Raw genomic sequence first — 266,480 nt, forward strand, 5'->3', positions numbered from 1 at the left:
GATATCCTCCAGGATGGACAGCCTGTGTGGGCAACGTGGGAGGCTTTCCTCGATTCTCAGGTGGATGAAATGGGCGTGCGAGTTGCAGCAAGGGATCCACGACGATCATCACAGTCTGGCGGCGATGAGACGCCAACCGCAAGCACAATGCCTCTCCCCGAGAGGGCACCAAGCCCACCCGCGCGTAAAACGCAAGACTCCATCGTGGAAGTTGTTATCACCCGCAAAAATGGCAACAAGACAGCGTTTGATGGCCGCTATAACCCTAAAGAATCGGATTGTCAGGTATATGCTAAGATGATTATTACAATATGGGAACTCGAAGATCATCAGACGTTCTTCACACTCACCTTTACCAGCACGGAGTCCCCGTCATCCACTCTTCATAGCACGAAACGACCCATTGCGAGACCGAGTATCCTCGAAGCCGCCGAGCGCAAATCCATTGCTCATTCAAACCCGTCATCGGTTGCGTCAAGTCGAGATTCGAATTCACCATCATTTCATAGCCCAGGAATTGTCACTATGTCATCTAGCCCTTTCCCACCAATGGGCCCCCCTTCTGTCGCAACCCATTCAAGTACGCCTTCTCTTCTGCAAAAAATGCTGTTGATGAAAGACGCACTGCTCAACAATACCCAAATGCCCATTTTAGCAATGTGGAAAGATGGTAGTGTCACCTTTCCCAACACGGCTGCTCGGAAACTCTTTGAGAAAGAAGCCCCGCTCGATACATCTCTTAATGGCTTTGATCTCATGCGGTATTGGCACATTTACACTGAGGACTTCTCGGAGCGCTTTGCGGTTGAAGACATGCCTATTTGCAAGCTGCTCAAGACGGAGAAGCCCTTCAGCGGATTCCGTGTTGGCATGTATGACGAAAACAGAAATAAGCGGATTTACGATGTCCTTGGTGAGGCTATTCGGGACGATTCCACTGGCGAGTTTCTCGCTGGTGTAGTTACTGGACGTGACGTTACTGTCATGACAGAAGAGATCACACAAATAAAAGAGCGGGATGAAGAGCGTTTCAAGCTCATTTGCGACACAATGCCTCAACTGGTATGGACAGCAACGCCCGATGGCATGGTCGACTTCTGGAATACTCGCTTTTACACCTACACAGGGCTTACTCCAGAGAATAGTCTTGGCAAGTCATGGGTGAACGCTTTTCACCCCGATGATCTTCCTGAAGCACACCGGAGATGGCAACACTCATTGAATACGGGCGATAGTTACGTGACGGAATACCGGTGCCAGAGTAAAGATGGCAACTGGCGTTGGTATCTCGGCCGGGCACTGCCTCAGCGTAACAAAGAAACCGGGGAAGTCGAGAAGTGGTTTGGTAAGTTTTGATCGATTAAGTTGAAATCTCGGGACTGACCATCCGTTTCATAGGAACCTGTACCGATGTCCACGAAAGTATCCAAACCAAGATGAGCGCGAAACGCACACGACAACAACTTCTTAGCGTCATTGCCCACTCTCATGTCACCATTTTTACGGTTGATCCCAAACGAAGGGTTACAATGCTCGAAGGCGCATTGATCTGGAACAACACTCACGAGGAGAACCATGATGGAACGAGGTGGTTCATTGGAGAGAATATGTATACTGTCTTCAATCGCTTGACAGCGCAACTGGCAGATGGAGAACGTCCTGAATTCCTTGAACCCATAGAGTCACTGCTTGACGGAAAAGCTACCGAAGACCTCAAGGAACACGGCATTGGTAAGGATAGGCACCAAACTTGATCTCGACAAGCATTGCTAACCTAAAGTAGACGATCGTTGGTACCGAACTCGTTTCCTTCCCATGTTTGGCAAAAGGCCACAAGAAGGAGATACGAAGAACGATACGTATATCGAAGGAGTCATTGGTGTAATCATGGACGTTACCGAACTGAAAGTCCGCGAGGAAGCGCTGGAGAAGCAGTCCAAAGAAAAGCGAAGGGCGATGGCGAACGAAGCAGCTGCCAAGGAGGCCAATAGACTCAAGAGTCAGTTTCTCGCCAATATGTCTCACGAAATCCGAACACCCATCACTGGTGTGTTAGGGATGGCCGAATTACTTAGCGGGATGCAATTGGACGCAGAGCAACAAGAATATGTCGAAAACATTCAGAGCTCGGCAACATCTCTGTTGACCGTTATCAATGACATTCTAGACTTCTCGAAGGTGGAGTCTGGGCGGTTGGATATCGAAGAGGTGCAATTCTCCTTATCTCATATAGTTAAGGAAGTGGGGAGAATGCTTCAGTTTGCTGTTGAACGAAAGAACCTCGATTTTCAGTCAGATATCGGAGATGGCATCGAAAACGATTTGGTGGTCATTGGTGACCCTGGACGTGTGCGGCAGATCCTGACCAATCTTCTTACCAACAGCATTAAATTCACCAATCAAGGATACGTCAGATTTTCAGTTACGGCAGAGAAAGAGACCTCAGAGTCTATCGAGGTTCGATTTTCGGTTGAAGATTCGGGAATTGGTATTCAGGACGATGTTCGCAAGAAGCTTTTCCAGCCTTTTAGCCAAGGTGATGCTTCAACCGCCCGACGGTTTGGTGGTACTGGGCTAGGTTTGACCATCTGCAAGAACTTACTCGACCTCATGCATGGCCGTATCTCGCTCGAATCGAATGTTGGCGTTGGAACTCGAGCAACCTTCTGGATCCCTTTCAATAAACCAAGCGGCCCGGCTGAGGCTGGCCTCGCTAATGCTGGTGCCATCCCTGACCGGCTTCAGTCTGAACTTAGCCTGTCTTGCAACAGTTCAGAATACGACCAGATTGTTGGCACCCCTCCGCCCTTCGACGGAATACAGGCCAACAATGCGGGATCACGTCGGACTCGCTTCGGCATATCATCAACGTCAAGCCCAGACCAAGAACTTCCCGCATCAGAAAGAGCTAAGATCCACGTTTTGGTGGTGGAAGATAAGTAAGTATCAAGATGACTCTGGAAGACACTATCAAGCTAACCAGCCCAAGTCCTATCAACCAGAAGATTGCTACGAAAACCATTGGCAAACTCGGTTTCCAAGTGACGGCTGCTTGGAACGGCAAGGAAGCCCTGGAGTACCTTGCCGGTGTTCAAAAAGGCATCAAACAGAAGCCAGATATCATCCTCATGGATGTACAGATGCCCATCATCGATGGCTATAAGTGCACTCATCTTCTAAGACACCACATGCCTTACAAGCCTTTGGTTCAAGATGTGCCGATTGTGGCCATGACGGCATCGGCTATCCAGGGTGACCGTGAAAAATGCACCAAAGCTGGGATGGATGATTATCTCGCCAAGCCAGTTCGGGGTGTTATCTTGGAGAAGATGCTTTTACGATGGTGCCACTCTCGACGTCGGACATCGGCGACACCAGACCCTACTGCCTCAGACTGTTCAGAGATGAGCGAGCACTGCGATAATGCTGATATTCCGAACATTGGCATCGATGACAATGACATGCCGCAAACATCTGAGGAGATCAATGGCAGCCCCATCACACCTCGGCCGTTGACCACCAACGGATACCAGAACGAGCCGTCACCCTTTGATTCTACCGGGTTGGCAGTGCAGGTCCGACGACCAGAAGGAGAGACTGAATGGTCTAACAGGCTACAAGAGACAAAACTCATCGACGCTGCAGGGGGGTCGTCAAGCTATCGGAGAAACTCATACCACGAACTACAGACCGGAGATTCGTTGACCGAAGAGAACGTCAACAAGTTGAAAAGCGAAAATCAGTCGACGACACGTCGATAAACTAATGAAACTATCGGCCGGGCTCCGGAACCAACAACCGATCGGTTCATCGCGACCGAAACTATTGAAACATGTTATTGCTGGATCGCCGATCTAACCTCGCCCACAGCGGGAAACAATACCCACAATCACACACAGAACCACCTCTCCGATAAGCGCGGATTCATTTTTAAACTCTTCTTTCGGCTACAGCATTGGCAACAAAAGCATGCAGGCATTGGTTGCATTACACACGGTGGAAATGGCGTTGAAACGGGATACCGCTCACATCTAGCGAGCAGAAGAATCAGTGGAGAACACACTCAGGCCACGATGTTCTGAATTTATGTGCTCCTATTGTTGCGTGTTTTGTCTTTTATCATCTATAGACGGACGGGTTCCAGCATTCTGGCAAAAAGAAAAACGGGAGGACCTTTCTGATTGCCTGTACATGCTTTGGCAAAAATACGCATTTATGGATTATGGACTGGGAAGATGAGTAGTTGAAAGGATTAAGTTTTTTGTTATGTACGAAACAGCAGGAACATGGATGAATGATGGGATGGATTGATGATACCTTTTTTGACTCTTTAATATTTACTATTTCAATTATTTGAAGCTGGGCCAAGATACATATTCAGTCCAAGAGGCCCATACAATTACTCCTCGCTTGCTATGTTCAAACTTTTAATAATGCCAAAGAGATTACTGTTCATAACTATCGTCAAAGCCGTAAGATTCATGCACGAAATTGACAGTGCATACGATCGATTGATGCCTGATACGTGATACGATCTTCGGGCATCTCGACATGTCACGCTCTAAGATCGTGGCTTGATCTAGACCTCGGTCTCGATTCCCGGCTGCTTAGACGAGTGGTCAAAGACACCGGAGGCTTTGTCCCCAACTCGATACATCTTATTCTTGATCCACTTGGCCGTTCGCGGGATCTAGGCCCATCTGTTAGTTCCAGTCTTACTTATGGCACGCCCCCTCTAAAAGCGGGAGGGCAGAAATAGAAAACAAATTTGAAAGCCACGTGCGACTCATACAAGGGTATCAGGAGCTTACCTTCCATTGCATTAGACCCCGATGTTGGCGATGCAGGCGTTTGTCTCGACGGCGGTAGTCCCTGAGCTGGTCTATAGGACCCTGTTTATGATCTGCGCTCCCATCTGGGACACTGGAAACCTGGCCGTCTTCGTCTTCTGTATCTGAGGAACTGGAACTGGAGTCCGAGTTGCTGCCTATAGAGCCTGCACGGCGGACACGCTGGCTGCAGCCCTCGTCATCAGAATCATCAGACTCAACAATACCGGCTTCTCTTTCTTGGTGGCCGACTTCAAGATTGTCGCGAGCAGTTTCGATCACCTCCACAACATTTTGAAGATGTTCGTCGCGGCTCGCCCAGCGAGAATGGGCACTTCCCTGGAAGGACGTTAGCAACTGATAAAGCCTGCCATGAATTATTATGGGTGCTAGTAGAATGCTTACCAAACCGGACCAGAATGTGAGCTTGAGTTTGATCGTGCCCAGACGTTCACCACACTCCTCTAAACAGCAAGCTGTAGCACGCTGGAAATCGCCTTTCCAAATGGGTAGTTCCAACTCTGTTTCTTCTTCGTCGGCAATGTCTTTAAGCCAAAGGACAGCAAATGCAGTCGTACCGTCTCCAAAGAATCCCTTCTCCCGGAAAGCGATTGACATGCAACTACTGTATCTCTTAGCAACCGCCAGAGCAAGTGATCTACCTCGTTTCGATTTCCAAGTCACTGTTCCTTGATCGGCATCATCCTCAGTATACATCTTTGCACTACTGATACTGGTCCGGAACTTGAGCTTCGATGAACGAAGTTCCTTGGGACAGTCTACCACGGTGACAGCGGGCTGGACCTCGATTGTGCCATACTGCCATCCTAGGAGATTTCGTGGTGCTTGGAGTTGCACACTTCGGAAGACCATCGAGATACGGACTCGTCCATAGCCAATGCCTCCTGACAGGGGCCAAAACCCCATGACTTGCGAACGTTCACGGAATATTTCTCCGAGAGGCAGGTGGATGATGCCTAGCAATGGGTCATCCTCCTTCAGTCGAGCATCCCGGACCGTGACAAAAACTTCTGCTTCACGCCAGTCGCGGATGAATCTCTCGCAGCCAGCATTATAGAACGGTTTCGAGTTTTGAGGCTTTGTTCTCGTCTTAAATACCTTTCGGTGATTAAGGATGATAGTACAATATGCACTTGGGAGACCATCACCCGAGTCCTCTTCGTCGGTCGCCTCAGCGTCGTTTTCGGCCTTGCGCTTATTGAGTCGCTCCAGCTCAAGACCAGTGATGTTATGCACTTGGATGCTGAATAGACCACTAGGGTAGCCGTCGGGCGGGGGTGCAGAAATGATCATGGCATCCTGCTCAGCCTTGAGCTCCTGAGCTGTCTGTTGCTCAAGCTCGCTGGCGTCTCGCTCCTTCTTGCCTTCCTTGAACATAGTCTCACGAAGCTTACGTTCACTTGACTCTCTGACCTTCTCCTTAAGCTGATCCATAGTACGGATTTCAGGGTCATGAGTCTGCTTCTCAAACTGACACTGTTGGATTCTGGTCTTGGAGAAGTATCCAACGCTCCACTCCAGCTTTCCGGGCATACCATCACCCGATTTCAGGGCTCTGAAGCCATCTTTCCGATGTGACATTTTCCCATTAGACTTATCGTCCCTCATCAGTTCCTTGATGGGAATTTCGATACGTCCGAGGTCGTCGTCCGCCGTCAACCTGTCGGAGTCCCACAGCTGAACGCGAAGTCGCTCGTCGATATTAAGCTCCTGTGGTGTCACGAGAACAAAACAAGTTTCATCCCAAATAGGCTCCATCTCATTCTCCAGTACTCGTGTCGTCCACATCACTTTACCAAATTTGGCCCAGCCGACCGAGACGTACCCGTCTGAGCTTCCTTCTTTGATAAGTGGAATGCCGGAATCACCCATCTTGAAGTCGTAGCCGCGCTTGATGTTGACAACCAGAACACCAACAGCGTTGGTATCCTTCTTGAAATCATCACCGGCAAGCATGTCCTTCAAGTCCAGGGTAAGGCTTTTGGGGGCAACGTATTCAGCCATGGCGGCATCAACGGCGGACTGAACGAAGTTGCTGATGAATGGCACGTCCATGATGTTGATAGCATGTTTACTCAGAGGTACGCAGCTCAGGTTAACCCTTGGCTGTCCAAGGAAGGTGAGCGTGCAAAGAGAGAAGAAAGGAGGATCAGGGGTAAGCTGAAGGCGCATGCGCATGGTACCAATCATACCTTGGAGATCGACCCATACAGGTATCTTGAGGTTTCCAGGTAGGTAAAATGCAAGGTACAGATGCATATCTTTGGTTCTCTCCTTGAGAGACTTGGATGAAGACCGAGTGCGGTAGGCAAATGCAACCTCGAGGTTAATAAAGTCTCCTTCCTCAGCCTCCATTCCGTCCTGGATCGTGGCACTGCTATCACTATTCTCGCCATCCTTCTCCTCAGTGTCATTCTCGCTTTGTTTCTTGGTCATGAGCTGTCCTTCTTCATCGACTGCCCGAGCTGCGGCTCCAGTAGGCAGCCATCTTATCCCAAGAATCCGCAGAGATTCACTTCCCTGGCCGATATCCTCCACACTGACCATTCGAATTAACCTGGGAAGCGAAGCTTGCATGACATCCTCCAGGGTGTCTGCAAGACTGGCAAATAGATCGGGGTTGATGAGAGGCCAAACAGAACCGATCAGAGAGTTGAGCCAGACCGTAGTCTCAGTGTCGTTCTTCTTGGATGCTTTTACCACACCTCGTCGATGAGCATCCCAGACCTCATCTTCAAAGATATTGTTGACTTTTTTGGACATCCATTCTCGAACTGATACCACGAGAAACCATACAGCTCCCATAGTGGCTGCGGTCAAGATCAACCAGAGCGAAGCGCCAACTAATAATGAGGATTTAGTTTTGCCTCCCTGGAGAACAAGCTCTCGGAAGAGCCTTTCGACAGCAAATGCGCCGGCCACGATAGTAGCCACGCCGGCAAGCCCGAATGTGACACCACGTTTGCTGATGGATGACAGCTCAAGGCGCAGAGCATCGAAATCGGGTGGTGGAAACAAATCACCCATAGCATCATGACTTTGTTGAATATCTCGATGCTCATCGCGAAGCTGCTCGTCTGTCTTGTTCTTGTTTTCCGACCCTGTCGCTGTGCGTTGTGTTGTGCCAAAGGGGGGCTCATTAGTGTCTATCTCTTTAAGAGCTTCGTCTGTGAAATCGTGTATAGTGACAGGAAGATGAGTAACGGGGTCCGTAACTTCTCGCTCGGCTCTTTCTCTCTTGCTCTTCTTGATTTCTTTCCTCCGTTGTTTTGGATCTGATGATTGGGGACCAACTTGTGAAGTGTCTGTCATTTGTTCCCCATTGCCTGTCTCTTCATTCCCGTCCTTTTCACTATCATCATTCTTTTCATCCTCGACTGATTCTAGGTGGGGCCCATCATCCTCTCTAGACTTTTGCTGAAACTGATAATCATTTGAGCCCGCAGCCTCTGACGGCTCAGGTTTTCCAACTGCGGCATCTTGACGCGCAGCTCTCTCTTCTCGATATTTGGAGATGGTTGGAATAGGATGCCTGGCGCTATATGGAGCTGTATAGCGACGGTGCTCCTCCGCGTCGTCTCTTCCAGACATGGCGAGTCGCGGGTAAGCTTGGAGCAGTCTTTTTAAGGTAGTGACAGATCGGTGATATACAATTGGCAAGGAACAAGGGATTGTTCAGAGTCTTGGAGATGCGGGAGAAAAAGCTTAGTTGATAAGTTTCACGGAGAAGATGAAAAGACCAAGAGAATTATGGAACAAGGAGAAGAATGACAAGAATTAAGGCAGGCAGGCAAGGTAGTTCGAAGGTTGCTGTCAAGTTGAAGGAAGGTGCGATGGAAGGTGGTAAGTTACTACGTCATAAGCTAGCAGGCATGGATGATATGCCGAGCTTTCCTTCTTGGCGGAACCATTTGTACGTACTAATATACACAAGAATGAAAATAAATAGATCCACGATCGCTCGCTCACTCGCTCAAGCAAGTATTTGTGGTTACTTTGAAGCTTGGCGAGTCAATGCTTGGTAGTGAAAATCTTAGCTTGGCCTTAACTTGGGCTTGACGATGTTGACGCTTAGTTAGAGAGAACCTGTGCCACAGCCTAAGAGGCGTTAGCTGAAGTTAGTGCATTTGCTGTCGATTCCATGTATGTCGTGTGCTTGTGTCCAGTTTATGCCCGAATGCATTCACCGGCCGGTAATTCTGCCTCGATTAGTCTGTGTCTCTAATCAATCTGTCCTCCTTTATTTGGCTTGCTCTCCTTCACATTCGCAAAGAAACAGGACTCGTACGTACTGTTGGGCTCTTGGCATTACACCAACACGTCAGCTTGCGGGGAGCTTGAACCAAGCGTGCCCTGGTAATTGGTGGGGTATCGAGATCGCCAGAGGCCAGAACCTTGTCATTGAAAGGAAATAGGGCTACCGATATAGCACTCGATGTTTATCTTGAGCCGTCTTGGTCAATTCTATCAGTTTCACCATGCCTTAAAAGCAGGTTTTGGTGTGCGGCTGCACCACACAAGACATGAAAAGGACATGATGCTCCGTCCGTTGCAGTGATGAATTCATACTGACGATACAGCTCTATGGCCACTAGACATGTGCCTGTGGCTGTCATTCGGGCATTAGTTTGGCCTTATTACCGGATTATACCTAGAAGGTTGGTGGTTGGTTGCTGGCGGCAGGTATTTATTCTCGGTTCTCTCGTGGTATCGGCCCCACTTCTCCGGCACGGAGACGCCGGCGTCGACCTGAGTGCTCCGGGACAGAGGATGACAAAGACAGTTATGTCGCACTATATCGGAGTGTGGTGTTTTGGAAGTAGACAAATCGGGCATTTGTGATTATTAACCCCCCTATGCATTAGAGATGTTTGAAGATGACAGTAGTCTAAATCGTGAGTGTTTCTGCTTCGATACACCTAATCGGCGCTACTAACACCAACAAGGCAATTGCTCAACAAGACTGTCGCACGATGCAAAGATCTCTCGTTCTCCAAGAGGTTATAGCAAATGATTTTTGTGATGGCGGTTGGAGTGACAACCAGGTCTTTGTGCGATGTGAAAGTGATGAGCGGTCTGCTTGGGTGCTGCACTACACCCGCCAAGCAATCTGCGACAATAGCAGAAATCTTGGCTTTTTATTTCGAAACTCATCCGATGAACCTGAGGAGATGCGCATTGTGGACGAGTAGAGGACATCAGATGACAGTCGTTCGATTTCTTGGGATTTGGTACAGCTGAGAACCGTGACGAGATCTAGCCGTGCATTCGTTAATCGAATGTTGGTTGGTTAGAAACTCTGTTGGTTGGTAGTTACATAGCGTCCCCTTGTGAGCCGCGATCACTAGCTAACTAACCTGCTGATTCCCGAAAACTCGGTCGTCATAGTGAGTAGAGGATCAGAAACAATCGTGCGAGACAAGGGCCAAGAATTAAGAATGTGCACTTGGATCGATTAGTCCCAGACTAGCGCCGTCACAGTGCATTACAAGTGGTTGGCACAAGCCTGTCGTTGGCTGCATCTCGAGATTTTAAGCGCCCAGAGACTCCAACCCCAGGCGCCTCTTCAAAGGTCCCCGTGTCGGTGACTGGTTCCGGGGGCCGTCGGTGGCATTAGGTGCAGTGTTCCTAATTTAATCGGCCAGTCAGACGCTATAGAACAGAATGCCCAGGCCTCTAATAGGCGCCCGGGGGATCAATATTGTCCCCATGATGATGATGGTAGCAGTGAGTTGTTTAACTACTACCTAAGTTAGTTACCTACCTTAGACTAGCAATCTGTGGTGGAGGTACCAGATCTAGAGTAAAAGCATTCAAAGTCCCCTGTTGTCCTGCATTCGTTGATGAATCTTGAATACTCTGAATTTGAACCTCTTCTGCGACGTTTAACCTCCTTATTCAGACGCTATATCGACCGTCGCAGTAACAATAAGAAACAGCCCCGGTCTCAGCCTTGGCGCCCCCCGCGAAACACTCCCATCTCCAACCAAAAGAGCCTAGAGAGTCCCCCCCGACGCCAATTGTCTCATCCCAACCACGAAACCCGCTGCGATTCTCCTCTGTAACGTTTCAACTTCCGCTGGTGAATTCGTAGCATCTCGGCATCCACATCTTCCGTACCCGATCTGGCAACTCGATACCTCCTTGTACCCGTTTAAACAGATCCCCAGCGCATCAGATTTCGGATCACGGTTCCTACTATAGCCTTGATATTCTTGGCCAAACCTGTCGACTCTCGATTTTTTTCTCACTTTATGAACCTGACTCTTCCTTCGATCTCATCCGAACCTTCTTCATCTTTCTTTTCTCGGGTCGCTATTGTTACTCAGCGTCCTCGCCAACATTCTCTCAACCCCCCCGGGCTTCTCAGCCACGACTTTCGCTTCCTCTCGCTGCTGGATCAGTCTCTTGTTCTGTTTTACTATTTTAAGGGTTTTTGGATAGTTAACTCGATATCACTCTCTCTTTATCGAGCGTAGTTCCTCTCCAGTCCTGTCGCCGGCCGACCTTGACTCTTCTTTCTTAATCAACACACTCAACACACACCGCAACGATGGGTTCACATATCGGATTCCTCGAATTAATAAAGAAGCAGTTTACTGCTAGTAAACTCTTCTTCCACTTTCTTTTCTGGACCTTTCACTGGGGTATTTTTGCCTATGGTTGGTAAGTTGAGAGAATAATCATGCGCAAACAAACTCATGGATGGTTCATAACTGACTGATATCCATGATATAGGTGGAAGCAAGCCGCAGATGCCAGACTGGCAGGTCTCAACACCCTCAAATTCTCAGTATGGATCTCACGAGGTGCTGGTCTAGTTCTCAGCGTCGACTGCATGCTTATCCTGCTCCCCGTATGCCGAACCATCATGCGCTGGGTTCGACCTAAGATTCGATTCATTCCACTCGACGAGAATCTCTGGATGCATCGCCAACTCGCCTACTCCATCCTCCTCTTCACCTGCCTTCACACAGGCGCTCACTATGTCAACTTCTATAACGTCGAGTTGACTCAGATCCGACCTGTCCTGGCTCTTCAGATTCATTATGCTCAGCCTGGTGGAATCACTGGTCATGTCATGCTTCTCTGCATGTTGCTGATGTATACAACTGCTCACGCTCGCATCCGCCAGCAGTCATTCGAGACGTTTTGGTACACCCACCACCTCTTTATCCCGTTCTTCCTCGGTCTTTACACCCACACCGTTGGATGTTTCGTGCGTGACACACCTGAGGCTATCTCACCATTTGCGGGTGACGAGTTCTGGGAGCATTGTATTGGTTATCTTGGATGGCGATGGGAGCTCTGGACCGGTGGTTTCTACCTTCTCGAGCGTCTGTGGCGTGAGGTTCGTGCTCGACGTGAGACCAAGATCACCCGAGTTGTCCGCCATCCCTACGACGTGGTTGAGATCCAGTTCAACAAGCCTTCTTTCAAGTACAAGGCTGGTCAGTGGCTGTTCCTCCAGGTCCCTGGGCTCTCCAAGTACCAGTGGCACCCTTTTACCATCACTTCGTGCCCCTTTGACCCTTACGTGTCTGTCCACGTTCGCCAGGTTGGTGACTTCACCCGAGAGTTGGGTGATGCTCTCGGTGCTGGTGCTGCTCAGGCCAAGCTCTACGACGATGTTGACCCCATGGGCATGTACGAAGTTGCCCTTCAGAACGGTGATCAGATGCCTGCCCTCCGAATCGACGGCCCTTACGGTGCCCCTGCCGAAGATGTATTCGAGAACGAAATCGCTGTGCTTATCGGTACCGGTATTGGTGTGACTCCTTGGGCTTCTATCCTCAAGAACATCTGGCATCTCCGCAACTCACCCAACCCTCCCCGCCGACTTCGCCGTGTCGAGTTTATCTGGGTGTGCAAGGATACTGGTTCATTTGAGTGGTTCCAGACTCTCCTGTCCTCTCTAGAAGAGCAATCTAACGAAGCGGCACGCATGCCTGGAAGCTCGGGCGTCGAGTTCCTCAAGATTCACACCTATCTCACACAGAAGCTGGATATCGACACTGCTCAAAACATCGTACTCAACAGTGTCGGTGCTCAGATGGATCCTCTCACAGAACTACAATCACGAACAAACTTTGGTCGCCCTGATTTCCCTCGTCTGTTTACTACCATGCGAAACGGTATCTTGGACCGAACATACCTGAATGGCCTAGAGTCCCATATCAGGACGACAGTTGGTGTTTACTTCTGTGGTCCTTCATCAGCCGGTATGTTATGACCCTCAACATCCACCTTGGGACATTGCTAACTCTATCTTTAGCTCGTGATATCAAGACGGCTTGTAAAGCAGCCACAGTTCCTGATGTGGAGTTCCGATTCTGGAAGGAACACTTCTAAGCTCGCGATCGTTTTGAATAACTTCTTCTTAATTTCAGGATACCATCAAATACAATTTATTTGCATACATCAAAAAAATAGCCTGAAGCCTTAGTCATCTAGCGGTTTTGAAACTTCTAAAATCCAAGAAACTTTACCCCTTGTAAAAATCCTGCTTACTCAGAAAGGGGCCTCAAGTGCTCTCCTGTGTGATCTTCGTCTCTGGTGTATGAGGGTGAATGACCAATGTATCATCAATCAAAAGTGTCACACGGATCAGTTTGTGCCGTGAAGGGTGGCGATAATAGCACCTATATGAACATATATGACAGGGCTATGTTTCATAGTATCATCCTTGGGCATAATGTGTTATGGTATATATAGCTGGCCAGTATCCTAATTCAGCCTATGATATGCAATCTTATAGCTTATCAACTAGCCAATAGCTACGAGGTGCTACTTTAATACACGTAGAATTGTTGTGTAAGTGGTAGAGTTTCTGCAGGCGCCGCCACACAAACCTCACCATCAGCCTCAACTGTATAACTCTCTGGATCAACACGCATCTTGGGCTTCAGATCGTTGTGGCGCATATCACTCTTGCCTATATTCCTGCAATCCTTGACAGCCTCAATGCGGCTGCGTAGACCATATGAAGCGATGGCTCCTGTCTCGATGGATGCTGAGGAGACGAAGAGAATACTCGTAGAGGCACAGTGCGGCGAGAACATCGGACGAGCAATGATGGGCTGAACGGTTGGTATGGAAGCGTTGGGATCACCCTGATGCATAGTTAGTAACTCATAAAGTTGCAAAGTTCAAAGTTGGAGAGAGTAGCATACCATCTGAGCATATGCGATATGCCCACCCTTGAGGACATGGCTAGGTTTAGTGCCAAACCATGCAGGATCCCAAAGAACAAGATCAGCAAACTTTCCAACCTCGATGCTTCCAATGACATGTCCAAAGCCCTGAGCAATTGCCGGGTTGATCGTATACTTGCTGACATAGCGTTTTACACGCGCATTATCAGCCCCTGTGCCCTCATCCTCCGGTAACCAACCCCTCTGCACCTTGTTCTTATGCGCAGTATTCCATGTCCTTAAAACGACCTCTCCGCAACGGCCCATAGCCTGCGAGTCAGAGCTCATCATGCTGATAGCGCCTTTGTCATGTAATACATCCTCAGCAGCAATGGTTTCAGCACGGATACGGCTCTCCGCGAATGCTACATCCTCTGGGATGTTCTTTGACAAGTGATGACAGACCATAAGCATATCGAGATGCTCATCGAGGGTGTTGCGTGTGAATGGTCTCGTAGGGTTGGTCGATGATGGCAGAACATTTTGATGCTCTACCACGGAGATGATATCGGGAGCATGGCCACCTCCTGCGCCCTCTGTGTGATAAGTATGAATTGTGCGGTTCTTGAAAGCAGCGATCGTAGACTCGACAAAGCCAGACTCATTAAGTGTGTCGGTGTGAATAAGACATTGGATATCGAATTCATCACAAACACTGAGACAAGCGTCGATAGCAGCAGGAGTACAGCCCCAGTCCTCATGAAGCTTGAGACCACAAGCACCAGCATTAACCTGATCGCGCAGACCCTCAGGAGAACTATCGTTACCTTTACCAGTAATGCCAATATTAATAGGAAGCTGGTCACACGCCTGCAACATCTGACGCATATAATGAGCACCAGGCGTACAGGTAGTTGCGTTCGTTCCAGCACTGTAACTACTGTCAGCCTGAAAGATAACACGATGATTGCACATTGGACAAACCTTGGACCTGTACCACCACCAAGCATAGTGGTTACACCAGATGCAAGAGCTTCGGGTACTTGCTGGGGACAGATAAAGTGAATATGCGTGTCGATAGCGCCGGCGGTCACAATCTTCCCTTCACCTGCCACGACATCTGTGCAGCTTCCGACGACCATGCCCTCTGTTACGCCATCCATAACGTCTGGGTTGCCTGCTTTGCCGATACCAACGATCATGCCCTCTTTGACTCCGATATCTGCCTTATAGATACCCGTCCAGTCCACGATGAGAGCATTAGTCACCACGAGATCGAGGGTTTCAGCATCGTGTCGTCCAGTTGCTTGGCCCATTCCCTCACGCAGTGTTTTACCACCACCGAATTTACATTCATCGCCGTAGACAGTTTCGTCGCGCTCGACCTTGATCCAGAGATCTGTGCTGCCGAGTCGAACGAGGTCTCCAGTTGTAGGGCCAAACATAGTCGCGTAAGACGCATGGTCCATCTGAAAAACATCGATATGAGCCATGTCGCCAGCAGGGTCTGGCTTGTGAGCGTATCCGGCCTCTTGCAGTCGAGCGAGGATTTCGTCGGCGCGTGAGAGGTCAACGACTCCTGATGCAAGGTTGTTACCACCGCGGATAACACGGTTGCCTCCAATCTCAACGAGAGTAACAGTCTTGGTATCTCCGGGCTCGAATCGTACTGATGTTCCAGCGGGAATATCGAGTCGATAGCCATAAGCACGAATACGGTCGAACTCGAGCTGTGGGTTGGTCTCAATGAAATGATAATGAGATCCAACTTGAATAGGCCTATCACCTGTACTCGTTACCTGAAGACGAATTCTCTTTCTTCCTTCATTGAGGGTAATCTTCTTGGTCTTGACAGGAACAACAGCACCAGGCTGCTTATCAAGTTGATACTCTTCAGTAGCTGCCATAGGAAAGACACTGTTGTCTGGCACAGGTAGGAAACTTCCATATAGAGCTCTCCTCAAATCTCCATCATCCGAGCTGATGGGATTATGGACTGTGACGAGGTATGTTCCTGATGGAAAGGTACCTTCGACTTGAATCTCGTGAAGAGTCGTGCAGACTGAGGGCAAGACGTGACGACGACCTAGCATCGTGGCGCCCAGGGCCATCAGGTCAGAGACGGTATGATTTCCATCTCTGATGAGCTCATGAAGGTTGTTGGCGATGAGAGCCTGAATTCATAGTATTAGTTAAAAGAGAGGCTAGTTCCTGATTGACTCATATTTCTCATATTGAGCGGATATCATACTCACCACAGCTTCAGAATGGTTCAGCTTGACTCCTCTGGCCAGCCGTCTCTGAGCAAGCAATCCCAGCTGCGAGATGACTAGCTTGTCGATCTACAAAGTATGTTAGAGCTCTTTCATGTGCTATTCTCATACTGCCTGCAACAACCCTGCAAAAGCAATGTCTCCAACCAACGGCATGACTCCGCAGACTGGGTCTCTTAGCCTTGGCGGATAAAGACGAACCTCTTTAGGTACCAGATGCATGTTTGCGATAATAGACTCTTTTTCTGGTTACTTATCAAGAGACTCAAGAATCTAAAGAGTGAGAGTGTGAAGAGGGGCCAAAGGTGTATGGTTAGTTACAGCCAGGCAAGGTAAGGTAGCTATCTCGGCACGGAATAGCCGCATCAAGAGTAGCCTGACATTTTTACCTACAACGGGCGGGCTGGACTCTCTAGCTACAGTTACGGTGCCTCCCCCACTGTAACTTGAGATAACGGGCTGCTTGGGGTTGGCTTTATTGATAAGTCGAGGCCGATCGATTGGTCACTTACTTGCGCCCGTTGTTGATATGGCTTTTACATCATTCAATTCAACCCTTCTCAGTCGATCATTGGCTCTCGAGTTGTTGATTGTGTAAATATTTATACATAGTCGATAACACTTCAACAGAAGAGTATAATTGGCTTGTACTCCGTAGTTTCGGGGACAATTGACTTGAAGGCCAATTGGGCCCTCAATGTGAATGTAGTCTCTTCATCATCGTATTCAGAGAGTAAACAACGACTAGTGGTATCCCGATTCTAGGTAACATTGACTCATCGCCTGAACTCCATCAAGTAGATACCATCCAACGCCTTTGCAATATCAAGTCTACCATAACAGTAGAAGAATCATACCTAGGGACCAGACCTAGGGGGACTCGGCCAAATAGGATTTCTAATCCTCCTCCACTTCCTCATCCCATTGCTCCTTTTCTTTATTCATCAGTTCGCCCATGTCTGCTGGCTTGAAAATCGAACTCTCCGGATCTGTAATTCTCGGAACCTTCCGTAGACTTTCATCATCAAACACTGATCCTATTGTATCGATCCATCGCTTTCGTCGCTCCATGAGCGTCTTCGTAAGATCGCCAATGCCCGGACGCGCGGTACCCGCAGCGCCGCCCACAAAGTGACTGCCACCACCGGCACCTCCAGGACGCTTTGTCTTCTTGCTCTTGCCCATTGTGCGTGTGCGCTTCAGGTATGCAGCTTGCACTTGGCCGTCAAGATCCTCGAGGATGGTCTGATATTCCTGGTACGCCATACGTTCTCGTACAAGGTCCGTGAGACGAGCCTTGCGCGCACCGTTGATCAGCATCTGCTCCTTGAGGCGGTTTTGCAAAAGTCTCAGTCTTGCTGCGACCTCGTCATCAAAATGGCCATCGTACTCTGCTTCGAATCCATCAAGAGGAAGGAATCCAATGTGTCGGAGTTCCTGCTTAATGCGTTCATCAACCTGCGAATATTCCAGTTTTGGATGAGAAGCTTTCTTCCAGGCCTCCGTTGACGATTCGGGCATAAAAGCTGCCGGCTGCTGGTTCGGTTTGTCATCTGAGGATGCAGGTTTGTCTTCGACGTCTGCGTCACCGTTCATGCTAATATCTCCATTGGTGGTTCCGTTTGTCGTCGGCTTGTCGTCTGCGGATTGCGCGCGGGCCTCAGGCCGAAGAGTTTGCATTAAACGGGTCAACCAAGGGCCTACTGAAAGTTTGTCTGTCTCTCCGACATCGTCGTCCATATTGTCTATGCTTCCTCGTGGCTGGTTCGGAGGGAGTTTGTCTCGCCCTTGTTGTGGTGTATCGATCGACATTGCGCCGTCCTCCTCAGCCCATATTTCGGTATAATGTCTCTTGCCACGCTTCGGCATAACAAATGGTGTCACACGGTCCCCTCGTTCTCGTAGAAAGGCTAGGTCCTCTTCGGAAAATGGTCTGAAGAACGGCTCCACGTACGTCGAAAACGTAGAGAAGTTGATCTGACTGTTGGGCTTTGCATTGCTAAAATCCTTGTCGGGAGGATCGCCAGCAATAAGGTCGGCGAGATCTGATGGCGGATATGTCGCAACTGAGTAGATCTCTTTGCGTTCTTCATCGGGCATTCCAGGATAGGTCGCTCGGATTTCGTAGATGGTGGGGTCGGGGAAGGTGGACGGATCTTCGCCGAATGTCATAGCTTGGGGTTGTTCGCGACGAGGAGGCGCACCCTCGTCTTCAGAGCTTGATTCGTCTTCCTCTCCTTCTTTCTCTTCGGTCTTGGCCTTCTTGTCAACATCCATGGCCGATGGTGAGCCAGCATGTGTAGGTGACAAGGGCGAACTTGGATCGCGGTCGTGTTTACGGTTTTTCGAGTCTCGCATTGGTGACGAACGTTCTATAGGAAGTCAGTTCGGAACCCCATGTTTAGGTAATTAATTGCCAGTGCCAGCAACTGACAAACTCTGTGGCTAGACGGCTGCCTCAGGCTAAACACATATATCATGAAAATACATACCGACATTGCCTTCCTGCGGCGCAAGTGAATCGGGCTTCTTTCTTTTATGTTTGGGCCGTTTTCCTTCTTGTTCATTGTCGCGATTGCTATAATCTTCGGATGGCCGCTTCTTACGCTCATCTGCCAAGTGCCTCATCCCACGATCGTAAAATGTCGAGCGTTTTTCCATAATATTGGATAAGCTTTTAAGTCGTTCAATCATGCCATCAAGGCTCTTTGAATCTGGAATGGTCGCATTTGAGGCGGATTGATCGACGATATCATCGTAGGTAAGATTGCGAAAAAGAATGACTCTCGTGTTAAGATAGTCTGGATCGTAGAACTCCTGTGGTGGTAGACTGGCTGTCGCGACTGGAGCAGGCGTGGTGTTGCGGCTCTGCTTTGGTATGACCGAGTTCTTCTTGCCCGTTCCCTTCTGACTCGCCCCTGGAGGCATGACCGCGGGTGTTTGAGAGTATAAATGAGCGTGGTTAGTATGCGCTTGATTGGAGGTTTAGTTGCGCGTGGTCTATCAGATAAGATCGAAGGTTGAGTGGAGGATTTTGATGATTATTGCGACAAGGGAACAATAACAGACTGTAACGACACGGCTCTAAAGCACGCGATCCTATTAAAGTGCGTCACGGTACAGGTTGGGCGTCGGTACGTACCTACCCCTTGATGTTCTCAGCTGAGGGGAAACAGATGCCCCGGATGAGACCCTTGCACTTGAAGAGCAGGCACGGAATATGTTTAATTCCGTTCCTTTCAAGAGCAATCAGAAGCGAACAATTGAATGCCATCATCTTCAATCGTGAGTCTCTGGTATCAGCACAAGTCACTGTCGCTAGTGACTTTTCTCCGGATCCTTAGATTTCAATTCTGGATGCAAAGCCCTATTCATCGACGCTACAACTCATTGACACTTACATGGATAGCGAGTCTCTTTGTAGTCAAACAGTTATGAAAAACCATAATTGATACGAGAGCCGAGCCACGGCAATCCGACTTCATATACATACCAGTAATCTTCAAGGAAGCCCGTTGATTTGGCTTATCCAAAGTCAGCAGCGAAAGGCAGTATCACTAATTTCAAATCAAGGTGTCAAAATCAACTTATCTATAGGCATAAAGTTATACTGACTTTACCCAAGTCTTTTTGTCATCCATAGGATAAAAGTCCTACACATACAAATACTCCCTACCTAGACTCAGGCCTCAAAGCCACCAAGTGTTTCGGGGGGTTGATAAACCAAGTCAACTGCATTTTTGCCAGCAATTTACTTTGACGACCAAGATCGCGTTATTTGTCCTGGACTAGATCAATCATGCACAAAACATGTAATGACTCGCAGTGCAACCTTTCTATAGGTGCAATGGAGTTGCACGTTCTTCGATAGTTCTTCTTACTCGCGACAGACCAGAAGAAAGCCCTCAACTTCACTCAAAACTTGGTCTTTGGAAAACAAATTAACAGTGCTTTTGTCACTGTCGATAAACACCAACACTGGAAGCATCAGCATCATCTGTTAACAAATCATTCATGTTCAATGAACAAATGGAAATGAGTTCGAACGAGAGCATCATAATTCGGAATTATTGTCATTAATTACTCCCCAGAACCATGGATTCTTGTTCTTACTCAGATCCAGCGACGTGGCCATTACCAGCCGATAACTCCCGCACAGTTCAATCAGATTTTCTTCATTGCAACACAAAAGCTCTTGAATCTCATTCCAATTGCCTGCGTTCTCTCATTTATCCGTACGTCAGTGTTGACGGCCACATGTGGTTGGCTACCATCGTCTGATTGGTCGTTGCGATTCCCTTTTGGAACGACCCGACTAATACGAAAACACCAGGCACGTCTAATCATTGCAAGCAAAAGTTCACGTCACTTCTGCTTCTCTGTTCATATTCGCCTATGATTTGAAGATATTTGCTCTTCGAGTGAAGAGTCAATACAGCAATGTCCTGTTCATTGTGAGACTCAACCTCTGTCATCACTACAGCCCATCCTCGAGAAGCCTCGTTACCCTCGGCTCTTCAAGCCCATGATCGTCAACTATACTCAGTTGAAACCGCTTGCTAACTATAAACCCCACTCACACGCCACGACCAAGAGTAACTACTCATAGCGAACGAAGGATGGCACATGTTTGCCGCCGCCGCAGCCTTGCAAGACCCTGGAAACTCGATCAACTCTGAACATGTGCTTCAGCTATTGGCTCCCACCTCCATCATCCATCTTATAGCTCATGCCTAGAGTGAGCCCTGGCGGCGGGGTTATCATGGCTATCTGGTGGGGTTGAGCAGATCAACAGGGACCTCCATACACATGAGCAAGTAGATTCGCGTTGAGCACATCGTGTGCGAGGCGTCAGAGCTGCCGACTACGTACAATGGCCGCTGTACCGAGACATTGTACCCGAATTGGTTTCGAGCCAGGTCTCCTTGGTTGTCAACTCGCGTGCCTCGACCTATATATCCCTGGCTCGCCGTGTTCTTGTTGCTCGGTTTTTCATCTGTCTTCAACTTGATCGTGTGAACAGCTTTCAACACTGCTTCAATAGCTCCCTTTTTTCAACACTCGTTCTCTCACCATACAATGAGAGAGTATCATGGCTTCTCATGTAAGCCTGTATCATGTCCCCAACCCCAATGCCTACTAATCAACATGCTAGGGTGGTAACATGTTGTCCTTGGCTAACGCTCAATCTCTTCTGGCCGGCATCGTTGCTACTGCTCTTAGCACGCTCTGCCTCACCTCAATCTTTTCCATTAAGAGTCAGGACGAAAGCCCAGGCCTGATCAAATCCTTTTTCCTTTTCTTCTACTCTTCCTTCATCAAACCCCACCAGGGCGGCAAAAAGGGCAATCAACAAGATGCCCTTGAAAGCTTCTACAAGAAGCAAGCCGGGGCTTATGATGCTACCCGAAAAGTCCTCCTTCGTGGACGTGAGGACATGCTGGCCCTTGTTGCCGCGCAGATCCAGGCAAAACTGACGGCCGATGCGCCCAAGAATGGCAACAAGAACAAGCGAATCTGGGTTGATGTGAGCTGCTGTGACAACCATGTTGTTGCAACAAATGACTGATGTGTTATACAGATTGGCGGCGGCACTGGATTCAACATTGAAGCCATGGGCGCATTCGTCGATGTCCCTACCTTCTTCTCGAGCGTATATCTCGTCGACTTCTCCCCTTCTCTCTGTGAAGTGGCACGAAAGCGATTTGAACGCCTTGGCTGGAAGAATGTCAAGGTTGTCTGTGAGGACGCTCGCAAGTTCCGTCTTGAGGACTACGAATCCGGAATGCCTTCAAAGTCCATTCCTCCTCGTTCCCCTGCTCTGAGCTATTTTGACAAGCCTCGCCCCGACTTTGGTGGAGCGGATTTGATCACCATGTCTTACAGCTTGTCCATGATTGTAAGTTACAGTGTTTGATACCGGGGTCCCACGCTGACATCCGGCAATAGCCCGACTACTATTCAGTCATTGACTCTGTGATTTCTCTTCTCTCACCCCAAGGCATCTTGGGAGTAGTTGACTTCTATGTCCAGAACCAGGTTGACTTTGCCTTCCGAAACTACACTGGTGGTCTTGTCGACCGTCACGTCAACTTCTTGTCCCGAAGCTTTTGGCGCTCTTGGTTCGATCTTGACCGGGTTGGTCTTGAGCCCAGTCGCCGAGATTACCTCGAGTACAAGTTTGGTACTGTTCTCAACGTGAACACTCGCAACAAGGGCCTCGGAGCTATCCCCTACTACATCTGGCTCGGATGCCACAAGAAGCCTTTCTCATCGTCCAGTCTTCCCCATGAGATTGTTGAACGTATTGACGCCCTGGTTACAGAGTCTCCTTACCTATACCCCGCCAACCACGGAGATGCCCTGACTCGAGCCATTGAAAGGTCTGCTCCTGAGATTCGATCTAAGGCGTTCCTCACTGCGGTTCAGAATCTGTCTTCCAACCTTCCTCTCCCCTCGTTCTTCTACCAGAACCACCATTGGCGCATCTATTACGACGAGCAGCTCCCCAAGCATACTCAGTTCAAGGACGAGTACATCTACGCTTTCACTTGGGAGGACACTCGTGTGGATGAGCGACTCTTGAAGCTCGGTGCTGACGACAAGGTCCTGGCCATTACTTCTGCTGGTGACAACATTCTATCGTATCTCCTTCAGAGCCCTGCCCGTGTTCATGCTGTCGACTTGAACCCCACCCAGAACCACCTGCTCGAACTCAAGGCTGCTTCTTACACTGCCCTACCATATGAGGATTTCTGGAAGATCTTTGGAGATGGAAAGCATCCTCACTTCCGTGAGTTGCTCATCACCAAACTCTCTCCTCATCTTTCTGGCCGCGCATTCCAGTATTGGCTCAAAAACGTCCACGTGTTCCAGAACAGCAGTGGTTACGGTCTTTACGATACCGGAGGTTCTCGCCACGCTATCCGTGTCTTCCGTTGGATTGCCCGGATCTTTGGTCTGCAGAAGGCTGTGAAGCAGCTCCTTGAGGCCAAGACTCTGAATGAGCAGCGAGAAATCTGGCGACGAAAGATCCGCCCTGCTCTTCTTTCCAAGCTTGTCTGTAACTTGGTTGTCTCTCAGGAGAGCTTCCTCTGGGCTGCTCTTGGTGTTCCTAAGAACCAGCTGGCCATGATCGAGGCTGATCACGCCGAGTCCGACCTCGTGAAGGGCCCTAAGCCTGCCGCAAAGAACACTCGCTCTCATGCTATTTGGCACTACATGGTCAACACTCTTGACCCTGTCGCTGAGGAGACTCACATAGCCGCTGATAACCCTTACTACTATGTTTGCATGGATGGCAAGTTCTCTCCCAAGTGTCACCCCGATTATCTCAGCCCTAGGGCCCACGCCAAACTCTCTCGTCCCAATGCTCTTGATGGTCTCCGTATTCACACTGATGAGCTTGAGGAGGTTATTGCACGCATCACCCCCGGTACTCTGACTGTTGCCGTCGTCATGGACAGCATGGACTGGTTCGACACTGGATCTCGAGCCGCTGCCGCCCAGATCACTAAGCTTAACCGAGCTTTGGCTATGGGTGGTCGTGTGCTGCTCCGTTCTTCGGCCTTGACCCCATGGTACATCAAAGAGTTTGAGGCTCATGGTTTCTCACCTAAGAGACATGGTGCTCGCCTCGATGGAGCCTGCATTGACCGTGTCAACATGTATGCTAGCTGCTGGATTTGCACCAAGTCTGAGAACTTGCCTCCTCCCACCCCCGAGATGGATCGTGCTGGAGGTTCTGAGATTACTTCTTTGACTATCTAACTCGGACAGCTGGATTGGACTGAGGCAAGGATTTGACATTGCGGAAATTAGTACAAAACAGAATAGCGAACTTGAACAATAAAGATTGATATTGCGCAGGTGCTTCTTAGCCTTCACCCTGCTAGGCTCCGAAAGTGTTGACAAAGCCTATGAATTTCACAAGCCAAAACGCGTTGGAGACCAGAAATCTGAACCTTACATTCAGAAGAAAAGTAAACGAGCCGTCTTATGTGAAATTGACGCAATCTTTGTTAACTCAAAGGAAATTTTTCTATACAGGTGTCTGCAGTCACAAATCTGCGCGACAAGTAGTACTATCAACATCATCCTTCATACCTTACACACGCCAATCAACGCTCAAACGCTTTATGCCTTCCACACTCGTCGGACAGCCTCGGTGATACCAACGTCGTTGGTCTCGAACTCGTACAGTCCAACACCAACGAGGACAGTCGCAATGTTGAGGAGCCAGTTGAAGATCTTTCGGAGGCCGGGGTAGGTCCTTGAGGGAATATAGTCGATGACAACCTGCTGGAAGCCCATGTGGGAGTGGAGGAGGAGAACGCTGCAGAGGATGGCGTCGAGAGTAGGGTTGAGAGATCCAGCGGCGAAGGGAGCGACGGTCAAGGGGACGAGGCCGGCGGCGAGGAGACGCTCGAAGGTCCAGTGGTAAGAGCCGTGGGCAGCGTTGGGTTCGGGGATGGGAGCAGGGTCGTTGACTAGAGTATGTGTTAGTTATTGATATCCATATCATGTGAAGCCGGTCAAGTTGCGATTCGGCTTTTGGATGTATTCGTACCACCACCCTGGATGCGCTCTGTTAATACGTTAGCATATGGCCCTTATAACAGAGATACTGGTACGCACGAGGTCCTGGAGGGAGAATAGCAGATCGTCGAGCAGTGTTGTGGAAAGCAGCGACACCCTTAAGCTGAGATCGGATGCTAGGCATAGGCATGAAAGTGCTTCGGGTCGCGGGGACAGCGGCCAATCGAGAAGCCATAGCGGTCTGCCTAAGCAGAGAGGAACGCGCAATTGAGGCCATTTTGAAGCGTTGAGTGATCTATTCTTGCTGGTGTTGTCGCGGCGCTCAATTGGTGGCTGCTTCGAAGGGCGTTAGTGGTTCAGAGGAAGAATTGGATTGATGATGTCGACTGGACCTCAATCAATTCGAACTGGCCCGGAACTGGATGTCCTACCATTGCCGAGGATCTCGAATTACCTCTTTCGTGATTGGTTCAAGGCGTCCCGAAGGTTTCCCTGTGGTGTGGATCCCTCTGCCCGTCACGGAGCCAATAGCGCTGTCTCGTCAATGCCACCTGTGATTGGTCAGTATTTGGAGATTCTATCCGACGTCGCTTGGATTTTTTTGGGCTAACAGCTTCGAACCATGATGCCCAGATTTGTTTGAGTTGGAGAAAAGTTTAGATCCTAGAGACGTTCTTTTTGTTTGTCGTCCCAACTATTTCAGCTGAGAAATTGCTCAATCCGTCCACAATGGCGACTCATGCCATCATCTCGAAACTTACGCCCCCACGAACAACCATATATTCGAGATGCCTTAATGCACAACGCTCCCTCCAAGTTCGAAACGTCGCGACGACGTACCTCAACAAAGTTGCAGAAGGCGAGAAGAGATGGAAAGAGAGGGCAGAAAGGATTCAGAATGGCGAGATTCCGCACACAATGGATGTCCTTCAAGAAAGAGGATATATCAAGGATATAGCAGGGTACACGGCACTATCCACGATCCTCAACTCGAATCTAACTTATACAATAGATCCCCTGAAAAGATCAAAGAAATCATGCGAGTCAGGAGGATAGGCTCCTACGTCGGTATCGATCCCACCGCCGACTCGATGCACGTCGGTCACTTGCTACCGCTGATGCCCATGTTCTGGATGTGGTTCCACGGTTATCCTGCTGTCACCTTGATCGGCGGCTCGACTGCCCGTATCGGTGATCCTACCGACCGACTCGAGAGCCGAACGATTCTTTCCAATTCAGATATTTCCAAGAACATCACAAAGATCCATGTCCAATTGACGAAGTTATGGAAAAATGTCCACCTATTAAAACAGAAGTACGGATATGAGGAGGACTGGGCTGCCACACATCGTCTGTTGAACAACAACATGTGGCTAGGGAACCTTACTCTTTACGATTTTGCCAAAAGGATAGCCAGGCACACGAGAATCGGACCTATGCTGGCTAGGGATACGTGAGTTGCCCTCAAACCCAGAAACTGCCATTCAGAGTGCTAACAAAGACTTGTAGTGTTAAGCGAAAGATGACTGAAGGAGACGGCATGTCTCTCGGCGAATTTATGTATCCTCTTCTTCAAGGATGGGATTTCTGGCACATGTACAACAAACTTGGCATTCAGATGCAGATTGGAGGCTCAGATCAGTATGGCAACATCACTGCGGGAATCGATGCCCTCAAAACCATTCGCGAGACCGAAGAGGCGCCTCACTTGAAGAAACCTTCAACCTGGGATCATGAACCATTTGGTTTCACCGTTCCGTTATTAACAGATTCTGCCGGCAACAAGTTTGGTAAAAGTGCCGGCAATGCTATATGGCTGGATGAGTTCAAAACATCAGCATTCGACTTGTACGGCTACTTTGTGAGAAGGTCTGACGAGGAGGTTGAGAATTTGCTCAAGATGTTCACATTTATACCTCTGGAGCAGATCTCCAAGCTAATGGAGGAGCACCGAGCGGCACCCCAGGAGCGAAAAGCCCAGCACACCCTGGCTTTCGAGGTTCTTTCACTTATTCACGGAGCACAGAGGGCTGTTCAGGAGGCCAAGCAACACGAGTTTCGATTCGGCACCAAGCTACCCAAGGGTATTGTCAGCGAGCCCACTCCAGACACTGGTATCGTCACTGTCAACAATGCCCCAAGAAGCGATATTCAACTCCCTCGCTCCATCATGAAATCCTCACCGGCAAAGATTCTCCACGCTGTCGGTCTCGCATCCAGCAGCAGTGAAGGTCAACGTCTGCTTTCAGCACAAGGCGCCTATATCGCTGCTCAGCCTGGCCAGAAGAGGGGCCTCGTCCCTGGCAATCTGTCCTGGACTCCCATGAAGGCTTGGTTCCCCGAGGAGACTTCCAAGTTCCTCATCGACGACCGCATGCTCATCATGCGCAAGGGCAAGCACAACGTCCGAATCGTCGAGCTCATCAGCGATGAAGAGTGGAAGAAGAGCGGCCAGATCTACCCTGGCCAGCCAGGTACTGGTCTCTTGCGCAGAATGAAGGACGAGCTGAAGAAAGAGGTAGAGGCGAAGGGTAGCTCATTATCAGACAGGGAGCTTACTCAAATTGCCTCGAGGAAGAAAAACCAATTGAGCGTTGCCAATAACTCGAATATTGAGCTGCCCAATAAGCACGATGTGCGTGAGAGGCGAGCTCAACTAACATGGGACAGGAGAGGCAAATGAGGGGCTGCCTGTGCAGAATCGGCTTGTGTTTGCCGTGTAACATAGCACTGTAGTATATTGTAATCTGGATGATACCATAGATATGATGTAAAATGTTAAAAATGATGGGTATAGAGGTTTGAAACTGGATCTATCTATAAAAGACTGCCAAGTCCCCCTTTGGAACTGGCAACTTCTTGAGTTTCTCCATAATTTCACTATCCGTCATGTTCTGCTCTGTGATGATTTGGTCAAAGTGATGACAGCCATCTGTGTACTTCTGCAGTGGATCTCCTCCTGGGACAGGGCGGCTTTGGCCAGAGGCTAAGGCGGCAAGATATTGCTTAGAGACGACGAATTTGTGAACGCGGTATATGCAACCCTTTATGACGCCAAACTGAACGAATCTGCGAACGTCAACAAAACGAAGGACTTCGAAACCTGTGTCTTGATGCCCCTTGAGCCATTCCATGACGGATTTTCCAGGAGCAAAGGTGGACATGAGTTTGATAAGATGATAGTTGCTCACAAGGCCGCGTCCGTGAGATACATATGCAGCACACTCATCAACCATCCCATCAACATTTCGGATAAAGTCATGGATCCCAGGGCGTGGAGCGTAGCATGCAGTGAAAAAGAACATGTCAAGAAGTAGAATGGTGTCGTAGTAGAGGAGATGGCGGAGCGCGGTCTTTGCTAGCTCAAGAGAGACCGAAGCCGCGTGGGCGATACGTCGAATATCAGAGACACCGTCGATGTGAGAGATGACTTTCTGGAGGGTGAGATCCCAGGTCGGATCCATAATGTCAGAGAATTTGGCCTTTGGAACAGGGACATGCCAGCCTCGAACCCTAGGAGGATCCATGTGATGAGGGAAGAGCTTCATGTTGATAGTATTGGCTTCGTCTGTATATTCATTAGTATCAAGTCCGATCCAGCGACAAAGTTAGCTTACCAACGGGAATCATGCACTCTCCATAATTGTCCAAATCCTCTTTGACAATTTCGAGCAAACTATCAATCGGTCTCCTCCCGGATCCTTTAGTCTCTGCATTTTGGCTCAGATACTCGTTCTGTTTCTCCATCTCAGAAAAGGTAGAGGCTAGACCACGAACGACGCGTTCATAAGGAACATGATCAACATCAGCGTCGAGCACGAGGCCGAAGTTGAAGATGAACTCATTTCGAAGATACTTGGTGTGTGGAATAACAACTGGGTATCCTAGGACAGTGTACTTCCCATCTGGCGTGTTGATGGTGAGATAGCGATTGCAGAAGGCTTGTCTAGGGATGATGTATTCATGGAGTACGTCGAAGTCGATGAGAGGGGATTTGGTTGAGCCTTCGACGGGGGTTATGCAGCCTGCGGGAGACTGTGCGACGATCTTGGGACCTAAATAGTATTAGGAGAGATATATGAGCTCATTGGTCTGTGACTATTTACCCTCTTGGGGGAAGAATCTGGCGTAAAAGATGCCTTGAATCATGATGGACTTGGGGTCATTATCTGGTATTGATCAGAGGTGTTGATATTGACTCTGACCATTCGCCGGTGTATATATATATGAAAGAGATGGTATTTCTTCCTTGAGGCGATGCAGCTTATTCCATCTTGTCAATAGTTTGAACGCATCTTATTGAAACCTCCAGATGAGAGTTGAAGATGGTAAGTAAAGCTAGGTATGTTCGCAGTTCAACTCAATTGGAATCGAGACCAACGCCCCACGCTGATTGGTTACCCTGTATCAACCCAGGACCCTCATAAAAATGTAGAGTGAGTGAGTGGTGTGTTCAGTAATGAACGTCAAGATGAGTATAATAAAATGAGATCTCCTGCCAAAGTCTTCTTCTCATCATCTAACTGATCTCGTTGTTTCGGAACTTTGCGCTGTTTAAGCCCTTTTGAACAAACAGAAGCGAAAAGTTGCGAGAGTGAGATGGGTGCTTGAATCATGAGTTTATATGCAGCCTAAAGCCACAAGTGTCCCGTATAAGGCACAAAGGAGGTATGAAAAGGGGAATAATTTCAATACATGACGTCCACCTTTTCGGATAAAGAGGTTGAGATGAGGTCTTGTCCGCAGCTCCCGGAAATGATGTTGACTTGGCTGTGATTACTGGAATCTGGCTACAGAAGATGATGGATGGCGGTGGAATAAGATGATAAGTGTTCATATGCTGAGAGAGAACCGAACCCTTCAAGAGAAACGATCCTGTCTCATAAAAAGGTTTTGATACAACATTTAACTCGCATGCAAACAAAGTCTCTATTTACAGAACATTTCTTTTTATAACTTCTCCAAACCCTGCCCTGCTTAATCGACTCTGCATACTCCGTACCCTTCATTCTATTTGATAATTATCCACAGCGCGTCATTGGCAGTAAAAGTTGCCCCACGTCACTACCGACTGATAATACCACCTGGGCCTAGGCTGCCTGCGCCTACGCCTTCGCCTACCTACGCCTGCATCTGCAGTTGATCCAATTGAGCAACTCAGCACTTACCGTATGGGACTGGGCCTTGACGTCTAGTCTACCCTCCACTTCTTCTCAAGGCTTCGCTCAATTTACCTGCTTCCAACTTCGCCTTCAACATCGTCTTGGCTTCAAGACTACACCTTTCCTCCCAACATCCCCAGGCAATAGACTATACCTATTTAGCAGTAACAGCATATCTGGGAACAGCTCTCAAGATCGCTCATAACCTACTTCTGCACTCAAGAGCTCCCTCCCCGCTCTTTTCCATCCTCAACCCCCGCCGCTATCGCTATTCGACCCCCTCGTTGCGCCGCGCCACGCCATATCGCCAGTCTACACAATGGCTGACAACCCCGAGCCGAGCGCTGACTCTCAGATCACCTTCAAGGTGAAGACTTCCTCAGACAGCACGCATAGCATCACCATCAACGATACAGCAACTGTCCTCGACCTCAAGACTAAGCTCGCGGGAGAGGACTTTGAGAACATTCCCGTTGAACGACAGCGTCTCATCTACTCTGGCAGAGTCATGAAGAACGATGATGCTCTGAGCACTTACAAGATTAAGCACAACAACACAATCCACATGGTCAAGAGCGCTGCCAGCAATCAGCAGCCCAATCAAACTCCCACCGCCAACACCTCAACATCGACTCCCGCCCCCACCAACATGGCTTCGGGCACAGCAAACCAACCTTTTGCCAACTTGACTGGTGCTCGGTATGCTGGATTTGGGAATGGCCTCCCCGGGCTCGATATGTTTGGGCCCGATGGTGGTGTACGTATGATGCACTGTAGATGTCGACTGTTGCTGACACATACTTCTAGATGGGCGCTCCAATGGACGAGGCACGAATTCAACGACTCATGTCCGATCCCAACGTTCAACAATCTATGAACGAGGCTCTTAACAATCCCGATTTTATCAACATGCTGATCGATTCGAACCCTATGCTTCGAAACCTTCCCAACGCCCGAGAAATCATCACATCACCATTTATGCGACAGATGATGAGCAGCCCCGAGATGATGAGCCAGGCTATGCGTATGCAGCGAAGCATGCAAGGAGGAGAGGCTGGAGCTTTCCCAGCTCCGGGTGCTACCGATACCACACCCCAGGCTGCAGCCAGCGGAGGAAATACGCAGGGTCAACAAGGCCAGGCAAACCCTCTCGCCAACCCATTTCTCTCAGGCATGTTGGGAGGCCAACAGGGAGGCACCGCCCCTGACATGGCTCAGCTGATGCAGCAGCTCCAGGGACTTCGCTCACTGTACGGAGACGTCGGCCAGGGACAGACAGCGACGGGACAGACTGGCACAGGTAACACACCTAGCCAAGGAGCGACGGACAGTTCGGCGGATGCGCAAAACTCTGGAACAACGCCCAGCCAAGGTGGCACGCAGCAGGGCTCAACCACTAGCCCACCTCCCGCGAACCCATTCGCTGCGCTCTTCCCTCCTCCTGGAGCTGGCGCACAGCCTAACAACCCCTTTGGTATGAACCCCGAGATGATGCAGCAGATGATGCAAATGCTTGGTGGTGGATTGAACTCGGCCCCTGCGGCCCCTGCTGATAACCGACCTCCGGAAGAGCGCTACGCTGAGCAATTGCGCCAGCTTAACGATATGGGCTTCTTTGACTTTGATCGCAATGTTGCGGCCCTGCGTCGAAGTGGCGGGAGTGTCCAGGGCGCCATTGAGCATTTGCTTAGCGGACCTTGAACGAGAGGCCCAGTGCGGAAATTTGGGGATTAGAATCCAGGGTTTGCTCACTTCAGTTGGGAGGGGTATTCGAGTCAAGACTGGCGAGACAAGCTGAGAAATACAGGCTGATTGGGGAGATATCCTCTAGGTGAAGCATGATGTGGTCATAAATATCAGGTATGGAACAGAGAGTATTTCGAACTTCACAACTTGTTTTAATGTGATTTGTAATTAGTCATGACTCTGATTATAGCTGAACTCATGAAGCTAGCTTGCTAATAAGGTTATCATGGAAGTTGATGTAGTCATATTGGTATTGGTGTACGGAGTAGTACACTATCAATTAACTAAAAGTAGGGGCCGATCGCCGGGGGAAGATGCCTCGGCTCATGGATCTCTTCCCCGCGTAACCCCAGACTCTGGCCGCGACAAGGTAACCGACGTCAGCTATTAAATCTGTTCTTTTTCTTTTTGGTTTTCTTTTGCGACATCTCTAGTCTCTCATCCACTTGTTGTTCGTAAACCATATATCGTGATTTCTTAGTCAACTCTCGATAACCTCCAATTGTTTACCGACGGAACAACACTCATAATACCCAGCCAGCACATAACCACAACCATATCCATCATGCGCGGCATCCAAATTACCGAGTACCTCAAGGTGAGCTTCCAATGTCACCAATCGCTTCCATCAAATCCACTAACAAAATCAAAAGGGCCCTGACCAGCTCACGGTCTCAGATCTTCCCGATCCTAAGCCTACGGACAATGAGTATCTCATCCGAGTTCACGCCGCCGCCGCCAACTTCTTCGATATCTTACAAATCCAAGGAAAATATCAAAACCAACCCCGTAAGCTCATCAACTCAAGCCATCACTCACAGAATACTAACACCATGAAGCCTTTCCCTGGATCGCCGGCGCCGAATTCGCAGGTACCGTCGTTGCCACACCCAAGGGTGCCCCCAACCCCAAGTTTCCTGTTGGATCGCGAGTCTTTGGCGCATCGCAAGGCGCCTTTGCAACAAAGATCAAGGCGAAAGAAGAGACACTTCTGCCTGTTCCCGACGGCTGGTCGTTCAAGGAGGCGGCTGGTCTGTTTGTTACTGCGCCTACAAGTTATGGGGCTTTGGTTGTGAGAGCTGGTGTCAAGAAGGGCGATTACGTACTTGTCCATGCTGCAGCTGGCGGTGTTGGCCTTGCAGCCGTTCAAGGTATGAGATTCTCAGAAGTGGTGATGAGATTGTGAACTGACATGAAATAGTGGCCAAGGCTTTTGGCGCGACTGTTATTGCGACAGCTTCCACACAGCACAAGCTCGACATTGCAAAGTCTTATGGCGCCGACCATGTTATCTCTTACAACGACGCTACATGGCCCGCTAAGGTCAAGGCTTTGACTCCTAAGTCTCGTGGTGTCGACATCGTCTACGACCCCGTCGGTCTGATCGACCTTTCTACAAAGTGCACAGCCTGGAACGGCCGAATTCTCGTTATCGGTTTCGCAGCTGGCAAGATCGAAAAGGTCGCCATGAACAAGGTTCTTCTTAAGAACATTTCTATTGTCGGACTTCACTGGGGCGCATACTCTATCCATGAGAGGGAGACGATACCCAAGGTGTGGAATGGCATCATGGATCTTGTCAAGCAGGGCAAGCTCAGGGGTACTGAGTATACTGATGAGGAGTTTGTTGGTCTTGAGAGAACTGGGGCTGCGCTGAAGGCTCTTGGTGGCCGGGGGACTTGGGGCAAGGTTGTTATTAAGATACCTGAGGAGGGACAGAGCAAGCTATAGATGGCGGCTGTAGGCGATATTTGGGCCCAAGTGACAGATTCATGTTGCTGATAATTCAATTCACCGAGTTAACAGCTATTGAGAGAAGCCTTCATAGCAATCTTTAACCATCTGTATGAAACCGTTAACAATGGTCTAGTCTTAATGCAAACCAATCCCTGGTGTATCATTTCCCAATTCATCATCGTAATCTTCTGCTACTCTAGTCCCATGTCCAATGATATTATCTTACTGCTGCTGTTGCTGTTGCTGAACACCAGAAGCCATTTGCTGAAACTTGTCCAGCACCTCTTTATCTACATTGACAGCCCACTGCTCCTGGAAGGCCTGCTCACCTCCGACCCTGTTCACCAAATCCTGCAGGCGCATCTTGACAAAATCGAACGCGTGAACGGTATGAATGGGATCTTTGGCTTCCATGTTGCGGTCCGCAATGATCTTGGGGGTATCGTATTCGGTGGTCTCCAAAGGACCCCATATCAGGGTATCGGTTCCGTTGGCAACACCATCTTGGAGATCGGAAATCACATTGATCCACATGTCGAAGTAGTCTTGGAGTTTGCTCAACACGAGTTCTTGAACAGGTGATGGCAATTCCAGCAATCTTGTCAAGCCAAGTAGGTAGAGTTTCTGCCGCTCAATGTGGTCCATACTTGACATATGTGAGAACCACTCAGATGAGAGCCAGGCCCAGACTTGATCAAGCGAACCCATATTGGTCAGCATCTGACTGAAGAGTGTGGGTTCAGCGAGAGCCAATCGTCCTAGAATGGCAAAGTAATCTGTCTCAGTGATAGTACTGAGTTTGCTGACCTTTCGGTTGGGACCTGTGGTCTGATGTGATTCCCAAGCGTCATGTAGGTTTCCGAGGATTTTGTTCATAAAGCCGATTTCAACCATATCCTGTAAGATAACTGAAACTCCTGTCGAGCCGCCAAGCTCGACAGCGGCCCTGATAAAATTCTCAATGCAACTAGTACCCATACGAACTTGTTCTCGGCTCTTTGAATCTAAGATGTTAGACAAGGCGCTCAATGTCGGGCGACGCAGGCGATCTTCTAGCATAGAAGCAGGAGCAAGAAGGATATAAGACTCAACAGCTGTTAGAGCCAGTGAGGCAGTCTCACTATCATACTCGAGTAGTGGCAGAACAAGCTCTGCAATGTTTACCAACTCAGGAGCCAAGGGAGCATAGCTCTGCATGAGAATATTATTCCACAATTCCAAAGACTCATCAATTAAGTGGAGGTGTAGGTCTGATCCTCGGCGGGCTGCTTCAGAGAGTAGTGGCAGCATGAAGTGCTGATATCGTTGTGAATCCGGACCCATGCTCATAACCAGGGCTGCGAAAATCGATGTTACCGCTTGCTTGATCATGTACTCTTCAGCCCCAGAGTTCTCCCAAACCGTAGGAAGAGCCGACATGAGCTGGTCTCCAAACTGGGATACTTGCTCTTCCATTCGTGTAACCAGGATTCTAATGGACTCAAGGATAGCCAACTTGGTTTCATCGACATCAACACTTTGAACAAGGTTGATGAGCTGTGATAAAACATCAGAAGTGTATGGCAGGAAAGCTTCCACATTGAAGTCAAGCTCATCGGCAATCCATCGTAGTTGTCGGGCAGCTGTAATTCTGACAACCACATCGTTGGTATCATCCTCAGGGTTGAGGAAATGGCGGTAGATTTGGTAGACGATCGGCCTACTTGAGTCATCGAGCTTGATAGGAGCCCACTGACTCACAAGGATGGCGATTCGTCGTCGCAGTACTTTGCAAAGGCCGCCTTGAAGACGTGCATCATTGACAATCGTTGAAGCCAGAACGGCATCAAAGTCGAACACGTGATGAACATGAGCAGCGGCGAGGCCCATTGCAGTATACACTGCCTCTTTGGTAGCAATATCGGCCTGGGGATCTTGTGCTGTCTGGAAATAAGACAACAGGGGAGGAACTAGCAAGTCCTTATAGTTTGTGAGAAGATCGAGGAACAGCTTTTCAGCACACGGCCTTACTTCCCACTCATAAGCATTTCCTTCACTCTGTTCCTGCTGCTCCCACTCCTCTGGATCTTCCTCCCAACCCTCAAGATCCGACTTACGGAAGACAAAGAGATGGGTGATGATGGAGTTAACAATTTGAATGACGAGATCAGGTTTCAAAAGTTCGGATTTGATCAGGTTCTTAGCCTTTTCTTGCTCGGCTTTTACTTCCGGGCTTCGCCATCTAAAAGTCTGGACATGCTGGAACCCTATCCGGACGCATGACCTGAGCAGGAGAAGCCCCTTGAGGGCCAGTCTTTCTAGTACGGGTCCTTCGACCTTGGATTTTGCAGATCCGGTCTCTGATGGGCCTTGTCTGATACCGCCAGACTTGTCAAATACCTCTGCAAATTTCGCAACCAGCTCCCAATATGATTGTACCAATGGGATGGAGTTGGGAAGAAACACAAAGCTGGCGGCATGCTGCTCCGCCATGTCAATGTGCAGCTTGGTAAACTGGAGCAAGTGTTTGCCAACGACTTCTTGATAGTTTGGTGGGACTGCCGAGTCATGACTAACAAGGTTGAGGAGCTGCCCGAACTGGTTCTGTGACAAAGTCCAAAATTGCTCAACGGTGTTGTCACTATGGGGGCGCTCGTAGCCCATTATAACGAGCCGACGAAGGACTCGGAGAGCAAGTAAGCTGTTGAGCATAGCCAGGTTGACTTCCTCCTGACCTCCAGGCCCACCAGTAAGGAAGCCCATCCATGCCTGTGACTTTTCTGAGTAGACTTCGCTTAGAACGTGAACAATCTCAGGGGTGACTGATTGTAGAGCGGTCTGATTCTTCCGCATTCGTGCGGTTCCCAGTTCCTTCACCACTCGCAGTAGAATCTCGAGGATGCCATGAAGATGTCTCTGGTTACCATTTCGCGATGACCGGAGGAGTTCGATAATATTGCCCATAGCATCTGGCCATTCGCCAGGATAATCGATTCTAACGATCTTCGCGACCACCAGAGCATTGTGTAGAGCAAGGTTGGTGTGCTCTTCCTCGATGGAGCCTTGGAATAGTCGCGAGCGTATTAGGCTCTTCTCCTCTGGTTTTATACTGTTCTTGACTTGGTTGAATAACCGCCAATAGCGGTCAATACCATTCTTGAGCTGAATTATGGCGAGAAATCGAACTTCGTAGGCGAGGGACTTGTCGAGGTAGACAGCCTGCGAGATTGTTAGTACGTTGAAAAGAGTCCCCATCTCGGCCATAAGGCTCACCTGCAACGAAGAATAGTAGCCTGGTTGGAGCTCCCATGATGTTAGCTGTTGCCCTGCCGTCTGACGCTGCGCATAATCGGTTGAAGTGGCTGACTGCAGTGTCTGGTACAGCGACTGCAAAGACAGCGGATTCGCATCGCCTGGGACTTCGATAGCGAAGCTCATGGTGAGAGCCAGCAGCGGCTTATGTCCGCAGGAGCCGCAGGATTAGTGAGGACTTTGGGAGCTCAAGTATGGCAACGGATTATTGAGAGAGCGAGGGCCTCGTTGTGTGAGGGCGAAGAGAAATTACGGTATGAAGATGAGTCGTGAATTTTGGCTAGTTGAGATCCAATGCTCACGCAGTTGCTCTGTTTGTATGGATGGCGGGGTTCCATTAGGATATTAGCGTTGGGGAGGGGTCACACAAAGACCCAGAGACCCATGCCACAATGTCCATAACCACTATAGAACAAAGGGACTGTACATTCAACCTATGATATCACCTCTCATATATGGAATTACATATTATCTGACCTACCAAACTGTCAGCATGGTTGTGTTATTCATGAGGTTTAATAGGTATGCAGAGACATCGCCCTGTATGTATTACCTTATATTGTTAACCGCTACACGAACTGGACATGTCAACGGACTGCCGATAGGCGACAGCTGACCGCTAAGAATAGCGGCCCGTGGGTGTCCGCTAGGCTTTAAACAGCAACGAGCTGGCAGGCGTCCATGGAACGTTTTCAGGTGGGTTTGTGAATTTTGGATCGTCATATTTCCGCAAAAGCATCCATTGAACATCGATCTATCACGCGCCATTGCCTGCTGGAGTGGCCATGATCCGCTCGAGGACCGCCCGAGCGGCCTTCAATACGTCTCTCAGAAGACCTTGGACGTGCCCGCAGTGCATCTCCCGCAGCCGGTTCTATTCTGGAAAGTCCGAAAAGCGAGAACCTCCCGACCATCGTAAACTCGGTACCAAGCAAGAACTCTTTATTAGCTCGATCTACAGCCCTGGCTCCCCCATATTCCTACCGAATGGCTCGCGAATCTTCAACCGGCTTGTTGACTTTCTCCGAAAACAATACGTACGATATGGCTTCGAGGAGGTTATTACGCCAACCATCTACAAAAAGTCACTATGGGCCAAGTCAGGTCATTTGGAAAACTACGCCGACGACATGTATGCTGTGAGAGGGAATACAGAGCCACCGCCTGCGCAACATGACGGATGCTGTGGGAGTGACCAGAAGGACCTGAAGCCTGACGAGGAGGAAGAGGGTGATTATGGTCTTAAGCCCATGAATTGCCCCGGCCACTGCCTCATTTTCGCTTCCAAAAACCGTAGTTACCGAGATCTTCCAATTCGATACGCCGACTTTAGTCCTCTGCATCGAAACGAGATCTCCGGCGCATTGAGTGGACTCACTCGTGTTCGACGTTTTCATCAGGATGACGGACACATTTTTTGCCGACCAATTCAAGTTGAGAAGGAGATCAAGAAGACTCTAGACTTTGTCAAGGTGGTGTACACTGTTCTGCGATTTGGCTCAAATTACCGACTTGCACTCTCCACACGGCCAAAAGATCACTACATTGGTACCCAAGAGGAGTGGGATCAGGCTGAGAACGCTCTGAAGCGAGCTCTGGGTGCATCAGGCATGGAATGGGGTGTCAATGAAGGAGATGGTGCTTTCTATGGACCCAAGATCGATATCGTCCTCACAGACTCGGATGGAAAGGAGCATCAGACAGCGACCATCCAACTTGACTTTCAACTACCCAAGCGGTTTGAACTTGAGTATCAGGCCCCTGCGCCAGAATATGAAGCTAGAGGCGAGACGACCACAGATGCTTCTCTGCTCGACGAGTATGGCCCCGTGCGCCCTGTCATGATTCACCGCGCTGTCCTGGGCTCGGTTGAGCGTCTCATGGCTCTCCTGATTGAGAAGTACAATGGCAAATGGCCTTTCTGGTTGAACCCTCGCCAAGTCATCATTCTCACCATCAACACTGCCGAACCTGTTGTCGAATGGGCGGGGCAAGTGCGCAGTGTGCTGGTTGGTAACAACGACCAGCTTTACGAGCAGCTTGAGAACGGCACACTCCCTACTCAGGATAACGCATTTCGACCGACTGGGCTGTCGGTTGACATAGATGATAGTGCACGGCCTCTGGGTGCGAAAATCAAGGAGGCAAGAGAGAAGAACTATGGCGAGATCCTCGTGATCGGACAGAAAGATGTTGAGAACAAGCGAGTTTCACTGGGTAAGGAGATGCTATCACCAGAGGAGGTACGTGAGCGGTTCAAGACCATGGTAGACACATTTGCCTAGACTTAGAGATGCGATGTCGTGTAATAATAACTGTAAAACCACATTTGTATGATGCAATAGTCTCTATATCAGTCTTTCTTCCCTAATCATGCTGATAGCGCGGCGCTGCCATCGTGGCGCGGCTCGTTGCTATCACATTTAGGATGGTCAGGCTGATATGCGACAGTCAATCAGTTCCATCGGTTCAATGCCCAACGTCGTTGAGTCTGTTCGAACTCTTGACGTGCGGTAGCTATGAAGACCATCCAAGTGCGAAATCATCCCCTAGTGCGACCTGGGTTCGCCGCCTGTTGATATAGCGCCCTTGAAAGACAGTTAGTACCTGGTTTGTTCATCGCAAAGTGGTCACCCGACTCACTTCTTGTGTTTCTCATCGACATCACCGCCAGCCTGTTCAATACGATCAACCATGGCCTGCCTCTCTGAGAGCTGCTCACGCATATAGTCAACTGTCCGCTTCAGCACCAGGCCTTCGGATCTCCCCTGGCCTTCTAAGCCAGGGACCAGTTCAGTTAAGCGGTCGAAGCCTTCACGAATCGCTTGGCGTCGCTTCTGCTCTGATTGAGGCGCATTAGCAAATATCATCTCAAAGAATACTCAAGAGCATCTCAGATATCATGCGACAGCAAATATCACGTGTAAACAGTGAACATACCAGATGCGATATGGTTCTGCTTCTTTTCCTCCTCGGTGAGTCGTGGTTTCTCATCGGCGGCCCCGGCATCGCCATTGGCTGGAGACTTGTTATTTGGAGACGACATCTTTTGGCTGAGTAGTGATAGTGAGGAGAATGGTAGTGAGACGTAAACAAACAAACAAACAAACAAACAAACGTGCAAAATTTGTCAAGATGCGCATAGAACTTTCATGTGAGAGAGGATATGTAGGTCGCAAATGACGTGCAAGGGTGCTGCCCCGGATTTTCCATGTGAAAACCACACTACAGGACCCTTAGTCTGCCTGGTCCTTGCATATTGACATCCAATATGGAAGGCGGCGTTCTCCTGGTTTGGCGATTGAATCATGTCTTGGGTTGGTTTGTTCCTGATCTGCAACACCAATATTCTAAATTTAGTCATGATAATTATGTAATTATGTAACTTCACTCTACCGTTCTCAGTACATCCATGAGGCTCAAACTGGGTTGCTCGACACTACAAAGGCAGCTTGTCCTTGTTAATGCAATCTGTCTGTTAGCTCAGCTCAGGAGTCATGAGGACCGGGTATCATATGTCCTCTGGTGCTGAGACCTTGGGTCCACGATGACGGGACAGAACCATTTTGCACCTATCAGCTTCAAAGAACACTTCTGGAAACCCGTATAACTTAGAAGAAGCCAGGGAGAAATAAAGGACTGACAAAATGGGGAATGCTCAAGCCACATTGTGTAGCTCGTTAAATTGCATGAGTATCCATTCTATTTCCCTGGTATCCTCTATTCTTACTCAACACCTAGTCCTCCTCCTCCCCTTCACCTTCAAAGTCCTCCTCTTCCTGCCTGAATATAACTTTCTCCGCCATAGCCATGCATTTTCTCACTGGAAGTCCAACGACGTTGTCGACGCTTCCGTCAAGCTTCTCGACAAGCAACATGCCGCCCACGCCTTGCACAGCGTAGCCACCGGCCTTATCCGCACCCTCACGAGTCTTGACATACGCTTCAATCACATCATCAGGGAGACCTTCAGATTCACTCAAGAAGTACACCTTGGTCTCTTCTGTGTAGGTATCGATGACATAGCCCGGATGTCTCGCGTCTTCTCTTGGCGCGATTACTACAATCGACGTCAAGACCTTGTGCATTCTCTGGTCTCGCAGATGCTTGAGCATGCGAAGGTGATCAGCTTCACTTCGAGGCTTCTCCAGAATTCGACCATCCTTGGTAACGATAACAGTGTCCGCAGCAATGACCAGATCAGGATCCGGTATAGATTTCAGATGAACTTCAAGTGCGGTAGTATAAACGTCCATGCACTTTTGGTGAGCAGTTGCAGCTACATACTCGTAAGGACCTAATGCAGCCTTGTCGAGATTCTCGGGTTTCGTGGATGGGAGAATCTCAAGGTTTGTAAGGCCAAACTATGTATTGTGAGAAAAAGGCCATTGGCGTTAACTCGGATGTCTTTGGCTCACCTGTTGGAGCAATGCCTTTCTTCGCGGTGAGGCAGATGCAAGAATCACTCTCTTGCCGTTGAGATGCTTAAGAATTGGGAGTTCTAGCGGTATAGGACCTTTCCGTAAAGGCCGCTGGGGGGTGCCCTGAGTGGCGGTGGACTTTTCATAGTCAGGAGGTGGTTCGCTTGGTGTGTCAGCCATCTTGTCTGGCTACTTTAATTCCTTGTGCTGGTGAAGCGAAGTTGTAAAGGTTACAGTCCCTGAGATGAGATCTGAATCTTGATAATGAGGTCAATGTGGGGTTGAATAATGGGAGCTTTGAGCTTAGCAGTCTAGGTAGGCAGTGCCCCGTTTGACTGGGCTCCCAGCCTCTAAAACGGCCCCTCATAACGACTTTGTGCTCATCATGGCAATTCTTATTTACTTTTCTTTGGTTATGAGTTGAGTGTTTAAAAGCTTGGAATTGAAATACCTATAGTCTCTTCGAAGACAAGTGCATTCCCCTATTCGCTCACTATCTACTTCTGAAAATCATTAGATTGATTTGGATTTAATTGTGCATATTCTTCAAAGTATAGTTTTCATGATACATCTGAAGCGATCATAGCGTAGGCGATCTCCTTTCATTCGTATCATGGGTGCCTTTCAAGTTCGATGCATGAGGCCTGAAGCGTGTGAGAACAATAGCACCACAGAGGCGTCACTATCAATGCAACATGTATGAATTGTGCCGAGTAATAGTCCTTATTGTCTGTTGACATTCAATATTGTTGAATTCCATTATCAATGTCTGCCTTGTTGCCTTAACCCGTTTTCAGGCACACATAATAACTTCTCGGCAGGTCCAAGTGGATACCGTACCTCCACGGGCCACCACTAGCATTGGATCCATTGAATGTGCCTCCAAACCTCGCCCTCAGCTCCAAAGAAGCCAGCCCCATTTACCACCACATCAAAATCGCCAGCACCGGAGCATTTGTAGGGCCTGCATAGACCCGCGATAGCCTAAAGCAAAACGGGAGCCTGCAAAACATTCGAACGGTGCATTTTATACGGTGCATCCTCTAATTTCTGCCCTGATTTTTTGAGCTCCGACCCTGGACTTGGTATCTTGCTTGACGCGACCATTGGATCGCACGCGTCAAAATCCACACAAGCGCCGTCGCAAACGACCTCGATCTCCAGGTTTGCGATCCTCAATTGCGTCCCAACGAAATCCTCAAGGGAAACATACCGTAATCATCTTTGATGCGCTCGATTAGGCGACCCTATCGATTATAATCACAATGGACAGCAAACGCAAGGCCAATGGTACTGCAGCAGTCGACAACGACGACAGAGGCTCTAAGCGTCGCAGACTTACTGTAAGTCCGACCTGTCGCTTCTCGCGAATCTGAATATTTCCAGTTCACGCAGATCCCCCCATAGCACGACTTGACAACCTCTGTCAATCAGCCATCACTCCATCGATTTATTGACTGACCTTGGGTTCCAGGGCGATTTCGATCTTTCCAAAGGCGAATCTCGAGAATCGACAACTACATATGGTCTGTCTTTCCTAGAGCATATTCGAAAAACTGCCGACAAAGCGTAATTCCAACCAGATTTCCAATTACCGTTACCGTACTGACTCATCCTATAGTGGGCGTCTTGTCGCAACCAATTTCGAAGAACTTCCATCCCGCGAGGAAAATGCAGACTATTACGAACAAACACGCATGCCCATCTCATTATCCATGATCGAGCAGAAACTGAACGATGGCGAATTCGAGAACTTGTCCGAGCTTGAGGGCTACTTCAAGCGTATGATCAGCAACGCGAAGGAGTTCTACCCTCGGGGAACCGAGATATATGAAGATGCGGAACGATTGAGAAAGGCTGTCAGCAACTACATGACCAAGAAAAATCCGGCATATCATGTCAGAGGTTATCAGGCTGTGCCGACCCCGTTCCCGGACGATGATGACGAGGAGGCCAATGAAGACAACGAGGACGAAGAAATGAATGACAACGAGAACGACGATGAAGATGAGCCCGAGGAAGAAAAAGACGACGAGGATGAAGAGGACGAGGAAGAGGAAGAGGCGCCAAGCTCTCGTAGACGAACCATTACACTCAAGCGGAGAACACCTGGTCGTACACCTGGTCGAAGGGCGTCCACTCGAGGCAAAGAGACCCCGAAGCCAGCAGCGCCAGCCGCAAAGCCAGACCACGTCTATGAAGATGTACCCTATAAGGGATTATCATTTCAGCAAGCCCAGGAAAAGCTCATCGAGGAGCTTATCCGACGCGAAGACCCTGGATATGATGGCCCTTACTTCGAAGCTTTCATCAACCTACCGCCTCGGTCTCTCAAAGAGTATTTCAAGGTTATCAGTGACCCCATGTCGATCCGAAAACTGCAGAAGGCGGTCAAGGGTTTCCACGGTCGTGGTGGCTCAACTGGAGTTAGCGATTTCAAGTCATGGGCCGCTTTTGAGGAGAAGGCCAAGCTATTGTGGACCAACGCGTACTTTTACAATGAAGAAGGTAGTGAAATCTACTTGGTTGCGCAGGATCTCGAGGTCAGTATCATTTCGCCTGTGTTTATCAACATCTCTAACCGCGTTGCAGAAATTCTTTTATGATCAGTTAAAACAAGCACAAGCTGTTGTAACTGAACCTTCTCAACCGAAGATTAAACTAAAGGTTGGCGGATCCAGTGAGACGCCTACACCTGGGCCCAAAAAGATCACCATCCATGTTGGAGGCCAGCGAGATTCTGCGGATTCACCAGCGCCAGCTCAATCGAAGGGGGCGTTGACAAATGGTCAGACTGTGAACGGCACGGCACGCACTTCAACGCCTGCTCAAGCTGTCAACCCTCAATTGGAAAAGGCTAGGAGTACATCGTTATCTGCCGTGCCATCTCCTAGTCCTTCTGTACAGAGTGCTCTCAGGCCAGAGGAGGCCTCAAGGGCATCGCCAGCAGTTCCGTCACAACCGCCTAGCGCTGCACCTAGCCAAGCGACTCCTTCGGTTCCTGCGGCTGCTCCCGTTGCTGTCCCTGCTCCTGCACCCGTGCCGCCGCCCCAACCAATCACCAATCCGCTTGTTAACGGGTATATGGACCAGAAGCATCCTCGTCGTCCTGGTAAAGGTATTCTACCCAAACACATTTCCAAGCCGCAAACACTAACAAATCTAGGTATCGACGATGCTCTCATTGAGAGTATGAAGATTCAGGTTCATCCCACTCTCCAATCACACAGCCCTGTACTGGCAACCATCAGACCCAACCCCAAGGAGATGGAGCAGTCTGCCACTCTTAACCTACCTCCCCATCTCACCCGGATTCTTGCCGTCACCGCAATACCCAGCCATTTACAGACTAGACAATACAGCCTCTGGACACTGGTTAACAAGCAGCCACTCAAGCCCATTCATCACCAAGCTCCTGGCCAGCAACCTCACGAGCGCGCTTTTGAGGCAATGTTACATCCAGGGCTCAACGTACTCGAGTCACATCTCATCGCTGCCATTCCACGAGATGAGCGTGTTCCAGGCGGTCCGGAGGTTGAATTAGAAGTTTTCACCATCTCGATCAACGTCCTCAGGAATTAACACTACCAACGTCATCAGTCAGCGCATGGGAGAAATCAGGCTTCTGCATGGGAAATTTCAAGACCGCTTACTAAATCTAGTCATGGTAACTAGTTCTCTGAATTGGATGAGGGAAGTGTTTGCGAGTACGAACAATATCCAACGATGCCTTTTATGAGCAGGATATGGGAAGGCATAGGGTGGTACTGGTGTTGGGCGGGTATACGGATGCTTTTTTCTTTCTTTTCTTTGTGAATTTGCCTAAAGAATAGGCTTATAGGGAGCATTTGCACGTTGATGCTGCATCATTTCACAGCACAAGTTAACTGGGTAGGGTAGAACAAGGCAATATCAAACGCTGATATTCTAAATCTCCTATGGTATCTCAAGCCAAACCTGTTCCATGCGCCACGCCATGCCAAGCCAAGCCCTGCATAATTTCCGAAATTTATTTTGTTTTGTGATACAAGTCTAGCCAGGCGCAGGCCGTTGTTTCAGCTGCATCAAGTGCTTGAGCATGGTCTGGACAGCCACGTACTGACGAGTCTTGGGATCGTAGTAACCCGCAACGAGAACTGCCATGACCGCAGTCTTTCCCTTGAGTTCAACGATACCGTCAACTCTGATGCATCCCCTGCCGGGCAGGCTCTTGGTAGGCTTCCAATGGCGCAGAAAGGCGAGAGCGCCAGCCATGCTAGCAGCTTGAAGACGGGGATCGAGTTTTGCGTCTGGACCAAATGCAGCGCTAATGATCTCATTGAAGACTGGGGGGAGATGTGCAGTATGTGCCTTGGGATCGTGCTGGACTGCTGTTCTGGTGGCAGCCGGAGGTGGAATTATGCCAGGGAGGTTGCCCACTGGCAATTGGTGCCAGCCAGATGCTGGGGGATCAGGTTCACTTAAGCCGATCGCTTTTGAGATATCTAGCACTACCTGCTTCGTCAAGAAGCTGACAAAGGTCCAGCAACCCATAGCAAGAGCTTTGGGGTAAAGTGCTTTAGCAAGAAAGCTAGCAGCAATCGAGTCGATGGGTCGATCACCCCAGAAAATGCCCTCTTCGTCAATCATAATTCTTTATTGGATGAGCCAACGTATATCATGTGTAGGTTGAAGACTCACCCAGAGACATAGTGTATCGGTGGAGGAGCAGGCGGGAAGATGATGTCGAGCCAGTACTTCCTCACGGTTATTTCTCCACCAAGAAGCTTATTGAAGGCAGGGTTTCGCTCAACGCCACGCTTGATCTCGTTTGCCAGACCACCTATGCAAGCGTCAGAACGTGAAACCCCCTCGAACTGGCTTCACTTACTCTTGATCTCCTGAAGAAGCTTTTTATCCTGACTAACTTTGACGAATGTTTGCCACTCTGGGTCCGAACCTCGATATGGTGGTTGCTTGACTTCTGTGGTTGTGAAGGGGAACGGGAGAAATACCAACGGCTCGTCAGGGTCGTGGAGGGCCTCGGCTTCCTCTTTCTCCTTTTCAGAAAGTGCCTCCCATTCTGCGTCAGCCCAGTCGAATATGGGATCGAATACGACGGCAATGAAGATTTGCCAACAAGCATAGAGTACAATAGTCGTGAAGATCGCTCGGCTTCGCGGAGGGTTAGCATCACGGTTCGCTCAACCATGACAGCTTCGAAGCTGCCAGACATACCGGATTCGATATCGGAAGACAGCCCATTTCGCCTTTCTCAGTGTTCTCTTGACTTCCTCGGACCCCGCCTGGTTTGCGCTTCCGTGGTAGACTGGGTTCACCTTGTTGGCGCTTGTCGAAGGATTGGGCTTAGAGAAGTAGACCGGTATAGGATTCGATTGCCTTTGACGCCATGGCAAGAACGATATTCGCCTGTTAAGAGGTCGGATCTGGCTGGCGACTATTCGTTGGGTTTGGAATCTCGACGTGGGGAGAGCTGCTTGTCGCAGAACAGTTTGCCGAGCTAACATATCGCCTCCTCTGCCGCTGCCGCGGACGAGGATACCGAATAAGAAGTGCTCAAGTTGTAAGAAGAGAAGATGCGATTAGTCTCGCTACTGGATTATTAATTCAAGGAATGACATGCATCGTGAGATTGTCGACAACAAGAATTGCAATGCTAAACTGCTGTCCCACGGTTACGATTAGCTTGATACCTAGGTAGGTAGTGTAATCGGCGAGACTGTGCCAAATACGCTAAACACTGTTTCAGTCGCCACTGTAACGCTCTAATTGGGGGCCTGACGCACTGTATGACGGAACAACTCGAGACCCGGCCGCAACCCAACACGTGCATCATCCCGGATTCGCGTTGCCTGTATCAAGCTTGCGACGTAAAGCTATCTCAGCCTGGCTTCAGCCTCAAGACAACCAAGCTTCATCAATCCGCATCAAAAATGAAGCTCAACATTGGACTCAGTGCAGCCTTTGCAGGCATTGCTGCTGCATCTCAACAACCCGCCGCTGACGGTACCAAAGTTTACATCCTCCGAGGATCCCATCACATCGAGCCTACGACGAGTATCACCCCCAGCGAAGCCCGTCTCATCCTCTACCAGCGCCTCGCCCCCGAGGGACAGGACTTTTCATTTCGCGATCTCACAGCCTCTGACGATGAAGAGCATGTCGTTTCTTTAATGAACAAGTTTGGAAAGGCCCCTGCGCCATTGCTTTCTGATGAGAAGATCGCGACGCCGCGCCAGCTCGCTATTACCATTGAGGGAATGCCCTCCTTCGAATACGAATCATTCTTTGGCTGGCTATTTAACACACAGCCCGACTTCACCACGGATATTAGCAAGGAGAATGGCGAGCATCCTGAGGTCTTCGCAAATGTCCTTGCCAAGATGCCCGAGTGTCCCCTGAGCCAGATAGTTGCCTTAGACGGGAAGTGTTTCAACGGTCAATCGGCTTATGCGTCATACAGCAGGTCACAGGTAAGTAAATCCTATCATTTATATTACACCAAGTTATTTTCTAACAGCGCGATAAGGATGGCGACCACCCCACTACCCTACTAAACGAGCTTCCCAAGCTTCAGAAGCTCGCCGAGTCAGGCGAACTGCAGACCATCCTGGTTTTCCTCCCCGTCAACGTCGACTCTGAGGACAAGTCCGACAAGGATCAAGAGCTTCGACGTCGACAGGCTGAGACCGTTATCTCGTCTATTGAAGAGACAGCCGAGTCACCGGCCGAAACCTCTACCACCCCGGCGAAGCCTTCGAACCCCATTAAAGCTGTATGCTTCACCTCAGAGGACAGCTGTATGGAAGCTACCGGCAACTGCACAGGCCATGGAAAGTGCCTGAACAAATATGGTCAAAGCAAGGACTCTTGCTTCGTCTGCCACTGCCAAGTTACCAAGTCCGAGAGTGGCAGTGTCACTCACTGGGGTGGTAGCATGTGCCAGAAGCAGGACATCAGTGTCCAGTTCTGGCTCTTTGCTGGCTTCACCATTGCTCTCCTTACCATTCTGTACATGGCTATTGGCATGCTCTTCAGTGTCGGTGAGGAGAAGCTTCCTGGAGTGATTGGCGCTGGTGTGTCGCGGTCCAAGTAAAGATAGAGTGGAGGAGATGGGGAGAATTATGGGAACTGTCGGGCTGCTGGAGTTGTGTAAGCCGACTCGGGGAGTTTTCACAACATAATGACTCCAGGGCGGCATGTATCATCATATGGTGTATTTGACATACGGGCGTACAAAGGCTAGGAGCTTGTATCAGGTGCCTCGATAAGGGGCTTCTTTTGTTAGAATGCGTTTCGATTTTTGCGACCAGTTCATTGAGTACAAGAGCATGCAACTATTCGACTTATGAGAGTGCCTTTTCACATGTCGTGATGAGTTAACGAATGCTGATCCTCTTTCACATGATGGTTTTCTGAGCTTGGACATGCCATGACGTGTGTTGAGCAGGGCTCCTGGTCTTCTAATATTGTTCCTTATCGGTCCATATGATGTGATGCTGTTATGTTTAAGTGCTTGCTCCGCCTCGTGTGAATTGGATATTTGCGTCTTGATGAACGATCGTTGCTCTTGGTGATGGGTGTTTCCTGTTGAGATGAGTTATTTCATAGGAACCCGCCAATAGAGCTTGTATATATATCTTGGCAGTCCCATGGTCTTTCATCAAGCACCCGCTGATATGAGCAGCTCAGGCAAGCTCATCAAAATTATACTCCAGCACATGCTTCTGTTAGTGGAGCTGATAAGTATGAATAGCGGATTTCGAATCGAGCTTTGATGATATCATGCAACATCACCAGCTTGATGATTGATACTTGATAAGAAGAACACGTTGATATAACACCGCTACTGATCCAGCGACTCAATCAAGTCCGTTTTCGATTCTTATCAATGTATTTCTAAGCTTGAACCGGCATTCACTCTCCAATTCCGACCCGACATGGCGTTATGAGGCTCTTGCAGCTGAAACCCCTGGACCCACCCTACACCAACCGATTCCAAGCCGCCCCATCCCGGTTTCGACGTCTTCCCTTATTAACCTACTGATAAATACTAGCTAATACTACACGACTTAAAGAACCGGGTTTTTCTGCTTTTCGTCAAAAGTCCGCCGGACTTGTCAGTGTACACCGCCTTCCATTCCTCTCCTGCAAGCTCTTTATGCACGGCAGATCCCAGTTATGATATCCTCCAACACAGACAGACCCAAGCCCGCAACGGCTAAATGGGGCGCTGCTTGTGCACAGTGTTCTACAGCGAAAGCCAAGTGTATACGGTCAAATAACACTCCTGGATCAAAGTGCGATAGGTAAGCATATTTTTAACCCCCTTTCTACGTTTCAATTACTTCTCGGACAGTTTGAGCCACGTGGGATGCGGCTCCGAAGGGCCCGAGATTTCCGGAGGCCTATGACCGGATCTTCGGCGGCCATTACGGAGCCTCTCCATAATTAATCCCGGGACCGCGGTTGAAAAGGGAAAATGGGACTGACACATGCTTTGCAGATGTGAACGACTAGTCAAGAATTGTACAGAGCAGGTTCATCGACCCCGGAAAAAGAGAACTGTCAAACCATCGTAAGTTAACCCTCATAACACACCGCGTCCACATATCGTCAGCCACTGACATGATTTAGACGAACTGCTCAAATAGAAGAGAGACTAAACGGACTAGTCAATCTTCTCAAAGCAGGTGGCCTCACCAATGCCGATCTTGCAACAGACACTACTTGCATCCCAACTGAAGTTGACCCTACCACTGCTGATCAAAGGAAGCCTTCAACGAAAGAGAGGGATTCTTCGCTCTTTCCTGAGACAGCAGAATGGTCAATACCTGATACTTACAACTCATATGCTCCTCCACAATGTATCTGCAGACAGACCAGTGGGGTGGCTCCCCCTCCTCCGGCCTCAGACGAGGAGCTCTTGAAGCTCTATCGAAAAGAGTTGCAGGCTCTTCACCCGTTCGTCGTCATCCCTGATGGAGTCACAGCAGCGAAACTCAAGACGACGCGGCCTTTTCTCATGTCAGCCATCCGTATGGTTACATCTTATCGCAGTCTAAGGTCGATGCGGGCTCAGATGTATCATCTGATGAAGTACATAGGAGACCACATGCTCATCCGCTCCGAGCGATCCTTGGACTTATTACTTGGAATCGTTGTCATAATTGCGTGGTATAAGTATCACTGCTTCATGCACGCACAGCTAAACAACTTGATTGCCTTGGCCTCTACCCTCGTGGGCGAGTTGGGCTTGCACCGCAGTCCGAGTGTTCTTGAGCGGACCAGCTTGATGGTTGTGACACCATTCCAACCGGCAGCAAGGACTAACGAGGAGAGGAGAGCCTTGTTAGGGGTGTGGTATCTATCTTCATCGTGAGTTTCACCACTATCACTCACTGATCGGTTCTTTTGGGACTAACTGTTGTTAGAATGTCTCTTGGTTTCCTACGGATAGAACCCATGCGGTACACCAAATACATCCAGCAATGCCTGGCTGTTCTTGAGCAGGAAAGGGAGTATGACACAGACATGCGCCTCGTGACGCTGGTTCGTGTTCAGCATTTGACGGAGAGGATCGCACAACTTAACGCTCCAGATGACCCAGCTGAAGAAGTTGTTGGTCTACCAGCAGCACCATTATCAGCCTACGTTTCTGCGTTCCATGGTGAGCTCGACAGAATCAGAAGTGGGCTATCTCCTGAGCTTCAAAACGACAGTGAGTTCTAGGATTGAGAAATTGTACTACCAATCCACTGATATCGACTTTTGCAGGAGTGATAAATATGTTTCTAAATACGGCCATGCTCCGGTTATATGAACCTCCTATACTTGATGCCCCTCGAATTATCTCAATGTCAGAATCACTGACGTCTCCAACACTAGGGGCTGCTTCAGCTCTTGACATCTTTTACCAGTCAAGGAACGCCTTAAAGAAGTTCTTCGATGATTGGCTTACAGTCCCAATTCCAGAGTTTTACAATCAGACAACACCAGTTGTTGCACAACTGGTTTACGGGATGACAATGCTCGGTCGCTGGGCCAAATACACGGCCCCGATCCCTTTGACAAAGGCTACTACACCGATGCCGCAAGACACAAGCGCACGAGACCCTCATGATGACATTTACAAGGCCGACTCTGCATACTCGGCGAGTGTCAGCCCGTCAGTGGCAACGCCCTCAGTAACGACGGGAAGAGATTCTCATGAAACCAGTCCGATTTCGCTGCGGGAGGGTACAGATCCGAGACTGCCAGCTGCTGTGGCCGCTCTTCGGTCACAGATCCAGACCCAACCAGGACTCTCCCTTGATGTCACAGGGATACTATCCGCTATCTGCGCACGATTTGAAGAGGCCAACGCATCATTCCAGATGGCGTCGACGGAGCCTGGTTCATCGGACCACAACCTCTGGAGCATGAGCGCCATCAAAGTCAAGATCACAAGGGCAAAGCTGGAAAGATGGGCCGAGATTGTCGCCGCTGGGACAGAAGCGCTCAAGATCCACGATGACGTCCAAGACACAGATATGGCCGAGAGTAGTTCGTGCGACATTGGACGAACTGCTGGCACTAGCGCAATGCCACCATTGGGTGACGACTCGAACACAGGTGTTGGTATGCCTGACTGGCATCCCGAAATGCCGTGGTCATCGGAAATGCTGCAAGGTGTGGACCCGTCAATATGGTTTGACGGCTATCTAGACTGGGGAGCCGTCGTCATGAGTTCAATGGGCAATTTCGAGCAGCAGATGTAAACACCTAGTTAATTATTGTTGCACAAAAAGCAATATATCTTGCCGCGGTGCATGCTGCCAGGTACCTATTAACATACCCCTGAATACATATTCCCGATACGGTCTAACTGCATAAGCCACAGAACCTGAAGTTTTGTCTCAAAGCGTGGAGAAAAAATAGGGCTCGTAAATTCCCCCGTGGTTAATAAGGTTGAAAGAGTTGCATTGGGCTTCGAAGCTACCTGACCGCTTTTGTGACACTCGTGCATCATGTGATAATCGTACATTGATAAACGCAACACGTCGTCTGTAGTGTTGGGCAGCAGCGCGTAGTTGATGGTGTCTACTATCTTTCGGGGTCCGAGTACACTTCTCGGTGAATGCTGTGCAATGATGCACAATTCGGACGGAAACATGGCTGATCCCTACCTGTCACTTATACGAATTCGCTGGCCGTGAGACAATAAATGTGAGACAACAAATGTGAGGCAACAAATTTTATCAAATTGCAAGCTTGAGACCATCTCTATAAATATGTCTCTGTCGTACCAAGCTCTCAAGACAATTTTAGGGTTTGTTTCCACCTTGTACTCATCTCATTTCTTAATATTAACATCTTGTGCCGACAGTTCACTGACGCCACCCATGCGAATACGACTGGATAAAATTGAATTCCGACTGACCGGTGTAGTAAGACCCTGCGGAATGGAGAAGAGATTGTACAACACATAAGGCAATAGTTCAACACTTGCTGCTTCACCGTATGTAGCCCGCCATCGACCAAGTGCCAGTCAATAGCACACAAAACAAGCCAACAGATGCGATGACCATGACTCGGAGATGATGGACCCCGATAGTCGAGATGCATGTACATACAGGGGTGAGCCTTATATAGCTTTAATAACCCCCGAACCCACCCCCTGGGCTCTATGTTTGTTTGCCTTATTGGAAGTATCCTTCTTTTTTAGGTTTCTTTAGACGACTCCAACGAATCTCATCAAGGGTGTAAATGTCAGGAAAAAACAAAAACAAAAGGAAAAGGAAAAAAAGTCCAATGGCATCACCATCACCTCCAACGTCAACTTTTCGAAATATCCAAGAAAAGGTGCGGGCTTTGGTCATCAGACCACTCACTACAGAGGGCTGACTAGACTAAAACTCAAGGCGACAGCATATATTCATGAAGCTGACTTCTGGCTCAATGAGGCAGAGAATCGCAATTCAACCCTCGCTGTCACCGATTGGCGTAATCTTTGTTTGAGGCCCCCTATATTTTTTCTCAACTGTACGCCCCATCTCCTCTCATTATACACGCCACTATGGCTGGGGATTCCATAGGTTGACATTGGTGGCCTTAAAGCTGCGCCTCCTACCCTCTACTTCCAGACTCCCTTCAACGAGCTCGCTCCTCGTAAGAAGGTTGTATACGTATGGATTTGTGTGAGTAAATTCGATCAGAAGTGCAATTCATGAGACTCAGGCAACTATTGCTAGTTTCCTCAACACCCGCGCTCTTACTAGTCTTGGAAATGTATATATATCTTCTAACACTCCCTCAGTGTCAGTGCGGCCACGGCGGAATGAAGATAACAGTCGATCCTTGTCCATACTGTGGAGTTCCAAGGTGTGCCAACTGTGATACAAGACGCTTCAATAGCAGATTAAACACATCTAATCCTTATCCCGAATCTGAGGACCTGTCTTGCCGACTTCCCTTATCTACATTAACATATTTATCTCGCCAACCGAACTATACGCCCCCTGAGATCATCCTTCAAGGAGCTGATACAAAACTGAACCTCGGGTTATTTCTGCCAGTACGTACGATTTTGGTTGGAGATCTGGCCAGAGAAGGAGAGGAAGGAGAGGAAGAGAAGACATGACAGTTTCTTTACTATATCACACTTGTTCGTTGGGAGAGTTGGAAGATTCAAAACTCCCACGTTTAGTTTGTTTTTTGTACAGGAGTGATGATTTACACATAAGCTTTTGTCCAATACGAAAAGAATCTTTGACTCACCGACTAACAATAATTGATGTGACAGAGATATCTGCTGCCAAAGCTGAGATATGCAGCTGCTTAGACGGAACACAACTCTCCCAATAGCCTCTCCAGCTCATAGTAAATTCTCACGCGCTGCAAGTTACTATGCCTGGGTTAAGGGTGCCATATGGGATGGACCAGATGAATGGAGAGACCAGTCTAAGATCGACAGATACAAGATCTCAGCCGTGGAACACAATAAGCCCTTTGTCGAGGTTATCAAAGAAAGGTCCGGCTATGATTTCTCAGAGATCTCGGCATTCATGGACCGCAATCCAGGCCTACTCCACTGGGAACATGATACACTCTGTGTTGAAGCCTTTTGTCAGGGCGCCGATGAGATTCTTGACAATCCTGTTCAAGACAGAGCTCAGGACAACCAGTTGCCGAAAGAGAACGGACCAGAAGCATGGGTCTCGGATCGAAACTACTGGCTTTCTCAGGACGGGATAGCACAGGAGCATTGGTATGGCCAAGTGTTGGACCGTCTTGGGTTCTACCAGGTCTTGAAGAACGAGGTGCGTGGTTGCGAGCGCTTTATTTACTTCCTGTCTTTCAAGAGCTGCATACTTACTGGTAAATCTAGCGTTTCCGACTCAACTCGACAGGGGAGATGATTGGGCCAGCTCGACAGGTGTAAGTCCCAACCTGGCCAGCTACTGTGCTGTTGACCTTTTCTGACTTGGATAGGTATATCAATAATCCAGATGGTGCGAGTGTGTTAGCAATCCTGCGAACAGCGCCACATCCCCATGCTGATGGTCTTCGAGACCTTCTCTCAAACTACATCTCGTCAAGCCCAACTCCGAATCTGTCACTGAGAGTTTCGGTAAGTGGATGCAAAGGCGAATTTAGATCCCAGGCACTAACCATGCTCTTCCTATAGGACTTTTGGAATGCGAGTTTCGTTCTCAATTTCAATCTTCCCTTTTTCGCTATTGGACCTTCGGAAAAACAGGATAAGCGAGTCTTCCATACCAGCAAGCACAAGTTTCGTGCCAGATACCCCCTTGATTCCCTGAACCTACAGGATCCGCGATCGCGTCTAGGATGTGGCGAAAACTTCTCGTTTCAAAAGAAGCTCGTCTTACATGAAGCGGTGTACGCACTGATCACGACGGGCCCAAGTGAGCCGCACTGGACTACATATTGCTTCGACGAGAACTTTTTTGAAGAGGACGAGGATGAAAGCAGCGATGAAGATGAAGAAAGTGAGGATGAAGATGAAGGTGAGAGCCTAGACGTGAGCGTCGACCCCATCATAGATGAAGCGGAGCTCAAGGGGCTCATGAACATGTGGCTCCCCCGGCAATACTCTCTTGCAGCATTGGCAAAACAGCTTGACAAGATATTGGGATACCATGCCCATGTCCACGAAGTTTTCAAGCATAATTTGGATATTTATGTGAGCCATAACTCCCTGCCTGATCTCTTTGGAGTGGGCTTTCTTCGAGAAAGCAAAAGTATCTCGTCACGTTTGCACCGCTAACCCCCTGGCAGATGTCTAGTGCAAGAGATGGATCTGTGGAAAACATATACCCTTCAGTCAAACCAGCCTGGAAGGGATTTTCTGAACTGCTGGGTAAGGTGATTTTCTGCAACTCGAAGCTAATCGAGGCCGTGGATGATTTCCTGGCGAAAGAAGTGCAGGTTAACCCGGATGGAGCGCCCCAAGGAGTGTTATGGCAAAGCCTACGTAATAACGCAAAGGCCATGAAGTCTCTTCGCTCTATCAAAGACTCACTCTACAGGTTGCGAGCTACCGGGGGCAAACTTGAGCAAATAAAAGAAACCTTTGAAGAGCTAAGACGAGAGGTAGGCCACCCGGCTTCACGCACTAGTCGAGTGTATTAACGATAGGTTTCAGAAAAAGTTTGACCATGCAGACGAGCAAAAGGATAGGGAGAAAAGGAACCAGGAGTTTACCATTGCAGCATTTGTGAGCCTCGCCTTCAAAACAATCGGATGACGAAGCTAATCTGCTAGGTTTTTGGCATATTGACCCTGATTGCTCAAGTGTACAGCGGAAAACCACAGAAGGACGACCCGGAATCCTGGCCACTGTACATTGCCATGGTAGTTCTGTTTGTGGTCATCTGCACAGCTGGTATACTGTACATTATTCGGAGACGAGTCATTCGACTTGGCAATGCACTTATGACATACTTCAAAGAAAGGCTCGGGACGATAAAAGAGAAATCCAAGAACAGCTCAAAGACTGAAACTATGCAGAGGTGCATCTGCTGGCTTTGGGCCAAATCAGGAGGTGCAGATTTGCTCCGGTATCTATTGAAGATCTTGGGAAGAAAGCAACACTTACTTCCCAAGTGATGTATATGAGGAGTTTATTTTCGGGCAATAAATATACACACTAACTGCTCATGAAAATACTTTCAAACAAAGAGCTAGTCTCCATGTGAGAGATTGGTAACCTTTCACCGACTATTGTAGCGTCTTGTATCGCAATTCGGACATCGTTGAATTGCACAATAAGGACAAGGATCCACGCTTACCTTCATTCCCCCTTGACCGCATTGGCACTGAAGGAGTGTTAGATAGTGTCAAATTGCCAAGGGCTGACCGTGGACGAGTGAAAACTTACGCAGAACCACACGTACACAACTTTCCTACGTGGTGGTATTTCTCTCAGAGGAACTGGGGGAAACAGCGATTGGTTGACTTGAGAAGATGCTATGTTAGCTGCTAGAAAGTTCATGGAGAGATATTGGAAAGGAAGGGTGCATTCAACTCACCCTTGAGGCCACCAAGCTCTTCTGTATCGATTACGGGCAGTTTTGATCCCATTACCACTCCCCGCTGCTAAATAAAACAAGAATCAAAGGAACTGAAGGCTAAGCTCACTTTAGTTTGGTGTCTATTGGGTTTCTCCCATAACTCACTGCAGGTTTGATTCAACAACTAGCACGTATTGGATGGTAATCGTATCTACTTTCGTAACAGATTTCTGACTTGAGAGGCCACTTTATCGAAGGAAGAGGCGAAGAAGTTTCAGCAATGTTAAAAAATAGATGGAGAGGAAAGATGTGGTTTTCGGTGCATTAATGCATCGATATTTGACTGTTGGGGTGGAGCGGAACTAAGCCCCCTTACTTGGAACTGTTCTTGCATAATGCAAGGTTTCTTCTGCTGTGTATCATTTGTCAAATAAAAGTAGAGCGCAAGCCGGCTAGATATCAGAATATTCTAATAAGCACACCCTGTATCAATATTGAGGAATGAACCCGACGGGCCGGCCCGTCATTGCAAATCGATGTACAGTCACCCGTTGTGGGATCGACTTCGGGTCCAGGGTGTCCGTCTCAGCGAACTCTTCACAGACTGGTGTTACTCAATAAAAGAGAGCTTTAGAAGAGTGTAGGACACCCTGCTCGCCAATTCCGCTCTCTCTTTCTCTTGCTGTTATCCCAAGTGTGGAATCCTAGTATAAGGCGCAGAATGATTCTTTGCTTGAAGTTCTATACTCAAATTTAGAGTCGTATCAGCTTCACAATAATAAACGACACCAAGGCTAGTGGTCTGGAACTTTGTGTTCTTTGTATGGTGCGCACACGTTTGTGTGCAACCCGTTCGGGACCAGACTGATCAGAGAGATTGGTTCAACATGCTACCACATGTTGTGACATGTTGTATATAGCTCTCGGGATAAGCCAGTTGAATCATTTAATAACCTTGCAAGCTAATATTATGTTTTACGTTAGAAATTTGGATCTCGTAGCCGATCTTGTGGTTTGTGTTCCTGGAATGTGTTCCCTGATCCTTGGTCGTTGAAACTCCCACAAAGATTATCGTGTATCGGAACGCAACAGGGACAACATTCATAGTGTACCTATCGTAAAGATTAAATAAAATCCAGAGTTGAAAGGGCTGACATGAAAAGAAAAAAGTTTGCTCCCTTTTTGCTAGTGAAGCAAACGTGCTTCTGAACATACTGCTACCAGACTATGCTCACTTTGGAGTGTCTGGTGCCCGAAAGGATATTTGAAGTTGAATTATAGATATATACGAGATATGGATAATCATGATTGGGTAATGAACCTCTAGCCTAAATGGTTGCTGTATAGATTGGTTGGCGATAGCCGATTCAAAATCGGAGTTCCTACTATATCGGCTTATGCTCTGGTGCCTTATTCAACAAAGCCGCGATAGAAGAGTGACTTGAGAACTCAGTCTCGAGGGTCAATTTGGCCTTGCGTTATTAAAACTAAGACAACAGAGTTTAGTAAGAACCCAAACATTTGGTTATTACAATGGATGCGAGATCCTTCCATGAAAGTGAAGCTATTGAGAGATCAGGGTAAGATGCAACGTCTTTTTAGAGTCCTCCGTCAGGGATTAAGTTTCCCTCCGCTTTACAAGGCACCGGCATGGCCCTGGAGTGGCTAATGAAAATAAGGCCGTTAGATTTGCACGGTCTAGGAGATTGTAGCTTATCAACACCTGGGTCTTGTGTTGGAGGAAAGCAGTCGATATACTCGAATCGTTATTTAAAGCCATCGTTTAGAAGTTGAACACTGGCACATGATCAGACGGAATTTACGGCATAGAAACGCACCAAGGTTCGTATCTCAAGAAATGGCTGTTTATCTCATGCCATCCAGTACATCTTACCAATGGAGATGGATTGAGTTCCTTCACAATGCTCAAACTTTGCCGGCCCAGTTGCATGAGTTCTCTTTTATCTGATGAACAAGCCTTACATGGTCAGATTTTATTTCTTGGAAATCCTTCTTTGCAGTTCAAATAAAGTCTCGGTATGAGGAATTCCCTGTTCACTCAGCCCACTCGTAAGCTAAGTAAAAATGTCCAAGACTGCTGCTTGCTGTAGTACTTCTGCCACGTCTACACAAGCTCAGAGTTCTTCCAACTCCGAGTTGTCCCTAGAGATGCGTCACACAGCTGAGGTTTGAAAGGAAGGGAATATTCCGCTATAGGCTATTGAATACAGTCCGGAATTAGGTCTCTGATACTAGCTGTATGTATATCATGATTGGTGTGCTGGTTGGGCTGAATTGTGTCCCAACCTCGGGGAACTCCGACCAACGCCCAAGAACAGGCAGCTTCAGGCTGCGTAGCTCTTGACGTAGCCAGAGTTTGGCAATGCCAGACTGATCGGTCTAAAAAAGCCACGGCGAATGCATTATAAGATATTCACATGCCTGCAGCTTACTGATCGATTGAGATAGTCCATGGCTTCATTATAGGTTTGGTATTTATCGAGGATAGGAGCTTATCAATCTGCGAAAGGAGATGACTTTTAAACCTTTTATGTAAGACGCTTGTTTCCGAGATACTGGACCTTTCAGAGACACGGCGGACGATAGAGTTGGCGTCCACGTTTTAGATCCACACCATCATCACCTGACCTCTCAATATCGGTCTCACAGGAAAGACACTCGGAGGTCAACTCTTGCACAACAAATTCCAGTATTGCCCGAAGTTGCACTGGATTAATACACGCGAACTGGGGTGGTATGTGAGACAGCTTCTTACGTGTCACTGACTTCAAGACTCGAGTCTTAGTTGCAAGGCACAGGAGCAAAGACAAATGAGGTTGTAGCATCTTTGTCCTATTTAGGTATTCTTAGGTGCACCAAGGAGATCTTATTGGATCAGAAATACCCTGTGAGCTTTCAAGTCGGTGTGCATGTGTCCGGGCCGGGATCGGACAGAATAGCCAGTGTGACGTGAAAAGCCAAAGCCTGAATGGCCCTGATATTAGTGCTACCGTTGATTTGATGACGGACTGTCAGACAGACGCCAGAGGATGCGTCTTGCTATATATCTTTCGGTATATGTACCGATTCCTTTCTTCCGCAACTGCGCCCTGCTTCACCCGAGTTCCAACCTGGGTTTATAAGAGCTCGAGACCCCCAATTCACGTTTCATCTGCTTCCAAGCAAACCATATGTACATATGTATCAAATCGGCCTCACCTACATGATGCAGGCAGGTCACCACGAACTTCCAGTTGCAGCCAGTAACCGGACCGCATCAGGCCCCAAGACCAGTCTGAGACCTGACGCCGACCTTGACTCGGAGACTGACTTAGACATGTATTATGACTTATCTTTAACTCAAGGAGATGATTCACGACCACTTAGAACCGACCATCTTCTGCGAACTTGGACACCTTTCAGGGAGGTACCTCCTCGAAGAAAGGTAGTCTGGATATGGACATGTGTAGGTGAAAGAAGCGGGCTGACACATAGCCCGTCATATGAGACCCATACATTTGTACCTATCGAGCTAACTTCAACTTGTCAGTGCATTTGTGGGCAGGGGGGCATGAAGATTAACGTTGATCCGTGCTTTCGCTGCGGGTTTGATAGATGTCCAAACTGCGAGACTCGTTGTGTCAACAGTCGCCCATGTTAAAGTGTACAGTCTCGCCTACCATCCGACTCAGGGAATTGGGGCGCGGCCAAACGTGGGTGTGGCTCCCAAGCAACATGGTTTTAGTCTGAGAATAATCGGATTTGGGTCCGACTATAAGGCCTTGCAAATATGCAGATGTGAGTGCCTTGATGCTCCATATTTGGGGAAGGGATGGGCTTTGTTGGAAATTATTGGTTGTAATTAGGCTGGTGTGGAGGGAGGAAAGCCCTCGGTGCTTCTCCGATGATAGAATGTACATAAAGTCCCTTCTCGATTTTCCTATTTCTACCTACAACTATCTCGAGAACTGTAGAGCTTTGCTGAAGAACATTTCTTAACTGATTCGCGACTCATGCATGGGCCTATGAATCTGACCACACATGTCAGGACTCCTCCACAGATAGAAACCTCAACAACACAACGAGCTCAACTCTCGATAATAAGACTACCCCACCCGGGAATTGAGAACTCACTCATGTAAAAAGCATAAATTGCAGGCTATAGTCATTTGGCTTTATGAAAGACCTGCAGCCTTGATTTCTTGTTCCTACATGGAGGCAGAGTTTGGCATATTCAGTGGATCGCCTTGACGTGATATCCGATTTGTACGGTTTAAAGAGATTATGAGGATGCGAGTTTAATCATTTGGAACCCTTTGTCAGCTTATGACGGCGAGAATATGTGAATGAATGGCATTAGGTCGAAGAATCTAGGTTTCTGGCAGTGTTGACCTCAAGGGCCACCATCTACCTACCTACCAGGTACTAATGTTAGACACCCCGTTCCTGTATGTACATGACAGTTAACTAACGAAACAGCAGTTGTATACCAAGGCTGACAGCTAGACTCTTATCACAAAATTTGACTTCTAGTCCTAATTAGAGTGCAGCATGATCACTAGGCGTCGTCTTGTCCAGGCAAGTTGAGGGGCATTCTGTGAGGCAGTACAGGCCGTGGGATTCGCAACCGACATGTAAGGCTGAATAGATGGCTGACTTGCACAATATCTGCGCCTCCCATGTGGTGTTTTCGAATTCTTCATTCTGATTCATCGATCTACATGCATCCTAGTAGGTCCAGATTGCAGTCAAAGGTATGACATATTCCGATAAAGTCATGTGTCCGTGTAATGGTAGAGATGGGTGCGTGTAAGTTAACAACTGGCATTGGCCCATGACATGAGGTGGCGATTTCCAAATTAAGGAACCGATCCACCATCCTCCACGAATCACTCAACTACCTTATACGTACAATCCCAGACAGAACATAGCAATCTTAGTAACTAGGTAGCACAGCAGAGTTACCAACCAGTATGGGCTCATGGCTTCCACGTCACCCAGCGGTAAGTAACACAAGAGACTAAATAGGTAGTTTGCATCGCATTCTCGATCTAAAATACACCCGCTTTATACAATTCAAGTCTAAGAATACAACGGCCGTTGCAACCGTGTGTCTTAAATCTTGAAGACAGACGCCACTGCATCATCGTGCATCACGCTTCGTGATCGGTGTGTTGACAAACAACTTGCCCAGGGGTCACATATAAAGGCTAAATATGAGCAATTTGCTTCTTCTATAGAAATAGAAGTTTTGGAGGATGTCTTTGTCTGTTTATTATTGATTTACTTTAACCGAGGGCTCTGACGCCAACTGGTGGCATCGCAGCATCCACGACTGCGTGTGCACCGGTTATTGCGAGACCCCAGCAATGACACAGAGGCCGCCAAGCTGAGCATTCCACATCTGCGTGAACATATCTTTGCGAGAAAAGAGTAGGCTACAATCACAGTTCAATGCCCCTAGGCTCTCCGAACTCGGCGTTCCTAGGGCTTTGTCTTCGACATTTGTGTTTGGCGGACCAGCCTCATTGGGCTTTCTCTTGAAGTCACGGTCTCTGAGACACCCTCTTCCACGCCAGGATGTACCTCCAAACTATTGAGGCCATTGGCCCTCTCTCAAGCGAACTAGAGAAGCATAGGTCACCAATCTGCGGCAAAAGCACAGTTGATGAGGGTTGAGCCGGCAGAAGGCAGCCTAAGCCTGTGAGACACTCTGCGTTGAACTCTCCCTGATTCCCGTCAGTCGGTGTCAAAGGATATTTTGACAATCCCGCCACCGCTCAAGCGCCGTCTGGTTAGTCCCACGCCGCAGCTATCCCTGTGCAAGAAGCATCACAAGACATCGGCGCATTGAGGTTCAACCGGCGGCAGACCGATGTAACACGGGAAGGAAGTAGATTGAGGTGTACTCACGTTAAGTACAATATTGAGGGTCTTCGTATTATAAATAGAGGTTATCTGGCTTAGGAATAAAGCTTTAAAGCCGCTGCCCGCCGTTCTTCTGCTTTAATCAGAGGATACATAACAAGCCATTTCGAAGACTTCTCCCACCACTTTGACTTTCACGCACTTACGCACTTTCAGTTTATATATACACTCAACCATGTAAGTGATCAGAGCTATGAGCTGGGTTCGATTTCGTGACGTGCCACACTGGAGATGGTATTGACTTTGCTTGTCATAGTCACCCTACGACGTTTCGCTGCAGTCACCTTGAGAATGGTCAGAAATGATGGCCCCAACACCCTGCAGCTGCCTCGTGCCTGTTCTGGCTTGTTGGAGTTGAGCCTCACAAGCCATCGAGCACCTGTTGGTCAGTGTCCATGCTCCGCAACCCCCCTTATGCACAGGGCTGACGAGTTATTTGTTCTAGCTGCCCTTCCACTGTTGCCTGCGGTACCCATCCACGAATTGCCGCCAAGAAAAAAGGCTGTATGGGTCTGGACTTGTGTAAGTGCCCTGATAATATACCGCATCTTACATCCCATACTGGGTTTCCCTTTTGACGCATATGGCTAACAATCGCCGAGTGCTATTGCGGTCATGGTGGAATGAAAGTTAGCGTCGATCCTTGTCCTTTTTGCAATATGCCTCGCTGCCCAAACTGCATCACGCACAGGTTTAGATAGTGCATATAGCTGGTCCACATGATAATGGAAACCCTTCGGGAGGTGCGTTCTTACTTGAATTGTATACAGATACTTCTTGTTATGTGCCGGGTACATATCCAAGATTCAACATTGAAATATGATATCCTATAACTTCGAATTGTTTTTCAGGCTGTGTTGTGATTGCTGGTGGTGGCTGCAGCTCAGCTGGGAGGATGTGTGTGTGGGTGGGAGGGGACCAGCACCTGGCATAAAACTACATGCTCCCGCCATCACTGAACAATTCTTATTTTCTATTCAAATTTCCAGTCGATTTCTACTAAGCCGGCCTCTTCGCTGCCAGGAATAGCAGAGTTCAGCCACGCCATGGAGGCAAGTATTGACTACCTCCCAACGAATTCCTCCCCGAAACCCAACTACAAACCAAGTTTCTACAGTTCCCTCGACCAGATCAAAGGCAGTTCTGCAGTTTATTCAACTAGAACGACTGGATTCAAGTTGAGAGACCGCTGTCGTTCGGACGAGGAGACGACGGCCTGCCCAGATGCGGCTCCCACAAAGCCTTACGACAACTCGTCCCGATGGAATAGAATACCAAGTAGAGTCGAAGGGGCAGACTCCATCCTTGATAACTTCATTCCCGATGTCCCAGATAACCCTCGACTGAAGCATACCCAAGAACCAAGAGCATGGGTATCCGAACGCCACTCAACTTCCCATGATGATGCACCATATCAGCCCCTCGGCGATCGAGGGTTGAATAATTATGAGCTCTATGAGGCGCTCAAAAGCCATGTCAGTCCACCGCGCGGTAAGCTCGCTCGACACAGCTGACTTAGGCATAACGTCTAGCGTATGAAAGAAGTGGACAGTCCTCCTTGGAAGATGTACGATATCCAGAGATTCGTCACGTTTATTGTTATACTGAGTCTTCTCAGATATATCAGCAATCCCAACGGTGCTAGTATTCTCGCACTATTAAGAGCATTCTCGCCATCACAAGCTGATGACTTGCGTAACCTTCTGGCAAACTACCTCGAAATTAGTCCAACTCCGATATTATCTCTTCAGTTCTCTGTATGTGACAATATATGGCTTGGATTGTTTCTATCCGCTAACACTGGAATCTTCTAGCAGACTACAAGGTTCTCTATTTGCTTTAATCTTCCATTCCTTGTTGTGACAAGTCGCGAGTACGAAGACAGCCGCATCCTTACGGGTAACCACTACCTTCGAGCACGCTACGACTTTTCTCTGTTATTTCTAGAGACTCCCAACCCGCCTGTAAACCAGAAAGGGAATGCAGTATTCAGCAGTGGTGCTATTCTTCATCAAGTTGTCTACTCACTCCTGGTTACCGGTCACAACAGCAACTATTGGGTCGCTGTCTGCCTGGATGAAGACTTCTCCGGCAAAGAGTTGAGGTTACCCCACGGGAACGAGGGCGAAAATAACCATGCAGGTGATGATCCCATCACATCAGAGCCATGCCTTGAAGTTACTACATCTCCGCAAGCGTATTCACTCACGGCTTTGACAAGACAGCTTCAGAGAATTGTTTAGCATCATGGGCAGGTCTTAGAATGCCTCAGAAGTAGTCTGACCCTATACGTATGCTATCCCCTCCCATCATATCGCACAGAAGTTCATCCGGATTCTGTGTACCTGGTATCCTGGATTAATCATTCATAAGCATCGGTGGGGAGTGATGGCTTTGCTGAAGCACTTCCACCTCAGAGAATGCGAGACTGGCGGAAACGCTTCCCGAAAATACTTCAAGGCTGATCGACAGGTTGAAAGATTTCTGGCAGACCCCATCATTGACCCGGAGACAACTCTTTACGGAGAATTGCAACAAGGTCTACGGGGCGATATAAGTACTTTGAGGTCCCTGCGCGCGATAGAGGCCCTCTGCACCCAGATGATGGATATCAGTGTTCATCTTGAGCAGCTCAGTGAGTCCTACAATAAAGTAGACGGGGGGGTAAGTAGTCCTATTACTTTTCCTTTTCTTTTTCTTTTTGCTTCTCATCGTCGCAGTTCGTAATAGGGGCTTCTTAACACAGAGGATATGTACTGACAAGGGTAGAGCGATGACGATTCTGGAGACAACCGGCGTAATAATGACAACGCCGGTCGAGATGAGGGAACGAGTGGAAATAGTAAGATTCAACGAATTACTGCAGCATCATTTGTATGTTTCCCGCATTTTACTTGGAAACACACAAACTGACAGATCTAGGCTTTGAGCATCCTGAATCTGGTTGCACAGATATATGCTGGTAAACCCGAGAAGGACGGTGATTCTTCAGCATCGGGATACATCGCTCTGGTGGTCATTCTGAACGTCTTGTTCTTTCTGGGAATTCTGTGGTATCTAAGATCGTATGTGACCAGGTACGTCCGATTGATGTGGCATTTTCTTTCATTGACGAGACAACGTATTTGGCAATGGTTTGTAATAATGGTTGGATTCGTCAAGATGATTAGAAGAATGGCATATGGATTGGTTGTCGCTTCAGCTATCTAGCTAAGTATCCATGATTTCATCCATCAAAATCACGAGGTGAATGTTCACAAAACACTATCAAGAAAACAGTGAAACGCCATGTGGTAAAAGCGATACACATTTGGCAAGACAGGAGAAGTACAGATTCCATGCCTGGTGCCTATGCCGCACTGCCTCATAGGGCACTACATGAAATAAGGCGCCTGCAATTACGATTCTGCTGAAGTTTAATGACGCTCGTGAGGTTGCATTCGGGCCTCAAAACTCTGCATACTCAGCTTCGATTGTTGTTCTCTGTATGTCACATGGCCCGGATACCACTTTCACCAGTAACCTGGGCCTCGAGCAACAAGATCGCCATCTGTCGATATGTGACACGTCTCCTTCGGTCAACCAAAAGATGCCTTATCACAAGCATGAAGATTTGATGTAACACCTGATGATATTTGAGGGCATGGTGCAGCGATACCCTTTCAACCGGGGAGGTTGTTGGCCAATGCTATCTGACAGCCTTATTTGCGACGAATCGCGAGAGTCATGTGTGGCTGCCAACGCATCACGCATCTTGGAGGTTGGGCAACACCAAAGCGGCGTGGGAGCATCCGTAGCAAATCAAATCGCCAGTTACAGAAAATGAGGCTCTGAGGATAGCAAGTTGCTTGGTACCCAACTACCCACTCTCACAGTTCAAATGGCCTTGGGTGCGCTTCCTTTTCAACTCAAATAGTTACTGACATGAGGCAACCGAAGCTCTAACCTCTGATTCATCTCTTACGCTTCAACACTATCATCATCATCATCATCATCGTGGCTATGGCGGCGACAACTTGCTCAGTTAGTGGCATCGAAAGTCTGCTCGGCAAGGCAGGACTGGACACACCAATTCCCGAATACCCCGGTGCAGATGTAGTGCACAACCCACAAGACATCTTCCGAGCTTACCTCGCCGATATCATCCAGAAGCTTCTCGGATGCGATAAACAAATTGCCTACGATGCCATACAGACCTCCAACATCACGGGCATGGGTGATCTTATCGTTGTGGCCCCAAAGCTTAGACTGAGGGACACCAGGCCCGAAGATTTGGTCATAGATCTCGCCGGAAGAGTACGACCTTTGTATATCCGTTCTCCGGATTGATTAAAGACTAACGTGGATTCAAACAGCTCCCGGTATCGCCGCCCTTTGGATGCCCTGTAAAAGACGGCATTCGTCTGCAGATTTTCTCCTCTCCAAACACACTCTCCCGACTCTTACTGCCGTATATAAATGACAGAGCTGCCTCATATGGCTACGATAAATCAATTGGGCTCACTGACTCTACAGTGCCGGATAGTCCCAAAAAGAAGCTTGTCGTGGAGTTCTCGTCCCCTAATATGGCGAGTGAGTTTCAGGTTTCTCACTTGCGTAGTACTTTGATTGGTGCTTACATCGCGAATATCCACGCCAGTATGGGTTGGGACGTTGTCAAGATGAACTATCTAGGAGACTGGGGGAAGCAGATTGGACTCCTTGCTGCTGGTTGGCAGAGGTTTGGCTCGGAAGAAGAGTTCGAGAAACAGCCACTCCGTCACCTTCTCGAAGTCAATCACAAGATTCAGGATCTATTCAAGCCAGAGCTGGAAGAATGCAAGGCCGCCAAAGCGAATAAACAAGACGTGACCGAGATTGAATCACGGGGCTTGTATGCCGAACGAGACATCTTCTTCAAGAAGATGGAGGACAGGGAGCCAGAAGCCATCGCAGTATGGCAACGATTCCGCGATGCAACTGTCAAGGACTATACCGACTCATACGCACAGCTCGGAGTGGCATTCGATGAGTATTCTGGAGAATCGCAGGTAACTGCTGAGTCTATCAATGAAGTCGAGCAGATCTTGAAGGACAAGGACATATACGAAGAGCACGAAGACTCGTGGAAGATCGACTTTTCTAAGCACGACGCAAAAGGGCTCTCACTCGCTGTATTACGATACCGAAACGGGACGACTTCTTATCTGTTACGCGACCTTGCTGCAGTGTTTGATCGATACAAGAAACACCAGTTTGACAAGATGATCTATGTCGTTGCGATGGAGCAAGAAATGCACTTCCACCGAGTTACCAAGACTCTTGAGCTCATGGGAAAACAAGATCTTGCTGAGCGCATTCAACATGTTTCTTTCGCCAAAATCAATGGACTTCCAGAGAGACTGAAGGACTCAAAGCTTTTGAGCGACTACATCGAGGGATGCCACTCGATGGCACAAGCTGCTCTCGACGAAGAGGAGGAGGGATCATATCATGTGGACAAGTCCGAGAGATCGCTGGAAAAACTCGGTCTTGCTGGCCTATTCTTACAAGATCACTACCACAAACGAAACACGTCTTATATGAGTGAACCTAAGAAAATGGTACAGCTCCAGGGGGACACGGGTGCAGCTATCCAAGACTGCTATGCCAGATTATCCAAGAAATTGGAGTCAGGTCCAACGACCTTCGACTATACGAAGCTCGATTACGCCTCGTTAGAAGAGGAGGACTATGCTGAGCTTCTGCGTATCCTGCTACAGTATCCAGATGCAGCACATGGCTCTTTCAGAACTCTTGAGCCATCTTTTATCGTGGTGTACTTGTCACGACTTATCGATCAACTCATATGTACGCTTGACGACGATGATGAGAAAGATTGGACCGGTCTTGATACCGCTAGCGAGGCGCGATATGCTCTCTATGATAACGCAAGACAGGTGTTTGAGAATGCGCTGAGACTTCTTGGTGTATCACCATAGAGTTCGTGAAGACTCCAAGACAGTCGAGGTTGTTGTTGCCAGTTGTGATCTGCATGTTTTTAATCTTTTGCCTATTCTTTTCTCTTAGGTCCTGCAAGTTTGGCGTTCATCTTGGGGTTTTCCTCCAGATTGAATCTGTCTGGTTTAGATATTGTTCTTAGTTCAGTGAAATCTATGATGTCAAGAAAGGCCATCTGAGTTAACAGATGGACAAAGTCATTAAGCTAGAATCACAGGTCCTCAAATAATGAAGAGCGTCTAACAACTTGCCCTATTACTCTGTACTGAAGCTCCATATAATATAGCTTTGTAAAGTCGATTCTTTGTGTCAAACTAAATTTACTTACTATGCAAGTATCTCATATGAGAGGAATCTTCTAGACATCACGTTCCTTGTTTGCTTGATTAATTGCCTACCCTGGAACTTGGAGGTCATCATAAGGGTCCTCGTAGGTGCGGGGCGGGGCAGTTGGAGCTCCACCCAATGGGAAGCTCCCTTCATAGACTTGCATCGAATGAGCTAGAAGGCATCCATGGCCCTCTTCTTCCCCACCAAAGATCGCCTGGGGCGACTCTCTCATATTTCATCGTCTAGTAACTTTGATTCTTTGATACCACAGACTCGATACTCCGATCAGAACTGCTGTTTAATAGCTATAACCCTCAGATTCTGCTAATTCACACACGAAATGGCTTCCGCGGACGAGCTCAAGGCTCTAGGTAACAAGGCCATTGCCGAGAAGAACTTCGACGAGGCAGTGTAGGTTACCACCAGTAACAATAACACAACGGAATATCGGGGTTGCTAACTACGACACAGCGAAAAGTTCACCGAGGCTATTGCCATTCAGCCCGATAACCACATTCTATACAGCAACCGATCTGCTGCTTATGCTTCAAAGAAGGACTGGGAAAATGCTCTGAAGGATGCTGAGAAGACCACCGAGATCAAGCCTGACTGGGCCAAGGGCTGGGGACGTAAGGGTGCTGCTTTGCACGGACAGGGCGACCTTCTGGGTGCCAATGATGCGTACGAAGAGGGATTGAAACTCGATGCCAACAACGCCCAGCTCAAGAGTGGGCTGTCTTCAGTCAAGAAGGCTATGGAGGCCGAAGTTGGTAAGCAATATATCTACAAACCACACTTATGGCGACTGACACTTCCACAGGAGGACCTCAAGACCCCAGCGGTGGCCTCGGCCAAATGTTCAACGACCCCCAGTTGATTCAGAAGCTCGCCTCAAACCCCAAGACCAGCGGTTTCCTTGCCGACCCCTCATTCATGGCCAAGCTCCAATCGATCAAGAGCAATCCTTCAAATGCTTCCGAGATCTTCAGCGACCCCCGTCTGTTGACAGTCATGGGTGTGTTGATGGGTGTTGATCTGGAGATGCGCGAGCGCGAAGTCGACCCCAACGCCGAATCTCAGGACTCTCCCATGCCCGATGCCCCACCAGCTCCCAAGCAGCCCGAGCCCAAGAAGGCCCCTGAGCCTGAGCCCGAGCCTGAGCTGGACGAGGAGGCTGTCGAGAAGAAGAAAAAGAAGGAAGAGGCCGACAAGGAGAAGGCCCTCGGCACCGAGAACTACAAGAAGCGCAACTTTGACGAGGCTATTGCACACTACACTAAGGCCTGGGAGACCTTCAAGGATATTACCTACCTAAACAACTTGGGAGCTGCTTATTTCGAGAAGGGTGACTACGACAAGGCCATCGAGGCCTGCACCAAGGCCGTCGAGGAGGGACGTGAGATCTACGCTGACTTCAAGCTCATTGCCAAGAGTTACGCTCGTATCGGTACATCTTATGAGCGCAAGGGAGACTTGGACAAGGCTGTTGAGAACTACAACAGGTCTCTCACCGAGCACCGAACTCCCGATGTCCTGAACAAGCTGCGCTCTGCTGAGCGTGCCAAGACTGAGGCTGGCAAGAAGGCCTACATCGACCCTGCCAAGGCTGAGGAGGCTCGTGAGGAGGGCAACAAGAGGTTCAAGGAAATGGACTTCCCTGGTGCCGTTGCCGCCTACACAGAGATGACCAAGCGAGCTCCCGATGACCCTCGTGGTTACAGCAACCGGGCGGCTGCCTTTGTCAAGCTCTTCGAGTTCCCCAGTGCTCTCGAGGACTGCGACACGGCTATCAAGAAGGACCCTACCTTCATCCGAGCTTACATCCGCAAGGCTCAAGCCTACTTCGGCATGCGCAAGTACTCAGAATGTGTGGATGCCTGCACTGAGGCCCAGCGCGTTGACCAGGAGCACCACAACGGTGCTAACGCCCGTGAGATCGAGCAACAGCAGCAGAAGGCTCTCTCGGCCATGTACTCTGCCCGTGATAACGAGACGGAAGAGCAGACCCGAGAGCGTCTGATGAAGGACCCCGAGGTAGGATTACCCACCGTTACTCAATGGCTGAAACGTTTACTGACATGTTTAGATCATGGGACTCATGCAAGACCCCGTGATGCAATCGATCCTCCAGCAGGCACAGTCGGATCCCGCTGCTCTTCAGGAGCATATGAGAAACCCTGGTGTGCGGTCCAAGATCCAGAAGCTGATCGCTGCTGGCGTTATCCGGGTGGGTAGGTAAGCGAAACGAAGCGAAGGAGATGATGGCGACGGTGATGGGTTACAATAGGGAAAATTTGCTTTTTCAGACATGGAATCCCCTATCCAGAATCTCATGGGACGGGGAAGGGATCTGGAGCGTGTGTGATTTTGAGTTGGCAGATTACTTGACGTGTACGAATTAATACGGAGTACCAGGGTCATTTGCTGGTTGCTAATGAGAAATGAAACCTTTGAAGCAAACTGACACATCTTTTTTGGGATATCATATGCGATGTGAGATGGTGTATCACGAGTGGTCAAATGAGATAGGACATCTCGTTGCTGGCCTCGCTGTTTCAACTAACGACACATGGCTGGGAGTGAATACCGTTATTGGACAACTGAAAGGAACTTGGTGTAGTATTGCATGAGTATACTGCGATTATCCGTGTTCAACTCCCGATTCCTTGTTATCTCACGACAGAGGACAATGCGAAGCCTCTCAGTGTCCAACGCCAACGCCACACTGGTTCGAATATAGTAACGAATCCCACCAACAACCTCTGCCCAAGGGGACCGAGCAAAGCTGAAGAGAAGAGGGTGTACAGCAACTGAACAAACAGCTGAGAAGCGTGGAGACACTACACGTGGAGGGCACGAGGTAATGCAGGAACACGGCGAGAAGTGAACGGAACGGGAAGAGAAAGAAACGCGTCTACCACGTTTGACGGTTACAAAGAAAGGAGGTTGAGTTTTCACAATAAGAAAAGTGAGGGCTAAATTTGGCGGAGAAAAAGGTCAGAACGGGAAGTGTTGGAACCGAGTGTGGAAAAAGCAAGTTGACTCTCAAGCTAACGAATGTCAAGGAGAGAGGAGGGTGTGTGAGACATGGTGAAGAAAGCTAACGGCTCGGCTTGAGGACAAAGGAGACGGGTCGGGTCCGAGACATTGAGAAAAAGAAACAAATATTCATGTCCACGGACCGGGATATGAAGAGGCAGAGAGAAACGTGACAAGGTGAACCTGGGATGGAATCGGGTTTGAGTTTCTATGATCTGCGATGCTAAGACATTTTCCGGAGGTTTTTAGCTTCATAATAACGCTCAAGACTGGCCTTGAACTTTGATATATTGAAACAATAAAACACCTTATCAAGCTGTCGAGCTCCGCTGCTGGCAGTACATGAAGCTCAAGAGAACAGTGAGGATGCACTAGTGAGCGGTTCAAGCTAGAGTCATTACAAAGCTCCCAACGCCAAGAGCTTATTTCTACTACACTACCAATTACTTTACGAGCATTGACGAAAATATTTTATCTCATGCGTGGCGCCTGTATAATGACGATATTTCCTTTTCCCAGCCGTTTCCGTTATCGTACATCAATGGCTTTTTAATAGTGGGATGCTCATCTTGTTTGTGTGTGCGACACTAATGACTCGAACTGCAAACTGATTATGAGAACTGACGAACCGAACACGGCGGCCCGCGCTTAGCTTTGGTGTCTCTTCTTCTTGTCTCGTTGTGTTGGTGTTCTTCCTTTGGTGCGGCTATGAACTGATGTGGCTGCATAGTTCGCTTGGATATAACAAATAAGAAAAGAAAGAGGCTGAGGGGATATGATGTTGGTAGCCTTCTATTCGATGATGGAGAAGCTGCAGAATATGAACAGACGAGGCTTGTGGGGAAGAGTCTCTTTCGCGCATATTGTATTCGGCCGACGGCGAGATCCATATCTGTCTGATGCATGTCTGGGCCTATGTGTTCATATGTATGCGAGTATCTATGCGAGTATCTCAGAGGGGCTATGACGAGAGTCGTCCCTCTCCAGTTTTTGCAGGATCGTCGATTCACAGATGCCCTGTTCATCTACTGGATCTAAGGTTGGAGGATGTCAGAGGTCCGAGAGCAAAGACCAGGGCCATCTCGGAGGAATGTGAGAGTTTGACTGCGTGAGATGCTGAATCACTAGGATGTTTGGGAGAGAATACGCGAGTGCAACTGTGCAAGCGTGCGAGCAACGATCATCTTTGGAGAAGCGAGAGAGAGTTTTTTAGTCTTTGTGATATATCGTAAAAACGATGTCGAGATGGCTGGTTTCAACTGTCTCGGTGCTACGGTAAGAAAAAGAAAGGAAAAAGGTGCTGCCACTAGAAATGACGAAATTGCTATGATATGATATGATCAGAGGACTCAATTCAACGTTGAAATTATTTATTCTATTCCGGTTTGAGCAGTCTCTAGCTGAAGGACTGACGTTCGTCTTTCACACGAAGAGGCTCTCGTGCCCATTGGAAAAAGTTTGTGGCAGCAGGGGTTTGTCACTTACAAGGGTATGATAGCCTCCCAGCTAGACCCCGGGCGGTGCCGTCGTACGGTATATATCCCATACCTGGGCAATAACTGAGCTAGAGCCTAGAGACGCAGACACAGACGCAGGTGTTGATCTATCCAAGGCTGAGAGAGAGGATCCGCCGTGTGCCGAGCGAGTTTCAGCGAGTGCCCTTGGACGTTGGGGATCGTCTCTCATCTTTTCCACATTCATTGATATCAACATGAACATGGACACGGGGTAGGTTACATGGTAGATCTACTGCCTCTAACATATTTATAATGTATGAGTCTTAGTGGATGAGCAGCCACCGTTCATTATGAAATGGACCAAGCGCACCGCTCGCCAAGCATAGACTAGAGACTGACAAGAAGAGAGATTCGACCGTTGAAAGATTTTTCATCTCCTTTTCTATTAGCAGATCTGGCCGGTGTTGCCGAGTTTTTAAGAATACGATAGTGTCTTTTGGCGAGTGAGGCCTCATGAATCTTTATCATGTTCCGTCAAAGCGGAAGAGTATCCGTCATTTTGTTCTCATCTCGTTAGCTAATATTAGCGAGCTCGAGATGTAATGGTTCATCCTTTATCCAGTTGGACCTAATACTAATCTAGATCCTCGAGGAACGGTTCTTGGCTATGGATATCGGGAATCTTGGGTGCTCTCGTGATGCAGGTACACGTAGCATATCAGATTTGTGTGGTTGGTCGAGATGCTGTGCAGTTGGTTATGGATAGGGATATGCAGATGCTCTGTGTGATTGTGATGGATGGTAAGAAATTGGGAGATATTTATTCTATAATTTGTGATATGTCATTGTGATTCCTACACTTGGAATAAAACAAATTGAATTGCTTCTTTCATTATCATTCTGCTCGAGTGACCGTGAATGCATTGGATGCGTCACTGTATCCGTAATTCAGTACTGTTAGCCCGGGCAGGGCTGCTGCTGTAAAAGACCCAATTACATCGACCGTTGACTGTAACTGGGGGCCGCTAGTTTAGACTTTCTCAAAATCACCTTTTTTCTCTGGACCCTGAGCCGACTAAAAAGCAAAAGCAGCCGGAGAAAGGACAAGCTTCCCCTCAGAAAGAACGAGAATAAGGGAAATAACGGCCGTTGAGAAAAGAAGAGACCAAAAGAATGCGGGTGGAAGACAGCCCGACGTTCCGTCCGTCTCCGGCTTTGGCCGACATCTACGGAGGAGCTGTCAAACAGATGAGACTCAGGTCCCAGTGTGGACGGACCATTGTATGGGGTTGGAAAAGCACAGAGCATCTAATTTGAGCCCGGACACAAGAACAAGTTACGGAGAGAATCGACAACGTTTGAAAGGCGGCGGGAGCTAGGAGTGGTCGGTGCGGATCTTTATGAGGAGCCAAAGCTTACGGGCTGAAGATGTTTTATGTTACTTACGAAGCTCTGATTCTGCATTGATGGGATCAGAACCACAGACCATTCGGAATACTCGGGGCCTCTTTTGCTCTGTCTCCCTCTGACGTCTTCGGAAGTGAATATGGAGAAGTAGACGGACGGCATTGACCGGACTGTTTATTAAGTTAGGCTGTTGAGCAGTACCTACAGGCCACAGCTACGCATGCCTAACTATGCCCTTATTCGCATGGTTCCGGGTTCTTCTAATGTCAGGCACAGGCACAGCACACGAGATTGGTCCCGTAATCGAACAATTCCGAATGTCTTCTGGAAGCATTCACTGACCAGTTCTCTAGCTCTGTACCTCGGTCGAACGAACCAACACACATTCTCAACTCCGAATTCCATTGCCCTATCATTGTGGCACAATTGACACGCCGCTTCTGGTCAAAACGCTGACGATCCCTCTACTCACAAGCTTTACTACGTACACTCGGCCTTCAGATGCAATACAACCTCGGTCTGCAGTCACAGTAGCTATGGCAATCTGAAGGTTTGGAAAGGATTCCCATGACGCAGACCTCAACGGTCGCGTGAGAAGTGGACTCTTGTCAATGGGAGATATCTGACCTAGACCTAGCATTTTCGCGTGGGGGAGAATTGAGATTACACAACCTGTGAACAAGACACCCTTGATTCGTTAAACTGAAGCCGTCTTAATCAGCCAACTGTCAGCTTTCTTAGTGTTGCTGTCGGGGCTCAGCTCAATCCTCTGCCGGCCGGTGATGATACAATCAAACCACCTGCCACACACAATGGCTCTCTATTGTCGCGCCACGGCCAGACACAGAGTTTACGGTGGCTGTCAAGACCCGAGCCCAGGTACCGAACCCGAACTTGGGGTGAGGTAACCTCGAAACTACGTAGTGCCGACAGGACGCTACGGGGGAATGTGGTAGACAGGGAGTTTGGGGGTGCAAGGATCCTTTTGGTGTTGAGGTGAGGCCATGCTATTCCCGAGAGCAACAGCTTGGATGAAGTTTATTGCTCTTACTCCGTAGGCTGGCTAGTTATGCAGTACGTGTAAACACTCGTTCTATGTCGGAACTTCTCGTCCTTGGAGTTCAATACTCGCGGTATATTTCGCTTTTCGTACATGACCTGTCGTTTTTGAGCGTCACTCACAAAGCTGCAACGCCTTGAGAGTCTAAGACGGGCTGTGAAAGCCAATAAGTTACATGTCGTTTGTTTGCCTGGACAATGTTTGCTTTTCGTCTCTTGTGATTTGCCGTGTTACAAAGCAGTTGTCTAGAATAGCGCCTCCAAGTTCTGGACCCTCGCTTCCGGTTGGCCACATCTGACGTTCCATTCCTCAAACATGTGGTTGCCATGCGTTGAGTTGCATTCATGTTGTTGTCTCGCGTGGCTACCGCATGGCTTGAGACTTCTAGGGGTGAGGGATTGTATGGACGGCAGATATCCCCGTCGATGATATACTTGCCTAGCTACTGTAACTCAGCTGTAGATCTCCACAGAGTTTTGAGATCAAGAGCTACTGGAAGGGAACTAAGTTAGTTAGTGATGGACATTCTTTATGTCGTTTTAGAGGTGAAACTTGAGTCAAGCTGGGCTTGTATGGCTTGTGCTCTGACTTGAGTACCTTACATTGGAAATAACTGATAATTAATTGCCTTTGCCACACGCCATATCCGTCAAGCCTTAATTCAAGCTGTCAAGTCAAGCCAAAGTGGACTAAAAAGAGAGTTTTCTTGTGATTTGGTTACCGAATCTAGAATCTAGATCAGCCTCGTTTCTCACCTGTTTCTATCCTCGGACCATATTCATAGCCAAGACTTCCCTAAAAGATTCATCCTCACTGTACCCTTCAGTGGAAGCCGCCGGGCCACCCCAAAAAGCAAAGAGAGCCTGGAGCTTACAGGGCCTGACCCCACTAACAGAAAACCTCCACCCTCCTAGAGGGAACTAACAATGGATCCCAGCTGTTCTATCGTACGACTTCCTGAGCTTGGATTTCCCAACATCCATCCACTTCGCTTTTACTTTTCGCCCTCACTTAGATACACCCTCTATTGCCTGGGGGTACTGCTAGGCCTACCACGAGGAATAGACGGCTTGTGGAGAAGCTCGAATTTTCTTTCTTTTCTTTTTCCCCTATGGCCATGGCTATGATCTCTGTTTGTGGGTGTATCACCCCGTCCACTCTAAGTCAACTGGGGGCGTGTGATATCTCAATATCCATGCCATACCATGCCATGCCCTTGCTGTGTCATGGCCATCAGCCATGAGTAGAAGGAGGAGGAGGAGGATATAATATCTGGGGACGACTCCCCTTTCAGATTCATCTCTCGACTGACGAACTCTGCTTCATTACAACATCCATCTCATTCCTTTACTCATCTGCTACTCTACCAACCTCGACATATACAGCAGTTACACGAAGCGTTGTCGACATTTCTCAAGACTCTGTCTATTCCATACTCACCCTAAGCCTTCTAAGAGGTGCCTCTCTTACTACTCCTTCAGCTGTAATACCTCACACTCTTCACAATGGCTCTGTCATATCAACAAACCAGGCTCATCCGGGGCACCATCCCCGCCCTCACCGACCACGGAGAGCGCATCACCACCATCTTCTACCGCAACATGCTCCGTGATCACCCCGAGCTCAACGACTACTTCAACACCGTCAACCAGGCCAACGGTCGCCAGCCTCGTGCCCTCACCGCCGTCATCCTCAGCTACGCCAACAACATCAACCACATCACAGAGCTCATCCCCAAGATGGAACGCATGTGCCACAAGCACTGCTCCCTGGGCATCAAGCCAGAGCATTATGGTATCGTCGAGAAGTATCTCATCGCTGCCTTCGCTGAAGTCCTCGGTCCTGCCATGACACCGCAGGTCAGAGAGGCCTGGCAGAAGGCCTACTGGATGCTTGCCAAGATGCTCATCGGTCGTGAGGCTCAGCTCTACCGTGACTTTGGCAAGTGGCAGGGCTACCGCAAGTTCCGCATCGAGAAGAAGGTTGAGGAGTCTGATGACATCTACTCCTTCTACCTCGTTCCTGTCGACGGCAAGCGTCTTCCTCCCTTCCAGCCTGGACAGTATGTCTCTGTTCAGGTGCCCATTGCCGACAAGGGCTATGTCCAGTCTCGTCAGTACTCCCTGAGCGAGGCTCCTCGACCCGACTACTACCGCGTCACCGTCAAGCGAGACGAAGGACTTCACATGACCCGCAGCGGTCGATATCTCGGAGGCGATGCCCTCAACCCCGGTGTTGTCTCTAACCTCCTTATCGACATGAAGGACGAGGGCGATATTGTTGAGTTAACTCATCCCGCTGGCGAGTTCTACCTTGACATGTCCAACACTTCCAACGTTCCCATCGTTCTCATCTCTGCCGGTGTTGGTGTCACTCCTATGATGTCCATCCTGAACACCGTCTCCGAGCGCCAGCCTCACCGTCCTGTCTCCTGGATCCACGGCTCTCGCCGCTCCGTTCCCTTCTACGACCAAGTCCGACGCATTGCCCGCAATCGCCCCAGCTTCCGCACCAACATCTTCAAGACCCATCTCGCCGAGTCTGACGTCTACGGTATCACCTACGATCACGACTTCCGCATGGATCTTGCCAAGGTCGACAAGGAAGACCTCTACCTCTGCAACAGCTCTACCGAGTACTACATCTGTGGACCTGAGCAGTTCATGCTCGAGATGGCCGAGTACCTCAAGGCTCAAAAGGTCGATGCCCCTCGTATGCATTTTGAGCTCTTCAGCACTGGTGACATGGAGTTCAAGGTCGATAACCTGAGCATTGGCTCTGCGTCAAAGGCAAATTCCATCAACAGTAACGAGGCCAGATGCCCCAGTTCCGGAGCCATCTCTACAAATGGTGCTACCTGCCCCTTCTCATGACTTTGGACCATATCTGAACAGAACGAACAAAAAATAAAAATATCTACGGGGCTCTCGGTCATGGGCTAGATTACGGGAAGTGATGAGGCGTTACGGGTTAGGCGCATATCTTATTCTTTATCGATGTATCTCTTGTTATAAGATTCCCTTTGACAAATATTCTCTTGTCAAACCATAATACATGTTCATGTTCTACTTCTACGCTACACGATCAAGGGGTTTCGACGACACATTGGGATTATCTGAATGAAAGGGCGGGAAGGAAAAGTGCGAGATTTAGGATGGGATTGGGAGGTATCTAGAAAGCGAAAAGAGAATCAACTTAATTTTCATTGTTCTACCTGAATCAACAAACATGCTAAGACATGATACTCCATCTATATAACTACAACTATTCCAAATAATGAGCGAATAAATTGGTGTATACGTGGTCCCGTACTCGCTTCTCAAGCGATCCCCCGTCTTTGCCCGCTCCGGTAGCATGGCAGGGTAGGCTGCTAAAAACATCTGGAATCAGGAGACAGATGACGAACAAAGGAAAAAACCGCGTATGCAAGTGAAAGATAGGAGAAACGAAAGAAGAATACCGGATGTTCCGTTACTGTTCGTAGTTATGAAACTTCTTCCAATGCTTGAGCAGATTGTCCTGCCTCGTAAACTTTGAAGTACACCCCTCAAGACCACAGATCCTCTCCTCGGTGAGGATACCCTTGCTCGCTGCGTAGGTTCTGTGAGAGGTTCGGTAGTGGCGATCCATGTCCCGCTGCTCTGCCTTGGTGACGTTGCAGTTGGGATCGGCTTTGCATTTGACAGGCTTGTTGTGGGTTTTCATGTGTTTGCTGCGTCGTATTAGTCAAAACATTCTTTGTTTCATGTTTGCAAACTTTACTTCAAGTCTCTGTTGCCGCCGAAGAAGCGGTCACATTCTGAACAGTAGTGTGGAGTGGTGCCCTGGACTGTAGACGATGAAGCCTCCGGTAGAGCTGAGATGTCGTTAGCTTGTTTCTGTTTCAACTAGAGATGGATGTAACATACTAGGCTCGGCAGTTGGATAGGAGCTGGGGTAATTCTGGGTTGCATAACCGGACCCTGAACTCAGTAAGACCTCATTGGGGTTGACAGTTGCAGGTTGCTGCGTCATGTAATACAACATGCTTGGATCCTGAGTCTCTGGGGCACTCGTGTCTGTTGCGTATACACCTGAGTTGAAGTCAGAGACTTGTGAGTCAGCGCTCTACTGGCTCTGACTTGGACCAGCCTGACTGTATGAGGCAAAGCCCTGGGTATCAGTATATCCAGGGTATGAGGCTTCAGAAATCAGATTGGGATCAATGGGGATGTCGTCCTGTTGAGATTGGTGGGATCTGCTGGAACGACTGTGTCTGTGAGAACGGTCGCTTCGTCGTGACATGTCTAGAATATGGTAACTCTTAGAGTATGACTTGAAGAAGAGCTGAAAAGATGGCTGGTCTCGCTGAAGGGATCTGAAAGCCTTGGTATTAGCTCTTGGGAGGTTATTGAAGGTAAATTTATACTCACTGAAAGAGCCTCTTTGGAGGCCGGCCGGGGGCCGACAGCACATTCTCATCTCTGTGATGTTTGATAGTGCTGTCTGGATCAATACTTGAACAAGGGAAGGGTTGAGAACAAGATAGAAAACCTCAGATTCTAAAAGGCGGAATACTCAATGGCGTAGTCAGGATATGAGACAACTCGCGATATCACGAGTCTGCCTCGTCCGACATTTGCGACCCAAATACAGGCCAATTTCGGTGGGATTCGTCATTTTGGTTGGAAGATTCAATGAAGATAAATGTCAGATTAGGCGATCGAGAATGTTGGAGGCCGGCTTGGGAGATGCAGATGTTGGTCACCCCGCATGATGCGATGTGATTGACTGATGGGCCTCCCAAACTGGCCGGCCTCCGACATGAGGCTTGGACGAGGCAGATCTTGGGGCTTGAAAGAGTGTAAAAAGTCAGAGAAGCTGAAAAGCTCAAGGCCTCTTGGGCGATAAAAAGCCATATAAGAATAAGACTCTCTTTGAATGGCTGACTTTGTAACTGCAAACTGCTCTTGTCGAGCATACACTCCAGCCTATTGCACAAACAAGGCCCTTGATAGCAAAACCAATCATGACTACTGGTAAGCTGGCCCTTCATCAATGAAATATACAATAACTAAAGGTCAACAGACGACATAATCTCGCTCAAGTCCAGGCAGAAACGCCGTCTCTATGAGCCCATCGTCCTGTACAAGGCTCTTACTGAGATCACCCACGAACAAGGCGCTCTTCGTCCCGCTGAAGCCCCAGAACGGCCGAGAACCGAAGAAGAGCGATGCCATCACTTTCTCCATAAGCTCGCAAGTATCTGTGATAGCACAAAGGGCGGTAGGACCGTCACTTCAATCGCCATACTCGATGAGGAAGAAAAGTACAAATACGTCTTTGCTTGCAACCAGATATCCGATGGAGACCTCGGCGATACGCAAGATCTCCTGACAACAGTCATAGAAAGTCTGTGTGGCTTTCATTTATTTCCGTTGGATAAGAAGAAGGCTGTCGAGAGTGAACTTCTGAAGAAGATTGTCTCATTCAACTCGCCAAGGATCAACTGCTATCTCAATGCACTGAAGGCGAAGAACATTGTGGATTGCCTTGAGTACTGCCAGCAGCAGACAGACACAGCCAGTAAGTTAGACTACCGGTATCCCAAGATACAAATTAAGGCTAACAAGAGATATAGACGCCTCTGTTGAGGAGGGTTTGAGGAGTCTTGAAAGAGCTATTGAGGATACAACAGTCAAGAACATGCGTGATAAAGAGTGTAAGACCCATGGGTCTCATGTATTGCCACAGGAACTAATCAGAAACCAGACTTTGAAACTTACAACACGATTCAACAAGCGCTCGAGACGTTTCTTACCCGTGAAGTCAAAAGCTACATCGACAAACGTGCCACCAATGGTCGCTTCAGCGAAGGCCGTAGCTTTGTATGCTGGTCAGAGTTACGACACAGCCTATCGCGTCTTCAGAGCTACAAGAAAACGATCCAAGATCTCATCGCAGCAGAGAGAGAATGGCCAGATATTTTCCAGGAATTCGAAGTTGTTTCAGTAGAGTCCAGTCAGTCAGAGCCCAACCCCCTCGGTAAGAAGAGCGAGAAAGCTTCCAACATCATCGGGCGTATGTGCAGCAATGAAGCTTCACGACAGCGATATTGTGATCTTGCGCAGAACCTGCAGAGGATGTTTGACTTGGATGATCGTATACAAACGCAGTGCACCAAACCTACTTTCAAGCCAGTTGTACACTGCGAAATACTGGTCCTCGAGTGGATAATGGCCCTCAACCGAGAACTGGCTCAGAAACATCACCCAGGGGTCACGTTCTTCAATGGCTGGAGCTACATTGGGAGCAGTAAACCGGCATGCCAGCTTTGCCGCTACTACTTCGACACTGCAGGTCAACACAACGGTATCCGCACTCGAGCAGGCCATGGTAATCTTTACGTCAACTGGCGGTTTCCAGATCTTCACGAATCCGACGGCGCTTTCGGTCAAACACGACGACAGAGCATCTTCAACTCGATGATAGAGAAGATTCGGCAGGATGCTTTTGGGATCTTGGTGATGAGGAACTCGGAGGGTAAAAGGCATGACTCGAGCACCCATCCTCTCATGTCGGTGCGGTATACGGATGTTCAGACGGAGTTGAGTGTTGGTGATCTGCCCGATGTCGATGAACTGGGCGAGGGTTTTGCTACGGGGCTCAGTCTGGACTCGCCGAGTAACAGTTTGGAGGAGTCGGACTTTGATGATGAGGATGGTGGAACCACTCTTTAATTATTTCGGGATGTCTATTTTGTATCTTTTCTTCCTCTGAGCTGTATCTCGTTTATATTGCCAACACGTGTTCCTATAACTTCGATAATGTATGTCTTAGTGGTCATTTCGCTTGTGCCAGGGAGCGGTAGCCTCAAGGAGGTCCTTGTGAAGCTGGCTATCGCCACTAGTCTTGTACACTTCTTCAATGACGTTGTTGCGCTGCATGAAGATCAAGAAGCCACCCCAGACGAAGTCAGCATAGCTGGGGGTCTTTCCCATGAAGAAAGGTCCCTCTGAGTTCTCCTTCAACAGAGCCTCAACCTCTTGAATATGTGGCTTCGAGTTATCCCAAGCCTGCTGGCCGCCATTCTCCTTATGAAGCTCATCAAGAGGCTTGCCGGCCACCTTGGATCGTGTCTCGTGCCAATAAGGGATGCTCTTGTCGCTGAGGATGTTGTTGGGAACGGTGTAGAAGTATACGGGCCGAAGGGCGCTCATGATGTTTGGCATGATGGAGAAGAGTTTGGCGAGGACGGGTGAGTCCTTGTGGACCGGGGGCTCAGGGTGGTCCTTCTCGACGCGCTCCAGGATCTTGTTGGAGTCCATGATGTATTCTCCATCGGGGAATTTGACAGTTGGGATGGTCCATGTTCCAGTGGATGGGTTGGCAGGGACACTGAAGAGTGTTAGTTGAGTTGTTGTGAGTGACATTGAAGACTTACTGAGGCTCAAGAGTGGGCTTGATGTCGGGGTACTCGAGCTGGTCATTGATCAATAAAAGAAGCGGTGACTATGGGTTTCCTGACGTACCCATTCGGTCTTGTAGTCAATTCCCTTGAAGTTCAAGAGGAATCGAGCTATTGTACAGTTAGTGATATGTCATGAGGGGTAGCAGTAGCTTGACTGACTCTTCCATGGGTTGAGAGACCAAGCACCGACAGGATCTCGGCTCGGGAGATCAAAGAGGACGTATTGCTCAGATGACATTGTGAGTTATTGGTGATGGTGAATGAATTGTCTGGCGTTATGACTGAGTTGAAAGTTGTAAGGATGAAAGAGGATCCTTACGAATATGTCATTATCGGTTGATCTATACGAGCTCCAAGCTCATGAGGGGGAGGAAGGAGGGGCAATAGTGGGGAGCTGAGCTGTCATGGATGGAGATCTTCGGGTCTGGGCCGAGGAATCTGGTCAACGAACCAGAGTTGATCTTTGGAACATGCAACTCGAGACTATCTTGAAAGAAACCAACGGAGTTTATGCTCTATCAGGTACAGCCGCTGTAACTAAGGTATGTGGACATTGTGTTGTTAGTCATGCGTCATGTCGATAATGGATGGACCCCTGTTTCTGACTCAGGAACGTAAGCTCAAGCCATAGAATACAGTTTCAGACATCAAACTGCATCATCCAAAATCCTTTGTTGGCAGAATATTCATTGACCAACAGCTTATATAGATATTATTATTTTATTGGATGTCCAATCTTGAGTGATTGGAGGGAGAGTCCAGATTAGGCATCCAAGTTTGGGGGCCGGGAAAATCAAGTGAAGTAGCAATAGTGGCGAGTTTTGAGCTGTCATCATGAGTACACCACTCTTCTCAAGGCAAGACAAACACTGCATCAACTAACAATGAGAAATATCCCTTACAAGATTCGATGCAGGGGGCAATTTTGTGGTGCGCCTGGCAGCCCTTTGATGATGACAAGGGATAAACGATAGTGTCGGCTTTTTCAAACGAGACAGCCCAGCCATGAAGCACATTCTGTAAACACAAAGCCATGTCAAGTTAGCAAGGCTCCGACCTGAAGAATCTCAGGGAGGTTCTCTTCATTAGACAGGTGCTGCATGTCATCATGCAAAGCTTGATGCTCACGTATCGTTATCGCCACCAGCACAACATGAAACCGCCATCTTGGTCGGCTAACTACACTATCAACTTGGGTTTATGAATCTCCCTCAGCCTTATAGGGATAGAAGCGACACACAAGATGGACCTTTCAACACGGAATTCCGTGTCACCACTAACAAAAAAAGCCAAGACAGTGGGGAACGAGTGCGAGAGCGACAGGATCTAGCTAAGCATTTTACCCCTGTCGCTATGCAAGCACCACTCAGCCCCCAAAAAGAGGATCGGCGGACCAATTCAACATGGTCCAAATCCTTCGACGTCACAGATAGCAATACTGTTGGCTGAACCTTGGGCTGAGACACAGCCACTGAGCCTTGCAAGATGTAGTAGTTAAGCGTTGAATCCTTCTCCATGTGCCTAGAATTAGCTCCTTGCATTGCATACAAGAGACCCTTAGGTCCCCACCTCAGTTCTTCAATTTCTTGCAGCTCTTGTCTCGCCATACAGCACAGCGATAAGCACAGCAACACACAAAACAATGGCCACGATACAGAACACTGCACAGCCCAACACGCTAGAAACGCCAGACTTACCACACCGTCCTACGACTCCAAGGCCAGTAAACTACAGCTCTATCTCTCTTCCATCAGCTAACTCGACATAGAGTAATTCGCACCGTTGTCCACGATGAAGGTCTCCCGGAAGTTGTTCACTCAAATCAACCCACAAATCCCACAGAATACTACGATGCTCCGATACCAGTAGACTCGGAAACAGACAAACGATACAACGAAGCTCCCATTCCAGTCACAACACTCGACAAAGATGAAACTGCACCTCCGCTGCCAGTTCGTCCATCTTCTATTACACCGCAGCCTCAGCAACCCTACCCCTACGGCCCAGACGGTTATGCTCAGCCACAACATCCCGGCTTCGTCGCTCAGTCACCGCAACTACTGCCTTACAACAGCAATGAGGTCGTAACGTATGTGACACCGCTCGACCAGCTTGGGGACCACCCAAAGTTTGTGGATTGTCCGTTCTGCAGACATCGTGCAGAGACACGAGTGAAGAAGGTATCTTCGAAAATGACACAGTGAGATCCCCAAAGCAGGTCCTAAACACCTTCCATGCTAACAGTCTCTAGTGTCTCTGCAACGGTCCTCGGATTCACAACGATAGCTGGCGCTGTTGTTCCTTACGCTGGGAAGTGGCACTCTCACACAGCTCACTACTGCAGCAACTGTGATCACAAAGTGGCAATTCGAAAATGGGGATCCAGTCAGATGAAACCTCAAGGGACACCAGATTATCTAAGGGAGGCATCGAGATATGGCCCTGCTCACTCACCGAGCATGTCCAGTAGCTCGACGAGAGGGTAAAGATGATCTATATGAATGATCGTAAGGGATTGATACCAGGACGAGAAACGGGTTTCAAAGAGATAGGAGCTGTTGATGGAATTCGATATCTAAACGACAGGGGCTCATGTCTTAGCATTTAATTTGATTTTCAAGACGTGAATATCCAGTTCATGAATTGTGACTGTGTAGTTACAGTTGCTCCCTGCAGTCAGACTATTGGCGGAGAAATATACAAATCTCGATGATTGCTTCGTTGGCAAGTCTCACTGGACAGACTCTCATGGGTAATATGTGCTTGTCAATGAGCATTAGTCGACCGCTGAAGATGGCTTTGTCTGGCCAATCATGCATTGTGGTAATGTCGATCAGGGTGTTCCACTGGGCCTGTCAGATGCTTATTTTCTGCCCTGCCCTGTCAGATATCAATTGAAGCTCATATGAATTACATGAATGCTTTGTCAGTCTGTAGAGAACAATCGTTATATTGTATACTGTTAAAATCTAGTTTTATCGACATGTTTCCGGCCCCTGTAAGTTGTCTTCACAAGCACCTCGTTAGAACCAGAATCAGTGCTGTATTACTCTAGATCAGTGGTATCCCAGTACCGGGAACTTGGACAAAAATAGACTCAATTGAGAAAAGATACGCCTAAAACTCCTCGTACGATGCCGATTCTGGCTGTAAGATGCTTATGTTTACTGCAATTGGCTCGAACGCAGTAAAATGGCTTTGTGGCGTCAATTAACTGCGGGACTACCTAACACCTTGGAGCAAGTACATGCATGTACTTAGGGGTTCAGAGCGCAATTTCTCAACACCAGTTTCACTCCTCAACACCTCCAATCTCTCGCACGTCACCTCCAACCTCGTCGTCGCACAGCCTCTCAGCAATGGAAGAATCAACAGAACACCACGACATTCTCGTTATAGGAGCTGGTCTCTCCGGTATCAACACCGCCCATGTTCTCAACCAGAGACTCCCCCACCGCTCGTACACGATCCTCGAGGCGCAATCGGCCATTGGCGGAACATGGCGCTTCTTTCGATACCCAGGCTTTCGATCCGACTCTTTCATGACAGCTTTCGGCCTGCCATGGTATCCTTGGAAACATAAACATAAGATGGCGCAGGCGGGCGAGATTGTGGACTATCTGGAAGAGGCTGTTGATGCAGCAGGCTTGAGGGACAAGATTCGGTTCCGACATAAGATGCTGGCGTGCGAATGGCGGACAGACGAGCAGAATTGGAAGATAGAAGTTGACGCAGACGGTCAGCGAAAGACGTTTATCGCCAACTTCGTCATCAGCTGCGTGGGATATTATGCGTACGACAAGGCTTTTCCGACGACGATTCCAGGTCTCAAGGGCTTTGGAGGGCAAGTCGTTCACCCTCAATGGTGGCCTGAAGACCTCGACTACTCTGGCAAACGCGTCGTTGTCATCGGTTCAGGAGCCACCGCGATCACAATTGTCCCATCACTTGCTGAGAAGGCAGGGATGGTGACTATGCTCCAGCGCAGTCCGTCCTTCGTCATCTCCCGGCCCACGACTTCCAGTATCGACTCTTGCTTGAAGTACCTGCTCCCCTTCTCATTAGCACACTGGCTGTTGTATTGGAAAGACGTGTTGCTTGAGGTCTTTTCCACACAGTTCCTCCTCAACTTCCCTGGCTTGGGCCGCAAGGCCTTGATGGGGGAGATGCAAAAGGCACTGCCCAAGGACATTGATGTCAATGTTCACTTTAACCCCAGGTACAATCCCTTCCAACAACGACTCTGCATGTGTCCAGATGAGGACTTCTTCAAGGCTCTGCATCAGGACAACTGCGAGATTGTGACAGACACAATCGAGACTGTCACAAAGGACGGTATTTTGCTCAAATCTGGTCGCAAGCTCGAAGCCGATATAATCGTTACCGCGACGGGGTTGTACTTCCAACTCTTCGGCGGCATAGCCCCGTTAGTAGACGGGCAGCCCATCGATGTTGGCTCACACTACGCCTGGCGTGGCTGCATGGTCGACTCTGTTCCTAACATGGGGTTCGTGATGGGCTACGTGACAACATCATGGACGCCCGGCGCCGACATCATGGCCAAGACATTGATAAGTGTTATAAAGGAAATGGAGAAGACGGGTTCAACGAGTGTTATGCCCGTGCTCGACGAAAAGGACAGGAGCAAGCCGCAGAAGCTACCCGTCAGTGCTACCAGCAGCTATTTTGTCAAGGCTGCGGACCGTATGCCAAAGGTGACTGATGAAGGTCCGTGGTATGGACGGGTGAACTTGGCCAAGGATTGGTGGGCGTGGTTAATGGGTGATATGTCGAGTGGGCTTCTTTACAGCGGAGGACAAACAAAGAAGGATATCTGAGACGTAGATATTTGAGCGGAAGAATAACGCCACGAGTTTGCTTTTCGGGATTTGTTGGATCTTTATGGCGTTTGCCTGGATCCGACACTCCCGGAGGATCGCTTGCTGACACGATTTATGAATGATGAGAATTGGCATTACCTTATAAGCTTATCAGGATCCTTGCAATGTCGTATCTTACATGTAACTCACGCTGACCAATTCTGAGCATCTGAATTGAGACTTGTTGGTCTTCCTTTCTGCCAAGGCTATTGGCTGCTGAAGATGCCTCCATTGTCAAAGTCGGGCTTGGGCCTAGAGCTAGCACAATCGAAGCAAAACGCCTCAAGTTCGTCCCCGCGATTGGATCTTTTACTAATTACCTAGTAGTTATTCTCCGATCCGTTTACTTTCACGATCAAACAGTCTCAATCACGATCAAGATTCATTTGTATTTACTCATTTGCGCAGCCCAGAACTGTTACTCTCGGTTATATACCTCGCCTGAACAACCCTGCCATATCCACGCCAACTTTCTATCAACGTCTTCGGTCTGGCGAATCTCAGGATCTGAAATAATGGGACACCTGAGCCTACGCCGCTCCATGGCATCCACGCGGGCCGGAGTTAGACTAATCTAGTCTAAAGTCAATTCCCTTGCTCTTGGTCGATCCAGGCAGATCGAGACTGGTAAGTCACAGGTCACATATCATCTGCTTGACTTGCTCGCACTCGTCATTATCCAGATTCTACAACACACCTTATCACGGTCAATTGATCTGTAACCATGGGGTTTCTGACAGACCAATCGCTAACCAATATCTGTCTGCAGGTTACCCTTGTGTTACTTATCGCTCAGCTATTTCGTCTTGTTCGTCGATGGTCTCGTCTCCGCCATATTCCTGGCCCAGCCAGCGCAGGATGGACTTCATGGTGGCAGTGCCGAAGTGCTCTTAGCGGTCGCTATCATGAGCATTTAAAGAACGCAGCCGATCAATTCGGTACGACATACTCATCCAAAATCACTACCCAAAATCACTGACAGTCAATAGGCCCTCTTGTTCGTATTGGTCCCAATGAGGTGCTCTCAACAGACCCAGTTGTGCTGCGCAACATGTCCACTGTGCGAAGCACTTATACGAAGGGCGACTTTTATAGCAGCGGCAGGATAGTTCCTGGTGTTGAAAATGTCGTCTCTGAGAGAGATGAAGCCAAGCACAAATTCATGAGAGCGAAAATGGCTCCCGGTGTAAGTCATTTCAATCATCGCACTGCTCTTGAGATACTGATAGCTTCTTCAGTATTCTTACAAGGAGAACGAAGGCTTCGGCTTCGAGGCAGGCATAGATCGTCAACTCCTCAACTTCATCTCGCTCATCGACCGAAAGTATCTGTCAACTACAAGCCAATCACGGCCTCTTGACCTTGCCGAAAAGACACAGTTCTTTGCCCTAGATGTGATTGGCGATGTATCTTTTGGTGAACCATTCGGCTACTTGACCAAAGACAAAGATCTGTACCAATACAATCAGATAAATGCCAGTTCCCTGCCGGTCATGAACGTGGTATCCGTCTACCCCTGGCTAGGAAGGATTGTTCATCGGTGGCCGCTAAGTCTGTTGCTACCGCGGGAAGAGGACCAAGTTGGCTTCGGGCGACTCATGGGGTGAGTTACATATCGGTCAATGGTAACCCAAGCTTACTTTTGTAGCTTTGCGAGGCACTTTGTTCGCAAAAGACTGGCCGAGGGGGTCACGAGGAGGAAAGATATGATGCAGATGCATATCAGTAACGGAATGAATGAGGAAGAACTTATCCAACAAGCCTTCATCTCAATGTAAGTTCTCAAACCACTCCAAAGACCTCCAACTGACCAACCTCAGCATCGCTGGTTCTAACACAACAGCACATGCTCTTCGAATGATCATACTCTCCTTAATCACAAACCCAAGCGCATACCGTTCCCTCATCGCCGAGATTCGAAGGGTCACTTCTTCAGTCAGCAGTCCCATCTCCTGGGCCCAGACACAAACACTACCATATCTTCAGGCTGTCATTCGCGAAGGTCTGCGCATGTGGCCGCCAGTAGCTGGTCTTGGTTTCAAGCAAGTCCCTCCAGAAGGCGATACCATCAACGGCTTCTTCGTCCCCGGCGGAACGCAAGTCGGTCAGGGGTTCTACGCTGTTGGTCGGTCACGGCTTGTCTGGGGCGATGATGCTGATGTTTTTCGGCCTGAGCGATGGCTACTCGTTGACGAAGACAGGCTCAGGGACATGACAGCGGCGTTGGACACACATTTCGGACATGGGAAATATTCGTGCTTAGGAAAGCCGATTGCTCTCATGGAGATTCACAAGGCTGTTTTCGAGGTATGTACGCCTATACAAGTCACCTCGCATAGTTATGCTAACAGATGCTAGTTGTTTAAACGCTACGATTTTGCTATACTGAACGCTGAGAGACCTATCAAGACACAAACGTCGGTCTTTCTCTTTGCTTCAGACTTTTGGGTCACGATCACCCAACATAATGACGAGAATTGACTTCGATTGTGCAATTGATTGGACGCGAAGCTTTAACATGTATATGTCTCACATCCTAGACGTACCATATAAGTCACATGAATTCAACATATTTAGATCTAAAGCCGGTATCGAATAACATACTGCGTCACACAAGAGATCAGATTTGCAACGACTCTCATGAAGCTTGCTGTGTATTCATTTATTCAACACATACAACAAGTAACTCCGCTTGTCCGTATCGAACGAGTAGAGTTAAAAAGGCCACTGCTCCTCTGTGCTCAAATCTCCTCTTCCTCGGGTTTCCTCGATGGCGTACCAAGTGTCTCGAGCCCTCTGGCTCCCACCATTTCCACGGGCGCATTTGCTGGAATTTCTACGCCCTTCCCTTCAACGACCTTTCCTTGTCCCATAGCTTCTTGATATTTCTTACCCGTCTCATCTAGCAGAGCTTGTACCTCCCCCTCTCTATTCACAATATCCTCACGTTCCTTCTTCAGTTTCTCAACACGGTTTCGCTCCCCCTTCATCTCCTCTTCCATACCCTTCAACGTAGTCTGCAGACGAGCTAGACATTCCGTCAAGCTTGGTAGAGGTGATATCTTGGGTGGCGCCTGTAACAAGTCCTGGCTAGGATCTTTTCGAGGCTTCTTCAGACCGTCCATACCTGCGCGTGTCTGTGCAGCCTCGTATGCGATTCGTCTCTCAGCATCGCTATCGGAGGAGGAATCTGATGTGTGCCCTTCGGCAGCTGTGATGAGCTCTTCCATCATCTTGCGATCTTGTTTCCGCCTCTCCTTTTCGGCACGTCTCCCCAAGGAAAGCCCACCGTCTTCAACGTAATTATCGAACCCTTCACCGAGATCCTCGTCCTCGGCTATTAACCGTGTATCCTCCTTCTTTTTGCGACCAAAGGGATCTTCATCATCTTCAACCGATAGAAAGTCCTTCTCCAAAGCTAATCGTTTACGCCGTTCCTTCTTTTCCAGAATCTCGGCTTCTGTTAGAATAGCCGTTGGTTGTGGTTGGTTGAACTCTGACGAGTCAACGACAACCGCGCCTTCAAGTTCAGAAGCATCCAGGTCCATGAGATCGGCGTCATCGGGCGGCAGTGTTGACGGCCTTTGTGGAGTATTTGGTGTTGATGATTGTAGCTCTTCAAGGTACTCTCTACTGTATTTGGGTCGGTCGTCATCATCCCCAACAGTCCTCATGGGCAGGCCTTTTGTGCCCAGTCCTCTTTTGATAGCGCTGTTTTCCAAAGCTCGTCCCAATGGCAGTTTCTTGGGGGTGAATACCTCGGTGGTCTCGTCGTCTCCTGCAGCGCTGTCGTCTCCACCAAAGGACAGCCGTGAAGATTTATTGGATTTTTTCTTTCCTTTCAGAGATCCCGATCGACTAATCGCTGGTCGAACCACCACTGGTCCATCATCCTCGTCGTCGTTCGCGGCTGGTGCATCTCCCAGGCCCTCGCTATCAGCAGGATTGAAGCTTTTCCTTAGCCCCGACTGTCGAAATGGTTTACGACCAGCTTTTGCGCCAAATAGTGGTTTAACGGGCTGTGGTTCTGTAATCGCAAGGGTCAGCCTTGATCTCATCAGCAAGAGTCGCATTTTCAAGTTCTGGGAATACTCACCATCGCTACCAGCACTGTCGCCACCTGCTACTGAAGGGACATTTTCGCTGGAGTCCTCATCGGCGATCTTGATGACCTTGGCCTTTCGTTTCGCAGAAAAACTCATGATGCGATTATTTTTAATATCGGCGCATTAACTGAGAGGCAGAAAGTTCGCGACGCGGAATGACAGTGACGTGCATTTTGGCTCGATATCTTATCAGCACGTGATGTTGAATTTCCGCCCAGAGAAATGGAGATAGCTCTAGGCCGCGATCGCGTCGCATGAAACAGCATCCAACTATTCAACCATTTATTGCTCAAGATGGCGCCCGCACAACCTGAGCTGAAGAAGGCAAGTCTTGGTCTTTTCCGTATCGCATGCTCCCCAACGTCGTCTTTAGCACTTCTCCGGGGCTAAAGCATTGCGATCTGTGGCTGCTGATCCATAGCTAACTTCCTGAACAGTACCTCGACAAGAGACTGTTCGTCCAGTTGAACGGTAGCCGAAAGGTCATCGGTATCCTCCGAGGTTACGATGTGAGCAATATTCGTGCGATTAAATAGACAAAGCTAACAGAGACAGGTCTTCCTGAACATTGTCCTCGACGAAGCGGTGGAGGAAAAGGATGGAGGAGAGAAGGAGAGAATTGGCATGGTTGTACGTTTTCCTGACGCACTCTTGGACCACAGAAGACAAGATACTAACATTTGGACAGGTCATCCGTGGTAACTCGGTGGTAATGCTCGAGGCTCTCGAAAGAATTGGCGGCGATGACCGACGTGGAGACCGATAATCCTGAAGAATGGCGGAAACAGTAGAAGAGACGACGGAAATTATGTGATCTTTATTGGCGTTAAGGTCGAAAATGAGACAAGTCCTTGAGGGCAGTTTGTTTGGGTCACATCTTACTAGATATCAAGAGAGGAAGGACATCCTGGAATTGTTATGTTACACCATGTCCAGGCAAACACTACACTACCTTACTCCTTCTTCTCCCAGGCCTTATCGTCATAGGAGTCCATCAACTGGCCAGCATACGCCTTCTGCCAACCCTTGATACCTCCAATCAGTATTTCAGCCTTGATCTCTGTCTCTTCAACTTCGTCGAGGTAGTCCTGCATCCACCCAGCACATCGTGGGCCTCGACTACCGCAGCTTCCTGGGTGATAATGAGCACTAGACCGGTTCAGCTACCTAGGCGATTACTTACCGCAATAAAAGATGATTCTCTTGATACCCGCCTGTTTGGCAAGCTGATAGATCTGAGGACGGGTCTGATACAAAGTATGAGCGGGGAGATTGATAGATGTGGCGATAGTGCCGCCCTCCCAGTCCGTCCTTCGCACATCGACTAGCAAAAAGTCCCTGTGGGCATTCTTTCCAGAAGCTGCATTCACTTCAATAAGCTTTGCGACGATTGAAGGGTCCGTTCGAGGGCACTCGGCCTTTGGCTCGGGGAATTCCTCCCACCATTGCTTCTGCGGGGTGTCCTGCGGGGCGTCTTCTCCCATGATGCGACTTATTAAGGGAAGAGAGCAAAGTTTCGTAAACAAGCTATAAGATTTCTATAGCAACGATATTAAATCAGGACTTGGAAATGGTTATTGTGTAGTGCAGATTGGAGGTGAGAAGACTTGCACTTCATATCATAGCTTAGTACCTTGGGTAATGATGACGGGATGCAGCGCCGACCCGGAACTTTTACCCCGGATTAAGGTTGTACACCAGCATCACGGGTCAGATTACAAATGCTTTCCAACCTCAATGTAATTCTCAAGACAGGACAGTGGTGTCCATAAGGGAATAGAAAACTATAGACTTGTTATTGTGGTATGCTTGTGAAAAGGGCAATTCTGCCGTGTAGGACTTTGTAGAAGCACTGTCTGTGACGCAGTGGATAACTATTAGCTACGTATCCATGACATTATCCACAAGTCTTAGCACATGAGAGGATGATAGATGACAGAGGTTTACAGAGGAAGGCATGTACATATAAAGAAATGGAATTTTGACCTTCGAAATATTAGTATCCAGTTGTGTAAATTTGTTATTTAGGGTAGCTCACATACAGCAAACTTCACACCGATGCTACTTTTGTGGTGAATAGCCTAGCCAGGCAGCATTCATTGATTGATTTATAATTAAATGAATCCAATTTATTAACGCTATACATGCTTTTAAATATCTGTGATCATGGGTCGAATGACTTCTCCTCGACAGCAATCTTTGACTCCAGAGCAATATCACCAGCAGATCTTCCAATCATAAACTTGTAATCACCACCCTTAACCACCCACTTCTTTGCCGACTCATCAAAGAAAGCAAAGTCACGAGTACGAACAGGTATCTCGACCTTTGTGCTCTCACCAGGTTTCAGCGTAACCTTCTCGAAGGCAGCCAATTGCTTTAGAGGATCACCCTTAGCAGTCTCAGCGGCTCCCACATAGACTTGCACAGCGATGGCGCCGACGACCTTGCCCGTGTTGGAAACCTTCACACTGACAGTGAAGTCACCGCTAGACTCCTTGACCTCCAGGTCGGAGTAGTCGAATGTGGTGTACGAGAGACCGAAACCGAAGGGGAAGTTGACCTTGTCGGCAGAAAGGCAATCGAAGTAGCGGTAGCCGATGAAGACACCTTCGCCGTATGTCACCCTCAGCCTGCCGTCAACGTGCTTTCCGGGAAAGTTGCCATATGCAGGGCAGTCCTCGAGCTTCTTGGGGAATGTGCAGGTAAGGTGGCCTTCAGGGGTTTGGGCACCTGTCAGCACATCTGCTATGGAGTTGCCAGCCTCCTGACCGGGAAACCACGTCTGGACAAGACCCTGGATCTCTTCCAGCCAGGGCATAGCAATGGCGACACCAGTCGAGTTGACAACAATGGTGTTGGGATTGGCCTCAGCAACCTTGGCGATCAGGCGGTCCTGGCTACCATCCTTGGGCAGGTTAAAGCTGACTTGGTCTTGGCCCTCAGTCTCCCAGAATGGCTCGTGGCCAGTGAAGATAATGGCATAGTCGGCATCCTTGGCAACGTCGACAGCTTCCGAGAGGAGGTCACGGTCATGCTCCACCTCGGACATGTATCCTACTCGCAGACCACACCGTCCCTCCAAGATACCAAGGTCAAGATCCTCTCCGTCCTTAGCAGCAGGGGGTGAAGTGTGCATGGCGAGCTTGTATTTGCGTCCCGCCTCCAAGGAGACCTTGAACTCGGGAGGGTTATCACCGCCGAACAGGAAACCCATCGCATCCTTGGAGTTCTCCTTCTGCTCGAAGACGACCTTACCGTCGATGATAAGCTTGCTGGGTCCTAGACCAGAGGCGGTAAAGTAGTACTTGGCGGTCTCCTGGGCTGTGAAGGTACCCTCGAGGGTGACATCCTTGTTGCTGAAACCAAAGCCGCTCAGAACGGACACTTCGGAGTCGGGATGAGCAGGTCGGACTTCAATAGGCTCCGGGTTGCCAGGCTCGAAGATCTTGAAAGTGAAACCGGGGTTGCCGTCCAGGTCAACAACGTTCTCGGCGATAGGGGGAAGCATGCGGAATGTGTGAGCTCCTGTTGCACTGTTAGTCATCGTTCCCTAAAACAATGCTTCTGGATATGCTTACCCTTAGCATAAGAAAACTCTGCACTGTCACCGAGAGCTTCGTGAAGAGCATCCCAGGGGGTGACCTTGTAGTGGGCGTTGACAGACGCACTGCCGCCACCATGGGCGAGACCAATCTTGGCATGGCCTAGCAGGGCAATCTTCTTGCCCTTGACCTTGTCCTTCGACAAGGGAAGGACATTGTCTTGGTTCTTCAGCAGCACGATACCCTTGGAACCAGCTTCTCGGATAAGAGCTTGGTGCTTGGGGTTGTTGATAGCCCTTTCGTCAGGGATGCTGGGGTCCTTGAAGCAGTTGAGACGCTCGAGGAACTTGAGCACACGCTTTGCACGCTCGTTGATGGTCTCCTCGGAAGTCTTGCCAGCCTTGATAGCCGCGATGACATCCTCGGTCTTCCTCCAACGGGTAGGACCAGGCATTTCGAGATCCAGACCAGCTTCGAGAGACTCAGCGGTAGAGTTGACACCACCCCAGTCGCTCATAACGAGACCATCCCATCCCCAGTCGCCTCGGAGGACTTTCTTGAGCAGGAACTCGTTGGAGTCAGCATGGTGCCCGTTGACCTGGTTGTAAGAAGTCATCACAGCCCAGGGGTTGGCCTCCTTAATTGTGATCTCAAATGGTCGGAGGTAAAGTTCTCGCAAGGTCCTCTCGCTAATGGTTTCATCGACAGTCAAGCGCTCAGTCTCCTGCTCGTTAGCAGCAAAGTGCTTGATGGTAGCTGAAACACCCTTGTCTTGAAGACCCTCCACAACTCTGGCGGCCATCTTGCCGGTCAGAAAGGGATCCTCTGAGAACGACTCAAAGTTGCGGCCGCCCAGGGGATGACGATGAAGGCACATGGTAGGCGCAAGAAGACACCGGGCACCCTTTGAGTGAGTTTCCTCGGCGAGGGCGGTACCGGTCCTCTTGGCAAGGTTGACATCAAAGGTTGATGCCATCAAACAAGCGGCAGGGAAGCAAGCAGCTGATGTGCCACCAGCAAAGGCAGCTCCTCGAGCGCCATTGGGACCGTCTGATACCTTGACATGAGGAACGCCCTTGGAGGAAATGGGGACTGTCTCCCAGAGGTCCTTTCCAGCGAGGAGTGAGATCTGCGAGTGAAGTGATCAGTTAGTTGAATGAGGACATGGATGATAGGACATATGTAAGTGAAACGTACCTTCTCCTCAAGGGTGAGGGAAGAGAGGATGGACTGGATATCAACAGAGGCCATGTTGATAGGAAGAAGTCAATTGACTGAAGAGGAGTGAAGGAGAGTCACATCTTGTGAAACGAGGAGAAGGCAGCTCTTTAATAGCACAACAGCCAACCCCTCAAAGCCATGACGACTTCCCCAGGATAGTGAACTCGCATGTACTTGACCCGAGCGATCCGTTATTCAACCGAAGAATGACACTCATGTGGCCATTGAGTACCCGCTTTACGTGCATCTGTGTAGGATGCGGTGTTGTGCCATTGGATCGCGGACAAGGTGGTTCCTTGGTTTAGTGGTGAGTCTATCGATGCTAGTGGTAGCGATCCGAGGCTATTCCGATGTTCAGACGGACCTTTCCCAGTGAATAGCCTTGAAAGTCTCGTGATGGTCTAGTTAAGCATGCCTTTTTCTCGTAAATAGAGTTCCAGAGCCCTTTGATTAGCCGTTGCCTACTGTCTAAGCTTGAAGTGACTTCGGGTTGCAATCTAAAGTTGTGTCTTGTGCACAGAAGTACGATACAAGGTGAGGCCAGTGAGTCTCACCCATCGGCTAAATAGAAGTGTCCCGTCCTTCCAGAGCTTCAGTGGAGAACGTCGGCTCCTCGCTCCTAAGTTCCGGGAGGGTCACTTGTAATTGATAAGAATAGAAGTACACTTGCATGTCATGTTTTAATATATTGAAACAAAGATTTTAGAATCTATTAGAATTTCGTATAAACGTCGGAAAATTACCGTAATGACGTTTGGTCAAGTATTTCAATCTCTGGCCGGGTTGCGAGGCCTCAGTCTGCCCTGTGTCTTGTTGGACCCCCCAACTGGAGCATCACCTGGGGCCCCTGAACGATCGCCATTGACAGCTGCAGAGTTGGAGCACTAAAGGAATAGCGCCATTAGATGTACCTGTACATCGCATCACCATGGAGCAACAAGAGACTCAAATTGTCCGGTGTATAAAGATACCAACAAGTCCCTTTTCATACCTGAAGAAGAAACAAAGGAGGCTATTGACGTTTCTTATTCACAACCCTTGCTTCATCCCTTGGTAAAACAAACAAATATGCCCCCTGAAACCTTCAGCCGAGGATTATGCGCCTCCAAGAAAAGAACAGGTCAAACAAACTCAAAACATGTGAGTCTGCGTCTACTCCAACTCAACTTACCTAACTAGAACAGTGACGCAAGCAAAAATAGCACACGCCAAAGACACAACACACATTGACATCCATGTAATCGTGTCCTCTCCCGCGATGCCATTGTCGACAAAGCAGCAATTATAGGGAAATCAGGTAGTCAGGTCAAAAGATGAGCGCCCATTTAGAGGCGCCACGAGGTATTACACATCATGATTTTTAGTTGAGCCCCCTTACTGACAATTTTTAGGGGAGTCGTGGGCTTCAATTCCAACAGACTTGATTCTCGCCGAGTTGAAGCGTCGCAAAGATGATGGTGAGAAACCAGAATGCGGTTCGAGAACAAAAGGCTCTTATGATACTTCGGCGCATGTATTTGCATTGATACTGATCTTGACCCTCAGCACGTTAGGTAGGTTTGGTCAATTGGGAGCTTTGACACGGTACTGATATCTTTCCAGCATGCGCATTCCCTCTTTTCTCGCGACGAACGATGCGCGGCCGAGGCCAAAAAACCGTGATCTTCTACTGCCAGCACATTGGAACCGGTGTCCTTCTGGCTACGGCCTTTGTCCACCTCCTCCCGACCGCTTTCGAGTCCATGACCGACCCCTGCCTCCCCGATTTCTTTAGCAAAGGATATACGCCGTTTCCAGGTTTTGTGGCTATGGTTTCTGCTATCATTGTCGTCGGCATCGAATCGTACCTTACGGCCCGAGGAGCTGGTCACTCGCACTCCCACAATCATGGATATTTTGACTCGGACGATGAACACGAGAGTGAGCTGCCCATGATGGACGCAGCTGGACTGTCTGAAAGGAGGCACGGGCCGCGACCGCCGGATATCCATCTTGAGAACATGGAGAGTCAGGGGCTAGTTGCTGGCGTGTCACCACTCCCAGGATCTTCACCTCTGGTGGGACAGGAGGGCAAGAAGCTAAATGGTGATTTCAACGATGACGACTCGGATCTTGACTTGGATATGGAAGAGCTTGAACCGGCTGGGTCAAGCAGCACGAGACATCGACATGGGCCTTATGCGTCGCTCAAGCCTGAGGGACCTGGGGCTGAGGAGGAGCCTATGACACCTATGACGCCAATGTCTCCTGGACCACAGAACCCCGAAGAGCAACAAAGAAAGCTGCTACAGTGTCTTTTGCTCGAGGCCGGAATTCTCTTTCACAGCGTCTTCATCGGTATGGCCATCTCCGTCGCGACCGGCCCCGCCTTTGTAGTCTTCCTTGTCGCTATCAGCTTCCACCAAACCTTCGAAGGCCTCGCCCTTGGCAGCCGCATCGCCGCAATCCAGTTCCCCCGCAAATCTCTCCGTCCATGGCTCATGGTTCTCGCCTATGGTACCACAACACCAATCGGCCAAGCAATTGGTCTTATCGTGCATCGTATGTACGACCCCAAGAGCGCAGGAGGTCTGCTCGTGGTTGGCTTCATGAACGCCGTGTCATCGGGACTGCTCCTGTATGCTGGCCTTGTGCAACTGTTGGCGGAAGACTTTTTGACAGAGAAGAGTTACAAAATTTTGAAGGGCAAGAGGAGGTTACAGGCCTATATGGCTGTTTGTGCCGGTGCACTCTTGATGGCTGCCGTTGGAGCATTTGCCTAGGGGGGGTTACGGGACCATTTAAAAGAACTGGTGTACATAGAATGTAAAATTGGTGGCATCTTGTCCATGGCGTCTTTCAAGGTGGGCAATGGAGTTTTGAATGTAACGCGAAGCGATACAGTTATTGATAATGTTAGTCGTATTTCGTTTGTCTACTCTTGAACTCTTCTGAGTGATACTACACGGCATGTGTAGGTACTATGTAGACACTCACAATCCACTGAGACGCCATGATATCTTCTTTCCGAAGACTTGCATCATGAAAAACCCCGGCCGGCCCCACATCAAAAGTCCGAACTTCCGGGGTCCGGCCTTCGAAATGGTCCGTCTGCTACCCCCTTGGGCCCCCTTTGCTCCAGGGTCTTTCGTGTTTCACCCAATTATAAATCTCCTTTTAATCAGCTCCCACCCACACCCGCATGAGCTCCCATGACATGACGAGCTATCGAACCATCAAGAAGTGAGCCCAGAAGCTGAATCTTGAGTGGCTGTCTCACTCTCAAGTCGGACAAACGTGTCCCTCGTTGTACCTCTTCTGTCGCATTTATCTCCCCTCCCCCTCCTCTCTTCTTGTGTCCTTCATCATGCCTGGCCAACGTATCCTCCTCTTTGTTGTAGCTCAGGCTTTTTTTGCTGGACTTGCTGTGTTTCTCGCTCATTCGCCGTATCTTAATATGTCCGCCTCACCGACTGGTAGCCAGCCATGGGCTGATGGACCTATGAAGCTGGTGACAACACCACAATATGAGACTAAGAAGGTTAGTAAATTGAACTCGGGTGCTCTGAGGTGCAATTGGCAATACTGACTTATTCAATCTGGTAGACCGACCTCTTCACCACAGGCGCAACTCATATGGCACTTTTGCACAATGCCATTATTCGTGGCTTCAATTCCATCTACCTCCAAGCTCCTCATGTGAAGGACGCCGACAAGGCCGATTTCATTGGATATTCTCAGACTTGGTTCAAGTTCGTCAAATCGCACCACGACGACGAAGAGGACAACCTCTTCCCCAAGGTTCAAGAGCTTCTCGGTGACGAGCCAGTATGGGACGAGACCCATCATGAGCATGGTAAGAAACCTAATCTTCAATTAGTACTTTGTCACTAAGACCGGGACCACAGAGTCATTCCTTGCGCCTCTCGCTGAGTTCAACACATACCTCTCTAACCTCGCCTCGCCCAGTGACCTCGATGGCACTCAAGTCATCAAGCTCCTGGATGCCTTCAAGGAGCCCTTCGAGCATCACTTTCACAGCGAAATCTCCACCATCGCAGCTCTTTCGAATCACCCCAAGGCTCCCAAGGAAGACACCCCTGAAGGAGCCGCCGCCGGCCTGACCTTCAAGACATGGGGCAAGAAGACAGTCACAAAGGCCGGCGTGCTCGATGTTGTGCCTTTCTTCCTACTGAACTTGGATCGAACCGCCGAGGAGGGTATGTGGGCTAACTGGCCCCCAATGCCTGCGCCTATCTCTTGGGGCCTGACAAATATCGCGGGTTCTTGGTACGGAAAGTGGTGGAAGTTTTCGAGCTGTGATTCGCAGGGCAAGCCTCAGGAGCTCTATGCTCTTCGGGGTCTGAAGCAGTGATCGGGAAGTTGGGTTCTTTCAGTCGGGCTTGGATGAAAGGTGCGTGTGTTATTCTTTGGCGTTGTTTGGTAAGTGAAAGGATGAAAACTGTAGCTTTGTTAGTCGAAGAAATTCAATGGATCGGTGTGCCAACCATCTTCACTTTTCCCCTTGCCCTAGCAGTGAATTTCTCCAGCATTGCAGATTCTCTTTTGATATAGGTTCGTGGAAAGGAGCAAACGGCGTTTTCTTTGAAGTTGTAGATTCTTATGGCAACGTCGTGGTCACACCGCGTCGGGTAGCGGAAGGTCAAGGGATAAAGACCTGACTTGCAAACATGTCAGTGCCTCATAAGTCATATTGCAGAAATGATTTTTGAAAGAACCCATGAACGACCCCAAGCCTTCTTATGAGTCGCAGAATGGATATGAAACCTCGGTTCCAGCACAGTGACAACTCTTCTTCCCCATCTCATCACTCTTGTGGACATCTACTAGAATCCTGAAGACGATATTAGTGAAGAATCAGAATCATAGACTACCATCAGATTCACGAACCTCGTCACCACCATCACATTACCAACATGGCTCGTTCCATTTCTTTGCTTGGAAGCCAGAAGGACGGCGGAAGTAGAAGTTCAAGTACGAGCTCGGTTTCGGAAGTCTCTTCAACCGGTGACAGGGGCTCAGACACGAGCTCCGTGAACTCTGATTCCAGCGAGCTTCAAGACAACAGTTCGACGTATTCTGGCAATAGCACCGATAGTACCACGGTCCAAGTCGACTCTGACCATGAGGGCGAGACCTCACCGACTCAACCACCTTTTTCTCCACGAATGGTCGAAGAGGATCAACGCCGACCCGAGGATGATGGATTGCCGAACTACGCCCGTGATCTTCTTGATCTCCATGCTCTCTACATAGAGGAAGTCGTGGAGACTGGCCCTAGTTGATTCTTGCTGCTGACTCCTTAAGCTCACTCGGTAGATCGCCTCCGATGGATGTGAAACAGAGAAGCGTAAGTTGAACTAGTCAGCGGTTAAAACTCTACCAATGCCAGAGCGTATTTGACTTACACGAAATACTGACAATCTCAAGTCCAGTGTAGACTCCATCCGTGCTGTCTGGGGTAGTCCGAAACCCCATTCCGAGCGTTTCTTAGAATTTCAGTCCAGCCGCGAAAGTGAGGAAGACGCCGAGACTCGTTCTTCCACTTGTTCTAACGCCTCTGAGCGATACATAGCCCAGAGTAGCACCCGTTATCTGGACTCGGGTCGTGACTGAAGCTCGCCGTGGCGCCACTTCGAGTCCTCGACCACCGGTACCAGACCTACTACGGCATAGTTTTAATTCAGATGTGCTGATCCGAGAGACGAGAGCAGCCTCAGCGATTAGCCCCTTGTAGGGCAACACTTGACATGGGATCGGCGTTCTGTATGGGAGGAGTTTTGATTTCTTTGGACGATGATTCGACGCATACGGTTCGGGGGAAGGGCTTTGGGGTTTATTTGGGCTCAGGGATGGATCTTGGGTATCGTATCGACGAGTGTTTGCTTGCTTGGGTAGGAGTTTTTGATTTCTGGGATGGATGCGGTTAGCAAGATTTTCAATGTCAGTATCGTGGGAGTCAACACAAGGTTCAAGATCAAGGCCATGTCTTCATACATAGCTCTTCGGTCATAGATAGATCGTGTGAATATATTTGAATCCGCGAGGACCAATGTCGTCCTGCTAATGAAGACTTTAGCCTCAGTTGTCCTGCTTAAACCTGTGGGTGGTAGCGTTCAAAATCCAAAATCCTTGAAGGCCCACTATACACGGTGAGAGGTCTGGGTCTTCAGTGCGTTCATGTTTCGAAGCCCCTGAGGGGAATTACAACCTAGGATGGACGCCAGGCGATGGTGGATCAAAATTTTGGTCTAATATTACCGCTTCTCATGACAGTGTAGGTACTGGATATTCGATCGCTAACATTCAATCTTGGCGTTTACGCAACACTGAGCCAAAGAATATGCTTCATTGAAGAGGATAGTGATCCGGTGATTGTATTCGAACAGCTGCTGGCTGTGTATGTGTACTACCGTAGAAAAGAGTATAAAGTCCTTGGCCAAGGGGCTCAAAACTTGATTCTTTCCAAGCCCATTTTCCTTATCGACACTACACTTGCTTTCCAACTGACGAAACAGATACCAACGTCTCTCTCAATCAGAGTCTCCATCAATCGTCATGGGGTGTTGCTTTAGCCACCCGGAACCGCCAACGCGAAGGCGGTCGAAATCGAAACCAGAGGGATATGTCGTGCTTCCTAATGGGGCTCGTGCAAAATCCTGTCCTGAGGGCTACGAACATAGTCATCAACATCGACATCGACTTAGGCATAGGCATAGGCATAGGCATAGGCATTGCCATGGACATAGTCATAGGCATGGCCACCACCATGGCCATAAATATAGTCATCACCGCCATCATCATAGGGAGTCAAGTCCGTCTGGGATAGCTCTTGTGCCTGACCAAGGAGAGCCAGAAGCTGGCAATGAGCAATGATCGACGAAAACGGTGTTTGTTATAGTTCTCAGCTGCTAGTTGAAACCATTGGCTCTTCCATGCTCATATCTCGTGATGTAGTATTTTCTCGTGTGTAGTTCGACGGTTGTACCTTCCTTGTAAGTGATGTCCCGTTAAGACAAATAGTGGAGCTGCTCGCGTCATGGACAAGTCCGAAGTCCGTAGTCTGTGTCGTGGTTGGTCAGTAAAGGGGGAGAAGAGCCAGGGTCCTGAACTTAGCTGATAGATACATGCATGTCGTGTTGTCCCTTGCGTGTTTTACACAAACTTCCAACTTCCAAACCCAATCGTGATACTCGCAACAAACGCAATGGCTTCCAACCGTCACGTTCTTGTGCTCGGAGGCAATGGAAAGATTAGCAGGCTTCTCACAGTCATCCTGCTGAAGAAGTCCTGGACTGTGACGAGTCTGATTCGCAACCCTGACCAGATCGATGACCTGAAGAAGATCTCGGAGGGCTTACCAGGAGACCACAAGATCCTGGTCCATGATCTCATCAAAGTTGATAGTCAGGAGAAGGCCGCGGCTATTCTTGACGAAGTGAAGCCGGACTCTGTCGTATTCAGCGCTGGTGGGTTGGATCTCCGCCCGGTAGCTGCGAGAAGCGTACGCTGATCAGTGAACAGGCCCTGGAAGGGGAACTGATCAAGACACGGTAGAAGCTCTCTTATGGATTGTGAGTTGCTGTGTGTAACTGATGTGTTTATAGATCATCCGCATCGATCGTGATGCTGCAATCTTCTTCATCAAGGCCTCGGTCGCCAACAAGTCCGTCAGTCATCATGTCCAGGTCTCCTACTTGGGCGCTCGACGCGAGCAAGCTCCCTGGTGGACTGCTGAAGACTGGGAAGGCTGGAAGAAGGTCAACTCAACCTTCCTGGGTCCTTACTATGAGCCCAAGACTGCCGCTGATGAAGCTCTCGTTGCTGAGGCTAGGAAGAGAGACGGCTTGACCGCTGTATCGGTCCGCCCTGGCGGTCTCACCGACAAAGACGAAGGGGGAGTGCTCTTGGGACAGACGAAGCAGGCCAGAGGCATGACCACTCGAGCATCAACAGCGAGAGTCATGGCCTTGGTGTTGGAGAAGGAGGGTGTGAAGGGACATTGGTTGGATGTTCTCGACGGCGAGGAAGATGCAGCGGCTGCAGTCGATCGTTACGTTCGTGATGAGACGGAGTGTGCTGAAGGAGAGCCAGTCCTGAAGAACTAATCCCGTAAACGAGGATCATCGGGCATCACGACCTCCCAAGGCCAAGACGGCACTTGGTGGCATTCCTGTGCCCACCCCTACCCACCATGGCACGCGAGTCTCCCGTCCCTAAGGGGCCTAGTCAGGTACCCGGCCTCGCACCCTCGTGAGTCCCACTGTTTGTGCGGGCCGGTAGGGAACCACCTAGCAGGACGTGCGCTAGAGTACCCAAAAAGGGGAGAATAGCTTCATGGAACTGCAACATGGTTTTTTGATATTCACAACTTTGATATAAAAGATATAGCCATGAAACTCGATGCGAAGTTTGGCATCATAGTGATGCAACTTGTCCAATTTTTTCGAAACGTGCATCGCAAAGTTGGGCCCAGGATCAGTGAGTGCGTAGTTGAGCTTCCCATACTCTCCCCTTTGATATCAGAAATAGAACCGCGAAACTGCTGCACCAGAAACTGATGGCCCTAAAGCTCGAAAGAGCCCGCTGAACTTGCAATCACTCGCTGGATCTTTTGGCTATAAAAACCCAACCTTTCTCCCCCGCAGACTTCTTTTCTCTTCTTCAGGTCAACATCGCTCGCTCATTCACGACCGTCGCAACGCAAACACAAATCAGTCAAACACACCTCCTACTCGCTTTCATACTCAAGTCTGCTTCCTGTTACATCTATACTTGCTCTTTCCTAAGGTATGTCGCCCTTCTCTTTGTGTTGTTTCCCTCCGGGTCACTTCACTTCACGTTCCTTTGTCTCCCCTTCCAGCATCTCACATTTGCCCTTAGCATACCTTCCATCTCCAACTTTCACTACATCATGGGTACTATGGCGAAGATCAAATTCAAAGTTCGCAAGTTCTTGGCAAAGATGAAGCTCCGCCGACGATTCGCGAAAGACGCGAAAGCCACTGCCAAACATGAGGAGCGTCTGGCTAAAGTCCAGCGGGTGTAAGTTTATCTCCAATTCTCTCGTCATACATTCACGACATAACTAACCTATGTTTGAGCAGCGAGGGGACAGAGCACCGCATTGAACGCTCGATGGATGTTATGGTTGCTGCTCGTCGCAGTGTGTACGGAGCTCACATGCTCCCTCGCACAACCAACTTCGGGGTCACCCCTGAGGAGGCCCGTGAACTCCATCAGAGTCAGCAGGCTTACAACGCTGCTCACGCCACTGTTGGTAAGGACGTCGCCACCCCGGATGGGGGTGGTATCTGGGATGGCGGTGCTGCTAAGGACGACGACGCGACTGGCAACCCCAACCCCAACCTTATCTAAATCCATCAATCCCAGATGACCAACGAATTCATGAGCTTTACGAAAGTCACGACGAGGAAGGGTCTTTGAGGATTTTGAGCGATGCCTATGGTTTTGAACGGGTGCCAGTACTACAGCAGATGAAGTGGTTTTAACATGGCTGTCTCTTCGAGACTCGCACAATACATCAACTATACCCAAACTTGACCATCTCTAACGTGAATGACTTCATTTCTATATTTCTACATTCCCTAGAATCTGTTTGACCTTATTGATACTCCTGAGTCACAGCTTAGTGCGCTCGAAGTCTAAAATTGAGCAGTGTTGTATATCCTTCTCCCGTGGACACCCCAGTGTAGCAAGCCCAAAATAGGCGTGTTCTACTAGGTAAATCCATTCCTGTACACTCTCCCTCCCATACTCTTGCCAACCTCACTCCCAGACACCCAAGACCAAATACATCGAGCCAGCAGCCACTGTTTATTTCACTGGTGGGCTCGTTTGCTGGGAAGCCTAGGGCAGGGCAAACACTGGAGCATTGTGCAACCACAAATCGATAATTCACAAAACCGCCATGCACAGGAGGCAGATAGTCTTCTATTGTTTACTGTCAGTCCGTCTCCCGGGGTTACGAGCATTATGTAGAATCTGGTGGAAGAGTGCCCATGCCTCAGGGGCGGGGCGATGGGAGCTGAATCGGCCGGCGCTGGAGTGTCAGGCCGCACTGTCAAATGACGCAATCCTTTACCACATGGCATACCTACCTTACCTTAGCCACTGGTGGTTAGGTAGGCATCGGTTGATGTTATCACACGAAGTTCCAAGATGATCTTGTGAGCCGGTAGATAGGTAATCATTTGGTGTTGAGGACGTATGATATTTATCCCTGCCCACCCTTCACAAGAGGAGCATAGACAATCATTACTGCATATACCTCACATCATCTCGATAATTATTTGTGTCTCTTCTTGCAGATGTCAAGTTAACCGTGTAAATATCCAATCGTGCAACGAAGACTGCCAGGCATTCACTTGTCTCTCCTGATCCACCAAAAATGGCTAACACCAACTTCAGTAAAGTTGTACCTACCTGCCACTCAGACTCGGGTTCTCACCCACTGTACCGCTTTCCAAGTCTGCGCTCACGCCCTTTTCGTCCGTTGTACTCAACACTTAAAGACCTTGATCCTGAACAATAAAAAAGACTTGAGTAACTTAGCATAAGTTTAGGATACCTTTTACTGAGTTTGTTTATTTTAATAGCCTGTATCAAGGTCCGATATTTTCTTGGTCCCCGAGCACATCCTTGTCCCTGCCATTAGGTAGTTCTAGCAACGTAGGTGCCTTGCGTAATCTCGTCGCCCGTGGCATATAGGTGGAAGGTGGTGGTTGAGGGAAGGTCGATACTGCTGCAGCTACCTTCCTTGTTTTTGCTCCTTCGCTAACGAATTCATTTGGACTTTCCACGTTCGTCGCAGGATCTATATCTTCTCTTCTTGCATCCTTGCTTTTCTTCTCCATCATCATCATCATCTCCATCATCATCCACTTGCTTCAACAATCAAATTCCATCAAACGATCAACAAAGACATCACTTTGCTATAGCTTTGCAACATGCATACAATCACAAGTCACAATCTACCCACCGCTACAATGCCTCCGACTTCTGAAGCTGCCCCCGCCAACTTCAGCTCTGGGGAGTCTGGATCTTGCCTTACAAACCCTGTAAGTTCTTTCATCCCTTTCTCATCATCTCGAGCATCGCAGCTGACAACACCTCTTCCAGATGCTTTGGAACTGGAACACTATTGGTGTCTGCTTTATTTCCGAGGGGTGGTATATGGATTCCGGGGCCTTGTTTGCCACCACCTGCCTCGCCGCCTTTGGTTTGGCCGTATTTCTTCAATTCGCACGTCGTGCCTCTAGAGAATGGGAGCGTCACCTATTCGCCAGAAACATCGGCAATCCTCAAGCATTCTTTGATCCCATTAATGGAATTGAACTTGCCCCCCTTCAACCCGCTGCTGCTCAACCCGCTGCCGCTCAACCTGCTGCCGCTCAACCTGCTGATGCTCAATCTGCTGGTGGTCAATCTGCTGGTGGTCAATCTGCTGGTGGTCAACCTGTTGATGCTGCTCAGCCTGCTCAGCCTGGTGGTGGTCAATCTGCCGATGGTCAACCTGCTGCCGCTCAACCTGCTCAGCCTGCTCAACCTGCTCAACCTGCTCAGCCTGCTCAGCCTGCTCAGCCTGCTCAGCCTGCTCCCGCTAATGCCCCCGGCAATGGTCAAGATGCCGCCAACCGCCTTCCCCCTTTTTGTCCCAGCTACGTGGAACATATTATCGAGGCTTCACTGTGCACGCTTCGGCTTGTCATGACCTATGTCCTCATACTAATGGCTGTTTCCTTCAATGGTTACATCATCATCTGTATCTTCAGCGGTCATTTCTTTGGTAATGTAATGTTCTGGCGAGATCCGGTGGCCAAAGCCAACAAACCAAATGTTTACCAGCGTGTTTTCCAGCGGCCTATCGTTTTTGGTAATGTTTAGGAAGCGTGGGAAGGGATCGAAGTATGGGCAACAATATGCTGGAGGAGGTTTACGAATTGCTTAGTTGCAAGTTGGTAGAGAGGATCCATTCTTTACACTTTATTTTACATTGCTTCTTAGTACATAATAAGAGGTTCTTGTTGATTCTTTTATGACAGCAATGCATGTTGTGTGTAAGCCAGCAGCCTTGTTGGGACCTTGATCCTAAATGAATTACAAAAAGACTTGGGTAAACTACTAGGTAGGTAGCATGAGTTTAGGATACATTTGCATGAGTTTAGGATACGTTTGCTGAGTTTGGGATACGTTTGCTGAGTTTATTTTGACACCCTGTATCAAAGTCTGATATTTTCTTGCTCCCCGAGGCCTTTACAAGAGGCTTGCTTGACTTGATCTGGGAAGCAGGTGTCATTTTGACGACATCATCCCAGTCTAAGACTAAACGGGACATTTACATACGTCTCCTGTTTCTTGTCTGTCAGTTGGTAGGTACCTAAGTTAGTTATCAATCAAAGATGAATTGGCTGACAAATTATCTTGGCGAGGAAGTGGATGTCCCCCCAATTTCGATTGGCGTTAACCTGTCGATCCTCAACATGGGGTTGTCCTACTAACCCAATGGAGCAGCCCCCCGTTCGAGTCTCGACCAAACTCGCAACTTTGATCAAATGCAACAGCTTTATTAATCACACTCCCATCTCCATCTCCATTTCCATCTCCATCTTCATCTCTAGCACCACCACGACTCACTTGTACTGATACTGGACTGATTGCTCTTCCATCAAGTCTTTACTACAGAGGCTCACTAGGTAGCCATCATGTTTCGCCATCTCATGTCGTCAAAGGTGCGCTCCAACGCTGGCTGCTGGACCTGTCGTCTCCGCCGCAAGAAATGTGATGAGAAGCGTCCTGTCTGTGATTCGTGTGGCGCTCTCGAGATCAGTTGTTTCTTCGATGAAGAAAAGCCAGAATGGATGGATGGTGGACCAAAGCAGAAGGCCATGGCTGAGAAGATCAAGGCTCAGGTCAAGAAGCAGGCCAGCCAGCGTCGCGATCGCAAGTATATGGAGATGCTTGAAGCCGGCACTCGCAACGTCACACTACAGAATGAGGGCCAAAACCAACAGCAGCCTCATGACGCTGCCATGTCCGCTGCATCAGACACGGATCCTGCTTCGGGCCACGAGTTTGGGTCGACACCTGCTTCTAGCAACACCAGCGGCGCCTCCCCCCCGGATATGCCATGGCACAGTCACTTCGTTGTCCCGGCTGAAGATTCCAGTAGCTCAACTGGCGCCAGTACCGAGATTCATTTCATCATGATTTACCTCGACTACGTCTTCCCTTATCTCTTCCCCTTCTACCGCCCTCCCATCTTGGCAGGCGGTCGTGGCTGGGTACTCGACGTGCTCCAAAGCAACAAGTCCGTCTGGCATACAGCTGTGTCCCTTACTTCGTACTTCTTCAGCATCGTCATGGCCAATGGCGCAGTCGAGCATCAGGAGTGCACAAACCGAATGGTTCATCAATTACAGTCTCAACTTGAGATGGGTTTGAGGGAACTACAGCGCGAGATGACCGCTGTCAACCATAAGGTATCCTGCGCCGGCGTCCGAGATCGCCTCCTTGTTCTACAAGCTATCCTACAAATGCTCATCTTTGAGGTTTCAACGAGTAACAAGGACCACTGGAAGATGCACCTCGATGCCGCTATTACCATGTTTCAACAGATCCTTCCGCAGTCGGAGAAATGGGGCGAGACATTGGAGGCTCTCTACAGCTACCGTTGGCCACCGCCAGAGATGGGTATCCGAAGACCCTTTAGCACTAATCAAGCTGCCCTTCGCTTCTTTACAGCTAATGTCCTCTACATCGATGTCATATCCAGCATTACACTCGAGCAGGCACCACGCCTTCAGAAGTACCAAGATAACATTATGCCCAGCTGCAAAACTTACACTAACCCACAAGAAGTTCGGATCTCGGGCTCACTCTTCATGGAAGATTATGTTGGTCTCAACAACTGGGTCGTGCAGATCATTGGTGACATTGCGGCGCTGGATGCTTGGAAGAAGGAGCAGAAGAAGAAAAACTCGTTATCAATAAACGAATTGGTTCAGCGAGGCAAAATCATGGAAGACGCCCTCAAGGGGGGGCTCAGTGTCATTGAAGCGCAGATCCAAGCATCCGGCCCCTTCTTCGATCCCGTAATAAGCGTTGTGGCAAACCCTACTCAAAATTACGGCTACGGTGTTGATACTAAACAAGCCCCTGGCCTTGCGGTCAATAACATGATCTGGCTCCAAGCAGCTCTTACATACCTCCACGTCGTTATATCCGGCTGGCAACCGTCTTGCCCAGAGATACAAGCCTCCGTTTCCCGCATGACAGAACTCCTGACGACCCTTCCACCCAATGTCTGCCTCCGAACTCTGGTGTGGCCCTTTTGTATTGCAGGCTGCCTTTCGCCCCCTGAAGACGAGGATAGATACCGCGCAATGGTGGAGCGGTTGGGCCCGGTCAGTGTATTCGGCACAATCAGAGAGGCGCTTGAAGTTATGGAGAAGGTGTGGTCAAGACGAGATCAGATTGATGAGAGTTGGGATGTGGCCAAGTGCCTTCAGATTCTGGGACACGGAGTTTTGCTGATTTGATACCCTGGGGAGTGAGTTCGTTGATTGGCTCAGGATATGAATATTGCTTTACCTCACCTTCTACTGTGAAAGGGACTTGCTAAGTTTCCGTCATTTCAGGAAGAACATATGAATTGGCATTTCGTGTCTTGTTCTCAAGTGCCATCCCTTTTTACTGCAATTCAAGATAACTCCATTTGAAGCGGCACCTTGCTTTTATACTCTGTCTTATCTTCACACATTTTTTTGTTTATCTGTTTCGTGTTCTCTCAGCAACAGTTATTCTGGCCAGGGGCCATGGATCATAAGGTACGTTGGTACAGCGGTTTGTGGTTAAACAATCCATGTCAACCCAAATCCCATTTTTATTCATTTTCTGATGATGAAGCCGATCTAGCCAGTAGACATTACCCAGGTGTTCCCAAACATTCATTTCCGTAAACCGACAAGCAAAGTAAAGCGTCCAATCTATTATATTCTAAAAGCACGATTACCCCTGAACTCTTTTACCGCCGAAGAGTGTTTGTCTCTTCTCGAGCAGATCAAGATCCCACCAACCCTCTACTCGCTCTAGCAGAGTCTTGCGCTTCGACCAGACCCTCTCAAGAGGACTCTTTGGTCCATTATCGTTCATACGTCCCGGTGATACCGGTACTGGAGGCAAAGGAGGAAGATGTTGCAGAGGCTGTGGTACTTCCTTTCTCTTTACTCGGACAGGCGCCGTGGGGGGCGGGGCACACCACGGCTGGCGTGCGCTCTCAGCATCAGAAGAGTCGCTGTCGAACCGCTTCGCCATGGCCATGGTCCCCAGACTTCGCTCCTGGGCCATCACATGCGGTCCTAGGCTGATGCCCAGGGCGTTGACCTGCCCCTCACGGCCGCACCCTCAACCCTCGATATCCTTGGGAGCAGGGCGAGAGGCACCCTTTGTTCGCTTCCAGAGGCATCCGGAGGTGATGGCGGAGAAGGCGAACAGCACGCAGAGGGCAATGCTGAGGCCCCAGATGGACTTGATCTGGTAGCACGAAGCCTTGTCAGGGTCGACCCAGGCGAAAGTGTTGCCACGGGAGTGGTATACGTTGTGGAAGAGGGAGTTGACAAAGTTGGCCGTGTTGCCGTCCGAGGGAAACTTGGGGCATGAGAGATAGCTGACGGGCTTGCCGACAGTGCATGCGACCACGATGCATGCAACGAGAAGCATGATATCGGCACCAGTCGAGAGGAGGAGAGGAAGCATGCCATCCCAGTAGAGGATGTAAGAGATAGCGATGTAAAGGGTCGAGATGCAGGCCTGTATCATGTTAGTCCGTCGCCCTTCGCTCACAGCACATATACCAGTCAACTTACAACAACCAGTGTTCCAATCAAGGCAGAAGGCGCGGCATAATCAGCGTTGACCATCTCACCAATGAAGTTGGCAGTCAGTCCAATGATCGTGATCAGAGAGATGAACTCCATGGCTCGCATGGCAGTCCAGGTGTGCCCGAGGGCTCCGAGAGCAGGCTGCATCTTGGGCATGAGGTTTCCAGCTGATTCTGTGTTTAGAGAGAGACGAGGGCGCGACGAGCCAGCTGTGCGCAAAGGAAAGTTTTTGGCGTAGAAAGGGATGGAGGGGGGTGAGGAAGTTATTTTGTCTAAGTGAACGGCCCGCCCAAAGAAGAGGCGAGAGATGGACTTGTAAAAGAAAGGGAATTCGTTATGAGATTCGTCTGGTCGTGAGTAAGAAGGAAAACCCAAGAGAGGACAAAGGAAACTAAGGAAAAGAGACAAAAGGAAAAGAGAGAGATTGGAGTGTTTGCTGTCTAAGTTGTTTGATGGAGAGAAAAGGATATCTCAACCAGCCCGATACTCCGTGTCTTTATACACAAATCCAAAGTCAACAAACCTCTCCGAGATACAAGAATAACACACTCAGTTCATGGGTAGGACCTTGTCTAGCCTCGTTTCCAATTACAGCAACCGCCTACTACCAGCCGCCATCGCGCTTCACGCTCTCCCACAGACGACCATCTCAACCCTGCCAGTTCAACAACATGATACAGCAATATTCTTGCTGTTCCTGGGCGTTAGGTTTTGTCGGCCAATGAGGCTCCAGAGGCTTAACGTTGTGGCGGCGCTTAGACGAGCAGGGATGTTGGATGAATAGCAATAGCCGCGCAGGGAAGAGAGCGGCTGGTGTTTCAGAAAACATCGACATGGCCATGATTGGGTGAGAGTCGTTCTTGGGGAAATACGGTTCGTTGGCCCGGATGAGGCTCCTTTGTTTAGAATGAGGTCGCGTACACGGCGAGATTGCGTGGGTGAAGATTATGAGTCCACTGTAGCAAGTTATTCCGGGATAGTCGTCCTACTGCAACGGCGACTGATCCGGTCCAGGATCGATCTCGGCTGTTGATCTCATCTTGTGTGGCTCATAATGATCGTCGTGAATCCGTTGTTGGTTGTGTTTCACCTGATACAGCATAATCGATCGAATGCTGGTGGCCTACCATAGGGGCCACGCCAAATTGGCTGAAAATAGAGCGACATGACATGTCAGTTCATTTTGTTGCGCCAGACGCCTATCTAGGATCCTATCATGAATACAAACATGCTGTCCCACTGCTTATTATTCTGTACATTCTCAAGCCCACACAACCAACAGAGGCATTAGTGCCCCAGCCGTCGTTTCAGTTCCAGGTTATGATCCACCATTCTCAAGATAGATTTAGCACATAAGCTTAACCAAGGAGATCGTCCATGGCAGACCCGCCGGTCTTGGGAGGAGCACTGCCGCTGGAAGATGGAGCTGCTGGGGCTCCCCAGATTCCAGCACTGCTCTTCTCCTTGGCAAGTTGGCCCATTGCGGGTCCAGTCTTGGGTGTCTCTGGCTTCTTGACACCTCCACTGGCCTTGCCCCAGAGAGCTCCAAAGGCATCTCCACCGGCAGCGGGTGCTGGCTTGGCTGATGAGCTAGTGACGGGCTTCATGTTAGCCATAGTGGTAGGGCCGCTGGGCGCAACGTTGGAGGCGCTTCCCATGCCTGAGAAGGCAGATGTTGTTGGTGTCTTTGCTGTCTGTGCTTGGACAGAGCTGAAGTAGTTAGGTCCAGTCTGCTGGAAGGCAGCAGGCTTGGGAGCCTGTGCCGCAGGGGCAGCAGGGATGCTGAAGGCAGAATAGTTGGGCCCGGGAGTTCCTGAGGCACTTGGTGCAGGCGAGATGGACGCCATACTAACCATGTGGCTAATGTCAGCTTGCTGAGGAGCCGATTGAGGTTGGGGAGCAACAAACTGGGCGGTTGAGGAGGCCGTCGATGTCACAGCAGGGCTTTGCATAAAGTTGTTGGATGGTGCTGCTTGAGCTGGGGTAGCTGACTGGAAGTCGTCGAACTCGTCGTCGTCGTCTTGCGCAGGAGCGGCGGCAGTGTTGCTTGGGGCCAACGCTGGTGCTGCAGAAGACGCTGGCGCAGGGTCATCGAAGGAGAAAAGATCAACCTCGGGTTCCTTCTTCTTGGGAGGCTCAGCGGCTTTCTTAACAGGAGTGCGCTCGGGTCGCTTGGCGGCAGCTCTTGATGAGCTGGCGGCTGGTCTCTCACCCTCGTCGAACTCGTCGTATTCCTCAAATCGCTCGGATCGGCTGGCAGCGCCATCGCCTCGCCAGTCATCAGACTGACCTCCAAAGCCACCGCCATCGCCATAAACACCACCAGAGTATCCGCCATAGTTGCCAGGGCCACCGCTGCTACCACCACCACCGTAGCCAGCGCTCTCACTGCCAAAACCACCGTAACGGCCAGAGCTACCGCTTGAGAAACCACCTCCAAAGGTCGCACCACCCTCAACTCCAGTGTACTTGTTCTTGGTCGCACGTGCCTTCTTGCGCTCGGTCCGGATACGATCCACGTCACTAAGAAGATCGGCCAACTCCTTGGCTCGGTTGCGCACGTTGATGCCCTGGTCCTTTCCGTTCTGATCAATAAAGTGAAATTGGCGCAGCATCTTGAGGAGCGAGATGTGGCCTCTAGCATCGTCGATAACGCGCTCGGAACCGTGCTTGATAAGAAACTCGAGTAATTGGAGGGCCTTGTAGATCTGACGCCACTCCTCGGCAGCCTTCTCGGTGAAGCGACGGTAGATCATAGGCATAATCTCGTTAAGGGTTTGGCTGGCTCATGGTCAGCAAAGTTGGTCTTGGATACGGTTCGAAATGGCGAGCGTACTAGTTGAATGTTCCATTGGCAATCTCTTGCATAAGGGTCGATGAAGCACCCCATGGCTCGTTATTCGTTGCTTCTCGCACCTGAAGATGGGTAAGTCGACAATGTCCCGGTCTGTTGTCGCGCATAGCTCAACCAACCTTGGCCTCCATCTCGGTAAAGTTCATAACAGCTGGACATCGTCAGCGACTTATGACGCGCATTAGGTGGTCGCTAAAAGGGGGTACCATTCTGTGCCTTCCGAAAGCCTGCCTTGAGGTCATACAAGGTCAGGTTGGAGACCGTGTTCTTCAAATCGTTAATATCCATGGTGAATTGGTCCAAGAAGACGAAAGCCAGCAGAAAAGTCGAAAGATCGGCGCAAAAGACGCGGAGCCGTTGATGATGCTCCTGAGGGGATTCGTAATGGAATTGAATGGAGTATTATCTGGAGTTCAAGATGCCCCTTGCTACGCTATTGCCATGGTGGACACTTGGACATTTCCCAGAGCCCAACGTCAGCATGGATCATGTCTGATCACGTGATACTGTCAACATTCCTGTATGATGATATAGAGATTATGAAGTTGAGCATTCATTCGGGGCTTATGTGACTGGCCTGAGGTACAATTGAATTTCCAGCATCTCCTGTCCTCTAGTTGTCATATGGATGTTACAGTTGTAGAACCAGAAACCGAGCTTCTAGCAGGTTTAACTCATCTGGAGACTTCCATGGATGGGAACCTTTTAAGTCCCCGCCATACAACCTTAGACTTCAGGCCTGAACAGGGCCCGAGAGGGCCAGTCACGGCGCTAGAATTGGATACCAGACGTCAAGCTGGTCCAAACTTTTATCTTCCCTTTCTCGAGATCAGTCCAAAAGACCAACCTCAGCACGTACATCACCAGTTTTCTGTAATTCTATCGATCTAAATCTGCATCTTCTGTACTGTCAAGCCAATTCCCCAAGTGTTTTAGTCTTCAAGGTACGTGCAAGTTCAGTTGTTTCCCCTGCCGCGTTTGCCTTTGTTCTACCACAGAGAGGTCTGGGGAAGCTCAAGCTGTAGTGCACGCTACAAAGAGGGGAGAAGCAAGACGCCCTTGAGGCAAACATTGGCCATCTGAGCACCTTTCTTGGGTCAATGGTATTATTCTGACCCGGATTGGGATCTTGGGTAAGCCAGCTGATCGGCCCAATACCGGTATTGTCGGCTTCTTCTCGCCTTTGTTCCTCACTGCCAGCTTGAGCTTGCCTGGTGCTGGTCTGGTTGCCCCTGTCCTACCCGGTCCTGCGGAGGGAGGGGAGCTTCTTTTCCCGGCGTCTGACGGTTCAAAATGCATCGGAATGGTCACTTCTGCCCACGGGTTGATTAATGGACTGGATACTGGTACATTACATGAGACTCGAGGTGGAGGGCCCATGCAATCCACCGGGGTGGCCGTATCCCACGTCCCCTCCAATGGGGGTGGTGCTTTGGCAAAAGTCTGCTGCACTTCGGGCATGTCGGGCCACTGACTCGACGCGTCTCTCTGGACTGGTGGTTTGAGGGGCCATGTATGTACGTACTACAGTACAGTACAAGACTTGCTGCAGCCAGACAGACCAGAGAGGAGTGTGTGAGTCCAGCACGATACGATACGTTGCTTGCTTGACGTGGCCCGGGCAACCTCCATCAGCTCCAAGGATAGCCCCGTTGAAGCTTTGACGGGAGAGCGAGCAAGCCAGAGCCAGCCATTGAGTCCACAGCACAGTCCAATGTGGTCTTGTTGTTTCTCGATGCGTGTGCTTGCGCTATTTGCAATGTCTGGCATGGCATGGCAGCAGGTAATGGCGGTCAGAGCCATGCCATTGAGAACCAGGGGCAATGCAAAATGCTCGTCAGCTCTCGCTTGCTTGCAATAACAAGCAGGTATTGATGGATTCATCATTGATCAACAGAGCCAGAACCTTAGCTGTTGCAAAGCTCCCCCTCCCCCGCCCCACTGTGGCCATAGCCACCACGGTGACCTCATGGTCTAGCGGGCAGCAAAACAACGAGAGAGAGCTCTCAGGATCACTTCACGTGATCTACTCCTGGCCAACTGTCCCACTCTTTCACACTTTCTACACGCTTCGATTGGCTTCAACGGCCCACGCTAACACTTTGCCCCTCCAGCTTCCTCAAAATGAGACCCTCCCTCTTCAAGCCCCTCCTACCCCGCCATAACTGCTTCTCTGCAGCGAGAACTTCTTCCTCTCTTCCTCAACTCTCCAACACAATCAGATCCGTTAGATTCTTCTCAGCTTCATCCGCAGTCATGGGTAACAAGGTGTAAGTCATCCCTTTCTTCACCAATCATCGCATTGATGTAGGCATCAGCTAACTCTGATCAGTTTCTTCGATATTGAGTGGGAGGGCCCCATCCTCCATAACGGCAATGCTACCCGTGACATTCAGAGTAAGTATTGATTCCTCTCCGATGCCATCGTCCCAGCGATCCGAGACGGCAAGCTGCATCTTCAGCTATCCTACCCTCCGGCTCGATACCTCGAGAGATGCACGATCGTCTGATGTTTGCGGCATTTGGATCTGCATGCACAGTATTCGTCATCATCTCGCATCATCAGTTCACAGCTTGAGCTCCGCGTGTTGTTGCATCAATACTAACATTCCTTCTCTCCAGACCAGCGTGGTCGCATCAACTTCAACCTCTACGACAAGGAGGTCCCCAAGACCGCTGAGAACTTCCGTGCTCTCTGCACTGGCGAGAAGGGCTTCGGCTACAAGGGCTCTTCTTTCCACCGAATCATCCCCGACTTCATGCTCCAGGGTGGTGACTTCACCCGTGGCAATGTACGTTTTTGTCAACCCAAACCTCCCAGGTGCATACTAACACGATCAAGGGCACTGGTGGAAAATCCATCTATGGTGAGAAGTTCGCCGACGAGAACTTCAAGCTCACCCACGACCGCCCCGGTCTGCTGTCCATGGCCAACGCCGGCCCCAACACGTAAGCACTTCCACTCGGCTACAAATTCAATTAGACTAACAGTGTTTCCAGCAACGGCTCTCAGTTCTTCATCACCACTGTTGTCACCTCTTGGCTCAACGGCCGCCACGTCGTTTTCGGCGAGGTCGCTGACGAGGAGTCCATGAACGTTGTCAAGGCTCTTGAGGCTACCGGCTCCGGCAGTGGTGCTGTCAAGTACCAGAAGCGTGCCACCATTGTCGACTGTGGTGAGCTGTAGAAAGCTATCACTAAGGACAAGGCAAAGGGATGGGATTTGGGAGCACATTACAAAACTGACCGAATGAGGACTAGCACTAAATAGCTGGATTTTCGCAAGCTGGCATAAAAGACTAGCTTAGCTGATGAGAAATGTCAACCATTAACCCCATACGCATTGTCACTTGATTCTATCATGCTGTGAATGATGGATTCTTGAAATACCGCTCGACAGCTTATTCCTCTACTTGGTAAAATTGATTGATCATCGCTGCGATCGTTTACGCTTGGCTGCATTCTAAATAGCCATCGCTTGTCCTTCTACGCCTTTGCTGTTATCCCTAGAAACAAAAAGCCTTCTTCCAGACCATAACTCCGTTCTCCATCAGAAAAAGCAGGTATCAATAATCCATACTTATCGTATCGACATGCAAAATCTGCACTCGTGCTCTATTCAACGCCCAGCCACCTTTTGAAATATTCACAGTTATTGGGACCTACAGGGCCACCCTCTTCGCAGATCTCGAACACGGGACAACGGCCGCAGGGAGCTTCGGTGAAGGCACTGATAATAGGCTCGGGGCCGCCTTCACGGCCTGTAGGATCATCTCGACCAGCCCAGCTCTCTAGAGACTGCTTGGCAATGCGAGATACGCGGTAGCCAACCTTCCCAGCAACTTTGACCGACTCGACGAGGTTGTCCCAGACAAGTACGTCGACAAGCTTCTGTACGTCGTGCTCGGAAAGGATGGTGTTATGAGTGATGCCGCTTGAGGAGAGGAGACGAGCGATGTCGCGTACGGTCGGATAGCCTGTGTATCCAGCAGGAAGAGGAAGTAGGGCGTCCTTTTTCACGGCCGCCGTGGGAGAAATCTTGGTGGCTTTCGCTGGGGGCTCATCTATGTGACTAGCATCTCGCTTCTTGCCCCTTTCCACGCCACCTTTCACGACACCTTTCTTGGGAACTTGCGTCCGCGCAGCACCTCCCCCGTGTGTGCTGTGATAGCTGCTCTGACGCTTGATAAAATCATATACAACTCGCTGTAGGTCTTCAATAAAGGCCTCATCAAAGTTCTGATCGGTGTACCACGGGCCGCCGGTAGCTCTATCGCTGGGCCGTATAGAAGCCTTGATGAACATTTTTTTGTTCGGGTGCTCGACATTCTTGAAGGGCGCAATTAGACCCTTTGTCTGGAGTTGCTTGAGTGCGTTCTTGAGGACCGAGTCGTGCATGTTCAGTCGCTTCTGTAGCGTCTGCGACCAGATACCGTCGCCGCCCGAGTCGTCGATGAGAGAGTAAACCATGACCTGTTCGTCGGTCGAGCACTGCTTATACCTAGCCAATTGTCAGCCGAGAGCTTGATGTAGTGTTCCAGAGGTGGTTCTTCGCACTTGTGGGCTTCTTCAGAGTCGCGCCATTTCCATAGCACTTGGCCCGAGGCCTCGCGCATGGTGATGAAAAGCTTGTCATCTGTGAGGGATTGAACGACACGGGCGAGCAGCATGAGGTCTCGGTTTGGAATGACATCGAGGCGCAACAGATCATCCTGGGAGAACATGTCCGTTCCAGACTCGCGACATCGATCGTAGAGGGCCTGCTTCCAGACGCCGAGCTTGGCCGTCGCGGCGTCGCCCTCGGCGGGCGCGGGGGTGGGCATTGTGAGTCAAGCGAGGATGCGACAAGAGGGATGGAATTGTCGTAGGAGGGAGGATTTGGTAACAAGAGTCAAAGATCTGATTATATTTGATGCTACATTGACATAAGATAGCGAGTGGCGAGTAAGAGAATGTGAGAGAGAAGACGGATGACGATGGGCTTCTCTTGGAGTAGAAGCGGCTGGGTTAGGTTGGAAATAATTATTTTTCGAGGTCCCCCGCAGTCGACGCTAAAGTGTAGCTCGTCCCCTACCCTGCTACTTTATTACTGAACAATAGGTTAGGCACCTTCCCGGCCTGTGAGTCGACCCGGCGGAATGTCGGCAGTGCCCGCGGAATGTGGGGTATCTTATCATTGTCTCGGTCCCCCACCATTCATGAATACCTTCAGCCACCCTAGACCCTTATTGTCATGAGAGTTTGAATATCTTTAGAGTTGTGAGCTGACATGTGTGCGATAGTAACATTGTTTTGTGCTCTGATCAAGGGTCTCTCGCTTGAGCTTATATGAATCATGTGGAATTCTATCTAAAGCCATGTAATGTCGTCTGAAGTCCTGAAACTATAAAGGATAATTCAAGTCAGAAACCAGTTGTATACGTGACAGCCATTGACTGCCGGTTCTCCCCAGATGAGACCTGACACAGACAAATATTGAGATCGTTATAAAATAGCTTCATGATCGCATATACCTTTACACATCTATTCCACTTATACATTCTGCTCGGGTCTGCCAAGTGCGCATTCTCCTGTGCTCAAATAATGACACCAACATCACAAATACCTGACAGTCTAGCAATCCGACACAACACCAAAGGATAAATAATGTACCATGAAGTCTGACATTGAATATGTTTTAACTCTTCAAAAAAACTCGCCACGGCCGCGAAAATGCCACTGAATGCGAAGGTTTAGGCTTCCATGATCTCATAAATAAACTCTAGGATCGTGAAAGGCCGTATCAACTCATCGAATGAGCATCCATATAAAGAGTTCACCAATCTAACTATATACCAAGAGCAATACTCCTTTCTATTTCGCCATTGCTATATCCCATCCCTTTCCTCGAAAACATTACGTCTTTGACACTTTCCAACTGTAGTATCACTGCCGAACCTCACGAAACGCAACATCAAGCCAACCCGACTTTAGTATCACATGAACCAATTCCTTGAAAATAATATACAAGCTATCCTCAAAATGCTTTCAGCCGCCGAAAGAGAAGAAATCGATCAAGAGGTCACGGCCTTCATGGCCGAGTTTGGCCACATGTTTGGGAGCCACCTCAACGAAGCTATCTCGAATGATGACGCTTCAAAGAGTGGTACTCCAAGCGCCGACCCCTCAGCAAATGAAACAAACACACAAGGCACAAGAAAAGACACACAAGAGGACACTCCTTCCGCAATGTCACCAGCCATGTGCGACAGATTCGCGCACTTGAGCCCGGAGCTCGCCTCACACGCCAGAGCAATCGAACGCTACAACTTTCTCAAGCGCCACTGTCCCTGGAGTCAGGATGAAGCATTTTTGAATATGATGTGTTCGCTACAGAATCACCCACAAACTATGGGTCTTCCACCGAGCTCAACTGAGCCTTTGGCCGATGAGTCACCCGAGAAAGGTGAAGGGGGAAGCCCGCCTGAGAGTCAGACCGATGTCCATGCTGAGACCAAGTAGACTTTAGGACATATCCGTGGAGAGACGCTTTACAATAGGAGAGAAACGAGGAGGAATAATGAGAGCAGTAGTCGAGTTACGTGAGGAACTGAATTGTGTGCTCAGTCCAAAGTTACTTGGTTTGTCACTCCGCACCAAACACACCTTATCATCACCACTAAGAATCATGCTTCAATAAGATTGAGATTCACCCATGTCACTCATGCTCAAGCTCAAGATATCGTGACTTGTAGTGTTTAAAGAAATTCTTTCGCTTTAGTGACAAACTACTCAGTACAACCATCAAACATCATAATAAAGAAAGCATCACAATTATGTGTGACCGAACCTTGAAATTCCTCCTTCTTGTACAATTCGATGCTTGGCCCTTCGTATCGTCTTTACCCCTGCGCCTGGAACGCCTGACTGCAGGCCACATGTTTCCTTCACATGCAAGGCTTTCGTCTCCTCACTTGTTGAGTGTCGTAGGCCGGTTGCTTCCATGCAAAGGTGCACGTGGCATGAGCTTGTTCTTGTAACGTGAAATTATCTCCTAAGAAATCAAGAGGGCTTTGCCCAGAAGCCCCTAGTTTACAGGGCTCTTGCTCTTCTCGACAGCTGGCTCTGGCTTATCCTTCTCCGTATCGACGTCCATAGCATCGTCGGGTTGTTCGCTCCGAGCCTTCTCAGTTGCTACTGCAGGCTTATCTGAGGTCTCTTCAGTGCTTTTAGGTTCTGTGGTGGGCTCCTTCGTAGCGGTATCGGCGGCCTCTTGGGCAACAGGCTCGTCCTTTGAAGCCTTTTCAGTAGGCGCTGAAGGCTCCGCAGGTGCCTCAGGCTCGACCTCTTCCTTCTTGATTGTTGTCTCCTCTGGAGCCGCTGAGTCCTCCATGCCAACATCACCGTCTCCGTCCACTTTACTAGCTTCAGGTTCCTTGGCGGTCTCGTCAGGCTTCTCGCTCTCCTTGGGTGGAGCTTCCTTCTCGGCTGGGGCCGAAGCTGAGATGTCGTCGATAGTATCGTCATTCACATCGTGAGCATCCTCGCCAGCTTGCTCCTCAGCAGGTTCGTCAGCGGACGCACCGTTGGTTACCTTGGCTGGAGGAGCATCGGCATTATCGATTTCCATTTCCCCCTTGCGATAGTCGGTAAAGGTGCGCTTGTTGCCATTCTGGCGCGTGGCACCATGCGCCTGAGCCAACTCATCGTCGTCACTGGCTTCGAACTCGTTGTCGTGTTCAACATGCTTGTCCCAACGATGTTCGGTCATGCGAACATCCTTGTTCTCATCCTCATCTAGGTCGTCCAACTCGGCCTCCTCCTCATCAGTCATGCCGCCAAAGGGCTTTCGGGGGACGTCTTGCAACTGTACTGAAGGAGCAGGTCCTGTTTGTCGAAGGTTGTCGATGACTGAAGAAGTAATCTTCTCAAGGTACTCTCGACTGTTGGAGTTCTCCATGTTAGAGGATCGCACATTCAGCTCAAAATCGGGAGCATAGTACTGTACCACGTTAGTGGGGGCTTGTCAACACAGGATCAGATAACTTACTTCGTAGTATTCATTGTAGGGCAGGGTTCGGTCCATCTCCTTGCCCACAAGAACACCGGTCTCAAAGGCCCAAGTTCGAGCGACGTTGCGCATTGTGTAGCCACCTCCACCGAGAACAAGAGTAGGGAGATTAAAGCTCTTGACATAGTTGACACAGTTGGCGTGGCCGTCCATGCTCAGATTGAAGCAACCAAGTCGATCGCCAGACAGACTGTCACCACCGCATTGAAGAACAACAGCCTCGGGCTGGTAGTACTTCATGACATTCTCAATGACAGGCTGGAAGATTGACCTGTAGGACACATCGGTGATACCATCTCGGAGAGGAAAGTTGACAGCATAGTTTTTTCCTTGTCCAATACCGGTGTCCCGAAGTTCACCAGTGCCGGGGAAGTACTCTCCGTACTTGTGGAAAGAAACGGTCATGACACGGTCGGTGGTGTAGAAAGCCTCCTCAACACCATCGCCATGATGCACATCAATATCGATGTAGAGGACCCGCTTTTTGAATCGGAGGAGTTCGAGAATACCGAGGACAATGTCTAGATACTGGGTTAGATCGTGATACCTGAGATATCTGGGAGAGACATACCGTTGACGTAGCAGAAACCACTGGCCTCGCACTTCTTGGCGTGGTGAAGACCACCAGCCCAGTTGATGGCGATGTCGCACTTTTGGCGATTCAGTCGCGCGGCACCCTCCATGCTACCACCTGCACTGATACCACAGAACTCAAATAGACCATCGAACACGGGGCAATCATCACCGACGTTGTATTTTCCTTGCTCTCTCATAAAGCTGTCCATGTTGTCTGGTGTGACCTTTTGTAGGAAATCGATGTAGTCGTCGGTATGGAATTGGGTCATCTCGCCTCGGGTCGCAGGTTTTGCGCGCTGGGATTTGTCAGTATGATATCCCAAACTCAGTGACTCCAAAAGTTGGTTGGGGGATCAAGAATGGACTCACGTATATCTCCATCTTCTGGTAGAGGTTGTACTGCATAATCAAGCTATGCGCCAGCCGAATGCGATGAGGCTTCATAGGATGACCAGTAACATAGGCATAGTTACCAATGTCGGAATCGTAAAAGTAAGCGACCTTCTTGGGGGATGAGCCATTGAGCGCAACCGAGCCGAGCTCGACACGTATATCGTCGCCCATGACTGCGGCTACTCGTGGAGTCGCGAATCTCGGAAAGCGGGTGTAAAAGAAAGGGTTAGATCAAATTTGCGCTCGAAATAAAAGGATCTGGGATGGGTATTTCGATAGGAAATTGCTCAGGGAGAGCTCAGCATGATCGAGGGATAAGTTTAGGCAAGAGTTTGGTAGGATGTGACAAGCTTTCGAGAAGAATCTTTGGGTGTAAGTATGTAAAGTTACATGGGCAGAACCACTTACCACTGGCTGATGCGAAGCATATCCCCGGAGCTTGAAAGTCTCCCGTTTACACCGGAATAAATATTGAAGCGCTCCGTTTTAATTGATGCAAGCCACAATTTGAGTCCCTCGCATAAGATACGCCACAGAGAGCCACTAAGCTCGTGCACGTGACTTGACTAAGCTTCTCAGCTGTGGCTCCCAGGCTGCCGGGCTGGCGTCAACGTCAATTACCTTACCAAGCTCCGATCATAGCAACGCCAACCCTCCATCACCGCCCACCATCAAACATCAACACCCGCACGCTATTTTTGTCGACGAATTACTCTACCCGCAGTTTATCCTTAAACCTTTCAACACACCGTCGACATCATGGAGCGCTTCAGGAGTTTACTTGGTGGCGGTGGAATGGGCCTTGGAGGAGCTGCACATGGCACTGTAAGCTATCATCTCCTTCATATGAGCTCCCTAATGGGGTGTGCTTTGCAGTTCTGAGCTTTGCTGACCTTGACGACTGTAGGACAACACAAATCTGATTGATAACTCCGAAACAGTCTATATCTCCTCCCTTGCCCTACTTAAAATGCTTCGACACGGTCGCGCAGGTGTGCCCATGGAAGTCATGGGTCTGATGCTTGGCGAGTTTGTGGATGACTTCACCGTCAAGGTTATGGATGTGTTTGCCATGCCTCAGAGCGGTACCGGTGTTAGTGTCGAGGCTGTCGACCCCGTTTTCCAGACCAAGATGATGGACATGCTTAGGCAAACAGGAAGGTTAGTTGATTACAGTCCCTCATTTGTTATCACTACCTAACGGACTGAACAGACCCGAGTCGGTTGTCGGATGGTACCACTCGCATCCTGGATTCGGCTGCTGGCTTTCTTCTGTTGATATCAACACACAGCAGTCGTTCGAGCAGCTGAACCCCCGCGCCGTTGCCGTCGTCATTGATCCTATCCAGTCCGTGAAGGGCAAAGTCGTCATTGACGCTTTCCGACTCATCAACCCCCAGCTCTTGATGCTCGGACAAGAACCTCGACAGAGCACTAGCAACTTGGGCCACCTCAACAAGCCTTCAATCCAGGCTCTCATCCACGGCTTGAACCGACACTACTACTCGATTGGAATCAACTACCGCAAGACCGCGCTCGAAGAGAACATGCTCATGAACCTGCACAAGCACGTTTGGACCGAAGCTCTGGAGATGGACGACTTCCGACACGAGGGTTGCAAGAACAAGGACAGACTGCAACAGCTGGTCTCATTGGCGGATGGTTATGAGAAGCGCGTAAAGGAGGAGACTGAGCTGACTAAGGATCAGCTCAAGACTCGCTACGTTGGCAAGTTGGATCCCAAGAAGCATCTCGAGGATGTTGGCCAGGAGCTCATTGAGGACAACATTGTATCTGTGTCGAGACAAATGATCGACAAGGAGGCCACCATGCCCAGGAAGGAGGGCCAAGCAGGGTCCAAGGGGCAAGTGAATGGTGAACAAATGGACGTGGAAGAGGAGTTATAAGCGCGAGGAAATGAATACCTTTAACAAGAAATAACGAGGCCACGGGATGGACTTGTAAGATTAATGGGCGTTGGCGGTCGGGACGGAAGATTTAGAGACCTAGCCATGTCACGAATTATTGCACAAGGTTAGCATGATAGCATGCATGAATTAATTCCGCGTGTACCTTTTTGTTCCGTGAGTTGATGTGCGGAATGATCGCCGTTGGTGTTCATACGCTGTGAGCGCCGTGAGTTCTGGGTATTATGTTTTGAACACAGTTACTCGTGCGTAGAACAAGGGTGTTGACGTTTCTATAAAGGCGAAAGATGCGCAAATTCTCTTCCGCTTTTTAATTCACTTTTTGAAAACTGCGCTCATATTGACAAACTGCATATTTCGGCTTTCAGCTATTGCTTGTCTAATCTAGAGTCACACTTGGAACAAAGACAACAACAGACACCAGAAGCAGCTCGCCATCGCCGAATATCTTTAAAGCAGTTCAGTAACTTCTCTTATAAGAGCGCATACTCAGATTTGATATCTATAAAAGCAGGTGAGTTTTTACTCTTCTCCTGCTCTTGAGAGAGCTGTAGACTTGTTCAGGCTACCATGAGCTCTCGAACAAGTCTACGTTCAATCCTGCGCGGCTGGTTTGCGTCGGATAGGTATTCTGACTCTGAATCAGATCCTGATGTCCGTAGAGAATCAGTTAGAGGAGAGTGTCCCCTACCAGACCGAAATCGAGGGCGACACAAAAGGGAAAGGAGGAATCCATTTGGGCTACCCAAGAAGCGAACTTATTGCAGCCATTGCCACGGCACTAATGGTTACGGAGACAATGATTTTTCTAGGGGTGAACGTGAGGCAAAAAGGAAAAAGAGTCACAAGGATCAACACGCGTCAGGCGGGCAGCAGTATCGTCTTAGTGAGCAACTGAAGCCTCTGCCTGTGGCTCCACGTCAACGTCCCCCACAAGCAAGAGGCCAACGGCGGACTCCATCAGAGGATACATCCCTGCAAAGGGAGGGCCACAATCAGAAACATAAACGCAGCAATGCTGTTGATACCCGACTGAACGCGTCAAAGCAGCTGAACCAGAAGAAGCATGGTAGACATACTCTCTACCAACAGGATCAGGATCAGGATCAGGATCAGGATCAGGATCAGGATCAGGACCAGGGGAGCAACGAAGCCATCTTCCTCTCCGACGACCGCTCAATGAACCGCGAGGCCGTGTCAGAGGTAGTCGACATGATAGCACAGCGCTTCAGCCACATCCCCTACGCCGTTAGCGGTCTCGCGGCCATGGTCTACTACGGCTACGAGGCGAGGCCGTACAGAGTGAGCATCGTGTGTCCCGAGCACACGCGCGAGAACCAAAAGTGCTGGGCCAAGGCGCAGGGCATGATCCCCATCCCGCGGCAGCGACACGTCTGGGGCGTCGCGACCTCGGACGGCATCGTCCAGCAGATCCGCGTGAGGTTTCCCTACGATTTCAACGAGATGCATGCCCTAAAAATAGGCACCGCCGGCAGCAACCCCGTCTCCATGTTGTCGCTAGCGGGGCTGGCTGATGAGCTTGCGAGGACCTATGTTAATGAGCTCAAGCACTCGGACCGCGACAGGCAGGAGAATCTGGCCCACGAGATGATCTGGATCCTCAAGAGAATCATCCAGTGCAGATTGCCTGAGCATGCGCTGCGCCCTGAGAGGATACCTCACCTGACCAGGGAGACCTTCTGGCTGCCCTTCACACTATCTTATCCAGAATCGGTGCCTCTATTTGCAAAGGCGGGATGGAGCATTCCCAACGAGGGATGGTATTAAGACGAGATGCGATGAATGAGACTGCGTGACATGGGAATGATTTGGAGTTTGGGGAATTACGGCGGCACAGTACGACACGGCACGACACGACACAGCACAGCATGGATATGGATATGGATTATGGTTACGCTTACGGGGTTAAAGTTTGGTTACAGCTACGCATCGCATGATACCCTAGATGGATGTTTTTTTTTTAATTTCCTTCGTTTCTAATGATAAGACGACAAAGACTGTAGACTGAGAGATTTTCGATTTTTTATCGCAAGTTTAGAGATTAGGCAATTTATTCACACCACACAAGATAGCAGTAATGCCGCAAAAGTGTCTTTATTCGTGAGAGCAATCCAGTATCTCTCAGTAGTCAAACTCAGCATCTTTGGCTGGTGGTGTTTCCAAAGCACTCTTTGCGCATCAATCCGAAAACGATCTGGCCTACTCCCAAACTCCAATCTCAAAACTGTATCCAAGTGATCTTAGTTACGAGACTTCCACGCCTTGACGACGTGGCCGACAGTGAACTCTCCGTAGTTCTTGATGTAGCTCAAGTGAACGGAGAGATCCTTGCCGCCGGCCTCGCAGTATGGATCGCCTTTGTCGCAGATGGAAACGGTCTTGCTAGCGATACTATCGCAGCCGATGGGAAGGTTGCGTGGAAAGATCTGGGATATGTCAGCTGTGCTCATGATATGCTTATCAGTCAAGACTTACACCACTGCCCTCACTGGTTCCGACAAGGAAGGGCTGGCCCTCGGTGAGACTCGGATCGCCCATGGCAATGATGGCCACCACTGTCAAATGTTAGCAACCTTTCAAGTATGTCCTGAGTGAGAGTATCTTACCATTGTCGGTGATGTACCCAGGCTGGGAGAGAGTACCAGGGAAGCCGTCCGAGCTGGCGCCGCACATGGTGTCCATAGTGACATGGGCTCCCTGAAAATCATTAGCATGGTACTTTACTAAGGTGAGGGTGAGTACTTGCCTGCGAGTAACCCATGAGGATCAAGTCTGTGTCGGGACAGTTCTTCACGTAGTTGTTGATCACGGAGTTCATAGTGCGGACGCCCTTGGTTTGAGACTCGACGTACTCATTGTAGAGGGCGGGATACACGAGAGCCTCCATGTCCGAGCCGGGGATCAACTTGATGATCTCCTCCGCGAGGACACCCATCGCACCGGGTCCCTCTGGCTCAAGGCTACCACGAGCAACGATGAGGTGTGCGCCCTTGGCGCAAGTGATGGCGTCAGTGGTCGAGTTGGCTGAGACCAGAGCCATTGAGAAGCTTAGAACGAGCATGAAAGAAATCATGGTTGAGGTGTTGTCTGTTGAGTAGATCTTTTTGGAGAAGTCAGATAGGTTCTTTTGAGAAGATAGTAAGTATAATCTCTTACTCTGATGTGTTGATGTGATGATGTATGGTTGAAGGTGAAGAGTTGAGATGATTGGAAGTCGGGATGAAAGTAAAGAGAGGAGGAAAAGAAGAAGAGCGGATGAAAGGGTACAAGAGAATATATAGCCTCACCTTGGCGACTGCCAGTGCCAACTCGCAGTGGCAGCTGCAGAATCAGAACGCGATCACTGACAGTGGCAGACATTGATAGTAACCTCAACCTCACTCACGATCTAATATCCATCTTCAAGATAGTAGAGCAGCGGCGTAGCAGCGGAAGGCCCACAACAGCACTCTAGAAGCTCTAGTGAAGGTTGGAAAAAGAAAAACCGTGGACCTCGACTGTCAAATCGCATCTTTGCAACTTTTGCGGTTCGGCTGCAGGGACTGGGGTAGATCGATGGTATCGGACTTGTTTCTTGATTCGGTCACTATAGTCTGCGTAACTCGACAACAGACGGGTTAATATATGGAAGATAGTAGTTTATCGAGCATGGATGAACAGTGTGATGAAAAGAAATTATATATGACATGTCCAAAGACCGTATTAAACAGCTACCTCTCTCTGCCTTTATACTAGTATTGTCTGTTTGTGTAAGTGGAGAGAATCAACACTAGTTCCTTGGAGTGTGCTGGGATTAGAACTGGATCTCCATGTTTGCTAGAATTACAGCATGATTAAACCAGATGCTTCGAAAACTGTGTTAGTTGCGGCCAAGATTGTCCTTGACGGAGTGGGCTTGATTCGTTTGTCATGGCTGTTAACAATCAATATGAGCTTACCCCTATTCCGAGAAAACGTTTGTGCAGTAAGTATTACAGACCACTCACACCACAAATTCTACTTCAACTGTATCCGAGCAATCCAAAATACGTTGCTGGCTCGATGATGATTTATTCTTAGATATTCTTCCCAGTGATGATAGATCAATTACAGTCCTATTCGTTTCTGTACATACTCCAAAGACGAAAACACAGTCAAATAAGCATGCTAGGCTCTATGGAACATGCTAACAGCATAATCCGCGGCAGCATGTCCATATGTAGTCACGTAGTTCATATGAGTTCTCAAATCATGGCCTCCAGCTTCACAGAAAGGATCGCCGGCGTCACAGAAAGAGACTGTTTTGTCCGAAACACATTTGCATCCTTCGGGTTTCTGACGGGGGAATATCTAATAATTATAGTCAGCTGTCGATCATGCTTAGCAGGCTTCCCAGGACTTACACCGTTGCCAACACTACTTCCAACATGGAAGGGTTGGCCTTTGGTAGTACTCGGATCCCCCATGAGAACAACAGCTGAAACTTCAAGAGGATTAGAATGTATGGGTGATGGGGATTTGTGGCTCTTTTGACTGACTGTTGTTTGTAATGGCGGAAGGCGAAGGCTTGGTAGGGAGGAATCCGATGGAACTCGCACCACACATGGCATCGGCAATGACATGGGCGCCCTGCATAACGGAGTCAGTAAAGGACCATGAGGCTCTTCTTAATGGGCTTAAATCTGATGTCTAGATGGACTGACCTGCGAGAAACCAAGTAGAATAATCTTCGTCTTGGGACAGATCGTGACATACTGCGCCAGCACAACAGACAGAGCTGCCACACCCTCCATCTGTGAAGGCTGGTAGGGATTATAGATGGCAGGATATTCCAGAGATACGACATCGGAGTGGGAGATTCTTTGCTGGACTTGCTGAGCAACTGCTCCGATGATGCCTGGTCCCCGAGGTTCCAAACTGCCTCTGGCCACAATGATGTGAGCTCCGGAGACACAGCTGGAGTTTCCAGGCTGGCCATATTCTTGACAAGTAACAAAGCTTGCAAACAGAATGAGGTATCTGAGTATGAAGAGCATCGTGAAGGACTTCCGGAGACTAACAAGGTTAGCGACGAGTTCAGTGGTCTGTAGGCAAACTTGAGATAGGGAAACTTACAACAATCTCAATCACAGTAAAATAGACAAATGAAGCTTGATATTATTGGAAGGATTGTGATTGATGAAAACATATAAGCTGAAGTCTAGTCGTAGCCCAATTTGCCAACTGACTATGGGCGGCAGCACGGGAGGAAACAGGAAAGGAGGAAAAGGATGATAAGAAACAAGATAAAGGCAAAGAAAGACGCAAAGACAAATGAACGGGTAGACTCACAGTATGAGCTGAGCCTACGTCCCGTTTGATTGTGCATTGCAAACAGATACATATATATCAATGTTTGACTGCCAGTGAGTTACCTCATCAAGCCTGTCTCACAGCCAAGCGATGTAAGTCAAGAATAGCGTCAATATCAAACGCCATCCGATCAGCCTTGACGGGTATAAACCTTGGCTTTGGCTTGATCTACCGTAGAACCTTCTAGTCATTGGGCATGTATGTAAGTGCCCGAGCAGGCATGTCTCAATATTTGGCGTTTCAACCCGGGGGGAACGGCAACCATGTCAATCCGTGGCACTAAAAGGACAAGGACACGGAAGAGCAAACTCAGCTCCTTACTCCCACAAACCAAACAATCAAACGCCATTTCTGCATTCAATTGGTCGGTCCATCATGTATTCGTCTGATCTGGAAGACATGTTACAAGCGCCAGACGCTACAGTCCGTGCCATTCTCCGAGCTCTCTGCCAAGATAGTGGCACCCAATCCCGTGCCCTCAGCTACTTTGAGAGCCTGGAAGCTGTCAATGATGCTTCCGATACACGCAAACGCAAGGCGGAAGATGAGCTTAGTATCTGTGTCCAATGCGACGAGGCCTTTTACACAAACGACAACAATGATAAAGATGCTTGCTGCTACCATTGGGGTAAGAAATCAACGCCTTTAGTGCAGAAACACGAGAGCTGACATGCGAGTTTCAGGAGAGCTAGAGGTTGACTATGATGCCGATGTCTGGGCAGACCATGACGAGAACTGTCACGGGACCATAGACACAGATTCCATGCGTGCAGAATTCCCCGAAGGATTTGTTTGGACTTGCTGTGATAAACCTGGCGACGAGGCCGGCTGTACCTTTGGGCGGCATGAAGCTGATCCAACCAAATCAAGGAGAGAATGTGGCGAAGAGCCAATTGATAGTGACGATTATGAGGATGGGGATGAGATTTAGGCAGAATATACCACAATAACTCCCAAATTCCAATTCATCAAAAGACTTTTAAGTTCACCCTTTATTGTGATTGTCGACTTGGAAGAATCTGGAAAGTTAGGATGGTATCTCTACCCCTGCATATCATCACACTGACACTAATAAAACAAGCTCCCAACTTGCCCCAATTCAAGACGTCACTTCACTTACACTCACTCACGCACTTACTCATTCAACTCATCTCACTTCAATCTCATACTAAAAGCATCTCAATCACCAAAATGTCACTCACGCTAGAACAAGAAATGGTCCATCTCGCACCAGAGCAACACGTCCGCGCAATCCTCCTCGCCCTCCTTGACGACCGCTCCGTCAAAGCCCGCGCCCTAAACCACTACCGCGCCCTCAAAGCCGCCGACAACCCCGTGACCGGCCTCAAGCGCAAAGCCATGAACGACCTGTTTGTCTGTGTTCAGTGCGACCAGGCGTTCACACACCAAGATAACACTGAGACGTCGTGTCGTTACCATCCAGGTACGTTAACCAGCCCCTACTTTTCCGTGTGCATGTTTGTCGCGATGAGGCTGATGACGTTAGGGGAACTTATCGTTGATGACACAGAGGATTTCTGGGCGGATCATGACGAGGATTGCCATGGGGAGATTGATACGCCTGAGATGAGAGAGGAGATGCCTGATGGGTTCCGCTGGACGTGCTGCGACAAATTAGGTGGACGAAAAGGCTGTACCAAGGGAAAACATCAAGCTGATCCGGCAAAGTCACGGAGAGGTGGAAATGTGCCATCTGGTGGTGACCTAAGGAAGAACAATGGTTCACATTTCCCAGTTTCAGACGAGGACAGTGAAGAGGAGGAAGATGGCGACGAGGAATATTGATTCAACTCAATTGTATAATTCGACGATAAACATACATTTCTAACATCCTAGCAAGCATATCTTCAGTCTTGAAACCGTGTCATTCAATACGTAAATGAGAACCCCAAACTCCCAACCTATGGATGACTGATATTGCACAACGCTATGTTGCCACAACCTCTCCTCACGACATCAACAAAGATACACACAGAGAGAGATTATAAATACCAAGAGACAAGAGCCCTGCTGAATCATACATAGCCCCTGGCCTTTGACAAATATTACATGACATAAAACGTTGCAAATAGTCTTGAGTCCTAAAATGACCCGGGCTGTATCTTTAGCCGTGCCAATCACCCGGTACTCCTTGCGCCTGAATGCACTTCAAATAATTCTGTTTCCTCCTCTGCCATGCCGAATAAATGTACCCCCCGTGACAATATCTGGTGTCACTATCATCCTCCGTCTTTCCAAAAACAAAAGTCAATGTGACACAGTCACACCCCAGGCCCATGGTCTTTCAAGTCATCTATGTTGTTCAAACATAAAAGGAAGCTCTGAAGAGTGCCGCCGCAGAGGTGTTGGTCTTGGCGACACTGTGCCATCTAGGCTAAAACGCTTGGGTGTTGTTGTTCCTGGACCATCGGCTGAGCCTACATCATTGGGCTCCTATACCCCCATGACAGGAACCTTCTTGTTTCGCTTGCCCAGAAGGGTAGCGTTGTCCAGGTTGAGCTCAAATGCTCCTCGCTGGCGGTTGCGCTCACGGACCTGCTGTCGAGCAGCCGCGGCGACTGTTGCCGAATGTTGGCCGTAACCTCTCTCAGCACGCTCCCGCTCACGGCCCCGAGATTGTTGCTGTTGCTCTTGATCTCGGATGTTAGCCTTTCGCATACTTTGCTCAAGGGCCTGAGTCGCTGCGTTGGGCTTGGCAGCGGTGTTATCTTGACCATCGATCTGCATGACATCATCGTCTTCATCTTCCTCATTGAGGCCGCCGAGGAAGCGCGCTGGTGTGCCCTTGGGGCCGATCTGCGCTCTTCGCTTGCCCTCTTCCTCCTGACGATGAACAGCATAACCGACATCGAAGACCTCACGCAGGTTAACAGCGCCAGGAGATCGGAAGTCGTATCGCTTGCCAGACTCTTCAAATTTAGTAGCATCAAAGGCCTTGAGCATGCCGTCGGATTTCTTCATCTCATCTCGGGGAGTAGGTCCGTTTCCGGCGATCCATGGGTGAGCAAGGAACTCGGTAATCGTAAATCGCTTCTCAGGATCTACAGTCAGGAGATGGCTAATAAGATCCTGGGCGGACTTTGAGATCTCGTCCCACCATGGAGACAAGAAAGTGTACTGGCCCTTGGCAACTTTCTCAGTGAGCACCTCGATACTCTCATCATAGAATGGTGGGAAACCGCAAAGCAGAGTGTATAGCACACATCCTAGCGCCCACATATCAACCGACTTGGAGTATCGCTCGTCCTTTACGATTTCAGGTGCTGTGTAGCCGACAGTTCCACAAGGAGTCATAGTCTGGTTATCCCAAACAATCTTGGAGAGACCAAAATCGGCGATCTTGATGCGACCAATACCACCGGCACCCTGGCCGGGAATGAACTCGCCCTCATCAACCTTGTCCTCATCGCCAGGCTGCTTGGGTTTCGGGTGCTTAGAAGGCACCATAGGAATGGGCTCAAACAGAATGTTCTCGGGCTTGATGTCACTGGTAGGGATGTTAGTGATGATTCCAAGGCCGTGCAGAGGCGAATGACGTCAGGAGGGGCATCACCACTTCTGACATCAAGCGGGCCGCAAAGAGTCATGACATACCGATGAACAACACCCTTCTCCTCGTGGAGATATTCAAGAGCCTTGGCCACCTGAACAATGACGTGTCGGGAAAGCTCCTCGCTGAAATATGTCAAGCGGACAATCTGGTGGAAAAGTTCACCACCAGGGGCAAGCTCCAGAATGATGTAATAATATTGCCTCGATTCGGCGAATTCGACGAGCTTGATAATATTGGGGTGGTCCAGTTGGCGCATAATCTGGACCTCCTTCAAGATATTTGATCGCTGCAGGAGTGTCAGTATTCTGCCTCGCATGTCCTCGAGTCTAAAGGCTGGCCACCCCCGCCATCAAAGACAGCAGGAACTGACTTCAGACGGGGACAGCGTCGGCCTGGACATAGGAAAGAAATAGCGACGTAAGGAGAATCTTCTCGCACCTCTGCTGCCTTCGGGACTTTCTTGAAGTCTGGATGTAAATGCTTATTGCCCTATGAGAGGGGACAACCCCGTGTTGGTAAATGGGGACCCAAAGAAAGAGAAAGCAGACGACTAAAAAGCACAAGAAACATCAAAACAAAAGGAGATAGGGTGACAGATACAGGCAACCCCAATGTTTGCTTACCTGCATACTGTTCATCTCGTACTTGCGTACTACTTTGATGGCGACCTCGCCTTGCTGACCTGTCGTGTCGCGGGCGCGGTAAACATTGCTGAAGGCACCATCACCCATCTTGTCGACGAGCTCCCAACGCTCAAGGCCGGGGTAACGAGGGAATTTGCTCTTGCTGGCATTCTCCTCAGCAATAAGCTTGGCGAGCTTCTCATCGTCGACGCGCTTCTTGCTCTTGCTGCGTGCGTAATCGTCATCGCCATATTCGTTTCCGGGCTCTTGTGCCCTTGCGTAGTGGGTGTTACTGGGATCTGATGCTGTCTTATGCTGGACTGTGGGCGCCTGTTGCTGTTCTGTCTTGCGTGGAGCCTCTTCAGGAGCAGCGGCACGAGCTTGCTTGCCTAAGCAACCATTGTCAGCGACTGATAAAAACGGGCCAAACTTGGCAGAATAGTGGGTTAGGACATACCGTGCCGGATAAAGTTCTTGAGTTGCTGAATGGTGGACATGGCTCGGAAATTTGTCGCTTAGGCGCGACAGTCGCCTGTGAGAGAAAAGGTCGTGAGGCTTTGGGCGATTTTGGTAGCAAGTAATGGGCGATTGGAAGTCTTTGAGAGCAGTAGTTGCTTCTAATGTGCGGTGCAACTAAAAAACGGATTCGCCGGTCTAGCCTAGAGCTATTCAGTCTTGGAGTCGTAGCGAGTCGTGATCGTAAACGTGAGCTTTGTTTGGTGTGTCGCAAAGCGCGGGCAATATTATTACAAAAGACGAAGTGGGATAGATTTCTTGACGGAAGCAGGGAAACAGGGTTGGACTGCTCTGTGGACGATGCGGGGTTTAGCAGGTCTACTCTAGCGGACGGGAGCGTTTCTTGTTTGACGTTTGATGTGAGGGTGTCGTAGCAAGTCGAGTAGGTAAGGTAGTTAGTGAAGAGATGATGAGTAATGGTTAACGTTGTGTGTGAGTCGAAAAGTGACACATATGTTGGAGGATGGAGAAGAAAGAGAAAAGAAAAGTCGTCCCAAGGGAAGAATCCAGGAAAAGGAAATCGATTGGGATAAAAGTGCCTTGCGCTGGTTGCTTGTTTTTGTTCGAGGCAATGCAAGGTAAGGCAAGGTTAGGTAGAGCCTGGTTTCTTTTTGACGGGGGGAGGACCGAGATTTGAGAGGTGACGAAAGGGAAAGGGTGGGCAGCCCACTTGGAGTGGCAGCCCAGCTTTTAGCAGGATTCTAGGCCAACGCCAGGCGGATCGAGTGGGGATGGGGGGCGTTTCCCAGCGGGAAACCTTGGAAAACACAGGGGTTTGTAGTCGAATTCAGTGTCCTAGGAAATTGCTAGGAGGCCCAGTCGAGTGAGTACCTTAGCTGTGGTCTGGGGAGTGAGGTCACTGAGTGAACAAGAGAGGTCAACCTCGGAGACTATTGTCCTGAATGTGCTGAATATGCGATTGCAGCTGAAACAGAGGATTTGTAAGACTCTGCTGGTCAGTGAAGGTGAATGACGATGGCTGTCAAAGCTAAATGGACGACGAGGTAAATGCAGTCCAGCCCAGTCCAGTCAGTAGTGGTGATAGCGGGGTATCCAATGAAGAGACTCGCTGTGACGTTGGCAAAGTTCAGCTGGTAAACAGAAATCTCAAGGGGAGTAAGGGCAAAAGAAAATAAACAGTCAATGTGTTGAGTTAAGGATAGAGCCTCATGTTGACATAAAACGTGTCGACTAGACTCTATTCGAAGTCGTGGGAGTGCAATTGTAGATGATAGACACACGATGAAGTCACCCAAAGCGTCAATCAGTACCAAAGTCCCCACGACATCGTCACAGCCGCCGGAGTACTAATGCATCCCGCCCGTCACTGACTACCTGCTAGGTACGATGCAATACAATACAATACAAAGATACAAAGCCGCCAGTGTCCTCTCCCCCTAACGGAATGACACAAATCACCGCAGGCAGAGAAATGAAAGGTGAGAGAGAAGGGGACCAGGTGCACACCCACGCAGCGATGATGATGGTGATGATGGCATCACCTCTCTCACCCATGCTCCGCGCTAGGGTGCCATGCCATGCCATGCCATGCATGTGCTTCGTCGCTTGTTAGTGGCATCATCGGTTTACCTTATCATTTGCGCATATCTCGAGGCTAATACCTCATACCTACATCCGTCGTTTCTTTTTTGGAAGAATCCCATCATGACTGCCAGCAACGATTCGATAAACAATGGAATCCATGCATGCACTGGAGATAATTTATTGCTCGTACGTAAATGGTGCTCCTGGCGAGATCTCCGCCCTATGACGCTGGTGACGACATCACGCTCTCTGAGAGTGGATATCTGAAGATGCCAGTGCCCAATTAGAGGGTCTATAGCCCTGCGATGTCTTGGCTTGGTGGCGGCTGTTCCAGTGGGTTGGCTGCTGAGAATGAAATCACAGCAGCAAACTTGGAGCTTCACTCATTGCAAGGTTCCCCAGGCCGGAACCATCCATCAATGGACTTTAAAATCTCTTGCAAGAGATGAGCTTCTCGTGATGGTCTATCTATCTATCTGGCTGAATTCAATATTAACTAACTATTCATGGAGTTTGATTGATAACTCGAGCCCCCATCTCTAGAGTCACCCGCTCCACAAACTGATATTCGTGTCTATCGTACTGTAACACTATTTCACATCATTGCTTTTCCCTTTTCATATCCGTCGTATCACCCCAAGGCAGATCCGTTCCTCAACGAGTCAGGGAAAGCCACCTGTATCACAGCACTTATTCTCCTTCAGCTGGATTGCTTCACTTTTGACAAGAATGGAAAATGTTGACCTGAGATGCTGATCATGACGATACTGCACCTGATACTGTGCAACCACTCAACTTCACCCACCGTCTGTCTTCCTATCTATTATTATCTCTTGTCTTCCATCTACCTAGACAAATGCAGCCAGTCCCAAAACAGGCTTTTGAATTCGACCTGGGTTGGGCTGGCTGCTGACAGTATAACACCACTCGGACGTTACTTGGCTTCATGCCATGTTACCTGCTGGCCCGGTCTGGATCTCTATTTCAGACCCTGGCTGCATATTACCAACATGCCAAGATTGCTCATATTCCCTCTTGATTGGATTTCCTCGGAACCCAACGTCTTGCCAGGGCTTATAGCTCACCTGTTAATGGGAACATATGCTCCGTATTGAAAAGCAAAAAAAACTCATCGCAAAATTGGATGAAACAGCATGGACAATGCTCGTTATCCCCCATCCGTCCCGGGTTTGTACTGTATGTCTTAGCTTATCTGGGCTGTGAGAAGCTCTGTGCGAGGGTCTAGACCACCATAGCCAGGGTTCATGGTGTTGTCAGTAGGCACACCGATGGGACGCCCGAAACGTCTCTTGGGCCATGTGCTCTAGCCTTTCTCATAAGCGCCGTGACGCGGCAGTGAGTTCTGATATTTCCGCTGCCTAAATGAAGCTCGTGAGGTCATTACGCGGCTAGCAGCCTTGCTGATATCATCCAGCTTAAACTCTCATGATGGTGGTGTCTCAGATATAATGACCAGGGGTTTCGAGACTGCTGCAGAAACCCTGATTTGATGCTTGTTGGTTGGATGCCGTTCCTGGAACTTTGTCTCCATCAGGATCTCGGCACTTGGAGACAAGCAATTTTGACTTCAGATCCTTGGTAGTTACTAATGAACGGGTCACTGGTTCCTGAATCTTCTTTCTTCAACAGATTGACTCATTGAGATATGATTCAGCTGGGTAGCATTGGACTTCATCGTATGAGAACCACTCATCATTCTGCAGTGCCAGAACCAAAATATCATCATCACGCAATATGAACAGACTCGGCTTTCGAACTCATTGAATAATTCATAATAACGTATCATGAAGAGCATGTCTTCCTACAACTTATAGCATCGATAAGGCACTGCGCGACTTTCGGCATATTCTCTCAACTTCCGATTCTTCCAACCATAGAACATCCTCAAGCCCAGGGCCACAACTGACACAAATAGCAGAAGAGCCGCATTGACCCAGTGCCCCGTCGTGAATCCACCTTCTCGCTGTGAGGTCTGGTAGATCCAAACGCCAGGGATCTGTCCAATTCCCCCGCCGAGACTAACATTGAGGGCAATGGCGAGACCGGTAGAGGCCGTCGTGAACACATTGGAGCTGAGCCATCCCAGCATGGGTGGCATGCATGCAAAAGAGCCAGCCGTTGCCATTATTAAACCTCCGTAGCGGGCTGCATAGGCGTCGGCCGGGAGCGCAGCCGATATAATGAAGCCAACAGCACCCACGGCTGCAGCCATGGCTGTGTGAACGCCTCGGGCGTTGAAGTGGTCCGCCGACCAAGCCACCAAAACCTGGCAGGCTGTTGTGCACGGTCAGTCTTGGTCACTTCTTAAAGCCAAGAAAGCAGGTTAGACTTACCATAAGCAATGGCCCACGGAGGCACCGTCATCAACTGTGCTTTCAAGTCGTAATACCCCAACCCAACAGTGATTGACGGTGCAAACAAACTCAAACTCGCAAACGCCGGCCCAGACGCAAAGTAGATTGCATAATGCGCATACAGTCGCCAGTCCATCAAGGTTTCCTTGGCCTCTGCCCAGGTCATAGTCGGATGCGATTCCTTAGAACCCTCATGGTACATCCGGTGAATAGCCATATCCTTCTCTGCTTCGGATAACCATTTTGCTCGCTCCGGCCAGTCGGGTAGGAAAAAGAGAACGAGGAAGGCGGCCAGGCAAGACGGGATGCCCTCGAGGATGAAGAGCCAACGCCAGCCAGAGAGACCAGCTGTGCCGTTCATGTGGCCAATGCCATAGGCGATTGCGCCGCCAAATGCGCCGGCGAGAGTGGCAGATGCGAGTATGAATGCAACGCTGAAGGTTCGAAGTTAGCAGCTCGACCGTTGCGACACGACAGCTGGTAAAGCTTGACACGGAGAAACTTACCGAACACTGCGCTCATCGTGCTTGTACCAAAACGTCAAGTAGTATACCAACCCAGGAAACAACCCAGCCTCGAAGACACCCAGTAGGAATCGCACAGCTGTAACACTGCCGAAGCTGTTGGTGGCAGCCGTCAATATCGTCATTGCACCCCAGCAAAACATGAGAAAAGCGAGCCAACGGCTGGGTCGCAATTTCTTGAGAAGTATGTTACTTGGAACTTCGAACACCGCATATGAGACGAGGAAGAGCATGAGGGAGATGACGAATTGATGGTCCGTCATCTTGGTCTCACGCTGCATATCGTTGTCGGTCGACGAATTGAGGATCATGGCGTTTCCGATATTCGTTCGATCGAGGAAGGACAAGAAGTAGATGGCGCTTGATAGTGGAATGATGCGTAGGTCTTGTTTCCGGAGAAGCTGCTTCTCGAGGTCGCTTATAGCTTCGACATAGTGAATGTGGGCGTTCTGGAAGACGTGATATTAGTATTTGCGGCGTTGGTGGCATGCGCACGGGTTGCGCAGAGGGTGAGGGGGGTATTTACAACGTCTTTTCCGAGAGTCGAATCGACATCGTCAACGGCGGCCGGAGGAGGGAACGGCACAGGAATGGGCACCTTTTCCATTTCCACGTCGCTCGACATCCGGCCTGTGGCTACTCAGTGGCCGTGATGCGACGAGATGGAAGAAGATGGTGTTTTTTTTATTTCTTTCGATATTGTCGTCGATGGATCGGGTCGAGAAGAGTTGGGATCGGCAGGAGGGGGCGAATATATGATCGGTTCGTCTTCCGTCTTGTGACACCGTCAAGAGCCGAGGGTGGCTTGTTTGTGGTTGTTGCTATTGCGATAAGATATGGACTGGACAAGAGAAAAGAGATGAAAGATGAGAGATGAATGCCAAGAATGATCAAGACCGGGTTACGGACGGATATATATGGATGAATGTATATATCTCAGACCCAGACCCAGAACCAGACCCTGGAACCTCCAAGGGAAGGAGGAGATGAGCTGGATGTAGGTAGGTAATAAAGGGAATTGAAGCGGAGCGATGCGCCTTCCCAGAGAGTGATTGGAGTCAATCGGATCGGAAGTAACGAAGAAGTGGGTGGGTAAGTTGGTTTAAGGTAGAGGAAGTGTACCAATGGCTTGAGTTTAATTTTTCTGGGCGTTTTGCACTCTTGACTCTTTTCGGGTTGGCAATTGTACACGACCTGGAAATAAGAGACGAGGAGGGAGTACAAGTACAAACACAAGCACAAGCAATGAGCACGAGACACTCTTGGTCTTGGTATCGGTCTTGGGAGACAAGCAACGAAATGCGGGGGGAGACTTTGACTTTTAACAAGCTTCGCTGCAGATGCAGATGCAGCTGCAGCTATTACGGGCTTCTCTCACATTCTGACACTCACTCACTGACTGAGTCTATGTACAGTACCCTCCTACTCGATGCATCCATCCGCTAACTCACCCTCGCTCGCTCGCTCGGCAAAACGAGAGAGGATCCACTGCCCGTCGATCAGATCACCACTCGGATTGCTCCAATGACTCGCAGTGGCGCCATGAATGGGGTACTCTTTGACTCTTGTTTGAAGATGTTATCTCAAGCAGCGAATGCACCTTTCCTTCACTAGCTAACCTCGTACGCATCCCGTATTAATGCGCTGTCTTGTCCTGTAAGCTCACCTTTTCCGGCCTGAACAACTCATCACTCTCACTAAGCAGCACAGCACAGCACGACACTCTCTCATCTTCAAACGGTTACACCCGCAACTGTAACTGTAACAGTGAATTCAATGCAAAAGCCCAAAGGTAACTCTACCCGCGCTCATCGCGGGAATACAAACGATCTTCTGTCTCTTTTTCGCTTTTGTCTCCCCACTCTTTGTGATCTTCACTCGTATATCCGAGCTGGTGGCCCAGTCCAACAAGGTAAAATTCTGACTTCAAGGCAAACAAAAAAACTTGAAGCATATGAAAGAAAAGCCTTATCAATACAAGCGGAGGCTCCGCTTCGGCAATCCTACTCTAACTAGCCCTTCAATACGTAAACTGTGACTGTGACACAAAAGACCACCCCAAACCAAGCGGGGGCATAAGACAGGGAATAATTGAACAAGAGGTGCCCAATGCGTGATGAATTTCTCAATTTTCAGCAGTAGCCGCCGTAATGGCCCGATTATACAAAACTTTTCTTTCATAATCTGCGTCTCTATCCTCACCAATCATTTAGGTTCTGTTTCACAGTCTCAAATTTTCGCTTGACGGCCCTTTTCTCTATGTTCCACAGCTCCCGAGTTGCTCTCCCAAAGAGGCAGATTCTTCGGCTCCGGGCCGGCCGGTGGGGAACCGATCTTCGGAGGGCCTCTGTCTTCTGTCTTTGGGGGGACAGCTTAGACGTGAAGATCATTTGCTTGTTCGCAAATCACAGTAAGCCGTGTTGTCCTATTAGAGCCTGTAATTCCTAGATAGGTATCCCGAAGGAGAAACAGGTCACGAATTGAGTCTGCGCCATGCAACCCAACGCACGGCACATCCTCTCCAACATCGCGAAACTTGGTAGAGGGTGTCCGACGTCGGGTCTGTGTTGTATCCAGCTGATCAACTGATATTGAGTGTATCTTCCAGTCTGACTAAACCGTCGGCAAGATGTTTACAAAGCCCGAGGTCCCTGTCCATGATCAACCAGTCTGTCACCAATGTTGCATCAGCCAATTCGACTTGAGGTCACTTGACTGTTGAAGCTGTATGATGACGTTAACTCGAAGTAACTGATAAAAACTATGCCTCTAATTCCGTACAAGCGGAACTAATTCTCCTCCGTTTCTCCCTCTGAGCGCCACAGGAACCATGCGATAACCATGCACAGCTTTAACCCTGCGGCGATCCATAAGGCACCCGCAATGCCGACAGAGCTTTGCGCAAACAACCCGCCGGCTATCACACCGACAAGTAGTAGCGTCGGCGCAGCTGCTCGTTGATTCCTCGACACGTTGTCCAATGCGAACAGCTCTCTGTCGGAGAACAAGTCACAGTACACGCTTGTCAGGACCAGGCTGATGAGAGCGTTCTGCTTCAGAGCTCGACTGGCTACAGCTTGCCCACAGCTCTGGAAGGCCATGAGAGCGATCGGCACCAATACGTTCCATGCCAGGCTATCCGTGTTCGGGCCTGGCGGTCGCAAGGTGACGATCAACGCAGCTGCGCTTGTCAGAAGGACCTGGATTGTGAAAGATGCACAAAGAACCCAGCGACGTCTGGGGGAGACAAGCCGATGGAAGCGGGCAAACAGGAACGAGCCGAGACAGAAAGATGCGATAGACAGAGCGGATTTGTATAGACGAGGGCCAGGAGTGGATGTCGCGAAGCTTGCCAGCCCGAGACCGACATATACAGTGTTTCCTGATTCTTATTAGCCATCGATCATCTTGGTCGTTAGTATAAGTCACTGACCTGTCTGCATAGACACGAATGTTCCCCAGACCTGGATAGAGGAGCTGTCGAGAAGTCCAGTCACGACGTAACAGGCCAGTAACACGGCATCGGCCCACGAACAAGAGACATCATGTTGTAGACGCTCCTTCCAAAACTTCTTCTGGGGTCTAGAGAGTGATGATCCCAATAGTGGTGTTTCCTCGTCTCTCACAGCGGTGTTGCGAACACCGCCATCTACCACCCTTACCATGACACTACCGATGGCGTACTTGTCCCCTGTCTCTTGAATTAAGAAAACGTCTGGAAGCGCCAATTAGAGTCAAGTTATCAAATTTATAGGCTTGATTGAGTGAAATAGCTATAGTTGAGGAAGAAGTTTGAGAGGAAGCGAAGTTGAAAGAAAGATTTGGTGCTAAAGACCCCTATGACGCCAGCCGCGCCAAACGATATCCACTTACGGTTCCAAGAAAACCGCCGAGATAATCCCAATTGATGGTTACAAACAGTGGATTTAACGGCAGATGGGACGTGAAAAGTTCATATCAGTCAATTACCGATATTGTTCACGCGAGATGTGAGTTTTAGCCCGCTGTTGTAAGTCAAATTTGCAGCGTCGTTTTTCACGAAATACCGCCCAAGACAATGACGGCATCACCGAGAGTAGTTGATTAGACCAAAGTCAAACCATTTCCTTAAATTTCTGAGCATAACATGGAAGATTCCGAGAGTAGAGAGCAATTCCATCCAATCGTATATTCGCAAATTCTTAAGCTTCAAGCTGGGGAGAGATAGTCATTCACATCCGTAGTTAGTTAATGAGTAGCTTTTTAGTCAACTCTTTCACTCATGATTTCGAGTATCATTTCTTGCGATTCCAAGTATTCATGTCAAGTATAAACAAAGCCTCCATGGCGTATCTTGTATATGAAACGCGGGCTGTTAAAGGTAAAGTGCTATATACAAGAACGAATAATTGCCAGGCACGCAGGCGATTTTATGTCCTGCCAATGATAATTGATCCAGCCACTAGTACCCAGGGGTAGCAGTAGCAGTGACATAGACAGTCTGAGTAAAAGTCTTAGCCACACACTCCTTCTTGGAAAAAGGGGAGCTGGGACGACGGGTATGAGTGCGGGTTCGAGTGCGGGTGCGGCGGCCAGAAGGCTTGTTAACCTTGGTAGGTGCCTGAGTGGTAACAGGAGAGTTACCTGAGGCTTCCTCGTTGCAGTCATCTTCACCGTCAGCGGAGTTGGGAATAGTCTCAACAGGGGCAGCGCTCTCGGTAGGGGCCTGGGTTGCAACAGGGGCGTTGCCGGATTCCTGCTCATCACAGTCATCCTCACTATTGGTGGGCTTCGAAGCAGTAGGGGCGGCCTTTGTAGGAGCCTCAGTGGTAGCAGGTGCGTCATCACCATCCGTGGGGGTATCGGTCTCTCCAGTCTCGGGGACAGTGGGAGCAGAGGGCTTGATCACAACTGAGGAAGGCTTCTCAGCGGCAGCAGACGAACTGACCTCAGTCGGTGCGGAGAGAACATCAGTCACAGAGCCAGGGACTGTAGCAAAAGAGGGACGGGGCGCACCCTCAGGGACGGTAGATTCTCCAGAGGAACCCTCAGCAGCGGCAGCAGACTCAACAGTCGAAGGCTTGGCAGCACCAGTATTGGGGGTCTTGGTAGCAGAAGCCTGAGAAATAGCAGTAGAAGCCTTAGTGGTAGATCCAGACCCGGATCCAGAGCCGCTGCCGTTGGAGATACAAGCGAAGGAGATCTTCTTGACATCAGCAGCCTGAGTAGGGCCACTGAGAGACCAAGCCATGTTGACATAGGGCCAGCAGATACGGCCATCAGACATAGTGACCATGTCACCAGCAACGTAGGTATCATCAGAAGTAATGGCAGAGCCAAGCTTCTTGCCCTTGCTGTCGACAGCCTGGAACTTGGTACCAGCAAACTTACCCTTGCATCCCATGGCCTCGAACTCGCAGACGGGGTTAGAGATCTCCTCCCAGGTGACAAGAGCAGTGGAAGCATCGAAGGTAGCAACGTGAGCGTTGGAGCAGTCATTGGCACCATCAGTCACCCAGTTGACTTGGCTATCACCATCCTGGGCACCGACCTTTGAGGAAGCCTGCTCGCCAATGAGGGTCTTCTTGTCAGAGAAAAGAGCAATGGCAACGTTGCGGTTGTTGGTACGGTTCTCAGCGTGAGTGTAACCCTCACCCATCCAGTCGTTGAGAGTAAGATCGATAGCGCCACGAGAAACCCAGGAGAAGATGTAAGAGTCAGCACCAATGAAACGAGCAAGAGAGCTGTAAGAGCCACTCATTCCACCCATGGGCTCGTTACTCGCACCGTTGATGACGTGCTCGTTGGAGACCTTGACACCGTTGTTGCTCATGCCCTGAGTCTCGGTGTTCAACCAGATAGCACCCTGATCTTCAGAGCAGAGGGAAGCGAAAGGAGGCTCATCGGCGGCTTCGAAGGCGATACCGGTGTTGTGGGAGCAGCCCCAAGACGAAGAGGCGCCCTGGATCTCCTCGACCTTACCCTCAGGGGTGATGTAGCGAATGGCATCACCAAAGTGACCGGAAGCATCGCCACTGTAAGAGGTGACAACGATATAGGCGGCATAGTAGCCAGCCTTCTCAGAGAAGACAAGATCACCGTTGATATCAGGAGAAGCAAGCGCATTTCCTGAGAAGCCAGAGCCACCAAGGAGGGTTCGGAAAGCCTGCTTGCCATTGGTGTACTTGTAGATCACAGGGAGAGGATCCTTAGACTCCCCAGAGACAACCTCGTTGGTCAGAAGAGCAAAACCATCGTTGTGGGCAACGAGACCACCAGCCTCCTTACCGTCCTTAACAGTAACGGGAGTTCCAACGGCAGCAAAAGTCTTGGGGTCAACACCCTGGATGTGGACACCGGTGCCGCTAGCATCGAGGTAAGCCAAGAAAGCAGTCTTTCCATCAGGAGATACGGCAAAGGGAGTTCGGCGATGGTGAGGGAGACCAGTCCAGTAAGCTTCCTTGACGGGGTTGAAAGAGGCACCCAAAGTGAGGGTATCGACGTGGTTCTCGAGCGAGGAGGAGGTGAGTTGGGCAGCAGCCAGCGCCAGGCCGGCAGCGAGAGTAAGAAGACGAGACATTGCGATGTTGGCTCAGATGTCAAGGAACGAATGTATTCGGTTGGAATAGTGTACGAAAAAGAACGTATGTAGTCAGAATGGTAATGAATGAATAGAGTAAAAGAACGGAAAGAGGACTAGACCCCAGGTCAGTTATCCAAGCCAGCAGTGAATGAAGCTATCGTTTCTCTGTGTTCTATCCAAAATCGAGAGCAGCATCTCTTATAAGTGTATAAGACAGACCCATGCATTCTACCCCAGCACAATAAACCAAGCTAAACATGTTTAAAGACGAGCTGAGAGCGGTGGAAAAACTCCAGAACCATCAGTCCGTATGATGGCCACTCATAGATGGTGAACGGATGATGGAACATCAAACAGGCACTGATTGAGGGGTGACCAAGCAAGCACAGCACAGGCTTTGTGTTTCAAACCCCTGGTGAAGAAACTAGTGTCGAGGGAAAGTTACCTAAAGTTGCTGAGTTGGGGAATAAAGCTCCTAATGAATCCTTGTCAGGTCTCGTGTCTCAGTGGGTTGGTGAAACTTAGGGTATAAAGTGAAGGGGCTGTGGCCCTTTGTCTTATGTGATGGTCAAGATGATCTTCGGCAGTTGTCAGCCCTGTGAGAGACTCAATCGACACTGACTACACGTGGGATGAGAACATGACTATGGCCAAGTCGAATCAATATTCATTGAACATTGTAATAAATTGAAGAACCAGGAGAGTTGTATTGCAGGAGACAATGCCCGTTGTCAAGAGCTGACATGCTGGGAGACAGTGTTTGAAGACCCGAGGAAAGTAGAAGCTATACGCGGATTTGAGTGTCACCCTTGCTCCTTGGTCCGTTTCTCGGAATTTGCCATGGACGTTGTATCCTTTCCTCGCCTAGCCTTATTTAACAAGCGGCCCAGCTCCAGTATTTCCCATCGCCATGGTTTCAGAATCCAAGAACTGTGAGAGCAGCCAATAGTGGGCAGATCTGACAAAAACTCCCCGAGAGAGAAGCAAAAGGATCGTCGCGAATGAACAGCAAAACAGATGAAAGGCACGATACAGGGGTAATTGACTAGCGATCTATTCCCGGGCGCCTATCACTGACTTGCATTGCATTACATTGCATTCTGTAAGGTAAGACAAGACAAGACAAGACAAGACAGTTGTCAGAACTACCTTAGCGCCCGATGTGACATTTTGTTAGTTCAACCAACTCAAAGAGTGTGCAACGGATGCTTCGGCCTCGGAGCGTTACGCAGGGGGTTAAACGGGCAATATTAAACATCCGATGCGAGATGGTCTATGAAGGAATGGAAATTGGCAGATGGATCCATCTGATATTTATCATGGGTCGAGAACTGAGGCCGCCAAATATTAATACCCGCCGATAGAACTACAGTATGTATTTTACTACTAGCGAGGGATCTATTTTAGGACTGCCGAGGTTGAGGATTTCATTCTAGAACATCATCATCAATCTCTAATGATAGCCCCATACCTCACAAGCCTCTGCTCTCTGGCATCAGTGAATCAGTGGGTTGATTGTAGGAATATTCCCATTAAATAAAATGTCTAGGCCTCACGTGCTGTAGTCTCCCCTAAAACACCCCTGAATATCGACCGTCTGCGCAGAAAAGACTAGGCCTAGTTCGGCGACTCGCCTCAAGCCCCCCCGCGTTGTTATTGATTCTCTTCTCGTATCGTGCGTGATGAGAAAACGAGGCTGAGCCCATCCATTCCAATCCCATCATTCAATAGGGGCACTTTCACTACCTATAGAGGCATCAACTAAGTTACCTTTACTTGCACATTCTCATTCTCGCACTCATTTATTTCCCTCATTTATATCTAACAGTCTAACCACGGTATCTCCTTATCTCTTCCATAACGTCATCGTCAGCATCAGTATCAGTTTCTGCCTTGAGCTGGGCATCGGCTCACTTGCATCATCAACATGATGCTCAAATATCTCACCAAGCCTACGAGGAAGAATATTTCCGACGCTCTTCTCATCTTGGGTGTAATTGGCAGTGTTATTTCAGTCATTTTGGCGTCTATTGTGTTTATTGCCGGCACCACCATTATTCGTGGTGATCCTGATCATCTTCTATGGAAGCCATTAGCCTTGGTCTCGGTATGTTCACCCATAACCACCCACTTCTCATATTCTTGATATTTCAGGAAATTTTGATATCAATATATTTTTCCGGCTCTTCCGACTAACAAATTACCAGTTTGAAGGCATTATTCCCAACAATGATACCTCTCATTTCTTGGTGCACCTAAACTGGTTCGCCAGTTCCTTCGGATGGGAACATCCCACAGCCCCCAAGGGTATTCCAAAAGTTGGAATCACATCCTCGGGACTACGATATCACTCAAATATCGTCAATGATCTTAACCAGATTGCCACAGAGCTTCGACTACCAGAAGACACCTTCAACTGCCCCAAACCGGGCCCGTATGAAGATCCATGTGGCAACATCTTCTTTGAAGCTTGGCGAAGCTACATGGCCAGTGGTGGGCTTCCGATCAGCAGCTGGATCGTCTGGATCAATATCTATATCGCTCTGGTATTCAGTATCATGGACATTCTGCGAGAGTGGGTTATTCCCAACAGACCTCACTGGATGAAGTGTCGCTGCATCATCGGCAAGCGATGGTGTCCTCTCCCCAAAGGCAGCAAGGAGGAAATCGAGCAATTCGACGACTACGTCTGGGACAAGGTCCGGCTCACCTACTGGGCCATTTCGGCTGCTTACTTTGGCATCGCTGCCGGCCACACATGTATCAACTCAGTTTTCTTTGTTCGTTACCTGGGGTATTTCGAGGAGCGTTTGCCAGATGGAATCAGCATGCACGGGAGACGACGCCTGGCTTCCGAGATCTTGCTCTGGGTGGCTTTTGGCATCAAGACCTTCGGTGCGTTGTGCATGGCTGTGAGGTGGAAGCTGAGCAGAAGGCCAAAGGGCTGGCTGGATGGCCAGAGTCTCGGTCGCCTTGAGAGGACCAAGCCAAATGGTGCAGATGGAGGAAAATACACAGATTAGAGCGTTAGTGATATAAAGCGAGTGCTATACTTGGCAATTGGCAATAATAGACTGCTCCGGCAAAAGCGTTTGATTTGAATCTGATGTTCATGAACCTCATTCTGGCTCAAATAATAATGCCCGGATTTGTCATATGAAGTGCACCCCGCAGATAGCAAGGTCCACCAAAATACCCTAGCAGTGGTTGGATAGTTCGCATACGAGAGATATAACTACCGCCGTTAGGTGCTGCTTTAGCTTGGACTCTATCTTGAGGCGGGGAAGTTGATTGATTGTTGGATTCACTGACTTGCGGGACCGGGTGAGAGCCGGTTTACTCTGGCCGGCTGGGTCATATAAATGAGGACCGAGTGAATAACTGACAACGGCTCTGCCACTTCGTACATCTCTATCTATCTTAATAAAGGCATCAACTCTATTGTATTCCGCTCATCAAGTGCAAATAAGCATAATGCTCTCATCAAAATCTTTCCATGCAGCGCCTCTAAAGCGAGTGATCTCCAGGCAGGCCTCACTTTCATTCAGCAGCTCAGCCTCTAGACCCCGTCTTATTCTCCCCTCACAGAAACTCACAACCAAACCTTATTCGAAATTCCAACCTTCTCTTCGGTCCGCATTCTTCGCAACAAGCTCTGAAGCTTCGGCTGCAGCTCCCGAAGAGCCAGTCAACCAGAACTTTGCAGCTGTTGCAACAGGCGGAATCCCATATCCTGGAATTCCCAGGATCGAGGACCCTTATCAAAAGCGACAATGGCAACTGGAGCATATGGCTGGTGCCTTTCGCGTGTTTGCCCGTATGGGATTCACTGAGGGTGCTGCGGGACATATCAGTGTGAGAGATCCTGTTGATCCTAGTACCTTTTGGATTAACCCGTGAGTCCCATTCTTCGCTTTGGTGGAGTTAAGTTGACAAGATCAGCATGGGTGTTCACTTCGGAATGCTTGAGGCAGGCCATATGGTTCATATCAATGAAGACGGTCAAGTCATCGGTGGTAACCGAGTCGCCGTCAACGCAGCTGGTTTTACTATCCACGCTGCTATTCATAAAGCCAGGCCAGATGTAGACGCTGCATGCCACGCTCACTCCAAGTATGGAAAGGCTTGGTCGACATTTGGAAAGCCCCTTGAGATGATAAGTCAAGATGCTTGCATCTTCTATAATGACCACAGCGTGTACTCCGACTTTGGAGGTGTTGTCTTTGAAGACGATGAAGGTGCTCGTATTGCCAAAGCACTCGGTCCGAAGAATCGATCCGTCATTCTGCAGAACCATGGGCTGTTGACGGCAGGTAAAACAGTGGACGAAGCGGCGTATTTGTTCTCCCTCATGGAGAGGACATGTGAGATACAGCTCTTGGTGGAAAGTGCTGGACTGCCGAGACAGATTGTTGGTGATGAAGAGGCTGAGTACACTTATCGATACAATTCGGACCCTGTGAGTTATCGTTCTATGGATGGTTATGGAAATAGTTGACTGACATGTTGAATAGGAGGCGTTGTATACAGAGTTCCAGCCTGACTTCGAATACGAGGTTTGGAAGTCTAATGGTAAGCTAAAATCGGGCGTCAACTGAGGTGGGATACCCTGGTGATGGTGCTTTAAAATGAGAAGCGTTAGTATAAAACTGTCATTTCAGAATCCCTTGTCTTCAAGCTCCTTAGATGCAGCTATCGTGTAATTCTCGTTGGTTTGCTAGACTCTATAGCTAGCCTTCCTTACGACAAAACGTCTCTTTCATACACTCGCAGTCATCACCTAAAGCAACGTCTTTCTCCACCACTTCTCTTCCTCCTCAAGCCACAGCCTCACGTTCTTCGGCTGTCCAAATCCATGACCCTCTTCAGGTACCACGATAAGCTCAACCTCACCCCCTGCCTTCTCAATAGCATTGGCCATCTCTTTTGCCTGGTCCAAAGGCGTGATCTTATCGCTGCCTCCGTGCAAGAGCAGCAGTGGGGCTGTGATCTTTTGGGCTTCGAACAAGGGACTTCTCTCACGGCAGATTCTGTCCTTTTCACTCTTGTCAACCCCTTTCTGTAACACTAGGTGATCTGTGTAGTCTGATTCCAACTTGTGGGTTGAGTCATCCAGGCGTTTGATGTCGCTTACACCCGAGAGACATACACCGCCAGCGAAGGTGCTCGGGTGACGGGTCAAGCTTCTAAGGGTGTTGTAACCTCCTGCGCTTACACCAGTGATTCCTACTCCACCAGACTTGACCACTCCTTCGGATGTCAAATTATCTGCGAATTCCGCTGCGTCGTCTGAGTCCACTAAGCCCCAGTTCCCCCACAGAGCTTCCCGATATTTACGCCCATGAGCGCTTGATCCTTTGTAGTTGAAAGCAAGGACTGCAAATCCTCTCGAGGTGAAATATTGTGTTCTTGGGGCAAGGCCAGGGCCAGTATAGGACGTTGGCCCTCCGTGACTTGTCATGATCAGAGGAGGTAGATCCCCTTCTGGTGCCTGGAAGTCCGGGTTGTGCGGGAGCCACAAGAACCCATACAATTCTCTTTCGGGTTGGCCCTTTGAGTGGATTTTCTTCAAGATAGGCTTGGAGCAGAATTCGCTGGGAAGCCCATCATCTGTAGAGCTCCGGACTTGGGTGATCTGACCTGAGCCTTCGGTGTCAATTCGGTAGAGCGCTTTAGCATTAGTCTCTCCGGACCCAACAATGAGAACTGAAGTATTGCTCAGGCGTGCAACTGCGTCCAGCTGGACTTCTGTAAGCCTCTGAGAATCGCCGATATCTTTCCAATCCCCAGACTCTAGATCGATTAGAATCACCCTAGATGTTCCCAGAATGTAGGGAGAAGCGACAAGATGTCGATCAGACAGGGGCACATAGGTATGACTATCTCATTTAGCGGGGTTCTCGTGATGTCCTCGGGGTTCTTACCTTCCCTGAAACCATCGAAGTTCTCCAAACTCCGCATTGGCGATGCCATCGACTTTGATCTCGACATGCTCATCACTACCGGGAAGAATACGGTACAGGCGACGATACTCTCCGACCTCTTTATTTAAGAATAGAGATCCATCTGGGCCCCATCTAGGCTCTGCAACTCCCTCACGATCCTTTCCTGCAATAAGGCTAATGTCTGATATAGAGCCGTCGTTCCATGTCGCAGTATACAGCCTCGCAGAGTCAAAAGGCAGTTCAGGATGATTCCACTCCAGCCACGCAAGCTTTGAACCATCCGGACTGAAAGATGGTTCGTAGTAGAAGTCAGCAGTGTCAAGGATCCGCTTCACCTCGGTTGTTTCAGTGTTGATTGCCACGATATAGTTGCGAACTCCATCAGGAGTGTCATGTTCATGGTCTTCCTGGTTGGCCAGAACCCATGGCGACGTCAAGTTTGCTTCGAAGTTTGAGTATCTCAGGTTTGGGTGACCAGTCAGTTCTGAAACTTCCTTGCTGTCTGGGTTCAGTATATGAACCGTATCGCCCTTGTTGGAGAAGATGATACGATCGTCTGGGAGAACGGCGTATGTTGAACCGCCATACTCATACACGCTGTTCTTGGCACTGTATTCGGATGGAAGAATATCTTTGATAGTGTCTTTCAGGATCTCAACAATGGTTGTGCTTCCGTCTTCACGGCTTTCTGTGTAGAAAGCTCTACCAGATTTGGGCTGTACATGTCAACAGGTGCTGAAATATTTAGTGTCCGAATGCTTACATACATTGGCTCTAGGTGAGGAGAGTCTTCTATTTTTAGAGACAATGGAGTCGACTGAAATTGGTGACTCCCAGTCTCCATATGGAGCAGTCTTCTTGGTGGTGGTGGTGCTGGTGGTGCCCGACATGGTGGTTGTTGATGTTCAAGTTTGGTTACAAAGTGCGGGGTGAGAGAGGACACAAGTGTAAGACGGGGCCTTCGGCATTTAATGAACAGCAGTCTCAACCCTATCAGGTATCTATCTGTCTTCATTAATACGTTTTGGTCTCAATAAAGTAAGCTCATCTATTCATTTATTGAGACACATGCCGCGGTAATAGGGAAGTCTCTGAGAGGCGCCTCGATCTTCCACCATAATCAGTTTGAACTTGAGAAACATAGTTCACCTCGCACCTTGATGAACAGCGCCAGCCATGGCATATTACCTCTCATACCCGCAATTCCTAAGGATCTTCGATTCATTTCTCTTATGAGCTGAGCAAGAGTGACTTATTGTGTATTTATGTACTCTGGTTGCCGTTCGTGTAAGGATGGTGATAAATGAGTGAAATCTTTACTGCTCCAACACCTACAGAACACCATCATCAAAGAAATGGTTTGAGGATGGCCCTCAAGCTCGTGTCAGGCTTCCCATTCTCACAAGTTTGGAGGGAGCTGATGCGGTGGCCACTAATCTTGGTGTGTCTTTGTGAGAAGATCAACAATTCACATGCATGTCCGGAGAGATATTTAGTAGGATTCTTCTATTATGTCTTCAAGGCGCTCATATTGAGCTCCTGAATAAGTCAAGCATTCATTAGGTATGATGCTCAAGAATAACATCAGATAGCATAAAATAAACACCCCAAACTCCTTGATGCAACAGTAGAATCAACAATCAAGAGATAACCCATCTATTGTAACATACCTCTCTATCGTACACCCTCACAACTTACCATGTCGTTACAGCAAACTCGTGGCGTCCCTGACAGCCGGCCGCCAGGAACAGCATGCAGGTACGCTTCGATCCCGATCAACAATCGTCGACAATCCCATCGAGAACAAGCTTTGTGTACGTCATTAGCCCACGTGGTAGTATATATCACTCTTTCAAAAAGGTCTGTGCCTCGTGATGGTTGCGCCGTCGCATGTCAACACCAAAGCCACATGACCCACGTTTTGTGATACGGGTAGAACGGTCACGTCAACTGCTGCAGGTACATCAGGCGCAGGAACGTACGCACTTGGCTGTTCTAAAAGTAGGGCATTTTCACTTGAAAATGACCACCAGAGCCTCTCTTCCAAGGCATTGTATAAGAGTGACCATGTCGCGAGCGACTGTGGAGAGAAGTGATTAAGAAAGGATTAAAAGTCATCAGATACAGGTATCTATCGCTTGCGTCAAATATATACAAAGCACCCTGCCTCCCCAAACGCTAGTCAAGCCGTTTCCTAAACGTCGGCCTTTTCCTTTGCTCATGCATCGGTTTCTGAATTTTGCTCATCGACTCCTCAGGACTTCGGCGGATGTCCTTCAGACTTGAGCCTTCGCGGCGGTAGGGGTGGTGGCTTCGTGGAGAGGGGGAGGTTGAACGACGAGGAGAAGGTATTCTCCATGCCGCAACGGACTTGTACTCAATATAGCAGGGCGCGATAGACTCCTGTCGGGGAGTCGGTGTGTCATCGAAATTTGGGGTATCGTCATAGAAATCGCAACCGTCGCTAGCATCTTCAGGAAATTGAGTAGTAGGAAAATCATCCTCCTCCTCTAGATCATCCTCATACTTGTCATTGGATTGTTCCCCGTCATCCATTACGTCCAGTGACGACTGGCTCTCTTCGCAATCAGAATCCGAGGCGACAGCAAAGTCGCCGTCATCGAACTGCGAGGTCTCATCTTCGTCGTGAACAAGTGATCTGGTCAAGTCAGAGATAGCTGCAGCTGTCTCGGAACCAGAAAACGACATGGAGCGTGAAGGGGGGGTGGAGTATTCGTGCGACTCCAAGGAAGTAGGAGAAGAAACAGAAGACTCATCGCCGTGCGCTGCCTCGGAATGGGGGGGGGAGGGGGGCGCTTGAACAACAGACGATGATCGAATGTCGGTATGAATCGAGAGGGGACCCTTTGTCAAGATAGGTTCATCATCAAAGAAACTAGAGACATCATCGACGCTGCTGGCCGTGGTGCTCTCGGTCTTGACGCTGTTGGTCTCAGAGAAGGAGGACAAGGAAGCAATAGAAATAGCATCATGATCACGATCGTTGTGATCAAGATATTGTTCGGGTAGGTAGCTTGCAAAATAACGGACGATAGAGTCGAAAGACTTGGTCCGGAAGAGTTGAAGGGCGTACTGCCAATGTTCGGAATCCATCAACTTGGGGTTGGCGATAATCTCAACAGCGAGAGATTCGAGAGACTCGTGAAGTTCGTGAATCCGCTGTTGCTTTCGCTCATCCAGCAAGCGATGGAAATCGTCGATGGTATCGGCATCGCGGGAAATTTCGTAAACGTCGTGATGGAAGGCTTCGGGGTCTTGGAGGTTAAAGGTAAAGGTGTTGTATTTTTCGTGGAGGGTATGAAAGAGGTCATCCCTCTTCATGCCGAATTTCCAGGCCGGCCATGACCAGCCCGGATCGTCCATGTCGAGGTCACAGTCGATAGAAGTAGGTAAATTATGGTGGTGGAATGGTTGTGGTATAGAAGAGAGTGTCCGGTAAGAGTGTCCAGGTATCCGTGGGTCGAGAGCTCGTGGGAGCTGCGGAATCTATTTCATGTCCATGGCGTCAAAATCCTCAAAGGTGCTCAGAAGTCAAAAAATGAAGACTACTCTGAACTGATGTGCAAAAAGCGTGTTTGTTGGGCTCTTCTGGGACTCTTCGGGCGGGTTTGGATTTTGGGTTATGGGAGATGATCGTGGGTGTTTTGGAGGCGGGCGTGACGAGAAACAGAATTCGGCAGGTTTTGGGGGGCAAGAGCCATACCCATATCTCAGGGTGCGCTTGGCCCCCAGCAACCCAAAGACCACGAGTGCGGCCTGAGATGCCTGAGGCAGACACGATAAGGGGCTACGATTGGCTGTCATCCCTTCAAAGACGGAGACACGAGACGCGCCTGCATAATTAGCGTCCAATGACGATCTTTTCTCGGCGGTAAGTGGAGCCACCTCATGCAATCTCTTGAACTAGGCAACGCTAGTGACACGGTGGCGTCCATTGGGGGCCATTTGCAGCCCACCCTTTGATGCTTCTTTCGTGCAATTGCGGCAGATTTTGTTTGGGCAGTTCCGACGCCGGCCGCTTCCAATCGATTCCATCATTAATGAAGGATTCACACAAACACAAAACACCAGGCATGTCGATATTCAATATTGCAATGATTTCTATAAACTCGTCAAACCTTTCGTAGTGTTATCTTTTCAGTAATGAATAGCATTGATGACTGTTGAGATATTGGCCACGTAAACACTCATTGACCAAGCCTGACCTGTCACGAGGACTGTCATCAGAGGCAACTTCCATTTTAGTCTAAAGTCATGATCACTCACCGAAACTCATTATGAGACAACAACCTACTGACCTCTGGAGAATTGTCTTTGATGCCTAATATCGTGACAAACTCACGTTATCTCGTAAACTCTATCGTCTGCTTTATATAGCCTGCTTTTCCCCAAATCTCGATGGTTATTCAGTCATGCTGAAATTGGTCTGCTTGATATCAGCTTCAGTGTCGTCATAGTAAGATCCGCTGAGCCATGTAAGATGCCAGATGCTTCTATGCTCGCCTTTTGATTGACAACGTGCAGCCGAAGGCCTCATCAGCAATCAATTCGAGTGAATTACCCATCATCCTTTTTGTCGTTTGAGCGAACTATTGGATCTCATAGTGAACAGAGATCTATATGAAGACATCTCCAATGGATAATATCATCTGGCCATCGGGGTAATTATCCCGGACTGACTTCCTAGGAAGTCAGTCTTAGGTGAGATGACCCTGCACAGCCACAGAGCGTTGGGTTGTGGCAGCGAGTGTGGCAGTGGATGTGTCCTCAACTGTGTCAAGTCAAATCTGCCTTGTCAAGCCCAGCCCTACCCGTTATGAATCCAGTCCTACACTCCACACACGCCAAAAGCTCCCTCCCAAGCCAACAAGCGTAAGCGCAGAATAGGACGGCCAGGACAGAGCCCAGTGCCATTGCTCAGTGGCATTCGCTTCGTACCGTCTCGTCCCGCCCGCTCCCGCTTCTTTCTATCCTTTCTTGAATAGAACGAGTCGCCCTCGTTCTCCGTTTTTGGATCATCCCCTCAGCCTTCAGGCAGCGAATAACTAAATCGCTGTATGACTCGACCCCGATTCAGTCTTGTTCCTCGTGGAAACTGAGACGAGACTATACGCTATCAGCAGGCCTGTCCTGAACCTGTCCTGACCTGGGCTGAAAGCTGTCTTTTCAACCCACCCAGAAGAACACACCCATCGTGTCCTGTCCTTCTGATGTGCCCTGTTCATCCTCTTAAAACAGGCCTCGTTGAGGGTCAAATCTGCTACTGATTTTGGCTCTTGTTTCTGTTCCTGCATCTCCTACATTACATTCCCATCCTACCTATCAATACAAGCTAAGGTCTTATTGCTGCATCTAATAATACCTAGCCACAACCCACTCTTCCCCAGCTCCTATTAAACCCTTCCACTCCCACTCTCTCCCCGCCTCGGTTCGCCTTGTGTCGTACTGTACATACATTCTTGGAGTGCATCGCCTCACAAGCGCAGCACAGAGTACCTAGCCTGCCTGGAATTCAATTACAGTCAGCCCCTCATATTACTCATACATTCATATTCATTCGCAACTACATTACACTTTTCAGCCTGGCGCAACATCAATCATATCTCGCTACGCAACGCAACACCGCACGGATTGCTTTTCTACGTAGCAATCACACAAACTCTATCAATTACTATAGACATTCTGTTCAGCCTGCCATCCATTCGTTTGCGTTTGGTTGGTCAGCTAGCATCTGAGGTAAACTCTTGCTCGGTTCTTCTGCCTGGTCCACCCACCGCTGTACGCCTTGGTTGCTTACCAACTTCACCTATGAAGCAGAGATAGCCAAACTTATGGCAGAACCTAGGCTCGGGCTCTCTGAGGTTGTCTCAGAAGAGCGCACCGAGCCATTTTCCCAATCCGAAATTGACGCCCGCTTCAAGGGGATTGGTGTTGAAGAACCAGTCCCTACTACTAGCTCTTCGCTTGTCTCGTTAGACGAGCTCCACGTCGAGGATCACCACCACAGGCAAGGCATCCGCATTCTATTTCGTCCCCTAGCCAACTTCCCCAAGTCGCGGTCTGTGAGCCCTGGTAGTGAAAGTTTACAGTGGCTCGCTCTGCGCGCCGAGGTGGCTTCACCAGAGCAGCCTGAGCACAAAGTTCTCGCTGTGACTCAGACCTCCAAAGATATCAAATTCACCGTCCGTATCCCCGGCGAGACTCAAGATGACTACCCAAGGCCCCCTTTGTGGTGCGAGCTATACTACGATCCCGCTAGTGACAAAGTCATCTTCTTGAACCGGTCAGACCTACCAATTTCCTTGTCAGGAGTGTCGCCGACGCCGCCGTCGAGCCCTTACAGTCCTTCGCATGTCGTCAACCCCGGGTCAGCTAAGGCTCTGAGGCCTGGAACATGGCGCATCACGCTTCGAGACATGGAAGTCCTCGACTTCCGAGTACTTGAAAAGCGCCCGGTGATACTGTATCAACCACAGCAACAGACTATTGTTGAGGATGTTCCCTCAGAGTCTAGCACCCCCACCGTGAACTCGAGCGGCAAGCGGGCCCTTTCTCCGGAGTATGACGAGAAGAGAGTGAAACGTCGTGTCTCAGACCCGAATATACCCGGTGACGACGGTGTTGTTATGTTCCTCAGGCCTTCCGCGGATCCCTTGGTTTTCTCCCTCCCAAATGGTCGCGAGAGCAAGGAGCTCTCCTCGGTGAATGGCCATCCTCTGCTGGACGCTGAAAAGGGTGAAACTGCTGCAATCTCAGGTGTCTGCGAAGTCGATGAGTACGAACTTACCAAGCGAGAGCCAATTGCTTCGACTTCCTTGTCTGCCGTGTACACAGCAACACACTCCCACGTACCCAATAACATCGTCACTGTCAAGGTACTCAAGACGCGCGTTGCTAACCCCAATGACAAGGCGCTCGTCCACGAGCGGACTGTCATCCGTCAGGCCGACATGTGGCTTCGTGAGTGTAGGGGTCAGGAGGATCTGCAGCACAAGTCGATTGTTCGTTACTATGGTGGTGATGCCCGATTCCTTTCCCTATACATGGAGCACATCGACGCAAAGGACCTCACATCCATGCCTCGATGGAGGAATAACACCAATGATGAGTTCATTGGCGACAGAAACGACGCTGCCAGGATCTTGGGGGACATCGCCGGCGCCCTCAACTACATCCACGGTCGCAAGCTGGTGCACAACGATATCAAGCCCGCCAACATCCTCTACTCGCCAGAGAGAGGTGCAGTCCTTTGTGACTTTGGTCTATCTACACCGGCCACTGCTACTAATTCGCCGACCGTTGGCGGAACACCGTACTACGTTCCTCCGGAATTCATTGGTCGAAAACAACGCGGTCCTGCTTCTGACGTCTGGGCACTCGGTGTCACTATGCTCTACGTGTTGCGCAAAATAACGTACCCTGACTCTCGTGCTCATCGACGACACCCGCGACCCCTTTATTGGTTGATCGCTGGGGTGAACAGTCCCAACATGCCACACAAGCAGTATGGAAATGGTCAACCCGCTATGAAGCAGATGCGAGATTGGCTTGCCGAGATCTTCGATGCGAGAAAGAGTCTGAATCCCAAGGACCGACTCGAGCGGATCGTTATGGAGATGCTATACCCTAACCCCAACCAACGTATCACTATGGCCAAAGTGGTACAAGAGTTGGCTGTCGAACAGGCTGCTACTCCTGCGGGATGAAGACCGCGTAAGGAGTGGCAACTGTTATCGACCATATGTGAGAGGATCTCACAAGAATAATCAATTGGTCACTGTCTGTCTTTTTTGGTTTCTGATTTCAGGACTGGAGTTTGGTGTTTTAGCGTTACATGCTGAATTTATATGAGTGCAATGGTGAGTAAACAAGCAACGCCCCCCCGGTTTGGCCAAGCTGACCAACCCAGATTGGATATACCCTGTTATTATTCTTTACGTTTTAATGCAACTCTTGTTTCTATATATTATACCAATTGCATTTTCATTTTTATTTTCTTCAATCATGCAAGTCATCATATACGGGGTCTGGAAACATCTTAGGGGTTCCTATAGATCAGCAATAAAAGGCTCCCAGTAGCTAGCCTGTAACTGCACGTTGGCAATGGCAATACAATATTTGTTCCACTCATAAATAATCACAGGTTTTGAAAGGCCGTGAATTTTCTATCATGACTACTGATTACACATCTGATTCCCCCTTTCTCATAAGGTCATCCATCTATAAGCCCAACGCCATCACAAAAGCGGCAGCAAGACCCACGACAGAAGTCATAACCACTATGTTCACACCCATGGTGCCAGCGGCGTTATCCTTACTATCTCCAGAAGATGTAGAGTTGGAGGAACTATCTTCCTCAGTTCCGTTGCCCTTCTGCTGCTTGATCTTGACGTAGTCCACATCGCCAGTTTTGTTACTAGGACCCTTTGCATTCTCCTTGAAGCGGATATCGGCACAGTTGTACAGGGCATTGCCAGTGTCACCAACCGTAACAACCTGGATACTAGCGATGTCTCCGTCCTTGGGCTTGACATCTGAGGGAAGCTCAAGCTTGTCGATGAAGAGAGTGCCCGAGTTTGTGGCGTTGAGGAACTCTGGAGTGAGAGAGATGTTGAAGTTGGTGGAGTTCTCGCCGAGGCCGAGGTTAACGAAGATGTAGGACCATTCGTGGTGAAGATCAAGGGTGAGAGCACCACCGTCGAGGGGCCAGTCAGTGAGATTCTTCTTGTTGAAGTCAACACGAGCACCTATTGTTTGTTAGCAGAGCATGCGATCGCAGGATATGAAATGACTTACAGGGTTGCTCCCACTGATTGTAGCGCTCCTCGCCCTCCTCACTGAGGGTGTCCGCACGCCAAGGAGGGAAGACAAGACCGAAGTGGGCAGAGACAGCCTGGACAGTAGCCAGGCCGAGAAGAGTCTTGAAGGCCAGCATCTTGATGGTTGAGATGGTAAGTGTGTTGCGGTGGAGGAGAGGGTGAGTAACAACAAACGGAAGCACAGCAGGCGCTTCAGCTGTCTTTATATGCACCAAGCACCTCAGTCATTCCAGGGTCCAGCTAATGTAACCGAGCTCTAGCTCTCTACATCTGGAAGCTGCTCTTGACCAAGCAATTATTGACTTAGCGTGAGTCAGTTTCGCAGGGTTGTGGCTGACTTCGCGTGATAGCCACTGCTGTGTCACTGGTAGCTTTACCGTTCAAGAAGCCGATGTCTCCCCCGGGCATTCGGGGTTGTGTGGGATTTTGAGGCTGCAGGTGGCCGGTTGACAACGGCCTTTGGCCGGAGCATGCTATATAGATGCATCTGCTGTGCGAATGTTGATCAATTCAGTCTGCTCGTGATGATACTACTATACAGCCTCGCGAACTCTCTTTTTCGGCCACAATAAGCTTAGAAACAAGGTTTCTTTAAGCATAAGATCCGGAGTCTGTACATGTTTCCCATCTGCCTGTCATTGCTTGTTGCCCCAATAAGGTCATGCTATGCGGGGGATGGCTGATAGAGAGCGAGTTTGAGATGATAATAAACTTGCTCAAATGGCCGCACCAACCCCTGTTAGGTAAGGCTGTTGTTTTTCTTTCTCAAGCTTAAACATGGATAATTAACTCAATTGACGCATTTGACGGCTCTTATTGGTGTGAATATTAGTGGTATGAATGATGTTATGTTGGTCTAGACTTTTGTGAACTTGTGTGCGGTGATGGGTTGTGTTGGTGATTGAGATTGAGGTTGTTCGAGGTGGCACAGGGTAAGTTGTTGCATGAGAGTGAAGTTGAGTATTACGACAGCGCGTGTTGACGAATATGGTATTCGGTTCAGAACGGACGAATATATAATGAAGAGAGGTAATTCCCGTAAAGCTATAGTAGGCTAGTAGTTGTCGATAGCTGTCAAGTTCTTGGTATCACTGAATCTAGTTTTGATACCTCTATCATCAATAGGAGTAGCTGAATTAGGATCAATAATGAAAAGTACTATAACTTACACGAAAAAATAATAAATAAACCGGCTCACAACAATATCCATAAGCTCATTTACATAACACCCATAAGGCTGAAAGTTGTTATTTTGTTTCAACTGTTGCTCGATGACTGATCACTACTTGCACTATATCTGGATAAGTCAAGTTTGATGGCTGGAATGATGGCGTCAAAAACCGTTGGTCCCCTAAAGGATAGGATTTAAAAATTCGACATAGGGCGATAAAATTACAAGTAAAGAGCAAACCTTACCTTCAAAGATCTACGTAGCACGAAATAACACGGCCATTACAGCTTCATGTAAGTGATATATTGTATTGCGTCACGTGCTCGCGCGCCTCAAGGCGTTCCTGCCGATAAGGATTTTCCAACCAAGGTATCCACTTTTCACCGATAAGATCGATGTTTCTCTGATGCTTCAACATTTGACTCGTCTCCCTTCCAAATCATCAGCAGCTACAATCATCAACCATGGATCCTGGACGAAAAGCCATGATCGCCGGACGACGGTCCCCTACCCGACGAGATGTGACATCCCCCAGACATGATCCTACCAACCGAATCACCAAATCCACTAAACCAAGTGGTTCCAAGATCAACTCCAAGTACTTGACTCAAGATGAGCAATCACGACAGTTTGTTGCCGATGAGGACAAGTTCGTACTGAAGCAGTCCAAGAAGAAGGCGGATATCCGAATTCGAGAAGGCCGTGCCAAGCCCATCGACTACCTGGCATTCAACCTAAGATATATCGATGCAGACCGCGATATCTTCGACGACGACGATGCTGATATCGAAATCGATGTTCCCGCACCCGGAGATGTTGTTGCCTCGCTTGATGCAGAGCAGATTGCCGAGCTGGAATCCGATATCGCCTCATACCACGTGCTTGAAACCAATGCGACCAACCGGGAATATTGGAGAGCGCTGCAGACCATCTGTAAAGATAGGAAGGCGAAATTAGATCCACATGGCCATGAGAGAAGGGTTGTAAGCAGTGTTTCAGACGACATCGACAAGATCCTTGCCCCCAAGACGCATGACCAACTGGAAGCCTTAGAAAAGCAGATCAAGGCGAAACTACAGTCCAACGAGGATATCGACACGGATTACTGGGAACAATTGCTGCGAAGCCTCCGAGTGTGGAAAGCTCGTGCCAAGCTGAACCAAGTATACGAAACAATCAAGGAGACTCGTCTGAGCCAACTCAAGGAGCGTGATCCAACCAAGGTCAAGGCATCGGGCCAGCCGACCTCTGCCCCCAAGGTGACATTTGGTTCGCAGCCAGTCGCATCAGCTTCAGAAGAAAAGGCGTCTCCTGCACCCGTTTCATCCTCAAGGCATGTGGGCACATCAGCCCCTCCAGGAACTGAGCGCTTTTCTCAGGTTGACAACGTGGACTTCTCACAGGCAACTAAGGCATTGTATGATCGAGAGGTTGCTAGAGGTGTCGACGAGAACGAGGAGATCTTCACCAGCGAAGAGGCTGTTACCACTACTAAGCCACAATGGGCAGACAAATATAGACCCCGGAAGCCACGCTATTTCAACCGTGTCCAGATGGGTTACGACTGGAATAAATATAATCAGACTCATTACGACCACGATAATCCGCCACCCAAGGTTGTTCAAGGTTACAAGTTTAACATATTCTATCCTGAGCTCATCGACAAGACAAAGGCGCCAACGTTCAAGATCATTCGAGAACATGGCCGCAGACGCGGAGAATCATTTGCTGCTGCTGGTGAGGAGGACACGTGCCTGATAAGGTTCATGGCAGGGCCTCCATACGAGGATATTGCATTCCGCATTGTTGATCGAGAGTGGGATTATAGCGCCAAGAAGGATCGAGGCTTCAAGAGCTCATTCGACAAGGTATGTTCATCTGGATCCCTCCACTTCACTTCACGTGGTAGGGCCGAGTCTTTGCCTCTGCATTAGCCGCCCTGAGTTCGTATTGCGACGATGGCTTGGCCGTTGGATGAACTGCACTTTATGCAGCCCAGACCAGTCTGCGTTGGTGACAGCCTACTTGACCCATGCTATTAGACGCCATCGCCACTCCATTACATGCTCATGAACCCACAAAGCTAACCGTGCATACTCAACAGGGTATCTTGCAGCTGCATTTTCAGTTCAAAAAGGTATGACTCCGAAACCATATTTGTTGGTCCACCCTGTTCGATTAGGCTAACACGTTTCTCCAGATCTACTACCGGAAGTAGTCCCGGGATCGATCACCCACTATCGATTGAAGTTATGTTGGTCCTCGCCTAGTAAAAGCCGAACTGGGCTATCACCTAATGAGAAGGGGAGGAAAGCCCGTTTCTGAATCTCCCGTTCCGTTGAGTTTGAGTATCGGAGAGGACAAAAATGCACGTTTTCAAGCGGGAGGGCGGACCAATCCGCCCTGCCTGATAAGGCTTGCATTATGATTGTTGTTAATAGCTTTCGACATGTCTACGCTACCCGGGTCATGTCCATTGATACATCTGTACTACCTATTTGAGGGTTTCTAATTCGGGATTCAGAGCGGGGATTGGTAGAGAACTAGAGTGGGCAAAGGTTGAGTCGATGCTGGAGTAGTGTCCTGCTACCTAAGATCTATTCGACCATCGACCCGACCTGACCGCCCAGTTCAAGGACCTGCGCAGACCAGGCATGAAATTACATCTTATGTCCCTATTCCACACCTTCCTAACAGGCAGACCTTCAAGCCAGCAAAGATTGCTGCAGCCATGAACCAATTGATTGTCACAAGAATAGCGATGAGTCTGGCACGCAAACTCGGGTCATCAGGCCTACTGCATCAGAAGGCTTCTAGAAAGCTGTCACTTGCGAGCGTCCACGGACCGGGGCGAACAGACAGCGCCAAACCGCTCGGGCATCTTTACGTTTATGTTTTGAGTGAAATCCACGCGGAGCTGGGGCAATCGAGATGTGACAAGAGGGTTGGTTGCAGCAAACATCAGTCAGAACAGCTGCGTCAAGCCTGATGATGCCTTGAGTCCTGATTTCTAGTCGGATACCCGTCGATGAAGCTTCGAAAGATTGTTCTATGCATATTCTTTGACGCAGCGGACCGCAGAGTAGTGGTGATTTTATGCTTCAGAAAGCTTCTGACGGCTTCTCCGGCAGCTTCCATACTGATTCACAACAGCAACAGATGGATAACGGGGATCCAAACGGGACGGGCACCCACCGATGCTTTGATTGGCGGTCTGATTGGTATACAGATTGGTGTCCCGATTCGTATCGTCTGAAATGCAAGGTGCCGTCTGAGACGCAGACTACCCGCGATAGCCCCGTTGATGAGAGTACAAGCCGGTTGAGTTACCGTCAAGTGACTTGATGCCCGTTGGTAGCGTGTCCCTTGCAAGGTGTGATGCTTCTCGATCCCGATACATACCAGGTCTGCCTGATGAGACCAGGAGGGATGTTTCGACAGAAGAGAAGGAAGATTTGACGATACGCAAAGGGGCATGCAACACAAGGCTTGCAGGCTGATCCAACGAATATCGGCACAGTTATTGCTAGGAGCACTCGTTCTAAGGTTGCACGTCCTGTTCGGGACCTTGGATCAGGGCCCTTGGACCATCTCATTCTTGATGCAATCACCCATTGCATGTAGCTCACTCACCCTTTCCTGGTTGTGCTTCTCATGCAAGTACTGAGCCTATATAGTGCAATACCTGAACGCAGTTTCAAGGACCAGGGCATCTGAGTGCATGCACCTGTGGCGTATGAGATGACAGATATTGCCTGTTGGACATGGTACTCTTCTTACAGGCCGGCAGGGCTCATAGACGTCACTGGAATCGAAGCAAGGAGAAGACAAAGGTGGCAGAGGCAGAAAGCAGAGTGGAGACTCATTTGCGCGTCCAACATCTTCTAGACTTTGGTGATGGCCACACACAAGACACAGCCAGCAAAACACAAGCACAGGCGCACATTTACAACACAAAAGCATGTTGGGAGGGAGGCTTGCCGTCGGTGATCAGCTACCCCCTTGGGGTGGCTTACAGATGGCGTCCCTGTCCGTTTTCCTTGTCTGCCACGGACCACTATGGCTTGCTAGGCGCTTGTTGGTCGGCCCTCGCCCTTTCACTTGGCACACGCCCCCCGAGCGACCTTGACTACGATCTTGAGGTCCTTGCCCATAAGCTTTTACGGATGAAGGTGGATGGGAGATCTAAAAGCCAAGATTGCTGAATCTGTCAACGGGCATTTGTTTATCAACGGATCGACGTCTAAACGAAGCCGTTGTCTAAAAGCTAGCCCTGCAACTCCACGCCCTACCCCAAACGAGCGGGAGGAGGCACAAGCATCCTTCGCTTCGGCATCAAATATCGCCATATTTCCTCGCCCCCGTCCTTGTCCTTGTCCTATTGTGTCTATTGTAACGTTCTGCTATTCCTCCGTTCTCTCCCTCCATTCTCCAACTTGCTCATCAACACCTCTCTTTCACCTCGCTTCCCATTGCTTGGTACCTGAGTAAAGAAATCTCCTTGTTCCGAGAACACCATCAAACCACCCACGAGACTCATTGTACTTCCTCCCAAACCAGTGTCCTTGACTTCAACAGAGGTCGCAATGGATACACCGTTTTCTGGTGACGAGCAAGCTTCTAGCTACACCAATATTATCACGGGTCACGGTCAACAATCAGCTTGCGTGTCAGAGCTCACCGGTATGGAGCCATACTATGCCCTCTCCTCGGGTCCTCAGGATCAACCATCTCATCTACCATCAACTGGTCCGCTGTCTCTAGATTCAACCCTGTCACAGCACCAAGAGAACCAACAGCAGACGGCACATCCGACTCACGATGCGACTGTGTATGCTTCCATGACCTCAGGTTTTCCATATGCGCCTCGAAGTCATCACCCAGTCTGGCCTTCACCTCCACCAGGACCTGACGATTATGACAACTACTCTTACCAAAGTTCCCCAAGCAGTGGCAGTGCCCCAATGAGCTGCTACAACCCATCACCCATTTCACCAAGGACGTGGTCCTCTCCAGACTTCCCTCTGCCTCAACCTTCAGATTCTCTCCAACAGAACTCTTTCAAGAACCTCCGCATTTGCACACCGACATCAAGCGAAGGATACCCCGTCAGAGGCCCCCGGGGCCTGACGCCTTTCTCAGGTGGCGGCATGAATCAGATTTTCGATAATGAGATTGACGGCCTGCCCCAAAACTACTCACCAGTGACAATTCCCAGTTCATCAGCTGGAGCACTATCATGCAGCGGCTCCCCACAAGAACCTCTTCTCGGGACCCCCGTGCTCATGAAAGCTAGACATGAATCACCCGCCGGTGTACCGGAGTACCTCGCGAGCTCAGAAGTGGTTCAAGAAGGCAAGGACCTTCAGGCCACAGCTGCTGGTGGCGCCAAGACAGATGAACCATACGCCAAGCTGCTCTACCGAGCTCTGATGAGCGTTCCGGATCATGCTATGACCCTTCAAGAGATTTACCAGTGGTTTCGTGAGAACACTGATAAGGACATCAAGAAGGACAAGTCGGAGAAGAGACCGGGCAAAAATGCCGAAGGCTGGCAGAACAGCATCCGACATAACCTCAGTATGAATGATGTAAGTTAAGACTCCAGACTTTCCTGTCTCAGATCTCGTTTCCATAACCCCGCTGCTATTACCGGGTATAGCTTGCGGCATAAGCTGCATATGTACATGGACCAACGCTTGTTGGGTTTTTGGACGAATCATTCATGCTACGAGACTTCGTTGAAAGCTAACAGTGGATCTTGATGGTAGGCTTTTGTCAAACGAGAACACACGCTGGGGTCAGACTCAACGTCGAGAGCGACGGAGCAGGGTTCAGGCTCGACTAAAACTGGTGAAGCTAAAAAGGCGACCGAGTGGGTGTTGGAGGATTGGGCCGTCCTGAATGGAGTTGAAAGCACAACAAAATACCGCAAGAACACATCGCGTCGAGGAATGGGGCGCAAGTACCATCACCACCCATATGATGACAGATTTTCACAGCGACACAGCCCAATCGCCGCCAAGGGAAGCGCAATTGTTAAGGGCGAGTTCCTGACGAACGACATGAGGATGCGCGAGCGTCAATACACTCATGAAGTGAAAATGGCACCGAGGTCCCACCATATCAACCTCATGGCACCCCCTCATCCTCATCCCATGCACCGGGCGACTACGATGCCGAGCATGTATCAGTCACCACAGCCGCAGCACCGAGGATACGAGGAGCTGATGATGCCACGGGTCGACAGAATGCCCCAACCAGCCATGAAGCAGGAGTATTCTCCAATGACACCCGACTCGAGTGGGTTTGGCTTCGTGCTTCCAGAGCCGAGCCTGATACACGCGCATGCAGTCAACTCTAGCGCCAGTAACAGCAACGGCACTACCGCGTATACGCTGCCTAGTGGCACCCAAAGCATGTACGTTGGTTCATCTCCGTGCGAATATCCGTATGGGATGGTAGACGTCACAGGTATCTATCAAGGCAGCGGTCACAATAGCCCTGCTGGCGCTGGTGTCAGTGCTAGTGCTAGTGCTAGCGACGGAGTCAACGAACGCCTCATAGGGATCGGCCCCAACGACGTCTACAGCTGGAACGGCCAGGCACTCTGAATATGGAAATCTTCCGTCCTAAACACCCCGAGGCAAGTGTCAGCCACCAATGTCACTTGTTTTCAGTTCTGTTGGCGGCCGACGAGGGCCGTAGTGATTGATGCGACCAACAAAGGGTTTACCGGCAGGGGGATGAAGAGGATGAGAACATACACAAGAGAAGCCCGAAGATGAAGAAGAAGAAGAAGAAGAAGAAATTAACAAAAAAAAAAAGACAACAAAAACAAGAAAGAATGAATTGGTGTTCCTCCAGAGATATCGACCAACTTAGCCTGCTTATCTGCACCTTTGCGCCACCGCGGGAACCGCGAAAAAGAGGGGTGAAGTTTAGTGAGGGAGGGAGGGAGTGAGTGGTTCTGGAAAAAAAGCAAATAAGCTTCTATTCTTTTCATCGACTCGACGCCCTAAGATGGAAGAGAGATGGTGGCAGTTTCAAGCAACAGGGGACGACGTTGTTGTGAGCTAGACAGGAGAACCACCAGCAGCACCAGCAGCACCACCAACACAACTTTACCTCAGTTTACCTCGACTCACCTTACCCCATTCATCCTATCACTCAACTCTGCTCTCCAACTCACTAGGCTGGACCCCACACAGACCCTGGCGGTCATGGGCGGATCACCTTCCACCCGAACACATAGACTCGCGGTCATGGGCTGAGCGCGAGACGCCGAGACTTTTGGGGCTGACCGATATGGCATTGTCACTCTTGTCTTGTCTTGACTGATCAAGAACAAGGTCAGGGCATGTTTACATTGAGACAAGTCATCGCCATGGTAGCTCGTTCGTCGCCTTGGGCTTGGCATCATCATCTCGAAGCGGGGGTTACAGCAGAACAGAAACGCCCGCACGATGGCACTCGGTGAACAATGTCGCATTGTGCTTTTGTCGTCTCTGCTACTACAAGGAGTATTCTTACTGCGACTTTTAGGTCGCAGCGGCGCATAAAAAAGGGTACTCAAAATAGAAGGAGATTTGGACTCGGTTCTGATTTCGTTTATTAGGCATTGCTTCCTTTCCTTTCTTCCTTGTTCTTTTTTGGGTGGCTTATCCGTTATGATTAGACGATGCGCTCCATCTTTTGGTCCCCGAGGACCGACAAAGATGCATCATTTCCCTTGTTATTTTGGCTGCTTGCTTGCTTGGCTGGGCGGGCGATCACTGGGGTTGACGAGCGAAACGTCTTCTCCCAAAGCGTGTTAATGTCTTTATTATTATTTATTCATTATCATAATTAGCTAGTTATCCCCCCCATCTTGTATGTATCAACCATGCTACTTACAAGCGCCTATTTTCCATGCCGCTTCCGGCACCAATACCAAGAGCATCCCTTGCAACCGCCTTTGTTGCTACGTGCCAACCTGAATGCCAGCCAAGTCTTTGACTTGTATTGTCATCAAATCCTTTATTCATTCAGTCTTCTCTTTGTCAAAGAACATGGCTGGCACGAATGCCTTACAATGAAGGCAGAGAGATGGAATTTGGAGGTGTGTTGCGTACTACCCATACCGACATTGGCATCTGTAGATCTGCGAAAATGACAATACAAAACAATACAACTCTAAACTCAGCAGATGTTTTGGTGTGATCTCCACTGTAAATGTTGTCAAGACTTGGCCCTGCGGCTTGTACCATTCACGTTTACCATCTTGGACGATGAAGCTGGTCGGGCAGTGGTGTTGGCATCTGCCTGGGCAGCAGCAAATCGAATTCACTGCTAGTAGCAGAAGTAGAAGAAGTTGTGCCCGTCTCCCCGCTCGACCCTGTTTTTCATTCCCCTGGCCTGGCTTCAGCTTTCTCCTAGTGGGAGTGGGGAATAAGCAAGGTTCATAAGGTCCCCATTGTCGAGCTCGGCAGAAGAATTATAATTGGTTACCGACTGTCTGGTAACGAAGCTGGGCCAACAGGAAATGATCCGGCTGCCCCTCCGTCTTCGTTTCTCTTCATCCTAGTTCCCTGTCAAATCGTGTCGTCTCATTCGCACTTGAGTTGCACTGTTCTCATCATGGAGGAAGGGCCGGGGGGCTGTCGGCTACGTTGTAAGGGTTGTCATGATCGCCAGGAGCTCAGACGCCAGCATCATCTTAGGAAGTTCAACTAACGAGTGTGTGAGCAGCTGCGCGGGGTGTGCGTATCCCTGAAGAGGGAACAATTAGAGAGCGACGGAGATTGAGAGGGAATAATCTCAATCCTAGTAGGCTCATCGCACAAGCGCCTCCGATCTGAGAGCGAGTGGGATAACGAGATGTCGAATCTCCACTTCACTCCTGGTCTGGGATAAGCATGCATCATGCTGCGATCCCAAGATTCAGTTCACACCGTAGAGACCAACTGAACTGAACACAAAACCAAGTGCTTATCGGTGTCCGGGCCGGTAAGCATCTTTGTCAGAACCGCCCTGCGCGGGCCGTTGCTCTGCGCTCCCCGCTGCCATTCACACTCCCTTCACAATGCTTCAAACACGGCAAAGAAACATTGTAGAAAACAAGTGCAACGTCTGCCGAGTATTATTAGATCTGGGCTGGGTTGGACTGCACATCAACCTCAGCCACACTCTCAACAGCCAAGCGTTTAGCACCAAGACGTTGATTCGGGGTCTGTAACAATAGACGAGAGAGCGACCCCAAATCTTTCTCTATCTTGCCAAGCCTCATCTTGTGTCTCACATGATCGCCCTCTCTTGCTTCGGGCTTTTCTTTTCTCCTCAACATCCTTGTAGTCGCCTCAGGGTCCCCTTGCCGGCTCCTATTCTTTACCAGTAGAACCAGTTTCATAGCCAGTTCTTCAGCTGAATTTAGCCATGGAAGAATGGATGGGTGGATGAGTAGCTGGCTGGTGGTGTGGGGTCTTAGATTTTAAACCCAAGCAACATGGCGATGAGACTTTTTGTCGATTGCGGGCTCATATCTCAGGCGTTGAGAACCAACACGGTCCAAAAGCCTGACCAGTAACTAAGGATGGGATGCAACCTGCCATTGCACAGTACTGCCTGCTGTGCTGTGCTGTACTCTACTGTACCGTACTGTATATGGTATAGTAAGAATGAATGGGAAAGTCTCGTTGGTATGGGAATAAGAAACTTCATCGCGAGGCGAGGTTCAAAAAACCCCCCATTACTGCAATAGACATCAAGAACCCACGGCCTCTCGTCTTTTCTCGGCCTTTGCATTAAGCTTGACGATAGCGGCCGCTGGCATTGCATCACTCATCACGTATGGGCGTTTCGCCAACTCTGACAGCTCAGCTGCGCCAACCACCAACCAGGAACGGGCCGGGCATGGTCGTCATTGGTGAGAGAGAGCTGGTATTTCTGGCCAAGCCCGTGCTGTCGTCGTCGTCTTCATCAACTAGACCCTTCGGAAGCCCTGGCTTGCTTCCACCCGTAGCCTCGTATCAAAACTCGAATAGGTAAGAAAAAGCAAAACGCCCCTGCGCTTCTTACGTATGCCGATATGCTTTAACGTTTATAGAGAGGGCGCTAATCACAAGTTAGCTTTGGAGCCAGAAATGACAATAGGAACATGGCGTTCTGCACCAACTATGGCTGGCGATGAAAGGACTAGCGGGGCTGGACATACACGCTCTAGTGTCATGGTGTCTTCTGCAGCTTCACTAGTGCTTCAATAGAAGAGAGGAAAATCACCGCCGTGACATTTCCCTGACCTTCCTCACAGACCCCAGCCGATGCAATGCAGGTTGAGACAAGGAGATCCCGAGTGGGGGAGAATTGTCCTCTAAACTTAGTATGCGTGTGTGCACTTTTGCTGGCCGTGAAGCCTCGTCCATTATATTTAAGCTTGTTATTGTCAAGCCATGGCTTGGTTCGTCCTTATAGCCAAAAGCGGTATCAGGCCTGTACTGTACTGTACTGTACGTAGTCATATTTGAATTGGCTGAGCCCGTTCACACTATACTCCAACAGCTCACAGCGGACTTGAAAGTTCGAGCAGGACCCTGTCAGAGTTTGCGATCTGCTGGCACACAACACCACATCTCTGTGGTGCAGTCGGCGAGGAGCGGTTGCGCCCACACCTACTTAGACTTCTTGGGATGTTTTGCAAGCTCTCAGGCTGAGCATGAGATAGATATTCAATCCTCATAATCATCGGCAACGCACCTTGATCCCCTGAGACGATCTTGTTCCAAAAGAGAGCAAAGCGTGGTCGTTTGCGGCCTGAAAAGCCACCAACGATGCATACCGGCAGTATCTCGAGTTAAAGACGGTGGTCGCATAACTCTGCAGTCCTAATTAGTCCAGAAAGCTAATGTCACCAACGTCGACTATGCCAACTGCTCAAAGTTCAATTTGTTTGACCTGCAATTTTTCAGTTTTGGACTTAATTACGCTGTGCACGAACTGCTCTCAAGTCCCTAACAAGAGAAGAGCAGCGAATTGCAGGCCTCGAATGACACTGAGTTGGCTATTGTTTGAAGGCAGCAAAGACCAAAAATACAAGTGTCGCAGTGGAACGATGGGCAAAATCGGTGCAAACGACCCAGACACCAAGAGTGTGCTGTGACTTGCTTCACACCAATGTGACTGGGGAACCTGGTTCGTCAAGGATATGATCCTAGCTGGCTAATCGTCGATCTTGGTTCCGTTGTGCCATGCTCCAGTCTGCAGATACCATCCTGTTTGATCGAGTCACATCAATTGGCGGTCGGACGCGTTTTCCCCAACCCGGTACCTGGTACGATACATTAAGCATTTGCAGCCACCTGATCCACTATCGAGATAATTTCGATCTGGGGAGATTTACTTTCCAGATCGCGACAACTATTCGAGCTGAGCCAACACCTTCGACTCATGTGCCCTATCAAGCCCTCGGGTGATGATTTGATCGCAGGAAATAGGCGTGGAGCCCACTTTCGAAGCCAAAGGGAACAATTGTAGAGTCAAGGGATCGTTGGAGAATCATCCATTCTGACTCGAGACTCTCTGTTTGTTATGGTTATCTCTCTGAGCCGGAAGTATTCCGAGTAAACCTGCCCTTAAGTGTAGCTATCGCGATTGCAACGGCAGCTAGGGTAGTAATGGCTTATCCTGAAGGCACGATCTGCTCGCAGAAGTGTCAGTGACCTGTCATCTGATCAGCCCTGCTGATATTATAGCTAGCTTGTCACAGCTTATCCATCATTGAGACCATCATAGCTGTCCTTTCCTCCTTTCACTTTCTTCGTAATATCAAGTAACACTTGATGCAAGGACCAGCATTTGATCTGTTGGCTTCAATGATCGGGGTGTGCATTGCTGATCCTTGTAAAAAGACCCTTGCTATAATGAATTTCGTAATGCCACACTGGCATGGTCTACGGAGCTCTCCACGTTCAGTATGTGTTCTGGTTGGTTGCGCCTAGACACACTCCTAGAGGCGTTTCTTGGCTGCTGCGCTAGTCCATGAGCCTGAGTAGGAATCCACTACCTCATCCACGAGCACCTCAAAGTGAGTGCCACAATCTCGTCTGTTTGATGCATTACCGTTATGTGCGACTACCGCGTGACAGATGGCGTATGAGTTCCATATTACATCCGATGGTTTAGCGGAAGGATGCTGGAGATGACACCCCAGCCGCAACACAATGTATTGATATCTCTCCAATGAGTTAGAGCCAACTCAACACGACTGAACGTGGCAGTTTTTCAAGTGTGGTGTGCTGGAAGTTGAAGGGGTGTCTTCAGCGCCTTCCAGCCGTATACCATAGAGCGCCTCTTCAAGCCTCAATCATACGATTCTTGTGACTTTTCATGTTGGCAATCGCTGCCTTGCAAGTGACCACGGCCTCGTGCTTTCATATCAAGATTAACGATCTGGAAATAACCAGACTCAGTCAATCTTTCGTTGGATAAAAAACTCCAGATACTTGTGACATCAATGAATGCCAGATGAGTAGCAATGGCATGTGTGTAGATGGGGAAACAGCCGGGATAATCGATATAGAGACGATAGATAAGAGTGTGTATCATGGCTTCTCTTGGTTCCACTGAATCGGTCTCCCTCAGTGTTCACAGCATGAACTTGTGAGGTTGCATTGATGGCGTCCTGTGCGGCCGGATAGGCGCAGTGCATGCTCATGTTATACATGATTGGCAAGTGAAGGTTTTCAAACATGCATCTGCTGATTACCGATCAATATTGAATTGCACAAGATGTAGAACCTTGAACCAGATGCGTGAAGTGGTCTCCGGCGTCTGATGATGACACCTCCCCAGAAAGAACCAGTATATAAAGGCACATGTCTTGCTATGTAGTACTTATCGCCCAGCGGTTAAGGCTGCAGCTTCGAGAATAGGAAATACGTGATCAAAATCTTCGTTTCTTCTTAGCAGGACCGGCAGCAGCTTTCTTTTCAAGTTCCTTTTTTAGTTCCTCTCGCCTTCGGTCCGCTCGTTCCTGTGAGGTCTCCCTGGGCCTGGACTCTGTTGTAACCTCCTTGGTAGTGGTTCGACTCCTTCGATTGTCTTCGTTCGTCGTCTTCGTTACCTCATTTATGTTGTCCTTGTTTTCCCCGATGGCACCTAACTTCTTGGAATGGCGATGAGAAACTTCTGTCGTGCTAGGCTCGCCCACCTCCGCACCATGGATTACTGACTGTTCTTCAACTAGACGCTTTGTCTTGTTGCCTCCTATACGTCCAAGACCGGTTCTATTTGCCGCTGGCCGTGCTGGTGGTAAAATTGACGGAGCTGATTTCTCAACTTCAGCAGTAGCTGGTTTATCATCACCCTCTGACTCGGATGCCGTCTCCGAATCATCGTGTTGTTGATTCGAAGACTTTTTCCGAGCCTGAAACTGTACCGGATTGGGGGAAAGAGGTGGAGTGGACTGCTTCTTTCCACTAAGTGCTCCTATTTTACGGACCGGTTTGTTCGATTTTCGTGTACCAGGATCTGGTGATACGCTACCTGCCGAAGCTATGGATTCACCCTCTGTAGACGCATCATCAGCGAAGGGTGTTTTCGTAGCATGCGTTGATTTACCCTGGGGCAGAAGGTGTGGAGGTGTAGACTGAACTTGGAAGTCATCATCGTCTTGCTCAATTTGTGCTTCTTCGGAGGCTTGAGGAGTCGGAGATTTGTCCTTCGCAACAGCCGCTTTGTACTGAGGTGGATGTGCGACGGAGGATGCGCCCTTGAAGTCTTGCCACCACTGGTCTAACCGAGGGGACCCAACGCTATTAATGATAGGCTCGAATTGTAGCCCTCCTTCCTCGAATACGCGTTGTACTAAGGACTCAGCGTCGTTCGGGCAGTCCTCTTCGTACGCAAGACCAGACTTCCAGCGCCGATGGTCGAAAGGAGCAAGACCAGGCACTTTCTCTGCAGCCGCAGCTCTAGAGATCTTCTTCTTCCCAGACAAAGCATTAAAGACATGCTCCATACCTGTACCCACGGCTTCTAACTTATCCAGGAGCTTGTTGAGAACTGCGTCTTTGTTCCCCAGAGATCGAGTCAGAAAGTCGATTTCAACATCCTTTGCGTGGTGTGCCTGGATTAAAGGCAGCACAAGTTGCGTTGCGATGCTGGAGGGCGGCAGCTTCTTCAAATACATAGGCCACTTGAGCGGCTGTAATCCAGGTATTTCATAGGTGATGTTCAAGACGAGGCCATCATCACCCGCATCAGACCGGGAATCGCGATCTAGACGAATGCTTGCCTCATTATGTCCTGGTTGAGAAGCATCCAGAGCGGTATTGAGGCAGACCAAGAGTTTGGCCATGTTATCAGGCGTATCACTAGGGTCGATACTAGTGTTCTCGTTCCAGCCTCTCATAAAGATCGCCTTACGATCAAGTGATTCAGACCACATATTGGCCATATCAGTTACGTGAATATCATAGGCCGATGTGTCTGTATGGAAAGACACCAATATTACCGGGAAGTCGGTGGAAGGACCAAGAGGAAGGGTCCGCCATGAACTGGTCTGTATCATGATTGATGACGAAAACGACTTCAACGTCGACCTGGTAATCCCTAGCCACTAGTAGAAACAGTCGACAAGGATAACAGGAAAGTGCCTCAAGCAATTTCAAAGCCGTAACCTTCCCGTGAGGGGTGACAAATAAATTCGAAAGTCTGCCAGGGGGCTTCTGACCAACGTGGTAGATCTTGATGCTTCTAGGACAGTCTAAGTGAGACAAAGCGGTGCTACACGACTTCGATCCACGGGACTGAGGCGAATGTTCGAGGACAAGGTGCTCGGGGATTTGCCACACAGGAACCAGGCCCGATGAGAAGTCACAACTTCTTTCGACTGACCGAGCTCGATAATAGTGTCTGGATGTGAGGTGATACAAGCTCATATGAGCGGGTAGAGAGTCAGGAGAGGGGTCAGCTTAGGGAGTATGATGGTACCACAATCCACTGCCTTATGCGAAAGAAGCGATCGTTCCCCGTTACCTGATTGAATGGTGGATTATGAGAGAACTTGTAAATCTTTTTGAGCGTCGTGACATTGATGTTGTGGTGTTGATAAGGTTAAGGTCAAGCGCGGTGACGAGTAAACGCGTGAGGTGTTACGCGCACAGGCATCCGTCGCCTACCGCTCCTGCCTGTAAGAGGAGGTAATCAGCCAATCACAACCTAACTTCAAGAGTGCAGAAAACGAAGGCAGGTGCAACATCACAGTCCTGATGGGGACTGGTTGTTGACTTCCTCCTGTCAATCAACATTGACGGTAAAGGTTACCTCTGACGAGTATTTGGGTCTGAAATAGGTGAATTCGAAACCCAACGTCAAGCACAATTTACCGGATTGAAGCCTGGACTGTAGCCAATCACAATACATAAAACCCACTTCACAGAGCAGTATTCGCAAACATCGTATCAACACCCAAATCACTAAATAGAGTACAGCCAGGAAGACAATAAAACGCTATGCATTATCAACACCGCCAAAGAAGCACGGGCTTGAGAATGCTTCAGTCACCAGCAGCCAATCAAGGATCCGAAACATTCTCTAAACATCCGAGATCTATGGAGTATGAATCTCAGATCTGCTTGGTGTAAGCTTCGATCGCCAGGGACCATATGACGTACTTCAAATCTAGGCTCCATGCTTTTTAACAGCCACAATAGCACTGCCGCGGCAGCAAAACAATGGCGAGTTTTAATTAAATTAATTTAAGGGAGGCCCGAAGTTTCCTCTTTTTTTAATCCATGGGCAAACGGGACCGGATCTGTCAGTTTTTGTTGCCTTCCATATGTCACTTTTGAGACTTTGCCTTCATGCATCACCACTAAGAGCCTTGCGATATTCTTTCATACGAAACCGCGTTCAACTTACGAGAAGCACGACGATATTTCACCCTGCAAGATTCACCACAATGCCTCCTAAGAGAACCAAACGCGAGTCTTTATCGCCTCCGGCCAAAAAGGCAAAGAAGTCCAAAACAAACGGTTCCAGCTCTTCAGATGCTTTGCGCCAACCTCATCACAAGGCTGGAGAAGCCGAAGAGAACGGGATTGCAATCCGGAAATTCTACCCTCCAGAAATGAGCAATGCGAGAGCTCGCGCCTACAACGACAATGAACTTCCGCGGCCAATCGAGGTACTCGTCAGTGCCCTAGAGGATACAGCACAGGAGCGGAAAAGCACCGACGTAAAGAAAGCCATCGTCCATTGGTTCAAAATGGACTTGCGGCTATCCGACAATAGAGCTTTGGCTCTGGCCAGTGACAAGGCAAAAGAAGCAGGACTTCCTTTGATTGCGATGTATATCATCAGCCCCCAAGACTATGAAGCTCACCTGAGATCACCAGTGCGCGTCGATTTCATGCTGCGAACTTTGGAAGTCATCAAACATGATCTTGCAAAGCTCGATATCCCTTTGTACGTGGAGACAGTTGAAAAGAGGAAGCGTGTTCCCGACCGGATCTTGGAGCTCATGGACGAATGGGGTGCCAGCCATTTGTACGCCAATATGGAATATGAAGTTGACGAATTGAGGCGCGAGGCCTCGATGATCAGAGACTTTGCAGAGAATGGCAAGACATTCGAAGTCGTCCATGATACCTGCGTCGTGCCTCCAGGAGAACTCCACACCGGCACTGGGAAGCAGTATGCAGTTTACACTCCATGGTATCGGTCATGGGTTGCTCACATTCATGAGAATCTTGATCTTTTGGAGTTGTATGACCCACCTCAGAAGAACCCTGGCAGTGCACGAAAGGACTTTGCGAAGCTCTTCGATGTTGAAATTCCGGACGCCCCCAAAAGCAAACGGCTTGATGGCGAAGAAAAGGAGCGATTGCGCTCACTTTGGCCATGCGGAGAGCACGAGGCGAAGAAGCGTCTGGACAAATTCTGTGAAGAGATGATCGGCAACTACCAGAAGAAGAGGAATATTCCAGCTGAGGCTGGGACTTCTTCCTTATCGGTACATCTGGCGTCTGGCACGATCAGCGCGAGAACATGTGTACGGACCGCACGTGATAGAAACAAGACGAAGAAGTTGAACGGCGGTAACGAAGGTATCCAAACCTGGATCAGTGAGGTTGCTTGGCGAGACTTTTATAAGCATGTTTTGGTCCATTGGCCCTACGTCTGGTAAGTGAAGTATATGCAAGCATCTGGTAAAATTGACTAACTGGAGCAGCATGAACAAGCCTTTCAAGCCCGAATACTCTAACATCTCATGGTCATATGACAATGAACATTTTGCCGCTTGGTGTGAGGGAAGAACAGGCTTTCCCATCGTCGATGCGGCGATGCGACAGCTGAACCATTTGGGATACATGCACAACCGTTGTCGCATGATTGTCGCATGTTTTCTGGCAAAGGATCTCTTGCTAGACTGGTAAGCTACCCAAATTAAAGCATCAATGTTTGAGTTGCCTCTCTAACTTCTTCGCAGGCGAAAGGGCGAAAGGTATTTCATGGAACATCTTGTCGATGGTGACTTTGCTTCAAACAATGGTGGGTGGGGATTCAGCGCCAGTGTTGGTGTTGACCCTCAACCTTACTTCCGCATCTTCAACCCCTTGTTACAGAGCGAGAAGTTTGACCCCGATGGCGATTACATCCGCAAATGGGTTCCCGAGCTAAGGGATCTTGACAGCAAGGCTATCCACGATCCATACAATCGAGGCGCTGGACCCAAAGCCAAAAAGAACGGCTATCCTGCGCCAATTGTCACGCATAAGGAATGTCGGGATCGAGCGTTGGCAGCATACAAGGAGGGCCTTGCGAGTGGCGAGTGATGTAGTGTGTACACTCAAACACTCGACTAATAGTAATCGCCGGGTCATTTGGAAATGCATAAATTTACTCATTAGTCGTTGTATGACATAGATGTTATAACACCCTAGGGGTCTGGTTTGTTTTCAAGAATTTCTAATGCCTACTATGGGCATCTAGTTCTGATATCATCGTAAAAGTCATTGACGCTTAATTCAGTCAAATCCTGGTGATGTTTGAGTTCATATGCCTAATACTCCACTTCCATGTTTTCTTAAACTGAACCACCCGCCAGGAGATGAGCTTCAACGAAAGAGAAGAGCTTAGATCAGCTCGTTCTCTCGCACTCGGGCTCGAAAATATCAGATTTAACATACGAGCATCTTGATAGTCCCACTTTGGCTTGGAGGGACTGATGTGGCATCTACATATCGAGCCCAAGCCTTGTGTGTGGGGGACAGAGGTTAGAGGACAGCACTCGGTCTACAGTCACACATAGGGCTAGGACAGTCACAAGTTGAAAAGTTCATGTTAGACCCGTATCTGTACCATAGCAAACGACTTGAGCGCTACGGCTTTTTCAAGGCCTAGTAAATCAATCTGCGGCACGGAGGCTATCAAAGTAGCCCCAGAATCCTCGGAGTGGTTTGACCTGAGAAGTCTGTCCGAGGAGACTTCGCCAGCCGTATGTCGGAGCATAACCAGTTCATCACATCTTCAAACACATATTCGGGATATCGTAATGTTGTCTCAAAATCGAGCCGAACGCCTCGAAGTGGATTTGCTAGATGCAGCCAACCCTAGTTTCTTTCACCCATTGCCTTCGTGCCCGGACCCAAAACCCTGTAGTCCATTCGTATCAGACTCCCATGTCGAGGAATCTCAGGACCAGTTGTCGAGTAACTTTTTTCCCACAGATTGAAATCCTTTATCGCTGTCCGCTCCAGACGCTCTTGAGGAGACCGTCGCGCTGGGCCAGTCGGTTGAGGGAGTCGTCGCTCTCGCCCATGGCTCGGACGAAACCGCAGAGGGCGTAGACGTGGTTCTCGCCCTGGATGGCACGGCCGTTCTCGTCAACCTTGGCGATGGAGATCTGAACAGAGCCGTGATCCTTGGCCTTGATGATGCGGTTGGTGGCGCTGCATTTGCGGGGGACGTAACTGGTGATGCCGTATCAGTATCATGAATTGTTCCTTCGAGCGGCCATATCGAAATGTCCTAATGGAAGTCTTACAGGTCCACAATCTCGCCGCGGTCGTTCTCCATTTTGGCTGGTTTGAAGAAGGTGGTTTTGGGTGATCTTGAGAGGTTGAGTCGACGAGAGGTAAGAAGGAAGATGAGTAGAGTAATTTCTCAATAATCTGTGATTGTGGGTGTGGAGCAAATCCCGGCCCTACCTTCCTTGAGTGGGGTGGGTCCCAATCACTCACGTGGACCCTCATGTGACAGCGCGTACCAGATCGCGAGGCAGGGATTAGCGTCGACTCGGATTTTGGCGAACCCCTTGCGCCTGAAGGCGAACCACTTCTATGACTCGGACACCAAGATTAGGCGTTCTCAGATCATGACCCCGCCGTTGCTTATTTTCAACGTCTTTCAACCTCGACACCATTTTGCTACAAATATCGGGCCTGAGATGCGCTCTGCGCTCTCGGTCCATAAACTTTGGTTTGAGTGTCATGGTATCCTCTGATGTATTTGGGACTTCGCCACTAGGAGACACGAGACGTCAACCATTGCACGCTAATTCTTCATCCCCTGACCTCCCATCGCTTCGGGACGTTTTAACGACGAAAGCCACATCCCAACCTTCGGCACACAATGGAAGCGGAGCAGAAGCACTTTCGAAGGATGGACCATCTGGTTTCGTTTCTGCTCGCCGCCTCTATCCAGCAACAGAATCGGCGCTAAACGCTGTTTTGACACCATCGACGAGATTGCCTTGGGCATTGTCCCATCCTGGTGGAGCCACAGGGCTCGCAGAAGATGCATCTGGAAACTGTGGATTTATTGCTGGGGACAATGAGCCACCAAAAGAACGAGAGGAACAAATAGAGGTGATCAAAATCACGGGCAAGTCGACCAGAAAGCCTCGCCAACAGAAGGTGTCAAAACAAGCTGCACCTAAACGGGCTGCCAAGCCAAAACCAACGACAAAGAAGCAATCGAGCAAAGCAGCTAGCAAAGCCCATAGCCCCCCAGAGGATAATGATGATGACAAACAAAAGAAAGTCAATGCTGCGAAGCCAAGGAAGAAAACCGGTACTATGAGTAACCACTTTCCACCACCAGAGGAGCCCAAGGACTTGGAAACGGCGAACCAGATTGATGTGAATGAACCCCTTCATCTGGAACAAGCACCTGCACGGAGACTGGACTGGACCCCTCCAGCTCAAAAGACTATTGTCGATATCGATTCAGATTCATCTATTTTCAAAAAGTTAGGGTCCTCCGAGGTGGACCAGCAGCCTGTCTTCAAGCACCTTGTCGAGGGTTATTCTTGCATGGAGGGGCCTAACGAACCGACATCTAACAGCATAACGAATGCTCCGGACGAAGACTCCAGTTTCCTTAAGAAACGGAAGCGCATCGAACTTTTAGCGACAAAGGGGACCGATCCACCAGCTATGGCATCTGACAAGTCTCCAACGAAGAAGGCCCCCAAAAAGAAGAAGCCGAGGACCATTACGGAACTTGCAACGGCTGCATACAGAGTGCCTAGTCAGCCAGATACTGAGCCGCCAAATGCCTCTATCCTTAACCATTTCCCCACTACCAAGGAGGCTGGATCTCTGGCTGATGAGCAACCAAAGAATGCTAAGGGCAAAAGCACATCACGGCGGAAGCCATCAAAAGCCCCTAAAAGGAAAGTGCCCCCCAAGCCCGTGCTGTTGTCCCCCAGTGCGGCTTTGGCCCAGGTTGCCAATCAGGACTTTGTCTTCGGCACCTCAAGCCAGCTTGCCAGAGAAGAATCTCCTACTGTCCTCAGGGACCTTCAAGTAGCCTTGAGACAGTCGAATCAGCACCACGACATAGGTTTCGCCATACCTCTGAATAGTGATGCGATTGAATCACCGCAACAACGAAGTAACCTTTGGGATGCAGCTGCTCGTGATGCCGAAGGGGATCTTTTCGATGTCGAAGTAATCAATCTTGCAGACGACACAGGACTCTCAGAGGCTGGTCATGTTTCAAACCCATTTGGATATCAATTGGGTGCAGACGATTCTGTTATTTGTGTCGAAAGCCGTGTCCGTGATGATAATTTTACACCTGCCAAGCCTTGCAACGATAAACCATCGCCTGATGAGAAGGGCCTGGTTGACTCCGGGGCTGGCTCCCCGTACTTTTCCGACAGTGAACTGTCAATAAGCACTGATATCCACCGCCCTCCGCTCGCACAAACAGAAGTTACCCAGGCAAATCAAATGACGACGGCAGAGGCACCTGAGAGCTTGCCCGAGCTCCCAGTACAACCACCTCGACCCAATTACGAAGCGTTCACAGACATTCGCCTGGCAAGAGAATTAAAAAGGTTTGGATTCAAGCCCATCAAGCGCAGAAGTGCTATGATTGCACTACTCGACCAATGTTGGCAGAGTAAGACTCGCATGGGTCAAGCCAGCCTCCATACCAGCACCAAGCTATCTTCACCCACCAAACCGACCAGGGCGACATCGCCGGCTACTACTAGTACTCCAAAGAAACCTAGAGGCAGGCCACGGAAGAACAGTATTAATGCCCCTGAGCCCCAAGAGCCGCCTCCGTCTGCTCAACCGCCTGAAACACCCAAGAGGCCTCGTGGCAGGCCGAGGAAAGACAGTTTGAGTTCGGTACCAGGCGCTGCCTCTCCAAGCAAGCCTAAATCAACGGCGAAACCAAAGCGGGTTGCGTCATCACCTCGCCGCAAGAAGGCTACTGCTAAATCTGTCATTGAGGTCCCTGACTCTGAAGATAACGAGAGCGACTTTGCTTCTTCGCCCGATACCAACGTTGAACATTTGTTTTCTTCCCCACCACCATTGGATATGTCTCTTACAACTAACGATGGCACGCCACTCACATCCACCCAAAGCGATCAAGAGGCGCTCTTGTTTGATCACATCACCAATGCTGTTACATCTGCCCCACGTACTACTGACCCGCAAGAGCCATCCTGGCATGAAAAGATACTGATATACGATCCAATTGTTTTGGAAGATCTCGCAGCATGGCTCAATACGGGCGAGCTTAGTCGCGTGGGCTATGATGGAGAAGTCAATCCAAATGATGTCAAGAAATGGTGTGAATCGAAAAGCATATGCTGTCTGTGGCGGATCAGCCTGCGCGGCAAAGAACGGAAGCGATTTTGATACCATCGGATAGCGAGCATGGCGTTATTCTTCGACTTTTTCTGAACAACCGGCGTTGTTATCAGCATAGATTTGCATTTACTGGCATGGGTATTTTCAATACTTCACAGAGGGTTTGATACCGTTGTCTGGAGTTGTCGTGAAGAGGTGGGGTAGAAACCTGGATGAGACAGTGCTCACTATTTGACTAGACAAGAACGAGCTCAATGTTTATACGGCAACAATGATAAATACAATTTACCATAACGACGGGGCTGCCTTTCCAGGGCGCCTGTTCACATTTATACACTCTGATCCATTCGTCGCCAAGTGCGCCTGCGCGGGTATCAATTTCAATTCCTTCGAGATTCCCTTTGTTCATTTCTTGTTGCTTTGTGCCCCCTGCGTTCCCTGCCCTGCCCAGACGTCAGGCAATTCCTTCGGGCCGTTCAGGTAGATTTCCATGGCCCTGCTCCTGTTAGCCTTCGAATGTCAAGCAGATCGGCGCCCCTTACACAGATTCAGACATGATGTCACTTGGTAATAAGGAAGGGCTTCTCAAGGATGGTAAAGCTTATTGAGTACTGTCAGGCCTTATGTATCGAGTTGCAAGCCCATGGAGTCGACTATGTTATTGAGAGAATAATTCTAGGATCTTGGGATCGGTGGTGGCTAATTTATATTTCGAACTAGTGGCTTTGATCACGGCGGATTATCTTCTTTCGCTGCGACACAACATCTCCAGGATCCAGCATCGATAGTTCGATCATCAGCTATGCTACGGGACACCAATGATATCACACCACATCAGTTTTGCGGCTCTGCTGTACCCAGCTGCTCCAGTTGCTGCTGCGAGAGCACACCATCACAGAAGAAACTGTTGTGTCATATGTATGCGACCGCGATAGCGTGCAGCTTCTTCCTTCATCGGTCTATCCACAAGGCATTGGGTGGTGTAGATGGCGCGCCAATGACGGACCTCGGTCCTCTCTTGCGGCGTTGGATAGCCCAATCTGGGGCAGATGAGTCGGTTACGTGGTTGGCGCATCTCGGCCAGGATCCTTATCGGGGAGAAGGACGCGGTGTGTCTCCCGTGACCTCGGGTTGGTAATGGTTGCCGATATTCTGGCAATGTTGACCTTTTCTAGCAGATCATGACAGCTCATCCAACATCTCGAATACTGCAGCTAAAGCTCCGGTATCTGTGTCCTGTCGTGGAGCACAATGGAACCAGTGAAACCTGGGCAACAGATCTATCCTTGTGGCTTCATTCGCCAGATTGGGGTCTCCATTGCATGGTCTGGGGAAGTTGTGCTCACAATCGAAAGACTCGCTTGCATTTCGCCATCTGCATCCAAAGTCATGCCTCAAAGTTACTCCAGGCTTTTGGCGCTCAAACCCCGCCCACGGCCCGGCTTGCCATATTGGAACCCTGAAACTTACATGCATCGAGCCATCCCACACAACCATCCCTCTTTAAGCCAGCGAATCAACCATCAAGAATCCTTGGCATCACCACGACCTGGCGGCACGGATTGGCCTTTCTTGCGGGCATATTTGATCACATTTTCATAGCTGTGGCAAGTTGAGGCTCTGCGTCGATTATCTTTCGAGATTGGCGCCGCGATCTCACCGAATTCAGCATCTCGAACCGTCATCCACCATGCGCGTTATACAACTGTTACATGTTCGTCCCTCACTGGTGGAATGTAGAGTGAAGTGGGATGCTTGGACTACGATCCTATACGGAATCGGACCTCCGTGCTGCACCATTGAAGTGAGAATCGCGCCTGCGCAAGGGAAAGTGGTATTACGCCGGAGCTCATGGTAGCTGAAGGTGTGAGGTCCCTGCGACTGAGCTCACACCAAAGGTTGCGTGGGTGCGTTAGCTTGAAGAGCTAAAGCGACCTGATGGCGACCATGATCTGAGCCAATATTATAGTGACAACACAGGGAGTATCAAACAAAGGAGCCACAATCCTTTTATCGTAACGTCGCCGGCTCCGATGCGGCCCCTTTGGCCTTTGAGGATACCCGGCTGTGATTCGCCTCCCGCACCGGAGCTAGTGGGGCCGGACCGTAACGGTGCCTGGTTATTTCATGATTATAACGAGCTCCGATATCAATTGCAGAGTTTGTCAAATTATGAAAGAAATATTGCACCAAAGCTGCAATTGATCGCACTGTGATGGTCATTACGGGAGATCCAAGTGACAACACGTCGATGGGGATCCCACCATCAAAGAGATCAGCTGCCAGTGAAGTCGCAGCCTACCTCAGCGAGATAAGGTCCTCTGGGCAGACAATACTGTTATCGCACGTTGGATAAGTTTTGATGTGTTTAATTCCGCTGTCAGGAATCAGTCGCATATTGACGGCCTACGAGATCTGCCAATCGCAGCTCTCAATTGGCGTCACATCACGTCTAATCGGATGCGTCAAGTGATACCAACTATCTGGGTTGCCTTAAACCTTCGATCCCACTATCATGACGTGCGGGAGGCGATCCCACGTTGTGAAAGGCGATGAATGCAAGGCAGCCGAGTTGTGATGTATCAGAAAATGTCATCCTTCCAAGAACCCCTTGTGCAAAAGGAGTTGAAGAGAGGACATGCCGGGTCCGTAGGGCTTGTGGTACACAAATGCCGAGGATCTCCTGGTAACTACTGATAAGCTTGATTTATGAGTGGGTGTTTACTAATAATTCTTGGCCTGGTTTGGGGATTTGGGAGCATCTTGGCTTGTGAGAGTTGCGATGAGACGTCATTCCCGTCAGATGCCTGTTGCATGTGAAGACCAACGGTCCTCGGATATCCTTAGCTTTACTGAGTTTACTCGAATTAAGTTGAGAATGATAATTAGTCCAGCTCGCTAATCGTGCCAGTCGACAGCGGATTCTAGGATGTTACCCTCACGGAGAGTCCGTCAATTCAACACAAGCTCGGTGGTAGTCGGTCTCCGTCTTCCATGATTGCTACCAATGGGCATACGCATTGACTCATCACTCTCCTAGACTACCACTCACGATATGGCTACCTATTGCTCACTGCACTGTGGCCAACAAGCGAGCCCCTCTCCGGTCGGGTCAACGGACAGCCGTGTTGACAGTTGAGGGCAAATGACCTCGTGGAACGGAAGGTTCGGAGTCGCGAAATTGCGAAATGATTCCATAAGTTAACGTTTACATCGAATTATATCCACCAGCGGAATTAACCATAAGTTGACAGTTTATGGTTATTCAACTCTTGAGAGACAAAAGTGCAGCGACTTATATCAAGTGAAAACGTGCGTGATTCTTTGATGACGACACGGTCGACTCTGAGCTCTGATGCTACTACCTAACGCGGAATTAGTGCTGACTTTCTCGACGATGAATGAATAATCATGGAATGAAACTGTCAAATAAGAGTCTAGAATCTCCCCAAGCCCAAGCCAGACGTTAGTGTCCCTCTCTGTCCGCCACGGAGCCGAGTGAGGTGTTAACCCCGTCTGTCTCCGCCGCCCGCACTATCGCCCTACCTACCTACCTAAATCGAAGAATCACAAGGACGTGCATCCCCGGGATTTTAGGGGCGTCTAGGGCGTCTGGGCGCTGTCAGCTCGGATCGTTTTCTCAGTAGTGCTGGCGTTGGTGCCAAGGCAGGCATCACTCTAGTTGGTTTTTAAGGGATCATCAATACGACAAACAACTAGCAGACCTCCACTACCTCCACTGGCCTGCCCTGCCCGCCCTGCCCGCCCTGATCAGAAGTGCCCTGGAACTCTGAACCCCCCACCCTCCAATTAGTCGAGTCCATCCACCTCATCTTCCTCTCCAACTCAATCACAGACCAAACGTTCTGCGTCTTTTCTCACCTTATGTTTCACAAAACCAGCCTTCTCAGCCTCTTCTTGGCTTTTTGAGGGCTTCACGACAGGTTCTCTGTCTACAGCTGCATGACTTGACGTTACGCATTTCCTCACCTTGCATTGCAGTCGAGGTTTGGTCAGCCTGCCTTACCGCACCCGCATCCGTATCGCATCCAACGTTGATGGCCTCGTCCGCATTCCGTTCATCCCTTGTCCGAGCCCGAGTCCGCGGATTCTCCGTACATCATTTGCCTGGCCAATTCCACGTTTTTCGAACATCGTAAACAATCTATCGTTGTCGCCATCTTTGACTTGATCTTACCTTCAAGACGATACAACGATGTCGGGCTACCTCGAGGGCATGGCCCTCGGATTCGGCTACAATGTATCTGAGGGGCTTGATTCTGCGCAACAGTCCACAGCATCGCCTTCATCCAATACCCAGCAAGATGCTTCGTCCCACACCCAACCAAATTCTTTTCAAGGCAACGTTACTGTCTATCAGACAACAGGGCCTGACGCCCATACAAGCCCAATCCACCTGCCCGGAAGCAATACGCCCGCCCTGAATCCGCGATCATGCGTAACCTGCCGCCGTCGGAAAGTTCGATGCGACAAGCAGATGCCGTGTTCCAACTGTCGCCGAGCACAGATTCCCTGCGTCTTCCCCGCCCCCGGAAGAGCGCCGCGACAGCCGCGCCGAAAAGACCCAAACGCGCCCGCCAAGAACTCCAGTCAGCGCGAGATAGAATTGATGAAGAGGCTTAGGAAGTTGGAGGGCATTGTGGAAGAGCTAAGCGGTCAGATTGAGGTTGAGTCTGGCGGTAAAGGCCCCTCGTCAACCAATTCACCTGAGGCGCATGCAGGTCAAAGCACATCGTTTGATGCCTCGGCGCATAACACTCAAAGACAATCGTCGAATGCAGGGTCTCACGCAGGCAACATTGGAAGGACTGATGACAGCCCAAGGGGGAGTGATGCTACAAGCGAACAGAGCGAGACTGCTCGCAAGAATATGCATAAGAAGTTTGGACGACTGGTTTTGAGCGACACTGGAGGAAGCCAAAGATACGTTAGTCATGGTTTTTGGTCGAAACTCAATGACGAGGTTGGTCAGTCCCTAGTATTGTTTCGAATGTTTGACTGACTATGTCTACCAGCTCGATTCAATACGTGAAGAGACTCAGAAGCTTACTGATGAAGATTTGGATGAGTCTGAGGAGGATGAAACTCCAGATACCTCACCCGCATCCGCACTCTCGGGAAATCACAACGCCTGGATATTCGGTTATCGCTCTGCGGACGTGGATCTCGATAAATACTGGCCCCTGCCTTCCCATATACCATTCCTATGGTCTGTCTATCAGGAGAATGTGGAACCGTTGCTCAAGGTCCTGCACATTCCAACCATGGAGCCCATCTTTCGAGATGCGCGAAAAGATCACAAACAACTGTCTCCTGCAAACGAGGCGCTCGTCTGGTCAATATACTACGCTGCACTTACATCACTAGAACCTGACGAGGTAAGAAGACTCCCTTAACTCAAAAACGGAGAATACTAACTTACGGACTCAGGTGCGAGCTAATCTTGGCCTCAACAAGGAGGATGTTGTTGTGCAGTACCGTTTTGCAGTCGAACAAGCCCTCGCGAAAGCCAACTTCCTGAACTCATTGGAGACTCCAATCATGCAAGCGTTGATCATCTTTATTCTCGTGGTCAAAGGCCAAGATGGAAGTCGTTTCTGTTGGTCTTTAACCGGGTTGGTAGCGCACCTCGCTCAAGGCATGGGCCTCCATCGCGATGGGTCGCACTTCGACCTAAGTCCCTTTGAAACTGAGATGCGAAGGCGTCTCTGGTGGGCGTTACTTCTATTGGATCTTAGATCAGCCGATGAGCTGGGTACTGATCTTATCATCCAAGACTTTAATTATGATACACAGATGCCGAGCAATATCAATGATACTGATATCAAGCCCGACTCAACTGAGGCCCCAGAGCCCAGAGAAGGTCACTCTGACTGTTCGCTCGCACTTGTTCGTTTCGAAATTGCTGGCTTTGGAAGGCGTCTGGTTCGACTTTCATCCGCCTCGATGTCATTCTGCCCCCAAGGAATGCCTTACAGGGACACCAGCCTCGCGGAGCGAGAACGCATGCTCATCGAGGTTTACAATAGAGTTGAGGAAAAGTTTTTGAAACACCACACTGGTGATTCTGATCCGTTGCATTGGATGGCTGCTTCAATTGCGCGCATCATTATGGCCAAGATGACGTTAGTGATTTACCAGCCGGTCCTCTTCCCAGGCTCCGAGGGTGAAGGTACACTTTCGGAAGAGGCAAAAGAACGTGCTTACGTTGCAGCGATTGAGATTGCGGAATACAATCACATCCTGAATAACGACTCGAGGTCTAAGCAGTTTAGGTGGCTGTTCAAAACCTACACCAACTGGTCGGCTATGGCCTACTTCCTCATCGCCAGTTGCCGTCGGCGGTGGACTCCTCTTGTGGAACGCGGGTGGGAAGCTGTCAGTGGATACGAGGGTGGACCAGGACAACTGGTGCGATCTGCCGAATACGCAACTGTCGTGATGCCTATCAGGAAACTCTACATGAGAGCCCAAAGGCACCGCGCAGCAGAAATTACTCGACTTCGCGGAAATCCTGAAGAAGCGCGTCGGCTGGAATTCGAAGAGAGGACGAACCCCAGATATCAGGCTAGATTTGGGCAAGATGCGGACGGTGCAGCAAACAAGATGGAGGAAATCAGAGAGAAATGGAAGGCTCTGGTGCGATCTGACGGCAGCAACGTACCAATCTCGACGCCAGCTGAGCTGAGCCCTGTCATGCCACCGTCGATGCTCCAGCCAAAACAAGAACAAACACCATCCCGCCCTCGGACACCATCAGCCTACGACGTTCCTGGAACGCTCGATCTCTCTGATACGACCATGGGCTACATGAATGACCTAATGGCAGACACCACACCCTTCCCCATGGTGAATTTCTGGCCACTGCAGGACGTCGGCTCTGTTCAAATCAAGGCAATGGGTACGGGAATGACGCCAATGCAAAACACGTCTCAGTTACCGCAAGATGCGACACAACCAGGAGATACTGGCCAACATTTCTCACCACAGACCGTGCAATTCACCAAGGACGACAACCCACCGCCTTACCTATGGGGCGGGCAGTTCCCGTCGATAAACTCAAACTTTGATAATACAGGCTTGGACGATGTTGATATGCTCGGAGATGACTTCAACTGGCATACCTGGAGCCAGAATGTTCGCGGTTTGTAGATAGGATCGTACTGAGATACACGGTCACTGACAGACTGTGTTGCCAGATAGTCGATATTGATTGATCATCGGGAGTGTATTGGGAGTAACTAACTACCTTGCCTGTCTATTATGTATGATACCCGGCGAAATAAGCATGAGGTGGACGTCATTAATTCTAGACCATCTTCAATAAGGACCCATCCCTGACAGGGGATGATCGTGCTGTACGTGGCCTGTTGCTTGTAGAAATGTCCTCATGTGGCGGTCCGGGCTCTCCCACCCGCCACGCGTATGTTCAAGAAAAAATCTTGCCAGGTAATGGTTGTTCACGTAGGGAACAACGTCTCTCGCCACTAGCAATTCCTGATTGTTGTGCCCGAAGCAACTGGCCTCAGCCTTCGAATGATGAAATCGATCAAACTCATAAAGTCCATAAACCGCAGGGCATATGCCCGCTCTGAGGAGGAGGGTAGTCAGCAACAAACGGTACATCCGCCCGTTTCCGTCTAGAAAGGGGCGGATCAGGATAAAGCGCTGGCAGAATCGGCTGGCATCGCAGATCCAATTATAGACAGCCTCCTTTGTGAGCTGTTGCATATGTGCAGGGTCCATTTCCACCACGAGGTCGTTGATCATGCTGGGCATAGCAGTAGCGATATCGGCTGAGTTCAAGAAACGCATGTCGTTGGGCGGGTTCCATTCGCGATATTTCCCGCTGTAGGCCGTCCAAGGTATTTGCGGGTCGATATCGATCTTGTAGGTAAGAATGTGGTGTGCCTCCTTCAAGGTGGCCTCATCAAAGTCTTGTCCATCGAGGACGGTCTTTTGAATCAGGTACTTTGCAGCCTGGGCGAGCTGCAGTGTTTCCCGGTAACTTTGCAGGATACGTCCAGGCGACGCGGGGATGTTCCTGAATTCCAAGTGCTGTTTGATTTCTTCGTACTCATAATCGTTCTGAGTGATCTCTTCTGGGATCTGAAGCCTTTCCTCAAAGACTGCACAACAAAGTCTGTAGGTTGTTGGGAGACTTCCGCCTGTGTGCGCGATCATGTTTGATCCGTAGAGCATGCGACTGAGAACCTCCATTAAGTTATAGGGCTCTTTGTTCATGTGTCGGCTGAGGGCCATAACGAACCGAAAAGGTTCGATACTTTGCATTGCCATGCCGGCGGAAGGGTCAGGCTCCATCTTGAAAGCTGCCACGATAACGGAAGGGTTTAGTATATAGACTGTGGTTTGGAGAATGGAATATGCTGATGATATTTACCTAAGAGTTGAGAGAAAAAGCGTCGGTTTGAGAGAAAGAAAAGATTTGGGGGAGAGGGATGGAAAGGGAATGCATTTATAGGCACCTGAGGTAGGCCTGGGGAAGGGATTACTTGACTACAGACAAAGAAGGAGGAGAGCTCCCGGAATGGAAGTTTATGGTCTGAACTGGAAGTTTAGGTACCTACCCAGGAAGTCTTGGCTATGAAGTGAATGTAACTTGCCTAAAGCTTCCTGAATATGAGTGGTTGAGGATGGTTCTCGGAACTATGAGACGAAGTTTATGTCGAAGTTTAGAATAGGTACCTAAGCTTCCTAAATTATAATAGGTCAGGATAACTCTCTATTCTATAGAACGCGATCTTCCATCGATGATAGGGTATCTACGAAACTCAGAGTCTCGTGATGATGTATGGTGTTTCTCTTGCCTTGTTATTTACTGGCTCATTTACTTGCGTACGTGGATCAACCGTGAATGCAAATCTCATCCTCGATCTCATTCGACGGTTTCTATGTCTACGAAAACTCAGAGCTTCTCGCTATCAGCTTTAACCTTTCTCTCCTCTTCCAGGGCATCTTCTCTTCGCCTCACTTCAACATTGGTCGGTCCTCCTTTGCCAAAGTTCACAAGTACCACATGTTCCCAATCGCCACCTCTCTCGGAGCCCCGGAGTTCTGGTCCTGGTTTGTCCAATCCGAGAACTATTCTCTTGTCCTGTTTCCTAATGAAAAGATTATGAGGACTCATGACTTTCTCGCTCCATGGAATCATGGCTGTTTTGTGTGCTTGGCCCTTTTCTGTCTCTGCTGTCGGCACTCGGATCAGAAAGGACAGTAAGTTTTCTCTCTGTGCTGCGATTTGAAGAGATCTTTGTCCGTCTGATGATACTCTTGAGTTTTGGAAGACTTTGGCGACTAAACTTAGGAGGAAGTACTGCGGTGGGAATAGGATGATGCTATTTGTGGCGGCACGGGCGAGAAATGATTCCGCAGGTGCAAAGAGGGCTGCTGTGTGTTCGATGCCATTATCTGGCGTTGGTATGAGCATCTCGGATGGCATGTCACTTTGTGACTGAGGTAGCATGTAGAGATACATCTGCGTAGTGAAGCGCTTTGTGTTGGTGGCGGGTGTGATCCAGCGAGTAAAAGGGATGAGGCCATCTGTTCTCGATCAATAATCACTTAACAATAGTCTATGTCAATTCATTCTTACCCAAGTCTGGCTCAGCGCCTACTGACTTTAGCCACTCTAGGAACTTGACTTGGTTCCCATGTATCATTTTCCTTGCAGTGTCTCTATCCTCAACTGTCAAGTTTACCAGCTCGTTGTCCTTCTTGGCCAATAAGATACCAGTTTCTTCGAAAGTCTCTCTGATAGCACCAATTCTGTACGCGAGCCCATCGTGGTGTCTCTCTGGCGATTCTTCAGCCGGTATGATACCATCATGATAAGGGTCTAGATTTCCGCCGGGGAAGACATGCGCCGAGGCGAATGATGTAGAGGTGTGTACGCGGTGAAGTAGTAGGACCTCATTGACAGGCGAGACTAGGAGAACTGAAGAACTTGGGCGTGGCTCTGAAGGCGGATGTTTATTTCCCGAGGATGATTGGCTCCGTGAAGTCATAATAGGCAGATATATCCGGGGTATGAAGTTGAAGTTTTGTCTATGAGCGGTCAAGTTTGTGTCACGGAAGAGTTGACGCGACAGGGACCGTCGAGTAACATAAAATAACAAAGACATGAGGAGTAAATGGGTGTATAGATTCACATATGGCCAATCGATTTGTAGTATGACTATAAGTCAGTACTTGTAGGGGGCATGTGAGGTCTGAAGCGCGGTTCGAGTGACGTCGAGCCGAGGTCCCGCTTCGTGATGGCTTTGGATCGGCTCCGAATGACCGGCCGGCCACAGACCCCGCTTCGCCGGAGACAGATTCCCCTGACTCAAGAATGAGTAGAATATCTTGTTGATTTATTACTGAAGTCATGTTGGACTTTTAAAGACTACATATTAATGTCGTCAAGAATGGAGAGGGATGATGGTGGCGTTGCCAGTGTTTATAATATTATTGTAAAAACTACTGACTCTGACTTACACGAGACATAACCAAGCTTAGGTTTATACCAGCCAGTTTAAACTGTTAAGCAATTAAATGTTTCTTTAAGGCCAATTCTAGTCAGAGGTTAATGTCACATACATCTTAAACAGTTAGAAATTAAAGCCATACCAGCTATGTCAATTTAACTGCTTAATATAATACTTATTCCAGGGTAGGCTGGTATAAACTAAAGCCCTTAACACACAGATAGCTATTTAAAACTCCTATTATTGCCATACATAAATAGGCAACTAACACAAATGAGTTGAGAATTAAAATACAAGGACGAACTTGTCAAGTTCATGTCAACACACACAATCCTCAAAAACTGCAAAAAAGAAAGCACATCTCAATCATGAATATGTATTTATAGGAACAGCCCGATGCGGGGGTCGAACCCGCAACCTTGAGATTGTGAACTCTTAAGAGTCTCACGCTCTACCGATTGAGCTAACCGGGCGTGCTTCGCCGGGGATCAAGCCGGATTGATGGCAGCAGGAAGAGAAAGTTTATACTATATTGGCTGAGCCAAGATGTGTGTGTGATTGAGTTGCCTTGGTTGTGGTGTGGGTTCTACGAGTACTGCCAAGTGAGGGGCAGTGTTTGATTGGCTGACCCATTCTGCAGGTGCACTCCAGTCACGTGAACTGATCGCACCTTCCTCGTCTAGGGTTTGTCCCCCACGAAAAATCAAAATTGCCCTGAAAACTGAAGCTACTGTCAGTTTGTTCATCTCGAGACCCGAACCCGACCACGACCTCTTTCACGAAGTAACGCCACACTAACCCTTCAGACAAAATGGCCAAGATCTCGTAAGTAGCTCTCGAATACCCTCAGCAGCTTTCGCTTCGCTCTAGGTCTCTCGTCTCGCTTCTCGCCATCTCGAATTTTGTCTGTCTGTCTCCTCCGTCATGGCTTTGCTCCGATGCGCAAAACAGAGTTGGAAATTATTTCGAGTGCTGGTTTTGGCGGGGGAATCAGGGCGACCCAGTTTGTGCCTGCGCACACAACAAAAATAAACGGCATTATCATGAGAAATACGGCATCGCTGGGTTGACTGGTGACTACGAGATTCATTGCTCTTCTGCCTTGTATTTTTTCAATTCGATTTCGACGACAATCACTCGACAAACAAACGCTGTCCAAGCCTTGAAACCACCGACGGGCAGACTTTGGCAGAAAATTCGACATGACGAGAACGAGAACAAGAGACACATAGACGAAATGTCAAAGACATCAAAAACAAAGTACTGACTTGCTCTCACAGCCGTGGTGCCCCTGGTGGCAAGCTCAAGATGACCCTCGGTCTCCCTGTGTACGAAACCTCCCAGTACCGTACCCCCCGAACCAGCAAACTAACTCCCTCTCCAGCGGTGCCGTCATGAACTGCGCCGACAACTCGGGTGCCCGAAACCTCTACATCATCGCCGTCAAGGGTATCGGTGCCCGCCTGAACCGATTGCCCGCCGGTGGTGTCGGTGACATGGTCATGGCCACCGTCAAGAAGGGAAAGCCTGAGCTCCGAAAGAAGGTTCACCCCGCCGTCATCGTCCGACAGTCCAAGCCCTGGAAGCGATTCGACGGTGTCTTCCTGTACTTTGAGGACAACGCTGGTGTTGTATGTACAACCTTTGCACACGAGACGAGACAAATGGAGACTAACATGCATGTGTAGATCGTCAACCCCAAGGGTGAGATGAAGGGCTCTGCCATCACTGGCCCTGTCGGTAAGGAGGCTGCTGAGCTGTGGCCCGTAAGTTCTTCCCCCAACTTTCGACTCACATTCACTGTACTAACACCCCTCCCAGCGTATTGCCAGCAACTCCGGTGTCGTCATGTAAAGTGCTTGCTTGCGAAAGAGAATCAAGGAAAGACAAAAGGGCGTGCGGTGCGTGGTGGTTGGGTTTCTGTCCCGAATGCGATCAGATAGAGCGCGGTAAAGAAACATCTGTTCCCCCCCTCCCCCCAAAGAACCTCTTTTATTTATTTCCCCCTCTTCCAACAAGAATTGGCAAAGGGGCGAAAGACCGGGGTGAGGGTTGTTTTTTATCAAAATCGGGGCAATGTTCTTTTTATCTACTACTTTTAAAGTCGCTGGATTTGGCACAAGGCTCTTGCATTTCGGTTTGCGGCGTGTAAGGATGATTCACATACCAGGCATTCACATCAAGGACAAAACAAAAGTCACTTCAATCCATCTTCCCCTGGGCGTTGTGTTCTTTTTGGGTTAAACTATGTGCAATTCTTCTCGCCGTGAACCTGTGAAGTCATGAATTGTGATGTGCATGAACCTCTGTAGTCTAGACTGTCAAGTTGTACAATTCAATATGCCAACAGATCCGTAATCTATCGATGAAATATGCTGCAAATCCTGCCCACAAGTCTTGATTGGTCCAGAAGAGCTGGTTATGCATACTCTTGCTGTCCATGTTGCGCAGTATCTACCCTATAGAAATAACTGGTTTATTATTTACACCCTTTTCTTGCAATTGAGAGAGGTGTAGTGATAAAGACAATCTATCTATAGACAAAGTGGTCTATAATATTATCTGACATCACCACACCTGCTGTGGTGCCCTTTTTACTCTATTGTCGTTCAGATATTGCTGACTTCACTTCTCGTTTGTCATTGCGGTAGCAGACATCCCTTACGAGTCGTTTAATATTCGATCCATGTACAACACATTCACAACCACACCCAAACAGACACTAGATGTATATAACTTGACATTAAAATTCGTCTTTTAGGCGCTTGCTAATAAGCTCGCCACACCTTTTCTCACGCTATAAAACCTCCCAACTTGGACGAGTTGCCCATTTGATGCATGCCGAAACGATTATGCAAAGACCTCCCTCATTCCATCGCATGCATATATCCATGTATGATGAATGAACATGAAGAAAGAATAAAACAAAACTAAAAACAAGACAAGAAACGAACGATGGTTCTTCGCATCTAGTGTACAAGAGAAAAAATGTGCATCGGAATCTGCATCCAAAAAAACCTCTCTTGTTTGTTCCGTAGTATACAGAGTGGTTGTATGTATGTATATACCAGATGAGACTGCATGCCTCGTGGTGGGTCGTGAGAGTTACATTGAGCTACTGGGCTGAAGGGCCGGAAGCTCGAGACGTTATTGGTTTTTTTTCAATTCATATTCTTTTTTGGTTCTGTGTTTGTAGAAGTGTCGTCATTTGATGGCCAGTCTGGAGACCAGTCTCGTGCTCTCGTATCCTCTAGTAGGGGTACCCCATACCAGGCATTCCGTGGCTATGGCCGTGGCCGTGGTGCTGAGGGTGACCATGCATGAAAGGAGGAGGCGGGTTTCCAGCTTGATGAGGAGGTGGAGGGGGAGGGGGAAGATGTTGAGGGTGACCTGGATGCATTGGGGGTTGTTGCTGAAGATGCATCGGGTGAGGCGGGTGCTGACGTTGATGCTGGTGAGGGTGATACTGGTGAGGAGGAAGCTCATGCTGATGAGGGTGCATCGGCGGCGGTTGATGCAGCATGGGCGGTTGCTGTGGTGGCATCTGTGGTTGATCAGGCTGCATCTGCATCTTGAGAGAGGAAGACTCCCTCTTGATGGTGGCTTTGCCTTTAGGCTTATTGGGAGCGGCGACACCTGTTCTTTGCTCGGCTGCCGCTTGAGCAGCCTTCTTAGCCGCCAGGGTCGCCTTGCGTTTCTCAACGGCTCCAGCCATATTTCCATTGGCCCAACGATCTGCGATTGTGTTAGCATGTGAATAGAAAAGAGAAACAAGCTGGGGAACCTACTCTTCATCGATGCAGACATCTTCTCTGACTTGGTCATGGACTTATAATCTTTGGGTGTATCATCTCCATCGTCCCCTGCGACAGATGGGGGAGCGGAGGGAGGTCCTGTAGCAGGAACAGCAGCAGCAGGAGGAAGCGCGTGAGGTGCGGGTGTCCCTCCGTTCTTAGCATCCTGGCCAGACCTGACCACTTTGATCTTTTGAATCTTGCGGCTGTTTGGCACTTGTGCTGGTTCGACAGAGGGAGCTGGTGTAGAAGCACTAGATGGAACCTCAGTGGTGGTGGTACCTCCGCTGGTTCGCTTGCCCTTCTTCTTGGGCGGTGCCTGAGCCAACTCTTCAGCTTCGTTAGGATCGTCGCGGAAGCGCTTCTGTCGCTTGGGTCGGAACGAATATGATGACTCAACAGTGTGTCCAGATGCTTCAGAGGAGGCGGTGGTAGGGCGAGAGTCGCCATTGTCGGTGATCTCGTTTTCAGGCGTGACATCGGTATAGTAAGCCCTGGGAAGCTTGAGAGTAACAATGGCACGGCGGACAGGCGCCTTCTCTTCCTTCTCCTGCACTTCTTCTTCCTCTTGGGGTTCGTCATCGACAAACTCATTGGGATCAGCCTCTTCGTACTTGACGGCAGGTCTGGCCCGGCCACGACGAGTAGTCTTTGCGGGCGATTCTTGGACTGGTTCCTCGGCGTCTGGTGTAGGGGCAGGTTCTTCGGCAACAGCAGCATTCTTGCCACGACCACGCTTACGTCTAGTCTTGGGACCCGAAGCCTCATTGTCCGAGGCAGCCTCAGTGTTGAAGCTGACTGAAAGGTTGGTCTGAGGCTCATCCTCAGCGTTGGCGTTCTTGCGTCGACGACCACCACGAGTGGGAGGCACAGGTGTTGAGCTCCGACTGACATCCTGTGTTGCGGGATCGAAGAGCTGGACAGGCTTGCGCTGACGTTTGCCGACAACCTCATCCGTCTCAGTGGCCTTTGCGGTCTGTCGGGGCTGGTTTCGCAGAGATCGTCCACGCGTCATGATTCCGACCTGCTGTGTTTCGGGATTTTGCTTGCCAATCTTTGAAGGATGAGGATCGTATTCAAAGCCGTAGGCAGCTGCCATAATACGATCTTGTCCTTGAAGATAACGGGTCTCATTGAGACCTTCCTTGTCGCGAGACTTGTAGCCCTTGACAGCAAATTCAGGTTCTTCATAGTTAAGGCCATGCTGGTTGAGGTTGCGAGTGCGGGCTTCGTACTTGGCATCGGCAGCTCGTCGACGGAGCGAGTTCTCGTAATCGTCAACGACAGCGCCCAGGTCATTCCACTCATCCTGCCACTGAACCATGGAGACATTTACGGCCTCGAGGAGTTCGTACAGGTCTTCAGTTGACATGTCCTCGTAGTTCTCGAGGATGGAGATGTACTCCTCAGGGTCTCTGAGCTTTCTATATTTGTAATAACGTGTACGTCCTGGCACTTCCTGAGATTCAGAGACGTCAGCGTCATCACCATCATCTCCACCTGGAGCAGGTGAATTGAAAGCTGTAGGATCTGTGGAGTCGGCCACTGGAGAACCGCGTGTAGGAGTGTTCAGTGCGGGTGTAGGTGCTTCGAGGCCCGCCCCATCGACGATATCATACTGATCGTCCACCATGGGCTCCATGTCAGTGTCCTTTCCTTCAGGTGTTGTGTCATCATTGGCACCGTCTTCATCAGAGCGACCCTTCTTCTCTGGGTATAGCGTAAACTCCCCATCGACATAAGGCCTAAGATGTGACCAGCGGCCGGCGGGGGTAGGCTGTGGCATTGACTCCAGGGCAATTCGGGGAGCCACAGGCTTCTGGGGACTTGCTTTCGTGTCTGAGGGAGCAGAAGAAGCGGGGGTTTCGATGGTCTCAGTAGGAGGTGGAGTAGGAGCTTTCAATTCGGTAGGGCTCGAAATGGTGGTAGGCTCCTCTTGAGTGAGAGGAATCTCAGGTGAGTCTGGGATTGGAAGTTCGTCGGCAGTGGCCGGCACTTGTGCGGACTCTTTGTCTTTATTGTTTTCAACAGTCTCATTGTTCACCTTCTCATCCTTTGTCGAGTCGCCATTCACCTCCAAAGACGTGGGAACATCGTTGGAGGTGGCATTTTGGGGAGATGCGACGTTCTCAACAGACTGTCGAAGCTCTTCAGTCTCTCGAGCAGGTGATGGTGATGGTGGTTTTGAGGGTGACTTTGGCGGTGATGTAGAGCGAGCCCTTGAAGCAGAACGCGACGACGCAGCTGCGGGTAAAGCTGCTGTCGTGGACTTCTGTGCAGGTTCTTGTTCGGGCAATTGTGAAAGTTGTTCAGGTTCTTGTGTGAGCTCTGTGGGCTCTTGTGCAGACTTGCTTACATGCTCCTGCACAGGCTCCTGCACAGACTCCTGTACAAGCTCTTGTGTATCAAGAGGCGCGGCATCAGTCATTTCAACATCCTGAGTAGGATGCTCGTCCTGAGCAGAATCGATCTCCATGTTGTCCATTGCGTTCATCTTGTCGTCTTGCTGAAGGTCGATTAGCTTGTCCGTTGTAGGAAATTGATAGATGTTTGTGACGTGATGAGATGATTCTTGTTTGATGTTGGTATCTGTATCGGTGTTGATTGTGTTGGTGAGAGAGAGAGTAGGCTCAGAAGAATCTTGAGGAAGAGGTTCGGTAGTGGGGACTTCAGCAACTCCATTGACAGGCATAGGCACTGGCTCAGATGCGGGAACAATAGTTGAGTGAACAGATTCACTCTTATTGTTCTCGTCGGCTGTAATTGGCAGAGGTGCTATTGTCGGTGCTGGCACTGGCTCTGACACTGGCGCTGCCACTGCCTCTGTTATTACCTCTGGTTCCACTTCAACTGGACGAGAATCTGGCACTGCCGTGGCAGCTGGTTCAGATTGTGCATCTGCCACTGCCACTGCCACTGCTGGCAGCTTTACTTCATTAACATCTTCAGCAGCCGGTGACTTATGCGTTGTACTCAGTGATTCCGGCTCGGGTTCCACTTTGGGAAGTTTTTCGGCCTGCGGCTCTGTAGGTTGAGATACAGGTTCCTCGATAGAGGTTCGTGTAGGTTCCACAACAGAAGAAACTGTGTCTGAGGAGATTTGCTCAACCTGGGGAACGGGCAAGGTTTCTTTTGTTTCAAGCTGGTGTTGATTCTCATCAACTTGAGGAGCGGCAAATGCATCCTTGGTGGACTCATTATGGGGGGACTTTTTAGGTGAGTCCTTTGATGGCATCTTATTCTGGGGGGATGAGTTATTTGAAGCGGCGTCTCTCAGCTCAGAGTCATCGACATCTGAGTAATAGGCGCCGACTTCAATTGTGTCTTGGACGTCGTTATCATCATCTTGCAAGGCAGCTTGATGATATGCCTTGAGGTCACTGGATTTTCGAGTCGGATTCCTCCGGCGATTGGACGGGGTGTCAGCACCCATGGAGGCGCCTCGCCTCTTAGAGTCATTGCTGTAAAAGTCATCTGTGTCAAAGTTGACTTCAGACCTTCTCTTTTTGCCGCGTGCTGAAGAGGTGGAATTGGGGACGATGACATCGTCGTCGATGTGCTCAAACGTGTAATCCACGCGAGCACGCTTACGAAGACTGTGGCCGCCCTTTTTGGGCCCATGCTCACCCTCATCAGGAATTGGATAGTTATCCATAGTAGTAGAACGCTTCTTGGCATTCGAATTGCGACTACTGCTTGGAGAAGAGAAAGTGAAGGCGTGTTGGAGAGGTTTGGCTGAGCGGCGGCCACCAACGCCTACACCTTGAGGCGTTGTGGTGGTATTAGTGTGAGAAACAACAGGACTCGTGAGTGGATTCAGTTCAAAGGAAGCCTCTGAAGTAGAAGTAGGAGAAGCAGAAGCTCCTAACGGACGGCGACGTTGAGGCATCCGGCGCGAGCGATCCATTGTACAGCCAGGACAGGCTTGTAAGTTCTGTCTGGCCCGAGAGAGATTTTGAATGGTTGGATGGGATGAGGCTGGGATCCAAGTTTACAGCAAGGACGTGTAGTTAGTGGCCAGCCGGGCCCGCGAGAGGCGTCATGCGAGTGAATCCACGGGACGGGTAACTTAGTACGAGCGCAATGCCAAATATCAGGGAATACGTGCGAGCGAGCCTGAAAATTTATAACCAGACAGGCGCAGCCTCGAAAGAGGATGAGGCTCAAAGTGCGTGGATATGAATGAATGAATGGGATGAGCGTGTCGGATGGAGTAAGAGAAACAAGCCAGGGCAGAGAAAGAATTTTGAAGTACAGGACAGGGAATTGGCGGCAACTTGCAAAAAAGGACAAGACACGACAGACGGGCCCGAGTAAAAGTAAAACGCAAGACAAAGGCTAAGAAGACGCCCTTAACAATGGGAAGTGACCTGATACGCACGCCTTGATACTGGAGGCGACGGTTTAACCAAGAGTGCAGTGCAATATATGACAAGAGGCGTGTGTGATGAAGACGGGACGAGACAGTCTCCTTTTGGCTCTGATGTTGGTCTCCCGTCGATTTTCTCAAGGTGTCGTGGTCTGGTCCATCCGAATAAGCCAGCCAAGGCTAGACCCGCCTGGGGCCTCTTCTGTTAGTGGTATCCCGGCCACTGAGAGACCCAATCTCTCACAAGGCTCAGGGACCTGGCAAACCCGTCAGTACGTACCCGCCCCAGCGACCCCTTCTCCGGGGTTCCTCCAGGCCAATCAGGCAATTCTATTTCCACGGAACTACACGGCGCTAGTACAAGTCAGGTATGAGCATGACCGTGTCGTCTGCTGCAAATCACTGGGTGCTAGTGGTTGCTTTTACTGTTGTAAGTCGCCGGTCAGCCAATTACAATACTTGACGAGTACTCCGGCTGAGCTGTTGGTGAGGCTTGATGCCCACACAATTAGGTGTCATTGGTGAGTAGCCGACAAGTAGATGATGTTTCAGTAACATCAGCAATTACATCTGACAATCTGAAAGAAAAGTAATCCAGGAATGCGATGATATCATTAACTATGGCATGAGATCTCACTTACACGAAACATTTATCTACATCTGTGTATGCTGTTGTCCTAGCTCCTCACTATAGTGATGTAACCGCCATCACCCATTCGGAAACAGCACGTGTTAGACGTTCCTGCCTTCCCGGTACTCCTGGACCCTTGCAGCTGTCGGTGTCGTACCTACCTCTCCAGAGCTCCAACCATCTCCCTTAGGAGTCCTCTCTTTTGCGCCAAACAACCTTCTTTCAACCCCCCGCCTTTACCAAGTCATCAGCACGACAACTTTCGACACTTGACGCGAAGTCAATTCCACATCAATACACTCTTTCTAGGTCGCAGCTGTAGCAGGTCTCTGCAATTATGGCGTCGAAAAAGACAAAGCCCACCGCCGCTGGTGACGACGTCGACATTGACGAGCTGTTGTCTGGCCTTGACCGCGATAAGAAGCCCAAGAAGACAACAAAGTCTAAGCCGACCTCTGCCGCATCCAAGGCACTTGCCGACCAGGATATTCTCGCCGACCTTGAATCGGAACTGGCAGAGCAGCCTTCACGACCCCATACTCCCCGCCTCAAGGATGCTACCCGTCGTTCCACAGCAACACCCCCCGCTGGCGACCCTCGCAAGTCTACCGATAGTGCACGCAGCCTGAAAGCAACATTCACACCAAGCGCTACGAGCTCAGAACTTTACGAGAACGAGAAGAAGCCGACATCTGAGCCTGTTCAGCAAGAAACTGCCCCTCAAGCCTCTGGTGGAGGATGGTGGGGTGGCATTTTATCCACGGCCAGTGCTGCTATGAAGCAGGCCGAAGCCGCTGTCTCACAGATCCAACAGAATGAAGAGGCCAAGAAGTGGGCAGACCAGGTCAAGGGAATCAGGGGACTTGATGTCAACACTCTTCGAACCTATGGTATGTTCGAAATGACACTGAATTATGAATCTCTAGCTAATTAAGGGTTTTAGGTGATGAACTCCGACACCGTGCTCTACCTACCTTCACCAACATCCTCCACACGCTTGCGCCACCTATCAGTTCCCATGAACGACTTCTCATTCATATCACCCACGATCTTGTCGGCTACCCGTCACTCGACCCCCTGATTCATAACGTCTTTGGCCATGTGATGGCACAGGTTGAAGGCGGTGACCTTCTTGTCATTCAGCGTGGCCAGGAGAGCCACTCTCGACGTAGCACGGAAAGTATTACTGGATGGCACGATGGCCCTTGGTGGAGACAAACTGATACGCCCCGTGAGCTGGGATTGATCAAGGGTTTGCCTGAAGGAACCAAGCTTTGCCGCGCCAACGCCGAATCGCATGCGAACGAATACTTCTCTGCCAATGGTGGTGTCGAAGCAGCCAAGCACAAGGCTACCGAAGATGTGAGCGAGACCAACCCTGTTAGAACCTCGGATCTGTTCCTGGCTGTCCAGGCAATCTCAGTGGATGAGGACAAGAACCTGTTCGCTCGCACTGCTTCTGCGGAGAAGGAGAAGGACTCTTCTGGTGTTGAGGATCAAGATGAGAATGAGGAACTCATTTGTTTCGCTGTTTTCATCCTGGATCCTGTTCATGACATTGAATTTTATACCGTCAGCCAGTCTGTTCCTGCTCGATGGGTTCAGTGGCTCGATACACCCGCCCCTCTCACGCCCCGATCTGGCGAGGATGGTGATGTGGCCGACGCCAATATTCCCGAAGAGATCAGGGATATCATTGAGAGCGGTGGCGTTGACCCTCGAGAATGGGTCGCCGAGTGGCTTGAGGAGCTTCTCAACCTTTCTATCGGTACTGTTGCTCAGCGATATGTGGCGCGTCGCATGGGTGTTGGTGAGGGTGGGCTGGGCAGGGGCAAGAGAAGGATGGAAGATCTCGTGCAGGACAATGCTGGTGAGGCTGCACGTGCTGGCGTCATCTAAACAGCGTGCAGGATAAACATTAAAGTATGTTGTATGACAAGGTAGGTTGGGCGTTGGAGTTTGCGACCGGCAAATGTAACCTTCGGAAGCTTAAGTGGGCTTGGAAATATTTGAATACTGGGTTCTCTTTTTATCACGCAGGGCTAGGATCGCTTTGGAATCTTCACTGTCATTAATATCAAGCTGGACTTTGAATGTCGACTAACTCGACTATACTATACCCGCATCTAAAGCCTGAACGTAGAATTCTATCCATATTCTAAAGCAAAGTCTATGTATGGCCAACTCGATGGACTGTTCCAGCTTTCTTGAGCTCACCTCTAGCCTCTCTGGTGGCGCCTTCCAGGTCAACCTTCTTCAACGGCCGGTAGACGGGATCCCACATCTGCTCTCTGATCCACTCCTCCAAATCTTCTTCCTTTTCAGGGATGCCATCCTGTGTAGCCTCGCCATCCTTGACAGCTGCTTGTATCACATTGCGGGCAATGCGGACACTGACATCTCGCACTGAATCCACGTCTGGGAGAAGAGGAGCCGTTGAATCTTTGAGAACAGGGCTCAGTGAGGAAACTCCTTCCACAGCGGCTACAAGCATGCGATCTGTCAAGTGCTTGGCTCGGGAGAGCACGCAGCCGAGACCGATGCCTGGGAAGACAACTGAGTTGTTGCATTCGCCGACATTGATGGTGATTTCAGAACCGTCTTTGCCCCAAGGACCTTTGACGGGCGGGAAGGGTGAGCCTGTGGCTACAAGAGCTTTTCCATTTGTCCATCTGAGAATATCTTCGGGTTTGGCCTCATGTAGGCGAGTAGGGTTGGAGAGAGGAAGAACAATAGGGCGCTCGTGGTGCTCAGCCATGGCACGGATGATATCTTCGGTGAAGGCACCGGGCTTGGTAGACGTGCCAACAAGCACGTTAGGTCGAACCTCTTTGATCACGGAGAGGAGATCAGCGTCCTTGTCTTTCCACTCTGAAGCGTCCTTGGTAAAGATCTTTTGAGAATCACTGACACCTTCGGTTTCCGACGTAAGGAGACCAGGCTTGTCAATCAGCCTAGAAAGTCAGTAGTGTTGTGTCTGGTGGATGTACGCCTTACCAGATCTGCTTCGCTGCCTCCTCATGGCTCATATTTCCTTCCGTAGCAATGGCATCTCGAACTTGATCTGCGATACCAAGTCCAGCACTACCAGCTCCAAAGACGACCATTCGAAGATCTTTGAGCTTTTGCTTGCTGACGTGAAGACCTGACAAGATAGCTGCGAGAGTTACACAGCCTGTTCCTTGAACATCATCATTGAAGCAAGCAAAGTCTGGACGATACCGATCAAGAATCTTCCTCGCTGTTAAAACATCAATGTCAGGAAATGCCACCAAACTGCAAGGAAGGGTGCGTACCATTGGTTAAACCAAAGTCCTCAAAGTGGATGTAGGCCTTGGGATAGAGCTTCCTGGCAGATTGCACAAATGTGTCGACAAACTTGGCGTACTCCTCACCACGAACACGCTTCTCTTTGAGACCGAGATATAGCTCATCATCGAGAAGTTCCTTGTTGTCTGTGCCGCAGTCGAGGACAACTGGAAGGGTTCTATTGGGATGGACGCCTGCACAGAGAGTGGTGAGGACTAACTTGGCGACGGAGATGAGAATACCGCCAACGCCTTGGTCACCGATGCCAAGGATCTCTTCACCGTCTGGACATCGCGTTAGTAGCTAATAATATGAAGGAGAGAAGAATAAACAGACCAGATACGACAATGTAGTCAATATCTTCAGGGTTTCCCCATTGAGCGAGGTTGTGATGCACATGATCTGGGTCTCGAATGTTGAGATAGCAACCTTCGGGACGTCTAAAGAGTCGAGAGTAATTCTGGATAGCATCGCCTTCAGTCGGTGTATAGACTATGCTCATCATCTCATCGAGATGAAGTTGCAGAAGCTTTACACAAGAATTAGCATTACGGTCATATCGGAACAATGCACGAGTGGTACCTTGAAGTACAGAACCTCATTTTGATCCTTTAGTGAGGTGAGAAAAGTATTCTTGGCTAAGTCGTCGGGCCTTGACGAATATTGCTCATAAGCACGTTTGCATTGCTGCTCAAGCGTCTGAACACCTTGCGGTAGCAAGCCTGTGAGGTTAAACTCTCGACGCTCATCAGGAGGAAAAGCAGAGCCCTTGTTGAGATATGGCGTGTTCAAGAGCGATGTACCGCTGAGCGCGCAGTTAATAGGCCCGGTGGTGCTCAGTGGTAGATCACCAAACTTGGACCTCTTGGAGTGATCAGCCTTTGTGGCATAGTTGTTGGTGAGATTCAGGTATCGCATAGTGGACGGATATAAACGGAAGCGATGGACAGGGGATGATCTGGATATTTTGAACATGATAATCTACTTGGCAGTCTTGGCCTTTTGATATGTGGTATTAATAGTAGAGTAGCATAGCATAGCATAGATAGATAGATAGATAGATAGGCAGATACGGCAGTTGAGATAGAACATCAAGTTCTGGACCTGAAATCACAAAGATGACGTCGTTGAGCTCTCACTGGCCCAAATCCACTCTGACGAAAGAATACGAAACCTTGATTGCATCTGCACGTGCTAAGGTAAAGGTCGAAAAACAATAGGGTCTTTGATATCATGAACTTGGATAATATTCCAGATACTGTAATCACATGATAGTGACACATGTGCTATGTATTCCAATAAGAGAAAGAAAAAAAAGAATGTCGGTGCTCCTGGAGCCTCGCCCGTGTAGAAATTGAGACAATGTTATCCACCAAAAGGTGACCAACAAAGACGAGACGGACGCGGACTATGATGGCCCTTGTTGTTCTAGCAACTACGACAAGAAAAAGAAGCACACAATGAATTGCGCGTCCCTTTTTTTAGTCGTTAAATCATCCTTCAGACTACTTCGTGCGGATAGTACAAAACGCACCGTCCGTAGAAGACCCTCCGTGAGGAAGACTCGTGGGAAGATTGAGTGACTGAAGGACAAACGCTGCGGATAGAAAATAGAAATGTGTAGGTACCTACCTTGCAACAAGACGCATAATGAGATCTTGAGATCGCGTCTTGTTGTGTTGTGTTGCTCTGAGGGAGAGAGACTTGGAGTGATAGTGAGAGAAGGGGAAGAATATGGTCAAGGAAAATTTGACGCGGTTTTGGTGGTGGAGTTGAAATGTACGTACCCACTCACTCACTCACTATTTGGTTGGCGGGCCACAGAAGTTAGAAACCTACCTCAGCCACCAAAAGATGCCGCATTCCAACTTGAATCCTCATTGGCTCATCAACTTACACCAGAACAATCACTGCTCGATATCATGTCTCACAGCATAAACCTTGGTGGCTTGCCAAGACCTGTATTATCTGCATCTATATACACAGGAATCCCTAATGCACACCAGTACATTGCTTTGTCCCACGTACTCACTTGGCTATCTCCGCTCCTAAGCGTTCTCGTGGTGAGATGGCCTCGTCTCAATCTCTCCATCCTCCACCAACGCCTTCTCAGCCTTCAAAGCGTCAACCTCAAGCTCAATTCCAAGACCAACATCTCGGCGCGCCTCATCCAGCATCTTTGCATCCTCTTCGCCAGTGTGGCTTCCGAACACTCGATCCATATCTTCGAGAGTAGCACCCTTCGTTTCTGGAAGGCAAAAGTACAGCCAGACCATACTGCATGCCAGGAAAACGGCAAAGAAGATGTAAGTGCCCCATTCGAGAGTCTCAAACATAGGAGGCACGTAAAAAGCAACGGCAAAGTTGTTGAGCTGGAGTCACCGTCAGTTACACTTGGATCATAAGCGAGATGGGACTACTTACCCAGTTACTAGAAGCACCAATCGAAGAACCCTTGGATCGGATGGAGAGAGGGAAAATCTCGGCAACAAGGGTCCAAGACACAGGACCCCATGTAGCGCCAAAAGCCCCGACGTAGAGCCAGATGAAGGCCACGGCAACCCAACCAGCAGCACTATGCGTCTCCCAGTCGTGTTGGAACTTGGCGACAATAATACCAGCGAGAACCATAGAGATAAGCATGACGACCGATCCGACATAAAGCATTGGCTTTCGTCCAACTTTGTCAATGATAGCCATGGCAGGTAAAGTGAAGACGAAGAACACAACACCCGTAACTCCCGTCGCCAGTAGAGCCTGCGTTCCTCCCGTAAGACCTAGACTTTCAAAGACTTGGCTGGCATAGTAAATGATAGCGTCGATTCCGGACCATTGTTGCCAAAACATGACGAGCCAAGCTGTAGCAACACGCTTGAAGTTATCCTTGGTACGGAAGATCTGATAATACTGAGCAAATTGGGCCATCCAGACACTGCCCTGCTCTTTAGCAGCCAGGTTGGGGAAGTTCTTGGCGAAAGCACGTTGTTCAAAGAGAGCCTCGGCCTTGATCTCCTTGTATTCCACCTGAATGAGTTCGTGCTCAATGGGTAGGTTGCGAAGGTAGGATAGTGTTTTGAGGGCCTCCTCATCACGGCCCTGCTTGACGAGCCAACGCGGGGAAAATGGCAACCACCAGATTCCAAGCGCGAGAAGAACGGCGGGAATTCCTTGGATGATGGATGGGAGCATCCATGCGAGGTTGCTTTGGCCTTCTCCTGTGCCGCCGATGTAGTTGCTGCCGTATCCGATCCAGAATGAGAGCATGATGCCGAGGATGGTGCAGAATTGGTAGAAGGAGACGAGGAAGCCACGGAGTTCGGGAGAGGATAGCTCGGCGTTGTAGAGAGGACTAAAGAGACATCAGTCAGATACAATTGTTAATATTAGGTCATAGTTAGAACTGACCCAACACCACTGAAAGTGCCAACTCCGATGCCAGTGAAGAAGCGACCAGCGTAGAGCATAGACGCATTATCTTTTGTTCCTCCGATATACAAATAGCTACCAAGAATTACCCAGCAGCAGGCCATGAACATGGTGTACTTCCGTGAGTAGACTTCACCAAAGACACCAGCGGACAAGGAGCCCAAAATGCCACCGAGTTGAAGGATCGAGGTGAGCCAGCCAGTGGCTGAGGACGAATTGACGATAGAGGGGAAGTTGTCCTTGAAGCGATGCATCACTAGGGACTGGCCCAGGACACCTTGTTGGTAGCCATACTCAAAGCCACCGAAGCTGAGATTATTAGTAACAGATTGTATATGAGGGTGAAGGAGACTAACGAGGCGAAGAGGGCGATGACGATGAGCTTGGGGTTCTTGGCGAGAGTCCTCCATCGGTTTTGGTAGGCGAGCTTCGTCCGCTCGTCAACTGTCGACTCCATGATGAAAGGATATTCAATAAAATATATTCACCACCGTTTAACGAGAATTGAAGCAGTTCTCCCAAGCCACGAGGCAAGTATGAGCGTGACAGAACCAAGATCAACATCGGGAGAGCAATGGCCTTATATAACGAACCACAATATTTGCATCATCGACAATTTCATTGCCATTTCGAGCCATCAATTGCATGGATCTCAATGTTAAAGGCTCCCCGCAACTAACACCTCATGCCAATCCGGGGACCCCAGATGCAACATAGAAAAAGATACAAATGACGATGTATCTTTATGGAGTAGCACTGCTAGGGTCGGTGAGACTCCGGCGATGGGGGACGGGGGATGGGGGTGCTTGGGATGTCCATATTGGGAAAGACTTCTGTATATGGCAATATCAAGCACTTTGGAATAATAGCCTCATCTTGCCTGATGAGCGAGGATATCATGAGCACGATCTTTATGATGATTGATTCATTCATTACTAGAGTTACAAGCTACTTTTAGGTCGAGTATCGATACAATCAGCAAGTCAGGCAATCATGCAACTCGAGAGATATTACCATATAAGAATCCACAAAATAAGAAATAATCGTATTGCAATCCATACAAGATCCGTTTTCTTCCTTGAGATGTTACATTGCAAAAGGCAATACCACATCAACCTGTCGGAGTACCCCGACTTACGCGGATGTTTTAGTGGGCAAGAGTTGGCCGAGTATTAAAGAAATCACGCGCTGTTACCAAGTTTTCTGACCCAGCAATGAATAGCAAACATACACTCTATTTAAACGCTCGGGATCATGAAACACATTTCTTCCCCACATGTTTCCCAGTGTCAGTTCTGGTCCCGGTGTCGGCCCTTACTCTGGCGATCCCGCTCGTCTTCTCCAACACCTCATATATCCTCCCTCAGTGTGTGTTCCTCCTGTGACAGTTTATCCAAGTTAGATAAGTCGACTTAACACCGGCTGTCCTTGGCACCGGCAGATGAACCTTGTGTCTTATGAGGCTCAACTGGGAATATTGATCAGCAAGTACATGGATGCTGGTGCTAGGCAGAAGGATTTCCTGGATCAACACTGGATAGAAACGGGGGCCAAGCAATTGAAAGGGCTTGTGATTTACATAACTCTATGGAACGTTTCGAATAAACCTTGCCCTTTTACAAGATAAAGATGCAAGAAAATGGATTCATCGGAAAATTAAATAGAAAAATATTCATCACATCTAGTTGCTCAAGGAAATCCGATATGAGAAGCCTACAGCCACGTCTGTTCGCTAGCTCACCTATGCTACCCTACACATTTGATGGCGACCTCAGTGAATAAGAAAACCTAGAGCTTCTATCACAAGGATTGAAAAGTTTTTAGGAAACTTAGCGCAGACTTGAGAGACATTCAGATTAGTTTGTTTTATGAAATATAATAAAGCTCCGGTGTGATACGCGCTCCTCTCCCACTTTCGTCTTACACCCCCAGATTTCGCTAAAAGTGTCTGAAGAGCCTGTCTAGGGGAGGAAAGAAAACTCAGAACCTTGATTCTAGGTGACAAAATGATCTAGGCAATGTAGCCAAAGCTTAGGATGACCTTTGCTGAGTTTATTTTGATACCCTATATTTAGAGTCTGGTGTTTTCTTGCCCCAAGGCCTGTAGCGTTTAAATGTGCCTCTTTGAGTTGGACTATAATCCTCCGGGAATAAACATCCGTCGGGCATCACAGTCAAGGATAATATAGGGTGCTAAAATAAACTCATTAAAAGGTATCCCAAAGATATCCTAAACTTATACTAAATTACCCCAGCCTTTTCATCATTTAGGATGGATACCCTAAGTTTTGTCGCCTCTTCTAACCTGAGCATACTATCACAGGCATGTTGTAATGTGAAAAACGCGAGCTGCTTCATACTCTGTGCCACGGCAATTCGCAAATATTCTCGTCGATCTCTGTCGTCCTGCCCAATGCTGACGATTGGTCCGCCGCCGTACTTGATGAGGAGAGTGTTAAGAATAAGACGGCACATCCTGCCGTTGCCGTCTCCAAACGGATGGATGTTAACGAACTTGTGGCAGTACTTACTTGCAAGCGCTACCGGGTCGATTTGTCCTTTGTCTGTAGCCTTTTCTATGTCAGACTCTAGTTCTTCTATCATGTCGCGTATCGCGATGCGGACTTTGCTGTGGTCCATGAAGACGTGGGAACCACACTGGACATTCCATAATCGATACTGTCCACTGTATTCGTTCCAGGGTATACGCTTGCTGATTTCGATTTTGTATGTCAGGTCACCATGCGCTTGCGTGATAATATACTCAGATAAGTTCTTGTCGTTGATGCAGACTTGCTCGATCATGAACCTGGCAGCCTTGGCATGTTGAACGATTTCTCGGTAACTTTGAAGGATATTGGCATGTTTGCAAGGTAGGTCCTTATTGTAGAGATAGAGATCGAGTTGTTCGTAATCTGGGTCTTGTTCGCTAATCTCTTCGGGTGGTTCTTTGCCTCCTCGAAAGACTTCTTTGCAGAGCTTCAGTGTGATGTCGAGACCTCCGCCCACATTCTCGATCATATTGGACCCATAAACCATGCGAGCGAGTTCATCTATAATATGTTCGTCAATAGCAGCCATATATTCAGACTGTGCTAGCCCATCATTGACATAAGTCATGTGCCTGCGCAGTTCCTGTTGAAGCTCTTTAGGGCTCTTTTGCAGGATGTCATAGTCGTAAGCGTCGTCGTCGTCCACGTAAATAGGAAGGCTCGATTTGCGAAGTACCATCATGCGCCGAATAGATCGTCCAAGATGATTATCCACATCCACGTCCACAACGTCAACATTTGGGTCATTGGGGGCCTCGAACCTTTGTTGCTTAGGGGCGGGTATCTTTGCGGTATGATTGCCTTCAAAAGGGCCCTGGGACAGGCCTTTTCGTTTATGACAGGGCATCTTGGTATCGTGGAAAGGAGAGTTTGGCGTGTATAAAGAAGAAGAAAAAGGTTGGATCAAAGTGGGGAAAAGGGGTCCCCTTTATACCTGAAGTGAGTTTGAAGTCATAAAAGTTTACCTAAACCTTTAATACTTTACTGGATATCAGCCAAGTCTACCCTGAGATCATATAACTTTGTCGAAAATTGGTTTTGTGTTTAAGCCTTGAAAGAAGGATACCAGGGCTGCCCGAAACCCAGGAGAGGATCAAAGAAACAATCTCACCGTAAATCAAAGCGGCAAAAAAGACATATCTTAAGGTATAACAAATCTATACTTGTGTTGGCATTCACTACATCATTTAGAGTATAATTAGAAGGTAGACTAGTACAGTAATTACAGTGGCCATAGAAGTGACATTATCATAGCCTTCGGACAAGTCTTGCAATTTCAAAAGCTTAGCTTTTATGGCCATATCAAGCTATTTCCCAGGCCTCAGGGCATTATGAGGAGAAGTTACATATTTCGTTTACGACCACCGAGGCCCCAAGATCTCGCGATATGTACAGTTGTATATTCAGATGGCCTATGAACAGCAACTTTCGAATCAAAGAGTGTCCCTAAATTCCTCCAGTATCTGCCTTTAAAATCTTGCAGTCATTCTTAAACTTGTATATACTCATCGTTCCCAACATTCATCCACTGGCTGGATCAGGATCTCATAACAGACATCCATTTGCTCTTTTTGTGATGTTAAAGCGCTTACTGGGCGCTGTTACCGTTGTTACCGATCAGGTTGGGGGAGCTGCGGAGGTTGCCAGAGATCTTGCCAGAAGTAGCAGTACTGGTGAGCCAGTTGGTGACACCAGAGACGCCAGAGACACCGTTGACAGAGATACCGTAGAGGACAAGACCAGCAATGTGGGGGGTAGCCATGGAGGTACCGCTGATGCTGTTGGTGGCGCTGTTGCTAGTGTACCAGGCAGAGAGAACGCCAGAACCGGGAGCAAAGATGTCAAGGACAGTGCCGTAGTTGGAGTAAGAGGCAATGGTCCAGCTGCTGTCGATAGCACCGACAGTGATAGCGCTGGTAGCAGAGGCAGGAGATGTGTTGGCGGCGTTGGCACCATCGTTTCCAGCAGCAATGGCAGAGATGATACCAGATGAGGAAGCAGAGTTGACAGCATTGTTGAAAGAGGCAGAGTAACCACCACCAAGAGACATGTTCACGACAGAGCGAGCAGTTCGGCCCTTGGAGATGATATCGTTGGCAGCCCAGTTGAAACCAGCGAGAATGATAGAGGTGCTAGAAGAGCTGCCCTGGAAGACCTTAACAGCCTGGATGGTGGCCTTCTTGGAGACACCGTAGGTCTTGCCGGCAATGGTGCCAGAGACGTGAGTACCGTGGCCAACAGAATCGGCGTTGTCGCCACTGAAGGCAGTGTAGACGGCCTGAGCACGGCCCTCAAATTCATTGTGGGTGGTTCGAACACCAGTGTCGACGACGTAGGCATAGGTGTTGGTACCAGCGTTAGTATCGTAGATGTAGCTGGTAGATCCACTGGAACGGTGAGAGACCGTACCGAGTCCCCAGGTGGCGCCGCTCTGGGTAGTCAAGGCACGCTTTGCGAGAGTCTCTGCCTTTTCTTCCTCCTCCTCAACCCAGTTGATGACCCACTCGCGGTCCTCTTCGACGATAGCAACCTGGACTGGATATCAGCATTGGATAGCTCATGGATATTCAATGTCACTCACATCAGGGTTCTTCTTAATCTCCTCGACGGTGCTCTTGTCGAAAGAGCCAGCATAGCCCTGGAAGCCATACTTGCCCTTGTAGGTGCGCTCAACACCCTTCTCGGCGCGCTTGTTCAGCCCACGCTTGTGGACATCCTCAACCCAGCTGAGATGGCTGTCGACATCGGCAGCAGCGATATCAGACTTGAGGGTGATGATGTACTTGCCAGGAATGATCTTGTTGGAGTCAACCTTGGCAGTAGTAGGGGCGGCGTTGACGAGCCCGAAGAGGGTAGTCGCGGCGAAAGCGAGGTTCTTGAAGTTCACCATTGTGAAGATGCAAAGGAGCAGAGGCAGAACAAGAGACGATTGGGGATGCTTGTGTGTGGATGAGACTGAGAGTGATGAGGATGAGGAGGTAAGTTGTTTTGAGGAGGAGGACAACACGCCTTATATAGATGCGATCTATGTTGCTGGGCGACTGCTTCGATAACAACATGGATGGGCAGATACGGGGTTCGTATGTTGAGTTCATGAAGTCACCTCTGCCAGCCATCCGCAGCCATGATACATGGTAACGTTAGCTATTACTGTGGTGGCAGAAGTATATCGAACGGTCTGTGGAGAGAGACTTTGCTCTCTGGTGTCCCCTCTGAAGTCAAAAGCCTAGGAGACGGAGATTCCCAACCCCTACTGACAGAATGCAGGGTTTGTAAGGTGCAAATCTGCAAGTGTCTTGCATCTATTCCCAGACATGATATCCCATCAAGACACAATCGAAGGGATCATTTTCATCAGCTTCCTCTTGCGGCGACAGCCGACAGATTTACGTAGCGTCTCGCCATCGCCTTCATCAACGCCAGACAAAAATAGGAAGGCGAGATGTGATGCATCGAGGCGGCAGAAGTTCTGAGAGGCGATTCAGGATAACGAGAGTGCAAAAGTTCTCGAGAATGCAAGAAGCAGGTCGGTGGGCCTAGTATGAAGGCCAAGAAGGATGCATGGGACTTTCATCGTAACGGATACCTTGATGATAGAGCACCAGGATATCGTAATGGGTCTCAGTGGACGTCCAGAGCGCCAACCTGTCTCATAAATTATGAACAACAATACAGAGTACGTTGACGGAATTCGATTGCATGTGATGAGACAGGGCGTGAAGGATAAGTAGGTTACCATCAATAACCTTGGCTATAGTTGGGTGTATTCAGGATCTGTTTAGTAGAACTCCCTGCCGTCAATCATGATCGACATGGTACCAAGAAAACAACCCTCCAGAAGGTGACTCTTAAAGATCATCCATATAGTCTCGGTCTAGCCTCATATCTCGATCTTGGCAGTGACTGCCGGTATCCAGAACTACTGGAGTCGACAATGGGGAGCGGCCCGAGGTGGGGAGGCAAATGCCTTCTAGTCTCTAAAGGGAGGCCGGAAACAGGAACATAGCCAGTCGGAATCATGGATCGGCCCGTAGAAGATGCATAAATCCTAATTCGAGGTGTTTATCGTCAGAGGCTTGGTGAATTGATTCTTGATACATAGAAGTTGAGCGGGAAGTTAGTGAACTGCCTGTTAAAGCAACTATGCTTCTCCGCAACTCCAGCATAGCCAAAGCAGGCTAGACATTGCCCCTTGGTGACCTAGCCCTACCGATGGCAACAGCCGTGCGGAAAGGGTCTCACACCAAGAGCTAGTTATGCTGCAACTTGAATAGAAGTTCCAGTCATTAATGAGCATCAAATCAACTTCCTCTTTGGGACACTATGCCCGAGTAGGTGCGTATTGTTGTTGCCGCTGGCCTCGCAAGACAAGACATTGGTTCGAGTGCTCCTTTTCGCTGGAGGCTGATACAGTGAGGCTACGTTGTAGGAAAAGCACCCTTGCTTAGCCTCATGATTCTATGTCTCCCACGGGAGGATGAGAAGGAGGGCAGCGTGATTTGAAAGCGAGGGGTTGGAGTGCACTCCTTGCGCAAGTCTTCGATGATCTATATCGATTGTCTCAAAGATTGTAGTGAAGACATCGAAGCCTGGGATTCGGTATCCCTGTTGATATGATATGTCGTAGTCCGCATCCCATCAAGTTTGCGTCGGCGAATAAAGAGTATCCTGAGCAGTTGTAAAGTTGAGGTTTCCCACTATGAGGACTTGGTGGGGTTGATACCTTAGAGGTAATAGAGGGGCCGGAGATGCCACGGGCAAGAGCCAAGCTTGAGTGGGGAGGGAGATCAACCAATGAGAAGTAGCGGAAGGAGCAAACGGGCTGCTGGTTCTTTCCTGTCTCACCTGTCTGCAGAGATAAAGATTTGTGGCTTGGACCTAGCAGGCGCATTGGCGCACCCCAGAAGTCTAACTTACAACAACAATAACAACATCATCACCATTATCATCAGGGCTTCACAATCACTAACTTCCATTGTTCAAGGGTGAGGCCAAGGCACTTTAACCCCTGGAGAGACACGGAGATTTCGCTCCCCGTTAGCGCCTTCCTTCCCGTCACAGTTTAATTCTAACCATAATTTTATTCTATTTCGTTCTACCTATCGAAGCCTGATTTAGGGTGCTAATCTCGAGTCCCTTTTAGGTATCTGCCCAACCTTGGTCGAGGCCAACCTCAGTACCTTGACGAAGGGACCCCGCTCTATCTTTGCATCTCATGACCCTTGCTGATGCAGCCGACTAATCAATCAATTGACCCTTATCAGCACCGCATGATGCTATCAGGACAAAAGTACCTGTCATGTTCTTGGATAGTACCTATTCTAATATGTTGCATTAGACTATCGGTCCGCCAAGACCTACGTATCATTCTCGTTCAATACCGAACAAAACTCCGAATCCAAGCAACCCAACCCATTCGTGGAAACTACCCGACAACACTCGCACGCCATCCTTTACAGCACTCGCTTATGGCCAAGGAACTTTTTCACTGGTCTAACGATGTTTTGAGTCAGGAGACGCTGACAACCCTGGTCGCTCTCGATAGCTTAGGGAGACCAGCAATTGGCTGCCATCCATTACCCATGCCCTGCTTTGAGCCTTCTCAATAACTTAGTACCCAAGGCATACTCGATCCTACTGTTTAGCGTATCTGTTTATTCCTCCGTGACCATGCCGCACGATCGCCACGGCCCGCCGGAATCCTCTTAAACGAAAGGGTTACCATTATTGCGAGGCTTAGGATCCAAAGCAAGGGGTGAAATCGAGCTCACAACCAGCAAACGAAACTGGTTCTCGCAGCCATCCTGGAACTTGAAAGTAGGTCACGCCGCTTTGACATTTAAGCATCTATTAAACTTTACGCTTAGTATTGTCCTTTTGCCCTGAGCTAGTCTAAACTCAAGTCATTGCTCAACTTGATGCCACAAGGTAGCATCGGCCTTAACCCCAAGAGTCCATATGCTATATGGCACCTCTCTCACTTTGGATGAGATCATCGATACGACATGGTATGCCCGCTTCCTGTACCCCGAGGACCCTTGTCACCGTTGAATCGACGAGTGTCGCCACTACATGAGATCTTGCCGCTAGGAAGACTTACCACAAAAGTACTTACGACCTTGATTACTTGAGCTCCTTCCTAGCTGGTCACTATCATCTTCGAACCGAGAGCTATGTCGCGATAAGGATCCCATATTGCTCAACATCGTCAGCAGGGAAAGTCGCCTGTGAGGCACCTGGAAATCCATCCCACGCAGCTTCCAAGCGACAGACTCCAACAAAGGTTCCCACACCCAGGAAGAGATCAGGCTTCCGACCATAGATACGTGCCCCGGTTAGCCAGCTATATGTGCCTTAAGCCTTTGAGGCAACCCGAGCGGTAGCAGTGATATCCAATCACCCAAGGCACGAGGCTTCCAAGACTTCTAGACTACTCTCGCCTTTCTATGGATGGTGTTCTGCACACACCATATCGAGTTAAAGATCTTCGAAAACGTTCGTGCATCAGCTTCCATCAATACATGCTTCCAGCTCTTCGCTCTTCTTCGATTTATCACTTACGACCATTCACAACAAGAAGTTGCTTCTGCTACCTTCCTGTTCACGCCATAGTCGCCGAGATGCTGCATCAACAGGATACATCACGTCTATCATATGATGTCTTGTTTACGCTAGAATACAGTGACACTGACCTTGGGTCGATTTCTCTGAACACAAGCAAGCTCCAGAGAACCTCCCACAATTTCTACCGTGACCAAGCTCCCCTCACTCGGCTACAGACCTTGTTTACAACTTAAGAAGTGAAACAATCAGGGGCAGGCATTTTAAGCCCGTTTAAAGTATATGAACCTTTGAAATAGTAATCATTGGAGCCGCTACTGGCTCTCTTTGTCGTCCAGGTCCTCGTTAGGGTCACTCAATCTTAGATGTGCCATCAAGGGGCTTGAAAGAAGCCGCCGGCATGTTTTGATTGCCTCCGAAAGTTCAATCATGACCTACTATCTGTTTCTGGCAAGTGAATTTGATTCGGACTCTGTTTGGAAAGTGGAAGGCTGACCCCCGTGATCACTAAGGGGAGTAATCTTCTTAAATTATCTGACAGGAACCCAGGTTCAAGATTTCAACGCCAACTCCTGTAATAATTCTTGAAGAGCGCAGGTAATACTGATTTAGCATTGGAGGCCTTGTATCAGACTACGGTCTCCAGCTTCAGCATGGGATTTAGATATAGGAATGCAGTCCATCTCATTATCTTTCGAGACAGAGTACTTAGGTCATGCTCATAGTGCCCAATAATCGACGCAACTCTGATGATGGTCTTGCACGGATTTTGCATGAGGTAGTGAGTGATACGTTGTTATCTTGCCAACGCGGCGTGTAGTAGCCAGGGCAGTGTACAGTCGCATTGCTCCGCAAAATGCCAGCTGCACCTTGGGATATGCTGCTTCGTATGATCAGGGGCTCTTCACACACGAAGTATTCTTATCGATCATGTATTGTGTGTTACTGAGAAAACAACACTCGAGAATCGCCCGCACTCTCACCAGCACCCCCTATTGTCTCCCATGTTCTTCAGTCTGAAAATATCCCTTACAGACATCGGTACTCGTCCTGAATACTTCAGTTAGGGAATTTGGAGACAAGAGAACACAACTGTAATTGACTGTGTGGGTTCTATCGGCCTTCAGCGCCAGTGTCTCCTGAGATACATACAATGCACCAGTGCCTCCGGAAACACGATTCATGGCTCACCTCATCGCAGTGCTGGCTGATTATGTCTCTCTATATGTGAGCACCATCATTATTAACTGCCGGGCATACAACTACTGGATAGTAGTGCCGTTCTCTTGTGGTGTAAGAGTAGCAGCCCCTATTGGTTCCCATACAAGAGGAGCAGGCACCTCACATTGCAAAGGATATGCACTGTCAGCCCAGCATGTTGGTAGTCACACTGACACTGAAACATAGAGGCTTTGTCAGAGACAACCTTAATTCAACTACCTCAAGCTGACACAGACAAACAGATATTTAGCGACTCCATTTCCACCATGTCTCCTCAAGCGATCACATCGGACAGCCACTTGGCTCCTTATTCCCATCAGTCTGTCTCCCATCGACTTTACTGCCATAAACCTTTGTCGGGGCCCCTTCTGGCATAGGAATACCCGGAACATCCTTGAAAACCGCAAAACTTGATGGGGTCTCCTCCAATACCGGGAAGTGAAACCCGCACTGCGGACACTGTTCATGAAGAACAGCTTGCTCCTCAGCAAGATTGTACTTCTTATCCTGAGTATGATTACACACAGGACACACACGAAGCAGTCTTGTCCCAACGAGCTCGAAGTTAGTGATGATGTCCTCCATGATAGCCCCGTTAGCTGCCCACTCCTTGCAGTATTTATGGTAGGTATTCTTGTGCCAGTCGTACAGAGCACCACGACTTGTCCAGAAACTGCATTCGTTATACCAGCTTCTATCGTCAGGGTGTTCCCACCATGTTAGGTGCAGAAATCCCGGGAGTGTCATAAGGTGGCGACGTGTGTCGGCGAAGAGAACCTTAAACTTCTCGTAAGCGTCTGGGCTGGAGAAGCGGACTCTTTGCATGCTCAGATAGATAGGCATAGTGGTAGTATGATGCCTTGGGTATTGATAGGACGGTATAGGTTCGAGATACTTCAAAGCTTTGTGGTATAATTTCAATAAGGTCGAGCATTAAGTATGCAGTAGTTGGAAGTAGTTGACGAGAATTTGGATACATTGATACTGCCATCCTCTCACTTTATACCTTACACCAGCAGCTGGCTTCTTTTGTTATCTTACGTGTCGCACAGGACGTCTCAGGCAATTATTCCCATATCAAGAAAATAATCATGAAAGCATCTGCGACCATTGGCTTATCAAATATCCGGGGAAGCGGGGGTGATTAAGTTTCCTGATAAAGTTACGATAGCCGTTGTGCTTGTGTGGCAACCACAAGTTAGACGTTTTGTGTGGATGGTAGCCGTTGGCTGGCTCGTAGCTTGCAGCTTGTAAGTTAAGATCTTCTAGCTTAAGCCAATCGAAACTTGCTGTTCGTACAGCTGGAACACTTGAAGATCCAGTCAGAAAACGACATCTCCCAAAGGTTGAGTGTCGCAATTGACATCAATTCGCAACTTCACATCTCCGTAACATTAAACGCGCTCTGTCTCTCAATCGTGGACCTGCATCCCCAAGTACTGTGTCTTGAGGACAGTACCCCTCTTGGCGCCCGTAATACCAATCCTCACTACCTCACCCGGGACGACGTCAACTAGATTGTCTTCAAACTTGACCCCATCGTCTTCGCTCAAGACTGCTAGTCCCTTGATAGGCACCTCGGCGCTGATCTCAACGTACTTGCATCCTTCAGAAAGTTCAGTCTTGAGGTTCTTCGGCTTTTGGAAGTGTAGGTACTTCAGTGGCTCGGGCCAGTTGACATATCGTGCAATCTGTTTGCCGTCCTGATAGAAGTAAGCTGCAACAACAGTCTTCGCCTCAAGGTCAGCGTTGGGCTTCTCAACGGGGACATCCAGGATCTTGATTTCCGTCGAGCGGTTACTCTGGAGAACTAGATCAGAAACAACTGTCTGGGAGTATGTCTCCTTTCCGGTCTCAACGTCCCAGGCCTTGACAACACAGTCTACAGTGACGTCTTCCAATTTGAGGTTACTTCCCCAGATCTCAACCTTGACCTTTGTCTCAATATCAACCCTTGTGTATTTGTTCTTGGGGTGCTTGTGCTCTCTACGCGTCATGCCAATAGTGATAGGTGCCATCTCCCGTTTGATAGTGAAGTAGGAATGCTTGGGTCGAAGGTAGTAGTCACAGATGGCCCATGAAGTGACCGGCCAGCAGTCGTTGGTCTGCCAAACCAAGACACCACTACAATACTCCTTTTTCGGACCCTGCCACTGTCGCTTCCAGAGCCGATAGGCTGAGGCTAGGGCCTCGGCTTGTAGCAGTTGGCTATAGTAGACGTAGTCTTCCAAGGGCTCCAACGTGAAACGGAAATTTTCAGCCATGTACAGGCCCAGTCGACGCAACTGTCCATCTGCCTTGTTGTGAAAGTCAATCGTGGATGACGTAGAGAATCTCTCGGGGTCATCTTTGCCTTGAGGGAGGAAAGCATCGATGGTCCTGATATCTGGGAAGCCTTCCATACCAAACTCGGAAACGAATCTCCCAACGAGCTTATCGTAGTCTTGGTACTTTTGTTGAGAGCCGTGCCAAACATTCCATTGATGTATATCTCCAATAGTTGGGTCAGTGGTCACCTTGCCACCCCAAGGGCTGGCAATATGATAGACGGCATTTGGATGAAGATCATTGCAAGCGTCTGGAAGTAGCTTTTCGTAAATGTAGCGAGCAGGGAAGTCGGTCTTTAACCAGCTCTCTGGGTCATGGTCGTCGAAGTCGTACGTGAGATTCTCGGACTCGCGCAGCTGGTAGTCCTCGTTGTTGCCGGCCCACAGAACAATTGATGGATGGTGGCGAAGTCGCTTGATATTGGCTCGAGCTTCCCGGTCAATAGACTTGAGTAGGTCAGGCCAGGCAGGGTAGTTGCCACAGGCGAACATGAAATCTTGCCAAACAAGGATGCCGAATTCATCGCAGGCATCATAGAAGACATCTTCTTCGTAGATGCCACCTCCCCAAACTCGGAGCATAAACTGATTGCCATCAGCAACGAGCTTGACCCAGTCTCGGTATCTCTCTTTCGCAATTCGAGGAATGAAGTTGTCTGCTGGAATCCAGTTACTTCCACCGCAGAAGATCGGGATGTTATTGACTTGAAAAAAGAAGCTGGTGCCTGGCTGGCCATCTAACTCTCGTTCAACAAGTTCAAGTTTGCGAAGGCCGATCTTCTTGGAGATTGTATCTATCTCGTTATCGTCCTCGAGGAGGGTGGCCTTGATGGTATACAGGGGTTGTTTTCCATATCTGACTGGATACCAGAGAGCGGGATCTTGAATGCGGAACGTAGTGGTTGCGTCTCTGTCTTTTACATGTGCGGTTTCAGATGCAACCTTCTTTCCGTCTAAAGAGACTTCAAAGCGGACTCGTGAGGCTTTGCCTTCAACAGCCGCATGAATAACAACATCCGCCTTCTTAAGAGACTTCTCAACTTCTGACTCAGTGTAGAGATCTGCGATATGAGACTCGTAAATTTCAAGGTTGATGGGTCTCCAAGGACCGCATGTAAGCAAAGCAGGGCCCCAATCCCAGCCCTAAGAATTAGTTAGATACTATGAAACATCAAAGATGGAATGGCCTACCCAGTGGTACTGTGCCTTTCTGACAGGCAGTCTTGAGCCATCCCCATTCCAGACAACATACTTGTGGTCAGGGTGCTCTTCCACTAGCTTCCATCCTCTCAAATACGCCGCATCAAATGTGATGCGGAGCTCATTCTCGCCATCCTTTTTAAGATTCTTTGTGACGGCCACCCGTTCGGGAACAAACATGTTCTCGGTCTCAAGAATCTTTTCCCCATTCAACTCAACCTTGGCGAAGGTATCAAGACCATCAAAGGCCAAGACCGCCTTTGCACCATCATGAATCTCGGGGCTAGAAAAGGTCGTCTTGTACACCCAGAGAGCCTCTCCGACCCATTGAACTTTGACCTCGTTTTTTCCGATATAAGGGTCAGGAATCTTCTTATGGTGTAAGAGGTCAAGATGAACGTTTGTTGGAAATTGAGCGACTGGTAAATAAGAGGAGTCGTCTTCTTTCACCTGCTTGAATTGCCAGTTCTTGTCGATCGGGGTAACAGTGCGGGGAGCCATGACGAAAGAGCCCCAGTGAAGCTATGTTTGTGCAAGTTGCGAGGGAAATCAGCGGGGATTTATGAAAGAGTGAAGTCGAAGGATACAGAAAATGAATAGAAAGGAATGTTTTGATTGACGATCCGACCTTTTTGACGTGGAAGGAACCATGGCTTTAACCGGGCAATTTGCCAGGGCAGGTGCAAGTCATGATGACCCCGCAATGAAGGACAAATGCATCCAGGTACGAGCAATACCCTGTAAGACGTCCGATTCTTTTACCCAATCTCAGTGGTCAGTTTCTGAGCGACAACATGTTATTTCGACAATTACAATGCAGAAGAGCTTCCACAAGCGCTTCTGCGGCACGTCGATCCGTCACACCAATAAGCGCCAACTCCAGTTCTCCAAGCCAAGCTGAATTCCGTGGCGATGAATGGTGGAATTTCAGTGGTGGTGAGTAACTCGCTCAGCTTTACTTGTGAATTTGACGTCAATATTAGACCACCACTTACACCCAATCTTTAGTATAGATGGTGTTGACCTTCACTGCTTGCTTCTGAAGAATAGGGTAACTGATACTCAAATCAAACACTTATGTCGACGGGTAGTATCTTCTCAAAGTCTTCAAGAAAGGGTTGTCATTGCTAAGTACATTATTCGGACTCAAGTACAGCTCGCGAACTCGCTTAGTCGTGTGCAGTTCGCAGCTTCATATCGTCTATCCAAACGCCAAACACGCTGATGAACGAATGTCTTCCTAAACACTACCGGTGTAACCATGCAACCGGATATCTTCAAGCACTGCCTATCCATTACCGGGAGTTCCAAGCGGAAAAGAGGTAAAGCGTAACTTGAACAATCAACAACAACCGCCCCCTCTCCGCCGATTGCTCAGCGTAAACACCTCTTCCCACTCCCGTAGTCCCCAGTTCTGCGTCCTGTTCTTTTTCCTCCTCCTTCTCAATCCGCTATGCCCATCTTCCACAGTGGCGCCTGTCATAGAACTCTTGATACTGCCCCCGTCACTAGCTGTGTTCCATCCACCACTGTCGCCATACTGGATTCCACTCGCTGGGTCATCAGGGTCGATTTCGCCCAATTCAATCTTTGTGAGAATTATTCTTGCTAGTCTTTCGAAGATCTCGTCGACGCCCTCGCCGTTGAATGCGCTCGCTTCTGTCACCACTGATATTCCTGCTGTGCTGGCCCATCGACTGGATTCTGCTCGCGTAACTTCTCTGCCTTCTGGTGCGACTGTGGCCCTTTGTTGGCTTCCTGCGCTTATGGATGCCCCGCGATCTCTAGTCGTGGCTGTACTTGTATAAGAGCTGCCTCCAGCGCCGAGCATACCAGATGTCAGTGTTGAGTTGGATGTGACGCTCGTTGGTGTCGGGGGCGGAAGACTTGTGTCGACGAGTGTATCAGTAAGATCTAGTTTGTTGCCAACGAGCATAAGACTCAGGTTCGGTGATGCAAGCGCTCGAGCGTCATTTAGGAAAGGTTGTAGGTTTCGGAAGGATGCATGAGAGGTGAGGTCGTAGACAAGGATAGCGCCCGCGGCGCCTCGATAATAGGAGCGAGAGACTGATCGGAAACGCTCTGTTCCAGCTGTATCCCAAAGCTAAGTCCTGTTAACGGGCTTTCTTTGTCGCGCGATCGAGTGTAATGTACCTGGAGCTTTATCCGTTTCCGCCTTGACCCGGTACCAACTTTGATGATCTTCGTAGCAAACTCTACGCCGATAGTTTGCGACGATAAGACTCTCCATTCATTCTTGACAAAACGGTGTAGTAGGCAGGACCTATAAAGGCACAAAACAGTCAGTCAAAGACTCTGGTGTAGAAGCGCCGCTGTCGCGAAAGAAAGTGTGCGATGTCGCTTGCTAAATGTTTCGATAATGACGTACTTTCCAGTTCCGCTGGGCCCAAGCAATATAATCTTGGCCAGGTAGTCATACATGCTCCCTAGCTCCTTATCATGGTCAGCCGCTTGGTATCGCGTCGACGACGATGTTCTTCTCGCCTACCTGCTCCCGAGCCGTACCCGAGCTCTCCTCGCTCGCGCCGGAGTGCCGGCGAGGCCTGGTCATTGCGGGCAAATGACGAGATGGCGGAAAATAATGGCGGATATGTTTTAGGCGGTCGGACGGTATCGCATGTCTTGGCTCTGGGTTTGTTATCGCGGTAGGTATTTAGGAAGGCAAGTCGAGTATGTAGAGGGTTGCTGTCGGATGTAGGTAGAATATAGAGGAGAAGTAGAGCGTCCTTGTTCTTGTTTGTGTAGCCGTTAAAATTGGCAAGAAAAGACGATGCAATGCGATCGATCCCTGGACATGGATGGAATGGATGTTTACATGCCCTGTTCTGTCTGCTCGGTGAGAGCGAGGGTGGGTCGCCCTGTAAATAGCTGGCGTCCTCGCGCTGTAACGGGAGATAGCGTCATTAGGTGATGATAACGTGACGATGTATCCGTAAATGGGAGCCCGATAACACCGCCTGAGCTCGAGTGGAGCGTTGTCGCTGCTTGAATTCTTGGGATAAGATAATTGGCCACAGATAAATAGATTTGCCGATCGGTAGAGATGCAAAATCTGGGGTTCTCGGAACATGAAATCTCTGATTTTTCTACTGACATGCAGCCTGATTCACACTAAATGCGTCCCCGCCTGGGCCTTTGCTTGCGACTTGCGGTGCATCATGTCTGCATAATTGACAACGCGGCATTTGTCTCAGAGATCCAGTGTCTTTTCAACCCTGAAGTTACGAATTGAAACAGAAAATACAAGAATAGAACTGTGTCTTGCTATTCAGTTGACGTTTGCACTATTCCGGGTAAATAAGCTTATTACGTATGGAAGGACTAAGACAGTCACACACAATTTTTAGCTGTCTGACCTAGGTAAAAAACAGAAGCTGGTAACAGCCAACCGTCTCTTACAACTCCAAAATATTGTATACTGTAGGCCAGCCATAGAAAACCGATATACCATCTCCTCCAATGTTTACGCTGTACGTGGCATTGTTTGCCGTCGACGTAGGACCAAATGCAAGGCCTGAGAACCTTATTGACCCATTGGCTCTTCAAACGGATACATACGTATTAGCCACAGGCCGATCTGCGGCCAATCTTGAGTCACCAAGCATGGGTCTACATAAAAGCCCCCTCCCGCAATTTTCTCTCCCAGCAGAGTCAAGCAAAGTAGACAACATCAGCTAGCAACACGACACATAGATCGAACACAGCAAAACCTTGATGCTAAAGCAGACACAATGCAGTCCGCCAATAACCCCATCTCCCACCATACCAGCCACACCATGGGCCAAGGTGCCGCCAGTAGCAACGGCGGCGACAATAGCTGCGGAGCGAATTGCGTGGATAACCATGTTGTCCATGCAATTGGCGATGGAGATGGGGTTGTCCGAGTCTCGGGTGGAGAGACTGGTAAGACTCTACGTGATAGACAATGTTGGTTCCCAGCTAATGCTTCATAGGAAACGATGGAGGCCTCGTCATGGAAGCCTCCGTAACGGATGTTGGTGTCAGCGACTTGAACCAAACTACTACTACTACTACTACTACTACTACTACTACTACTACTACTACTACTACTACTACCTACGATGAATCAGACGATGAGAGCTCCCTTGCGGACAGCTCCGGCTCCATTAGCGATGGACCCAGCTTTGGAGGAACTTCGATCCGATCCCTGGGCAGCATGTCCAACTGGAGCATCATCGACACTACTCTGCGTGAGGGCGAGCAGTTCATCTATGGCGATTACGACACCGAGACCAAGCTCAAGATTGCTCGAGCGTTGGATGCCGTCGGTGTTGAATACGTGAGTTTGTTGAACAAGCAGACAATAGATCTCAACTAACACATATCCCAGATCGAAGTGACCTCGCCTGCTGCTTCTCCTCAGTCCAAGTTGGACTGCGCGGCTATCTGCAAGCTGGGTCTCAAGGCCAAGGTTCTTTGCCATATTCGATGCAACATGGACGATGCCAGAATTGCAGTTGAGACCGGTGTCGATGGAATGTAAGTCAATTCAGCATCTCATGTAATTCTCACATTCAACTAACATTTTCACCACAGCAACATGTGCATCGGTACTTCCACTCAGCTCATGACGCATTCCCACGGAAAGGATCTCGACTGGATCGCCGCCAAGGCGAAGGAGGTCATCGAATTCACCCAAGCCCACGGCATCGAAGTCCGATTCTCCGGCGAGGACTCTTTTCGCTCCGACTTCAGCGAGATTCTGAAGCTCTACTCGCTCATGGACCGTCTCGGCGCCCACCGCGTGGGAATTGCCGACACCGTTGGCGGCGCTACTCCTCGTGAGGTTTATGAAAAGATCTCCACGCTCAAGCAGATGGTCGGATGCGACATCGAGACTCACTTCCACAATGACACTGGATGTGCTGTCGCCAACGCCTACACTGCGATTGAGGCTGGGGCCACTCATATTGACACCACTGTCTTGGGCATTGGAGAGAGGAATGGAATTACTTCCCTTTCCAAGCTCTTTCAGTGCATGCTTCAGATGGGCCATGACTCTGTTCTGGCCAAGTACAAGCTTGAGAAGATTCCTGCTCTCGAACAGCTTGTCGCTGAAGCCGTCCGCATCGAGATCCCCTGGAACAACGCTTCACTTGCAGCATATCTCTGAATGTAACAAGTCGGAGATCGCCTCGCAAGGCTAGAGCTAGATGGCTCAACTTACCTTTCTACTGCTAAGCTTTTAGTGAAGAGTATCAAGTAGTACTCATATAGTGAATTGAAAAATCCGTTTAAGATAATGCTGCCGTCGTGTATTCAAGTTACCCTGCACCATCATGTTGCCAGAACAATTGGGTACAAACTAAAAATTGATGCCGAACCGTTCGGAACCTGCCATTATTTTGATTATGATGTCAAAAGTTCGATACGCTTCAATAGTCTCACTTGCACTGTAGGTAATCGCAAGCATATCATGACTTATGAGGACCCATCAAAGGTGACGAGTTGCCGAGGCATGTTCGGGTCAGCCACCCCCAGATTCCCCACGTGTGCTTAAATCGCCGAGAATGAATGACATCCCCAGGTTAATTTGATACAAGCTCATTCCCCGTTCTTTTCATACCTTTTTACATTTCGTACATTCGATAGCCATCATGAAGATTCAAGGCCGAACGTTTGTCATCTCCGGAGGGTAGGTAGAGTCACATCAAAACACCCTTTCACATGTCGCTGACTTGATGTAGGGCTTCTGGTCTGGGCCAGGCATGTGTTGAAGATATATGCGCCAATGGCGGTAATGTGGCCATTCTCGACATGAATGAAGAGAACGGTCAAGAATTAGTCAAGAAATTGGGTTCATCGGGCAAATTATTTGAATGCAATGTGCTGGAGACAGAGAGCGTGACCAAGGCTGTCCAAGGTGCTGCACAATGGGCCAACGAGACAGGGAAGCCTCTTGGAGGTGTGATTGCTGCTGCTGGTGTATCAACTCCTGCGACGGTAAGACTCTTCAAATTTGTGATTGGGTGTGTGAGACCGTAACTGACTGAATAACTAGATGCTCGACCGCAATGGTGCTGCCTTCAGCCTTGATGACTTTGACTTTGTTATCAATGTCAACCTCCGCGGCACAATCGACCTCGTACGTCAGACCCTTGAGCACCTTGCAAAGGTAGAGCCCGAGGGATCTGACGGCGAACGAGGTGTTGTCATCATGGTCGCTTCATCAGCAGCCTTCGATGGACAAAAGGGTCAAGTCTCTTATTCTGCCAGTAAAGGCGCCGTGACGGCCATGACACTTCCTATGGCACGAGATCTTGCTCGATACGGCATCCGAGTCGTGACTATTGCGCCCAGTCTGTTCGACAGCCGAATGACGAGCGTGATGCCCGAGAAGGTCAAGAAGAGTCTTGAGGGCGCGATGGAATTTCCCAAGAGAGCTGGTCAGCCCAAGGAGTTTGCGCAATTGGCGCGACAGGGAATTGAGAATGTCATGTTGAACGGTGTTGTTATTAGACTGGATGGTGCTATGAGAATGCCCAGCAAGATGTAAGATAGATTTTCATCTCGGATTATCGAGAGTCGTTGGATTTGTCAGATTTGAAGCATAATAATAGATTGGTAATTTGAATGATCATGTAATTCATTTTCTTCACTAGACACTGAAGCTTGGCCTTGCTCTGCCGAGAACAGCATCCGGGGGAGCTATTGCGAGATCGGATCGGCATCCGGCAGAGAACTTAGCCACCTCGCGACATTCGTAATCAACGTCACAACCTTCCGTTTAAAACTCTAGAATACCTTCACGAATAACATCTAGAAAGAGAATTAATAGCGGCTGCTCTAAAGAATTGACCCGATATCCCTTGCTCAGAAGCAACGGGCCTGGTACAGTGTCTATAATTCGACTACTTACACTGCTTACCTCTCCATTTAACTCATACGCCAACACAGCGACAGCTCTATCAATCACGAAATCTATTGCAGCTCCAACAATGGCTCCTACCAAAGTGGCAATTTTGGACGACTACCAAGGGGTTGCTGACCCCTTCTTCAAGAAACTCGACCCATCCAAGTATGAAGTCGTGTCTATCAAGGATACGTTGCTGCCTTACAACCACCAAGACAGCTCACAATCGAACAAGGATGCTCTAGTTGAGAGATTCAAGCCCTTCGATGTTATCTGTAAGTATCAAGTCTTGTTAGAAGGTCCGAGAATAAGCGGCTGATCGACCTAGGCACGATGAGGGAGCGCACACCCTTCCCTCGAGAGTTGATTGAGCAACTCCCTTCTCTGAAGCTTCTCCTCACCACAGCATTTCGCAACAGATCCCTGGACCTAGATGCCCTCAAAGAACGAGGGATCCCAGTTGCCGGAACAGTTGATAAGCCCCGTAGCGGCAAGCCAGTGCTCGCTGGCACGGGCAGCACCACTCAACACTGCGTTACTCTCATCCTCTCGCTCGCTCGAGGCATCGCCAGGGATGACGCCGCTGTCAAGGAGGGACTGTGGCAAACCGGTCTCGCGACTGATCTCTCAGGAAAAACTTTGGGTGTCCTCGGCCTCGGGAGATTGGGAAGCGCAGTCGCGAGGATTCTTAACGTCGCATTGGGTATGAAGATTATCGCGTGGAGTAGCAATCTCACACAGGAGGCGGCAGACGAGAAGGCCAGGGAAGCTGGTCTTCCTGTTGAGGATGGGGAGGGTGAGAAGACGTTCAAAGTGGTAAGCCGAGATGAGTTCTTCAGAACTGCCGACGTGGTGTCTGTCCACCTTGTCCTGTCTGATAGGACACGCGGCATAGTCAACAAAGAGGACTTGGCAAAGATGAAGCCAACAGCCTTGTTTGTCAATACCTCTCGCGGACCCCTCGTCGTGGAGAGAGATCTTCTTGATCATCTCAAGGCCGGCCGTATCAGGGGCGCAGCTGTCGATGTCTTTGAGCCGGAACCTCTCCCCGCCGACAGTGAGTGGCGCAACAAGAACTGGGGTCGTGATGGATCAAGTCAAGTTCTGGTCACCCCTCACATGGGCTATTGCGAGGAGGACACCATCAAGTCGTGGTATGAGCAACAGGTTGAGAACATTGAGCGATGGGCTGCCAACGAGCCGTTACACAACGTATTCACCTAGGTATGATCGGCGAAAGAGAAAAGACAAGGACAAGGCTTCTGGAAGATGCTTATGTGCAGAGCCGAGTTTCATCTCAACGGCAGAGGCAAAAGCAAATCTGAACAAACAAGCACGACTGCATACATCCATGACCTTGACAGTTCATCCTGATAGGCCCTATAGTCGAAACAATGGGAACGAATCCTTTGATATGCATGAGACTGCAGTTGATGATCGGCGCGTTTGGGACGGGCCTACCCGTTGTATCCCTGATGATACGACGGCCCCGGATATTTTGATATGCGTATGAAATGTCTCTTTCGTTGAATTCACACCGAATTGGAGCCTTGGACCCACGGTGATAGTCGTGGATCAAATGACTTACATGTCCATGGCTGTAGATCATGGCCCCATGAGTTCCCTCGTGGATTTACTCGACACATCCCCGTTCCTTCAGGCTGGAATGCATGTCTTGATTCATATACATGCAGAGGTGATGTGTTAGAGTATTATGTTCACAGGTGAGGATCTGCAATGTTTCGGACCTCGACTTCTGTATATCCAATGACGATTGGTATTGTTGTTGATATTTTGGGTCGAAACGACTATCACACAGTCCTAGCAACTATTTGCTCCGTGATATGATCAACGAATGATTGATAGTCTTTGCCGCCATGTTTAGGTTCAGCAGACCTCTTTCGCAGCCCTAATCTACATTCATCCTACAGCATCGCAAGGCGGTTCTCGACCATGCCTGATCAAATGCCGAATTTCCACAATGCACTCGACATTACCAGTTGAGGCAGAATAACCGCCAGATTACATATCTCACCGCTAAAGGCGCTGAGGAGGCGTGTCTTGTTAATATCAGCCTTAGGAGCTTCAGCTGGTATCGGGAACGGCGGCGCGTCCCTTTCTGGCTGCATTTGAGACATTGAAGCCTCGAAATCGAAAACGTGACCTTCTAAGCTTAGCTATTCTCGCTCTTATACGATTAAACTAAGCCTAGAAAAGGTGATCTCAGCATAAGACAGATGTGATTCAAGCCTCTTCAGGAACATGGCTTTTTTCGAGTCTTGGATTATTGATGTTAGTCGCCATGCTGGCCTCGTTTAATGGCGTGACGGTTCGGGGACGGCACGGAGCGATGGATTATATCGTTCGCTTCAGGGACTATCGTGGATCTAGTGGTAATAGTATCCCTTGGAGTTGCAGATTTGCACTAGGATTTTAGGGCAGGGATGCTGTTTCTGGAGTCTCGTGGCTATGGTGCTGGTGTTTTGGCCGCTTATGGTGGAGCAGACTCGGTTCATGGCTTGCTGAGGAGCAGCTGGAAAGACTGGATATGGATTGATACATGTCTCCTCTCCTCTCTTTGGTCTCTCTTCGATCTCTGTCAGATAACGGGGTCCGAGTATCCTATCCTATTGTTCCCCGCGCATACCCCCCTTGTCTCTAAACGGGACAGTTGCATCATGATCTCTACAAGGGTCAAGGGTCTAGGCTCTGTAAGCTCGTCTCGTTGGACTATTGAGCCCTTGTCTGATGGGGATTGTGATTGAATCCGCATGTCGCAAACAGAGGACTCTTTTGGAAACCCGATTCTCTGGACCCTTTTATTATTGTTATTGTCTCTAGCCTTTTTCGCTGAGTCGGCCTCTCTGAGTCGAGTCTCAAGGACATTTCATTCCGATGCAAGAAAGCGGAATAGACCCAGCCAATAGAGTTGATAAAAATAATTGCAGAGAGTGACGTCGCTTAGATGGTTCGAAGTTAATTTTGCAGAGACACAACTGAAGTTAGGCTACAAGCTCAAAGCCCTCAACGTCATGAAAGATGCTGCTCTAGCTTCAACGGACCATGGTGTCATAGACGCTACATCTCTTGAAGCAAAGCAGATGACCGTTGAAGAGAGCCAAAGCCAAACGGCACAAGAAGGGGAGCTTCGTCGATGACTCGATGGTACCTGGTAACTAGAGCACGCCCGCCCGTTGAATCTAAATGGTACTTGCCGCCGTTGACAGGCATGGATGATCCTGGTTCACTCATGCTCATACTCTTTCTCATACTGTGGTGACTGTGGATGCGGATGTGCATGTCTTCGGACTGCTCCTTTGGTTAATGAGATAGGTAGGTAATTTTCACATGCGGGGATAAGCGAGTGAGATCAACTGAAGCGAGCTGAAGAGACAGATGAAACTTTCCTCTCCCCCTCTGGAACTAGCCCTTCCAAGCTCTGCTTGCCCGAGACGGACCCGTCAGCGACATTCTCCCTCTGGTGCAAATGGTCCAACTTACACGAGAAAACTTGAACCTTCTCCACACGTCATGAGAGCTTTCAGCTTCAGTACCTTTGCGCTTTACCCTTAGTGATCTAGTTTTCGGATGTCTCGTCTCAATCTTCCATCGTCACGACTCACCAGCTGAGGGAGCGGCAATAGTCGCCTTTTTCTCTCTTTTCATGTATGCGGGTACGCCTTGAAAAAAAACAAAACGCCATCTCCGACTAAAGTCGATGTGCCTTGTGTGTGCTGACCTGTAAACATCATCACCCAGAGAACAGCAGTTGACTTGATACTGTGGTAAGCAAATAGTGTGCTTGGATGATCAACATGATGCTTATATGCTTGGTTTCTCAAAGCCACTGTAACTATATCCTATAGTAGACAGCATCATGTTGGGCAGACAGACATGAACAAAAGGCCCTCGTTCAGATAAACCCCCCAGGAACCTTGTCCGTGAAGGACAAGCAATCACAAAGAAAGGCTATCCCCGTAGCGTAACCCGAGTTACACCTCTCCTCTCCTCTCTCGGGAGTATCAATATCAGAGCCAGACTCCATTCCATGTCGTACCCTACCTTAGGTACCTACCCTGCCGATGTGATGCCCACCCCCGATGAGAGCTGAGATGCAGATGCGGCTACTACACTCAGGGACGACGCCACTTGCACCGTTTGGTCTGAGGTGTGGTTCGATTGAAGATATCATTGCTCGGGAGGTTATGCCCTTCCCTCCTGCTCTTTCTTGCTCTCCTCGATATAAAATCCCCGAGTACGCCATCGAAGACACTCTCTTTTGTCAGGTCCCTTAGTACCCAGTTGCCATCTTTTCTTACCTACCTCACCATTCCTGAGCGTCCTACTCCTCTCCCTTTCCTATCATACACGCACCGTCACAAACCACTAAAATCAAGTCACAATGGTTCAATTCACTCGTGCCGACACGGGGATGTCTGGCTTGCCTACTGAGGAAGCCGTAGCGGATCGCAGAGCAGGCAGTCCCATCCCCAACCGTGTAAGAAACGCCATCGTCATCGTCCTCGGCGAATTCTGCGGAACCTTCATGTTTCTTCTTCTCTCCTTCATCGGTGCCCAGACTGCCCTTGTTACCAACAACCCTACCAATTCTACTGCCCCCTTGGAGCCCTTTTCATTGATGTACATTGCTGCTTCTTTCGGTACTGCTCTCGCCGTCAATGTGTGGATCTTCTATCGTGTCAGCGGTGGCATGTTCAACCCGGCTGTAAGTGACACTCGCACCGACTTGTCTGATCGACTCACATGCTCATTCTTTTTTCTTCTCTAGGTGACCCTCGGTCTGGTCCTCGTCGGTGCTGTACCACCTCTTCATGCCCTTGCTATTATCCCTACACAACTCGTTGCCGCTATCGCCGCTGCGGGAGTCACCGACGGTCTCCTCCCCGGACCCCTCCTCGTCACAAATGCTCTCGGCAATGGTACAAGCATTGCTCAGGGTGTGTTCATGGAGATGTTCCTCACTGCCCAACTTGTCTTGACTGTTTACTTCCTTGCCGTTGAGAAGCACCGCAGCACACATCTGGCCCCCATCGGCATTGGTATCTCTGTCTTCATCGCTCACATCTGCCTGACAAACTGGACTGGCACATCCATCAACCCTGCTCGATCCTTTGGCCCTTCGGTTGTCGCTGGTTTCCATGGGTATGATTGGATCTACTACCTTGGTCCCTTCATGGGCTCTTTCCTGGCCTTCGGCTGCTACAAGATCTTTAAGGTGCTCGAGTATCAGACCGCCAACCCTGGTCAGGATGATGACGATTTGGAGAGGGGTAGCAAGCATCACTTCTTTGACCATCACGAGAAGGAGCCCATCGCTCACTCCCAGACCGACACTCTTGAGCCCAAGGACCATGGTGCTGCCCCACGAAATGATAGCGTCATTGATGGTCAGATGAGCCATGCCTAAGTTGTTCCCGGCGATCGGGGCTGCTCAAACCACATGTCCAGCACTGGCTGTATGACCGTGTGAGCAGTACAAGATTACGAGTTCCGTTACATTCTGTCATGGTACAGCGGGCTCTGACACAAGGCTGGATCTATGTGTTGAACCATTCACTACTACATCGTATCAGTGTATGTAGCACGACGATGAATTTCTAATGGGTGTTGTTGGGAAAGGAATGGAGGGGAAATTTGAGCATACGAGGAGGATGCATGATTGAACGAGGACTTTTTAGCATGGGTTTCGGAGTACATACAGTTTCAATAAGACATCTTGGCTTGCTAAATATAGTGCAGCTCAGTTGCCCCGATTATCTTGAAAGTCGTTCCACTGGTCGTCGTCGTCCTTGGCCGTCAATCCTATCGCCTCTTCCTCCTCGGGACTCCCAAGGTTCTTCACCCGCATACAAGCCTGGAAACCAACAAAAGCTGTCCAAAACGGCAGTGGGATAAAGGTTATAACACCCCCGATGTATACTATATAAACCACAAACCCAAGGTATGATTGTATGAATACGAGAGTTTTGTTGATGGGTCCGTAACCCGAACCAATGAGGTCTGTGAAGACCAGGCCGGCAACCATCAAAATGCCAAAGATCCAGAGGATACTCAAGACTGGAAGGACCATAGCCCAGTCTCTCGTTTCATAGAAGAACCGGTGGAAACGTTTGGTCCATGGGGCCAGAATAGGTATGCGAGAAGCTGTGGTGAAAAGGAGAAACAGCTCAAACGTGAAGGGGAGAAGCAGGAAAAGGAGACGGAAGGACAGTGAGTGCACGAGAAGCTGGTATGTTTCTGCGAACAAGAGGAAGCCAAATTGGTACGACCATAGGCCATAGACAACGGTCTTGAAGAGAGATCTTTCGGTCGACATTGTGATATTGCGATGAAGCTGAGATGAGATGTTGTTGGTTTTGAAGTTGACGCAGGGGCAAAGTAAAGTAAAGTGAGCGCTGATCACTGATCACTGTGCCCCGCTGTGCCGCTCGATGGATGATCCTTGTTGCAGATATGGAAATAGCACGGCAACAAGAGCCGTTGGTGACAATCATTCCATGTGAATCATTCTGATCTTTGCAGTTCAATATTGACATTATGCTACTAGTTTCGGCAATTTTAAACTATAGGTAAGTACACTGGGAGTTGGGAGAAAAGAGCTTGACCGTTGACAGCCTCTCAGCTACAAGAGACACATCAAGCGCATGCAAGTCCCACTTACACAAGCATCCAATAGATTACCAAGTCAAGACCAGAAGAGTCAGTTCTATGATGCACAGAGATTGTTCTCGAGTGCTTGGCTCAATGCTGTAAAATTTATCGATCAACTTATGGGATGTGACAGTTTCGCAAATGCATGCATCGATGCTCATGTAAAAGATCACATGCAGTGCTTGGCGACCAGGACATACACAGAGGTTGTGTTAGTGAGAGGCAACATATCGGCTGAGAAGAAGATGCAGGTGCAACAATAACTGCAGGTATGACAGTTAGAAGACGGGATAAAAAGGAGCAGTTGTCCCGTGTCTGGAGGGATATTGTAGTCGATGTAACAATATTGGACTGTGACATGAGAGAGTAATCAGGTGATATATATTCATCAGAGGGCGGGCACGGTTCTTTGTGACGTAACACCATGTTAGGCTCGAACTGACTCTATACTTTTGGAACCATCAGATCTGGTTGTAAGTAGAGCATCCACTGCACCGGGCATCGATGCTTCTCTTCGGCCGCAAAGTGGATATTATCGGGTCCGTTCGACCGAGGTTGACAATTATGGCCTGGAGAAAAGGATACTTGACGTAGATGAAGCAGCATTGAATGAGATGTTAATTGGTGATTGAAAAGGAATTTAATGTATAGGTAACGAGATAATCAACAAGGTATTGAGTGCTCCATATATACCGAGATAATATTTTATCAGATGCCGTAGCCAGTTCCTCGGTATCCGGGAATGGCTGCGGAGCTCCATATGTAAAGTGTTCCTGTTCCGGTTCCGGTTTCGCCTCGTATGTCATTTAGCTTGATGTACGAAAATGAAATCAAAAGCATATAATATATATATCTAAGAGAACTCGAGTTCCATTAGTAAATCTTGGCAATATAGTTGCGAATAAGAACAAATTCGTCCCAGAAACTGTCGATCTTCCAGGCTATGACGACTGAAGAGGCCCAAGTTACAGCACATCCAACGCTACCTATACTGTCCTATACCGTTGGCTGCGCCTTCTCTTGGAACAGCCATCCCAAAGAGCACATGACCCACGTGATCATCTTGTAGTTGGTCCTGAGGCTTCCAATGGGATATGCCTGATCAATCCTTGCCTTTTACATTTGACTGTCTACAGGACCATTCAATACAATTCAACACATCGCATCAATTGATTAGAGGACCTGACCTCTCTTACACAGAGTCTGGTCAGGCCTGACAGGCCTAGAACCCGCCCCCACTTGTCCCTCCGAGCTGGGGCCTCCCGACAGTCTTGCCCCGGCCCAACGCAGCATCGGCTCCGTGTATTTTACCTTTACTTTACCTTTGACTCGAAACAGTCACAAGGCGGAGAATTCTCGTCCTAGTCGGGCTTTTATCTACTGTGCCTTGTTTTTTTACCCCTAAAGGAGAAAACCACCTTCGCTGTCTTTATACTGTCCCTCGGCGTAGTAATCTACAGCTTCATTCATCGGACAGACCCGGCCCAAGTTCTAGGTGGGGTTTCAATGTCCAACGCGGGGCTCACTCTCTGCTTCTGACGACTCTTGCCGATTTAATTACAATACCGGCACTGACCTGGGCTGACCTGGACTGGACGAGAAACTCACCAGGCTTTGTGGCACATCATGTCGTCGGTCAAAGCCACGAAGAAGAGCGCTTTCTCTTGTGAGCCGTGCCGTAGACGCAAGGTCAACACAATCGCTATTTCGCCCATAAACCTGTACTGATGCCCTTTAGGTCAAATGTGGCGGCGAGCAACCGATTTGCAATCGCTGTGCTGCTAGAAGCGATGACTGTATTTACAAACTGTGGGACTCACCTCGGCCTCATTATTTTCTGAGCAATTGCTCACGTGTCATAGAAACCCGACTCTGTCTTACACCCAACGCCTCGAGGAGCGCATCAAAGAATTGGAAGACCAACTCGCTGCTATCAAATCTCCTCCCTCAGTGGCCGCCTCAAACCATTCGAGTCCTGGCGTCTGGAACGGCCATGACTCGAATCGCCATCCTGACGAGCATGCAATGACGAGGAGCTTCATGGGTCTCAAGATCGATGACAAGGGTGGCATTACTTACCATGGACCGACTAGTCTCTTCAATCTTCCCAGTGACCCTCACAAGCATAAGCCAGACTCGATATCATCCATTGATTCAGATGCTCATAGGAGAGAGCGATTGGTCAACAATGCATGGCATCAGCGAGCGATGGAAAACCTGTCTGATATCCCAGTAGGTTTTCATCTAATCCACAGTCTCATGAGTCTCGACTTACACCATAAAGGAACCCTTTCAATACCTTCTGAACGTGCATTGGTGCTGGATCCAGCCTCTTTTTAACTTCATCTACAGGCCTGCGTTCACTCGTATGCTTCACCTTGACATCATGTAAACAGTAACTAACACTCACAGGTGACATGCAATCTATGGGGCCGTACTATTCTCACACTCTTCTGAATGCTATGCTCTCACATTCCATCCGCTGGGGTAAAAGCGATCCCTCCACCAAACAGCTGCTGGATCAGTCTTATGATGGAGGAGCTGTCTTTGCAAAACACGCCCGAAGCATGCTTTTCGATGAACTGAGTAGAGGTGTTTGTACTATCCCAACTGTTCAGACACTCCTACTTCTTAGCGCAGGAGAATGTGGTCACGGCAACACGACACAGGCCTGGATTTATAGTGGCATAGCGTTCCGCCTCATTGATCATTTGGGCATTTGTGTTGATGGACAAAGGTATCCAGGATCTGTCCATTTGACTGATGAAGAGGTCGAGATTCGTCATCGACTTTACTGGAGTTGCTATTTCTGGGATAAGATTATCAGCCTATACCTCGGTCGTTCGCCTTCACTGCAACATACACAGGTGTCCCCGCCCCAAATTATCAGTAAGTCTAGCTGTGGAACTATTCAGAAAGCAAATTACTCATAGTTTCTAGTGGACGACTCAGCTGAGAATGAGCTCTGGGTCCCCTTCGACTCTCCTCACGGATCAGATTGGAAGTATCCTCCTGCGACAGCTCACTCAACCTCCTGTTTCATGAGTGCTTGCCGGTTATCGGTCATCTTCAATGAGATTCTCATTCACATGTATGATCCATTACTGGAGAATACTGAGGCAGAGATGCAAGAGTGTCTACAGACGCAAGACCCTGCCATGAGACTATGGTGGGAACAACTCCCTCCTCATCTCAAGATCGAGCTCTCCGCCATGCCTGAGCTGGCACCCCCGTCACACATTGTCACCATGAAGTGAGTCCCAGTTTCTTATTTCTAAAAAGCGCTAGCTAACCTGGCTAAGTGCCTTGTACCATACGTTCAGAATCCTCCTGTTCAGGCCGATGCTCACCTGGCAGGTATACCCAGAGGATGAAGGCCCTCATCCGATGCAAAACCATCTCGTGGAATGTGTCACATCTGCGACATCTATTATAGCCATTTTCGATCTTTTCTGCAGAACATTTACCATCAGCCACTGCGTTCTATCACTCTCATACAGCGTATATATCGCGGCCACAATTTTCCTTTTGCAGGTTCAAGCTACGCCGGAGGACCAACAAGCAGTTCGCAAGCTGAGCTTCTGCGTACGAGCCTTACATCAGGCCAAGACTGTCAACCCAGGTAAGTAGCTCAGGTCAATATCTGTGCAGGCTCTAACACACCGTACAGTCATCTCGAGTGCTTTGGATTTAATCACCCGAGAGATGGCGAATCTTGGACTCGATCCAGGATTTAGTACACCCCAACAACAGCCTCCTCCGCCTATGCCTCAACCTATGCAAGATGTTCCGATGCCTACAGATATACCGATTACCGAGACCGTTTACCCGGCTTCATTTGAGATACCTGCGCAGCAATCCCCTTATGAGCCGGAGCAGCTGTTCCAGACGCCGTGGGCTGACAATATGAATCCGAATGCGATGGCGGTTGACCGAGGAGTTTTCGAGGCTTTGTCTTCATTTGAACCACTGAGTGTACGGGTGGGCGCTATCTACGAGTCAGGAAACAATCCTCAGAATTTTGGATGATCAAGGGTGCTGTGGTAGCAGCACTCTGGAAAATACTAAAACTGGTTTGATCAACGTCAATGACAGCGGGATGTCTAAAAGCCAGGGAACTGATGCGAATTCGTTACCCGGAAACTCAAGTGGACAAGAAAATATCAACTTCCCGACCGGGTATCAAGCACTCAAGGAATCACGGATCTTGGTTCATCCAATAGCAAGAGCTCGTCGACAGAAGAAGCTTACCATGTATTGATGGTCTTGACTGTGAGCTCTTATACCGGGATATCGAAGCCGATTTACCGTTATATACCCGCATCTCCCGAGCCCTCAAGGTCCACGCGCCGAACACTGCTCGGCGCTTCCCGGAGAAGATATTACAGAAGTTACACTTTCACCCATAAACTTCATGCTGGAACATGGATTTGTGGCCTGATTGCCTTTGTAATCTCGTGGTCTGTGTAGAACGGCCCTTGGACTTGTGGTCATTTTAGAAATCGTTCTTCGTTTCAGGTATTGCAATGCAACGGCAGACTGATCGACAGATGAATAATAGGCAGATATGATATAAATACATAAAAGAAAATATTAACAAGTACACATGTCCGTTGCAGAAAGAACGAAATCAGCTTTGAACAGCATGGATGAGATTACCCCTTACCCAGCCATAATTGATTTTAATCACTGATCTGCCTTCCCCGATGGCCTCTGAACATCCCATAAATCTTCAGCATTTCCTCTAAACAGCCGCTCTTTGAGATGCTCATCATCGCTGCACCAGCTCAGCACCCTCTCCATCCAGGGCTTGACATCCAACCCCTCAAACCTTGTGTGAGGCCAGTCAGTTGCAAAAACAACACGAGTCTTTCCAGCGACTCGAATGACCTCCTTAGCGATGGGATCCAAATCGCTGTAGTCCGGGAGCGTGCTCATCCGGTACGCGGCCGACAGCTTGACATATGTCTGGCCGTTTTTGAGCAAGTTGATGAGGGATGAGAAGCCTGGTATGTCGTATGGGTCTGCGCCTGCGTATTTGTTCAGGGGTGGTTGTCCAAGATGGTCTATGCAGAACTTGACATTGAGCTTCGGAATGATGTGTTCAAGGAGAGTGACCATATCCATTGGAACATAGACCTGAACAACCCATCCCAAGGGTCTCACGGCATTGGCGTAAAGCATCAGTTGTCGCTCCAGCTCGGCCGCATCAATCGTAAGTTCATTCGAGAGGATATTGAGTCTCACTCCACGGACACCCAGTTCATGCCAAGAACGCAATTCCTCTTCCTTAACAACCTGAGGGTCAATGGCAACAACGCCTCGTCCACGGTCAGCACCAAGGGCACGCAGACCATCGAGCAGACACGAGTTGTCAAGGCCATAGATAGATGGCTGAACCAGGACTATGTTTCGAAGTCCAACGCTGGTTTCGAAGGCGAGAGCTTGGTCCAGACTATGAGATGTGGGACGGTATTTGGCTGAAGCATCAAGGGTGTAGTTCTCCACGTCGACAATGTGCATGTGTGAGTCCCAAGAGTCGGGAGGAATGCGTTGAGCAAAGTTTGAAGAAGTCATATCGAAGATATTGAGTGCGTTTAATTAATTGAATAGTTTATAGAGGGTTTTAGGGATGATATATAGTCAGTGTAAGTATAAACTATGCTATGTCCGACTGGGGAACCGAGGTCGGCCGAGTCGGCGGGGAAGACGAGACGAGAGTTTAAGCTCCGCAGTTCAACGGACGGTGACTTCCGAAAGTTAATTGACCGAATAGCATCTTTATCTTATCGTGTTTTTATTGCATTTGATATCCTAGGAATTGTTTATGTATGTACAAGCGTGGCATAATAACGGCAGTTATCCTTGTTAGCACGTGTGAAGGGGTTTTGCAGGCATTAGTTACATGCCACGTCCTGAGTGCATAGGGCGCATGTATCGAAGAATAGATACCTAACGGCAATAATGAAATCCACAAATATAGCCGAGATGGCCTCTCACTAACAACCACTGATTGATATCTGTAATTGAGCGTATAAGAAGCGTATGCACAGCCAGCATAGTCTAAGCCGGCAACTTACACATCAGCAGGCGTATAAGCAGAATTACCTATTTCAAATAGGTAGTTCACAGCCCTGCAGCTCACTCCCGTTGCAGTAAATCTGTTCAGGTAATCAAGCACTAAAACACAGCCTCAAGCGCTGATTCCACGGTCCATAACTCGCTAATGAAAATGGAATCGCGGGGCAGAAGAAAAGACCCTTGAACTAAACGGCACGCCACCTTCCCAAAAGAGGAAGCAGAGCTCTGCGAAATCCAATCGTCATCTGCGTCTTCGGTGACGCAGCTTCTATTCTCTAACCCCCGCCACATTTTGGGCTTGGGCTCCCCCCTTGTAAAGATTTGTCATTCACATTGACCGACAGCCCGAAAAAACATTCAAATATCAATGCGATTCCCTCGATAGCTTCACTTCACTCTACCTCCACAGAACAGACCAACACAATCGCATTCATCTCTATTAGCTGCAAAAATGTCCTACCTTCCTCCCTTCTTGGCGCGTCTCGCCCGCCCCTTCACACAATCTACACGTCTCTCAATCGCTCCCGATCAATCCGCTGCATCTGTCATCCCAGAGGGCGCCCAGCGCTGCACCGTCGCTGCGGGATGTTTCTGGGGAACAGAGCATCTGTATCGCAGACACTTTGCCGACAAGGGTCTCATTGATGCCAAGGTCGGATACATTGGTGGTGATCTTGAAAACCCCAGCTACCGCGCCGTCTGTGGTGGAAAGACAGGCCGTACGTCGCAGCCCACATGATTTTTGACTATAACTAACATACATAGACGCCGAGGCTGCGCAAATCATCTTTGACCCTACAAAGATCTCATACGCACAACTCCTAGAATTCTTCTACAAGACGCACGACCCTACGACGCTGAACCGCCAGGGTCCCGATACCGGCCCTCAGTACCGCTCTGCCATTTACTTCCACAACGAGGAGCAGGAGAAGATCGCGCGCGAGGTCACAGAGAAGGCCAACAAGCAATGGTGGAAGGGCGGCATCGTTACCGAGATTGCGCCCGCTGGAAAGTGGTGGACTGCTGAGGAGTATCACCAGCTCTACCTCCACAACAACCCCTCTGGCTATGAGTGCCCGAGCCACTTTATGAGGCCATTCCCACCTCTGGAGTAAAATAAATATTCGAGGATAATTGCATTTTGGCTTAGCAGACGGATGGAAATGGCACCAATGATATCAGGAAACTTAACTTGGAATGAGGCAATGAGAGGACAGAAATTCAACATATACCTAGTCACAATATTTAAACATTTGAAATCCACTCCACCATGATCATTTGAAGTTTTTTTTATTTCTTATTTTCTCATCCTAAAATTAAGAAATTGGAAAATCCTTCCACTTCTAGACCGGTTTCAACAAAAAACAGGAGAGGAGTTCACTAATCCTCCATCCGAGTAATAATCCTTTTGCTAAAATAATACAAAACGCCTATAGCGCTAGTTCTATGCAATGTCATCACCAATCGCTTACTTGCGTCGGTTTTGCTGCATCATCAGGATCTGAACCATGCGGATGAAGATGTTGAGGAAGTCAAGCTCAAGAGAGATACTCTCGTTGACGGGGTCACGGCGGATGACACCAGCCTGGGCGAGACGAGCGTGGTGGAGGACCTTCTGGACATCGTACAGAGTGAATCCACCAAAGACGGCAAGACCACCATACAGCCAGATGCTCTCAGTGAAGGCAAGGGTTCGGATAGCGGTAGCGGGGATAACGAGAGGGGCGAGGCCAGAAGCAGCGACGATGGCGGCACCAGCCAGCAGAGGACCACCGATGTAGAGGTACTTCTCCTGCTTAGCAGTGGCACCGACAACGGCAAGACCACCCATCATGGCGATGGTGTAGAGACCAGCACGTCCAAGAAGAGCGGGAGGAACGAAGGCGAGGAGAGGAGCGACAAAAGCAGCCTGGGTGGCGTTGAAAGCGGTCCAGAGGGCGTACTTGGGGATGTAGCTGGAAATTGTCAGCAAAATGCTTCAACCTTCGCATTGATTGGATTCAACAACTTACTTGTCAGGGCTGATAGATCGAGTTCCAATCATGGTGGCGAAGCTGAGAGCGAGACCACCAATTCCAACAACCCAAGGGTTAGTGACCATGATTCGGTAAACGAAGCCGGTCTGAACCATTTGTCGAGCCGTCAATCCAATGATACCAATTCCGAGACCAGTGTGCAAGAAAGTGTTGTTCAAGTATTCGCGCTCATAAACGGGCATGCCGCCATCCTCACGGGTCTCCCGGTTGAAGACAGCATTGATGGCAACAAGCGTACCACCAAAGATGGCACCTCCAACCAAGAGTCGTCGGCTCGTCGACTGAGGCGCTGTGGCAGCTCCCGCAGCTTGCTGATTGTAAGATCGACCGCCAGCGCGGCTCGTTCGCTGGAAAGCATTGCGGGTGGCTGCGGACGTGACGCGCGATGTGAAGAAGTTGGCCGTGGGCTTGGATTGGACGTGGAAGCTTCGGACGGATGCGGTGTTGCGGAAAGCAGTCTTTGAGAGCTCAGGAAGCCTCTGCGCAAGTCGCGCAGGGCCCTGGCGGACAGTCATTGTGAAGGACATCGTCGTTCTGGCGATGCAGGTGTTGGGAGGAGAGGAGAATGCGATATGCAGTCCTTTACAAAGGAAAAGGTTGAAGCGGGGACGGGGGATCGAGAGTGTTATAAGTCCCCGGTAAAAGAATGGAAAGCATGACGTTGGTTCCGGCTGTGGAGCCTACCTACCTAAAATCCGACATCACGTGGCGGTGCTGGTGGAATATTGTGGAAAGAACCGGCGCCTCTCAGTGACTCAGTTGGTCATCACTCTCGGCGGCTACGGGCTCTAAACTCCAGGCGCCGTCGGATTTACTGGTGTTAGGCTATGGGAATAGTTACATCACAGATACTGTGCCTTGGCGTTAGTTTCTTTCTAGCCTCTTCTATTTTCGGCTGCTTCTTTTCAATTCCAATATTATTATGAAGGATATCAATCAACACCTCCATCAAGGGTATCTACTAAGCATCCTTTCTCCCAGCATTCACCCCGTTACATCATGCTTTCTCTCTACCCCAATGTGCGTTACATCGCACGAGACTTGATATGTAGTAATGGCAAATGCTCCGCGACTTTGACGCCAATGCTGCGCAACGTAGATCCAATGCTTTCCATCCCAACTCAATTCCCAATCATTTCCTCAAAATGTCCCCCAAGACGCCGTCCTTTCTCTATCGTAAACTTCCAAATCCTTTCTCAATGACAAATCGCACGAGTCGTCGTGCTCTCTTGGCTCTGTACCCAAACGCAGATCGTGGCATAAAGTTCTGCGATGTGAGCATAGCAACGCTCATGGCCTTGGGTGCAGGACTATCATCTTCGGATTGTCCCTGTCCAGAGGTTTCGCTTGGCGTGGGTTCTGTAGAACGTTGACCAACGCGGTCATCAAAACCCCAATTCGAAACACCACCGGCTCGGATCCAGGACTCCAAGTTACGGCATTGACTGACATCCATCCAGTTTAGTCGCCCGCACCCGTTGAGGACATTTTCGACGCCTCGGCCAGTGACACGCACGCAGCCACGGACACTGAGGGCCTCCAAATCGTTCAAGTGGAGCGCCACGCTTTCCAAGCTTCCATCGCTAACCGCACTTCCGCAGAATGCCAATCGCAGCTCCCGCAACTTTGGCAGACGGAGAGCGACAACCTCTGTTGCCGTGTCAGAGAGTGCACAGCAGAACGATAGGTCCAGATGTGTCAGGTTCTTGGCTGAGTTGACCAGGGCAACCACCGCGTTGTCCGAGAGATATGTGCAATCAGCTAGGCACAGCCTAGACAGCTTTTCAAACCGGAATGGCGCCCAGGATTGAAACCCTGCATCTGTAATCGACGTGCAACGTGTGAGGGACAACGACTCGATACGGTTCGAAGCATGGGCTGCCAAATGTGCCATAGAACGATCTGTGATGTGCTTGCAATAGGAGAGGTTGAGGCGTTTGAGTTTCGGGCACCCAACTACTGTACCTGGGGGCAGAACATGCTGTGCGGCCTGCTTCTGTTGCTGCTGCTTGTTTCGCGATCGAGCTGCAGAACTTGAGATAACGACTGATTTCGAAGGTGGAGGATCGGGTACAACCCAGCCAACAACGCGGCCTAGAAGATTATCACCGACCTTGCGGCAGTTGCTCCAGTCAACTTCTTCTAATCCCTTTGCGTTCTCGCTCATCTCCAAAATCTGGTTCGCAGAGACATCCCAAACTGATTTCATCTTCCACTTCTTGACATTTTTGCCACAGCTGCGCCATAGAGCTCCGAATCCTTCATCCGTTATATGAAAGCAATTATTCAGGTCAATGGACAGAGCGCGAGTGCCAATGAAGGGGGCGAGCACCTTGATCAGGACTTCGTCAGTAACCTTGCGGTTGTAAATCGAGAGGTCGACATCTTGGCAAACTTTAGGGGATGTAGTCAAGAGCTTACGCCAGTGTGTGCTAACAAGACGTAGTCGAAACAGCTCTCCTATATCCACGTGCTTGAAGATGTAAATTAGGATCTCATCTGAGAGCACTGGTTTGCTCATAGTGATTGGTCGGGTGGGCAGAGTCGTCCGTACTCGCTTTGCCGGGACGTCGTCGTCGTCAGCTGAAGCATCAGAAAACGCAAATTTGATAGGCGTTACTTCTGAGAGGCGAGACCTGGTACCATTGGTCGTTGGAGTAGAGCTGTCTGTTGGAGGCACTGGCGGTGCCAACGAATGTCGTCTTCGATTTCGAATATTCTCCATATTCACGCTCAAGAACGGATCGGGGTCCTTGGGTGCTATGTTGCTTGTATCATCTTTCGCTGGAGACCCAGGTTTGGACGGGGTAGTAAAGGTGAGGTCAGGGAGGGATGCTCTTGTTGGTGTTGTAGGTGTGGGCGGGTCAGATTTGTTGGCCTTTTCCTTGACATCAACATCAACCATAACAACGTCGTCGCTTTGCTTCTGATATCGCAATCGCGCAGTTTCTTTGACCTGTGTCAGAATATCCGAAGGGCAGCGTCTCCAGAACTCGTCGAGGACATCGCCTGTAATCATGATACACTCCACAGAAGTGATAGATCTAACAGTGGCTGTTCGACCTCGCGACAGTCCAAGACTTGCAACTTCGCCAAAATATTGGCCTGCCTTCAATCGAGGTCGTTTTGGGATGGCCTTGGCCTTATTCTGAATGTTATCGTCGTAAACTGGCTCATCATGAATGACCTCCGCCTCGCCACGAACAATGAAGAAAATTTCGTTTCCTGGTAAGCCTTGGCGAACGATATCTGTAAACGGGGTATAAGATTTTGGTTGGACACTCAATCCCAGGAAATGCAGAATATCTGCGGGAAGTGTAGAGAAGAGCGGTAACTCCTTAAGTGTTGTTCGAATATTGATCTGACCGCTTCCAATCGCACTACCAGCAGCTGGGTCCTCCATGATTCCAGGGCTTGGGGACTTTCTTTTCTTGTTGTTGACGACCGCACCGTCCTTGATAACACCCCTTTCTCCAGTAGAGACCTCTCCAGGAGCAGCTTCTCGAGCGCTGAAGTCTCCCTGGGGAGATTTGATCAATCTGCCACTTTCTTGCCGCTTCTTTTTCAGAAGGTTCAAGCGTTCTTGTGCCTCTTCTCGAATCGCCTTCTCCATTTCTGGGAATTTGGGTATCACGGCATGTAAATCTTCCTTCTTCAGCACTAGCAACAGACACTTCGTGCGCGCTACAATGGTAGCTGTTCGAGGCATCTGCATCAAAACGCCAATTTCTCCAAAGAACGACCCGGGATTGAGCTCAGCATAGACCGCCTCACCATCACGCGAAGTGACAGCAACAACTCCTCGAACCAGCCAATACATTGCCTTGGCTTCGTCTCCTTCCGTCACGATATGGTCATTGGGGCTTTGGATTTGAGGCTTCAGGTGATTTCCTATAGCAACAAGAAACTCTTCCGGAGCTGACATAAAGAGGGGGAAGGATCTGATACGGTCAACCAGATCTAGCGGCATGTCTCGGATAAGCGATGCTGTGAGCGGCGAAGGCCGCACTGGCCGCGTTGGATTCGTTTCGACATTGAAAGACCGAATCAATGAAATAGAGTCTGAGGATGTCGCAGCAGCCGAGGCCTGCTGATGATGAGCCAAAGCCCTATAAGGCGATGGCGAGCTTGGGGAACGACCTCGCCTCATGGTTCCAGGTATGGCAAATAGCGGTGTTGCTAGAAGTCAGCGAAATCGCAACGACGAGGACAATTGCCTCCCCTCCAGCAAGCTCTCGAGCCGCCGCCGCAGCTGAGAGTAACAGTTTCGTGACCTTTGATCTTTGTTCCTGGCTTTGTGTCTCCAAGGTTATGACGCGGAAATGTCAAGTATAACTTGGAGAGTGGATCAAGGTACAGTCATGCTCCGGTGTGACGTTGAGAAGCAATCCTTGAGGAGAATAGGATGATCGCTTTCGTGCAATCGTTTTGCCGACTGTGGCTTGAGATATGGACGCACAAAAGGCTTGTGTTGAAGCCCAGGCTCGATCCGTAGGCCCCGTGATAGGTAGAGGGGCGTAAAAGCTGCAGTCACAGACTGAATATCAAGGTAGAAGTCGTACAGGGCTCCAAGGCGGCGGTTTGAATATCTTTTTTTCGTAACACGAGAACAAGGAGCGAGCTGTTGTGCAGGTGATGGCGTAGATGTTGAACGTCAAGAATGATCGCGTGGATAGATCGAAGGTGGCTTTCAAGGAGTGTGAGCGATGACGGATGGCAGACAAAGAATAGAGACTTGTGTTGGGACTTACCAAAGCTTAAGCGGAAGCCAAGAAACGAAGGTTATCTGATTCTCACGGATAGAGGTTAAAGAAGAAGAAAGCTGGTGGGGAGCTGTCAAGAAGCAACAAGGAAGCTATTGTAAGAGTGGCAATTGGCGAAGCTCGAAGTGGAAATCGGTTGAGGTCAAGCCAAAGGAGCATGCACAGTATGTAGGTAGGAGATAGATAGATCCGCATGGGAAAAGATGGATTCCAGTGCCAGTTCTGGCCGCCACATGAACGACGCCCACTCAAGACCACGACCACGACACAGAAGGCCCCTCTTGCATTCGACACGCCCACTCACACGCACAAGGAAAGCTTGGTGTGGGGTAGTTAGGCAAAGTACCTACAGTACAGCACTGTAGGTACTATCCTGACTTAGCTGGGCGGGCGGGCAGTGCCGTCACACACGGTGAAGGAGCGTGTAAGAAGCGAGCAAAAGAACAAGGGCCCCTGTGCAAGTGAAGCTTTGAGTGGAGAAGTATGAGCAAGCCAAAAGCAAGCAAGCAAGCATCGGTAATGCAAGCAATTCGACGGGAAAAGAACGGTTTCGAGAGTCAAACTTTGGTTAATCACCGAACGGCACAGAAATTGACTCTCGCAATGATGCGACTGTTGATAAACTGAGATGCCCTAGGCTGCTCGCGTGGTGGTGCCGGTACCTTGGCACAAGCGCATGTAGCTAAGATAGTCGCAGTACCAGCTACATTAGCAACCTATTGCCCTGTACCTAAAGTTAGTGGCGTCTTGGGGCAGTGGACATCCCATCACAAAGTGAAACGGAGCCAGCCCCGGAGCTGCTGTTGGGAAGAAACCTGAGGGTCAGTGCGTTGAGGCGCTTCGGTGGATGCTTCGATAAAGCTTCAGTGGGATGCGATGTGCTGTTTGCTGCTCGTCATGGACCTTGACCAAACCCTTTCAAGGACCCCGGTAATGGACTTCTCATCCTCACTAGCGAGCGGCACCAAGCGCAGATGACCGAGCGCGCACAGGGCGCTTAACGGTTCACTGGTACCTTTCTTTTGATGTTTGGCAGGGGGTAGAATAATCTGACCAAAAACAACCTGTATGAGAGCTGATGCTGCGGAAGCGACTCCGATAGCTTGCTTCTCCTGATTCCATACAGTAATCCATGCATGGCCAGTACATGCCTAATTAAAAATGTCCCATCAGTTTGACGAAGCCGTGGTTGACGGTGAGCCATGGTCTTTTAGGGTTAGCAGCGGTCGTCTTCTGCCGTCATCATTTCCCCCCCTCTGCTACGTATATGTCGATCCTGATCGTCGGATCCGTGCAGCCAGCCTCCAGCCTACCGGGAAAGGGGTCAGCCATGTTATGCCATCGGTCAGAAGACCATCATTCTAGTGATATATCCGATATGGTTGTCTTTTGCCTCGGCAAGCTGCGAGGAAAGATAGCCGTGGGAGTACTTTTTGAGAAGTTTGATATATGTCGTGATACCATCTTTCCTGTAGAGTACTATCAATCTGATGAGTGGTTTGTCAAGAGCTTCCCTCTTTGCATTGACCTCTTGCCATGCAGATGCTGCGACAGTTAGCGTTGGCTGTGGCTGAAAATAGATACATGGCTTGGTAATTTACAGCTTCATTCGGGCACGTTCGCATCGCCATGCCAATATCAATGCCAGATGCGGCAGCTTGTCGGAGGGAGATCCTTGCAATCTGTAATAGATAGAGAGTTCTGCGGAATCATTTCGTGAAACGTTTCGTCATGGTGTTTCATGTCTGCGGGCTGTGGGCGTCGGTATCCCCATCAGATCAGTCTGCAGAAAGCATGCAGCGATTGTCGTGGGAAAACTGCAGCCTTGTAAGGCGACCTGCATCAATTGCTTCTTCTGTCGTCTGAGGATTGCTGAATCACAAGCAAATAATGTATGTAATTCTTTTCAGCGTTGTTCGTCTGAGACAGGGTCCCTAAAGGTTTTGAGGCCACCCGCAGGGTTCTTAGCCGTGATCTTTCTAGAAGGTAGCACTGACCCAGGGACAGCGGTCAAGCAACGCAATGACCACCTTGCCCTGGTCATGGAAACTCGCTAGAAGAAGGAGAAGAAGGAATGAATTGTTGTAGGCCAGGTCGTATTTTCAGGTCATTAAACCAAATGCAGGTCCTACCTTAAATTTGCGCTGGAAAAAAGCAGCCTCTTGAGATCGTTTATGGCAGACCCTAACCTACCTAAGTAAGTTGATTCCATGGCACTTCTTCTTCAATTTCGATTAACAACACCTGTCCTAACTGTTTAGCAGATGTCTTGGGAACGTGATATGGAAGAGCCACAGTTTTAGGTAACCGGAACACCGAAGATATCCAGTCCGGCTATGGGGAGGAAAGAAAACTCAGGACCTTGATCCCAAGTGACAAAAAGGCTGAGGGAAGTTAGCATAAGCTTAGTATAAATTTAGCCTAAATTTATGATAACTTTGCTAAGTTTATTTTGACACCGTGTATCAAGGTTCGATATTTTCTTGCTCCTGGAGGTCCGGCTGTCTCAGATGCACCCAGCTGCTCCCAATCGGTCAGATTTACTCCAGAGACGATCCCGACAGTTGCAACACTAGCACCTTCTGCCATCATGCACGGAGACGACGAGTTTAGTACAAGTGACATAGACGAGGTCTCAGAGGATGAAGATGAGACGGAAGATTCGGACAGAGCTTCAAGGCACATCTATCTTAGATCAGAGTGCGGTCTTTGCAATCAACCAATGAGCGGAGACGAATGGGCTTTAGCATGTAAGAAGGAGCAGGTTGTCTCTCATATATCGTGCGAACAGAACTGACAATGGCCTGGAGTAATTGGCGATTCTACAGGGGCCAAGGCAGTGAGGTGCACTCGAAAGTTCCAATTCCCCAGAACTCGTCAAACTGTTCACCTTGAAGGAGAACCCGCATTATGCCAACGCTACGAGTGTAGGTGGTCAAGGTCCCCTCCTTCTGTAACAATACACGTCATTTGTTATCGCTTATTTATGAAGGAATATCGACAGGAGAGTGCAATGGAGCGCATATGGGTTGCATCATCTTGGAAGTTCCCATGGCTACATACTCCTGTTCAACTTACGCCTCGGCTCAGTCTCGTTGACACTACCAAGGCGTCAGTGAGGACTTCTATCGCAAGAGCCTTTGGGATACCAGAACTCGCAACTTTGCCGCTAGAGGTTCTGCAAATGGTCAGGTCTTATATCCCCGATAATCTCCTCTGGCGATATTCTCTCATCCAAAACATGGCTCAGGAAATGTCATGGCCCTTCCAAAATCCCTTCGAGCCTCAACGTGATGCTCCTCGCTTCGCTCTGGCAGCAGTGAAAGCTTGGAAACGTGAATTGAAAGGGGTGGATACTGTTTTCGATGAGAATGAATCAGAGTCGTTCATCACCAGACTTACTGTTGACTGTCTTGGCTTGAAGGAGATCCAAAGATTGCAAGATTGGCCAGAGTATAACCACATTCGGTCCAATACTTGCGCCTACGTTTTCTTTACACAAAAGCAAGCTGATAGCTCTTTTATTTCTTCAAAAGTTGGTTCTCTCTTGACTTCATGGGAAATTCTATTAATACGAAACAAGTTTGGCCGGGCATTTATCGAGAATCCTCATGACTCTCGAGACTTCCACTTCTGGGACACGCCTAGCCCTCCCTTGAAATGTTTGAAAATGTTTCCAAGGCCAGATCGTCCAGGCTCCATCAGATACCGCACTGTCGATGTCCTCAATGCCACAGGACTCACCTTCTTCTTTCTGAGAGGTTTCATAATGGCAGTTCACTCCCACACAGCGGACGCACCTGTTGCAGCACCAACTGTACAACATTTCTCTCGATATGAGCAAGGCCATATGATATGGACGTACATCCCTGTATCCAGTACTGATATCCTCCTCCGGATCGGCGTTGGGGATGCCTGGCAAAGACAGATAGAGGCAAGTTCGCGTATCATCTAATCTCTTTACAATATTTCTCACATCAGTAGATATGCACCAAACTCACAGGGACCTACCTCTTCGGTCCTTACCAATGTTATACTGACACCGCCGATGTATCGGGCAATGAGCCATCTGTGCTTGTTCATAACGTACCAACTAAGCGAGGAGGCGGTTCACTCGGCATAGTTACCGAGCATAACTTTGAGAGTGAGCCACTGTTGTCGTTTCTTCGCTACCATAACGATGACAAGGATCCCCTCGGTCTGGGCGGTATCAACACTCTAGCTCCAGCGAAAAATATCACTCGTGCTGATGTCTATTACGATCGCAGGAATGGATATTGTAAGGGATTGCTCCTGAAGTATGCAAACGGTGCGCAGCGGGCAGTAGGGCAATGCCGGATTGGTATTGACCCCTTCAAAGCTTACGAGGAGCCGTCTTGGTTCTGTTACCACGATAGCTATGATTCAGAAGCATTCGACGAAACCGGAGGTTGTGTAGTTGAGTGTACGACTGGCACGAATAACCACGAGCATGAACCATGCGACATTGGCGAGTGGGTGTGTATGCGCGCACGAGCAGGACTGTATCTTGAGTTCCTGTGCAACCATAAGACAGACACTTTTGGCATGTACATTCGACATGGTGAGGAAGAGGACGACGACTAAAAGATATCCATTTCCTTCTCGCTCACGATAAGAAGCATTTGTGATTCCTAACCTGCTGTCCTTAATCATGCTGTGTACATGTAGCATGGCCAGCCACGTCACAGCCTCACTCCATATGCCTTGCTTAACAATGTCTCTCCTGGTGCAATTGCATTGGATGGCATCCTTTTCATGTAATGGCACCCCAAAAGTGGGGTTGCCAACAAACAGCCTACCTACTATGTAAGATCGACCAAAACTCAGCTTCTCAATTATCGTTTTCCTTTCGTAAAACACAACCAAAGCATTGAAAACATCTGTTCCCGGCGGCTGCACTATCAATAACTATTTCTCTTTCGACGGCGCTTGGACTTCGATCCAAGGACTTGACCAGCATAGGTCTGTTCTTCTCTTGGGGGACTCATCACCGCCTTTCATTCTATTATTGAATACAAGGGGCATCTCTCCATCACCGATAAAGCGGCTCATTTGTGATCTGAAATGGATGCATATAGATTCGTCTGGGATGAAGACCCTCCACATTTTGATGAAGCGCATTTACATATCCGATCACAATGCGGCCTCTGTTGTCAGACCATTCACCCAAATGAATGGGCTATAGCACGTGAGTTTGATCAAACCTCCTGGACGATTTCAGTTTTATTGACATATCTGTTCTATCTCTGCAGTGCTAAATAGCCACCGTAAGATGTATGGAGTTCGGCCTGAGTACTGCACAAAGAGATTCCGGTTCCCTCGGACACCAGGAGCCATCACGCATACTGACTGGTACCCCTTATGTAACAGCGTGGGATGTCGAGACTGCATGTGGTCTCCTGAGTCTGTGACATTGCATGCAGATTGTCACTGTTTGTTCTTGCAGACATACCCCAAGAAGCCAGTATTGGAACGACTCTGGGTTGCAGCAGTCTGGAGGACTCCGTGGATTATGTCTTCTTTAAAACCAAAGATACAACTTGATGTTGTCGACAACGAACTGGTATCAATCAGTCTTCCCACCGCAGAAATCTTGGGCTTACCGCAGCTCACCGCTTTACCATCCGAGGTACTCCAGCTCATTAAAGCTTATTCACGTGGCAGTGTTATCTGGTCCTACCCGGCTATCAAAGCCAGAGCAGAGGAAATGGCAATGTTTGATGAGAGAATGTCTGAAAGTGACGATATGCAATACGAACTCAGTATTGTGAAAAAATGGCATCGAGGGCAAGATGCAGAACTCGATGAGAAGCCACCCCAGTCTGTTGTGTTCCGGTTCACCCTCGATTCCCATGGGCTACTCGACATAGAGAGACTACCTAACTGGCCCGAGTACGAAAGTTGTCGATACCGAACTCACAAATATTTCCTTCTTGGTTTCGCTGAAGCGCAGCGTACTTGGGTATATTTCAAAGTAAGTCCTAAATCTTGCATCACTTCCTGTCTTGTAGCGCCACTAACAACGGGGACACAGTTTGGACATGCGCGGATCATACCAAGTCCCTCATGGCCAAGACCTCTTCAGTTTTGGGACATACCAAGTCCGCCCACGAAAGGGCTTGAGTTTCTCCTCAGGCCGCGTCGTACAGATGCTACTTGCAATCGCACTCTCGATCTACGCAACATTACGGGCATTACGTTCTTTTACTACCGGGGCGCTTTGATGGGACTCCATTCTCACGCCCTCGGAGCCGTGACAGCGTTTCCTACTGTTAAGGACACTCTTTCAAAGTATGAGCCCTATTTAGTCTGGATATACATTCCTGTACCACACGGCGACCGTATTATGAGGTTCGGCCTGCGGACCTGGAGAAACGAGCACGAGGAACCGGCAACGCATCACACATCTTTATTGGTTAGTTCCGGTTTATGGCGTGGCTTCTTGTTACTAACCGGGTGCCTAGATGACCACGAAGCTTGGTGGTGACTTCTCTCTCGGCCCAAGTTTCGATATGGAAGATCAGAATTTCTTGTTTCAGGGAACGCCCACTGTTCTTGTTCACAATACGCCAATAAAAGGTGGGATTACACTGCTGGGCTTAGCAGGTGATGAACCTCAGGAGAGCTTGCCCGCCGCTAGATTTCCTATCATTTCCATCTCGTCTGATCAGTTGGCTTATGGAGGTAATGCTATTACGGTGGACATTTCACTGAAAGGCGCTGTGCGAATTGACATTTTCAGACATAGTTACACTGGACACCTGAGAGGCTTTCTTCTTGAGTATGAGAACGGCTCACAGAGGACTGCAGGGCAATGCCGAGTAGGGGTTGACCCGGTCACGGTTTGTCACAAACCTGTGTCATTCTGCTACCGCAAAATCCCTTGGGGAGAGCTTGATGAGCACCAAAACTATGAGCTTGTATGTTGTTCGGAGACAGGTGACCAACATTCTGGTCATAGATCTCCTCACGGGCCTTGGACTTGTTCAGATTTCGGAGTGTACGCTAAGGTTTGGTGCAACGATGCATCAACCGAACTGTATACATACACTCCAAACTCTCAGGAGTTTATAACGATAGATGATTCAACCTAAGACCGGTGGATTCCTTTAGCTATTACCAGGATCAATGAACTCTTTATCTTTTAATTCTTATCTTTGACCATAGTATCTCAGAGGCAATACTGCTCTTGAATAGAAATGTGAAAAATCGTCACATGGTACACCAGCCAAATATCATGTAGCTCAGGAATAATTCGGCCTACCAGGCGTAGGAGCTGTCAACTATCTAGCCTCATTGCTGGAAGTATTTAATCCGCAGCTGGCCAAGATGACTCGCAGTTCCACGCTTGACAAAGTCGAGTCTGAGACTAGAGGAGATGGGACATTTCAGAGCGTGTGCTGAGGTTTTGGCGTACTATGTAATGACCGAACTGTGTATATCCATTCTATAGTCTGAATAGTAGGGCCACGGTCACGAACTTATACGAGTTTACATACTCCGTACGGAGTATAGGAACGGTTATAGTCTGGTGGTATAGCCGGTTCAATAAGACAGGGTAAGGATTGAACACAGAACACAGCAGCCGAAAGTCCATATTACTACCACAAGATTAAGGCGCTTCTCGTCTTTGAACTAAATATCCAAAAAGCAATTCTCTATTCAATTAAATTGTGAGATGTGACATCCATGGATATAGTACGGCCACACCTCAGGAGGTTGACAGAACCCCTGTAATTTATTGACATTAATTACACGCCACGTTCTATTGTTATTGTTTACTGTCTAACCTTTTTCTTCATCTTCAGCCCCTTTCTAAGCATACAAATTTCATATTTGCTACGAAATATAACAATCCCTCTTCTTGTCCCTACCTTTCTTTGTGATAGATTCTTGAATCTCATAACAGTCGCGACATGTCTGATCACGGCTTACCAGATGCACCTCAGTCACCGCGTGATTTGAGCTATGACCCTGATAGATATGGGTGGGAGGAGATAATCGAAAACGGTCGGAATGACCCAGACAGGCACATCTGCCTACAGGACCAATGCGACCTTTGTCTTGTCGATATAGCACCAGATGATTTGGCCATTGCCGGTATGTGTCGTGAGAGATATGGGCTGCTATTGCTATGCTGATACAATCAACCACCTTATAGTAACATGCGAAACACATCTTCGCCCTTCATACTGCACCAAGTTATTCAGATTTCCCGCCGCCAAGGAGGAGTTTCAACCTGATGGAGAGGCGTGGATTCTATGCCGGGACGCTAAATGCAATCAGTCAACTGAAGCTGTGACGATGCATGCTTCCTGTTACCAACTCTTCTTTCAGCATTACACCCATGATAACCCCCTCAACGGTGTATGGGTTGCCACCGCATGGAGACATTACTTCAATCCACGACTTGGCTTCAAGTTGCAAGACAACAGCCTCGTATCAGTGAGCCCCTCGATTGCCGAGTCGTTGGGAATACCGCAGCTGGCTCAACTGCCCCCAAGCCTTGTCCAAGATATCAGGTCCATGTCTCCTGATAGTCAAGTTTGGGCTTACTTGGCTATCAAGGATCGTGCAGAGGGGATTTCATCTGCAGCTGGACGAGATGACCTGTCTTGTATGCTTGACAAAGTCGAGTCTTGGACTAGGGGCGGGGGTGCACCTGTGATGAGCGACAGCTTTGCTGGGGATTGGAGTTTTCGGGTCACGATAGATCGCCGCGGTATACGCAACATTGAAAGAATCGATGGTATCTCTTCCTACGCAGGTTGGCGGAGTGAAAGCCTTGCCTTCGCTCTGATACCCCCAGATCAAGCAATGAGAAGTTGTGTTGATTTCAGGGTTTGTGGCACAACCTCTTGTCATGGTTATTCAAAATGCTAACCGTTTATTTAGCTTGGAGCAGCTCGTCTTGATCTGTGGGGTGGCAGGTCAGTCCTGTGGGATACACCGAGTCCTCCTTCAGGGGGTAAAGTGTCATGGTTCACCGCGTCTGGTCCATCGCAATTAAGCAATGTGCGTCTGCGCACACTGGACTTGCGCAGCACCAGGGGTCTCACCTACCTCTACGTTGGGTCTTCTCTACGGGCTATTCATTCTCATACGTCTCGCTTCCCAACTGCGTTGACGACATATGCGCGTTTGCCCGAACACGATCGACAGCATGTGGTTTGGGCTCATGTCCCTATCTCACCTAGCGATCGAGTTATCGGATTAGGCATACGAACAAGTGGCACGAAAGGTGGATTCGCCTCACCCTCTGTTCTAGTAAGTCTCATCTTCGCGAGGTGTAGATCATAATAGCTGATCAAACAAGATTCGTACTGAGCTTGCTGGTGATATTGTCATCGGCCCTCAGCCCAAGCCTGTTCACCACGACTTGCCTCTCGTCCTCATTAAGGATTACAGCTGCGATATTATACCGGAGTTTTTCACATATGGTTTACCTGATATTGACGGTGAATATATGCTTCTCGCGGTGGCAGGAGGGTCATCTGAACCTAACGCAGAGTCCACACGTCGATTCCCTCCCAAAACATTATCAACGATAACCCACAGCTGCAGTTGTACTCTCCTCCAAACCCGGGTACCTCTCCAGGGGACCACCCGAATTGATGTATTCACTTGCAAAGCCACGGGTTATTGCAGAGGGATGATATTTGGGTACGACGACGGGGCTCAGAGGGCTGTTGGTCAATGCCGCATCGGAATTGACAATGTAACCACCTACATCAATCCCACGAGGATTTGTTACAGCGATACGATGCGGGCCCATTGCTGTGACGGTGATGATGATTGTTCCAACGAAGAACATGACTCGGGGGAGGAGATGGGATGCACAGCGCATCAAGGTTCCAGGGTTGAATGCTACAGCGGCACAGATGGCCATCATCACAACGACTGTGATGAGCATGTGGTCTGCGTACCCATTGAAGGGTACCTCGATTGCCACTGGGATGACCGATGGACTCGACTGGACATACAAGAACATGCCCCTGAAGCCGTTGCGGCAATAATGCAAGTGGATATGAACGGCAGAAATCCCCGCGTATTCACGGTATAATGCATTACAGCACATTCACAACCTCGGCAATACAGCTTCAAGCATATCAGCTCAGTTGCACTCTTCAGCCCATTTCTATATTGCATGTCCCATGCACATAATTCCAGTCTACATCGTTTCGTTCAAATTCGCTAAATCTGTGACCCAAACAACAACATCCGTCTTTTACAGAACTAAACATCACATTTTATGAACCCAACGCCGAATGTTACACGACCCAGATATGCATGCCTTCTCGCCAACTCGCTCTAAGTTCGCAGGAATGTCTTGAACACTTGCGAGTTGGTGCAGTCTTCATAGGGGTATCCGATCTTGCGCAAAAATGACTCCAGCTCAGGGACCTCGTCGTCAGGACACAAGATGCCAGTAACAATCTTGCCCACATCACCGCCGTAATTACGGTACTGGAACAGGCTGATGTTGAACTTGGGTCGAAGTGTCACGAGGAACTTCTCGAGAGCTCCAGGTCTCTCGGGGAATGTGAACATGTATAGTCGCTCGTTGGGAACACCGGATCGACCGCCGACGAGGTATCGAATGTGACTCTTTGCGAGTTCGTCTTGTGATAGATCGGTCACGTTCATGTTGTTGGATTGGATACGGTCCATAAGAGAGCGGAGTTCCTCCGATCGCTGGTGGGCGGGAGCGGTCAGAGATACACCGATGAGGATGTTGGCGACTTCGTCTGTCGAGTATCGGTAGGTGAACTCGGTAACGGCATGGGGCATGATATTGTTGATGAGCTCGGAGAATGCTCCAGGCTGTTCGGGAATCTGCACGGCAAGCAAAGCCTCCTTACCCTCACCCATGGTAGCACGCTCAGCGACGAATCTCAGACGGTCAAAGTTCATGTTGGCGCCTGATGTCACAGCAATGAGGTTGCGCTTCGAGTCGTTTGAGGGGTTCTGGGAGACGTATTTCTTGAGACCGGCGATGGAGAGTGCTCCAGCGGGCTCGAGACCGGATCGAGTGTCGTCATACATGTCCTTGATGGCGGCGCAGATCTCGTCGGTCGTCACTTCAACAACGTCGTCGATAACCTCCTTGCAGATGCGGAATGTCTCTTCTCCAGGGATCTTGACGGCAGCACCATCGGCGAACAGACCGACCTCCTCGAGCAATACCCGCTCTCCTGCCTTCAACGACTGCGCCATGGCGTTGGCGTCATGGGCCTCAACACCAATGATCTTGACGTGAGGAGCCATGCGCTTGACATACAGACCAATTCCGGCAATGAGACCACCACCGCCGACACCGCAAAAGATAGCCTCCACCTTGGCCATGTTGACCTGGCCAAACAATTCGTTTCCGATGGTTCCTTGACCAGCGATAACATACGGATCGTCAAAGGGTGGGATGTTGATAAGACCATCTTGCACCTCTCTTCTCGCGCACTCCTCCTTGGCCGCGTCGAAATCAGCGCCATGCAACACAACGTGGCCGCCCAAACGAGCAACGTTCAAGTGCTTGATACTAGGGGTCGCTTCGGGCATGACAATAGTCGCAGGGATCTTGAGCTTGCGTGCCGAAAAGGCGACACCCTGTGCGTGGTTACCGGCAGAACAGCACACAACACCCTTCCAGCTCTTCTTTGGGTCGAGATGGGCCATTTTGTTGTAGGCGCCGCGCAGCTTGAAGCTGAAGACGGGTTGCTCGTCTTCACGCTTGAGGAGGACATTGCATTCGAGTCGGTTGCTGAGGTTGATAGCGTGTGTGAGGGGAGTGACCTTGCAGGCCTCGTAGACTCGCGATGTGGCGCTGGCGATAAGACGAAGGTACTGAGACTGTCAGCTTCGCAATTGGTATTAGTTGAGGGAGTATTATACTCACATCTGGGTATCCTGTAGGAAGAAGATACTCGTCAGGCACAATCTCCTTAATGCGCGCCCGCTTCTCCTCCGACGGTGTAGACGGGTTGGCGCTGTACTCTGTCAACGCCATTCCGGTCATCGGCGTATGCGGCCGAGAGTGAGAGTCGCCATTTGTGCCATTGGTAGTGCCATTCACGGCGCCGTTCACGGGCACCGCAACAATGGGATCGTGAGCTGAAGGCATCGTGAGGGCATGTGTGAAGAGATTATGTGAAAAAGGGAAACAAAGGTTGGAGTGAGGAAAAGGTAAATACTATTTAGTCCTTCTTTCTCTAGTCACCGCCGAACGACCGGACCTGAATTTTTGTTGGACACCAGCTGTGAGTCAATTGGCACCGGGGTGACGTAGAATTGTGGGGTGACCACAGCGAGATAAGAAGTATACAGCGGGTGCGGATGTTGCTTGGGCGGACTCACCGAGTCCGTTGAAGGCCGATCTAACGCCGATTGTCGTGCCATGTTGTACAGTGAAATTGCTCAGAGTTGAGCAGGTAAAAAGAATAATGGCCTGACTTGTTGAGATTAGAGACATCAGATAGAAGAGTCACCTTTCAAGACCCTGAAATACTGCGTACAATTTAGTGAATGTTTATCCCCAATGGAGGGGCTAGAATACAGCCCGTGGGGTTCGACATCGGAGGTTGTACCTGTTCCACCACCAACCACAGCTCTTGTATTAGTGAAAGGCGTTTGGACAATGCGGTGGTCTTGTACTGTGAAACTCATTTATTTGGTTATCGTATTCTCAAATTCGGATATCGCTCTAATCAAATATTCATGTTCCAAGCCCAACTCCTAAAAGCATTATTCCCTCCCATAATTTTTACTTCCTCACTGCATCGTCGTATGCAGGCGGCGCATCCTTTTCAGCATGTTGTTGGTTCATGGGACCCAACTCGTAGCCACCATTATTAGGCTCCTCGTGAAAGTCCCTTGTTTCGTAAACATTCTGACTTGAGCTGCTGCCAATCATGCCAACCCTTTGTGCTCCTGACTGGACCATGGCAACACCCGCTTGTCGTCTCTCTTGTCGTCGGTAATCCCTCTCTGCTCGTTGTTCGGCTCGGAGTTGCATACGCTCAGCACGCTGCATCTTTTTCTGATATCGACGCTCCGCCTTGCGTTGGTAGCATGACGATCGACCAGTGTTCATGGCCATGTAATCAGGGTTGGGACCCATGAGTTGAGGTTGTTGGACGAGATAGGCTTGTTGCTGTTGACCTCCGTAGCAGCCATTTGAGCGAGGCTGTTTTGAGGTGTCTGTAGCGCTCATAATAGCGCTGATTGTAAGACCGATGAGACCCATGATGAGTGTAATTGGGTTGTTTCGTTTGTTTGTAGAGGATGTGATGTAGGGTAGTTGTTTTGAATGTATTAGATGTCTGTTTGATGATGAGAATATTCTTTCTCCTACGACGAACCATGGCTTCTTATAGCTTTCAAGATATTGCTCCCTCTCAATCGAAGCCATTCCCTAATTGTAGGTTTCATTCGACAATTCCACGGCGCAGCTTCTAATGCGAATGCGCAGCCACGCTGACGTACTAACATATCGAATGAATCTCCAAACAGGGCTTAGCGTCACTTTGGTGATGGTTGTCACAACCAACCTAGCGTCGCCTATCTCCTATGTGATATTCGCACTCGCTTTTGGGAAGCCGATTTGCCGTTTTCCTCAATCGGAATGCGACCATGTTAGCTTCATGTTTTTATCATTTGTTCATGTATCGTAACATAGGATGATCTTGATGGACGACATCTTGGATCGGCGAAGGGCACTAATCACTCATCGAGACGTCCTTCGAAGGTTACGAACGCAAATACGTTCAGATCGTCATCATTCTATCGCAGTCTATGCAGTCTACTCTATAAACGCATTTTATCAGTCATAAACATGAAATCGTCATCGTTCAAATGATCGGGAAAGCTCCCAATATGCTCTAAGCAGCGCAATTCCTCCAACTTGTGTCTCGACAGTCCGGCCACGGCCCCGTTCATTCGGGTCCTGTCCCTTCATCTTCACCTCTCGAGGTGAATGTCCTCTGCCCCGAGGTACAAGGTCTCCCCCAACACTGTCCATAACATGTTGATCAGACTTGGGCCCTGATGGTGACCAGTGTCCTGTACCTGGAGTCCATCGGTGAAGTCCACCCCAGGTCTCGTCATCAGGCGTTCCTTGGTTGCGGTAGTCAGTTGCGTTCTCTGCGGCGTGGTCGATACCGTCGGTATCCAGTGTTGGGAGAGCACCGTAGATGCTAGCTCCCCACCACATGCCAAAGAGGCC

General features: G+C 49.2%; 100 protein-coding genes and 1 non-coding gene across 101 annotated transcripts in view; 53 read left to right on the forward strand and 48 right to left on the reverse strand.

Annotated features, from left to right (window-relative positions):
- Positions 1-3,761, forward strand: part of FMAN_01581 (uncharacterized protein) — a gene marked incomplete at both ends in the record, with an annotated part of 4,259 nt that extends 498 nt beyond the window's left edge. The window contains 4 exons of the mRNA XM_041820567.1: positions 1-1,345; positions 1,399-1,731; positions 1,784-2,939; positions 2,990-3,761. The exon at positions 1-1,345 is cut by the window's left edge and continues 498 nt beyond it. Coding sequence (XP_041676922.1) covers positions 1-1,345; positions 1,399-1,731; positions 1,784-2,939; positions 2,990-3,761 — 3,606 coding nt within the window. The remainder of the gene's footprint in view (positions 1,346-1,398; positions 1,732-1,783; positions 2,940-2,989) is intronic.
- Positions 3,762-4,579: 818 nt separating this feature from the next.
- Positions 4,580-8,441, reverse strand: FMAN_01582 (uncharacterized protein; the record flags this gene model as incomplete). Its single annotated transcript, XM_041820578.1, has 3 exons — positions 4,580-4,690; positions 4,812-5,168; positions 5,235-8,441. 3 exons carry the CDS (start codon positions 8,439-8,441, stop codon positions 4,580-4,582), a joined length of 3,675 nt encoding a protein of 1,224 aa, XP_041676923.1.
- A 2,962-nt stretch (positions 8,442-11,403) lies between these two features.
- FMAN_01583 (putative NADPH oxidase heavy chain subunit) lies at positions 11,404-13,202 on the forward strand (the record flags this gene model as incomplete). The annotated part of the gene is made up of 3 exons (XM_041820589.1): positions 11,404-11,516; positions 11,589-13,072; positions 13,126-13,202. 3 exons carry the CDS (start codon positions 11,404-11,406, stop codon positions 13,200-13,202), a joined length of 1,674 nt encoding a protein of 557 aa, XP_041676924.1.
- A 440-nt stretch (positions 13,203-13,642) lies between these two features.
- Positions 13,643-16,479, reverse strand: FMAN_01584 (putative urease; the record flags this gene model as incomplete). The annotated part of the gene is made up of 5 exons (XM_041820601.1): positions 13,643-13,963; positions 14,024-14,915; positions 14,969-16,158; positions 16,240-16,326; positions 16,459-16,479. The coding sequence occupies 5 exons, from the start codon at positions 16,477-16,479 to the stop codon at positions 13,643-13,645; spliced, it is 2,511 nt and encodes an 836-aa protein (XP_041676925.1).
- Positions 16,480-17,154: 675 nt separating this feature from the next.
- On the reverse strand, positions 17,155-19,185 carry FMAN_01585 (uncharacterized protein; the record flags this gene model as incomplete). The annotated part of the gene is made up of 2 exons (XM_041820612.1): positions 17,155-18,629; positions 18,750-19,185. 2 exons carry the CDS (start codon positions 19,183-19,185, stop codon positions 17,155-17,157), a joined length of 1,911 nt encoding a protein of 636 aa, XP_041676926.1.
- A 2,164-nt stretch (positions 19,186-21,349) lies between these two features.
- FMAN_01586 (uncharacterized protein) lies at positions 21,350-24,027 on the forward strand (the record flags this gene model as incomplete). Its single annotated transcript, XM_041820623.1, has 4 exons — positions 21,350-21,361; positions 21,413-21,784; positions 21,839-22,156; positions 22,207-24,027. The coding sequence occupies 4 exons, from the start codon at positions 21,350-21,352 to the stop codon at positions 24,025-24,027; spliced, it is 2,523 nt and encodes an 840-aa protein (XP_041676927.1).
- Positions 24,028-24,393: 366 nt separating this feature from the next.
- FMAN_01587 (uncharacterized protein) lies at positions 24,394-25,072 on the reverse strand (the record flags this gene model as incomplete). The annotated part of the gene is made up of 3 exons (XM_041820634.1): positions 24,394-24,746; positions 24,827-24,844; positions 24,895-25,072. The coding sequence occupies 3 exons, from the start codon at positions 25,070-25,072 to the stop codon at positions 24,394-24,396; spliced, it is 549 nt and encodes a 182-aa protein (XP_041676928.1).
- Positions 25,073-25,524: 452 nt separating this feature from the next.
- On the forward strand, positions 25,525-27,478 carry FMAN_01588 (putative tyrosine--trna ligase precursor, mitochondrial; the record flags this gene model as incomplete). The annotated part of the gene is made up of 3 exons (XM_041820645.1): positions 25,525-25,757; positions 25,808-26,248; positions 26,305-27,478. The coding sequence occupies 3 exons, from the start codon at positions 25,525-25,527 to the stop codon at positions 27,476-27,478; spliced, it is 1,848 nt and encodes a 615-aa protein (XP_041676929.1).
- Positions 27,479-27,608: 130 nt separating this feature from the next.
- On the reverse strand, positions 27,609-28,944 carry FMAN_01589 (uncharacterized protein; the record flags this gene model as incomplete). Its single annotated transcript, XM_041820656.1, has 3 exons — positions 27,609-28,363; positions 28,413-28,850; positions 28,902-28,944. 3 exons carry the CDS (start codon positions 28,942-28,944, stop codon positions 27,609-27,611), a joined length of 1,236 nt encoding a protein of 411 aa, XP_041676930.1.
- Positions 28,945-30,276: 1,332 nt separating this feature from the next.
- Positions 30,277-31,658, forward strand: FMAN_01590 (uncharacterized protein; the record flags this gene model as incomplete). The annotated part of the gene is made up of 2 exons (XM_041820667.1): positions 30,277-30,714; positions 30,765-31,658. The coding sequence occupies 2 exons, from the start codon at positions 30,277-30,279 to the stop codon at positions 31,656-31,658; spliced, it is 1,332 nt and encodes a 443-aa protein (XP_041676931.1).
- A 610-nt stretch (positions 31,659-32,268) lies between these two features.
- Positions 32,269-33,434, forward strand: FMAN_01591 (uncharacterized protein; the record flags this gene model as incomplete). Its single annotated transcript, XM_041820678.1, has 4 exons — positions 32,269-32,301; positions 32,357-32,492; positions 32,543-32,854; positions 32,905-33,434. The coding sequence occupies 4 exons, from the start codon at positions 32,269-32,271 to the stop codon at positions 33,432-33,434; spliced, it is 1,011 nt and encodes a 336-aa protein (XP_041676932.1).
- Positions 33,435-33,662: 228 nt separating this feature from the next.
- FMAN_01592 (uncharacterized protein) lies at positions 33,663-36,857 on the reverse strand (the record flags this gene model as incomplete). Its single annotated transcript, XM_041820689.1, has 2 exons — positions 33,663-36,638; positions 36,693-36,857. The coding sequence occupies 2 exons, from the start codon at positions 36,855-36,857 to the stop codon at positions 33,663-33,665; spliced, it is 3,141 nt and encodes a 1,046-aa protein (XP_041676933.1).
- Positions 36,858-37,516: 659 nt separating this feature from the next.
- Positions 37,517-39,016, forward strand: FMAN_01593 (uncharacterized protein; the record flags this gene model as incomplete). The annotated part of the gene is made up of 1 exon (XM_041820700.1): positions 37,517-39,016. The coding sequence occupies one exon, from the start codon at positions 37,517-37,519 to the stop codon at positions 39,014-39,016; it is 1,500 nt and encodes a 499-aa protein (XP_041676934.1).
- A 257-nt stretch (positions 39,017-39,273) lies between these two features.
- Positions 39,274-39,777, reverse strand: FMAN_01594 (uncharacterized protein; the record flags this gene model as incomplete). The annotated part of the gene is made up of 3 exons (XM_041820712.1): positions 39,274-39,319; positions 39,375-39,573; positions 39,672-39,777. The coding sequence occupies 3 exons, from the start codon at positions 39,775-39,777 to the stop codon at positions 39,274-39,276; spliced, it is 351 nt and encodes a 116-aa protein (XP_041676935.1).
- A 691-nt stretch (positions 39,778-40,468) lies between these two features.
- Positions 40,469-41,332, reverse strand: FMAN_01595 (uncharacterized protein; the record flags this gene model as incomplete). Its single annotated transcript, XM_041820723.1, has 2 exons — positions 40,469-41,095; positions 41,150-41,332. The coding sequence occupies 2 exons, from the start codon at positions 41,330-41,332 to the stop codon at positions 40,469-40,471; spliced, it is 810 nt and encodes a 269-aa protein (XP_041676936.1).
- A 1,085-nt stretch (positions 41,333-42,417) lies between these two features.
- On the forward strand, positions 42,418-44,734 carry FMAN_01596 (uncharacterized protein; the record flags this gene model as incomplete). Its single annotated transcript, XM_041820734.1, has 5 exons — positions 42,418-42,495; positions 42,627-42,721; positions 42,774-43,695; positions 43,745-44,270; positions 44,319-44,734. The coding sequence occupies 5 exons, from the start codon at positions 42,418-42,420 to the stop codon at positions 44,732-44,734; spliced, it is 2,037 nt and encodes a 678-aa protein (XP_041676937.1).
- Positions 44,735-45,184: 450 nt separating this feature from the next.
- On the reverse strand, positions 45,185-46,659 carry FMAN_01597 (uncharacterized protein; the record flags this gene model as incomplete). The annotated part of the gene is made up of 4 exons (XM_041820745.1): positions 45,185-45,785; positions 45,833-45,974; positions 46,023-46,306; positions 46,370-46,659. The coding sequence occupies 4 exons, from the start codon at positions 46,657-46,659 to the stop codon at positions 45,185-45,187; spliced, it is 1,317 nt and encodes a 438-aa protein (XP_041676938.1).
- Positions 46,660-46,805: 146 nt separating this feature from the next.
- Positions 46,806-48,248, forward strand: FMAN_01598 (uncharacterized protein; the record flags this gene model as incomplete). The annotated part of the gene is made up of 3 exons (XM_041820756.1): positions 46,806-46,849; positions 46,902-47,625; positions 47,682-48,248. The coding sequence occupies 3 exons, from the start codon at positions 46,806-46,808 to the stop codon at positions 48,246-48,248; spliced, it is 1,335 nt and encodes a 444-aa protein (XP_041676939.1).
- Positions 48,249-49,333: 1,085 nt separating this feature from the next.
- Positions 49,334-51,912, forward strand: FMAN_01599 (uncharacterized protein; the record flags this gene model as incomplete). Its single annotated transcript, XM_041820767.1, has 5 exons — positions 49,334-49,461; positions 49,659-49,730; positions 49,790-50,530; positions 50,587-50,873; positions 51,041-51,912. 5 exons carry the CDS (start codon positions 49,334-49,336, stop codon positions 51,910-51,912), a joined length of 2,100 nt encoding a protein of 699 aa, XP_041676940.1.
- Positions 51,913-52,945: 1,033 nt separating this feature from the next.
- On the forward strand, positions 52,946-53,774 carry FMAN_01600 (uncharacterized protein; the record flags this gene model as incomplete). The annotated part of the gene is made up of 4 exons (XM_041820778.1): positions 52,946-52,996; positions 53,056-53,176; positions 53,252-53,331; positions 53,451-53,774. 4 exons carry the CDS (start codon positions 52,946-52,948, stop codon positions 53,772-53,774), a joined length of 576 nt encoding a protein of 191 aa, XP_041676941.1.
- A 187-nt stretch (positions 53,775-53,961) lies between these two features.
- On the forward strand, positions 53,962-56,266 carry FMAN_01601 (uncharacterized protein; the record flags this gene model as incomplete). The annotated part of the gene is made up of 6 exons (XM_041820789.1): positions 53,962-54,453; positions 54,522-54,571; positions 54,626-54,764; positions 54,822-55,340; positions 55,436-55,750; positions 55,922-56,266. 6 exons carry the CDS (start codon positions 53,962-53,964, stop codon positions 56,264-56,266), a joined length of 1,860 nt encoding a protein of 619 aa, XP_041676942.1.
- Positions 56,267-63,644: 7,378 nt separating this feature from the next.
- FMAN_01602 (uncharacterized protein) lies at positions 63,645-64,841 on the forward strand (the record flags this gene model as incomplete). The annotated part of the gene is made up of 3 exons (XM_041820800.1): positions 63,645-64,073; positions 64,131-64,355; positions 64,413-64,841. The coding sequence occupies 3 exons, from the start codon at positions 63,645-63,647 to the stop codon at positions 64,839-64,841; spliced, it is 1,083 nt and encodes a 360-aa protein (XP_041676943.1).
- Positions 64,842-64,986: 145 nt separating this feature from the next.
- Positions 64,987-65,808, forward strand: FMAN_01603 (uncharacterized protein; the record flags this gene model as incomplete). The annotated part of the gene is made up of 3 exons (XM_041820811.1): positions 64,987-65,262; positions 65,368-65,472; positions 65,521-65,808. The coding sequence occupies 3 exons, from the start codon at positions 64,987-64,989 to the stop codon at positions 65,806-65,808; spliced, it is 669 nt and encodes a 222-aa protein (XP_041676944.1).
- A 792-nt stretch (positions 65,809-66,600) lies between these two features.
- Positions 66,601-68,558, forward strand: FMAN_01604 (uncharacterized protein; the record flags this gene model as incomplete). The annotated part of the gene is made up of 2 exons (XM_041820823.1): positions 66,601-66,894; positions 66,954-68,558. The coding sequence occupies 2 exons, from the start codon at positions 66,601-66,603 to the stop codon at positions 68,556-68,558; spliced, it is 1,899 nt and encodes a 632-aa protein (XP_041676945.1).
- Positions 68,559-69,247: 689 nt separating this feature from the next.
- Positions 69,248-71,146, forward strand: FMAN_01605 (uncharacterized protein; the record flags this gene model as incomplete). The annotated part of the gene is made up of 4 exons (XM_041820834.1): positions 69,248-69,318; positions 69,379-69,677; positions 69,728-70,941; positions 70,994-71,146. 4 exons carry the CDS (start codon positions 69,248-69,250, stop codon positions 71,144-71,146), a joined length of 1,737 nt encoding a protein of 578 aa, XP_041676946.1.
- Positions 71,147-77,375: 6,229 nt separating this feature from the next.
- Positions 77,376-78,743, forward strand: FMAN_01606 (putative flavohemoglobin; the record flags this gene model as incomplete). The annotated part of the gene is made up of 1 exon (XM_041820845.1): positions 77,376-78,743. The coding sequence occupies one exon, from the start codon at positions 77,376-77,378 to the stop codon at positions 78,741-78,743; it is 1,368 nt and encodes a 455-aa protein (XP_041676947.1).
- Positions 78,744-79,341: 598 nt separating this feature from the next.
- Positions 79,342-80,325, reverse strand: FMAN_01607 (uncharacterized protein; the record flags this gene model as incomplete). The annotated part of the gene is made up of 4 exons (XM_041820856.1): positions 79,342-79,582; positions 79,633-79,726; positions 79,779-79,943; positions 79,992-80,325. 4 exons carry the CDS (start codon positions 80,323-80,325, stop codon positions 79,342-79,344), a joined length of 834 nt encoding a protein of 277 aa, XP_041676948.1.
- A 553-nt stretch (positions 80,326-80,878) lies between these two features.
- On the forward strand, positions 80,879-82,589 carry FMAN_01608 (uncharacterized protein; the record flags this gene model as incomplete). The annotated part of the gene is made up of 4 exons (XM_041820867.1): positions 80,879-80,888; positions 80,938-81,435; positions 81,491-81,571; positions 81,622-82,589. The coding sequence occupies 4 exons, from the start codon at positions 80,879-80,881 to the stop codon at positions 82,587-82,589; spliced, it is 1,557 nt and encodes a 518-aa protein (XP_041676949.1).
- A 96-nt stretch (positions 82,590-82,685) lies between these two features.
- On the reverse strand, positions 82,686-83,558 carry FMAN_01609 (uncharacterized protein; the record flags this gene model as incomplete). Its single annotated transcript, XM_041820878.1, has 4 exons — positions 82,686-83,247; positions 83,294-83,331; positions 83,382-83,428; positions 83,480-83,558. The coding sequence occupies 4 exons, from the start codon at positions 83,556-83,558 to the stop codon at positions 82,686-82,688; spliced, it is 726 nt and encodes a 241-aa protein (XP_041676950.1).
- Positions 83,559-84,962: 1,404 nt separating this feature from the next.
- On the forward strand, positions 84,963-85,806 carry FMAN_01610 (uncharacterized protein; the record flags this gene model as incomplete). Its single annotated transcript, XM_041820889.1, has 3 exons — positions 84,963-85,039; positions 85,089-85,520; positions 85,572-85,806. The coding sequence occupies 3 exons, from the start codon at positions 84,963-84,965 to the stop codon at positions 85,804-85,806; spliced, it is 744 nt and encodes a 247-aa protein (XP_041676951.1).
- Positions 85,807-86,679: 873 nt separating this feature from the next.
- On the forward strand, positions 86,680-88,158 carry FMAN_01611 (uncharacterized protein; the record flags this gene model as incomplete). Its single annotated transcript, XM_041820900.1, has 1 exon — positions 86,680-88,158. One exon carries the CDS (start codon positions 86,680-86,682, stop codon positions 88,156-88,158), a length of 1,479 nt encoding a protein of 492 aa, XP_041676952.1.
- A 766-nt stretch (positions 88,159-88,924) lies between these two features.
- FMAN_01612 (uncharacterized protein) lies at positions 88,925-90,681 on the forward strand (the record flags this gene model as incomplete). Its single annotated transcript, XM_041820911.1, has 6 exons — positions 88,925-89,138; positions 89,190-89,386; positions 89,439-89,803; positions 89,849-89,974; positions 90,021-90,507; positions 90,559-90,681. The coding sequence occupies 6 exons, from the start codon at positions 88,925-88,927 to the stop codon at positions 90,679-90,681; spliced, it is 1,512 nt and encodes a 503-aa protein (XP_041676953.1).
- Positions 90,682-90,941: 260 nt separating this feature from the next.
- FMAN_01613 (uncharacterized protein) lies at positions 90,942-92,402 on the reverse strand (the record flags this gene model as incomplete). The annotated part of the gene is made up of 2 exons (XM_041820922.1): positions 90,942-92,227; positions 92,297-92,402. 2 exons carry the CDS (start codon positions 92,400-92,402, stop codon positions 90,942-90,944), a joined length of 1,392 nt encoding a protein of 463 aa, XP_041676954.1.
- Positions 92,403-92,600: 198 nt separating this feature from the next.
- On the forward strand, positions 92,601-93,072 carry FMAN_01614 (putative small nuclear ribonucleoprotein; the record flags this gene model as incomplete). The annotated part of the gene is made up of 4 exons (XM_041820934.1): positions 92,601-92,649; positions 92,744-92,760; positions 92,856-92,936; positions 92,995-93,072. 4 exons carry the CDS (start codon positions 92,601-92,603, stop codon positions 93,070-93,072), a joined length of 225 nt encoding a protein of 74 aa, XP_041676955.1.
- A 187-nt stretch (positions 93,073-93,259) lies between these two features.
- Positions 93,260-93,790, reverse strand: FMAN_01615 (uncharacterized protein; the record flags this gene model as incomplete). Its single annotated transcript, XM_041820945.1, has 2 exons — positions 93,260-93,438; positions 93,490-93,790. The coding sequence occupies 2 exons, from the start codon at positions 93,788-93,790 to the stop codon at positions 93,260-93,262; spliced, it is 480 nt and encodes a 159-aa protein (XP_041676956.1).
- Positions 93,791-94,470: 680 nt separating this feature from the next.
- Positions 94,471-97,102, reverse strand: FMAN_01616 (uncharacterized protein; the record flags this gene model as incomplete). Its single annotated transcript, XM_041820956.1, has 3 exons — positions 94,471-95,834; positions 95,888-96,980; positions 97,049-97,102. The coding sequence occupies 3 exons, from the start codon at positions 97,100-97,102 to the stop codon at positions 94,471-94,473; spliced, it is 2,511 nt and encodes an 836-aa protein (XP_041676957.1).
- Positions 97,103-98,385: 1,283 nt separating this feature from the next.
- Positions 98,386-99,834, forward strand: FMAN_01617 (uncharacterized protein; the record flags this gene model as incomplete). Its single annotated transcript, XM_041820967.1, has 3 exons — positions 98,386-98,413; positions 98,464-98,625; positions 98,675-99,834. The coding sequence occupies 3 exons, from the start codon at positions 98,386-98,388 to the stop codon at positions 99,832-99,834; spliced, it is 1,350 nt and encodes a 449-aa protein (XP_041676958.1).
- Positions 99,835-100,418: 584 nt separating this feature from the next.
- On the forward strand, positions 100,419-101,426 carry FMAN_01618 (uncharacterized protein; the record flags this gene model as incomplete). The annotated part of the gene is made up of 3 exons (XM_041820978.1): positions 100,419-100,592; positions 100,658-100,907; positions 100,960-101,426. 3 exons carry the CDS (start codon positions 100,419-100,421, stop codon positions 101,424-101,426), a joined length of 891 nt encoding a protein of 296 aa, XP_041676959.1.
- A 2,853-nt stretch (positions 101,427-104,279) lies between these two features.
- FMAN_01619 (uncharacterized protein) lies at positions 104,280-105,180 on the forward strand (the record flags this gene model as incomplete). Its single annotated transcript, XM_041820989.1, has 3 exons — positions 104,280-104,541; positions 104,597-104,625; positions 104,680-105,180. The coding sequence occupies 3 exons, from the start codon at positions 104,280-104,282 to the stop codon at positions 105,178-105,180; spliced, it is 792 nt and encodes a 263-aa protein (XP_041676960.1).
- Positions 105,181-105,995: 815 nt separating this feature from the next.
- FMAN_01620 (uncharacterized protein) lies at positions 105,996-106,450 on the forward strand (the record flags this gene model as incomplete). Its single annotated transcript, XM_041821000.1, has 2 exons — positions 105,996-106,117; positions 106,180-106,450. 2 exons carry the CDS (start codon positions 105,996-105,998, stop codon positions 106,448-106,450), a joined length of 393 nt encoding a protein of 130 aa, XP_041676961.1.
- Positions 106,451-108,042: 1,592 nt separating this feature from the next.
- On the forward strand, positions 108,043-108,979 carry FMAN_01621 (uncharacterized protein; the record flags this gene model as incomplete). The annotated part of the gene is made up of 2 exons (XM_041821011.1): positions 108,043-108,153; positions 108,215-108,979. 2 exons carry the CDS (start codon positions 108,043-108,045, stop codon positions 108,977-108,979), a joined length of 876 nt encoding a protein of 291 aa, XP_041676962.1.
- Positions 108,980-109,797: 818 nt separating this feature from the next.
- Positions 109,798-111,633, forward strand: FMAN_01622 (uncharacterized protein; the record flags this gene model as incomplete). Its single annotated transcript, XM_041821022.1, has 1 exon — positions 109,798-111,633. The coding sequence occupies one exon, from the start codon at positions 109,798-109,800 to the stop codon at positions 111,631-111,633; it is 1,836 nt and encodes a 611-aa protein (XP_041676963.1).
- A 469-nt stretch (positions 111,634-112,102) lies between these two features.
- On the reverse strand, positions 112,103-112,414 carry FMAN_01623 (uncharacterized protein; the record flags this gene model as incomplete). The annotated part of the gene is made up of 1 exon (XM_041821033.1): positions 112,103-112,414. One exon carries the CDS (start codon positions 112,412-112,414, stop codon positions 112,103-112,105), a length of 312 nt encoding a protein of 103 aa, XP_041676964.1.
- Positions 112,415-112,498: 84 nt separating this feature from the next.
- FMAN_01624 (uncharacterized protein) lies at positions 112,499-113,121 on the reverse strand (the record flags this gene model as incomplete). Its single annotated transcript, XM_041821046.1, has 2 exons — positions 112,499-112,903; positions 112,960-113,121. 2 exons carry the CDS (start codon positions 113,119-113,121, stop codon positions 112,499-112,501), a joined length of 567 nt encoding a protein of 188 aa, XP_041676965.1.
- A 1,211-nt stretch (positions 113,122-114,332) lies between these two features.
- On the reverse strand, positions 114,333-116,116 carry FMAN_01625 (uncharacterized protein; the record flags this gene model as incomplete). The annotated part of the gene is made up of 4 exons (XM_041821057.1): positions 114,333-115,755; positions 115,811-115,890; positions 115,948-115,979; positions 116,035-116,116. 4 exons carry the CDS (start codon positions 116,114-116,116, stop codon positions 114,333-114,335), a joined length of 1,617 nt encoding a protein of 538 aa, XP_041676966.1.
- Positions 116,117-117,952: 1,836 nt separating this feature from the next.
- Positions 117,953-119,015, forward strand: FMAN_01626 (putative peptidylprolyl isomerase precursor, mitochondrial (cyclophilin B); the record flags this gene model as incomplete). The annotated part of the gene is made up of 5 exons (XM_041821068.1): positions 117,953-118,098; positions 118,161-118,225; positions 118,451-118,620; positions 118,671-118,777; positions 118,829-119,015. The coding sequence occupies 5 exons, from the start codon at positions 117,953-117,955 to the stop codon at positions 119,013-119,015; spliced, it is 675 nt and encodes a 224-aa protein (XP_041676967.1).
- A 428-nt stretch (positions 119,016-119,443) lies between these two features.
- Positions 119,444-120,651, reverse strand: FMAN_01627 (uncharacterized protein; the record flags this gene model as incomplete). The annotated part of the gene is made up of 2 exons (XM_041821079.1): positions 119,444-120,329; positions 120,386-120,651. 2 exons carry the CDS (start codon positions 120,649-120,651, stop codon positions 119,444-119,446), a joined length of 1,152 nt encoding a protein of 383 aa, XP_041676968.1.
- A 1,198-nt stretch (positions 120,652-121,849) lies between these two features.
- On the forward strand, positions 121,850-122,329 carry FMAN_01628 (uncharacterized protein; the record flags this gene model as incomplete). The annotated part of the gene is made up of 1 exon (XM_041821090.1): positions 121,850-122,329. The coding sequence occupies one exon, from the start codon at positions 121,850-121,852 to the stop codon at positions 122,327-122,329; it is 480 nt and encodes a 159-aa protein (XP_041676969.1).
- Positions 122,330-122,894: 565 nt separating this feature from the next.
- Positions 122,895-125,018, reverse strand: FMAN_01629 (putative histone deacetylase RpdA; the record flags this gene model as incomplete). The annotated part of the gene is made up of 4 exons (XM_041821101.1): positions 122,895-123,809; positions 123,858-124,399; positions 124,450-124,750; positions 124,824-125,018. 4 exons carry the CDS (start codon positions 125,016-125,018, stop codon positions 122,895-122,897), a joined length of 1,953 nt encoding a protein of 650 aa, XP_041676970.1.
- Positions 125,019-125,606: 588 nt separating this feature from the next.
- Positions 125,607-126,754, forward strand: FMAN_01630 (putative multidrug resistance protein; the record flags this gene model as incomplete). The annotated part of the gene is made up of 3 exons (XM_041821112.1): positions 125,607-125,672; positions 125,755-126,008; positions 126,061-126,754. 3 exons carry the CDS (start codon positions 125,607-125,609, stop codon positions 126,752-126,754), a joined length of 1,014 nt encoding a protein of 337 aa, XP_041676971.1.
- Positions 126,755-127,345: 591 nt separating this feature from the next.
- On the forward strand, positions 127,346-128,563 carry FMAN_16022 (uncharacterized protein; the record flags this gene model as incomplete). The annotated part of the gene is made up of 1 exon (XM_041821123.1): positions 127,346-128,563. The coding sequence occupies one exon, from the start codon at positions 127,346-127,348 to the stop codon at positions 128,561-128,563; it is 1,218 nt and encodes a 405-aa protein (XP_041676972.1).
- A 473-nt stretch (positions 128,564-129,036) lies between these two features.
- On the reverse strand, positions 129,037-129,869 carry FMAN_01631 (uncharacterized protein; the record flags this gene model as incomplete). Its single annotated transcript, XM_041821134.1, has 4 exons — positions 129,037-129,222; positions 129,272-129,351; positions 129,403-129,493; positions 129,543-129,869. 4 exons carry the CDS (start codon positions 129,867-129,869, stop codon positions 129,037-129,039), a joined length of 684 nt encoding a protein of 227 aa, XP_041676973.1.
- Positions 129,870-130,942: 1,073 nt separating this feature from the next.
- Positions 130,943-131,811, reverse strand: FMAN_01632 (uncharacterized protein; the record flags this gene model as incomplete). The annotated part of the gene is made up of 4 exons (XM_041821145.1): positions 130,943-131,125; positions 131,179-131,258; positions 131,314-131,404; positions 131,479-131,811. 4 exons carry the CDS (start codon positions 131,809-131,811, stop codon positions 130,943-130,945), a joined length of 687 nt encoding a protein of 228 aa, XP_041676974.1.
- Positions 131,812-132,502: 691 nt separating this feature from the next.
- FMAN_01633 (uncharacterized protein) lies at positions 132,503-133,058 on the forward strand (the record flags this gene model as incomplete). Its single annotated transcript, XM_041821157.1, has 2 exons — positions 132,503-132,755; positions 132,811-133,058. 2 exons carry the CDS (start codon positions 132,503-132,505, stop codon positions 133,056-133,058), a joined length of 501 nt encoding a protein of 166 aa, XP_041676975.1.
- Positions 133,059-133,318: 260 nt separating this feature from the next.
- FMAN_01634 (uncharacterized protein) lies at positions 133,319-133,933 on the forward strand (the record flags this gene model as incomplete). Its single annotated transcript, XM_041821168.1, has 2 exons — positions 133,319-133,571; positions 133,635-133,933. The coding sequence occupies 2 exons, from the start codon at positions 133,319-133,321 to the stop codon at positions 133,931-133,933; spliced, it is 552 nt and encodes a 183-aa protein (XP_041676976.1).
- Positions 133,934-134,581: 648 nt separating this feature from the next.
- On the reverse strand, positions 134,582-136,821 carry FMAN_01635 (uncharacterized protein; the record flags this gene model as incomplete). The annotated part of the gene is made up of 5 exons (XM_041821179.1): positions 134,582-135,635; positions 135,743-135,987; positions 136,140-136,190; positions 136,325-136,713; positions 136,782-136,821. 5 exons carry the CDS (start codon positions 136,819-136,821, stop codon positions 134,582-134,584), a joined length of 1,779 nt encoding a protein of 592 aa, XP_041676977.1.
- A 3,386-nt stretch (positions 136,822-140,207) lies between these two features.
- On the reverse strand, positions 140,208-141,909 carry FMAN_01636 (uncharacterized protein; the record flags this gene model as incomplete). Its single annotated transcript, XM_041821190.1, has 4 exons — positions 140,208-140,680; positions 140,740-141,194; positions 141,267-141,733; positions 141,811-141,909. The coding sequence occupies 4 exons, from the start codon at positions 141,907-141,909 to the stop codon at positions 140,208-140,210; spliced, it is 1,494 nt and encodes a 497-aa protein (XP_041676978.1).
- Positions 141,910-144,073: 2,164 nt separating this feature from the next.
- Positions 144,074-144,949, reverse strand: FMAN_01637 (uncharacterized protein; the record flags this gene model as incomplete). Its single annotated transcript, XM_041821201.1, has 2 exons — positions 144,074-144,666; positions 144,718-144,949. 2 exons carry the CDS (start codon positions 144,947-144,949, stop codon positions 144,074-144,076), a joined length of 825 nt encoding a protein of 274 aa, XP_041676979.1.
- Positions 144,950-145,725: 776 nt separating this feature from the next.
- On the reverse strand, positions 145,726-147,843 carry FMAN_01638 (uncharacterized protein; the record flags this gene model as incomplete). Its single annotated transcript, XM_041821212.1, has 1 exon — positions 145,726-147,843. One exon carries the CDS (start codon positions 147,841-147,843, stop codon positions 145,726-145,728), a length of 2,118 nt encoding a protein of 705 aa, XP_041676980.1.
- Positions 147,844-149,773: 1,930 nt separating this feature from the next.
- FMAN_01639 (uncharacterized protein) lies at positions 149,774-150,869 on the forward strand (the record flags this gene model as incomplete). The annotated part of the gene is made up of 2 exons (XM_041821223.1): positions 149,774-149,953; positions 150,054-150,869. The coding sequence occupies 2 exons, from the start codon at positions 149,774-149,776 to the stop codon at positions 150,867-150,869; spliced, it is 996 nt and encodes a 331-aa protein (XP_041676981.1).
- A 451-nt stretch (positions 150,870-151,320) lies between these two features.
- On the forward strand, positions 151,321-152,444 carry FMAN_01640 (uncharacterized protein; the record flags this gene model as incomplete). Its single annotated transcript, XM_041821234.1, has 3 exons — positions 151,321-151,742; positions 151,789-152,305; positions 152,361-152,444. 3 exons carry the CDS (start codon positions 151,321-151,323, stop codon positions 152,442-152,444), a joined length of 1,023 nt encoding a protein of 340 aa, XP_041676982.1.
- A 182-nt stretch (positions 152,445-152,626) lies between these two features.
- On the reverse strand, positions 152,627-154,681 carry FMAN_01641 (related to dipeptidyl aminopeptidases/acylaminoacyl-peptidases; the record flags this gene model as incomplete). The annotated part of the gene is made up of 3 exons (XM_041821245.1): positions 152,627-153,725; positions 153,771-154,507; positions 154,559-154,681. The coding sequence occupies 3 exons, from the start codon at positions 154,679-154,681 to the stop codon at positions 152,627-152,629; spliced, it is 1,959 nt and encodes a 652-aa protein (XP_041676983.1).
- A 1,288-nt stretch (positions 154,682-155,969) lies between these two features.
- Positions 155,970-157,175, reverse strand: FMAN_01642 (uncharacterized protein; the record flags this gene model as incomplete). The annotated part of the gene is made up of 1 exon (XM_041821256.1): positions 155,970-157,175. The coding sequence occupies one exon, from the start codon at positions 157,173-157,175 to the stop codon at positions 155,970-155,972; it is 1,206 nt and encodes a 401-aa protein (XP_041676984.1).
- Positions 157,176-159,643: 2,468 nt separating this feature from the next.
- On the forward strand, positions 159,644-161,518 carry FMAN_01643 (uncharacterized protein; the record flags this gene model as incomplete). Its single annotated transcript, XM_041821268.1, has 1 exon — positions 159,644-161,518. The coding sequence occupies one exon, from the start codon at positions 159,644-159,646 to the stop codon at positions 161,516-161,518; it is 1,875 nt and encodes a 624-aa protein (XP_041676985.1).
- A 514-nt stretch (positions 161,519-162,032) lies between these two features.
- Positions 162,033-162,747, reverse strand: FMAN_01644 (uncharacterized protein; the record flags this gene model as incomplete). The annotated part of the gene is made up of 2 exons (XM_041821279.1): positions 162,033-162,559; positions 162,609-162,747. The coding sequence occupies 2 exons, from the start codon at positions 162,745-162,747 to the stop codon at positions 162,033-162,035; spliced, it is 666 nt and encodes a 221-aa protein (XP_041676986.1).
- Positions 162,748-164,266: 1,519 nt separating this feature from the next.
- FMAN_01645 (uncharacterized protein) lies at positions 164,267-166,020 on the forward strand (the record flags this gene model as incomplete). The annotated part of the gene is made up of 3 exons (XM_041821290.1): positions 164,267-165,670; positions 165,907-165,939; positions 166,003-166,020. The coding sequence occupies 3 exons, from the start codon at positions 164,267-164,269 to the stop codon at positions 166,018-166,020; spliced, it is 1,455 nt and encodes a 484-aa protein (XP_041676987.1).
- A 2,368-nt stretch (positions 166,021-168,388) lies between these two features.
- Positions 168,389-170,416, forward strand: FMAN_01646 (uncharacterized protein; the record flags this gene model as incomplete). The annotated part of the gene is made up of 2 exons (XM_041821301.1): positions 168,389-169,393; positions 169,574-170,416. 2 exons carry the CDS (start codon positions 168,389-168,391, stop codon positions 170,414-170,416), a joined length of 1,848 nt encoding a protein of 615 aa, XP_041676988.1.
- Positions 170,417-176,718: 6,302 nt separating this feature from the next.
- On the reverse strand, positions 176,719-178,347 carry FMAN_01647 (uncharacterized protein; the record flags this gene model as incomplete). The annotated part of the gene is made up of 1 exon (XM_041821312.1): positions 176,719-178,347. The coding sequence occupies one exon, from the start codon at positions 178,345-178,347 to the stop codon at positions 176,719-176,721; it is 1,629 nt and encodes a 542-aa protein (XP_041676989.1).
- A 1,392-nt stretch (positions 178,348-179,739) lies between these two features.
- On the forward strand, positions 179,740-181,615 carry FMAN_01648 (putative deoxyribodipyrimidine photo-lyase PHR; the record flags this gene model as incomplete). The annotated part of the gene is made up of 3 exons (XM_041821323.1): positions 179,740-180,962; positions 181,012-181,212; positions 181,270-181,615. 3 exons carry the CDS (start codon positions 179,740-179,742, stop codon positions 181,613-181,615), a joined length of 1,770 nt encoding a protein of 589 aa, XP_041676990.1.
- A 905-nt stretch (positions 181,616-182,520) lies between these two features.
- FMAN_01649 (putative 40s ribosomal protein s21 (CRP-7)) lies at positions 182,521-182,858 on the reverse strand (the record flags this gene model as incomplete). The annotated part of the gene is made up of 2 exons (XM_041821334.1): positions 182,521-182,752; positions 182,827-182,858. 2 exons carry the CDS (start codon positions 182,856-182,858, stop codon positions 182,521-182,523), a joined length of 264 nt encoding a protein of 87 aa, XP_041676991.1.
- Positions 182,859-183,271: 413 nt separating this feature from the next.
- On the forward strand, positions 183,272-185,944 carry FMAN_01650 (uncharacterized protein; the record flags this gene model as incomplete). Its single annotated transcript, XM_041821345.1, has 1 exon — positions 183,272-185,944. One exon carries the CDS (start codon positions 183,272-183,274, stop codon positions 185,942-185,944), a length of 2,673 nt encoding a protein of 890 aa, XP_041676992.1.
- A 4,168-nt stretch (positions 185,945-190,112) lies between these two features.
- Positions 190,113-193,069, forward strand: FMAN_01651 (uncharacterized protein; the record flags this gene model as incomplete). The annotated part of the gene is made up of 3 exons (XM_041821356.1): positions 190,113-190,880; positions 190,933-191,295; positions 191,348-193,069. The coding sequence occupies 3 exons, from the start codon at positions 190,113-190,115 to the stop codon at positions 193,067-193,069; spliced, it is 2,853 nt and encodes a 950-aa protein (XP_041676993.1).
- A 168-nt stretch (positions 193,070-193,237) lies between these two features.
- On the reverse strand, positions 193,238-194,239 carry FMAN_16023 (uncharacterized protein; the record flags this gene model as incomplete). Its single annotated transcript, XM_041821367.1, has 1 exon — positions 193,238-194,239. One exon carries the CDS (start codon positions 194,237-194,239, stop codon positions 193,238-193,240), a length of 1,002 nt encoding a protein of 333 aa, XP_041676994.1.
- A 604-nt stretch (positions 194,240-194,843) lies between these two features.
- FMAN_01652 (uncharacterized protein) lies at positions 194,844-195,942 on the reverse strand (the record flags this gene model as incomplete). Its single annotated transcript, XM_041821379.1, has 2 exons — positions 194,844-195,478; positions 195,531-195,942. The coding sequence occupies 2 exons, from the start codon at positions 195,940-195,942 to the stop codon at positions 194,844-194,846; spliced, it is 1,047 nt and encodes a 348-aa protein (XP_041676995.1).
- Positions 195,943-196,794: 852 nt separating this feature from the next.
- tRNA lies at positions 196,795-196,877 on the reverse strand. The gene is given in 2 exon segments: positions 196,795-196,830; positions 196,841-196,877. It is a non-coding gene; the product is annotated as a tRNA-Lys (tRNA).
- Positions 196,878-197,215: 338 nt separating this feature from the next.
- FMAN_01653 (putative ribosomal protein L23.e, cytosolic) lies at positions 197,216-198,258 on the forward strand (the record flags this gene model as incomplete). Its single annotated transcript, XM_041821390.1, has 5 exons — positions 197,216-197,229; positions 197,685-197,732; positions 197,789-198,035; positions 198,093-198,170; positions 198,226-198,258. 5 exons carry the CDS (start codon positions 197,216-197,218, stop codon positions 198,256-198,258), a joined length of 420 nt encoding a protein of 139 aa, XP_041676996.1.
- Positions 198,259-199,654: 1,396 nt separating this feature from the next.
- On the reverse strand, positions 199,655-204,105 carry FMAN_01654 (uncharacterized protein; the record flags this gene model as incomplete). The annotated part of the gene is made up of 2 exons (XM_041821401.1): positions 199,655-200,139; positions 200,193-204,105. 2 exons carry the CDS (start codon positions 204,103-204,105, stop codon positions 199,655-199,657), a joined length of 4,398 nt encoding a protein of 1,465 aa, XP_041676997.1.
- A 1,430-nt stretch (positions 204,106-205,535) lies between these two features.
- Positions 205,536-207,097, forward strand: FMAN_01655 (uncharacterized protein; the record flags this gene model as incomplete). The annotated part of the gene is made up of 2 exons (XM_041821412.1): positions 205,536-206,088; positions 206,142-207,097. 2 exons carry the CDS (start codon positions 205,536-205,538, stop codon positions 207,095-207,097), a joined length of 1,509 nt encoding a protein of 502 aa, XP_041676998.1.
- A 271-nt stretch (positions 207,098-207,368) lies between these two features.
- FMAN_01656 (putative malate dehydrogenase (oxaloacetate decarboxylating) (NADP+)) lies at positions 207,369-209,425 on the reverse strand (the record flags this gene model as incomplete). Its single annotated transcript, XM_041821423.1, has 5 exons — positions 207,369-208,152; positions 208,196-208,439; positions 208,495-208,791; positions 208,844-209,036; positions 209,090-209,425. The coding sequence occupies 5 exons, from the start codon at positions 209,423-209,425 to the stop codon at positions 207,369-207,371; spliced, it is 1,854 nt and encodes a 617-aa protein (XP_041676999.1).
- A 1,130-nt stretch (positions 209,426-210,555) lies between these two features.
- FMAN_01657 (uncharacterized protein) lies at positions 210,556-212,390 on the reverse strand (the record flags this gene model as incomplete). The annotated part of the gene is made up of 4 exons (XM_041821434.1): positions 210,556-210,879; positions 210,932-211,856; positions 211,913-212,242; positions 212,290-212,390. 4 exons carry the CDS (start codon positions 212,388-212,390, stop codon positions 210,556-210,558), a joined length of 1,680 nt encoding a protein of 559 aa, XP_041677000.1.
- A 1,784-nt stretch (positions 212,391-214,174) lies between these two features.
- On the reverse strand, positions 214,175-215,332 carry FMAN_01658 (uncharacterized protein; the record flags this gene model as incomplete). Its single annotated transcript, XM_041821445.1, has 1 exon — positions 214,175-215,332. One exon carries the CDS (start codon positions 215,330-215,332, stop codon positions 214,175-214,177), a length of 1,158 nt encoding a protein of 385 aa, XP_041677001.1.
- A 741-nt stretch (positions 215,333-216,073) lies between these two features.
- Positions 216,074-217,375, reverse strand: FMAN_01659 (putative endopeptidase K; the record flags this gene model as incomplete). The annotated part of the gene is made up of 2 exons (XM_041821456.1): positions 216,074-217,015; positions 217,067-217,375. The coding sequence occupies 2 exons, from the start codon at positions 217,373-217,375 to the stop codon at positions 216,074-216,076; spliced, it is 1,251 nt and encodes a 416-aa protein (XP_041677002.1).
- Positions 217,376-222,549: 5,174 nt separating this feature from the next.
- On the reverse strand, positions 222,550-223,110 carry FMAN_01660 (uncharacterized protein; the record flags this gene model as incomplete). The annotated part of the gene is made up of 1 exon (XM_041821467.1): positions 222,550-223,110. The coding sequence occupies one exon, from the start codon at positions 223,108-223,110 to the stop codon at positions 222,550-222,552; it is 561 nt and encodes a 186-aa protein (XP_041677003.1).
- Positions 223,111-223,679: 569 nt separating this feature from the next.
- FMAN_01661 (uncharacterized protein) lies at positions 223,680-226,295 on the reverse strand (the record flags this gene model as incomplete). The annotated part of the gene is made up of 2 exons (XM_041821478.1): positions 223,680-225,737; positions 225,786-226,295. 2 exons carry the CDS (start codon positions 226,293-226,295, stop codon positions 223,680-223,682), a joined length of 2,568 nt encoding a protein of 855 aa, XP_041677004.1.
- Positions 226,296-227,136: 841 nt separating this feature from the next.
- On the reverse strand, positions 227,137-228,366 carry FMAN_01662 (uncharacterized protein; the record flags this gene model as incomplete). Its single annotated transcript, XM_041821490.1, has 4 exons — positions 227,137-227,898; positions 227,949-228,078; positions 228,184-228,248; positions 228,304-228,366. 4 exons carry the CDS (start codon positions 228,364-228,366, stop codon positions 227,137-227,139), a joined length of 1,020 nt encoding a protein of 339 aa, XP_041677005.1.
- A 1,180-nt stretch (positions 228,367-229,546) lies between these two features.
- FMAN_01663 (putative homocitrate synthase, mitochondrial precursor) lies at positions 229,547-230,949 on the forward strand (the record flags this gene model as incomplete). The annotated part of the gene is made up of 4 exons (XM_041821501.1): positions 229,547-229,718; positions 229,769-230,115; positions 230,167-230,315; positions 230,373-230,949. 4 exons carry the CDS (start codon positions 229,547-229,549, stop codon positions 230,947-230,949), a joined length of 1,245 nt encoding a protein of 414 aa, XP_041677006.1.
- Positions 230,950-231,433: 484 nt separating this feature from the next.
- On the forward strand, positions 231,434-232,332 carry FMAN_01664 (putative 3-hydroxyacyl-CoA dehydrogenase; the record flags this gene model as incomplete). The annotated part of the gene is made up of 3 exons (XM_041821512.1): positions 231,434-231,471; positions 231,524-231,779; positions 231,838-232,332. 3 exons carry the CDS (start codon positions 231,434-231,436, stop codon positions 232,330-232,332), a joined length of 789 nt encoding a protein of 262 aa, XP_041677007.1.
- A 442-nt stretch (positions 232,333-232,774) lies between these two features.
- FMAN_01665 (uncharacterized protein) lies at positions 232,775-233,913 on the forward strand (the record flags this gene model as incomplete). Its single annotated transcript, XM_041821523.1, has 2 exons — positions 232,775-232,964; positions 233,018-233,913. The coding sequence occupies 2 exons, from the start codon at positions 232,775-232,777 to the stop codon at positions 233,911-233,913; spliced, it is 1,086 nt and encodes a 361-aa protein (XP_041677008.1).
- A 3,178-nt stretch (positions 233,914-237,091) lies between these two features.
- On the forward strand, positions 237,092-238,117 carry FMAN_01666 (uncharacterized protein; the record flags this gene model as incomplete). The annotated part of the gene is made up of 2 exons (XM_041821534.1): positions 237,092-237,415; positions 237,479-238,117. 2 exons carry the CDS (start codon positions 237,092-237,094, stop codon positions 238,115-238,117), a joined length of 963 nt encoding a protein of 320 aa, XP_041677009.1.
- A 333-nt stretch (positions 238,118-238,450) lies between these two features.
- Positions 238,451-239,026, reverse strand: FMAN_01667 (uncharacterized protein; the record flags this gene model as incomplete). Its single annotated transcript, XM_041821545.1, has 1 exon — positions 238,451-239,026. One exon carries the CDS (start codon positions 239,024-239,026, stop codon positions 238,451-238,453), a length of 576 nt encoding a protein of 191 aa, XP_041677010.1.
- A 1,961-nt stretch (positions 239,027-240,987) lies between these two features.
- FMAN_01668 (uncharacterized protein) lies at positions 240,988-243,390 on the forward strand (the record flags this gene model as incomplete). The annotated part of the gene is made up of 8 exons (XM_041821556.1): positions 240,988-241,050; positions 241,100-241,170; positions 241,224-241,593; positions 241,646-241,727; positions 241,774-242,250; positions 242,302-242,614; positions 242,664-242,983; positions 243,032-243,390. The coding sequence occupies 8 exons, from the start codon at positions 240,988-240,990 to the stop codon at positions 243,388-243,390; spliced, it is 2,055 nt and encodes a 684-aa protein (XP_041677011.1).
- Positions 243,391-244,047: 657 nt separating this feature from the next.
- On the reverse strand, positions 244,048-244,938 carry FMAN_01669 (uncharacterized protein; the record flags this gene model as incomplete). The annotated part of the gene is made up of 1 exon (XM_041821567.1): positions 244,048-244,938. One exon carries the CDS (start codon positions 244,936-244,938, stop codon positions 244,048-244,050), a length of 891 nt encoding a protein of 296 aa, XP_041677012.1.
- A 955-nt stretch (positions 244,939-245,893) lies between these two features.
- FMAN_01670 (putative MXR1-responsible for the reduction of methionine sulfoxide) lies at positions 245,894-246,557 on the forward strand (the record flags this gene model as incomplete). The annotated part of the gene is made up of 2 exons (XM_041821578.1): positions 245,894-246,161; positions 246,208-246,557. 2 exons carry the CDS (start codon positions 245,894-245,896, stop codon positions 246,555-246,557), a joined length of 618 nt encoding a protein of 205 aa, XP_041677013.1.
- A 353-nt stretch (positions 246,558-246,910) lies between these two features.
- Positions 246,911-247,993, reverse strand: FMAN_01671 (uncharacterized protein; the record flags this gene model as incomplete). The annotated part of the gene is made up of 2 exons (XM_041821589.1): positions 246,911-247,397; positions 247,455-247,993. The coding sequence occupies 2 exons, from the start codon at positions 247,991-247,993 to the stop codon at positions 246,911-246,913; spliced, it is 1,026 nt and encodes a 341-aa protein (XP_041677014.1).
- Positions 247,994-248,649: 656 nt separating this feature from the next.
- On the reverse strand, positions 248,650-251,628 carry FMAN_01672 (uncharacterized protein; the record flags this gene model as incomplete). Its single annotated transcript, XM_041821601.1, has 1 exon — positions 248,650-251,628. The coding sequence occupies one exon, from the start codon at positions 251,626-251,628 to the stop codon at positions 248,650-248,652; it is 2,979 nt and encodes a 992-aa protein (XP_041677015.1).
- A 3,203-nt stretch (positions 251,629-254,831) lies between these two features.
- Positions 254,832-256,846, forward strand: FMAN_01673 (uncharacterized protein; the record flags this gene model as incomplete). The annotated part of the gene is made up of 4 exons (XM_041821612.1): positions 254,832-254,991; positions 255,052-255,776; positions 255,825-256,179; positions 256,245-256,846. 4 exons carry the CDS (start codon positions 254,832-254,834, stop codon positions 256,844-256,846), a joined length of 1,842 nt encoding a protein of 613 aa, XP_041677016.1.
- Positions 256,847-257,326: 480 nt separating this feature from the next.
- Positions 257,327-259,356, forward strand: FMAN_01674 (uncharacterized protein; the record flags this gene model as incomplete). The annotated part of the gene is made up of 5 exons (XM_041821623.1): positions 257,327-257,450; positions 257,515-257,625; positions 257,686-258,236; positions 258,297-258,677; positions 258,727-259,356. The coding sequence occupies 5 exons, from the start codon at positions 257,327-257,329 to the stop codon at positions 259,354-259,356; spliced, it is 1,797 nt and encodes a 598-aa protein (XP_041677017.1).
- Positions 259,357-260,178: 822 nt separating this feature from the next.
- Positions 260,179-262,325, forward strand: FMAN_01675 (uncharacterized protein; the record flags this gene model as incomplete). Its single annotated transcript, XM_041821634.1, has 4 exons — positions 260,179-260,362; positions 260,424-261,103; positions 261,158-261,529; positions 261,579-262,325. 4 exons carry the CDS (start codon positions 260,179-260,181, stop codon positions 262,323-262,325), a joined length of 1,983 nt encoding a protein of 660 aa, XP_041677018.1.
- A 248-nt stretch (positions 262,326-262,573) lies between these two features.
- On the reverse strand, positions 262,574-264,380 carry FMAN_01676 (putative ILV1-anabolic serine and threonine dehydratase precursor; the record flags this gene model as incomplete). The annotated part of the gene is made up of 2 exons (XM_041821645.1): positions 262,574-264,103; positions 264,156-264,380. 2 exons carry the CDS (start codon positions 264,378-264,380, stop codon positions 262,574-262,576), a joined length of 1,755 nt encoding a protein of 584 aa, XP_041677019.1.
- A 639-nt stretch (positions 264,381-265,019) lies between these two features.
- On the reverse strand, positions 265,020-265,502 carry FMAN_01677 (uncharacterized protein; the record flags this gene model as incomplete). The annotated part of the gene is made up of 1 exon (XM_041821656.1): positions 265,020-265,502. The coding sequence occupies one exon, from the start codon at positions 265,500-265,502 to the stop codon at positions 265,020-265,022; it is 483 nt and encodes a 160-aa protein (XP_041677020.1).
- Positions 265,503-266,099: 597 nt separating this feature from the next.
- FMAN_01678 (uncharacterized protein) overlaps positions 266,100-266,480 on the reverse strand; it is a gene marked incomplete at both ends in the record, with an annotated part of 1,905 nt that continues 1,524 nt past the window's right edge. Inside the window, one exon of the mRNA XM_041821667.1 lies at positions 266,100-266,480. This exon is cut by the window's right edge and continues 996 nt beyond it. Within this exon, the coding sequence (XP_041677021.1) occupies positions 266,100-266,480 (381 nt within the window).

This window comes from Fusarium mangiferae (genome assembly GCF_900044065.1).
Source record: "Fusarium mangiferae strain MRC7560 genome assembly, contig: FMAN_scaffold001, whole genome shotgun sequence".
Lineage (NCBI taxonomy): Eukaryota > Fungi > Ascomycota > Sordariomycetes > Hypocreales > Nectriaceae > Fusarium > Fusarium mangiferae.